The following is a 288,358-nucleotide window of genomic DNA, read 5'->3' as shown; positions in this document are numbered from 1 at the left end:
TCAAACTGCTGACCTATGGTTAGGAATCAATCACTAGAAAAGGACTCCTAGTTGATGAAATAAAAGGCCTACAAAAAGAAGAGAAACCTTCCCTGAGAGACTGACCAGAGAGCTGCAACCATGGACTCAATCCCCCAGTGGTCCTGAAGTGAAGCGGCACTGGGCAGTGTTTCATTCTGTCATATGGACGGTCAGCAGGAGTCAGAGCCGATCAATAGCAGCTAACATCCCCAGGCGTACACGGGCTCCCAGCACTGTGAAGCGTGCTTTTATCCTCCCGAAGGAACGGAGACGTTTTCTGCAATCATTTAAATGCTCATTTCATTATATTTATCTCTTTGCATTTGGAGAAAGGCTCTTCTTTTATCCGCTTCCCAAATTTTCCTGCTTAAAGTTTCCCTCACTCTCTCCAGGGAGCTGCATCATTGAGTGTTGTATGTCAGCAACTCCCATACACAGCACGTGTAGATTCAGAGACTGGGAGTAGTGCGTGTGAAGGGTAAGAGGTGCGTGTGCCGTAACCGAAGTATAGACACTAATTAGCATTAGAACGGCAACCTTGTGTGGGCTTTGCTCCCCGGACAGCAACTATGGGTACTGGCCAAGGACACACTACAGCAGAGCCAACAGACGCCAAGCCTTGTTTCTTCGTTTGCAATGGGGCTGCAGGAGCCGGGAAGACCAGGTCCTTTTCTCAGCAGCTTCATTCTTCCTCTTTGAAGTGGAAGAACATCATCTTGAATATATTTTTGTTGTTCTTTGTTGTTGTTGTTGTTGTTGGGTGCTGTCAAGTCAGTTCTGACTCATAGTGACCCTATGTGCAACAGAACAAAACATCCGCAACTCCTGTGCCAGCCTCACAATTATTCCTGCCTTTGAGCCCACTGTGGCAGCCACTGTGTCAATCCATCTTGTTGAGAACTTGCCTCTGTTTTTGCTGCCCTTTTGCCCCACCAAGGATGATGTCCTTTTCTAGGGGTTGGTCTTTCCTGATGACATGTCCAAAGCACATGAGATGAAGTCTTGCCATCCTTGACTCTAAAGAGCATTCTGACTATATTTCTTCCAAGAAAGATTTATTTCATCTTTTGGCTGTCCATTGTATTTTCAATATTCTTCACCAACATTTTAATTCAAGTTCATTAAGTCCTCTTCAGTCTTCCTTAGTAGATTCCCAATTTTCACATGTATATGAGCCGATTGAAAAGATCATGGTTTGGGTCAGGGACACCTTAGTCCTCAAAATGACATCTTTGCTTGTCAACACTTTTAAGAAGTCTTGAGCAGCAGTCAAGAGATTAAACAACGCACTGCGCTGGGTAAATCTGCTGCACAAGACCATCTGAATACAGCGTACTCTTGATAATAACATGCGTTTACAAGAAGCGCTTGTTGCTTCCTCACAGATAAGAACGATATGTTTCTGTACTAAACATCTACATAGTATTTCCTCTAGCTGTCTCAACAAGGGTTCCCAGAAAAATCCAGATTCCTTATTCAGAGGATGGGCTAGTGCTCAAAAGCAGAAGCTGGATTTCTATGTAGTTTCTCGAGATCTAGAGGATGAAGGTGGATGTGCTTGACCACAGTAAAACTGAGATTGGGGGGAAATCACAACTATAAAGGAATATCTAAGAAAACTGTAACAAACATTGAGCATTAGCAACAATTCCAAAGCTTGTATGACAAAGATGGCATCTGTTTGTTTTTGGAGGGGGATCCTACTAAGGAACTACTGAAGCTTGACTATTTTATTTATTACTTTTTGATATTTTACCCTTTTATTTCTTTTTATTTGTTATTTTACTTTTTTACCTTTACTTTTATTGTGATCTCCTAGTTTAAAAACATCATGTGTGTCTTTTTTCAATCTGGTGAATAAATTAACCTAAATTTTTTATTAGCTGACATTCCAAAAATCTTGAGTCATGAAAGCAGTGCTATCCAAGGCAGGATTAAAAGTCTGACATTTAATTAATTAATCTTAGGTAACACATGGAGCTTTTGTCTCAGGTAAACGGTCTGAGCATGGAAGCAGGAGACAAAAGGCACTACTGAACCAGGTGGAGTAGGAAGATGGGCACCCCGCCCATCCCGGAAGCATACTACCTGTATGACTCACCTGCCCTTTCTTCCGTTCAGCGTGACAGTCTTGAGTCTGGACATTTCTTCTCATGATGATCTAGGTCAGTGGTTCTCAACCCGTGAGTCGTGACCCCTTTGGGGCTCAAACGACCCTTTCACAGGGGCCGCCAGGTTCATAACAGTAGCAAAATTACAGTGATGAAGTAACAACAAAGATAATGTTATGGTTGGGGGTCACCACAATGTGAGGAACTGGATTAAAGGGTCGTGGCATTAGGAAGGTTGAGAACCACTTGTCTAGGTGTCCCCATTTTTTCTGGGACCTGCTAGCTTGAGCACCAGAGTACAGTTTGTGAACTATAGTGACAGGGGCTGGGGTGAAGGATGCGGGTACTCAGCCTCCTTTTTGAAGATACATTTCTCTTATTTCTGCACTCCAGGAAGAAGTCACACCCTTTCTGATGATCACCCTTAGCTAGAAAATGGAGCACATAGTAGCACCCATCTTCTAGGGCAGTGGTTCTCAAAATGGGTTCCCTACGCATCAGCATCACTTGGGAGCTTATTCCAAAAAAACCCCTCACAGTCATTGAGTCCATGCTGACACATCACAACCCGCTGTGGGAGTAGAATGCCCAGTCTTTCTCCCCTGGAGCTTCTGTTGAGTATGTGGATCACAGCCCAACACATAACCACTACACCATCAGAGGTCCTTTTGAGAGTTACTTAGAAAAGCAAGTTCTGTAAGCCTTGCCCAGACCTCTTGAAACATACACTGTAGGTGGAGTGGGGCTCAGCAATCTTGAGTTTCCACAAGCCCTCCCGGTGGTTCAATGGACTCAAGTTTGAGAACCACTGTACTGCTAAGTAAGGTGCAGCAGTGATGGTATAGTAGGTTATGCGTTGGTTGGGTTGCTAACTAAAGAGTCAGTAGTTTGGTCTCGCTGACCCCACTGAGAGAGAGAGAGCTATGACTTTCTACACTTGTAAAGATGCACAGCTTCGGAAACCCAAAGGAGTAGTTCTACTCTGTCCTCTAGGGACGCTGTTGCAATTGACTTGACAGCAGTGAGATTGGGTTTTGGCTGTATCATGGAGTTGTTGTGAATATTAAGTGAAGGAATGAGTAGAAAATGCTAAGAACAATGCTTGGCATCTAAGTGATACTTAGCTATTGTTGTCATTAGTTGTCATTGAGTCAATTCATGCTGACCCCGCCCATGTACAAGTATACTTAAATCCATTGCTACACCCACTGTTTACTTTGAGTGACTTCCAACCTAAGAGGTTCATTTTCCAGAAGTGGACCTAAAAAGGTTCTATTGTTATTCATGGGGTTTACATTGCCTAATTTTCAAATGTACATTGCTAGGTTCACTTCTTTTTTTTCTTTTTTTTTAAGTTCAAGGATCGTTTGTTGGCCTTTAGGAGTGTTTTCCAGTCTAGTCTGTTGAACTAGGTTCATTTCTGTTTTAGTCTCAATTCCCTGCTGAAATCTGTCTGCATGGAGTGAGTGATCTTCTTGGTATTTGTGAGACCAGTGTTATAACTTCCAGTATCACACAGCACTAGAGTACAACAAACTGACAAGTGCTGAATTAAATTGTCCACACCACATCTTAGGAGTCTTTTCTGATAATAATGTTTTAATTTTTAGAGTACATAACATTCATCTATTGAGCTGTCCAGAGGAATGTGGAACAGCCTCCAAGACACATTTCTAGGCAAGCTTAATTTGTCTTTCTCTTTTTTACTGGCATGCTAGCATTTATTTTGATTTTTCTTAATAATTTTTATTGTGAATTAGGTATTATGTGAATATGTTGTTATGCTTGAACCCATTGCTGCAGACACTGTGTCAATCCAGTTTGTTAGGGGTCTTCCACTTTTTCACTGACCCTCTATTTTGCCAAGAAAAAACTGCCAAAGTATGTGACAAAAACTTATTGTTCTCATTGCTAAAGAACATTCTCGCCGTGCTTGTATGGTGATGGATGTGGGAAAACATTGTTAGGAAAGTAATTCCTGGGAAGAGATTAATTTCTGGGGGGAGGGGAGTAATCCCAATGTAAATTCCCATTAGCAGAATAGGAAAATAGCTTTTCCTTATAATCCATAAGCCTGGCTCATGTCATAGATAAAAACATATTTTAGTTACTATCTTAATTTGCATATCCTTTTGGAGAGGATGACTAAATTTCAGCTTGTTTTTATTACTGTTATAACTCCAGAGTAGTACTATTATCACAATCATATAAATCAACATAGTTTTCATTGATATAAGTGATTGACGGTAAATAAGGAGCCCTGGTGGTGTAGTGGGTTTTGACGTGGGCTGCTAACAAGAGGCTAGCAGTTCAAAATGACAGCCACTTCAAGGGAAAAAGAGGAATTTTACTCCCATAAAGACTTACGGTCTCAGAACCCCAGTAGGTCTGTCCTGTCCGATAGGGTTGCAATGAGTTGGTCTCAACTCGGTGACAGTGAGTTGGGTTTTTGGCATTTTTCTTTTGCTAACACCAGTGACTTCTTGCTGTGGATTGTGTTCCTTTTCACACTTATATATTGGAGGCAGGGGAGGATTCTAAGAACCTCCAATAAAATGATTTTTTTAAAAAAGGAATCATGATCCATATGGTGGTACATTCAACCCTGTTGGAAAATAGGATTTTATTTGTTTTGCTAATCAGGCCATACCCAAGAAGGATGGCTTCTAAATAGAATCTCTTTTGAGCTGTATCTATTTTTAAGTGATGCTTAAATACAGAGATATGCAGATACCGTATAAGGATTGGCTAAAAGCCAAGGAATACCCGGGTCTACTTACACAGAAAAAATTGGCACAGCCAAGACCCTGGTTTAGATATTTGCTCCCTAGAACTGTGAGAAAGTAAATTTCTGTTTTTGTTTTTTTTTCTTTTTAAAAATCATTTTATTGGGGGCTCATATAGCTCTAATTCTTTTTTTTAAATTTTAACAATTTATTGGGGCTGATACAATTCTTTTCACAGTTCATACATATACATACATCAATAGTATAAAGCACATCTGTACAGTCTTTGCCCTAATCATTTTTTTCTCTTTTCTTCTTTTACATTTTATTAGGGACTCAAACAACTCTTACCACAATCCATACATATACATACATCAATTGTATAAAGCACATCCATACATTCCCTGCCCCAATCATTCTCAAGGAATTTGCTCTCCACTTAAGCCCCTTGCATCAGGTCCTCTTCCCCCCCCCTCCCTCCCCATTCCCCCCTCAAATTTCTGTTTTTTAAAGCCACCTGCTGATGGTACTTGTGTTACAGCAGCACTGAAACACCAAGATGCCACTTTTGAGAACCCCTGAGTCCGGGAAGCCGATTTCATTCAATTCAATCCTCACAACAACCTGTGAGGGGTCTGAATTACTTACCCATTATACAATTGTAAAACAGAATGCAAGCTCACTGTGTGATTTAGGCAAATATGTAAGTGCTGTGTGGGGAATGTATCAAAAATTAAAGTGCTAAGCATCTGTGCTGTCTTTTAATGATGCCTGTGGATTATTTCTGTGGCAGCGTGATTCATTTAAAGTTTCAGTGTGTTGAGTAGGATGCAGAGCACAGCTACAGTCTTAATGCAGTTTGGTCACTAGCAGGCTGCGTGATTTTGAATGAAATAGAAGAAGCTCTCTCTCCTCCATTTATGAAAGACAAAAGGAAGGCATTGATTCTGCCAATGACTCTCGGGATCTTTTCAGGGTTATGAATTCTAGAATTATGAGCTTGCTCTGTGCCCATGACTATTGCTGTTAGATGCTGTTGAGTTGGTTCTGACTGTTTGTGACTCTGAACAAGGAAAGAAAGACTGACTGCCTGTGCCGGCGCCATTCTTAGAAATCATTGCTACTTTTAAGCCCATTATTGTAGCCGCTGTGTTAATCTAGCTTATTGAACATCACCCTCTTTTTCAATAACTTTGCCAAGCGCATGCATGTCCTGGTCAGTCTCTCCCGATAACGCATCCAATGAATATGAGACAGATTTGTTTGGTCTTCTGGCAGTCCCTGGTACTTTCAGTATTTTTCACCAACACAATAATTCAAACTCAGTAATTCTTTTGTGGTCTTCCTTAATCACTGTCCAAGGTTTGCACCCATAACTAGGCCTTTCAAATAATTTTTGTCTGCTTTACTGGGGAACATTTACATTTTTAAAATGACCAATTTCTAAAATTGATTGTCCAGTTCTTTTTAACGACTGAGTTGTATGATATGTGGCTGTACGTGGGTTTGAACTGTCAATCTTTCATGAGTAATTTGCAGCACCCAGGACTCCTTGTAGAGTTACCTTTTTCAGAATTTCATGTAAATGGATACATAGTCTGTATCCTGTTGTGTCTAATCACAATGAGTTTGAGATTCATGTTTCATTATGAATGCATTTTGTCATAGTATCATAGTAACTATATTTTTCAATTGGGTCACGTGTCCTTTATTTCTTAATTCATAATGCCATTCATTCACCCATAAGAGTGGCATAGTGAGGTAGTTAGTTTATTGTGCCAACCTGGCTGATAAACACATATGACATTAATTGAAGGGTGGAGAGATAAATGGTTTGGCAAGCCTCGCCTTTCTTGTCTCTTGCTCTTTGACCATCAGACTAGTGTGGGGCTACCTTGCTTGTTCTGTGCCCCAATTTGCAAGCAACACTACCTGTGGGACACCCAACCCATGGACTGTGTTGTTGTAATTTGAGGTTCCTGCAAGACGTGCTTCGCCACACCATTGGAACTTGCATCTCTTCAGCCGAGGACCGTCAGACCCTGTCATCTTGCTACTGTTGGTGACCTCCTTGCTGTTTGCTGCCTGTGCCCAGATAGCCTGAATTGCTCTACAGAGGACTACCTGGTGGCCCTCAAGACTTTGAGGACTGCCAGTGTCTCACAGATCTCTCATGGGAGCTGAGTTGCACTGAGCTATTTGTAATGCTTTATAATTTAATTAACTGTTTATTTCTTATGTTATATAGCTATCTGTGTATATATATATACATATGTATGTATGTATATATTTGTGTTCTGGTTTTATTTTTGTTCTCTCATACCTAAGTCTAGCACGAGTCAGAGCCAACTCAATGGCAACTAACTAAAAAGTCAATTAACAATAAGGACGTTGGTTTCATTTTTCCTAAAACTTGTGGACTGCATCTTTGTTCTGCCAAATGGCCCGCTCATAGCAAACACTGATGACAGGTACCATTATTCTCGCTCTCTCTGGCCTCATTGGAAGCGACTTCTCTTCTCCACATCTTGACGGGGACAGAGGAGCCTGCCCTGCCCTACGGGAAAGAAAGAAGAGAACAGAACCCACTTCAACCCTGCTCCCTGGCTCCCATGTTTTGGGGTAACTCCTTCATGAAGATTTACCTCCTATCCAGCCCCTGCTTATCATCCCTGAGCCTTCAGCCCAGGTCCTGGGACCAGGAACCCCACAGGGCACAGCCTCATCTTTGTGCACAGGATGCCCCACGAACATCTCTGGAGCAGAGGAGGGACTTGTGATGTCATTTCCTTCCACCAATGCATGCAAAAATCATCCAAGGGCCTGAATGTTCACTACAATGGCCACCTCAATATTTGGGTAAAAAGAGAGTGTCAAAAAGCAGTGTGGGAACAAGTCTGGGGAAGGTGGAAGGGTGAGAAGCCTGATGAGGCGGAACAGAAAGCCATCCCAATCCCACTCAGCAACATGAAACCACTGGGACCTTTCCCTCGTTGTTCCTCTTTTCCCAGACGTCACTTCCATCCTTCACTGCCCTGCCCTGGATCTTACTGCTTTTGGAAAGTCTTGTGGTCCACAGAGGTTAGGTTTAGCTACAGTGCCATGGGTGTGGTCGTGCACTGCAGATGCACTCTAGTTAAGAAGGTTCTCCTCGACCAGCCTTCATAGCTAACCGTCAAATGTTCAGCCTCTGTGAGAGAACTCACCTTAGTTTCCAAACAGCTTAGTGGTCACACACTAAGAGCATACAAGGTACTGGGCACTTCCTTATTCAAATCTTCTAGAAAGCTTGTAAAATCAATTGTATTAAAGACTTTTATTAACTAGAGACATTTTCCCCCCTAACAGTCCTGTGACCATTTCTTGTGAGTTTGGTTCTAGCATCTCTTCATGGAACTCCTTTGAAATGTCCCTCTTCGCCCAGCAACTCTTCCCTGGGAGCTGCAATGTGACTAAAGCCTTAGCGCCTCGATGGCCATCCCCTGATCACGGATATAGTAAAATAGCTACTGGGACGTTCAACCCAATGACTCACAAATGCCCTTTTCAATCTTCACGGTCGGATTCTGGAACTCTTAAAGGGACCGGTAGCCTTTCTCTCCATCTTCTGTGAAGAAAGAACATCTGCTTCTTACTCTTACAACATAACTAAACTTTGTAAAGCTCAGTGTTAAATCCATTCACTCTACTTCTCTGTGACGCAGACCTCCTCAGATCCTCAGGTGTGTTTGTACTATGTTTCATATTCAAATGTACAGTTTCAACAGTTTATTTTGTGTTATGTTCATTGAATTCCTCATTTTCTGTCAGGTGCAAGGTACCGTGTCATTCTGTGTGGGTGTCTGTAAAGGCTAATTGGTGGTGATCAGGATAATAAGGTTGGCAAGTGGTTCCGTCAAATGAATGTCTCCATAGGTCCTGGTATAGCAGGTATGTAAGGTTGCTTCATAAAACAAACAGGCAATGGTTTATGCTTTAGAACAGCACAGAACAGTTTATGTATAAGTCATTATTTCTGATTAGAGACAAAAACATTTCTTTGAAAAGATTGTCATTTTTGAAAAATATGAACCCTTTAAGTGGCTCTTTGGGGTGGTTTATTTAAAAAAATTTTGTTTTTGTTGAGAATATGCAGAGCAAAGCATACACCAGGTCAAGGTGTCTAATTTAGTGACATGGATCCCACTCTTTGGGTTGTAGAAACATTGTTGCCCTCCTTTTCTGAGTTCTTCCTCCCTCATTCTAGTTATTTTTCCCTCGTTGACATCAACTCACTGCCTCCTAATCTTCCTATCTAATCTCTTGAGTCCCGGTTGCAATTTTGATCTGGCATACACATCACTTAAAATGGCACAGTGCTGAGGGTGGGCCTTTTCCTTAGTTAAGGCAAAGTATTGTTTGGTTCTAAGAAGACTTCAGGGGATATGTTTATTTTAAGATCTCAAGATGATCTTGGAGCAATAATTTCAGTGATTCACCCACCTTTCTTGTCTCCAGAAAGTTTAGAGTCCATGAGAATTTGAAATTCTATTCTGCATCCTCCGCCCGACCCCCCGGCCCGCACCACTGATCAGAGTCCTTCTATGGAACTTTTGGCAAAAATATTGTCATGGTAGGTGGACACCATTCAATTCTTCTGGTCTCCTGGCAAAGGAGACAATTGCCCATGGAAGCATTCAACCTTACATTCCACATCCTTCTATTCCTGGCTCCCCTTCTTCCTCTGTGGCTCCAGGTGAAAAGGAACCAATGATTGTGCTTTGGATGGCTACTTTTTAACTTTTAAGACCCTGGACACAATGCAATGAACAAGGAGGTAGAACAGAAATGTGAACTACACTATTAAGCCAATACACTGGATGCCCCATGAACTCATGACCCTACACCTCCAAACCAAGGACCCAGATCTCTTGAAGTGTTTGGTTGTACACAAGCAACTGCAGCAGCTGCTCAATATATCTTCCTTTTGTTGTTGTAGTAAACAGATTGATCACACCACTTTGTCAATTCACCTTTTTATAGGTACTGCCATAGATAAAGTTGTAATTAGGTCCCTGAAAAATATGTATCAACTTCTCTGGGTTATGATTCTGTGGTTTGACAGTTGTCCAATGACATAAGCACCCTCCTGTCATCCCAAAATGTATGATGTGATATTGGCATATGACCTGATATTATTGCTGTGAACAGGAGTCTAAGACTACCTGTCACTGTTTCAGCCAAAGACAGAAACTGGGTTGAACTGAGAAACTACCCTGTAAGCATGAGAATGTAGACATTGTTAAACTGATGCATGTTTTGTTGTGAATGTATTAATATATTTTATTGCCTTTTTAGTGTTGTGAAAAGAGATATATGTGTGTGTTTTTTTCAATTGCCTCATTTGCATATGTGAAAATTGGCCATTGAATATAGAAGACCCACGAAGAATTGATACATTTAAATTATGGTTCTGGTGAAGAATATTGAAAGTGCCATGTGCTGTCACAGAACAAACAAATCTGCTGGAAGAAGTACAGCTAGAATGCGTCTTAAAGGCAAGGATGGCATGTATTTTGGACATGATGTCAAAAAACAAAGGAGTCCCTAAAAACAAAGGGAAGCCCTGGACTGGATGGATTGACCAAACCGAACCCTTTACAACTGAGTCAATTCTGACTCATAGGGACCCTCTCTGGGTTTCCGACACTGTCGCTGTTCACAGGAGTAGAAAGCCCAGCCTTGCTCTCACGGAGCTGCTGGTGGTTTCTAACAGTAGACCATTTGAATTATAGCCCAACGCATACCCAATATGCCAGCAGGGATCCTGATGGATTGACAGTGGCTGCAAAAATGGGCACAAAAATAAGAACAATTGTGAAGATGGCAGAACACCGGCCTGATCTATGCTTCAGAATGGATAAGCCTTGAAAACATTATGCTCAACAAAATAACGTAGACACAAAAGGATACAGTATGCTCCCTCTTAGATGAAATACCTAGAAAACCAAATTTACTGAGCCAGAAGAAGACTGGTGATTGCCAGGGACAAGGGCATGAAACAAAACCAAGAACAGCTAAAGAAATCTCGGGGGGAGGGGCTCAGCAAAAAGCCTGGATTTTAGTATCTAAAAATGTCAATAAGATAGCGGATGATGTCAGACAAAGGCCTTATTACTAAAATTTACATTACTCTGCTAGATTCCAAAAAGAAAAAAACCAATAGCCCACTTGAAAGGTGGGCAAAGGACTTGAACAGAAATTTTACAGGGACAGAAATCCGAAAGGCCAACAAACATATGAGAAAATGTTCCCGATCTTTAGCCATAAGAGAAATGCAAATTAAAACAACAATGAGGTACCACCTGATTCAAAAAATCAGAAAGCAACAAGTGTTGGAGGGGCTGTGGGGAGACACAAGTGTTGGAGGGGCTGTGGGGAGACAGGAACTCTCATCCACTGCTGGTGGGACTGTAAGTACGTACAGCCACTATGGAAATCAATCTGGCGATACCTAAAACAGATGGAAATAGAGTTACCATATGACCCAGCAATCCCCCTACTGGGCATATACCCAGAAGAGGCAAGAAACAAACCAAGACCAGACATCTGTGCTCCAATGTTCATTGCGGCACAGTTCACAATTGCAAGGAGTTGGAAGCAACCCAAATTTCCATCAACTGACGACTGGATTAAAAAACTGTGGTATATACGTACAATGGAGTACTACGCATCACTAAAAAGCAGTGATGAACGTATGAGGCACATAGCGGCATGGGAAGAACTGGTGGAAATCATGCTAAGAGAGGTAAGTCAGGCACAAAAGGACAAGTACAACATGAGCCCGCTGAGGTAAGAATTAAAATTTTTTTAAAAAAGCAAAAGTGGCATAGGGGAAAAAGCTACTGTATACAAACATTTTGGGGGTGAAGACTGTGTAGTATGGAAGAGACCAGACCAAAACCAGGGATGTACATGGTAGACAATGGTGGAGGAGGGGGGGAAAGGGAAACAAAAGGATGAATATAAGGAAGAAAAGGTTAGTGGGGGCATGGGGCATTAATCCACCCAAGGGGAGGGTATTGTTTATATCTCCACAGGGAAAGTGGGACCAGACTTCAACCCAGTGCTGCAAGGTGTGAATGCAATATCCCGGCATGGAGAAGGGAACCAGTGGAGAGGTCTGGGAGGCTGGCCCCAGCACCATACATTAAGTGGATTCCTGCCCCTCCCCTCAAAAGAATTTGTTCCAAAGGACGACATTGACTCTGCGGCTCCGGGAGATGGACATATCTGATCAGAGCACACGGGAGCAGATGAAGGGGCAGGAGGAGAGAGTGGAGCACAGCCTGGCCCACCAGGCCGTGAGGATGATGTTCCTGAGTAGAGCAGCCAGTCCACAGAGAGAATAACATGGCTGGCCCCACTATGAGAAATGATGCCAATCAGTGACTAAGGGCGATACAGGGGACAGCACCGGAGACACAGTGTGGGAATTGCACCTGACCTGATCCCACCACAATGAGGCAAATCACTGGGGGAGTGCAGCGGAACAGCAAGGGAATGGAGTGGCAAGGTCCCCAGGGAATGCTGAAAGTGGACTTTGGGACCAGGGCGTGGTGCCCCAACAGACTGGACTGGAAAACGCTCCTAAGGACCAGAAAATGATCCCTGAACTAACTACAAGCTTTTCTCTTGTGAACTGTTTTGTTCTGTTCTTTGTCAGTGGTTTGTTTTTGTTGTTTTGTTGTCTGGTTGTATACTGTTGCTTTGTTTTCCTCTGTCTTGTTTTCGTGCATGTTAGTGTCTCCACAGGTCTGTCTGAATAGGACAGGCTGGATGAACTATCTGGAGGAAAAACAACGGGACCGACAGTTCTGGGGGGACTTGGGGTGGGGGGGTGGGGGGGTAAGGAAGTGGTGTTAACAAACACAGGGACAAGGGAAAAACATGGGACCCCAAATGGTAGAGAGCGGGGAGTGGCAGGCCTGGTGGGAAATGATCAAGGGTAAGGTTGCTTAGAGAAGAGGTATACTCTAGCCCAGGTGGCGACGAAGCATGGTAGTAGGGCAGGAGGAAAATCAAGGGAGATGGAGGAAAGAGCTAGGAGTCAAAGGGCATTCATGGAGGTCTAGACAAAGACATGTACATGCAAATATATATAGGAGGATGGGGAAATAGATCTATGTGTCTATATTTATAGGTTAAGTATTAAGGTGGCAGAAGGACCTTGGGCCTCTACTCAAACACTCCCTCAATGCACGAATACTTTCTTTTATTAAATTGGAACTCTATGATGCTCACTCTCCCGACACAACTGCTGGAGCCAAAGTGGGTGAACAAGTAAATGTGGTGAAGAAAGCTGATGGTGCCCGGCTATCAAAAGAGATAGTGACTGGGGTCTTAAAGGCTTGAAGATAAATAAGCGGCCATCTAGTTCAGAAGCAACAAAGTCCACATGGAAGAACACACCAGCCTGTGTGATCAATGATCAAGTGGTCCCGAAGGGATCAGTTACCAGGCATCAAAGAACAAAAAATCATATCATTGACTGCACACCTCCATGATAGGATCGCTGAAGACAAATGGGTGCATAAGCAAATGTGGTGAAGAAAGTTGATGGTGCCCGGCTATCAAAAGAGATAGTGTCTGGGGTCTTAAAGGCTTGAAGGTGAACAAGCGGCCATCTAGCTCAGAAGCAAAAAAGCCCACATGGAAGAAGCACACCGGCCAGTGCGATCACGAGGTGCCAAGGGACCAGGTATAAGGCATGATGCAAAAAAAAAAAAAAAAGATATATGTGTGTATGTATATATATACACACACCATATTAAATGAAGGGGGAAGTGCAGAGTGGAGACCCAAGGCCCAAGTGTCGGCCAATGGAGATCCCCTCATAGAGGGGTTTAGGAGAGGAGATGGGTTAATTAGGGTGCGAGGTAGTACCGATGAAGAACACAGCTTCCCTCCAGATCCTGGATGCTTCCTTCCCCCAACTACCATGATCTGAAGTCTACCTTGCAGGGCTGGATAGGGCAGAGGCTGTACACTGGTACATATGAGGGCTGGAGGCACAGGGAATCCAGGGTGGATGATACCTTCAGGACCAAGGGTGTGAGGGACGATGCTGGGAGAGTGGAGGGTGAGTGGGTTGGAAAGGGGGAACTGATTACAAGGATTCACATGTGACCTCTTCCCTGGGAGAGGGACAGCAGAGAAGTGGCGGAAGGGAGACTCCGGATAGGGCAAGATATGACAAAATAACAATGTATAAATTACCAAGGGCACATGAGGGAAGGGGGAGAGGGGAGGGAGGGAAAAAAAAAAAGAGGACCTGATGCAAAGGGTTTAAGTGGAGAGCAAATGCTTTGAGAATGATTGGGGCAGGGAATGTATGGATGTGCTTTATACAATTGATGTATGTATATGTATGGATTGTGATAAGAGTTGTATGAGTCCCTAATAAAATGTAAAAAAAGAAAAGAGGAGAAAAAAAATGATTAGGGCAAAGAATGTACAGATGTGCTTTATACAATTGATGTATGTATATGTATGAACTGTGATAAGAGTTGTATGAGCCCCTAATAAATTGTTTAAAAAAAAAAAAAGAAAAACTCACAATGAAAACAGAGGGGGGGAAAAAGATAGCGGATGATGTAAGATATGAAAAGAAAAATAAATTACAAATTATCAAGTGGTCATGAGGGTGAGAGGGTGGGGGGAGGGAGGGAGGGAGGGAAAAAAGGGGGAGCTGATACCAAGGGCTCAAGTAGAAAGGAGATGTTTTGGAAATGACAATGGCAACATGTTTACAAATGTGTCTGATACAATGTATGGATGTATGTCTGGACTGTGATAAGAGCTGTATGAGTCCCCAATAAAATTATATTTTTAAAAGGATACTTCTTCCAAGCAAAGGAAGGAAGGAAGGAAAGCCAGGAGGGAGGGAGGGAGGGAGGAAGAAACTTCTTCTAGTGGAAGATAATCCATGATAGTCTGGATGCTATTTCTCTGCTGCAGCACAGTTGGTGCTATCTGATTAGAATTAGATATTGAAGGTCCAGGGGCGGAGTGAATGGTTTTCTTCTCCCCCCTCTCTGGGATTAGGTACCTTTGTGTGGGTGGTTGTGGTGGTGGATCAAGGAACTAAAAGAAAAAAAATAGTTGACATTGTTCTTTTCTACATTCAAATGATCCGCAAGGGTGTTGTTGTTCTCGGTTGTCTTCCGGTTGTCTCTAATTGATGTATAACAAATTGAAACCTCTCTGGTTTCTCTGATGTCTTCCTGGTCCTTAGAGTGCTGAGTCCAGAGTCGGAACTTTCCCTTCAGCTCTACTTTACCAACCATGATGTCCCTTTTTGAGTCATCGGTTTTTCCTCATGTCGTTTCCAAAATATCACTACTCTTGCTTCTCAGGGTATTCTGGTTGGATCCCTTCAAACACCACAGTTGAATGGTGTCCATTCTTCCCCGCCTTTGTTTTTCCTCCCTCAACTTTGCATGCCCGTGAGGCGAGTGAAAGGGTTCCTGGGCGCGCACAGCTGCGTTGCTAGTAAGCCACTTCACTTTACTTCAAGTGACAAGAACATTTTAAAGACCTTGGATCATTATTTAACAAAAATTTCTAGTGGAAAATGCAAGGAGGCTATAGAGCCCATGGATTACTGGTCCAATACCATCCAACTTTCGGGTTTCAGTGCCAGGTGAATTTATTTTGCTGATACAAACCCATTATTTCACGTCTCGCTGGATCCTCTGAGCACATATAAATCTGCATTCTTTACATTTGAGTTGTCTTCAGTATTTATATACCCGATTCCAAGTGAAATCTTTCCTGCTCTCTTAAAGATTTGAATATGACCACAAATTGTGACTGAAGCTCAGATAACCTCAAACCAAGGGGCCAGTGCCTGTCTTCCTGGCTGCCCGTAGCAGCAGGGTTGGCACTTCTGCCCCCCCCCCCCCGATAACTAAAGTCCCATGGAATGGCAAAGAAACCTGTCTTGGAAGAAGTATGGCCAGAATGCTCCTTAGAGGCAAGGAGGGCAAGTTTTCCTGCCATGTATTTTGGGTGTGCTGTAAGGAGAGACCAGTTCCTGGAGGACATCATGCTTGGTAGAGAGGAGGGACAATGAAAAAGAGGAAGGTCCTTGATAAGATAGATTGACACAGTGGCTGCAACCAGCGGCTCTGTGTTAGTCTGAGTAGACTAGAGAAACAAATTCATAGGCCCTCTTCAGTGTATAAGAGAGGGTTTTATATAAAGGGTAATGGTACATTAAGAAAGCATCCCAACACAGTCCAATCCAAGCCCATAAGTCTGATATTTGCCCATATGTCCAATACCAATCTATAAAGTCCTCTTCAGACTCACCATACACATGCAATGACACCAAATGCAGGGAGACCACAGGCCAGTGGGTAGAAAGTCATTGGATCCAGTGGAGTTGTAAGCATCTCAGCGCTGACAGGGGTCTCCATGTGGCTTCCCCAGCTTCCAGGGCACGGTGTCTCTCAGCATAGTGCCATGTGTCTGGTCAGTAGAGCATCTCTCAGGGAGTGAGCATTGTCAATAGAGAGTCCAAGGGAGTGAGCTGAGAGAGAGAAGTATCTCTCACCTCCAAGGAGGAAAAACAGAAGTTCCCAGAATTCTCAAGAGAAGGCCATGCCCACACAGAGGCCTCATTAGCAAAAGAAATTCACCTGGCACTGAAACCTGAAAGTTGGAGTGTACTGGACCAGTAATCCATTGGCTCTATAACCTCTATAGCTGATTGACAGACCAGACTGTGGGAAACAGAAAGATTTCTCCCAAGTCATCTCCCCCAAATATATGTTAGACTTAAGACATTGCTTGCAGCAGATGGTAAATGATCGTCAAGTTACCTCCCTGAAGGCAGTCGGCTTCCAGACTCCTGTCTGGTCCCACCACAAGTAGGGCCCACTCCCTGCAGTTAAGGACATAGGGCTACTTCTCCCTACTTCGGCCATCAGTTTGGTCCCTGCAGGGTGGGTTTACACCCTACTGATAATGGTTTCTATGGAGATCCAGAGAACAGGTCAAACCTGCTCAGTGACATCCAAAGTTAGGCTGCCATCCCGAATCTAGGATAAATCCATCTTGTCACATGTATACCCCCAATCCCTCCTCTTTCTAGTGCATGTATGTCCCTAGATTGTCTCCCTCATTGCTGTTACCTATAGTACAACCCCTTCCTGTGATGGGTGTCTTTACCTGTAATTAGGGGGCTTGCATGCCCCCTCCCAAGGTATATAAACCTGGGTTAGCAATAAAGATCCCTCTTGGCCTCTGGTCGGCTTCCCCTTCCTCTCCCCACCGTCCTCGCTCCCCTGTTCCCTTTCCCCTTGTCCTCCTTCCCCTCCCCCATCTCCACGTGGACCACCAAGTGGAGCTGAGGTGAGCATGCTACCATGAAATGTGTCTGACTCCATTATTTCAATCTCTCCTCTATCTCTCATACTCTCTGTGACTTTATTATAATCTTTATATATTTCAACGACACAATTGCACCTATCAAACCTGTGATTAGTCGTGGGGGGTTGACCTTTCCCCCACACTAGACTCCACCCCTTCATCCTCTCAAGTCTCAAATTAACACGAGGTTATGGAACTACCACAGGCTCAAACATCAGAACAATTGTGAGGACGGCACAAGCCCGGGTGGTCTTTTGTTCTGCTGTGCAGAGGGTCACTATGGGTGGGAACAGATTCAATGGTACCTACCAACAATCCTTTGTAAAGTTTTAGGGTACAAAAGAGACTCAAATGTCAAATAGAATTTAAAGAACATTTATTAAGACTTAAAAGGGACAAAGACACTGAGATACTTAGGGTTTATTGTGCCAGCCTAGCTGATAAGCCCATGTGGAATTAATTGAAGGATGGAGAGATAAACGGCTCGCCTTTCTGATTCTCTGGTCTCTTGTTCTCTGATGTTTGGACCAGTGTATGGCTGCCGCAGCCAGCAAGGCTCACTTCCTGCGAGACATCCCCGAGGAGAAGCCACATGGACTTACCCTGATGCAGCCCTGGGTGCTGGAGAAGCTGCGCTGAGATGCTTACACCACCACTGGATTCAAAGACTTTCTACCCACTGGCCTGTGATCCTCCTGCATTCGGCGTCATTGTGCATGTTTTGTGAGTTTGAGGAGGACTTTGTAGATCTGTGTCAGACATATGGGTTAATGTTGGACTTAAGGGCTTGGACTGGACGAAGTTGGGATGCTTTCTGAATGCACACTTACCCTTTATATGCAACTCTCTCTTTTCAATATATTAGTTGCTGTGGATTTGTTTCCCTAGTTTACCCAGACTGACAGACACATACATTATCTGGATGAGGGAGGCCATGAGCATGAGGTCGAAGTGGCATCTGAGGAGGATGTGAAGCTAGGAAAATAAGGCATGGAACAAAGAGAACTGTCACACATTCATGACTGGTAGTAGCTCACTACAGCACAGTTACACATGGGACGACCAAAGCACGAACGGGATCACGGTTGGAATACATAGGCTGAAGGGCTTACTTGATTGGTCCAGAGTCTTCTGAACAAGGCAAGCAGGCAAGACTGGTAACACATGACTCATGACCACGTGACCCCCTAAACTGTCCCCAACATGGTGACTTCCATCAAGGACACACCCAGGCAATCCCCTAAGAGACTGCCCCAGCTGCAGAGGGGTGGAGGTAATCCACTTTCCAAGTCATTCATTCTGCCTGAGGGCAAGATTATCTACATTCTTGGTTAATGATCAGGAAGAATTTAATGGAGGTTCAATCCATGGGGACAGGAGACACTCACTGCCATCCATAGCCAATGAGGGATCTCAGAATTTAAGCTCCAATATAGTCTCCAAACACCCTGAAACTCTGTGTCTTCAAAAATAGCTGTTTCCAGCTTCTTGTAGGGCTGTGGTTGGGCAGATGGTTTTCAGCTCTGGGCTGACATCGGCCAGGGGAGCTTCGCTCTCACCCACTTTACGCTAGGCATGGCACATCCGTTAACACAAAAAAACCATGCTGAGCCAGTAATAGACCGTGATGGCAGTTAACTTCGTAGTCAGTTTGCACACAGGCCACATTTTGCCTAGGGAATCAAAGTGTGCTGAAGGGGAGACTCCTGGAGGCACGTGGTGTTGCCAGGAGAAAAGGAATACGTTACCAAGGTGTGGTCAAGAGGGATTTCACACAGCATCGACTTGAAGAGCAATTTAATGAATTACTGATTTACCCTAAAAGAGAACTGTTAGTCTGGATCTTGGAATCTAAACCTATTTCCTGAAGTTTGCAGAATTCAAATTTGCACAACACCCAAGGCAAAACGGTCTTGCTGGTTTATCTCTAGACCAATTTTTGACTTACAGCTGACTTTTAGGGAAAGTTTTCCTCAAAACTCATCGTTCAAAAGGACACCTGAGAACAATGACCTGGATGTGTCATCTCAACTCTGTGGACCCTCAAAGTCTAGGTTCCAGGGGAATTCAGAACTGGTTGCTCACTCCTTGGGTGGCAGTGAACGTGCCTGGGAATGAGCAGAGACAGTCAGGCCATCTGAAGATGGGCACACTCTCCTAGTTGTCCTGCTGGACAAAGCAACACAGCGACAAACCCAACAGCAACAGCTCAGGGGCATCCACTCTGTTCATGAAAGTGGAATGGGGAAGTGATATTTTGGAATAGTAACCTGACCTAGCACACCATCACCTACCCTGTCTGCACGGGGACTGATGACTTGGGTGGGGAAGGCAAAGTTTCTGGAGCAGCAAAATTGGCCTCCACATTCCCTCTCCTTGAAGTGAAGAGACAGGGCACAGGCCATGACCCTGAGATCTCATGGGCCAAAACCTTCTTCTTCTCAGGGAGGAGTGGTTAAATTATTTTCTGAAATTCATGAAGCAGTGACCCAGGCAGAGACTTTGCCGTCGAGGTCTGAGAAAGGAGAATTGAGTAGATTACAGATGATGAAATTGAGGGGCTTCAGAAAGAGCAACTGCATTTTTCTCCCTTGGCGATCATATTTCAAATATCTATGGGTTGATCAATGAGACATGGCTTCTTTAGATTGGCTCAAAACTGAGGCCCATTAGTCCAAAAACCTCTCTGGTGCCAACTCAACTAGGCATATTCAATTGCTTTAAAAGCAGTCCAAATAAGATCGGCCACTTAGTGTCTACCTACTTTGTCTGTCTCTCAAATTGTACCCAGCCTCTGCTAACCACAGGTAACACACCAGCCTGCAGTTAGAGGTATAGGGCCCTTCGGAGTTTCTGCCTTCTCAGCTCTCGGACGGAGACACCCCAACTTGCTCTGGGAGGACATCTTGTAACCGCCCCTCCACTCCCTGTTCCTCTTCCCCGGGCGTTTCCAAGCCCTTTCTCCCTCTGAGGGGTGGGGTGGGACAGTCCTTTTCCCAGGGGCAGACCTCCGGCGTGGGGGATGGCCCTGAACTCTGTCGCCAGTCCCAGTAAATAGCTGGTCATGCAGTGTGCACTGGTAGACACTCATTTGGTTCCTTCATCTGCCCGGAATCCTCTCAAACTCTATAGATTGTCTCCATGGAGAGTGACAAAGGTCAAGGCCAGCTTGCTGGTGCCCTCCCTCCTCTAGTGATGGTCAGTCTCTGGGTGAGGGGGGCCTAGAAGACACTGGCTTCAGGAGGGACTGATGGGAAAGAAAGGGTAGGTCGTTAGGCAGGCACTGGAGGGGCTCCTGCCGCCCTCCGAAGAAGGCCCTCTGGGGTCAGAGGAAGATTTGGGTGCTTGCCTCCTAGGGGGTCGCATAAAGTCTAGATAGTGCTCGATAAACATACAGCAATGGCCACCAGAAAAGGGCCCTGGAAACCTCATTGTCCCTCTTTCGAGGGGTCTATTGAAGAGGCCCAGGGAGACTGGATAACTTGCCTCAGGCAAGGGGTCAAAGAATGGAGCAGAGCACTGGGGACCCCCCCCACCCCCACCCCTCTTGTACAAGCTCCTCTCCTGCCCCTTCGCTCCCGTTCCTGAGTCGCTGGAGTCATCCTCTGACCCACAGGGACGATGAGGTAATTTGGCTCAACTATGAGAGTGAGGTTTTCAGAAGGACGAAAATGGATTGTAGTGATTGAAATGAAAGTGAAGCTTTCAATAACCGAGAGTGACAGGAAAGTTCCAGATTCTGGCCCCCAGACCATCCATTGGAACAGGTGGGCTAATGGAGGAGCTAGGAGGGAAATAGAGCTGGTTTGTGTTTAAACTTCAATATGCTTCAAGTCCTCACTTGGGCAACTTGGGCGTCCTTTTGCTGAGTCACAGTATTGTTGCCATTATTTCCAGACAAATTTTCCAACTCAGTGGGGCACTTCTGAGCTATGGAGCTCTATAAATTGAGGTTACATTGCAACACAAGGACAATGGAAATGAAAACGTGACAGATCCAAGGTCAGGGATGGTACAATAGCGGAATCCTCCCCTTCTGTGCTAGAGACCAGGGAGCTCTGGTGGCCTACGGGGTAGGCACTGGGCTGCTAACCACAAGGTCAGCAGTTAGATGCTGCTCCTCAGGAGAGAGACGAGGCTCTCTACCCCCTTAATGACTTGAAAACTCACAGGAACAGTTCTACCCAGTCCTCTAGGGTTGCTATGCATCAGAATGGACCCAATGAGACTGAGTTTGATGCTGGAGGCCAGGTGCGGTTCTCAACCAATGTCTTGTGCAGCCACCAGCTCTCTCAGTGAGGTTGACGTGAGTGCGGGGCGCTGGTGGTGCAGTGGATACACACTGGGCTTCCATCTTTGAGGCTGGCAGTTACTACCAGAGACCCACAGGAACAGTTCCAGCTTAGTCTCTGGGGTGGCTTGGAGTCAGCACTGAGTGGATGGCCATGAGGTTTTGGTTTATAACGCTTAGCACATTTCAACAGAGCATCCCGATCAAGATGGACTAGGGAAAAAGGTCTAGCAGTCAAGCTTGAGAAGTCAGCAGACGAAAACGCAGAATGATCTGATCCATAACTGACCGTGGGATGACATTTTGGTTTTGATTGTGCACGAGGCCACTGTGGTCCGGGACAGACCCGATGACAACTACCTACAACAGCAGAAGAAGCCGCAAAGTGGTAACACACTAACATGCTGATTGTGACGCTCGAGCTCTGGGGATACTTGAGACCAGTATCCCTCTTTCTATGACTTCCTCTACCCCCCTGGGGTATTCTGTGACCCACCCTTCTTTGACCTCAATCTTACATCTCATGCAGCAGCTCAGCCCTGATCCTTTCACAGAGAACAGCCCAAGGACCTCCCAACTTGAACGAGGGCTGAGCACACGCTATGTAAATATACCAGTCACCCTGGACCCACGTCACCTGCAGGAACCAAAATAACCTGGCCCACTGTGCTCTCCAAGCCTGTTTCTCAGCCTAGTGAGCTGTCTAGAGGACATCTGGAAGAACGTGCCTCTTCTCCCAGACCTCCACCTGTGGGCGGAGGCAGGGCGGAGGGCAGACAGGGTCCGGAAGTCATCACGACACCAAAATCTGGTGGAGATGGAGACCCAGGCACGCTGGTTTGATAAGAACCTGCGGTCTGGTCAGGAGACTCTAGCTCTTCCTTGGGTGCACAGACAATAAAGCCTTTTCTGTTTGTTTGGGGTTTTTTTGGTCTGTTTTATCTCAATTACCCAATAAAGCAGAAAGAGGATCCATAGGATTGCTCCCAGTTAGCACTGCTAACTGACTCTTTACCAAATTGAACTGGTCCTGGAGAGATTTCGGTTGTGGGGTTCTCCCCTCCACTAGACCTGTTCCCCCACCCCACCCTACTAGGACAGAGTTCTCTGGCATAGTTCAAGGCAGAGTAATCCGCTCCCTCCCATATCTGAGAGCTGAGCCCTGGATTTCCCCATGTGGATAGAAGACACTTGGGGACTGGCAAGAACCGGGGCTGCTCTAATGGGTTTCCTTAAGACCCCAAGCGAAGGGCTTCTTGGCCTGAGGAGTGAGGGTGACTGCCTTGTCCACTGGGCAGCTTAGAAACTGAGTGTGGGCAGAGTGAGTCTGGACCATCTCACCTTTAACTAAAGCAGCAGAGGGACAATGAGGAGCCCAAACTATTAAATGTGTGACTACCCGCCCAAAGGTTGACAGTCTGAAGGACTCAGAGGAGGCACCTAGCATCTGCTGCCGAAAACCACAACCTTCCTCGACAGCTCTACGGAGCTCGGAGCACGTGGGATCGCCACCAGTTGAAACTGACTTGATGCCAACTAACAACCGCAAGACAGTTTCACAGCCTCATTGCTATTTGATTTATACTAAAGAGATGAATGAACTCAACTGTGTGATGCCGATCCCTGGGAGAAAGACCTACCTCGAGTTGCAGTCTGGGAAACCCATAGGGGCAGTTCTACCCTGTCCTATTGGGTCATGAGGAGACAGAATTTAAAATGACAGTGAGAGTTTGGCTATTAATATTAAGAAATGATGTGAGCATGAGGGGGTTTCAGAAAGGTCATGGGAAAATGGCATACTTTTAAAAATGCATTTTCCTACAACCTTTTTCAAGTCCTGCTTGTATATTCTTGCAAGGAGCCCTGGTGGTGCTGTGGGTTAGGCACTAGGCTGAGTGGTCAGTGGCTCAAACCTACCAGCCATGCTGTGGGAGAAAGATGAGGGTGTCTGTTCCCATAAAGATTTACATCCTCAGTGGTGGGTTTGGTTTTGATTGGGTATATTCTCACTACTTCTTTAGATTTGGGGGGATGCTTTACTAAATAATTAATAGTGCCATGAAATCATTAATGTATTATGTTTAAATAGTTTTATTGGCACACAATCCACATATCATACAATTCAATAATTCAGTCATATCAAGAAGATCAAGAAGAGTTGTATAATCATTTTCACAATCAATTTTCAAACATTTTCCTCTTTCTTGTTCTTGCTCCCTATTTTCCCCCAACCTTCCCTGTCAAGAAATCATTCATCTAATTACGGTTTCTTATCTATTTACATATCTTGGGTTTACATATACAGAAAAAATACCAAACATTTAACAACAATAGCAGAAGAAAATAGAGGAAAACCTCAATTGAAAAGGTAGAAAATATTACAAACTAGAATAACTCTGAAATGGGCCAAAGGGGAGATCAAATGATAACATGTTAAATGTTAACCTAACTGCGTCTGCTATCCTCTACTTTCAGTGCATCTGCCTGATGGCAAGGCTCTCCACAACCCTGGTCCAGGTCAGAAGGGATTCAACTGAGGCTTAATCCACATGTATTTCGCCTTCACTTTAAAGAAAATAAAAAATAAACTGAAACAACTTTAAAATGGGTCAGAAGCGAGTTCAAATAAAATATACGTTTTAAACTATGTCTACCCTAATAATCTTTACAACGCTCTCTATCTGATAACAAAGCTGTTCACATCCCTTTAAAATGTTCAGAGGGGACTCACCAGAGGATTTATCTATGTATGGACTCATCGAAATTTTTGATGTTGTTGTTAGGTGCCTTTAAGTTGGTTCTGCGACAAATAAACGAAACATCTCCTGGTCCTATACCATCCTCACAATTGTTGGTAAGTTCAAGCCATCACCACAGCCACTGTGTTTACCCATCTTGCCCAGGGTCTTCCTTTTGTTTGCTGCCCCTCTACTTCAACAAGAACCGGGTGCCCTTTTCCCGGGCCCGCCCTCTTCTGGTAATGCGTCCAGAGTACATGAGACAAAGTCTGACCGCACTGCTTCTAAGAGCATTCTGGCCGAGTGGTTTGTTCTTGTGGTACTTCACTCGCTGCCATCGAGTCAATGGCGACTCATCGAAGAGGGCAGAACTGCCCCTGTGCGTTTCCGAGACTGCAATTTTTTATGGGAGTAGAAAGCCCCATCTTTCTTGTGAGGAGCGGCTGGTGGTTTGAAACTGCTGACCTTGTGGTTAGCAGCCCGATGCGTAACGAGTACACCACCAGGGCTCCTGTTCTTTCGGCAGTCCATGGTAATTCCAATATTCTTCACCAGCACCAGGGTTCAAATGCACTGATTCTTCTCAGTCTTCCTTATTCCACCTTTCCCGTGCATACGAAGCAATTCACAACACCATTGCTGTGTCAGGCACACACATCTTAGTTTTCAAAGCAATGTCCTGCTTTTTGACATGCAGCAGATTTTTCCAATACACTGCATCCTTTGATCTTTTTTCTCTTTTTGAATAGATGTAAAGCTTTTTATTAATAAAGTTCTTGCTGTGAAGGTACGCGCGACATTCTGCACATGAATACCTATCAGCACATGCTGTGAATGAAGAGTATAGGCACAAGGCATGTAGAGGGACTGCTCTCAGGTCTGGGTTGTATCCACTGCCCACCCCGAAGAGGACAAAGGAGGCCGTGCTTCTCCTTTACAAAGAGAAATGCGACCAGCACTTTGTTTTGTTTCCCTTTGCAATCCTTTCTTCGGACCGAATCCAGATATCACACCGTCCCACAGTTCCGTCATACCAAGCGAGGCTGTGCAGCCACCACCACGATCCGTTTCACAACATGTTCTTCCTCCTTGTCCTCCTTCATATCAGTTCCCATCCCCTCCCCTCCTTTGGTCTCGTGACTGCTGCTTCCGAGAGCACTGATTGTGAATCCACAACATCAACCTTTTCTCCATTTATCATGATGCTGCCTATTGATTGGTCTAGTTGTGAGAATTTTTTGTTGTCTTTACATTGTCGTTCATATGGAAGGCCCGATGAGAGATCTTTTCAAATGTCCCTTCAGAAATGCTGGATACATTTTACTCTCATCAACTGAGGGTAAGAGCCTTACCCTTTCCTACACATATTAGCCGAGACTGGATGCATTCGCTGAAATTTGAAGCTCGTGTCCTTCCTTGTGGGGAGTTCCCTATGGTGGAAACCTACTTCTGAGAACTGTGGACTTGGCCTTCAACATGAACAAATCCGTGTCAGCAACATCCCCAAGGACCATGGATAGGTAATCGATTTACAAAACTTAACCATATGGTTCTTCACTGTTTTTCACGGTTGGCCAGGAACAAATCAATATAAGTAGAAAGTAAATTGGCTTCCCCTTTCTATTCCTATTTAAGAATTTATGCAGGTTCAGCTGAGAATACTTCCTGGCTGGTTTCAAGAAATCATTAATGGGCATCATGTCCTCTCTTCCTCTGGACTTCTCAATCACATGTCCTTTTTTCTGGCTGGTTAAGCAAGAATTGTTTTTTGTTATTAAAACTCCAGTCAGCCATATGAAGACTGCATTGTTGCCATCCATTTATTACACAAGACGCTTCCTCATTTCTCCAAAATTGGGATGAAGAAGCCAGTGAGTAACAAGGGTTGGGAGGAATCAGGCAAGTAGGCGAGAAAGATGACAGTGGCCACAGCATAGGGGAAACTGGCCTCTTTCCTTGGCCTCTTTTGCAGCTGTGAAGCGTCTCTACAAAGCATTGGTAGTTCAATGGTAGATTTTAGCATTCCTTGTGGGAGAGCTGAGTTCTATTCTGAGTCAATGAAGCTCATGCATAATTGCCACCCACCCATCTGTCAGTGGAGAGGTGGGTGTTGTTATGACACCGCACAGATTTCAGTGGACTGTTCAGCCTCAGACACAGTAGGAAAAATGGTCTGATAATTTACTTCCAAGGGGCCCTGGTGGTGTAGTGGTTACACATTGGGTTACTAACTGAAAGGTCAGCAGTTCAAAACTGCCAACCATTACGTGACAGAAAGATGGGAGCCTTCTACTCCCATAGAGTTACAGTCGTGAAAACACACAGGGGCAGTTCTACCCTGTGCTATAGGATCACTCTGAGTCAGCAGGGTCACATGGCAGAAAGTGAATGAGAATCTATTTCCAAAAAAACAGCTAATAAAAACCCAAGAAAGTGCAGGCAGCCCTTTCTCCTTGGTTGGCCACTCACTGCTCACCCAAGTGCCACTGTCCTAATACACGGGTAGCAAAGCACATGGACTAAGGGCCAAGGGAAGGGACCTGCTGCTGCCCTCCACCTGAGAGCTGGGGGGGAGGGGGGTGTGAGCTGCCATCTTCAAGCAGCTCCACTTCCAAGCTTCCAGAGAACTTCCATACTTGGGAAAAGACCGGACCACAACCCTAAAGCTTTAACGTGCACAAGAAGGTCTGCTTCCCTGCGAGCATGAGGGAGGGCGCAGGCCTTTGGGAGTGGGGCACACACTTGACCAGCTTCATCGAACATGTAGCAGAGTCCATAACAGAGGCTCTCCTCTGTCTTTCAATTCCTCAGGGGAAAAGGGTGGCTGAAGTGGGAATCCAGGCAGGGAGCCAGGAGCCTGTGGGGCTGAGAGCTAATTGCCTGCCCCCTGCCCTCTCCATTTAGAAGCGAGTCTGCCCTGTGAAAGAAGCAGACCTCTTCAAGGACCATTTCCCTGGTCTCTCTCTTCGTTCACTGGCTTCTTGCTTTCTCGACTATGTTTTTTTAATCCTTTTACTGGGGGCTCGTACAACTCTTATCACAATCTATACATCCATCCATTGTGTCAAGCACATTTGTACATTTGTTGCCATCATCATTTTCAAACATTTTCTCTCTACTTGAGCCTTTAGTATCAGCTTCTCATTGTTTTCCCTTCCCTCCCATCCTTCCTCCCTCATGAACCCTTGATAATTTATAAATTATTATTTTTTCATGTCTTACACTGACTAATGTCTCCCTTCACCCACTTTTCTGTTGTCCATCCCCCTGGGAGGGAGTTAAAGATAGATCCTCCTCCCCTCCCATCTTCCTGGTATCGCTACTCTCAATATTGGTCCTGAGGGGTTTATCTGTCCTGGATTCCCGTGTTTCTAGCTCTTATCTGTACCTGTGGTACATGCCCTGGTCTAGCCAGATATTTAAGGTAGAATTGGGGTTATGATAGGGGGGAGGAAGCATTAAAGAACTAGAGGAGAGTTGTATGTTTCATCAGTGCTATACTGTACCCTGACTGGCTCATCTCCTCCCTGCAACCCTTCTGTAAGGGGGTGTCCAGTTGCTTACAGATGGGACTTTTGGTCTCCACTCCCTCTCATTCACAATGATCTGATTTTTTGTTCTGGTCTTTGATGCCTGATACCTGATCCTATCGACACCTCATGATCACAGAGGCTGGTGTGCTTTTCCCATGTGGGCCTTGTTGCTTCTCAGCTAGATGGTCACTTGTTTAATTTCAAGCCTTTAAGACCCCAGACGCTATATCTTTTGATAGTTGGGCACCATCAGCCTTCTTCCCCACATTTACTTATGCACCCATTTTCCTTCAGTGATCCTGTGGAAAACCCTCATAAATGTCAACAAACAGACCTTGGACAATTTACAGGAAATTTACAATTTTAAATTACAGGAAAATCTACAATTTTCTTATTTTGGTCGTTTTGCTCTGTCTTGTTTTTATGCATATTATTGTCTTTGCATGCCTATCTTGATAAGATAGGTGGGATAAAAAATCTGGAGGAGAAAACAATGGAATTGTTGGTTCTGGGGGAATATGGGAGAGGGGGAATTGGGGGAAAGGAAGTGGGTGTCAACAAACCCAGAGACAAGGGAACAGCAAGTGATCTAAAATCGATGGTGAGGAGGGTGTTGGAGACTTGGTAGGGCTTATCAAGGGCAATGTAACTGAGAGGAATTACTGAAACCCAAATGAAGGCTGAGCATGATAGTGGGACAAGAGGAAAGTAAAAGGAAATAGAGAAAATAACTAGGAGGCAAAGGGCATTTATAGATGTCTAATTACAAGCATGTACATATGTAAATATATGAGGGGGAAATAGACCTATGTACATTTATTTGTAGGTTTAGTATTAAGGTAGCAGATGGACTTGGAGCCTCTACTTAAGTACTCCCTCAAAGCAATAGCACTTTGTTCTATTAACCTGACATTCCATGGTGCTCACCTTCCGAACACGATCACTTTCTCAACTCTTAAGTTTCTTCCCAGGACATCCCATGGGTGGCACCCAGCTGCCAGGGAACCTGGGATCTGCTGCCGGAAGGAGGCATTCTCCTGCAATTTGGAGCAGAGGAGGGGAAGGTTGGGGAAAGAATGTGGGAGATGTGCCAAATTGATGTCATTCTTCCCACCACCCTGTACTCCTCACATGCTGACCTTGAAGATGGCGTCACTGACAGAAGCCTTGTCAGGAAGGAGAGTGTTGACATCAGCAGCTCCTGGTGTGCGGATGATGTGGCTAGTGACTCATGAGAGGCATTGACCTTGAATCACTGCTAGAGCTGAAGGTGGGGCCAAGTCCTGACCCACAGTCCAAGAGAGAAGAGGCATTTGGGGAGACACAAGTGGGGCTCAGAACATGGAACGGGATGGGGGCAGTCACTTCCACAACCTGTTGGCCAGGCACTAGGGAAGAGCACTTTATAACTCCACACTCTATCACTTCTTCCACATGTCTAGATGCTGTCCCCAAATCTAAAATTCGACTATTGTTCTTTTGGATGCGAGTACATCCTTGGGAGAGACTATGCTATCTGATTCTTTTCTCGAAGGAGATTTTTGATATCCAGATGGGTAGAAAGGAAACAGGGCAGTGGAGGTTCAGTGGTATAATTTTTACCTGCCGTATGGGAGGCCCTTGGTCAACGTACCGCCTGCACCTGTCTCTCAATGGATGTCTGCATGTGATTAAGAGGCTGAACAAGTTCCAGGAACTCCAGTCTCATGGGGGTCACTCCAGGACACTCATGGGGGTCACCATAAATTGGGGTAAATTCAACAGCAACTGGTAAATGGTCTCAGAGCCCAGGATTCCTGAGACGAGTGAGTCTTCACTCAGGGACAGGCTCATAAAACCAGAGTACCTGTGTCCAGGACCTCTCACTCTTCACTGCCTCCACTCACCCCACCCCAAGGAATTATCCAGCTTTGTCAGGAACTGCAAGGCACTGTCAGGTAAGCATGGGCTGCCAACTTCAAGGTTGGTGGTTCAAAGTCACTAGCCGCTCTGAGAGAATTGCGAGGTTGGTTACTCCCATAAAGACTGACAAATCCTTGGGATCCCTCTGTAGGGTCACTGTGAGTGGAAATGGACGGCAGAGGTTTGGGTTTGGGCAGGGAAGCTGGGGGTGAGGGTTTTTTTTTTTGTTTTGTTTGTTTGTGCCATTGCAGTCATTGTGCCAACCCCCAGAGGGTCTCTCTCTCCCCCTCTCCTTCCCTTGAATTCACCAGGTCTTTCCAAAATATTCAGTGTTTGCTTTTGATAGCTTCAAGCCCTCGGGTCACCTCTGAAGAGACAGACGTGTTATGGCACCGGGTTTCCTGCTGGAAGACACTCCAGAGCCCAGAGCTTTATGAGGGGCGGGCTTAAGTAGTCTTTGGGTCACGTAGCCTGCAGGCTAGTGCCAGGGTTACATAAAGGGCAGTTTACAATTCTTTGGGCATACAAAGAGGCATTCGTTCATTAGTCACAGGTTGTGCAAAGGGAGGATGAGGCTTGGGAAAACGAAGAAACCCGAGATGTTTGCAGGTGGCTGCTCTCTACTTGCTGAATAGCCCCAGATACTGGACTCTGGCCTTCTAACTATTGGGAACCTCATTACCAGTGGAAGGGGTGGCATGTTGATCCTACCATTCATGAAAGAATTGGACAACAAACCCTAGGGAGCATTAGGGCGTGAGCTAGAAGAACTGAACAATCCACCCCATGAACCTGAATCACCCATCAGGTGGTAAAGAGTTGGCTGCTAAAGTCTGTGGTCCCAAAGGCCAGGGAGATGTTATCAGCACCAACAAAACAAACACACACATACCTTTAGCTGTTAGTTGCTCAGTCACCTGCCAGAACAAGCACTTTGGGGCTTGTCAGCTTCTGACGGGAGGAGCCCAGACCATTTCCTTGCTAGGGCCAGGAGATTCAAGATCAGAGGAGCTCACTGACGCAATGAACATCACAACTCAGATGTTCCTGAGACTGAAGACTCCAGGGCATTTTCCAAATGTAGAGCCTAGAGCAATGGGGCCCCTGGTTGACCTTCCCAAAGTGACTCATGACTCATGGGTTGAACTCTACCTGTGAGAGGTTATTGTCAAGCAACAGGAGCTGAAATGTACATGGACAACTGAAAGCAGTCAGGGAGCCATCACCACAGAGCCAGGGCACCATTCTGCCTCTCGTTACCTACCGGAATATTCCCTTTTACACCGGAAGAGGACACTGATGTAATAGTGAGCCACCCTGCTGCCCTGCATTTAGTTTACTCATTCTAGACTAGCCAGGAGATTTGCTAGTATTTTCAGCCAATCTCGCAGTTAGAGAATATGTCCCTAAAATGTCTACTAATTTCAGAATAAGACAAACCTGGGTGGTCTGGTGGAGTGAGGGGCAAGAACACATCCCTTATTTTGAACTTGATGATTAACTTCAGACGGGGAAAGGATAGCCTAGTCCTCTCTCCCCTAGTAGTGAGTTTCTACAGGGTCAGGGCTGCCTGCTCCCCACAGCCCTGTGCCTTCCAATGATGCTCCTCCTCATCATATGGAGCCAGACATGTGCAGGGGGACCTAAGGGCTTCCCAGTTCCTCCAAAGGGGTCAGAGATCCAGTCCCCAGGGCGTCTCTGTAGAAGCACATCTATGACCTGTGCGTCACTTTGCATTCTTTTGGTTACAAACAGCTTCTGAAATCAGACTCAATTACTCCTTGCCTGAGGATCTTTCGGTGATCTGAGATGGAATGTGAAGTCATGTAATAGCTGTGGGAAATCATTTGATAGTTTTCAAAGGTAAACATAGAATTACCACATGCCCCAGCAATTTCAGACCTCAGTAGACACCCTTGGGAATTGAAAGCAGGGGCGCAGGCAGGTACTCTTACACCAAGGTTCGCTGCAGCTCCACGCTGCAGTAGCTAATAGGTGGAAACCACCAAATGAAAGGATCAACAAAATATGAGATATGCCTACAGTGGCATGTAAACTGAAGTCCAGAGCCACGCAACCGCCTGAGTGCGCTTGAACACGAGAGGCCGGGTTTAGTGGGCCAGACACCAAAGGACAGATACTGCAGGGGTCCATTTCTAAAAAGATGAGGGAGTTACAAAAGCATTGCTCTAGGTCTCCAGTTCATGCGTGGGTGTATTCTAAACAAATCATGCTTAGACGATCTCTCGAATAAGTGCACAGCAGTGTCCCCCTTTTCTCATTTGTCTTAATTTTGTAAAGCTGTCTTAAAAAAAAGTCCAATTAAAACAGGGGTTCCCAAGTGGATCTCCTGGGTCACTTAAATTCAAGGCACAGGGGTCAGTTTGGAAGGTTACGGTACCTGCTGGGAGAGTTAATTCCAGAGGGGCTTATCTTGAGAGATTTTTTTTGAAGAACATAGGATGCTCACAGGGGCTTCTTAGGCAGAACGTTTAAGAAAAAGAGAAACTACATTGGTGAGAAACAAAGGCCAGAAAACTGCCCAGAGGAATTGCCTTTCATCATCACAACCCCACACTTCTTCTTCAAGGGTGGCATGGGCTGCCTGTGAAGTGCAGTTCCCCGCTGTCGTCCACAGGGGAACTAGCAAGTTCCAAACTGGGGTGGTTTGTTAGGGCCCAGAGATAAGCCAGACACACACACACACACACACACACACACACACACACGCACACCAGCAAAGAATTACGTCACAAGTTTGTTAAAGCATAGAGTCACTTCAAAAGAAATGACATGGGGGGAGGAGATGAGCCAGTCGGGATGATGTAGCAACAATGAAGCATACAACTTTCCTCTAGTTCCTAAATGCTTTCTCTCCCCTGCTCCCTCCCCCCCCCCCCCCCGACTATCATGATTCCAATTCTACCTTACAAATCAGGCTAGATCAGGGAATGTACACTGGTACAGATAGGAACTGGAAACACAGGGAAACACAGATGATCCCTTCAGGACCAGTGGTGAGAGTGGCGATACCAGGAGAGTGGAGGGAGGGTAGGTTGGAAAGGGGGAGCAGATTACAAGGATCTTCATATAATCTCCTCCCTGGGGGACAGACAACAGAAAAGTGGGTGAAGGGAGCTGTCAGACAATGCAAGATATGACAAAATAATAATTTGTAAATTATCTAGGGTTTATGAGGAAGTGGGGAGCGGGGAGGGAGGGGAAAATGAGAAGCTGATGCCAGGGCTTGGGTGGAGAGCAAATGTTTTGGGAATGATGAGGGCAATGAATGTACAAATGTGCTTTACATAATTGATGTATGTATGGACTGTGATAAGATTGTATGAGCCCCTAATAAAATGATTGAAAAAGAAAAAAGAAATGGTGTGGGCCCCTCAAGTTGAGCAGGACCCTAGCAAAGGACATACGTCTAGATTTTATAAGGCACTTCAAAATGGGAGGGGGTGCCTCTCTATAGATAATCAAGCAACTTTCTAATTACTCAGTTCATCCTTGGGGCTCAAACATAGCTTCTTTCCACTGTATCTGGGCTGCTGCTCTGGGTCAGCATGTCCCAGAATTCTCTCCGAGCACAGTGCTGTGCCCGTATTTTCCTGTTAAGGTTAAGGTGTTTGCCAAGCCAGTTCTCACGGAGTCCTTGGCTCCTCATTGGAGCCAGGGCAGAAGTCCCGACACTGTCTCTATCACTGTCCTACAAGAATTTCATTGGTAAACCTTACCTTATCTACCCTACAGTCCCAATCTTGCCGCTTCAGACTTCTTTTTGTTCACAAAACCCCCCAAAATGGTAAAGGAAAGGGGACTTGTGCCCCTGGGGGGTGTCAAGACTGCCCTTCTGGTGAGGCATAAGCCAGGAGCATAAACACCAATCTAACATGCCAGGGAAGGATGGGAGAGATGGAAACACTGTTTTCATTAGTTTCTAGCCCTCTGGTAAGGGGGCCTTTAATCCACAGAAACGAGAAATCAAAGGGTAGGTAGGGTCTGGAGGGGTTGACAAGTAATTTAAACTGTTGAACCAGAACGGATGGTCAGAAATGCAAACTGTATGGCCGGATCAATGCCAGGCGGCTTCTAGCAGTAAGTGACCTTGGATGCCCCCACCCTTGCGGAGCTGAGCAGAGCTGGCTGGCCATGTCACCTGTCAGCAGCTTTGCAAGTCTTTTTCTTTCTTTCGCTCACGGCCCGTGTTGTTCATGGCCCGTTTGGCCCAGTGCCCGCTTTGTTCTCAGCTCGCTGCTCTGCACCCAGCATGGACACACCCGGAACCAAGAAGACACCTTACATTCCAGAAACCCAGACATACCTGGATCTCCCAATCCCAGGCTACTTTACCTGATATGGACTCAAAACAGCCCAGTCACGTGTTCTCTGGTCATATAAGCACCACCCCTATAGCCTGGGGCTCGACTCCTCCGGCCCAGACACTGTGGACCGTGGGTCTTCGCCCAGGTTGGCTTTTTCTCCCCAATAAATCGGTTGATTTGGTCTCTGGCGCCTCTCAACTACCTTACACAAACCTCCCTCCTAATTCACAATTTTAAAAACATAGACACACATATAAGAAGTGAATAGCCCTAGCTGGAGGATATGTTGAGAAAAAAGTAGCTTCCCATTTTGTTATTGTTTAACAAAAATGTTGATGACTCCGTAGCAATACTTTTGATTTACCCTAGTACATAAACTAAATGGGTCACTTCATAAAGTGAGAAAGTCGCTGAGAGGTTATCAGGAGTTAGGCGGAGAGAGAGGAACAGGAAGTCATTGCCCAACCGGCACAAAGTGTCTGCTGAGGGTGGGGAAAGCGTTTTGGACATCAACAGTGGTGACGGGGGAGCACAACACTGTGAATGTAATCAGTGCCATTAAATCCGTAGCCTAAAAAATGATGAAAATTGAACATTTTATTGCACAGATACCACAGTCATTTTTAAAATTTGAAGTTTGAAAGACAAAACAAAAGCAAATTCCAGATGAGTTGGATGTTCAATAGACAGCGTGTAATCGATCAATCCAGGTGTATATGGGAGAACCCATGTACTTCCAACTTACCTCCTGATGACTAGAAGATTGTTTAGGACATTCGGTCTCAGGTTGAGAAGCAGCTCAGCCTTTAGCATTCAAAAGAAGCTTCATAGTTTCTAAAACCATGGGGAAGACAGGAGAAACAGCCAAGGCAGCAAGCGAGAGCAGGGCTCGGGGCTTCGGCATGGAGGTGGGGGTAGGTGGGAGAAGTCTCCCAGGGGAAAATGGCAGAGGGAGCAAAGGAAGTAAGTGGGTGGATCACAGAGCAAGGCCAGGGCAGCAGAGGGGGCGGGGAAGAGAAGGCTGGCGATGGAGGGGTCTCAGTCAACCAGGAAAGTCATTGTACGCTCAAGGACAATTAAGATAGCTGGTGATGTGACCTTAGTCTTCCGATAAGAGAAACAATGTGACCTTTTTCAGAGACTTTGATATTTTGGGAGATGTTTCCCAGTGGAAAACTAGATTTCATTTTTTCCTTCTGGGAAAATTCTTTGTTCATGATTTCCACTCACCTTTACCTCTTCCAGCTTTGTGACAACTAGAGCTGCAGGGCAATAAAAATCCCTGGAATCTCAGAAAGTAACCCCAGGAAGCGTTTCTGCCCTGCCCCAGAGGAAAATTCATCTCCCTTGTTGACTGGTCTTGAGGGGCGAGGTTATTCATTCAGTCAAGTGTTTTTTGTTTTTTTTTTCAGTCAGCAACTCTTTATTCGTTGTTCTGTGCCACTGCGACACTCCTGACCCAGAGTGACCCTGGACGGTAGGCGGGCGGGCAGAGCTGCCCCATGGGGCTCACTGTGCTGTCATCTCCATGACCCCAACAGCCAGGGCTCCGCGTCACAGGGCGCCAACTGCTGACCTGTGCTCAGTGGCGGTGAGTACGACCGCCACGCGCCAGGTCAGCACTTTGAAACCACAGTGCTCCACTAGAGAAATAATGTATTCTGTTCCTCTAAAGATCACAGCCTCGGAAACCCAGGATTCTACCAGGAGTCAGAAGCAACTGCATGGCGGCAAGGTTTGTCTTGGGTTTTGCATCTGTCAGGCAAAGGAGCCCTAGAGAGGAAGCGGACTACCTTGGAGCCGGCAGCTGGACCCACCAGCCCATCGACCGCGAAAAGGGTAGTCGTCTGTCCCTGTAAACCTGGACCGCCTTGGACACCCTCTGTGGGGTCAGTCTCCGTCGGTTTCAGCTCCAGGACAATGACGGGGTGCTATATACCAGGTGGGCGCTCTGGGACACGGTGACAAGAGCACTCAGCTGTTACCCAAAAGCAATCAGCTTAAACCCATCAACCGCGCTGCAGAAGGAAGGTGTGACAGTGGGTTCTGTTAGGTGGCGAGCTAGGGGTTGCTCCTCTCCATGCCGAGGGGCCCCTACAGGACGTTGGAAGCTGATAGAGGCTAGACGGCCTGCGCCAATTCAGGCCTTTGAGACAGGAAGCCAGTACACCTGGGAGGGCCCCAATCTAGGCCAGGTGGAATTAATTCAACAATGGGGTCAACCAGTACCGTGGAGGGCGCCTCCCAGCAAAGTGCCCTGAGAAGTCAGAATCGGTAGTCCCCCCCACCAACTTTTTCCAGCGGCTCCTCAGCTGTGCTGTGGTTTCTCTGGCCTCAGGTTTCCACGTGGGGGTGTGAAGTGCCCCGAGGGTGCCTGTGTTCATGGCTGTAAAACCTGAAACTTCTTCTGTCCTTTATAAAAACTCACTTGGCTCACAAACGAGGCTTCCTTGTGAAGTCTGTCTCATGAGAAGCCAAGGACCCAGGTATTTCTCACCCAAGAACCCTAACAGTCCCATAAAGGCAGGCGTACGGGCTTGATGTTGAGGCGCTCTGGGGCTAAGGAAGAGAAGTCTGGTGATGTTTCAGATAATCAGTCATTGGGGATCTTATTGATCACCACAGCCCCGTCCACAATCAATCATAGAGAGCATGTAGCACGAGACAGTTGGTTTGCTGGCCAAGTTCTATCAGAGAACCACCCTGTTTGATGGCAAAGGTGGGCACTGATCGAGAAGACAACTGCCTGTCCAGATAGCCACTGAGACATTGTCTAATAAGACCACGATCTTGGAGTTAAATAGTTCTGGTTTCTTGGATCTGTCTTTCAACGGCTGTGTGACTTTGCAAGACACATAAATAATCTCTGAGAAGCTGCCACCGGTGGGCCGTTTGAGGCCTGAAGTGCTAGCATCCAGCACGGGAGACCCGGTGGTGTGGTGGCTCTGACCTCCCTGCAGCTCCAGAGGCAGTCTGTGCCCATCAAGATGGCAACAGTGGGCGGACGGAGGGGTCAAAGGGGAGCTGATATCAAGGAGGTCAAGGAGGAGGAAAATGTTCTGAAACTGGTAGCAACTGTACACCACTGCTTGATGTGATTGCACTAGGGAATGTCCGGATATCTGGAAGTGCCCCCGATAAAATGGTTTAAAAAACAACATTTTTTAAAACTTTAAAATATATTTAAAAACAAGACGGCAACATTGGATACCCTCTGGGGCAGTTCCTTGCTGCCGTGGGGCCCCTATGAGCTCAAATGGACTCAACAGCGCACATGGGCAACAGCGCTTAGCTACTGCTCTCATTCTTTAACGTTTGTTGGAACTGAAGAATTTATATTTCTGAAACACACTGAGAGGGTCATCTTTTAAACTATATCTCTAATGGGTATATCTTAGGTGGAATGGTCAGAAATGCAGAAAAGGAATAGAGCACCCCCCAAGCCCCTGAGTGCTGGGGAAAGCCAGACACTAGGTTTTCGGAATTAGCAGAGGTAGACAGAAGAGTCCTGACATGAGGCCATGCGACCCTGAAGCCGTCGCATCACGTTGCTTTAGGACTGCTCTGTTCTTTCGGTTGTATGTGGCGGGTAAAGAGCTCAGGAGCTTCTCAAACATAGCGGTTTCCATCATCATTCCAGGACTCAGACTCTGCAGCTGCGCACCAGGAAGCCTCCCTGCTCCTTATCGGCATAGCACCAGCAGCTCTCCTCACCTCAATTGCATGTTTCCCTGACCCAAATCCTACAAATATCCCACTGCCCCACCGACTGGCGCGATTTCCCTGACCTAACTCATTGGGTCTCATACGGGAGCTCAAGATGCTCCTGTCCCTTTCTCTGCGCTCCCTTCCCTCCCAGGAGCTCTTTCCCTGCCCCTACTAAAGCCACTCTTAACCTCATGTTCTCTGTCTCAATCCTATCTCTGTTAGTGTCTCCGTGTTGACCTCTCAAGAATCTTTCAGAAGCAGGGCATCAGACCTTTCTTCTGTGGTGCCACTGGCTGGGTTTGAACAGCCAACCTTCAGGCTGTTGAGAGCAAACTGCTGCTGCTCAGAGTTCTATTGTGGGTCAGCTGTAGGCAAAATCTCTAGCCACATGTAGCGCCAAGTACAGGAACGTGTGTGTCAACCCTGTGACCAGTAAGCTAGAGTCCATGTTACTCTTAGGAGAGTGGAAAAAGCAAGTTGGCAAGTCAACAATAACTTTCTTGCCTTCTTGACCTCCAATGAGATAACCACCTATTTGGTTTCTCCTGGCAAGTTGAATGTGCCAATAGATATGATTTAATAGGTACCTTACGAATTCATTATTTAGATCTAATAATTTAATCTAATGCGAAAGGCTCATTGAAAAATATTGTTCTTGTGGTCATGTGCCAAGTCAATTTTGACTCACAGTAACTCCATGTGACAAAGAAGAACTGGGGGAAGTCCCCTGAGGCGTTTCTTGGCTGTAATCTTGATGGAAACAGATCACCAGATCTTTCTCCCTCCGAGCAACTGACTGACTCCACCACCAAGGCTAAGCAAAATATAGAGTCTGTCCGTGCATAATCACCAAATGGAGCAATTACCACACCAGCTTCCTGGCTCATGAGCAGTGATGTCACAGGTTCCTGATGTATCTTCCCGGGAAGGAGACAGTGAGCACATGCCCCTCCGCACACAGCAGCTCAACTACCTGCTTTGCTTTTCTCTCCTTGGAGCAACGCTGAACAACTGGGTGGGAGTTGTTTTCAAGGATTCTCAGAGGAACCTCAGCGATTGTGCTTCCAAATATTTCTTCTTAAATGTTTTAGTTAAAACACCAAGCCGTAGTTATTATAAAACATTGAGAAAATACAATTACACAACAAACAACAACACCCCCAAATTTCACTCTCCTCCCTTCGGTCTTCATAGACAGGCCCAAACTTCATGAAATCCGAGTGCACTCTTTATTGATGTGCCCTCAAGCACGTGTCAAACTCTTTCTGGGATGAAGGCATTTGATCCTCAAAATGACCCTTATCTCGCTTTACAGATAAATTGCCCAACGTCACATGGCAAGTGAGGCCTTTTCTCAGGCAAACTCCAGACAAAGGCAGAACGCAATGGCCCAAGGATGTATCGATTTTGATATTGAAAGGTTAGCTGGGATTAGAAAGAATTTCTGGAGAATACTTAAAGCTTTATGTTAAATGTGATTTTCCCTACAGTCCAAGGGAAGAGCAGTGGAGAATTCCCAACTCGGGGCCATCTATAAGGTCAGCAGTTCAAGACCATCAACTGCTCCATGTGTGCAAGGTGGGGATTTCTGCTCCACTTTAACAGTGACAGTCTCAGAATTCACAGGGGCACTTTCACCCAGTTTCACCCATAGGGTCGATAGGTGTTGGCATCAACCCGATGGCAGTGCATTTGGCTTGGTTTTAAGGTGATTACTACAGCCTCTTCCAGTCTTTCCCAAAGTGGGCCATGCCCCCTCCGGGGGTGGGGGTGAGCACTGGAACAATCCAGGTGGCCTGCAAAAGCATATACCGACCTTTATTCTGGATTATAGGCTATAGTACCAAAACATTTAAGTGCCAAGAGGACATGGAGTAATTCTTTTTTTCTGAAAGGAGACACAGTAGGCTAAATAAGTCTGGGGGCCTATGAGTTAAACCTTTCTTGAAAGTTTGTCCTATACACTAGACTTTGCATCTCTCCACATGGGAATTATTTTCTAACAGGTCTGGCTGCCAGAGGTGGGGTGTGGGGAGGCTCTATTCTGATACAGAGGGGTGGCCTGTAGCCCCTCCTGCCTGCTGACCTGTGCTGCATAGGATGGAAGTGATGAGGTGTTTTTGAAAATGTGGCCATTCCTTTGTTGTGTGCCCGCGCGTGCATGAGCATGTGTGTCTGTGTGCTCTTTTAAAGGACAGTTCTTCTCTGCATTCAGGGACATCCCTGTGATGTGGGCGCACAGTCAGGATCTTAGCAACCAAGCAAAGGAGAACTCATGTTCATTCAGCATTTGTCAATCCAAATCAGAATTCGAGTCCAGGTTGGTCCTCTAAGCTCTGGAGAAAGAAATACCACAGAGGCCAATCTGAAAACGTCCCATATTACCGTAGCTAAAGATCAAAGGGATCAAGTAAGAAGCTGTCTTTTTGCCTAGTGGTGGTGGGGAAGGAGGGAGATGGATTGGAAGAGGTGCAGGAAGATTTGGGAGGTGACTGAGAGTTGTGACCTGCCTGCACTCGCGCTCGGGATGGCTGGGCCTAGAGAGGGTGGGCTCCGACCCGACAAGATGGGGTCCACGATGCAGGTTTCCATGTTCAGGGCTGGCAGGTGGCAGGGAGGGGGCGTGGGGGGTGGTGGTGTGGTGGTGCGGATCAGGCATCTTCTGAGACGAAGATGCAAATGCAGACGCTCCAGAAGATCCAGGATCCCGGTAAAACCAGGAGGAGGAGGAGCAGCTCCTTGAAGGAGGGCAGAGATTAGGTTGGGCACAGGTGGGCGTCCAACCTGGTGAGTTTTAAGGAGACACTTCATTGTATTCCTGTTTTCCGAATAGCATTGACCAGTTGTCTTATTGCCAAATGAGGGACTAGCATTTATCCCCGTCTTCAGATCTACCTTGGTCTACAGATAATAAAGGGGCAAGTTAAATGAAAGTTTCTGGGCGGGGGGAGGGGGACGGGACCATCAGATCAATCCAGAGCTCAAAACATAACATTGTGACAAAATGACAAGTTTTGCATTTTTGCTCAGTGACTCTTCTCCGCTCAGAAGGGCTCTGGCTGGGCTGGGTCTGCTTGCAGGAGCCCTGGCGACGTGCTGACATGCGCTGGGCTGCTGACTGTGGGTGCAGCGGTGTGGTCACACGCAGAGGAGCTGTACCGGGATCACCACAGTGCATCTGAGGACATGTCCTTCCATGTTGTACTCATTGTTATTCACTCCCCTTCCCCCCCCCCACCACACCCCCACAGAGCCATTCATTCACTTACTGTCTTCATAGATTTACCCATCCTGGATTTCATGTACAGAAAAACACTAAAAAACAAGCAAGCAAGCAAAAAGCTAACAAGAATAATGAAGTAAAACAGAATAAAAATCTCAATAGAAAAGAAAGCAGAAAATATTAAAAAGTAGAACAAATTTAAATGGATCCTAAGGAGGATCAAATGACTCAGTATTGAATTAGAACCTAACACATCTGCAAAAGTCCACTGTCCAAAGCATTCTGTCGGATAGCACGGCTGTTCACATCTCTGGTCCACAGGCAGTGGGCTCAATCCATGTGTCTTTCTCCTCCACTTATTTATTTTCAACTGAAACAGCTTTAAAATGGGTCCAAAAAGAAGATCAAATGAGATCACATTTTGACCGAGCTACACCTGCCGTGATCAACTTCACAAGGCGCTCTATCTGATAGCAGAGGCAGCCGCATCTCTTAGTTAAGATGGAAGGGGTGCACCTGAGGTTCAATTCAAGTGTGGACCCTGCAAGTGGGTTTTGAACTTCCACTGTCATCCACAGCCTTCTGAAAACCAGGTGCTCACGAGGTAAGCTTGAATAACATTCCCTACTTCGGATTTACACAAGATTATTTACAATCTTTGCATCACACCGGCTGGTGTGCTTCTTCCGTGTGGACTCAGTTGCCACCCCACTTAGACCGTTAGGATCACAGGTGTCATTCTTTCTGAGAGCTGGGCACTATCTTGCTTCACCACACTTTGCTCTAGCACCCACATCTTCAGTGAGCTATTAATGAGATGGACTGAGGCAGTAACTCTTTACCAGAGTAGATAGCTTTGTCTGTCTCTCAAAGAGCTGCTGGTGGTTTTGAACTACTGACCTGTGAGTTAGCAGGCCAGTGCACAAACCCACTATGTCATCAGGGCTCCTGATTATTATAGTGTTTTTTAAATACTTTTTAATGTTAGTTTATAGTAAGGAAAAATCTCTGGGTGTTTCATGATAAGAAAAGTTAACTACATTGTGAGCTGACATTATCAGACTGTTTGATGGTCCTTGGGTGGTACAAATGCTTTATGCACTTAGATGCTTACTGAAAGGATGCAGGTTCCAGTCTACCCAGAGGTGTCTTGCAAGACTTGGTGACCTGCTGCTGAAAAATCAGCCATTGAAAATGCTCAGCATGGCAACTGTTCCTGGTGTAATAGCTTCACGCAGCCCTTAAGACTTATTTCCGGAGAGCTTCTTATGACACTGAAAAATATATATGAGAGGCATACTCACTGCCATCAAGTCGATGCTGACTCTATAGGGCAAGGTCGAACTGCCCCGTTGGGATTTAGAGACTGTGAGTCCTTAGGGGAGTAGAAAACCTTGTCTTCCTTCCTTGAAACAGCTGGTGGTTTTGAACTGCTGACGATGTGCATTGCAGCCCAATGTGTAACCACTGTATCACTAGGGTTCCTTTGCCATCAGGGCTGGTCAGAAATAATAAACAAAACTAAAAATCAGTGTAGCAATGAAATAAAACTTAAAAGCAGTATAGCAACGATGAAACATACAATTTTCTTCTAGTTTCTAAATGCTTGCTCCCCCGTCCCTCATCCTGCACTATCATGATCCCTTATAAATCTGACTAGACCAGAGTATGTACACTGGTACAAATGGGAACTGGAAACACAGGGAATCCATGTTAGATGATCCCTTCAGGACCAGTGGTGACAGTGGCGATACCGGGAGGGTGGCGGGAGGGTGGGGTGGAAAAGGGGAACTGATTACATGGATCTACATATAACCTCCTCCCTGGGGGACGGACAACAGAAAAGTGGGTGAAGGGCCACCTTGGAAAGTGTAAGGTAAGATATGACAAAATAATAATTTATAAATTATCAAGGGTTCATGAGGGACGGGGAGTGGGAAGGGAGAGGGACAAAATGAGGAGCTGATGCCAGGGGCTTAAGTGGAGAGCAAATGTTTTGAGAATGATGAGGGCAAGGAATGTACAAATGTGCTTTACACAATGGATGTATGTATGGATTGTGATAAGAGTTGTATGAGCCACAAAAAAAAAGAGTTGTATGAGCCCCCAATAAAATGATTGAATAAAACAAACACACTAAAAAGCAGGGTGTACCCTTAGCCTGATTTCGAGTGCATTAAAATGACTAGAAAAACCTGGAAGTCAAACTTCCCTGCACTAAGTTGTCCTGGAAAAAAGGCATGGCAAGGCTGCCCAGATGGCTGACACCAGAAGGATGTCCTCAGGTCCTGTGCTGGCTGCGTTGTCTTCCTCCCGTTCTGTCATTGTCATAGAGTCATGTGGCTTAGGGGAAGCTGCCCTGCCCTTCACTCCAGGGGACTGGCCTTCCCTTCTTGGAAGACAGAGATTACCACCAATAACAGCTGTGAAGAACCCCAACCCCTAGGGGCCAAAGTCTCCCATCGTTGGCTGAAGATGTGCCAGTGCTCCGAGATTCTGCTTAGTCACCCGGTTTAGGGAAATGGACACTCATGGCTGACTCATGGAGAACCCAGGCTCTTGTATGGAAAACAAATACTTAGAATCTGAGGGAGCCTTCCCTAGATTGAACACACACACACACACACACACACACACACACAGCACACACTTATATAAAGGTGCTATAAAAAGTTCATTAAAAAATTCTACTATGTTTTGAATCAAGTTTTCACAAATTTTTTCAAAACCCCTTGGAACCGATTGCAATAATCGATACAAACACACACACACACCCTCCGGGGGGAAGAGCAACAGAAACCATGGGAGGAGACAGTGGTCAATAGAAGATATGAAGGTAATGATAATTTATAATTTATCAAGGGGGTCAAGAGGCTGGGGGACAAGGGAGGGGAAAAAAGCAGAGCTGATAGCAAGGGTTCAACAGAAAGTAAATGTCTAGAAAAGAATGATGGAAACATATATACAAATATGCTTGATACAATCAATGTATGGATTGTTACAAAAGAGTTGTGAGAGCCCCCAATAAAATGATCTTTGAATAAAAAAAGTTACTTCAAAACAGAAAAAACCCTCATATGAGTATACATACAAACATATACATCAATTTTTATACACAAACTAACACACAATTACAAATATATAATACACACTTAAGCACATGTATGTACCTGTGCACACTTGCACTTGCAAACATATTCATGTGTATAAACACACAAAACTTAAATGCATATCATATACACATGTGGCACACAGACACACAGACCCCATCAAGTGCACGCACACACATGCACTTACACATATGTAGCACACAAGATACATTAATATATCAAGACTCGACCCAAACAGTGCCGAGTCGTACAGAAGGCTCTGCTGTGGTCAGCAGACCCGGCGCTCCATCAGAAATGGTCACTGACGGAGCCGTACAATTCGTCCACAAATCCTAGCCTGTGGAGGAGCAAACCCTAAGGGCTCTTTTTCCTACTTACAGTTTGAAAGCTTGTGACTTGGGTGAAGGTTTATGGAACAGAGTATGGTTTTCCATTCAAGCCTTCACATCCGATTTGTTTCAGTGCATTTACTGCCATCACCCCACTTGGCCCGCTCCCTCCCGGCTCCGTTTCCCTTAGCCTCCTTTCCCAATCCTTCTCAACTGCCTTTGGGTGCATGTGGCTGTCTGGATCTCCAGTGGGTGCTTACTCTGGAATGCTGCCTCCCAAGCCTTAGAGTTTCCCTTGTCGATTTGTCCACTGTTGGGGTGAACTTTGAGCCTTGGGGGTGAGTTCATTTCCAGACCTAATGGGTGACTAAGAGCCATCATCTGGGAGTTCGACCCATCTGTATTCCACCAGTAAACCTAGTTTCTTTCTAGGTCACTTTCAGTTGAAAAAGCTATGCTTTCATTCTGAGCAGATGGCATTGACCGCTAGAATTCAGATCAGAGGGACGCCCTGGGCACGGCCCCTCAGATCCCTCCGTGAGACCGCATGCACCGCAGCACCAGACCCAGGAGGCTGGTGGAGCCAGTGGGCAGCCGAGTCACAGTGGCCTTGTGCTGTCCTCCCGCGGCCTGCCTCCCCCTGCCCCACAAGCGCGTTTCTGCATGTGTTGGTTAGGGAGCTGGCCTTAGGAGGCAATGCAGCCAGGAGGCAGCACCCGAGTCTGAGTGGTCCTGTGAGGAGAAATGCGTGGTGGTGTGCCCTGGGCTATTTCCCTCTCTGCTGGCAGCCCGCCACTAACAGACTCCTCTAGGCCAGTGAAGGTGGAAGCTATTTAAAAAAATTCTCCCTCTGTAGGGCATCTCCCTGGTCACATGCCAGAATAGACAAGCTTTGTTCCTGTTGCAGAGCGTGGTCTGGAAGCAGCTGCACCTTTGACCACAGGGCAGGTGTTTTGGTGTGTGCTTCTTATCAGCATGTGACCTGTGTTTCGGTCATAAAGTCCTCCCTCCTCACAGCCACCCACAATAAAGCTGACAGCTCGGAACACAGACCCTGAAAGCAAATTCCTTGCTCAGCTGCTGACCTGACCCCTGCGGCCCAGCCTCATCCACGCTGTCCCTTTTGCCCGCACTGGTATTCCGCAATCACCTGGGGAATGAGGAAGGAGAGCCCATGACTCCCGTTTACATCCTCAAGGAGACAAAGATTCCCCCTTCGTGTGTGTGCGTTCAAACTAAAAATAGTGAACTACAAACAGAACAGAAGAAGCCCAATACAATTTTGACCTTTTCTCCTTACGAGGACTTTAATTGTAGTTGAAATACCCAATATAAAACTATTCCAAATGGCTTTAGCCTTCCCGGTTCCCCCAAAGCTCCTTTACTCCTCACGCCCACAAGAGGTCCGCTGGGGTGACCCTGTCCCTCCTGCTGCCTGCAGAGCTGGGTAGACATCATGGAGCTTTGCTGGGCAGTTTCAACCTGACTCCAAAGATCCCAACCCCCCCCCCCCACCTCCCTTTCCCAGGAAGGTGTGGTGAGCTCGGGAATCTTTATGCTTTATGATGATGCCTAGGCGGGGCCCCAGCATTTTAGGAGTTAAAGGAAACAAAACTGTTTTCATCAACTGGATTTTGACTCCCGGCAACTGCATGCATGTTAGAGTAGAGCGTCATTCAGCAAGGGTTCCTGTGGCTGATTTTTCAAAAGGAGACTGTCAGGCCTCTCTTCCAAGGTATCTCCAGGGAAACTTGAACCTCCAGCCTTCCTATTACCATCCAAGTGGGCTGTTTGGCACCACAAAGGAAGACAGCCCTGGTGCTGTAGGGGTTATGAGTTAGGCTTCAATCCACATGGTTGGCAGTTCGAAACCACCAGCAGCTCTGCGGGAGAGACTGGGCTTTCTATACCTGTAGGCCAGTTACAGTCTCGAGACCCCCCGGGGTCATGTGGATCAGCACTGACCAGAAGGCAGCGAGAGAACCTTTGCGCCTCAGGTACCACACGCATAGGCGCCTTTTCCAGGGCCTGTGAGTGTAAAGAAACTTGCAGTACTTTCCACTTGCCCACCCTGCATTCTTGCCCCTTTTCTGATAACAGAAAACTCAGATAACTGCCCCTCCCTTATCCATTAGCCTCTTGCGTGTGTCAGGTAACACTGACCTAGGGTCACGGGGCCAGGATAATCAGTGACCTGCCACCCCCCACCATTGCTTAGCACAGGAATGGCTTGTTTTTGCTGTTTCTGATTCAGAGCAATGCAGTGTGAGAAGCAGAACTGCCTCTTTCCAGGAACAGATTGCTATGGCCTTTCTCCTCACAGGAACACAGTGCCGCCAGGAGACTCATGCTACACACCGGTCTCTGGTTTCCAGTTAGCTGGCCACCAGCCACTCTTCTGAAGCAGGAGGGAATGAACCCAACGGGTGAGAGTTAAGATACAAAATGGAGGTTACAATTATTCTCAAAAACAAAACAAAACAAAACACAGACCCACTGCTGCTTAGACAAGTCCAGATCCTGATGAGCTCACGCGGCTCAGAGAACTGTGCCCATAGGCTTTCAATGGCTGTTTTCCCTACGGTTGATCAACAGGCCTTTCTTCCAAAGCACATTCGGTTGGCCTCAAACTTCCAACCTTTCCGTTGGTTAATCGGGTGCTTAAAGGTTGGTCTCCCTCAAGGAAGTGCCCAGAATGTAAGGGACAACCGCGATTTAAATTCTCCTGTCATCTTTTCCGAGGAGGCCTGGTGGTGTGAGGATTTCACAATGGGCTGCTAGCCATGTCAAACCACCAGCCGCCCCTTGGGAGAAAGCTGAGGCTTCCTAGTCCCATGGAGTTAGCAAGTCATCAATAGCTCCCCTCACCTCTAACCTTAAAAAAGAGATGCTACACTCAAGGAACCTCTTAGAAGGCAATGGGTAGCACCCTAGTCTTTGGCTCTGCTCATGAGGAGACCAGGTGAGAAAACCATATATAAACCAAAACTCAGGGAGAGGACAGTATTGCACATTGCTTACGGCTATCATTTGAATGCCTGCCGTGAGCACAGGTCAAAGTCAAGTCTTCCTCATTAAAAAGTTAAAAAGCTGCCCCTCCCCTGAGAAGAATTTGTTTCAAAGGACGACATTGATTCTGCAGCTCTGGGAGAGGACATATCTGATCAGAGCACAGGGGAGCAGATCAAGGGGGAGGAGGAGAGAGTGGAGCACAGCCTGGCCCAGCAGGCCGTGAGGATGATGTTCCTGATTAGAGCAGCCAGTCCACAGAGAGGACAACATGGCTGGCCCCACCATGAGACATGTTGCCCCTCAGTGACCAATGGGGCTACAGGGGACAGCAAGGGAGACACAGTGTGGGAATTGCACCTGACCTGATCCCACCACACCGAGGCAAAGCACTGGGGGGAGTGCAGCGAAACAGCAAGGGGATGGAGCGGCAAGGTCCCTAGTGTATGCTGAAAGTGGACTTTAGGGCCAGGGCGTGGTGCCCCAACAGACTGGACTGGAAAACACTCCTAAATACCAACAAATGATCCTTGAACTAACTACAAGCTCTTCTTTCTTTATGTGTTTTGTTCTTTGTCAGTGGTTTGTTGCTTTGTTTTCCTCTGTCTTGTTTTTGTGCATGTTATTATCTCTACAGGTCTGTCTAAATAAGACAGGCTGGATGAACTATCTGGAGGAAAAACAACGGGACCGACAGTTCCGGGGGACTTGGGATAGGGGAGGTGGGGTGTAAGGAAGTGGCGTTAACTAACCCAGGGACAAGGGAACATGGGATCCAAATTGGTGGTGAGGGAGGAGTGGCAGGCCTGGTAGGGAATGATCAAGGGTAAGGTAATGTAAAGAAGAGGTATAGCTGTAACCCAGGTGGGGACAGAACATGATAGTGAGGCAGAAGGAAAGTCATGGCAAATAGAGGAAAGAGCTAGGAGGCAAAGGGCATTCATAGAGGTCTAGACAAAGGCATCTACATGCAAATATATATATGAGGATAGGGAAATAGATCTACGTGTCTATATTTATAGGTTTAGTATTAAGGTGGCGGAAGGACCTTGGGTCTCTACTCAAGCACTCCCTCAATGCATGAATACTTTCTTCTATTAAATTGGCATTCTATGATGCTCACCCTCCCGACACAACTGCTGAAGCCAAAGCGGGTGAACAAGTAAATGTGGTGAAGAAAGCTGATGGTGCCTGGCTATCAAAAGACATAGCGTCTGGAGTCTTAAAGGCTTGAAGATAAACAAGCGGCCATCTAGCTCAGAAGAAACAAAGCCCACATGGAAGAACACACCAGCCTGTGTGATCACGTGGTCCCGAAGGGATCAGTTATCAGGCATCAAAGAACAAAAAAATCATATCATTGGCTGCATGATACGATCGCTGAGGACAACCGGGTGCATAAGCAAATGTGGCGAAGAAAGCTGATGGTGCCCAGTTATTAAAAGAGATAGCGTCTGGGGTCTTAAAGGCTTGAAGGTGAACAAGCGGCCATCTAGCTGAGAAGCAACAAAGCCCACATGGAAGAAGCACACCAGCCTGTGCGATCACGAGGTGCCAAAGGGATCAGGTATAACGCATCATCATAAAAAAAAAATCTTACCATAGTGAATGAAGGGGGAAGTGCAGAGTGGAGACACAAAGCCCATTTGAAGGTCACTGGAGATCCCCTCACAGAGGGGTCTAGGGGAGGAGATGAGTCAGTCAGGGTGTGATGTAGCACTGATGAAGAATACCCAGTTCCTAAATGCTTCCTCCCCCCCAACTACCATGATCTGAATTCTACCTTGGAAGTCTGGATAGAGCAGAGGTTGTACACTGGTGCATATAGGAGCTGGAGGCACAGGGAATCCAGGGTAGATGATACCTTCAGAACCAGGGGGTGGGGGGCGATACTGGGAGAGTAGAGGGTGAGTGGTTTGGAAAGGGGGAACTGATTACAAGGATCTACATGTGACCTCCTCCCCGGGGGACGGATGACAGAAAAGGGGGTGAAGGGAGATGCCGGATAGGGCAAGATATGACAAAATAATAATTTATAAATTATCAAGGACTCATGAGGGAGGGGGTAGTGGGGAGGGAGGGGAAAAAGAGGACCTGATGCAAAGGGCTTAAGTGGAGAGCAAATGCTTTGAAAATGATTAGGGCAAAGAATGTATGGATGTGCTTTATACAATTGATGTATGTATATGTATGGATTGTGATAAGAGTTGTATGAGCCCCTAATAAAATGTTTAAAAAAGGAAAAAAAAGGTTATAAAACCTGAAGTTAACGGGTTTGGACTGAAGTTAACGGGTTTGGACTCTAACCATTTGACTCACCTTAGGGAGTCAGGCTCTGAATGCCTTTGGCTGCCCGGATGCCTGCCAGGACGGCTTTGCAGTTAAATGAAATGAGGCTATGCATAATAAACCTCGGCATTTAGTCACGTAAGCTTAACCTGAAAGCCCACAGGGAATGCCTCTTTTCTGTAGTGAGAACCAATGAGCAAATTGGTTGGGATCTTCTGGAACAACACTCACAAACTTAGCAATAAGGAACTCACTGCCATCACGTCAACTCTGAATCATGGTGATCCGACAGGCAGAGGCCAACTGCCTCTGTGGGCTCCTGAGACTGTAGATCTGTATCAGAGTGGAGAGCCCCAGCTTTCTCTCGTGGAGCAGTGAGTGGTTTCAAACTGCTCACCTGGAGGTTAGCAGCCCAATGCAAAATTTATCAGGGCTTCTGGAAAGAATTAAACATTCAAATAAATTGTGTTTTTCCCGATTTAGGGTGACTTTCTGCATTTCAGATTTCTTTGTCCTATGTGGAGCCATGGTTGGAAAACACACGATAGATAGATCATTTCTTCTGAATGAAAGATCAACAAAACTAATGCAACAAGCAACTGTTTATTTATAAAAAAAGAAAAGGACAAAAAAGAACAACAACCAAAAAACCAAACTCAACTCGACTATATTTTATAGATTAAGTAAAAATACTGGTATTAATATATATGTATATACATACCACATATATATACATATGATATAACAGTAAAATTACATGCTTCTTGGGATAGAAGAATTAGGACGTGTTCTTCCCTCATATCGATTTAAAACTCTATCACAATTTAAAACCACAGCAAGAAAAATTGCTTCCTTTATTTTCTGTTCTCTGTCTTTAAATTTCAAGTACAGGAAGTTGTCAAACTGGGATCTACACGTGGGGACCCATCTGCTATGCACAAAGGACAACGATTGCCACAAACGGAGAGTTAGCTGGGGGGTCTGGCTGGTGCTTGTTGACACAGGTCTCCGTCACCCTGCAACTGAGCCGACCTTCTACCTGAGATGAGCGGGCTGATGAAGTGTGACACTTGGGAGGATCTGGGGGGATAATCACACAGCAGAAGCAGACGCAGAAGTGTCCCAGAGCAACAACACTGGCCATGAGACCACCCTCAGGGGAGCTCCTCTCTGCCCTTTCCTCACCAAGCAAAACACCAAGATGGCCAGGAACAAAACAAGAACACAAACAAAACAGGGGTGAAGCACCTCTGGGGATGACGGCATGCAGCAAGGGACAGAGAGAGGTAGGTTTCCTTTGTGACAGCGCCCAGCTGCCCCAGATCTCCAGCACACGCTCTCCGGCAAAAAGGCACTCACATAATGTCTGTTTATAAATCATACCGTGGGGTTCCAGATGTGGGCGGTGGTTCTCCTTACAAGTATAAAATAGAAACACACAGGAGACAGAGAGTGCCCCAAAGAAAATAACGGATTAGAAAAACACACTTTGGATCAACGTGTGCTTTTTTCCCCCCTTCTCTCTCTTTAAGAGGACAATTGATAGAATTAAAAAAAAAAAAAAAGAAAGAAAGAAAAACCATTGAAAAGTTAAGAATCCTGGTAAAAGGATCAGGAAGAAGCCAGGTGCTGGGGCGCGAGACTGGAGCCCGGACATCGACTAGCTGTCCAAGGGCCTGGGAACAGGGAAGGCCGCTCACCTAGGAGGAACAGAATGAGTGAGCCTCGGAGCAGGTGAAGAGGGGGCAGAGGAGCGGGGTACCCAGAGGTGCCCCTGGGCAAGGGAGGCTGCAGCCCTTCTGGCGGGCCTTCACCGAGACACTACGGAGCTGATGGAGTTGTAGGACGTGCCACTGTTGCAGCTGGAAGCGTAGGCCTCCTGCCCGCTGGCTTCCAGGTTGATCTTGAACACAGAGGACGCCTTCAGTAAGAAGTCGGCCGCATCCCGTCGGCCCAGCTCCCTGAGTTTGGACATGAGGATGCCGACCGTGCTCTCGGGGTAGGCGGTCCATTCCCGGAGCAGGGCGTGGACCGGGCTTGGGAGGAAATCCCTGGGAGCCCCGTTGTTGGAGTTGTACTTGGCCACGAGGTCAGGAAGGCCCAGGTTCATGGCGAGGAGGCACCAGTCTTTGCCCATGGGATCGGGTGGGTCCAGCAGGCGGCTCAGTTTCCTCCGAGTCAGGAGGTTCAGATCCGACGCGTGGATGTCCATCCCGAGGCTGGCCTGTGAGTAGACATCGTGGCACCCGAAGCACATGATGCTACTGAAACTCTCCTTGTAGCCCCCCATGGTGTTCGTCAGCGAGGTCTCCTTCAGGGTCTGCGCGCGGAAGAAGTCCCGGGGCTGGTAGATCATGACAGGCTCGTGGCGCTCCCTGAGCTGCTGCGGGCTCAAGTAATGCTTCACGGTCAGCAGCCCGGGCAGCGTGGTGGCCATGAGGTTCTCGATGGTGCTGCACACGGAGTCCAGCAGGAGGCAGCACTTGATCTTGTCCGTCTCCAGACCCCGGACCTGGACCTCCACGCCCTGGCCGTGGTTGACCAGCAGCACCAGCAGCTCAGCCCCACGGTTGGCGACCTTGCAGCCGTTCACCCATAGGCGGATGTCGGCGTCGCCCTCGGTGCTCTGCTGGTGGATCCACCGGCAGAGGTTGACCTGGATCTTGTGGAAGATGCCACAGGGGAAGGGAGTGAGGTGCTCCACCGGGACGATGCGCACGCCGCCGTAGACCATCACTTCATCCTCCTCGTCGGTCCAGGAGCGGTGCAGGTTGTCCGTCTTGATCAGGGAGGGGATGTCCACCATGGTGCCGCTGCTCAGGTCCCGGGCGCAGATGTCCATGGCGTCGAGGATCTGCAGCAGCTCCTCCACGTCACTGTCAGGGACCAGGCGCTGGATGTCCTCCACGGTGTAGCGGCCCCGGTAGTGGTGCAGGGCTCGGGGTGTCTCGACCGAGAGCAGCTTCCCCAGGACCATGGTGCAGAGCCAGCGAGGGTCCAGCAGCAGCACGTCCTGGACCGTTTCACTCTGCATGACGTTGATCTGCCAGGGGGGAACAAGAGGAGGTCACACGTGGGGGCAGAAATGGGGACAGGTGGAATGGCCCCGCCAAGCAGTGATTGTTATGGAAATGGATCTCTACCATCGAACTCGGAATCCCAAATATCAGCGTGTGGAAGTCGATGGGAGATATCTGGACAAAGCCTACTTCTGATCCTGCCCAGGATAGGGCAACGCAATGAGAAATCCAATCAACGACAATGGCATGCAATTTTTAAAAAGTTGGTGAAACAGTTATGGACACTTGAGGCTGGACTGAATTGGAGGGCTTGCCTGTGCGACAATGACACCGGGACAAGGAAGAGAAATTAGAGTTGCTATGAAGGCCATGCTTAGGGACATAGTTGGGCATAGTTGGGGACAGAGTCATGGATATACAATTTACCTTCACATGGTTCAGAAACACAGAAAACATGGTCAGTTTAGAAGTAACTCTTATGCCACTGCATAATGGAACAAGGGGCGAAATGTGGGTGGTGGGTCTGTCGGTTGGTGCTCATTGTTCTAATCTTCAACGTCTCCACATGTTTGGAAACTTTCGGAATAAACAGCTTGGGGGAAGGGAACAGTGACTTTGTTAAGTTTACCCCCCGTAAAACGATCTATGAGATAATAATAAAGGGACAGAGAGGCATGGCCCCAAATGCCAGGCAGGCAGCCTCTGGGTTAAGAGTGCGAGCTGTTCCTAACGGTGTCCCTAAGCTTGTACAGAAACACGGTGACTGCGATGGGGATTTGTTGAGTAGCAGTAGGTTCAACCGTTTCAAAGTGAGGGCGCGCTTGCGTGGCCCTGAAGGGCAAGATGAGCTCCTCAGAAGGTGGTGCTCTTAGTGCTGTGATGGGGCAGGTCCCCAGGCTTTTGCTCCTGCAGAGCCTCCGGTGGGTTCAAAGTAACACCCTTTGAGTTTGCCCCCGAGTTTGCGCCCCTGCGCTCCTCATCGGAACCCGATTCCATTGGGATGTAGTAAGACCTGCCACTATCATGACAGCAGGAGGAAGAGGAATGGAACCAGCGGTGGACAACCAAAGTTTGTCTGTCACGTTTAATTCTGGACACAAAGAAAATTCCACAAGTAAAAATAAATGTCCCTCATGACTCCAGAGGTGATTTTTCCATGTAGGGAACAGTCATCTTTCCTTGCTGTCTTCTCCCCTGCTGTGGCTGGTTCTGTGAACCCTGTCCATGCGGGCACCCGCCCCACCCTCCCAGGAGCACTGCTGTACAGTCAGAGGGTCCTTGACCCTGTACTGTGCCCTTCCGCGGCCATTCTCTTTGACACTGCCTTCAACCGAAGATCCCTAGAGATGAGCATCAATATGTGAGTCCTTGCCGGGTGCACACAAGCGCTGGCTTGCCTGCGATCTGGAAGCTTGGAACTTACCCAGAGATGGCCTTGGAGAGGCAGGCCTCGCCAGTGGTGATCTGCTTCGAAAGGCTGCAGCCTTGGAGACCCTGGGAAGCTGCTCTAGTTCGCACCGGGAGGGCTCGCCAAAGTCGGAAGTGACTTGACAGCAGAGAACACGAGCGAGAGGCAGCCGAGAGCCAACGTGGGGCACGCAAACACTGCTCTCTCCGCAGGGTCATGAGAGAGCAAGACCGGGGAGTCCTGACTACGCCTAGTGCAGGGTCCTACATCAGAAACAAGGGGTCCTGGGGAGCAACAGGTGAAAGAGGAATAGCGATGCATGATCTACGATACCAGCCTCAGGGCCAGATGTGGAACCGAGACTAGCTCCTGACGCTACAACATGCCTTCTGATCCCACTTGATGGGGACTAGGAAAGCGAGGTCCCCTTTTAGGGAGAGGCTTATGATGCAATCACAATGGGGTCACCACAACTCAGCCCCATTGCCTTGTCATTGCTGGCAGGCCTCTCCTGCTGGGGCATTTGGGGTTACGATGACTCGGTGTGCCTGGGTGCCATTCCTCTGCTGTAGTTTCTCCAGGCAGTGCAGTGTGTCTCCCCGGGGGTAACTCATTGCCTTTCCTCACTGCCAGGCTGGAGTTGGGAACAAGCCCTACCGAGCAGCCAAACTGATTGGCAGCTGTCAGTCACAGCAGGTGACCGACAGGACATGTAGGGAGAATCTGTATTCAATAACTCAGAATCTGGAAAACAAGCAAGAGAAAGTTCCTAACCTGGCCCCGGAGAGCAGAGAACTTGCTCTAACGTGAAGCAAAAGAGCAACCTACTTGCCTTGAGTTGATTTCAACTCACAGAGCGTCCATGTGTGTCTGAGTGGGGCTGTGCCCACAGGGTTTTCAAAGGCCAGCTTTCTTTGGAGGCACCTCTGGGTGCATTCAAATAAGCCTCTGACCTCTTGGATAGCCACTGGCACCAACCGAGAACTAGTCATATATCTGGAAATTGCCTGGGTGCTGGCAGCCTCCCCTCTCAGGCATATCTCTCCTTCAAGTCCCAGAGCGAGGCCCTGGAGCCACCCCCCCACCCCCCACCCCGGCCATTACCTCGCCGGTGCTGTGGAGCTGCTGGGCTATGCGCCTGAGGTCCTCCACGCTGGCCAGGGGGTTCAGCTGGTCCTGCACGTCACACATGAACTGCTGCAGTGACATGAGCTGGTTGGGCCCGTTGAGTCTCCTCCAAGAAGGCAGTGTACAGATGATCTTCTCACACAGGTGGGTCATTGGTGGGCACGCCTGGAGCACACCAGACCGGCCAGATTAACACACAGTGGTGAGGCTCTGGGGCCCGCGAGGTAGCGTCTAAGCCCCATAATGAATTGTTACTCTTGGTGGAGTATGTGGAGGCAGGGTGCAGTAGTGGATCAGAGAATCCTTCCCTTCTGTGTGGGAGACCTGGATTGTATTCCTGGCCAATGCACCTCCTATGCAGCCACCACTCACCTGCTATGAAGGCATGAACGTTGCTGTGATGCTGAACAGGTTTCAGTGGAACTTCCAGGCTCAGAGAGACTATGAAGAAAGGCCTGGTGACCCCCTTTCAAAAAACCAGTCAATGAAAAGCCTGTGGACCCCAACAGTCGGATCACACTGTACATTGGGTTGTTATGAGTTGGGGTGATGAGAGAAGCTAACAGCAACAATACTTGGCTGCTAACTAAATAGATGGAGGATCAAGTCTACTCAGAAGCTCCTAAGAAGAAAGGCCTGGCACTCTACTCTCCCACCTCCCCAAACATTCATTAAAAACCCTATGGCACACAGTCTGACTCAGACATAGGTGGGATCCACTCAATGGGAACTGCGTTTGGTTTTCCTGGGGGCAGCTATTCCTTTGGAGACTGAGCTTAAGCAGATCTACTTATTTCTCAAAGTCTACGGCACCTTTTCAAAGCTCCTGCTCATGCAAACGGAGTCTTCATGCGAATGTCTCTGGACTCAGTCACTCACCCGTCTCTTGTATACATGAGTCAGAGACTCACTCTTTGTCCTGGGCCTAGGATGTCTAGTTCTTCTCAGCAAAGTGAGACCCACTAGCCTCTAGAAGCCTATCAGTGCCAAGCTCAAATTTGTAGACATCCATGAATTTGAAAGATTGCCCACATATGGTGATATTTTAAAAACCCAAACTCTCTGTCAGTCGATACTGATTCATAGTTACCGGATAGGGCAGAGTCGGACTGCTTCTGTGAGTCTCTGAGACGGAAAGTCTTTAGGGGAATAGAAAGCCCCAGAGTGGCTCTTGGTTTCAAACTGCTATGTAACCACCACCCCACCAGGGTTCCACTTAAGACTGGCCAGCTCAGTACAGCTCTGTGCCACTGCGCCTAAAGTCAGCTAGCCACAGATGTGGCTGCAGGACCCTCTTTAGCTGTGGCCGATGGGGTTCTTGGACTCAGAGATGTCCCACACAAGTCCCCTTCCTTTTCCTTTCCCCTTGGGGGTTCCTTGTCTCTCCCAAAAAGATTCAGTCTTGGGAACCCAGCGAGCAGTTCTGTCCTCCACGGTCACCAGGTGTCTGAATGGACCCAGTCCATTTTTGGGGGGTGGGGTGGGGTCCTGAACTGATGGCTGTGGAAGGCCCCACCAAAGGAGAGAAGAATAAGATTTTCTATATTCTATAGAAAGACTCGCTAGTCTTTTTACCAGCAAATTAGGCAAATCAGGTATTGTTCTTGAAATATTTCAAATTAGATGAGTTCTTGGTAATTGGCTTGAAATGAGGTCTTAGTCTCTTATTTTGGTTTATCAATTAGCTTATTCTACCATCTCATAACCAGCACACCTTCCTAATTACAAACAAACCAACAACACCAATTATACACTGTGCCACTCTCCTAATGATTGAGTCCCTTTCCAGGTGATGTCTTCCAGCTATGTGGCACAGCTAGGTTTCCCATCTGAATACACTCCCAAGCTCACAGACACTTTAGTTGATGGATTCCATGTGCCTGCTGTCAGGGGTACAGAAAGGGGTGATGGAGGAGATCACGCTGTCCCTCAGCTCAAAAACGACCCTGTCGCCATGGAGTCGGTCTGGCCCACGGCGACCGTGTGTGTCAGAGTGGAACGGCACTCCATGGGGTTTTCAGAGGCGGACTTTTCCTAAGTCGATAGCCTTTTACTTAGAAAAGTAGGTAGTCTGGGCCTTCCTTGTGAAGGTTAACTCAACCTCTTCTTCTGGGTGAACTTGCAGCTGAGTATGCTAACCATTTGCATCACCAGGGACTACCCCCCCCCACCGTAGCTTCAGCCCTGTCATTCATAACAGGGGTTAGGGGTGGGGGTCGCGGCTTGGGGCTCCTTGCACACTGCTGTTCCAAGAGCATCACCCAAGACCAATGGTGACCAGATTTCTCAAGACCACGTCAGACCACGCCTGGTCTCTGACTGGGCCAGAGTGTGAAAGCACACGATGCGAAGGGACAGAAGCGGGTTTCTTGAGGAAACTACTGAAGGCTTGCTGGGTAAGCAGGAGTCTGCTGTTAGAAGTCCAGTGTTCACTGTCAGCCCAGCAGTCCGGATGGGGAGACTTCCCAGGGGCAGCATTACTGGGTGCAAAGGGGAGCCAGACACCCACTCAGTGTAAACTCCAGCATGGGCAATAGGAGCACCCAGCATTTTGCCAGTGCAGATGCGTTCTGATCGACTTTGAAGAGCTTTTGGAATATGATGGACAGTAACCCTTTAGAGATCAAATCTTTCCGCTATCAAATGCACCAAGAATCCTTTTCTTGGTCTACTTTGTTTTTTGACTTAAAAAAATGGAATTTATTGACTTCAAATAAAATGAATCTTGTTTTTAGAAATTTTTATGTTGATAAATACATATACCATATATACTCAAGTATAAGCTGACTTCATACTTGAATATCAGCCAAGGAATCTCATTTTACCACAAAACGGCATTAAAAATGTGCTGAAAAACTCAGTTTACACACAGGTATGTACGGTACATTGTAATTAGCAATTTCTGATGTTTTCTATTTGAGTTTAAACTTTTCCCCCAGTTCCCAGATTGTTGTTATTATTTTAATTACACTTCTCCTAAATGTCAATCCAAGGCTTTACTTTCACTTTTAACATTTAAAGTCTTTAACCCACCTAGAATTTTTTTTCTTTCGGTGCACCGTTCCTGGAAGAACTGCAATACCAGGTCGATGCGTGGAGTGGATGGAGCAAGCTCCTATTCCAACTCCCTGTTCCAAAAATCCATTTAATATATTGTCCTCGGATAGAGGACGTATCAGATATTAAACTGATAAGAACAGATACTACACCTGATCTTAGCCAAAAGGCCGAGAAGTGATTAGAATTTGTTTTTATGTTATCCAGTAAAGTTGGCACTCAACCGTATTACTATTGTTTTTAGGGAAATTGGCAGTTGTGCCAGGATGATTTTTTTCTATTAAGTGGAAATAACACCTTTGCTTTAGATTATATTTCCATAGGGTAAATTGCACCCACACTACTCTGCTCCATTTATTTACATGCATCAATGACTCTCTTTACAGTATGATCACATGTATGATTTGCTTTTCTGTCAGCCTCGTTAGGTAAAAGAGACCCAGGGCTCTCAGTCCTGCGGGGACGCTAACTAGAGTTGTATTAAATTTACATAACTTTTGGAAAATGAAACATTACATGATATCCTGCCATCTAAGAGCAGTCTTCCTTCGGTGTTATTACTGCCCTTCAATCAGTTCCATCAGTGACTCATAGTGGTGCCTCCCGTTTTTAGTATTTCTAAACAACCCACGTGAAATTACTTTTACATTGTGCATAAAAGAAATGTTACGTTGAAACAGCAAAACAAGAGGAATTTCATAAAATCTGAGTGGTCTGTTGTTGCCCTTCACCTCCTTGCCCTCTTCTCCCTCGACTTCTCCCTCCTCATGTTGGGAAAGCGAACACAAGCACAGTCATGGAGTCTCCTGTGAAGCAGCCCCTGGAACGCTCAAGCCAGGTGTGCACTGAACTGAGCCCTCCCAAAATATGTGCTGAGTTTCTATTCCCTCGACCCATTAATAGGACCCTGTTTAGAAATGGGGTGTTTCTTTGGTTCCTTTAACAAAATCAAGCCAGAGTAGGGTGGGACCTAAACCCAACAGATCTAAAGAGCCGAGACTCAAACCCCTACCAGGGGGTTCAGGCAGTGGCTAGAAAATGGAAATAGACAGAGAATGCGCCTTCCTCTAGAGCCATGGCCTGATTTGGGCTTCTAGCCTTCAGAATTGTGAGAAAATAAAATTTCTGTTCTTTACTGAAACCTGCTCAGTCAGCACTTGCTAACGGCAACCCAGGAGAGACACTCAGAGACCCAACCTGGATCCTTCAACGCACCTGCCAACGGCTGGGCCCAAGCCGCCTCTCGACGGTACTTACGGAAATAATCTGGCTTCGAATTTCCTGCAGGTGATTTCGGAGCACCTTCATGTCTTTGGACCCAGAAGCCCCAGCATCCAGAACAAACAGCTTATTTGAAATATGAAGGTCATTCCCAAACCTATGGGGAGAACAGCGGTGGCTTGTCAGCAGTGGTTCCTGCCAGGCTCCCATGGGCCCCAAAGGAGGCAAGGGACGTGGTGGTGACCCTGCAAAGACCTCGTCGCCCTGCTGGACAGTGGACTCCCACAGTGTAAGGAGTGTGGCAGCCTGGAGACCTTGGCCTGCACTCTTAAGTTGTAAAAATGGGCGCCCCACTGTCCACCAAGCAGCAGCCACCCAAGGTGGAAAGATCTAAGTTTCTGTGGAGAAGAGAGGTTTGTGAATAGCGAGGACAGAGGCCCTCACGTCCTGGTAGACCACAGACCTGGAAATGCCAATGGGACTGCCAGGCTTCGTCTTAGAAAGGGCACAGGAAAAGTGGCTAGCATCAAAAATCAAGAATTGGAATTACTATGAAGCGCCGGCATCTTATGAAGCATTGGCAGCTTTCCAACTCCTCCCGCTCCCAAACTATTTTATTAGCAATTAATCCAGACACCACACCATTCCACAGTGCAATCATATCAAGCAGTGTTGTACAATCGCTACCAAGATCAGTCCCCAAACATTTTCTTACTTCTTGACCTCCTGATAGCGGCTCTCCCATTACCAATAACCCCACCCCCACCCCTTCCAGAAACCCTTATTCTATCTAGTTATTATCTGTTTAGAATCACCTACCTTGGGTTTCATATACCAAAAAACAGAAAAATACATAATGGAGAGTCAAGAAGGCTCCCAACAATGACAAAATACAATTGAGCCAAACCCCAACGTTAAAAGACAAACAAACCAAACACAGAAAATATTAAAAATCAGATTACACACAAGTATATAAAAAGGGAGATCCAGTGACCAGGCTTTGAGCGTTCATGTCTGATTGATCATTTTAACCCACTGTAGTCATCTCTGCAGTGCTCGCTGTCTGTACAACCCGGCGGTCTCCACCCCTCCATGAGGCTAGCGGGCCATCACCAGAAGAGGCTTACTCTTGTGGAGAGCCTGCAAATAGATGCTGGGCTTCCACGGTCATTCAGAGCCTTTGCATACCAGACTCGATATTATAGAATTATTATTACATAATTTACAATCCTTGCATCATGGATTTTGACAGACCCTCAAAAATGCATGGGTATATTTACATTATGACCCCATATTCAGAACTGATTTTACAAATTACAGTCTGACACTTTCCACTTGCATCTACCCCATCCCACCCCATGCCCATTTATAGAGATGGCTGTCACCACCCTTCCCCCGCCTCCCAAGTGAGTTCCAGGGCCCACGGCTGAGTTGCAGGCTGTCGTTTTGAGAAACACTGATTTGGGCCGTGGAGCTAATCAACAAGTGAAGTCCAAGCCCAGACAAAACAGTTTACTCGGAGTGTCAGCAACGAGCCATGGAGAGGACTGTGGCTTTCATTGGGTGTACTGTCACTGCTATTTTTCATTCAATGCTTTGATGAAAAAAACAAACAAAAATCTTTCAAATAGGCAGGCCAGGAAAGAGTCCACTCCACAGTCATTGATTGTGACTCATGGTGACCCTACAGGGCAGAGCCGAACTGCCCCGATGGTGTCTGAAGCGGTCAGGTGTGCTGGGAGCACCTTGCCCCCGCAGCACAGCTTGGGGCCTGCAGCGCTGACCCTGCCCCAGGGCTCCTAAAGCAAGGAAGGACGACCATTCACGACTTTCTCTGGTTGACATTCTGTGCTGTTGTCTATTTCACCCTGTCCACTCGCCCACCTGGGTCTGAAGGCAGAGTGGCTGCCCCTTACCTGTTCCTGATCTCTTTCAGCAATGACATGTCTTTGTCATAACCAAATTCACCTCCAGCTGGACGAGGGATGTTCATGATGTCGGCGTGAGTGGCCACCAGGATGACGCGCAGTGGGTTCTTCAGCTTACCTCCAAACGCTTGAGGGTGGAAAGAACACCAACTCAGGAGGTGGGTCCCCTCCTCTCCCCGCTGGCCTCGTGCTTCCTCAGCAGGATATGCAACCTGCCCACGGGCATAGCTTGGCTCCCAGCCCCACAGAAAACACGAGGAGCCTGTCCCTAAGTTGCTGCCACTTGAAAAGAAACGTCTGCAGGTTGAGCTTCCAGAAAGGTTGCTGCCACATGGACTAAAGCCAAATCGCAGCACAACACAGCAGCAGTACTGCCTGCCTGGTGAAGGAAGATGCACGTGCTGATAGGGGCGAACCGGGAGGACGTCATGCTGCGTGAGATGAATCCATCCCAAATAGACAAATATTGTAGGAAACCACTGATCTAAGAAGTCAATGCTCAGGGAGGAGACTAACCAGTCAGGGTGCGATGTAGCAATGATGAAAAATACAACTTTCCTCTAGTTCCTAAATCCTTCCTCTCCACCCCCCACCCCCCATCATGGTCCCAATTCTACCTTGCAAGTCTGGCTAGACCAGAGCATGTACACTGGTACAGATAGGAACCGGAAACACCGGGAATCCAGGACAGATGATCCCTTAGGACCAGTGGTGTGAGTGGTGATACTGGGAGGGTAGAGGGAGAGTGGGTTGGAAAGGGGGAACTGATTACAAGGATCTACATGTAACCTCCTCCCTGAGGGATGGACAACAGAAAAGTGGGTGAAGGGAGACGTCGGACAGGGCAATATATGACAAAATAATAATTTATAAATTATCAAGGGTTCAGGAGGGAAGGGGGAGCGGGGAGGGAGGGGAAAACCTGAGGAGCTGATGCCAGGTGCTTAAGCAGAGAGCAAATGTTTTGAGAATGATGAGGGCAATGAATGTACAAATGTGCTTTACACAATTGATGTATGTATAGATTGTGATGAATTGTATGAGCCTCTAATAAAATGATTTAAAAAAAAGAAGTCAATAAAAGGTTTTCCTACTCAAGAGATGCACTGTCATGGTTTTAGGGGTGGGATGGGAAGGGATGCACAGTTACGGACTAGAGGGTACACAAGTGTTGACTCAAGTGGAGGTAATCAATACACAACAAGAAGGATGTTAGGGAGAAATGATGGAGGGAGGGTTTGCAAGAGTTAAAGACAACAGAAGTAAATACGGTTATATGTACAAACTGGCAAGAGTGGTGAACCATGAAGAGTGTCTGGATAGACATGTAGGCTGGGGAGAACAGGAAGGCACCCCAAAATTGGTATTGTGCATTAACCTTTGCTGCAACTCTATCCATAAAACGTGATGGAGCACACACAGGGCAACACTATGACAAGTTCTTTCACAGGAAGTCACCGGGCTGGGGAGTCCAGGACCTTAGCAGTCTCAGGGGACACCGAAGTCAATGGGCATGACATCATTCACGACAGGGGTCTTACAAGCTCATGAATGACCTTATAAGGGACAATTAGGTGCCTCACACCTGTCTGGCGGAAAGGAGCGTGATGAAAATGGAAAGACACCTGAAACAAGTAGCACGCGGAGGGATGGAATACGCCGCTGTCGGCCCACAACCCGCGCGACGGGAAGAACATGACGGTGCCTAGTTACCCTGTCAACTACTCTGGAAAGGATCACAGAAGTACAGTAAATCCTAGCTAGACTAGGAGCAAAATGTAGACTAGAACCCCAAATCTTGAGAGAGACCAGCCTTCCTGCTCAGGAAGAAACTGGTGGGATCCCCTTGGCTATGGCCGTTCGTCACCGCTCATGTCTGCAACTGGACTCAGCGTGTCAGAATCCTCGACCGTTGAGGACCAAAAGGGCAGCATTTACCCAAGGACAGAGGCTGGAGGGTGAGAGAGGAGGAGCAGAGAGAGCAACTACGGAGATGACATAGAACAAGCCATGCTCTTGGAGGGACTGGCAATGAAGGAGGTGAAACAAAAGGCATAGGAACTGTGGAGTGAACAACTCACGACCTACCCAGCAAACCTTCACTTCATGCCCAATAAAACATTTGTTAAAAACCCAAACCACACCACAGACAAGCCCTGAATGTATCCTTGCAAACACAGAGCCTCTACAATAGTGGGGATGTTTTTTTTAAAAAAACATGAGCTGGAAGCAGAAAGCCAGGGGCCGAAGGCAGTACACTTACAGGGGCTGAGCCCAAGCATCTACGTGCTTCTCTGGGGGATGTGAATGCTGAGTCAGATTTCATCATTCTTTAGTTGCATGAAAAGACCACAAGAAAACAATTCTACTCTATCCTATCCTCTAGGAATAAAGCTTTGCTAATTTAGTCAGCCAGTATGGCATTTTCTCCAAAATACCAGCATTCCTTCTTGGTGGAACTGTGGGATGAAGGAGGATCTACGTTTTATGAATCCTGTTAATCATGCTCCCTTTGGGTCAAGGAGGGTGTGCATGTTAGGTGCCACTGAGTCAGTGCCCGAAAGGGCCGCACCCCATATGCACCAGAATAAAACGTTCCTGCACCAAATTGTGGGGCACAGTACTGCGATCTATGGGGTTTCCACTGAATGACTGTTTAGAAGTAGACCGACAGGCCTTTCTTCCTGGTGCATCTTAGTCCAGAAGCTCCACTGAACGCACACGCCTTCTGGGACAGAGGGGGCTCCCACGTGGGTGGAGCAAATCCCACCAGTGAACATTGCCGCCTGCCTTCAAGTAACCAAAAATCCAAACTCACTGCCATTGAGTCTGTGCTGACTCACAGCGACCCCTGTGGGTTGTTTCCAAAACTGTAACTGTTTATGGGAGTAAAAGACCCAGTCTTTCTTCCACGGAGCGGCTAATGGTTTCGAACTTCTGACCATGTGGATTGCAGGAACCACTACACACCAGGACTCCTGCCTTCAAGGGGCTGGGGGAAATCAGCACCCCAGAGAGAGAGAGGGCTGCTTCTCGACTCTCTGCTGGGAGGTCAGCCCCTGTCGCCCGGGTGCTTGACTTACCAATGGCCTCTTCCACGGGGACAAGAGACTTCAGGAAGCTCAGCCAGAAAATCACTTGGTTCAGCTGGATCTCGTAGGGTTCTTCTAGGCTAAAAACGATGACGTGGATTGAGGTGGGGTCATTTGCAGCAAAATAGTCGTAACAGCAGAAATACACAGGATTTCCAGAGAACTCCCACACGCTGAAATCGCCGACTCCTGCAGAGAAACACAGATGACTGCCGTGAGGTGCCACAACCAAGTTGCAAAGGTTTCCAGCACCCTGCGTTCCATGTAGAGACTGCCTCTGCAGAGCCACCCTTCTACACCCCGACTGTGACCTTGTGGAGGGTCTGCCTCAGGGGTTACAGGACAGACCTGGGCCCTTCTTTCGCCCTTTGAGCAGCTGGGGGTTTTGAACTGCCGACACTACAGTTAACAGGCAACACATAACCACTATGTCACCAGGGCTCCTGTTTTTAGTCAGTAGGTGGGTGCAAACCATCTGGGTGACCCAGGGATGTGTAGCTGTATGCCTATTTCATTTTCCAGATCTTTCATCGTTTGCAATACGGTTTCTTAAAATGATGTCTTGACATAGTTTATAGGCCCTGGCAGAAAGCCTCAAATTTAATTGGCTGAGCAGAGGCCCTGGGAAGCCATTGCTTTGAATGGGCCTTTGTGTTGAGGGCATGCTAACGAGAACAAGTACTGAGAGGCCATGTCTGCAGCCACCGCCAAGCCCAGACACTTGTGTGCACACACTGGTTTGGAACCAATGTGGGCTTGGATGGACTGGAACCGGAGAAGCCACTGCTGTGACTTGCCCTTGTCTGTTGATAGAGTCCCTGGTCTAAACAGCACACTGAAAGGTGGGCAGGTGCTGTCCACGGAAGGAAGCCCTGGTGATCGCCTTACACCGGCTACTCCAGAAAAATGCTATGGAGCTTGCTCGGGTCTAGTGATAGGGTTGGGGTCACCATGAGGAGGTGTCCACTCCATGACAACTGGTGTGGGACCCAGAGGGCTGAGCTTTACTTGTTATGGGTAGGAGCCAGGCACACCTGTCCTGGGCCACGCCCAGTATTGGTTTGTACTGACTGGGCTTTCTTCCTTCAGCGGCACAGAAGTGACCGACACCACAGGGAACACACAGCCAACAAGGTGCCTCAGCCTCGTAGAACCTACATGGTCTCTAGACTGGGAAGCTCTATGGGGCAGACAAGCTCATCTGTTTCTTGTGGAGGAGCTGGTGGGTTCGAACTGATGACTGGCTCTTCATGCAAACAGGCACTCAGGCTCTTCTGCTTTGAAGGGATGGCTCAGCATTGGGGGGTGCACACACACATTGGGCAGGTGCCTACACCCACGCGTACCGTTCAGATAGGCGTTCTGGATGTCTATGGCCTTGGTGGACTGGTCATCAGCCGAACAGTGCGGGTGGTGAGGCGGGGCCACAAACACCTCCAGCACCCCTTTGGTGAGCCCCGGCTCAAACATCATGCTGCGGCTGCGCACACTCACATTCTCGCAGCCGGGGTACAGATTGCTGCTGCTCACGGAGACTGCAGGCCAGAAAGGAGAACGTTAACACCATGCTAAGACACTGTGCGCGCTTGGCCCCGGCCAGCCTCTGCAGAACGCTCCATTTTCTGGAACACCCTCTACCCTCCTCCCCAAGTGTGGATCAGCCAATGGGAAGCACTGCGAAGGGTGGGAGGAGTGGTTCTGCCCGCTGCGAACCCTCCTCTAGATTTCCGTAGCTCTCACTGACTTCCCACGACCTGTGTCATCAGCTTGTTGGACTGTCATGGGGGCCATGTTGCCGTGGTGTGCGAGGCTTTGCTACCGGTCTTTCAAATACAAGCAGGGTCACCGATGGTGAGCAGGTGTTTGCTTAGCTTCCAGACCCAGGCAGACTAGCAGGGAGGCCTGATGATCTACTTCCAAAAACCCGCCAAGGAAAACCTTCTGAATCACAGCAGAGACCTTGTTTTCGAAAGGGCACCAGGAGGGGGAAGGGATACCGTGCCTGAAGGAACCGACGAACAGAGAAGGTGCAGGAGATCCTTGGGGAGATGGGTCATAATGGCCATGTCAATGACTTAGACCTGCTGGTGATGGTGCCCTGGGGCGGGACTGGGCAATGTTTCCTTTTGATGTGCAGCATCGGGTTGGTGCTGGCCTTATGGAAGTCAATAAGATGGGTCTTGCTCCCTCTGATCAGCTTCCCCATGACTCCGGCTTCCTTGGAAGCACCATTTCCGCCTCTTGTCCTTTTGCCCTCCGGGAAGGTGCTATGGAGTGGACTGTGCCGTCCCCAAAACCCAACCTGTGAAGGCAACCTTGTGTGGAAGTGGACGCTATTTTTTTTAATTATGTGGATGAAGTCATACCAGTGTAGAATGGGGTCTAAACCTAATCTATTCTCAGAGGTAACGTTGAAAAGAGGCCTCCCTACAAACAAAGGGGCACCATGGAAGGCACGGCAAATCAACATGCTGACACCTTAATTTGAATGTGTAGTGTTCATAGTGTGAGAAACTAAATTCCCATTGTTTAGGGCCACCCACATATGCTGGTCACAGCAGTACTAGGAGCAGAGACAAGAGGGATGATGGCTCCCTTATGCTTCTAGTCTCTGGTGCTTCCCCTCCGCTGGCACGTTCCTGTGAGCCATAGCCATGGCCCTGGGAGATCGATCACTGCCATCTCCTGGGTGAGTTCTCCTGCTCAGGCTTGACGGACAGAGCAGTCTCACTCCGGTGCACAAGGCTGCTGTAGGTGGAACACAGTGCGCTTCCACAAAGGATTACGCTTCGGCATGAAGTGGTCCTGAGTCTAACTGTGCGAACCTTACTTCTTCTTGCTATTTTGTAAAGATATTCCCACATTGCTTTTCCCCACCCCAACCAAAGTTTATTGGCATATAATTCACATAACATACAATGCAATACTTTGATCACGTCCACTCAAGGGCCTTTCACTGGCACCAGCAGCAAGTCTCAATTTGTGGCATTACATCTTTCAACATCTCTCCAACACTTGCTAAGCTTTCCTTTCAATAAAAACGAGAGTGGGCCACAGTCAATATCTAGATTTTAATGTTATGTATGGCAACTGGTGCTGGCTTTCCATTGATGGGAATTGTCATGGATTGAATTGTATCACCCCCAAGAACGTGCATCAATTTGGCTGGCCCATGATTGGCAGTGGTTTGGCAGTTATGTAATGGTGTAATCATCTCCATGATGTGATTTGATGTGATTAGCCAAGGGAATTAAATTATTCAAGTCACAGCCCTGATCCAACATAATGGGACTTTCCTTGGAGTGTACCCTGAGATAAAAGGAGAGAGGAGCAAGCAGAGGGGAGGGTATGGCTACCAATGAGGAAGAAGAGCTGGAGTGGAACCTGCTAGACCCAGGGGAAGACCAACACTGAGATACTTGGAGATCTCCAAGGTCCAGACCCTTTCTTCATAGCTGGCAGAGAGAGACATCCCCTAGAGTCAGCGCTCTGAATTCAGACTTCCGTTCTCCTAAGCTGTGAAGACATAAATTTGTTTGCTAACGCTTTTTTGGTAGTCTTCTGTTACAGCAGCATTATTTAGCTAAGATAGATAGTAATGGTGGCAGTTACATAATTTCATGTCAACTTGATAACTAGGTCTAGGGGTTGAGTCTAGCCTGTCAATCAGGTCACAGCCTGATGTCTCCAGTGGGTGTGGCCTTCTGATGAGGATTCTGGGAACTCCCTCTCTTTCTCCCTGGGGGTGGGCCACACTTTCTCTCTACTGCTCCTTCCTGTTGAGGAGACACACTTAGAGAGCTGGAGGAGCCACATGGAGACCCATGCCAGTGCTGAGATGCTTCCACTGGCAATGGATCCACAGACTTTCCACCTACCAGCCTGTGATCTTCCCGTTTTAGGCATCATTTGCATGTGCTCTTAAGAGGAATTTATGCACTAGTATTGGACACATGGGCTAATATCAGATTTATGGACTTTATCTGGACTGGGCTGAGGGTGTTTTCTCAATATACAATTACTCTTTGATATAAAGCTCTTTCTTATACATACAAGGTGGTACCCCCCAAACAACAACAACAACCAAAAAACCAGAATTACACTGTGTAGAGTGGAGCTTCCAGAGTATGCACCATTTCCCCACAAAGCGAGCATCAAGCAACTTGCTATGAGTTCGTGCACCTAGTGGCGTTGCCTGGGAAGGTTCTTTCTGGTCACAGTGAATTTTTTCATAAAAGTAGTTTTGCTCGAACCTCATTTTTTGTGATGGCCGATTTAAGAGAACAGCACGGAGCTGTGAAATTTTGTTTCCTGCTCAGGAAAAATGCCACAGAAACTGTTGTGATGTGGTACGTAGCTTACAAGGACAGTGTTATGTGAGCAACTCAAGTATACAAGTGGTTTTCTTGTTTCCAAAGAGGTAAAATATCGATTGGTGACAAATCTCATTCTGGACGTCTGTCGTCTTCTCAAATGGATGAAAATGTCGATTCATAGTGCATTTGGAGTTCATTCCATCAGGTCACACTGTTAATCAAGCTTTCTATTTAGAGGTTCTGAAAAAATTGTGTAACAGTGTGTGACAAAAAAGGCCTGATTTGTAGCAGACAGGGGACTGGCTTTGCCAACACAACAATATACCCGCTCAAGCAGCCAAATCGGTGCACCAGTTTTTGGCAACAAACTGCATGCTGCTCTTGCCTCACACACCTTAATCACCTGCCCTCCCTCCGTGTGACTTCTTTTTATTTCCATGAATGCTAAAGAACACGAAAGGACAGTGAGTTGATGACATAAAAGAAGTGAAGGAAAAATAAAAAGGGAGGTGCTGTCAGCCATCCAAACAGATGAGTTTGAACAATGTTTCCAAGAATGGAATCACAGATTTGACAACTGTGCTACGGATAATGGAGAGTACTTTGAAGGTGATAGGTTTTGTCAGAAAAATTAAATAGTGTTGGGGGCATGTAAGGGGGAAAAAGTCCATTTTGGGGGTGTACCTCCTTGTATATGAATGTCCCTAGATTTGTTTCTCTAGTCAACCCGACCTAACAGCAATAATATTAACGGTTACATCTTCATGTCAATGTATTTGGCAAATAAAAACGTGATTCTACATAAACAAAATACCATGTACATGACAAATGCAGCAATTGTAAGGGTGTTGGTCATACAGCACAGGGTGGGTCCCCTACATTATGGGATTAAAGCCTCCATCACGTCTGTCAGTTTGTCATACTGTGGCGGCATATGTGTTGCTGGAAGCTATATTAGTGGAATTTCAAATGCCGGAAAGTCACTCCAAATGTACAGGTTTCAGCAGAACTTCCAGACTTTGACAACAGAATTAGCCGTCCACTTCGGAGGAACTAGCTGCCAACAACCTTATGCATATGACTGAGGAAGAATGGCCTTCTCAAAGTACAGTCAGCCATAATACGTGGATGGAGGCAGGCCTGTGGGAGTAAAGGCTTCATTTGCTGATGGGCACAACTCAAAATGAAAAAAAAAAAAGCAGTTGCAAAAAGCTACGAATAATTGGAACATGGAATGTACCAAGTATGAATGAAGGTAGATTGGAAGTGATAAAAAGTGAAATGGAATGCATACAGATCAACATCCTCAACACTCGTGAGCTGAAAAAGACTGGTATTGGTAATTTTGAATCAGAAAATCATCTGATTACCTATGCTGGGAATAACACAAGACGAATGGTGTGACATTTATTGTCAATAGATATTTCATGTTCTATCTTGAAGTACAATGATGTCTGTGATATGATTAAATCTATCTGCACACTAGAAAATCCAATGAACATAACCATCAGTCAAATTGATGCTCCAACCACTAACGCGAGTGATGAAGGTTGAAGATTTCTACCAATGTCTTCAGTCTGAAATTGATCAAATATGTAATTAGGTGCATTGATAATTATTGGTAATTGGAGTGCAAAAGTTGGAAACAAAGAAGAAAGCATAGCAGTTGGAAAGTATGGTCTTGGTGTTAGAAATGAAGCTGGAGATTGAATGATAGAATTTTGCAAGACCAACGACCGTTTTGCAAGACCAACAACACAAATGGCAACTATACAGCTGAACTATACGGGCAGCTATTCTGATGACATCTGTAGGAAGAGACAATAGAGACACCCAATCCAACTACATCCAGGTCAGGGGCTGACTGTGCAACAGACCACCAGTTGCCCATATTGAAGTTCAGGTTGAAACTGAACTAAAACCAGCTCATGAGAGTCCAAATAATGACTTTGAACATGTCCCACCTGAATTTGGAGAACATCTCAAGAACAGATTTGCTGCATTCAACACTAATCACTAAAGATCTGATAAGCTGTGGGATGACGTTAAGATTATCATTCACGAGGAAAGCAAAAGGGCATTAGAAATACAGGAAAGAACGAAAAGATGAAGACGCAGATCAGAAGAGACTGAAACGTGCTCTTAATCATAGGGCAGCGAAGGCGAATGTAATACATGATGAAGTCGGATAGGGCAGAGGCTGTACACTGGTGCACATGGGAGCTGGAGGCACAGGGCATCCAGAGCGGGTGATCCCTTCAGGACCAGGGGTGTGAGGGGCGATACTGGGAGGGTAGAGGGAGAGTGGGTTGGAAAGAGGGAACCAATTACAAGGATCTACATGTGACCTCCTCCCTGGGAGACAGACAACAGAAAAGAGGGTGAAGGGAGAGGTTGGATGGGGCAAGATATGACAAAATAATAATTTATAAATTACCAAGGGCTCATGAGGGAGGGGGAGCATGGAGGGAGGGGAAAAAAAGAGGACCTGATGCAAAGGGCTTAAGTGGAGAGCAAGTGCTTTGAAAATGATGAGGGCAGAGAATGTACAGATGTGCTTTACACAATTGATGTATGTATGGATTGTGATGAGCCATATGAGTCCGTAATAAAATGTTTTTTTTAAAGAAAGCTAGCTAGCTAGCTAGCTAGATAGACAGACAGATAGATGATCAAGTCTAAGAACTGAACAAAATTTCCAGGGGTGGCTTGAGCAGCCATAGTCAAATATATAACAAAGTGCACAAAGATTACAGAATTAGAAAACCAAAAAGGAAGACCACACTCAGTGTATCTTAAACTGAAAGGACCCAAGGAAAAAATGCAAGCCTTCAGTTCCCATATTGAAAGATCCTACGTCCACTTCATTATAATATTTGACTTTGGCTACTCAAGCCACACTTGGAAATTTTGGAGGTGGGGAAAGGAAGTGGTGTTAACAAACCCAGGGACAAGGGAACAACAAGTGATCCAAAATCAGTGGTGAGGAGGGTGTAAGAGGCCTGGTAGGGCTTAATCAAGGGCAATATAACTAAGAGGAATTACTGAAACCCAAATGAAGGCTGAGCATGATAGTGGGACAAGAGGAAAGTAAAAGGAAAGAGAGGGAAGAACAAGAGGCAAAGGGCATTTATAGAGGTCTAAATACAGGCATGTACATGTGTAAATATATATGATGATGGGAAATAGATCTATGTGCATATATTTAAAGGTTCAGTATTAAGGTAGCAGATGGACATTGGGCCTCGACTCAAGTATTCCCTCAATGCAAGAACGCTTTTTTCTATTAAGCTGGCATTCTGTGATGCTCACCTTCCTGACACAATTGCTGAAGACAAATGGGTGCATAAGCAAATGTGGCGAAGAAAGCTGATGGAACTTGGCTATCAAAAGATATGGCGCCTAGGGTCTTAAAGACTTGAAGGTAAACAAGCGGCCATCTAGCTCAGAAGCAACAAAGCCCATGTGGAAGAAGCACACTAGACTGTGTGATCACGAGGTGTCAAAGGGATCAGGAATCGGGCATCAAAGAATAAAAAATCAGATCATTGTGAATGAGGGCAAGTGCAGAGTGGGGACTCAAAGCCCATCTATAGACAGCTAGACATCCCCCTACAGAAGGGCTGTGGGGAGAGACCAGCAGTCAGTCAGGGTGCAGTGTAGCAACGATGAAACATACAACTTTCCTCTAGTTCTTTTTTTCCCCCTCTAGTTCTTAAATGCTTCCTCACCCCCACTATCATGATCTCAATTCTATCTTACAAATCTGGCTAGATCAGAGGAGGTACACTGGTACAGATGGGAACTGGAAACACAGGGAATCCAGGACAGATGAACCCTTCAGGACCAGTGGTGAGAGTGGTGATACTGGGGGGTGGGGTGGGAGGGTGGGGTTTGGTAGAGGGAAGGTGGGGTAGAAAGGGGGAACCAATTACAAGGATCTGCATATAATCCCCTCCATGGGGGATGAACAACAGACAAGTGGGTGAAGGGAGATGTCGGACAGTGTAAGACATGACAAGATAATAATAGCTTATAAATTATCCAGGGTTCATGCAGGAAGGGGGTGGGAGGGAGGGGGAAAATGAGGAGCTGATACCAAGGGCTCAATAGAAAGCCATTGTTTTGAGAATGATGAGGGCAACAAATGTACAAATGTGCTTGACACAATGGATGCATGCATGGATTTTGGTAAGAGTTTCATGAGCCCCCAATAAAATGATTGAAAACAACAACAACAGGAAAGTACTGAGTGATGCAGGAAGCACCAAAAGAAGGTAGAATATAATACAGTCTCTGCACCCAAGAGAAGTAGTCGGCATTCCACCATTTCAGGAGGGCTATGAGCAAGAACCAACGGTTGTGAAAGACATTTAAGCTGTATTGGAAGCTTTAGCCAAAAGCCAGGCTCTAGGAATTGATGAAACACCACTTGAAATGTTTCGACAAGCTGATGACGCACTAGAAGCACTCACTCATCTATGCCAAGAAATTTGGAAGACAGGTACTTGGCCAATTGACTGGAAGAGATCCATATTTATACTCGTTTCAAAGAAAGGTGACCCAACAGAATGCTGAAATTATAGAATATTATTGTTGACTATCCAAGCAAATTTTGCTGAAGCTCATGCTGCAAACTGACAGGGAGCTGCCCGAGATTCAGGCCGGATTCAAAATAGGATGGGGAGCAAGGGCTATCACTGCTCACATCAGACAGATCTTGGCTGAACACAGAGAATCTCAGGGAGCTGTCCACTTGTGTCTTACTGACTATCCAAGGCATTCGACTGTGTGAATCACAATAGACTCTGCAGAGGAAACAAATCAGAGAACCTGGTTTATATGCAAAAGGATGTGGCATCAGGATTTGAAGGCTTATTAACAACTTGGGGTATGTGGATGACACACTGTCCTGGCTGAAAGCGAGGAGGGCTTGAAGCACTTGCTAATGACGATCAAGGACTGCAGCCTTCAGACGAGATTATGGCTCAATGTAACGAAGACTCAACTCTTCACAACCGGACCAACAGGTGACATCATGATAAAAGGATGAAAATCTGAAGTTGCCAAGGGCTTTGTCTTACTTGGATCCATAATCAATGCTCATGGAAGCAGCAGCCAAGAGTTCGAAGGACACACTGCGTTTGCTAAATTTGTTGCACAAGACCTCTTTAAAGTATTGCAAAGTGAGGCTGTTACTTTGAGGCCTTGAACCAACCATGGCATTTTCCATTGCCTCATGTGCGTGTGCAAGCTGGACACTGAATAAGGAAGCCCGGAGAAGAACGGGGCGTTTGGATTGTGGTGCTGGTGCAGCTTATTGAGAGTCCCGTGGACTGCCCACAGAACCAACAGACCTGTCTTGGAAGCAGCACAGCTAGGATGCTTCTTTGAAGCAAGCACAGCGAGACTTCACCTTATGTACTTTGGCCATGTTGTCAGGAGGCTCAGTCCCTGGAGAAGGACACCATGCTTGGTAAAATGGAGGGGCAGCATAAAAGTCGATGGCCCTCAACAGGCCACACACTGCTGCAACTGTGAGCTTAATCAGAACAACTGTGGGGAGCGGGCAAGAGCACACAGTATTGTGCTCTGTTGTACACAGGACGGACTCGAAGGCATCTGACAACAACTTCAAGCCTGTAATGTCTTGTTGTCCACCTGCCTCTCCTCACAGGTCTCAGGGTTTGCGAGGACGGCAACCGGCCTGTTCTGTATAGGCCTGGCCTGTTGTAATGGGCTGAGCTGTGCCTGCTCTTAAATATTCATTGGAGACCTAAGTTGGTGTATCTGCTGAGGTCATCCTCCTCGAAAATATGAATTTTCTCTTATGCTAATTATAAGAATCCAGCTGAAGAGGGTGGATTCTAAATCTAATCATTTCTGCGCAACAAAAAGAGCAGCTTAGACCCCGAAACATCTAGGGAGAAGAGGAAGACAGACATGGAGGCAAGATTCATCCACAAGAATTGCTGTAGCTACTAGAACTTGACGTAGACTGGGAAGCCTTCCTTCTAGAGCCACATACTGGATTCCAACTTGCAGCCTTCTAATCGCCGAGAGCGCCCACTTGTCGTATTTGCATGACGGCAGTGCAGGGGGCTTGAGATGCCCGGGGTGGGAGTGTGATCAGCATCCGGTAAATGACGCAGGCGGGGAGACTCAAGGAGCTGACTACACTACACAGCGCCTGTGTCAACAATCCGTCGTGGCAGGCGCTGCACCAAAGGAAGGGTCTTTTCACTCGGGCTGTCTTTAAATTGGTTATCCCAACGCAAAGCACCCTTTTCCAAGCCTGGAGTCAGAGTGGGAAACAGAGGGGAAACCTGGACCGCAAGAGCAGGAAGAGGTGAATGGAGAAGAGCGAGGACAATGAGCTATGAGCTTATATACATAAAAAGATGCCCTGGTGGCACTTGGCTCCTAGCTGAAGGTTGGCAGTTCGAACCTACTCAGGGGCCCCGAGAGAGAAACCTCTCGTGATTGGTTGCCCACAAGATCACTGCCTAGAAAACCCTCTGGGCAGGCTTACTGTGTCACATGTGGTCACTGAATCACAATCACTCGAAGGCACCTGACAACAACACATGTATGTGTGCACACCTATTCTGAGTGTAGAGAACTTGGCAAGCACAGAACTGTGAAGAAGAAAGCAAAATGGTTCAATTCTCAATGTCAACGTGACCGGTACTTTGCTGCATTTCTCTGCAGACCATGATTCCACGCCTGATAAAAGTGTGGGAGCCACACATGAGTAAAAAGGTGAGAACAAGTGTCCGTCCACAGGTGAATGGACACTCGACATGTGGTGTGGACGTGCAGTTGAACATTCTTTGGCCGCGGACAGAAATGAAGTTCTGCTCTGTGACATTTCATCATACTGAAGCAAAGAAGTTCGACTCCAATGGACAAGTGGTGTGTGATCCCGCACATTTGGGACAAACAAACCACACTCCCTGCCACGGAGTCCACGCTGGCTCATCACGACGCCCCTGTGCGTTTCCAACACTGTCACTGTTGATGGCTAGGGAAGGGCCAGTCTTTCTCCTGCAGAACTGCTGCTGGTTTCAAACTGTCGACCATGTGGAGCGCAGCCCAGTGTGCACCTACAGCACCAGGGCGCCTTATGTCAAATACCTAGAAAAGGCACATACACTCAGACAAAAGACCGTGGCTGGTTCCGAGAAACTCCAGGGAGTGGGAATGGAAGCTGTTGCTGAGAGGGCACTGAGCGTCTGTGTCCCTTTGGAAAGGGAAAATGGCGATGGGTGTGCAACATGGTGTCACTTCGGGTACATTTGAAAATAGTTAAAATGACAACATACATATCACTGCAATCAAATAAAAGAGCACATTTCCCGGTTTCCCCGAACCAGGAAGCCTGCCTGTCAGGATGGCCGTGTCAGGACAAGCACTGCTCCGTGTTGCGGTGGCTTGTGCCCGGAGGACAGTGTGCGCTACAGCGACGGTCACTCACACCTGCACCTCCGCGGTGGTCTGGGCTTGCATTCTGGATTACTACAGGACACAATGAAATCATAGATAGAAACCTAGTGTGTGCCCTCCTGGTACAGAGTGGCAGGTTGGTGGAGAACCCACTTTTGCACCATGATGGCGAGATCCTAGGGCGCCAGGTGCTGCAGGGGTTAAAGAGCTCAGTGGCTTCCCCCAAGGTCAGCAGCTGGAACCCACCAAGCTGTCCTGGGGGAGGAAGATGAGGAAGATATGGCCGCCTGCTTGATGGGAAACCCCGTGCAGGAGAGCTACTCTGCCCAAGGGTCGCACCGAGTCCAAATCGACCGGGCGACAGCAGCTCGGGAAGATTCTTCCTCCGTATCCTCCTCTCTGATGAGACGCGACGACTATCTCTGTAAGTGCTGCAGGGTCATCCCTCACAACACTGGCCACTTGCTCCTCCTGTAGACCCGCAACTCAACAGCTGGGACACTCAGCAACTGCGGGTGAGCCCGAGTGACATAAGGATAGCCGGAAGCAAGTCCAGTCCCCGCATGCAGGCAAGGGGACTCAGTGGCCAGACTCACCTGTAGGGGCCAGTGTGTGAGCCCAGGACCCTACAGCGTACCACTCAAAAGACAGGTTTTTCAACCCCCGGGGGCACTGAGGCCTTGTCAGACAGGAATAACACAACTTGCCCACCTTCAACCCTGCTCCGATAAAGGGGGTGCTCAACAGTCCTGGACGCAGGCAGTGCTGTGAGCCAGAAGCCGCCTCTCCCAAGGACAAGGACACGAGAGACATCGTCCTGGCCGCCCAGCCTCCAGGACAGTTTTCCCCAAGAGGGTAAAATTCCTAAGGGCACAAACTCCCGGCTAGCTGGAGGGGAAATATGACCTCGCGTAGGCATCTCTCCATGGGAAAGAAAGAGGAGCTAAAGCAGTGTCAGGAGCCTTGCCCAGGGAGAGACGGGCCAGCCACTGCTGGTGCCACTGGGAGATGCTGCTGCCCAGAACCAACACTCCCTTCCTGGGGACACATTCTTGGGAGGCCTTCCCTTGGCATCAACAAAAAGCAGTGGCCTCCTCGACCCATCCCCTTGGTGAACACGAGGGCCCCCCCAAAGCCTATTTAAGTGTGGCCTTTCCAAATCCCTGGGTGGTGCAAACGTTTCTTGTGCTACACACATACACCACTCACACTGCAGATGTGAACGACAGACACACACACACACACACACACACATACACATCACACACACCACTCACACTGCAGATGTGAACGACACACACACACACACACACAGAGACACATACACATCACACACACCACTTACACTGCAGATGTGAACGACACACACACACACATCACACACACCACTCGCACTGTAGATGTGAACGCCACACACAAACACACACATACACATCACACACACCACTCACACTGTAGATGTGAACGCCACACACACACACCCCACACACCATTCACACTGTAGATGTAAACACCACACACAAAACACACATACACACACACCACACACTGTAGATGTAAACACCACACACAAAAACACACATACACACCACACACACTGTAGATGTAAATGCCATATACAAAAACACACACATACACACCACTCACACTGTAGATGTAAACGCTACACACACACACACACACACACACACACACACTGTAGATGTAAAACACACACACACACACACACACACACACACACACACACACTCCTGTACATTCCCTTCACAAGCAGAATGGACCTGCTGGGCTTGCCCTCTCTGTCCTTTTCCAGTTCTGAACAGAGCCCGCCCCTCCCTCCCTTCCTCCCTCCCTCCCTCCCACGGTGTTCAGACTGGAGTGACCTTAGGTGGATTACAATGACTAGTGAGATTGTAGCATTCCCAATAATTAGTACACCCTGTTTCCACAGCAGGAGAGCTGCCTCCTTCTAGGGCTGACACTAGGAATTACCAGTGGGGAGGGGCTTCATCAGTCAGCCAGGGGCCAAAATGACAGTCCAGGGAGGGACAGGGAATGCTGCGGGAACAGCGGTGCCTCCGGACGTGCTTGGACATCACTGGGTCCCAGGGTCATCGAGACCTATGTTAGATCAAGTTCTTTCTATCTCCAAGGGCAAAGGCCTGCAGTGAAAACGTGATACAAGGCTCTTAGGGCACGTTTGCACCTGCAGGGAGACTGCAATCACGGATCCGAGGGGATGGGAGACGCAGAGCCAGTGGCTGGCCTGGACACTCCTGAAAGCTGCCAGGCCACAGGAGCAGGGCGGCCCTGGGCCAGGACCAAAGCAAACACCAGCCTGCCAGGGCCCTGACAGGGGACCTGCCACCGGAGGCCAGGGGCCACCGTGTCCTACCTGCAGGCTTGGAAGCCAGGGGCGACGGCGGGAAGCGGGCGGAGCTGGTGGAGGAGATCCGGGGCCGCCGCCTGCGGAAGAAGCTCCTGAGCAGCCCACACTTGAGGGACTCCACCAGGGTGGTCTTGCCAGAACCCGCGTGGCCAAACAGCTTGAGCTTGATTCTCGGCTGGAGGTTCTGCGTGGGCCGGAGCTGCTGGATGAAGAGGGCCCGGTGCGTGTCCTGGAGACGGGGAAACACGGCTGGTTGGTTATGAATTGGAGTCTCTGGGTGGAGCAAATGGGTCACACCCTCGGCTGCTAAGTGAAAGGGGGGAGACCTGGGTCCACAGAGCCTGCTTTGGAAGAAAGGCCTGGAGATCGACTTCCTAAAACTCAGGCCCTGAAACTCTCAGGGAGCAGACGGGTCGCCATGAATCGGAGCCGACTTGACGGGAGCTGCTGCTGCTGCTGCTGGTGGTACAGCAAGAGGTGATCGCCGATTCCCCTGGCATCCCCCTTCCCCCCACCCCCTCTGCCATTTGTACCTGCACGACAAACACCTTTTGTTCTGTCTCCAGCACATTAAAAAAATAATCACATCAAGTTCACGTAACCTAAAATCCACCACTTTCAAGTGCACAAATCAGCAGCAATATTACCATTCACCATGTTGCTTCATTCTCACCATGGCCAAGTTCCAAAGCTTTTTCACCACAAGCAATCAGCTCCGCCCCCTGAGCCTCTGGCAACCACAATCCGCTTCCTGTCTCTAGGGATTTGCCTAGTCCCCTTGTATTCACAGTGACCTGGAAGGCCCAATTTCTGGAAAGCGCTCAGTGTAGACAGCCTATAGGACCAGCCCTGTTTGAACAGCAAGGGCCACCTGTGCAGGTGGGTCCTGGTCACGCAGGACACTGCAGTGGAGAGAAGGGCGGCCACCGGACCAGCAGGCACACAGTAGCTGCTCAGGACGTGGCTGAGGATGTGATAATTTTTCCCATTCTTTCTTGGGAACGTCCCCGACAGGCTCACCTCCAGTCATTCCTTCATTTGTGAGCACGTGGTGTACCGCCTCACAGTGCTCAAACACTGCTCCCCGAAAGGCACTGCCCCCCATCATTCGCGTCATAGCAACTCGAGGGGACAGGATAGAGCCCCTGTGGGTTTTCAAGGCCATCATTCGTTATGGGAGTAGAACGCTGCCTCTTTCTCCCGAGGAGCAGCTGGTGGTTTCGAACTGCTGCCTGTTGGTGAGCAGGTTACTCAACAAGTAATCTACTACACCATCACACCCACCATTTTGGGTGATATAGATGGACAATTTTACATGAAATAGGTCATACATGCTTTTTCCAAGATAGGCTTGCAAGCAGATCTGTGAACCACAGAGACTGCTTCTCCCATATGTACAGCAGGATGGGGGTGGGGGTCGGGGTCCACTAGGCTGAGTCACAATGAGCTCCTGGAGTTGATGCTCCTCACTTTCAGTTCTCCCCAGGACGATACCCTTTGTTTTTGCCTGTTAGCTTCCACACGTTCAACTATCCCTGGCTGGTCAGGCTCACAAGTTTCCCCTCTAGCCAGATCTGGCTCTCTTCCTCTCGGCTCCTGCCTTGACCCATGGCAGGGACTCCACGAGAGGGGAGACACAGATAGGCCTTGATTTACAACTTTTGCCGGTCCTGATGAACCATACTTAAGCCCTTCGGTTTTGCCCTATTCTTCCTACATCTTATTATTCGTTAGTCGCTGGCAAACATACAATGTTGATTAAATGTTGTGCTTCCAACCCATGGAGACCAATGAAGATGAGATTTATGAAGACTCTGACAAAAAAGGCACTGATAAGGAAACTTTTTTTTTTAAATGAGCTATTTGACTTACGTCAGAACTGACTTCAAAATAGAAGGCGGACATGAGTCAGGGACTCTGTGCAGTCAAGGTTGTGATAGCCAGCACTGGACAGGATTGCCTCGGTGGGCCAGCCCCACAGCTTCTCGCCTTTGCCCCTTTCTAGCGCTCCGTGAGTGGGACAGACGGATGTTTCCAACTCCAACAGGGCTCTGTCTTGTCCAGACTCCAGTTCCCTTGCACAGGCTTTCCTGCGATCTGGGGACAATCACGCCGTCTGCACTGGAAGGCAGGTGCCTTGGGGGGAGGCCCAGGTCCAGCCCCGGATATGTTGGCTGCTGCCAATGGCTGCTACACAGTCGACCCGCCTCATGGCGACTCGACACGCAGGGGCTGGGTCACTGTGAGCCACAGCATCTTCGCTGGCTGACTGGTGGAAGTAGATGGCCTGCCTTTCTTCAGAGCCCCAGAGTCTGGAAGCTCTGTGATACCAGCACGGTGGCACCAGGCAAGCCTGCGCAGACAACACGTGATGGCTTTCCTGAAAGCACTGGCCAGAATCAAAGCTGGGTCTGCTGCAGAAAGGGTGAGCATTCTACCAGGGAACGGCCCTGTCTCTGCTCATAACTGGGTGTTGTGGAGATGATTGGACTCCATGGGGACCCACGCAGGAAGCCCTTCAGAGGTAAGAGCAGCGGGAACAGAGCGGAAAGGAACACTCAAATGGAGAAGCTATGGAGAAAATGTTATGGCTAGCAAACAGTCTTACAAAAATAAACATTTAACAATGCCATTGCCAGGGGCTTCAGTGGAGAGCAAATGTTTTGAGAATGATGAGGAAAATGAATGTACAGATGTCCTTTACACAACTGATGTATGTATGGATTGTGATAAGAGTTGTATGAGACCCTAATAAAATGCTTAAAATAATAATAAAATAAAACAAAAAAGTCCCTTATAAAAAAATAACAGTGTTGTAATAAGGAAAAACAAAGGGGAGGGGAGCATAGTTTATATACCAATAAAGACAACTTTGGTGACTCCATGGAGGACAGGGAGGGGCGGGGCGAGGTTATTGTTGAGGGAGGGGGGTGGGAGCAGGATGAAGAACCACATTACTGGAGAGTTTCAGAGCACATGGTTGCTGGGTTCATTTCTTTGGAGGGGCTGGATAAACAGATAAAGTATGTTTCTTTTCTTTAGAAACAAAACCCCCCTACAGATTCCTTATCCCTCAAATCCAAATCGTTAAGTGGCTTAAACAAAGGAGGAAGAAAACTACGACTGAAATAGACTTTAGTAACAAACAAGTTCATCTCAAACAAACAAACAAGCAAGCAAACAAGCCAGTAAGCAAACAAAGAAAAAAAAAAAGCATGTCATTCTCCACAATTTTCCAGCTTCCGGTTTTCTGATCTCTCGTGGGCGCTTTGCAGCCTTGCGTTCCCCACGTTGGGGGACAGGGCAGAGGTTGTGATGCTGGGGCCCTACCGGGACACACAGTGCCCTGCAGGGAAGGACACTCCCCAGACCGGCTGGGGTTTGAGCGTCTGCTGAACAGTCAGATGGGGGTGAAACGTCGGGGCTGCAGGGGCCGGAAGCCACAGCTCTAGACGGTGGCCCAGCAGCCAGGTGGTCTTCATTACGGCAGCTTCTTTAACCTCAAGTCTCAACAGGTTCAGGTCGACACACCTCAGGGGGAGGGAGGCTCTGGGCTTGGGCAGCTTCTATTCTGAGACAGGCACTTGGGAGAAGAGGGGTGCTGGGGTTCTCCCCAGCGCCGGGCACAGCTGCGCACACGCCCATATTGCTTAGACTGACATAGACACACTGAGTCAGCCCGACCTTTCACCCACTAAAGCCAGGCAGCCTTATCTTGCCTGTCTGGTTCGTGCCGTGCCAGTCTTGACACCGAGCTTTGGTAAAGGCGTCTGTCACAGCGGCTGCACACTGGTCCACTTCCACTTCAACCTGCTGGCTATGGGACTTGGAGAAGCAAAACACAACCAGACTGGAGTTTCTTTTTCCCATTGTCACTGTGACATCCCTGTGCATCAGGGCAGAACGGCGCTCCAGGAGGCTCCGGGTGGACCACCCGCTACGGAAGTTTCTGAATCCTCTCCCCCGAGTCATGAAGGGGGTTGCAAGGCAGGGCTTTCTACTCCTGTAAAGAGTTACAGTCTGGGTACTCACAGGGCCAGTTCTGCCCTGCCTCATCTTAGGTGAAATCCACTCCATGGTAGTGGTGAGCTCTCACCATTCGCCACTAGATGGTGCAGTGGGGACGATGGATGGGGCCAGGGACAAGCTTCCCAGTGGTAGGCAGCTCCCGGATTGCTCTTAGCCCTGTAGGGTTTTCAAGATGGGGGTAGGTATTGGGGAGGAAGGCTCCGAGCTGCTCTGTGTATAGCTCACATTCTCGGAAAGTAACCCTGGTCACTGTGTGGTCAGGAGCTCAGGGCTAGCTGGACGTGCAGCCGGTCCCCCTGTGCGGGGAGGCATGGAGGGCAGACTTTGGACTATGGCGTTACTGAAGCTGTGGCCCATGCCCTGCCTGGAGCTTGGGCAGAACTCCACCGGGGCGTTCAGGGTACAAAGAGGGAATGAGCCCACTGCAGGGCGAAGCAGCAGCCACCGGCTGAGGAGGCTGGGAATGCCAACTGCGAAGCCTGCCTCCCAGGTCTTCAGAGTGTGGGCGGCCAGGAAGCAGCTTCTATTTTCATGTGATCATGTGTGCATAAATATATTTGTCTGCTGGCTTTAATCAGACATCTTCGATGTTGACTGTGGACCTCCATTTGTGTTCTTACCCAAGGTTCACTGAGGTCAGAGTGCCACGACAACCCCGGCCAGACCACACCGCCCTGGGCTTCCGAGATGGCCCCTTCGGGGCCTCTGCTCCTTGGCCCGACCCTGACAAGCCAGCCTCTCCTTGAGGAAAATTTCTAAAACTTAAGTCAGATATTCTAACTCCCAGATTAACACACTTGGACCAAACCAAACCTCCTCTAAGGCCCGTGACAGTTGGGCTACCGCTGACTGCGTGGCATAATGCTCTTTCCTAGAGCACTCCACTCATCAGGCCAGACCACCCTCCGGGGTCTGCTTCACTGACAAACACCTTCCTGCAGTCCTACCACTGGCTAGCTCCTCCTGCTTGCTGTCAGGGTTCAGCTTAAGTGTTACCCTCAAAGAGGCCTTCCCATTAGGAAGGTGTGCCCCCCATTAATACTCCACCCGATCCCTGGTCCTTGGCCCCTACTTGAATCCCATGGATAGAAACTTCTTTTTGGATGCTCTATACCATTCTTCCATGCCGCGATGGGATCTGAGGGTCCAACGGGAGCAATCATTGGGTGGCAAACCTTACAGATCAAATCTACCAACTGCTTCAAGGGGAAAAGATGAGGCTCTCTGTTAGCCTAAAGATGTGCAGTCTTGGAAACCCTATGAGTCAGAATTGACTTGATGTGAGTCAGAATTGACTCGATGGCAGTGGGTTTGGGTTTTTTTCTTTTTTAACTTTATGAATTGTGAAACCACCCACAAAATCAAAACCACTCACTACCATTGAGGCGATGCTGGCCCATAGCGACCCTAAAGGACCTATAGAACTACTTCTGTGTTTTTTCCCCTTTTTTAAAAACCAGCCACAGATGAGAGGAAATGGACCTGGTGGATCTTCAATAAAATTTTATTTATGAAAACAGGTAGCATGCCAGATTTGACCCTCAGACCTGTTTACCAACCCAATTTACATTCAGAAACACCAACTCCCTGTTATCCAGTCGGTTCTGACTCACAGTAATCCCTATAGGGCAGGTGGAGCTGGCCCTGTGGGTTCTTGAGGCCGCAACATTTGATGGGTGAGCAGCCTCATTTCTCCTATGAAGCAGCTGGTGGCTTTGAACTGCCAACCTGGTAGTTAATAGCCCAACAGCATCACCATCAGGGTATCTTCCAATTCACTCTAGCTGACACTTTCTTTCTTTGGTTATGGTCTGGGTCTGTCCACTTCTGTTTGCTTTCCTCTCTCCCTGCCACCCCCATGTGCCAATCAGTCCCGTCACATGGGAAGACTCCAGGAAGATGTCTGAAAGGACTGCTTGGATGAATGAGTGAGCGAAAGCATTTGCTAACTCCATTGTGCTTGGGAGCCCTGAGCAATCTCTGCGTCTTCAGCGTCTCTTGCAGCTGGTTGGTTTCTTGCTCCCTGGTGTCACCAGGAAAGGACACCTGCCGCCAACAGGGAGGGCTGTCCACATCTGGGAAAGCCGGGCACGAGCAGCCAGCGGAGGTGCTGTGGCTGCCACGTGTGCAGGAGCAGGGTGGGCGCGCCGCTCTTCACGATGCAGATGCAGTCAGTTTATTTGTGGTGAACCTTTCATTCTGGGCAGACTCCCAACCCGGACCGATTCTTCAGAATATTCCTGGACACACTTCTTCCATCGCCTAGGCTATGGGAGAGCTAGCTCGTTTTAACAGTGGTTTTGGGAAAATGTGATTAGAAAAGCAAACAAAATAAGCTAACTCCCCAAGCATAGTTTCCCATGGAAACTCAGATTTTAAAATGAAGACATGGGATTTGCAGTAACAAAACAAGTAAAAATGGATTCTGATGCAAAAACTACCTCGCCCCTCCCCACGCCTGCCCTAACAGAACCATTTCCTTTCCCTATGAGAAGGGCAGTTGGTCTGCCCAACGAACGGCAGCTCCCGGGCATGTGTAGAGGGCTGCAGGGGCTTTGGCTTAGCGGTGGCAGTCAGCACCAAAGCCCAACCAAACTCACTGCCATGTGCGCTGATTCGGACTCACGGTGACCCCACAGGGCAGGACTGCCCCCTGGGGTCCTCAGCCTGGAACTGTGGGAGTAGCAAGCCCAGCCCTTCTCCTGAGGGGCGGCCGGTGGGAACCCAGGAGACCTTGCGGTTAGCAACCTAACGTGCGGCCACTGCGCCACTGGGGCTCCAGCAGAGAGCCCGGCGTCGGGAAAGCAGCAGCCTCGCTTGTACCTGCGACTCAGGGTAGAGCCGTGGGTCGTCCAGAAGCCCCTGTCCTGCCACAGCACTTGAGCACCGCTCAACCAGCTCTCCACAAAACCAGAGACCAAACAGGCTTGCGGTATTTTCCAATACCTGTGGTGGAAAGAGTTCCACTATGGCTGCCGTCTCTGATGAGTGAGGTCAGCTCAGGGTCACCCATCTGCATCCTCCCAGGAGTTCTGGGCTCAGCCCCGGCCAACCTCCCCCTCCTCTGCACTACGGAAGCAGACGAAGTCTCTTTAGTGCACTGGCTCGAAGGTCCTCTTTCCCCTGACCTCACCTCGCTTTGCTGTGCTGCCGTCTTCCACAGGGGCAGGCACACGAGCTGACTCCGGGTCATTCTGCAAGACTAACCTCCATTGCTTCCTGTCACAGTTAGGTTTGTGGCACCTCGGCTCGGCCAGAATCCTCAGTGGTTTGACAGTTAAGGGCCTGTACACCAAAAGATGTAACTGTGTGGTAGTCACCTAATCTGGTGTCAGTTTGAGGATTAAGAGTGTAGGGGTGGAGTCTAGCCTGTCAATCTGGAGATAGCCAATGAGATTTTGTGTGGGCATTGCGTTCTCCTGAGAATTCTGGGAAATCTGGAACTTCCTCCTTGGAGGTGGAAGACACTTCTCTCCCTCTGCTACTTTCTGGGAGACATTGCAAAGACAAGCCACATGGATACAACCAGACTCAGAAGCTGGAGAAGCCACAGAGAGACCCCTGCTGGCACCGAGATGCTTACAACGCCACTGGACCCAAAGACTCTCTACCCACTGGCTTGTGATCATCCTGCATTTGGCTTCATTGCATGTGTTTCCTGTGTCTGAAGAGGATTTTATCGATTGTTATCAGACTTATGGCCTTGGACTATTTTCTCAATGTTGAATTCCTCTTGTACATAAACCTCTCCTTTATATACATATGCATGTTTATGAATTTGTTTCTCTAGTGCAGGCATCCTCAAACTACGGCCCGTGGGCCACATGCAGCCTGCCCAGGACATTTATCCAGCCCACTGGGTGTTTCTGTCCCGTTTGTTTTTTTACTTCAAAATAAGATATGTGCAGTATGCATAGGAATTTGTTCATAGTTTTTAAAAACTATAGTCCTGCCCTCCAATGGGTCTGAGGGACAGTGAACTGGCCCCCTGTTTTAAAAGTTTGAGGACCCCTGCGCTAGTCTACCCAGACTAACTCACTTTGTAATCCATGTAATCAACTCCCTAATGGGACCTGTGTTAAGCAGTCAATGATTTGTAAAATGACTATGGCGGAGTGCAACTCTGTTATTGCTCTGTTGAAATTCAAAGGACATTTCCTCGGGGGTGTGGCCTACTTCCTACATAAGTAGACACTGTAGCAAAGCCACCATCAGCCTGCCATCTACCTGCCGTCCTTGGATACATCTGCCTCTCCACTCAGGAACCTGACCTGCTAACCTTTGATCCACCTGCCTCTGGAGCCACTGACTCATGGTCTTCCTGCAAATGTTGGGTTTACCAACCCCCAAAAGCTACAGATTCAAGAGGAGTCTCCAGCTTGGACCCATGGACTTGGAATTTGCATAGACTTGAACTAGACTTGCCTGCTACAAATATGTGAGCCATTTCCTTGGTATAAGTATCATACTTATATATAGCTCAGTTGTTTTGTTTCTCTAGAGAACCCAGCCTACGAGACTTCTCTAAGGAAAACCCATTTTAAAATATGTTCTTAGGCAGTTCTTAGCAACCAGGGCTTTGAAGGAACTCACTGCCGTATGACCTCTGCTGAGACTTTGCTTTGGCACCCCAGATATGCTGGACCAGTAACTACATCTTAGCAAGCTCCTAGGTGAGTCTTACGTATCACTCAGAACAAGTTCAGACTCGCTGTCTTCAAGGTGATTCCGATGCACAATGGCCCATAAGAAGGAGGAAATCTGTGATGGTATAAGGGCTGTGGGAAACAGCATGGCACTTCCTTATAACCCCGGAGCTAGAAACAGCATAAGACTCTGTGAAGCAGCTGACAAGATGGATGGATTTGCATATTATTTACCAGGGAGGAGGTGGGAAAGGAGGGCAGGAGAGAGAAGCACTGAGTAGTTAGGGAAAGGTATGAATTTGGGTGAAGGAAAAGGCATTGCACACCATGCGGGAAGTCAGCAGCACACTAGGCAAGAATGAAGTGCCTTACTGTAAATTCTAGAAGACAATCCTGCAACAACAGTAATGGCAAACAACAACTTGTGAATGAACACAAAAGTCGATATGTATGCTAAATAGTTATGAGAGGTCACACAGGAGTATACCCACATGGATCTCTAGGTAGAGCTGTGGACATTTCTGCATAACTATTTGTAAGTGCATCCAACATGTATAAGAGCACATAGAGACACAGTTCTAGAAACATCTTAGATACAACCCTATACTTATACAGGAACTTGAGGGCTGAGGACCATCGTCTTGAGGGGCATCTAGGTCAACAGGCAGAACAGAGTTCATAAAGATAATTTGCTACATCCTACTTTGGTGAAGAACATGTGGGGTCTTCAACGCTTGGGGGTGGCCCTCTAAGATCCCACTGCCGGTCTCTTCCCATCCGGAGCAAAGGAGAAAGAATACCGTATATACTTGTGTATAAGCTGAGTTTTTCAGCACAAAAACTGGGCTTTGAATGTTTGTTTACTCACATATAACCAATCAGAGCCGGCCTATGACGTGGACGGTCCCAATTCGCAGAAGCACCCATAGTGATTCACTTATGCCGGCAGCTGAACTGGTAAGGATGTGTCTGTGGCTGTGCTCCGTCTTTCCCCTCTGGTCTCTGTGTTAATTCACATCCTGCATTTCCCACCCTAGGCTTATAGTCGAGTCAGTCAGTTTTTCTGGTTTCCCAGGTAATAATTAGGTACCTTGGCTTATACTCTGGTTGGCTTATATTCGAGTATATACGGTAATCAGTGCAGAGGAGGAGTGGTCCAGAGAACCTTCCACTTTGGAGCAGAGGGCACCTTTTGGTCAAATCCAGCCCTGGCCTATGCCACAGGAGAGAGCAGTGCAGGGCTTCAAACAATGACCTGTAAGAGATCAAAGAGGCAACATCTCCCCACAGCAAAGATAAGAAGGTGGCAAGGGGCAGGGGAAGGAGACAGAGGGAAACAGGAAACCCAAGGAGGAAATGGAGAGCTTCCCCGTGATGTCCAAAGGGCCAGTGCGTAGGGAGCTTGTTGAGCAGAAAACTAATTTGCTGTGTAAACTTTCACCTGAAATACAATACGCGTCTTGGGGGGCCGGGGAGGCGGAGAATACCCACAGATCTGGTTTAAAAGACAGCTTCTAAATGTTTTGAAACGGATTGCAGTAGCAATTGTACAATTATGCTTGATCATTGATTTACGGAACGCTGGTACTGTAAGCGCTCTCAATAAAATGATTTAAAAATGAAAAATCAAAGAGCTTCTGACTCCGTAGATCCAGGGTGGAACAGCAAATTCTCTTCTGCTGTGTAACCCACTTGGAAACCAAATGAAGCAATTTACAGCTAACACCTACAGCTGTCGCAAATGCAAGCTTTCTCCTATGAATGCTTGGGGTCTGTGTGCAGAGGGGTCTTCCTGGGGGTGGCAGCACCTGGATCTAGGAGGTGTTGTTTGGTTTTCACAGTGCACAAGGGAGAGCATGCCATGACCTTGGCTGCTGAACAACAGAGAGGGCAGAAAGCTCACTCACCCACGTGATGGCAGTCGCCTGGTACAAAGCATTAAAAACTACCGAGGGGACGTGGCATTGAAAGGAAACGGGTGATGGTGCAGAGGCAGACTTCTCGCCTCTCCTGTGAGAGACCTGGCCCAAATACCTTCCGCACAGCCTCCACTCATCTGCCGTGGTGTTGCTCCGATGCGGAGCAGCTCCCAACGGCACTTCCTGATGAAGATGGACTAAGAGGGGCAAGGTGGGTGATCCACTTCCCCAACTCCGCCAAGGAAAATCCTCTGCGTGGACCACACAGCCAGATACCGAGGGCCAGGGAAGCATTCTGCTGCATTGTGCATGGTGCTGCCATCACGGGCCAGGCATCAAGCCCCCATCACTGCCAATGGCTGTGAGCCGTCTCTTCCACCATCGGGTCAGAGTCGGATTTGAAAGAGATGCATTTCCTCGGCTTGCTCTGCAGGGCCTGCTTTCTCCAGGGACGCAACCGTGACACCGCCACCATTTTCAATAACTAGATTCCAGTACCAGTGTCCCTACGTGCCACACAGTTGTTTACGTTGGGGACTTGTGCTCAGAAATAGACAGAATGAGATTAGAACCGCTGGGCAGACAATCTCTCCCATTTTGGTAAACCCGGGGAGCTAAAGTTTAGAGGTGTGAGAAAAAGGAAATGGCTCACTGAACTTGGGTTCTAGAAGATGACACTGCCGGGAGCTAGGTACTCGGATGGCTCAGCTGCCCAAGGTTATGGTGATGTGCAGCATCACATGGATGCGGCGAAAAAGGAGCCTCTGGTCTGATGTGGAAGGCACTCCCCTCGGGGCTCATTGGGAACCTGAACCAAAGAAGCCCCGTGCCCCTTGCCAGAGCACCGAAAGCATGGATTTGTAATTTTTAGCCCTGAAGCAAATGATTATGAATGATTCTCCAGGGTACCTTGCCAGAGCCACGACTGGTGACGGCCTAACAATTGCTCCTGGGGACTCTAGCCCAGGAAAGGCAACACAGAGGCACGAGCATGTTTTCCTGACACTCAGAGGGTGGGCTGCAGGATAATCACAGAGCAGTGCACACCTGGTTCAGAGGACGTCATTCCCTCCAACCAATCCAAGTCTCAGGTCATCAGGTTAGGTAGCACTATTCTCACGCCACCTACCAGAGCAGAGGTAGAGCAGAGCCATTGAAGAGTCCAACTAGAAGGCGACTATGGTAGTTACATAATTTCACGTCAACTTGAAGATCTATAAAAGTGTAGGGGTGATGTTTAACCTGTCAGTCAGGCCATAGCCTGATGGTGCCTCCTTGAGGGCATGGCTTTCTCTTAAGGAGGGCCCTGGGAAACCGCCCCCCCCTGCCTTTCCCTTTCCCCTGGCTGACCCTGGTTGCTGCCAGGGACCCTGGAAGTGTCTATCACCCTTGGGTCCACAAGACTCTGCACCTCTAACCTGTGATATGCCTGTTTCCTGTGGCTGCGTGAGTCTGAAGAGGGACTTGGGGACTAGTATTGGATTTATGAATTTGAGCTGGACTGGGCTGGGACGTTTTCTTGATAGAAAGCGCTTTCTTACACATATGTGATGTCACTGAATTTGTTTCTCTAGTCAAGCCGGCCTACACGGCGACAGTTGGGATCTGGAACTAAGGTCATCTGATTGCTGAGTCTATAGGCTCAGAGGCTCCCCTCTATTTTGCCTTCCAAAGCAACGGAGAGAGGAAAGCCTTTGGGGCCTCCAGAAGGGATGGAGCCCTTTCAGCACTTAAAGTAACCCATTGCCTGGACCTTTGTAATTTCTCCTTTAGAGAAAAAAAATCACAGGATCATGCAGAACGTGATTCACTATAATTTCCTTTTTCTTACTGTTCTATTAAAAAATCTAGGCACCACAAACAGAGGTGCAAATTAATGGAAGGAAATAAGGGATATTCCACACAGAGACCAGTGTCCAACTAGCCTGGCATTAATGCAGACTTCCACCTTGGTCGTCAGGTGCCCTTCAACTCTACTCTCACAGGAAGCGGCTGCTTGTTCAGCTATAAAAATAATCTAAGCACAGTGCAGGGGATTCGAGAAATAGCCCAAGGAAGAGAAGCGCTCAAGCCTCCCAAATCCGACCCTGGCAATGGCTCAGTGCGCTCCCTTTGTGTTTCCACAGTTGTTAAAAGCACCCCTCCGCACAAGATTGAACAGCCAAACAGTGCGCCAAGCAGCAAAAACTCTTATCAATCTTTTGGAGAAGGGCCGTTTCCTGAGGCGACAGACGGCTATGGGGAGTGATGGCTTTGCCGCTGCTTTCTCACTTAAAGACGAACCGGCTCTGCGCTCTCCTGTCAGCGCTGTCTAAGGGCGTGTGGGACGGAGACCAGCAGTCCAAGTCAAGAAAGAACGTGGCAGTCAGATTTTCCAGAGCACAGATGTCGTAGGCTTGGGGAATGCTGCCATCATGCCAGCTGAGTGACAGCTGCCGGACACTGGGAAGGAACAATTCTGACATTCAGTGACAATGGTGCATATTTAACCAGATGCTGGGGAATGGAGGTGGGTTTACATCATTCTTTGTGGACTTCTGGAAACCTGAGAATACCTGGTCCAGCGTGTTTATGTGGTTGGATGGGTGTTAAGTTTGTCAAAATAGCCCTTGACGGCTCCTTAATAATGAATTTCTGTCTACCATTGGGCTGTGATAGAGATTTAATAATAAACAGTAAAATATTCATGATTATTGTGGAAAAACCAGATTTTATTTTTGCTTGTCTTTACTACTGATGGATACTATAATGGATAATTCAAAATAACACCTGTTCTTTGACTTTTGGGAATAATATTTATAAATTCTATGCCCAGGTGTATCATTCCCAACGACAGAATTTCACAGAGGGTGGAAGCTGTGAACAGGGGCCTCCAAGCCCATTACGCTCGGCATTGGATTTCCCCTGGCTGAAACTCTCTGTTCAAGTAAGAGAACTGTAAAATGGAGTAACTTTGTGCAAAACTTTTGGAAGCCATGACTTTTGGGCTTTTATCTTCTTTTTAAAAACAGAAAGAGATTCCTTCATGTTTGCAGTCCAAATTCGTCTCTCAATTCTGGTAACTTAACAGAAAACATTCCAACAGTAAACCCAGCTACTAGCGGCCTTCTAGACCAGAGCAGAACTGCCCTGTCGGACTCCAAGGCCGTCCGTCTTTCTGGTAACAGACTGCCTCATTTTTCTACTCTGGAAAGGCTACTAAGGTGGAACTCCCAACCTTCCGGGAAGCAGCTGCACACTTCAACCACTGCTCCATCAGGGTTCCCTGGAAAACAGCAGGCCTGCGATCTTTCCTTTCAAAGCAAGCCCGGTCTGCGGGATTGTCACAGCCCTGCCTCTTCTTGGAGTTTCCAAAAGGAAACAGAGATTATAATCCCTGGCACCATGGGATGAGAATGAATTATCCTTGACAATATCCAGCTCAGGTTCCTTGCTGGAAGTTTTAAATACGCATACAAGTTTTGAAAAAATGAGCCTTTCCAAAATCTGTGTTCCGTGCAAAAGAAATCCGTCTATTTGGTGTCCTACTCTCCCCACACATACTCACCAAAGTCATGGACCCACCGTGGACATGTACACTCTGAGAGAGCATGAGAGTTAAGATGCCACCATGCCCCCACCCCACCCCCCCACTCCAGGCCAGTCTTGTAAGTAAAGAGAAGGCAGGGCCTTGGTGGGAAACCAGAAGCATAATTTGGATAATGCTTTTTGCAATGGATCCTTAAAATACTGAATTATATTTTTATTTCTTTTAATTTTACATTCCAAGGCTTATTACATGATTATATTATTATAGAAAATGTGCGAAATACAGTAAGGCTTAAAGCAGACATTAAAGCACCGTGATAGTAAAATTCAAAGGCAGCACTGTTAGTATGTTGGTAGGCCCTTACATCATTTATACATTTCTTAAAAGCATAACAGGGATTATGATGCATGCACGAGTTCTTTCTGCTTTCAAGCCCCAAAGGCACCTCAGGCATTAGCTCGATAGCTCAAACCAATCTATCCCACAACCTTACTGCAGTTCACTAGGCCTCGCTGGAGGTAGGTGATGTTTCTCGTATTGATTACTATGTTATAAATCACACTACAATGAACAGCTTTGTGCATCAAGTTGCTTTTCTTTCCTTCCTGCCTTCCCACCCACCTTTCGTCTTTTACTTCACTGGGGTAGGACTACGGTGGGGCATCAAAGCATTTGTGGAAGAATGTAAATAAAAGATGACAGAATCTGTCGACAAACATTTTGAAGCACCCTCGCAATCCCAAATCACTGGATACAAACTGCTTCGATGTGGACTAGGAAGGGTCCACAGTCAGAGAAAGTAAAGAAATAAAACAAAACCAAAAGCTACCAAATCTGCCACGGAGTCAGCTTTCTGAGACCCTTAATTTTTACAGGAGCAAGACAGCCTCGTCGTTCTCCTGTGGAGCCAGAGGCCGGTGGGTTTGAAGCACTGATCCTGCGGCTAGCAGCACAACACTTAACCCACAGCACCACCAGGGCTCCTTGGGAAGAGGACATGGCCTTGACTGGTCTTTGCGATGCTTCTTCGGACCTCACCTCAAGGTTGGGAAGCTGATAAATGGTCATTCTAGGCACTCAAGACTTTAAGAAGCAGCTTCCTACTTTCTGGGGAGTTTGGGGTTGGGGTGAGGAGGGTGGGTGCTCAGATCAGGCGGAAGGAGATTCAGCTACAGCAATTGAAAAGAAAGAGGGCAAATGACGCCCAAATGTACACTCAGAAGAAACTTGATAGGTTCCTTATGCACTTGAATAAATTGACATGCAAATCACGGCACAGGGACACCAGCTGCTTTGTAGAAAGGCCATGTATCCAAAGAGCCTCATTTTGTTGGTTTTAAGTGTCTACAGGGAAAAAAGCGGAGCCATTTCCTCATGAAAACGGGCAGAGAATTTCAAATAATAAAAAGGGTTTCTCACTTTTCGGAGTCTTGCCAGGAGACCAGCTACATGTTCATGCTGCTCCGACTTAGCGAGGTCTTCTGCAGTCTTTCCATCCTGCGGGAGAGAAGGGATCAGTTCTTTTCTCTGCAAGAACGGATTGTGTGGCATGTTCCAATTCCATCCATCCGAGGCCCAAACAAGCCGAACAGGCGTCAGAAGCAATTAACCTAGACCAAACGAGTGTGTTCCCAATTGCTTGGCGATCAGTGTGATTCCGATCCCATTCAGCTGTCCAGAACAGGGCGTCCAGGGCAGGAAAGGACTGAGCACAGCTGCTTTGCGGTTCAATGGGAGGCGCATCGTGGGCCCGCAGGCTTTCGGCAAGGCTCTGCCGCCGCGTTAGCCAGCTGGGGCCTCCATGTCTGAGCCTCTCTCCAATTAGGCAGTCAATTAGGGCTGGCATCCCATGCCAGACTCAAGTCAGCGCGAGTGAACCCAGGGCGTCAGCACTCACGGATGCTGCGTACTGTACTGGTCTTCACTGTGCACGTTACAGAACAGGCTCAGGTTTGCGCTAAAGGTTTTCAGTGAACATAGAGGGAGGAAATACGGTTGCCCAGAACTTTGGGACTTGCTTTTAAAATAGTGAATCTCCCCAGGGCTGTGGTTTCATACAAACGAATTCATTTAGTCTTTGAACCCAGGAAGAGGAATACTAGTAGAAGCAGTAATCAAGCGCCTCCTAAGTTCCTAGCGTCGACACGAACAAGCCCTCAGAGCGTCCCCTTGGGAAACTGTCCCCATGCCACCCACCAGGACACGGACGCTCTGGGGCTGTCGGTGTGTGTGGTTCTGGAGATCAATAAAGTTCCCAAAGATGAAAAGTAATTTTCCAAAGAAATAAAAGTTACTTTTAAAAGGGCAAAAACAGCCCTCCCAAAACAAAACAAACAACTCACTCCCAACAAGTCCTAAAGAAGGAAGGCACTTGGCTTTTCTCCAGGCGCCCCCTGGTGGAGGGGGGATCGCCTCACACCTGCATTGCCAGGCTCTCTCTCCACAGGGGCTCTCCGGGTGGCAGCAGTGCATGTGCAAACACACTGACAGGACAGAAGGCACTTTGACTCATGAAGTTCCACAAGCCGGAGACCCCATGTGACCACCTGGGCCAGCTAGCAAAGACACCCTGCTCTTGTCAGCTGCTCTTCTGGTGACACATGCGTCACAGTAACATGATGGGGTTCCAACTGGGTGGCAATGACAGGGAAACCAACTAGGGGCCCTGGTGACACAGTGAGGTACGTGTCCTATAGGGTTGCTATGAATTGGAATCAACTGGATGACACTGGGTGATGGTGGGGGATGGGGTAAGCATTGGGCTGCTTAACTGCGAGGTCAGTGGTTCCAAGCCATCAGCTGCTCCATGGGAGAAAGATGAGGCTTTCTGCTCCCACACAGACTGCCAGCCTCCAAAACTGGAAGCAGGACCACTCTGACCCTGCAGGGTTGCTATGGGTCAGAACTGACACAGTGGTAGCTGGCTAATGAGAAGATACTCTGAACGGAGGTGTACAGTACCTTTCACATTTTACAGACAGGTTGGGGCTAAATAGTACATGTTTTTTCACCTGCAGAATTGTAAGGGTTGGCCCATTGAGCATCCATTCATCAAAGGTTACATTACACCTGTACTGTGCTCCATTCATTCATTCATTCATCTCACAAGCTATTATTGAGCAACTGGTACATACCAGTGGCCGGGCTGGAAAATAAAACAAAGCACCCAAGCTCACGGCTGAGCCACCGAGTAGATTCTAACTCACAGTGACCCTGTAGGGCAGGGTAGAATTGCCCCTGTGGGTTTCTAAGAGTGTAGCTTTACAGGAACATAAAACCCCACTGCTTTCCTATGGAGCAGCTGGTGGTTTCAAACTGCTGACCTTGTGGTTAGCAGCCCAGTGCTTACCTACTATGCCACCAGGGCTATGGAAATAAACAAGATCAACAAAATATTAATTCACAAAGAATGTACCAAACCAGAAGGGACAGATAAGAAACACGCATAAAATCAATCGCACATTATTTTATCTGTCTGGTGGTGACACCCAGGGCAGCAAAGCTGCGAGCGGTCCGGGTGACAGTGGCGGTGGAGGAAGAGGAACGTGGTGCGTTGAAGACCTCCCTGCGAAGGTAATATTTCTGTCAAGACCTGAGGAGAGACGCGAGTGAGTCGTTTGGATATCTGGGGCGAGAACAGTTCATGCTGAAGAACAGCAAGTGCAAAGGCCGTGAGGCAACAGGGTGGCTGCCACGCGTGACGAATAAGACGGAAGCTTTCGTGGCTGGTGCAGGAAGAATAAGTGTCGGAGAGGCCGACAAAGAGACAGGTCAGGCTGGCAGAGGGAGGGCAAGATCTTTAGGGGCATATAAGTCCTCTTCCGAAGGAGGGATCGGAAGTTGCCAGAGACTGAGCAGGGCAGGGACATGATCTGACTCGTCCTTTAACTACCCTGCCGGCTGCTGTGTGAGAAACAGTCTCTTGGTAGTGGTGGGTAGGGGGTGGGGGGAGTGTGGGAGACAAGATGGGGATGAACTGAGAACTGAGTACAACCACGACTGAGGCTCTGCCTTGGAGAAGTCAGCAGGCAGTCTGAACTAAGCATGAAAGGCAACGTGATCGCCAGACCCTCAGGGTCACATGATGGACAGTGGAGGGGCTGAGCCAGAGGAAATTTCTGGGGCCTGAGTGTGACTACGGAAGGATGGGAAGGGGGAATATCACACCGCTTTCCTGCCACTAACATTACTAGTGACTCACTGCCACCCAGTCAGCGCTGCGAGCCCCCACACCGTGACTGTTTACTGGAGGCGAAGGCCCAGTCTTTCTCTTGCGGAGCTGCTGGTGGTTTTGAACTGGTGACCATGCAAATTGCAGCCCGACGAGTAACCACCAGGGCTCTGTGCCTCCTGATATTATCCGTGCCTGATGAAACCAAACCCATTCCTGTCGAGTCAGTTCCAACGCCGAGTGACTCCACAGGATGGAGAAGACCTGCTCCATGGGGCTCCTAAGCCGCTCATCTCTACTGAAACAGACGGCCACATTGTCCCCTCAGAGAAGGCTGAGTGGCTTACCCTTTGGGTTTCCCACCAAACACACAACCAGGAATCTGTCAAAAAGGAAACCCCCAGCACCAAACTCACTGCCATCGAGTTGATGCGAACTCACAGCAAACCTGTAGGAGAGAGTAGAAATGCCCCTGTGGGTTTGCTGGACCGTAATTCTTTATGGGGGTAGAAAGCCGCACCTTTCTTCCTTGCGGTGGTTTTGAACTGCTGACCTCACGCAGCCTAATGCATAACCACTAAACCTCCAGGTACCACTCTAAGGAAAAACCACCAAGGCCACTGTTAACAAGTAGATTGCAACTTATCTTGACCCTACGTCGTTTCGGAGGCTGTCAGTCTTTACATGAACAGACAGCCTCGTCTTTCTCTTAAGGAAAGCTGGTGGGTTTGAACTGCTGACCTTGCCATTAGCAGACAAGTGCACACTGACGCACTGACCACAGTACCCGGGGACCGCTGAGTTAATGGTAATGTTGCATGGTGAGTGGGAAAGCAATGTTCCGCAGGACTATAAAGATAGTAACAGGGAAACTGAGGGCAGGAGAGGGCATATGGGAATGCACTGTACGTTCTGCCCCGTGTTTCTGCTAATCTAAAACAGTCCTAAAAAAAGAAGCCACTGAGGAAGAAGGCGATAAAGAAACACTGGGGAGCAATTGCTGACAGCCTCATAGTGGGGTTATATCTGTGGGGGAGAGCTGCAATGTGGACTGGATACTGGGTGGGAGGCATCTAGGGCAGCAGCCAAAGTCCCAGTTCTTGACCTGACTGGAGTGGGGTTTTGAAAGTGTGTGCTTTAAAAAGCAAATATATTTAAGCATTTGGTATTACTTCACATTCACTACACTATGCATCCACCAGGTATAGAGTGTTTGAAAGTTTAGGTTTTATTTTAACCTTAAAGGGACTAGAAGGAGCCCCGGTGGTATTGTGGTTACATATTGGGCTGCGATCCGCATGGTCAGCAGTTGGAAACCGCCAGCAGCTCCTTGGAAGAAAGACTGGGCTTTCTACTCCCATACAGAGTTAGTCTCAGAAACCCAGAAGGAGTTGTTGTGAGTCAGCGTTGACTTGAGGGGAATGAGTGTTTGGGGTTTTTTTGTAAACGGGCTAGGAGGAAAGAGCTAAAAGAGGTGACCGATGACCGGTCTGAGAGTCAGGTGGAGTGGCAGACAGGCAGGCAGGTGGAGGAGGGAGTGGGAGATACGGAGACAGAAGCAGCACCTCATCTTGAGAATGTTTGGGAGCAGATAAACACTAGAGGGCGCTGTCAGGCTGAGGGGCAGGTGAAGGCCTGGAAAGCACAGCACTGCTCACATGATGGAGAGTGCAAATGAGCAGACACCCCGTGCTGCCCACTCACCGTGCGGGGTGGGCTCCTCAGCACAAGAAATGTGACTGGTAAGCATACTGTTCGGGAAAACCACGCTCTGAACCTCCAAAACCGAGTACAAATCAGGGAGCCCTGCAGGCCTAAGTTGGGCTGCTAACCACAAGGTCAGCAGTTTGAAATCAGGAGCTGCTCTGTGGGAGAAGGAGGAGGCTTTCTACTGATGAAAAGAGTTACAGTCTAGCAAACCTTCAGGGCCATTCACTTCCGCCCTGACTCTCTGGCCGAGAGTTTGGTTTGGGTTTGGGGAGAGTATAAAAAAAAGGCCCTTACGTGGAACAAGCAAGTTTTATATTCAACAGTTAATCCAGAAGTTGGCAGTTTGAATCCATCCAACAAAGCTTCGGAGGAGAAGCCTTCGCAGCCTGTTTCCATAAAGATGACCACCAAGAGCACCCTGTGGAGCCGCTCTCCTCTCCTATGTGGGTTCTGCAGTTATGGCCATACAAAACCAATTCCCACCCACCCCACCCAAAAACCCGCCACCAGGCCGATTCTGACTCATACACACCCTGTGGGGTGGAGTCGAACTCCCACTTTGGGTTTCTGGGGCTTTAAATATAAACTGAAGTAGGCAGCCTCACCTTTTTCCTGTGAAGCAGCTGGTGGATTCGAACTGCTGACCGTAAGGTCAGCAGCTCAATACGTAACCTACTATACTAACAGAGCACCTTCAAAACAGACAATGTGAAATACCCCATTAATGTATTTTGAATATTGTGCTACATTTAATATTGCTGAAGTTAACTGCATCTTTCTTTTCTCTAATGCGGCTACTCCGGAAACCAAACTGACTGACACTGAACCAATGCTGATTCCCAGCGACCCTTACAGGACAGGGGAGAACTGCCCCTCTGCTTTCTGAAGTTACGGAAGTGGAAAGGCCCATCGCTCTCCCACGGAACAGCTGGCTGGGGGTTTGAATTGCTGACTTTGCAGATCAGTCGAACGCGTAACCATTACCCCTCTAAGCAACTTGCAGGGCCTATGTGCACATATTCCTATTGAATAGCGCTAGGACGAAGATGTCCCTCACATCCCTAAGATCGAATCACCTCCTAGTAAACACTGTCACTGACTTCCCATCGCGCCGCATGTCAAGACCGCAGTCTCTGCCGTGTCTCCAGAGGCCTGCACAGCCAGCGCGGCCCAGTCCTCTGTGCTCATCCTGCGCGCCTGCCCAGGCCGTGCCAACCCGCCGCTCTTCCTTCAGTGCCTGGAAGGTGCGCCCTCGGCTGGCTGCTCACACCTTTGCCAAGTTAAGGACTCCTCCTCATCCTCCCCACTTCCGGTGCCATAGTTCTCCTACAGGTAGCTCTCCCCACGCCCATGCCAGCCCGCTCAGCACCCAGGTACCTCCCCTTCACACGCTTCCCACTTCGTGGCAATGCAGTTGCGGCTGTGGCTCTTTGGGCCGAGTCTCTCTCCCATTAGACTCCAAGGGCTTACGTGTTTCTTCTAGTCCCTGTACTTAGCCCAGTGCCTGGCAACGCAGACCTGTTCCCTATTGACAGAAGGATAAATGCGTGCCCACGTGAGTGCCGTTCCAAGAGGCGGACTTGTCAGCACCTGTGGGAACACCCCTTGTGAACAGGAAGGGTGCCTCTGCTGTGGTGGGAAGGACAGCACCGGAGATGCGAAGGGTGAGACTACTGAAGGGCCTTTGTGAGGCGGAGGGGTGGGTGGCTGCAAAGAGCCATGGTGAAGGTCAGAAAGCGCTGGCAGAGGGAGATGGACATGGACCACAGAGGCTCACTGGACCAATCCGGGGGGCCGCTGAGCCTGGGCATTCCCACAATTCAGTGGCCCCAACCTGCTCTGCTCTTTTCGGCAGGAGTCAGCTAGTATCTTCAGCACTCTTCTTGCTGGCTTATTTATTTCATTTTTAATAGACTTTTTAAAAAGAGAATTTATTAGGTTTATTTCACAAATTCTGCAGGAAGTAGAGTTCCCATATATAAGGAGTCTTTAAAAAGTTTGTGGGGGAAAAATCCATTATCTCTTATTTCCATTTCCATAAACTTTTAAAATCCCCTCATGTTCCCTTCCCCATGCACAGCTTCTCTTATAATGAACAAGTATATAGATTCATTATTTTTAACTGAAGTCCATAGTTTACATTAAGGGCCATTCTTCATGTCCCACAGTCCTGTGGGTCTTCACGCATGCACAGGGCCAGATGTCCACCAGGCCAGTGTTCTACAGAATAACAGTTTCTCAATGCCCTGTGCTCCACCAGTTCACCTCTCGCCTTGCCCCTCACCCCTGACAATCACTGGTATTTTCAGTCTCTATAGTTTCCCCCTTTCCTTTCATGGAAGCAGCAGTCAAGAGATTAAAAGGCACATTGCATTGGGAAATGTGCTGCACAAGAACCTCTTTAGAGTACTGAAAGGCAAGGATGTTACTTTGAGGACTAATATGCATGTGGAAGTTGAACACTGCACAAGGAAGGCAGAAAGAAGGATTAGGGGAGGAAGGGTGAGAAAGGGGGGGGGGAGAGGAGGACTTGATCACAAGGATCAACCCATAACCCCCTCCTAGGGGAACGAACAACCGAAAAGTAGGTGAAGGGCGACAGAGGACGATGAAAGATATGAAAATAATAATATAATTATTAAATATAACTTATAAAGGGTTCTTTACATAACTTATATAAAAATATAACTTATCAAGGGTTTGTGAGGGAAGGTGGGTGGGGTTGGGAGGGGGAAAATGTGGAGTTGATATCAAGGGCTCAAGTACTAAGAAAATGCTTTGAAAATGATGATGGCAGCATATGTACAAATGTGCTTGACACAATGGATGAGTATATAGATTGTGATAAGAGATGTAAGAGCTCCCAATAAAATGTTTTTTTAATTAAAAAAAAAAAAGACTCTAGTCTGTGAGTCTCAGGAACTTCCTGGTCTTGCCACAGGGGCGAGTAAGCCCATGGTTGGGTCAGAAACACTCAAAGTACATTGTTCATGGCAGGACAAACCCAAACCAAACAAACCACAAAAACCCAGCAACCAAAAAAAAAAAAAAACCCAGCAACCTTGTCTTACTAGGCATCATCCTGTCCTTTGAGTATTTCTTCTTTTTTTAAAAAAAATACTTTTATCGGGGGCTCTTACATCTCTTACCACAAGCCATACCTTCACCCAGTGTGTCACGCACGCTTGCACATGTCACCATCATTATTTTCAAAGCCTTCTCTCCCACCTGCGTCCTCCCTCACGAACCCTTGATATGTTATGGATCAGTATTTCCACACCTGACATCATCCTTTGAGTATTCCAAGGAAGGCAACTCAAAGCGGTCCTTCTGTGGGGTTCTAGGACAGGGGTGGGGAGAACTGAAGACGTGGGGTTCCAGCTGATTCCACGGGCTCACAGCCCAGCTGCGTTTCCTCGCCGAGCGAGAGAAGCTCCGGTGCCAAACGGGACCCGGCAAGTCTGAACACAGCTCCCCACACGGCCGGAGTCACCCTGGCTGCTCCCCAAACGCGGGCAGGGCCCTCAGTGTCAGGAGTCCCACGGAGACACTTAGGGGCAGAAAACCCACACCTGCAACAAGGAATGCAGCGCACTGCTGCGTGTAACAGGGACGCTGAGAGGTCAGTGGAAACAGCAGGCTTTCCTGCAGAGCAGAGCCGAGAGATTCAACGGGGTTTGTGGGGGCAAATGGTGATGCAACTGCGGCGGACGAGTGGCCGCTTACTGGCAGCCCGTCAGCTTTCGGAGGCAGCTAGAACACGGTTGCCAAACGAGACCATCTCCCTCCTGCCCCGGAGCCAGGCCAGCCTTTGGGGTGCTTTCTCCGACGCGTGCCCTGGTAATACTCACAGAAGTGAGCGCTTCCACGTTGGCACCAGTCAGACAAAGGAACCGGACCACTTCCAGAATCCCGTTGTTGGCTGCCAGGTGGAGAGGGGTTCTTCCGTACTGGGGAGAGACCAGAGAGAGTTGATTAGACCCCACAGCAGACACAATGTTATGTAAGAAGCCTGGGATGCACAGAAAAGAGATGCAGAGGGAGGGGGCGGCCGGCGGGAAGGAGAGAATGGCCTCCCTTCTCCAGGAGCCGGCCGGTGTCAGGTCAGCCGAGGGAGGCCAGCCCAGCAGAAGGCTTTCAAGGATCTGTCATCATTCAAATGGGAAGTTCAAAGGTCAACTTCAAAGGATGGTGGGAGGCCTCTCGTAGGTGACCAAATCAAGTCTCCTGCTGTGCTGGTAGCAGTGCGGATGAGTCAGGGCCAGAGGGCCCCCCATGTCCAGAAAGAGCTACGCCGCCAATCTAATGTAGACAGAGCCAGCAAAGAGGGGACAGGACAGGGACAGAAGGACAGTTGCCGCAGATGTCCCAGCCAGGAGCGCCGTGAGGCTCGTGGGACCCCCCCCCCCGGGTGTCAGCGTGGAGCCGTGCTTCTGCAGAAGCGGATCTCCAGGTCTTTCTCCCGAGGGGCTTCTGCGTAGACGCTCACAGTCAACTTGGCACTTCGCAGCCACGTGCGTTCTCTGCTTGAGGCAAGGCCTCTGAAAACACGCAGCTGAGGGAGCACTCAAAGCCGTGCCCTCACTTGTGGCCAAGCTCAATTAGAGCAGGCCCTTAGTAATACACAAGGCTTGCTCTTCCCGCATCAAAGGACCCAGGAAGCGCACAGAGTACTCCAGCCCAAAGGGCCTTGGTCTGCGAAACTGGTGGCCTACGTCCTACATCTGGCCCAGTTGTAATTCTTACACTTAAACATATTTCTGGGAAACATTTACATGGCTAGAGATTTCACAAGCACAAACTCAGACTTGCTTCCCTTGATCCAACGGCACGATCTGCCCAGGCTGATTTGTCCCGGGTGGGAGGGCTCTCCCAGCGAGCCTGCTGCTCTCATTTAGGACCTGTGCATGAGCCTCATCGGTGTCTGGGTATGTGACCATGAGGCGCAAATGTGAACGTAAAGTTGGTGGTGCGGAAAGACCTGGCGATCTGCTCCCATTAAGAGTACTGCTTAGAAAAAAAAGAGTACTGCTTAGAAACCCTCTCGAGGCCAAGGGGCAGCCACACGGCTCAGCTTCGGTTACACTCTCTGGCGGGACTAACAACAACACAGGATGGTTTTACAGATGGAAGGACAATGAGAAGCGTGATGAAGGGCAAAGCAATTGACATCTCTCTCTCTCACAACAAAACATTCACCAATACATCTGCTTCCACATTCACAACTCAGTGACCATCGAGTTCATTGGCATGTTGTGCCACCAGTGTGCTGGCCTGTCCTCTCCCCAAACCGCAACCACTCAATGTCACCCTCTGTGCTCTCCCCCTCCATGGTGGCGGGCGGTGCTGAGTTGGCTCTGACCCACAGCTACATTGTCTACAACAGAATGAAACGCTGCTGGGGCTGGCACCGTCCTCCCAACGATTGTTATGTTGGAGGCCATGGCGGCAGCCACTGTGTCCATGCAGCTCAGAGAGCCTTCCTCGTTGTGCCCCTCTCCAGGGAGTGGTCTCTCCTGAGAACTTGTCCAAAGTCCATCAGACAAAGTCTTGCCGTCCTTCCTCGGAAGGAGTGTTCTGGCTGCACTTTCTCCAAGACAAAGTCGTTTGCTCTTCTGATACCACACTGCACTTAACTAGTCTTTGCCAACACGATAATGCAATGATATCAATTACTGTTTCTGTCCTCTTTATGCTTTGCTAGGGACTGAAAGTGCCGCGGTCCTCTGTCCTCAAAGTAGCACCCCTGCTCTTCGACACTTTAAACAGGTCTTGGGCAGCACGTTCGCCCGAGGCACTCCTGTTTGTTTCCCGAGAGCTGCTTTCATGAGCAGTGATGATGGAGTTAAGCCAGATGAAATCCTAGACAACTTCTATCTTTACTCCAGTTATCATGATGCCGTTGTCTACTGGTCCAGTTGTGAAGATTTGCGGTTTCTTTACATTGAGTTGTAACCCATACTTGATCTTCATTAACAAGTGCATCGAGCGCTCTTCACTTTCAGCAGGCAAGGTTGTCTCCTCACAGGTTCTTAATCAGCCCGTCTCCAACCCTGGAGTCAGGTTCTTCTTCACATAGTCGGGTTCTCTGATGATTTGCTCAGCATACAGATGGAATAAATCGGGTGAGAGGATAGAACCCCGACACCTCTTTCCTGATTTTAAACGATGCAGTATTCTCTTGTTCTATGAAAACAACTGCCTCTTGTACATGTTCTGCATCAGCATACTTAAGCACTCAGGAGTCCCCAGTCTTCTCGAGGCTGTCCATAGTTTGTTATGGCCCACACAGTTGATTGCCTTGGCCTAGCCAATAAAACACAAGTAAACATCTGCCTGGTATTCTCTGTTAGGCCAAGATCCATCTGACATCAGCAATATATCCCTTGTTCCACATCCTTTTCTGAACCCAGCCTGAAGCTCTGGAAGCTCCCTGACAATGTGCTGCTGCAACTGGTGTTGAGTGGTGTCCAGCAAATTTTATTTGCATATTAATGAATTGTTCAATCGTTTCTATATTCTGTTGGGTCCCCTTTCTTGGAATGGGTACAAACAGGAAACTCTTCTAGTTGATTGGTCAAGTAGTTGTCACCCAAATATCTTGGAACAGTCAAGTCAGTGCTTCCAGTGCTTCATCAGCAGGTAGGCTGTCAATTCCTGGAGCCTTTTTTTGGTGAACACCTTCAGTGTAGCTTGGATTTCTTCCTTCAGCACTACTGGTTCCTGATCATATGCTGCCTCTTGAAATAGTTGAATACTGACCAGCTCTGGTGGCAGAGTGATTACACATTGGGCTGCCAACCTCAAGATCAGTAGTGCAAAACCACCAGCCATCCTGGGAGAGACAGGTGCGGCTTTCTACTCCAGCAAAGAATTACAATCTCAGAAACCCACGGGGGCTCTTCTACCTTTTCCCATAGGGTTGCTATGAGTCAGAATCAACTCGATGGCAGTGAGTTTGGGTTTAGGTTGGTTTTTTGGTAAAGTGACTCTGTGTATTCCTTCCATCACTGTTTGATTCTCCCTGGATCATTCAATATTTTGCCCACAGAAGCTTTCAATATTGTAACTTGAGGCTGAATGTTTTCTTCAGTTGTGTCAGCTTGAAATATGCTGAGCACACGCTTCCTTTTAATCCAGGTCTTTGTACATTTCACTATACTACTTTGTCTCCTTCGGTTTCCCTCTGAATTTTTCTGTTCAGTTCTTTTACTTCATCATTTCTCCCATTTGTTTAGCTACTCCTCATCCAAGACTAAGTTTCAAAGTCTCTTCCACTTTGATCTTTTCTTTCTTTCTTTCTCCTTTTCACATAAATGTCTATGGTAGTAACATAATCTCCTGCTAACTTGAAGGTAGTAAGAGTGAAGGGGTGGCGTTTAGCCTGTCAGTCAGGCCACGGCTTGATGACCTCAGTCGGAGGCTCAATGGAGGCCACACCCACTCTCTCTCTCTCTCTACCTTCCCTGCCCTGCTGTTGAGAAACCCAGAGAGCTGGAGGAGCCATGTGGAGACCCACGCCAGCACTGAGCTGCTTCCATCGCCACTGGATCCACAAGACTTTCCACCCACTGGCCTGTGTTGCTTCCTTCATTAGGCATCATTGAATGTGTTGTGTGAGTCTGAAGAGGAATTTATAGACTAGTATATGACATATGGGCTAATATTGGACTGACGGACTTGATCTGGACTGGGCTGGGATGCTTTCTTTTTTTTTTCTTTTTATTTATTGGGGCTCATACAATTTATTGGGGCTCATACAACTCTTACCACTGTTCATACATATACATACATCAATTACAAGCACATCTGTATAGTCTTTGCCCTAATCATTTTTTTCTCTTTTCTTTTTTTACATTTTGTTAGGGACTCATACAACTCTGATCACAATCCATACATATACATACATCAATTGTATAAAGCACATCCATACATTCCCTGCCCCAATCATTCTCAAAGCATTTGCTCTCCACTTAAGCCCCTTGCATCAGGTCCTCTTTTTTTTTTCCCCCTCCCTCCTCTTTCCCCCCTCCCTCATGTTCCCTTGGTAATTTATACATCGTTATTTTGTCATATCTTGCCCTATCCGGAGTCTCCCTTCCCCCCCTTGGTATGCTTTCATAATATACAATTATTCTTTGATATAAAGCTCTTTCTTATACATACACGAGTGTTCCTGGGTTTGTTTCTCTAGTGAACTTGGTCGAACACAATATCCTCGATGCCATCCTGCAGTCTGTTAAGTCTTCTGTCATTCGTTGTTCAATGTGTCACCTCTATTCTTGAGATGTTCTCAAAATTCAGGTGCGATATTCTCAAGACTGTATTTTTGGCTCACATTGAACTGTTTTAATTTGCTTCCACTTCAAGATGAACTTAGAGCAATTGCTGATCTGATCCACAGTTAGCCTCTGCCTCTTCGGGCTGCTGATATTGAGCTTCCCCATAGTCTCTTCTCAGAAATGTAGTCAATTTGATCTCTGTGTATTCCATCAGGTGAGTGCCATGTATTCAGTTGCCATTTATGTTGTTGAGAAAGGTATGCGCAATAAAGAATTTTTTAGTTTTGAAAAATTCTATCACATGATCTCCAACTCCCTCTTCATCACCATGGTCATATTGTCCAAGTAATATTCCTTCCTCTTTGTTTCTACCATTTGCATTCCAATCACCAATAATTATCAATGCATCTTGATAGCATTTCAGGATGAAAATGCATAGAATTCTTCAATATTTTTCATCAGTAGCTTTAGTGGATGATATATATATTTGAATAATAGTTTATTAACCAGACTTTCTTGTAGTTGTATAGATATTATCCTATCACAGATAGCATTGTACTTCAAGATAAATCTTGAAATGTTCTTTTTAATGATGAAAGCAACACTATTCCTTTAACCCTTGGTAACCATTAATAATCTCTGACTTCTATATGTATCTTTATTTCATATTAGTGAGGTCTACAGTATTTGGCTTTTTTGCTTCTGACTCAATTCACTCAGTATATGATACCAACGTTCATTCACGCTGTGGCCGTGCGTCAGGGTTTCATTTCTCTTTATGATACCCCATAATAAGACCCCATCTGTTGATGGACACTTCAGGTTAGTTTCCACCTTCTGGGTTCTTGTGGAAAGTGCTGCAGTGAACCCTAGTGCACAGAGGTGGCTGGCATTCCTGCTTTCGCTCTTTCTGAGGATGCCCCTCAACTCTTTCTTTCTGAGGATGCCCCTCGACTCTTTCTTTCTGAGGATGCCCCTCGACTCTTTCTTCCTGAGGATACACCTAGGATTGAGATTGCTGAGTTACCTTTTGAGCACATGTGAAACTGTGTGCCACAGCGGCTGTACTGTTTTGCACACACACCGGCAGTGGATGAGGGCTCCCGTTTCCCAACACACCCCCCCCCCCACCATTTGCTTTCTGATTTAGTGGGCACAGTCATTCTAAAAGGAGTCGGTGGCATCTCATTGGTGGTTTTGCTTTGTATCTCCCCAATGGCCACAGACTCCTGATTGTGTAGGGGTTACATGTTGGGCCAATAACCCCAAACACCTGTGATCTGAACCCCCCAGCCTCCCCAAGGAGAACAATGAGGCAGTCTGCTTCTGTAAAGAGGGGCACCCTGGATAACCTTCTGGAGCAGTCTATTCTGTTCCCTACAGTTGCTGTGAGTGGGTGTTGATTTGAGGGCACTGAGTAACAACGCTGGCTAATGATTTTGAGCATCTTTCCTTGTGCTTCTTGGCGAGCTGAATGTCTTCACTGGTGAAGTGTCATAATATTTCCCCTACGGTAACTAAAGAAAGTGTCCTGCTGCGCAGGCGGAAAGGGGTGTGAGTCAGGGCTGGGGGCCCACGTGCCTGGAAAATGCTTTTCCCACTTTAAAGTTGAGTTATTTGTCCTTCTCTAGTTCCACAGACCATATTTCCTTTAGAAAAAGAAAAGCATGTAAAACCCCACACCCAGGTCTGTTGCCTCTGCCTGACTGTGACCCTATGGGACAGAGTAGAACTGTCCCACAGTCCCCAAGGCCACCATTGTGACAGAAGCAAATGGCCACATCGGTCTCCCACAGAGCAGCTGAGAGTTCAGATCACTGGCCTGTCATTAGCAGTCAGGTGCTTCACCGCTGCACCACAAGGAACAATTTTAAAAATGCAAGGCTCTTTAAGTTACATTTTACAGGTGTTTTCAAACTACTGCGGCCACATGCAATGTCAACATAGAAACGTTCTACAAAATAAGCAGTGTTAAAGGAAGAATATTTGTGACTATCCTACTGGTCTTAGCTGTACGAGCCCCCAATAAAATAATGTAAAAAAAAAACCCCAAAAAACCCATTTCATAAGGGCACGTTTTGCAGTTAGGTGTGGGTGAGCCAGGGAGGACCACCATTTGCTTGTTTTTGAAAAAGGATTGATGGGTAATACTAGAAGCAGAGTAGGCCAGCTGTCCACACAAGGCAGGGGCTAAGGCTTTCAATTCAACCCTAAGATATGCCTTGAGGTCACTTTTTTTTTTTTAATTTAAAGGCTTCTAGAGGGCAAGGCGAGGCTGTAGCGCTACTTTCCTATGGCTTTCCTGAACGCCATTATATGGTTGATTTGGCAACATTAGAAAGGAATAGGCTAGGGAGGCAACTAGCATCGAACACCTAAGGCTCAGGGTATTTTGCCTTTTCACAGTTCTACAATTTAAAGCTCACGGATTTCAAGTTCCATTAGAATTAATCACATAATATGAAGGAGGAGTAATAATTTCTGTAAAAGTAGAATTTTCCAACTGTCTCAGATTTTTTATAAATAAACATTGCCAGCAAATTAAAAAAGATACTGTTTGGACTTTGTTTTTAACAGACCCGTAACAGAATGGTGTCTGCTTTTCATGGTCATAGGGCTGAGCCCAGATGAACATCCAACTGTTTTATCTTATTGGAAAATCAAATTCAGATGGTACTCAGAAAAGAAGGGAGCTAGACAGCTTCTAGAAGTCAGCAAATGGAGATTTTTATGGACACAGAAACATGTAATTCATTGTTTTCATGCTTTTATTATTTACAAGAATGAACAATAAACGATTCACTCTGATGGTGTCAACAATTAATGAGTTTACCAAAAGGTTGGCATTTTGAGCCCTGGTGGCGTAGTGGTTACACATTGGACTGCTGACTTGAAGGTTGGCAATTTGAAACCACCACCAGCTGCTTCTCAGGAGAAATGAGACTTTCTACTCCTGTAGAGATTTACAGTCTTGAAAATTCACATGGGGAAGTCCTGGGAGTTGGAACTGACTGGATGGCAGTGAGTTTGGGTTAGAGAGACATCTGGGAAGAAAGGCCTGGTGATCTAACACTGCACTTCTGAGAAATCAGCCATTGGAAACCCCACGGAGGACAGGTGACCCTGACAGCCCTGGGGCGGCCATGTTTGCAGAGTGTCACACTTGGTCTACGCCCATGAGGATGGATGAGCATCGGGATCCCCCAAAGCTGGAATGGAGGTCAGACACGCTTCCACTCACGAAACTTCTCGCCACTTCTGACCCAGCACCCCTGCCACCCTCGACTTTTCTTTGTTTCGCCACTCTCTACCTTTCAGCTGGGTGTGAGGATCCACCGCCCAGCAGACCAACTGCACAATTATATGGTTCAAAAGGGAAGTAAAAGGCTACAGCGTGGGGCCTGGATCAATGAGTACATAGCAAGATACGATTCAAGAAGAGACAGGAGACAGTTCTTCAAACTGGGCAGCTTCCAACCCATGCAGCGCTCTGCCTCTTCATGGCTGGGCTCACTGCGGTGGCCCTCTCCTGGCCATGCCTCCAGCCTTTCTGCTGGCTGCTACACGGCTCTGGCAAGGGTGGCAGCTCTTTAGCTTCCCTCTGTCACCAAGCCTGCTGCCTGAAGACACTTAGCTTTCTCCTGCACCGTGGGTCAGCAAGCCTCCTGCAGCTGGCAGGCTGGCACCTGTCTCCTGATTCTCAATGCTCATCTTGCTGCAGCCATTTCTGGCTCACTATGCTCCTGCCGTTTACCACATACTGCTACCCACTCCTGTGCTGTCGTCAGGGTGACAGCTCTCTATCTCTGGGTGACAAGACTCTCAGTGTGGAGCCCCCACATCCAAAGGCTGCTCTCTGTTCCAGGCCATTCTGGATGGCTGTCCAGTGTCTAAGCTCGGTACAGGTGGCCCTCCTGTGAACCACTTCTTGTCAACTTCCAATCACGGTCCTCTCACTAAACCATGACCTGACCAAAGCCCGGAACAGACCACAGTCACTTAGTTTTCATAGTAATCGACTAATCCCCACGAGGTCACTTAATCCTATTGGGTGGTTCTACGTACCCAATTTGCATAGTAGACTGACCAACCCTTACAAAGTAAACACAACAGAGCAACTGCCAGTCAGGTGGCATACTAACCAATTACTGTTGGCAGATGGTGTATTTTTAAAAATCATTTAATTGGGGGCTCAGACAACTCTTAACACAATCCATACATACATCAATTGTATAAAGCACATTTGTACATTCGTTACCCTCATCATTCTCAAAACACTTGCTCTCCACCTAAGCCCCTGGCATGAGCTCATTTTCCCCTCCCCACTCCCCCTCTAATGGACCCTAGATAATTTATAAATTATTATTTTGTCATATCTTAGTGTCCACCATCTCCCTTCATCCACTTTTCTGTTGTCCATCCCCCAGGGAGGAGGTTATATGTAGATCCTTGTAATCGGTTCACTCTCTCTACCCCACCCTCCCTCCATCCCCCCTGTATTACCACTCTCAGCACTGGTCCTAAAGGGATCATTCATCCTGGATTCCCTGTGTTTCCAGTTCCTACCTGTACCAGTGTACATCCTCTGGTCTAGCTGGATTTGTAAGGAAGAATTGGGATCATGAGAATGGAGGGTGGGAGGGAAGGAAGCATTAAAGAACCAGAGGAAAGCTGCATGTTTCATTGTTGCTACACTGCACCCTGACTGGCTCGTCTCCTCCCTGCGACCCTTCTGGAAGGGGGTGTCCAGTTGCCTACAAATGGGCTTTGGGTTCCCACTCCACACTCCCCCTCATTCACAATGAAATGATTTTTTGTTCTTTGATGCCTGATACCTGATCTTATCGACACCTCATGATCACACAGGCTGGTGTGCTTCTTGCATGTGGACTTTGTTGATTCTGAGCTAGATGGTCACTTGTTTACCTTCAAGCCTTTAAGACTCCAGGTGCTATATCTTTTGATAGCCGGGCACCATCAGCTTTCTTCACCAGATTTGTTTATGCACCCATTTGTCTTGAACGATTTTTGGGGAGGTGAGCACACAATGATATGATTTTTCGTTCTTTGATGCCTGATAACTGATCCCTTCGGTACCTCATGATCACACAGGCTAGTGTGCTTCTTCCATGTGGGCTTTGTTGTTTCTGAGCTAGATGGCCGCTTGTTTACCTTCAAGTCCTTAAGACCCCAGACGCTATGCTATATCTTTTGATAGCCAGGCACTATCAGATTTCTTCACATTTGCTTATGCACCCACTTTGTCTTCAGCGATTGTGTCAGGAAGGGGAGTGTCATGGAATGGCAGATGGTGTATTAACCAATTGTTTTTGGCAGAATTATTAGTCCAGGGCCAGAAAGGCCACATATAAGAGAAACCTATTACACCGGAGTCACCATGAGTCACAGTCAATTCAAGAGCAACAGTCTGGCATTCAGTAAAAGGCAGTGCATACTCTTAGTCTTACCAAATGTAGGATGGTTTCATAAAATTTGAAATATAGCAACATGAGGAAAGAAATATGATCTTAGAAATTTCAATCAAATCATGCTATTAGGTATCTTCCTGAAGACTTAGTGGTCCCACAGATGCTCTGAATTGTAGCAAGCTCCCTGATTTCTCTGTATTATACACACAAGTATATACATGTACATGCATGTGCACTCACATGCACAGCACACACACAGTATACATCTTAGCTACCAACAGGAATTAATTGATTAATTTTACCACTACTAACTAATGTAATCACTTTCTGTTTCTCTAGGTAATTCTTCAAAAGTCTTAATAACAGAACACCTACATCCATGTGAAGACTGTATACAGAGAGAAGGGACACACATGCATGCAGCGTAACCCAGATGCAGACAGACACACAGACACCACTGGGACCTGTAGGGCCCTTCTCCCTTCGTGACTACCTTGTTTGAGATGTCCAGGTTGCAGTGTGCTTCGCAGAGAGCCACCACGATGGGCACGTTGCCATCTTTGCAGGCCACGTGGAGAGGGGTGTTGCCATGCCTGTCTTGGAAATCCACCAGGCATCCCTGGCTGAGCAGGGTCTTGATGACTTCCATCTGACAGCGTCGGACAGCGAGATGAAGAGCAATGTGTCCATCCTGAAAGAAGCGCCAGGGACACGAGGGTTCTCAGATGGGCACATGGACCTTGCTTTGCTACCTCTCCTTCCTGCCATCACTATCTGGGACAAGGTGACAATGACCTGACAAAGGATGATGAAAGACTGTACTCCGCAGGGGGGAGGGACTTAGATGTTGCACTCTGAGTCATCACGGAAGGTGATGTGGGAGACCCAAGTTTGATTCTTGGCCAGTGAACGCCATGTAGAGCCAACATCCATTTGTCGCTGGAGGTGTGGATGCAGCTAGGATGCGAAACAGGTTTCAGCAGAGTTTCCAGTCTAAGATGGATGAGGAGGAAGAAAGGCCTGGTGATCTACTTTTTGATAATCAGCCCACGAAAACCCCATGGATCACAATGGTCTGAGGCACAGAAGGGTGGCAATTTCGTACCACCGTGCAAAGGATGGCCAGGGTTGGAGTCGGCCTGAGGGGAGCTGTTGGCCACAAGACGTTATCAGAGAGCTACATTTAGATTTGGGCAGTGAAATGGAAAAGAAGGAACTTACACTTCTTTCTGTCTCTGAATGTCCACAACTTAAGTCATTTTTTGAGGGAGGAGATGAATTGGCAATAACTGCAGGCAGCGCTTTTGTTATTCTTGTCTTTTTTTTAATGGTTTGTTTTGTCAAAGTATATGAAGTACATTTTAAAAATCATTTACTCAGCAGTCTTTACTAGCTTCCTAAGGAGAAATCTTATGAGTTTGTCTTGCACCCAGAGAAACTAAGGAAGCAACGTGAAGCAATTTGCTCAAGGGTTGCCATAAATATGGGAAGCAAATATAACAAGTTTAACCTCTGCGTGCCGGGGCAGCAGCCCGGCCGGCCTGGAACTCCTCCACTCTGCCTGTTTCTAAGTCCCCGGGGAGCAGCATGCTGACTTCCAGGGGCTGCGGGGAGAGTGCAGAAGCAGTTCTCGAACAGTACAGGGAACTCTGGAGCCTCCGCAGCATCAGCACTTGGGGACAGATAGTTCTTTGTGGTGCATCCCTGCCCACTAAGTGCCGGTGAAAAAAACCTCACTGCTATCGAGTACATGCCTACTCAGAGACCGTGTAGGCCAGGAGAGAACTACCCTCTTCAGGATTTTGAGGTTTGTGACAAACCTCACAGTATAGAGCAAACATCATAGTTCAAAGTTTGCAGTAAGCCAATCATGCTGCATCTGCTTCATTAAAAAGGGGGCATGTGGTTTAGGATTGACTTTGTCAAGCAAACAACAGAGGTTTATTATTTTTTGAATCAGTAGCAGATGATGGCACTCAACCACTTATTTCTATGCTTATCTAAGAAAAAATTGTGTGCTAAGTATTAATAGTGTGGTAGCAATTTTAGTCCTTAAATGGGGATCGTCTGGGGTTAAGTCAGTGGTTCTCAACCTTCCTAATGCTGCGACCCTTTAATACAGTTCCTTATGTGTGGTGACCCCTCCCCAAGCATAGACTTATTTTCGTTGCTATATCATAACTGTAATCTTGTTGTCATGAATTGGGCGACCCCTTTGAAAGGGTCCCGAGACCTCCACAGGGGTGGCGACACACAGGTTGAGAAACGCTGGGTTAAGTGGTCATCACAGTACCTGCTCCAAACTGAGAAGGCGAAAAATAAAATAGAGCCACAAATCATTAGACCAAGTCATACCTTTTGTCACATACCACAAATGCACATGAAAGATTACCCCGAATCTAGGGAAGTTCACACACGGAGGTGCTTTAGAAACAAGAAGAGAAAGAAGCACAAATTGCTGTGCTCAAGTGTGCTATTTTAGGGCTAATTGAGGAGTCTCGTGGTCCCTCCGTCTCCTCCCTTCCCCTACCCCAAGGCACTTCTGGTGCATGGCATGTGTGTTCACCCATAAGGCACCTTGTCGCAGGCATCCAGGTCAGCGCCGTGTTCAGCTAGACACTCTACGATGTCGTGGTAGCCCCGGGCTGAAGCTGTAAGGAGGGGCGTCTCGCCTTCCCGGTTCTTAAGGTTCACGTTGCAGCCAGCTTCACACAGGGCCTTAGCCACAGAGTGATAGCCATGCCAGGCAGCACAGTGCAGCGGGGTCTCTTCTTCCTGTGGGGAGACTGGAGCTCAGAGGAGGAAGGCAAGCACTGGAAACCACAGCAGGGCACGCGCCAGGCCACAGCACCAGGGGCTCATTAGCTGCTGGAGCTAACTATGAATCTGAAGCAGTGAACATGGGCCGAGGGGCTGTAACTAGGGGCAGATGGGATGCATCTCTTTGCTCGGCACTTGATATATGTCTCATGAACTCAGGTGTCTCAGCATGCATACCCTTGGCAGATGACTCTCGGGAGCCTAGTAGGGCTGGTGGACCAGTGTGTGTGAACAACAGAGCCACAGAGTGGCCACATTTACAGCATCACTCTTCTCAAACTGCCTTGCAACTCTGCAGAGCAGCAAGGTATGTCTCTGGATAAGAATTCTACCTGTCTGCATATAAAGAAGTCACATGGAGGTCTTTCCCAATCAATGGAGCCCCAGTGGCGCTGGGCTGAGTTAAGCATTGTGAATGGCTGCTGACCACAAGGGCAAGGGTTGAAACCCACCAGCCTCTCAATGGGAGAACATGGGGCAATCTGACCCAGGAAGATTCACCGTCTCAGAAAGCCTAGATAGGCGGCGCCATCAAGTTGATTCTGACTCATTGTGACCCTTTGGGGCAGGAAGAACTGCCCCTGCGGGTTCCCAGACTGCAAACTCTTTACTGGAAAAGCCTCATTCTTCTCCCATAAAGTCTGTGAGACCTGGATTTCCAAGATCCCTCTCATTAGACACATGCCTGTCCCTGAGAGGCTGCCATGTGGCCACGTGCTGGTGGAAAGCAGAGGATCTGGGTCCACAGCGCATAGATTTGAGCCCCAGCCCAGCATTCATAAGCTGTGCAGATCTGGGTATGTTAGTTAACTCTTCTGGGTCTCAGATTCCTCATCTAGAAGTGGAAGGGTAGTAACGGCAACCCCTCCCCCCCCCCGGGCTGTCCAGAGATTAAGTGAATGGTGCATGCTAAGTGGCCAGAACGGCTCCTGGTGCCAGCCTTTATTCCAAAGGACACTGTGCTTCTTTGGGTTCCTGTCTTTCATCACCTGGTGTGGCTAAACCCCCAATTAACAGAACTGACTACATCATTTGGCTTTCCATCCATCCATGCAGAAAACCTGAGGAAGTGAAGACGCCAGCGACCATGGCCCACCTTGTCCTGGAAATTGGGATTGGAGCCAAAACTGCACAGGAGCTGAACCACGTCGGCATGGCCATAACGCGCTGCCACGTGAAGGGCCGTCTCTCCAGCCTGCAGAGGAAACAGAGCTGAGATATCAGGCCGACCCTGGGAGGAGGCTGTGGAGATGGGCTGGGGCCCACTCGCCAACCCGCCGGGCTCCACATCTTTTCCTTTGGTTGCATCCAGCACCCCAGGTGTGGGGTCTAACCCACACGCCTTTCTCATGGTGTCTGTAACAACCAACCCCCCTCAAGCAGCGTCTGAGTGTTCCAAAGCAAGGGCAGCATGCTCATCAGTAGTACGCCCTTTCTCTGGCTTCCATCAGAGCCTGTAAAACTGCCCGCTGCAGATCAGTGAGTACGCACAAGTAAGCCCATGCGTCCCTGGCTGACTAGGGTTTGGGGTCTCTGTTCCCGCCCACACGTGTGAGCAGTCTGATGAGGAAGCGCTTCCACCTGGTGATGGCTCTTCTCGGTCCTTCTTACATGCCTTCACATGTGTGCAGGGCCCTTTATTGCTTGTCTACCATCGCAATTGTCTGGCAGATTACAGCTGAAAGCAGACTTTAATACTAGACCAAGCCCCCAGCTAAAAAGAAATGTCCAACTTAAATTCTCTGCAAGAAGATTTTGGTCTTGAATACTTCATTGGGTCCTCATGCCAACTCCGAAGCACATCTTCTTGCTACTGCCTGTTGTCCCTCTCAAGAAAAGAAGGAACCTCACCTTGTCCTTGACATCCAGAGGGCATTTGTTCTCATTGAGAAACTTCAAGGTATCTACATGACCATGCCGAGAGGCCCAATAGATGGCATTGGATCCGCCCTAGACAAAAACCACACATGGAGTCATCTTTCACAGGGGTGGATGGGCTTGCGCGCCTGTGAGGGCCCAGGCTCACTAGAATTCCCTCTCTTAGTGATGGCAAAATGACCACAAGCGCCTTACATTCAGGGGGGCTAGTTTGGATCATGGCCATGGAAAATGCTAACATTTGGGGAAAGGTTTATGGGAATTCTCAGCAACTAATTTTTTAGAAATCTAAAATTATTTCAACATTATAAGTTACTTTAAAAACAACAACAACCAAAAAAAATCAGTCGATCAATCAAAATTCTCATTTCTACCTCTGGTTAGAAAACTGCCTACATTGTGAAGCTCCACTGAAAGTCCGAGGAGGTGGATAACAGAGCCACTGAATGACCACCAACTGCCGAGTTGACAACAGCGATGTCTGTCTTTCAGAATGAAGCTTTCCGCTGCTGATCCAATGAGCATATAGGCAAATACACTTCTGATGAGGTTAGGTAGTGGAAATGTTTCCAAGTATGCCATTATCACCCCTTTTGAGTAAGTGTAACCATTAAGGAATACAATCTGACATCTTGTACAAAGAAATGCTGGCATCCAGCAATGGGGCCAAGAGGCAGGCACATTGGTAGCTTTCTTCTTTCTAGCAATATGTTAGTGTGTACCAGGCCTTTTAATCCCTTCATCTTCCTTAAGAGGAAACCAAAATGTATTAGCAGATACTGCTGTCTGCTTTGTTATGGCTGATTGTTTGTTTGTTTCCCCCTCTCTTCCCTGTTCCCCTTAGAATTAAGAGACATTTGGAAATACTTAAAAGCATAACTTATTTTCAACAAAACAAAATTACTACCTTATCTTGGACATTGATTCTTGAGCCTCTTTTAATGAGCAACTGCAGTATTTGAATATTCCCACAGCCAGCAGCAATAAGTAATGGAGGTGTCCCATGCTAGGAGAGGAAATAATAATAAGTTCACAGCTTGGCAGGATGAGGAAAGTCCAGAGCATCATGGCTGTCTCCACACACTTTCCATGTCAATGAAGGCTGATGCATTCCAGGAACGCAAACCATCAGACAGGCACCATGGTCCTTCCTCTTTCAGGTTCATTATCAAAGGGGGCATTTCCACTTGCAGGATGCTTTAAGTTACATGGATTTCAGAAGAAGTGTGTTATGGATTGTGCCCCCCCCCCATATGTTACCATCATAACTCGTCCACCTTCAAAGATGACCCTATTTGGAAAGAGTGGTTTTCTTTTGTTACACTGAGGGCATGCCAGAGTAAGTGGGTCCTACAGCTCCTCAGGTATGCATTCTTAAAAGTAGCGAATGCGCACACAGGGGGATAACACCACAGGGGAAGACAGACACATGGTGTGGCAGCTATGAGCCCAGGACACTGAAGTTTGTCAGCAGGTCTTAGACACTGAGTAAATAAGAAGGGATCAAATCCTACAACTATAGTTTAATTCAGACTTCCTGCCTCGGGAACTGTGACGAAATACACTTCTGTTCTTTAAAGCCACCCACGGGGGTTTTTAGTTACACAAGCACTGGATAGTTAAAACAGGGTGCAACAGGTATGTAGAAAGGCCTTGTACAAAGAGAGAGCCCGAAAGAAGATCGCCCTCATTCGTAACTAAACTCTCTCCAGGACGAAGTTTCCGACTGGAAGGACAACAGAGAAGCAGATGGAGTCTGCCCACCCTGGACTTTGCGGTGGTCAGTCACTGTGAGTCCCCTCCGCCCACCCAGGAAAGGCAAAATCTGACCTTGTTGGGTTGGTTCACGTCGTAGTTGGACAGAGAGCCCAGAAGGTGTTGCAAGCCCGGGACATTGTCATCATTGATGGCATGGATGATGGCTTTCATCACGAAAGAGTCTTCTTCATCCTTGACAGAGTCGGTGGTGAGGGAAAGGAAGAATTAGCTTACGGAGAAATTAGTGCTCGTTTATTAAAGGGGCCTTCAGAGGACAGTAAGCCATTTTGTTAAAAATCCACCAAGGCCACGATGGGAAGTAGGCGGTTACTTGGTGCCTCTTCCATGTAGGAAGCCAGCTCATGTACTAGTTACCTGTGCCTTCGCATCACCTGAGGTGTGACCCAGAGAACAAACAAGGGTGGTGACAAACTGCCCTCAAGAACTGGTCGGCATGTGGCCCAGCACGCCACTGTGGAAGGTTTCAGGTGTAACTCAGAAACACCTGGGACTCTACTGGATAAGCAACAACAACAACATCCACAGAACCAAGGAAATGCTATCTTTGAACAGATATTTGTAACTTGCATTCCCCACCCCCTACCCCCAATTTAGCAAATTGCCACTTTGGGGACACTTGAGTTTCTTTCTCCAGGCATAGAATGACAATGTAAAATTCCTGAAGGACTGATGACAGCTACTTTAAAATGCAGACCCGGGAAGGTAAGAAAGGGGAAAATAAGGTCTAGACAAAAAAAAAAAAGAAGAAGAAGAAGGAATATAGGTCCATAGGTGTTCTGTTAAACGTTAAGGGAACATAATTGGAGTGTGTTCAAAAAGCAGTTAGTTAAACCTTACATCCCCAAAGTGTTCTTATAATCAGGTATTTCCAAAATATGGCACATGAAAACCCAAGAATAATAATAAAAAAAAAAACCAATACCTTTTCTGGATTTGTATGTACAGAGCTACCACTGTTCCTCATACTTTATCAGTGCACTCATTAGTCCACTTGTTTGCATATTATTTACCCTTGCAGCCACTGAAATTTCAAGCTGGAAGAGGGTATGTACTGGGGCTGAACTGCCTGCCTGTGGGGAGCAGGCGGGAGAAAGCATTTCTCTCAGTTCTGCATTCTATTCTCTGTAGATATGAACCCAGACAAGCTTCACAGGGGTTTTAACAAAGTTTTTATAAAGCACATTTGATTCTGGCCTTTTCCCCCATCATCCAAGTTGATGCTGAAGAGACATCTGCAGGCAAGCGGAAGTCAGGAGAAGCGGGGCAGGTGCCCGGGACACGACCATGTGAGGAGCACCTTTGGAAACGATGACAGTCCGAGGTCTTGCAGGAGACCCTGTGCTAAACGTGCCTGTTTGCCTCTGGGACCTCCGCACTCCTTGCATTTGTCACCGTAACACACCAGCTTTCTCCGAGCTGATTGTTCTGGGCGGATGCCATTTACAAGACTCAGATCATTCACATTACTACTGCCTGCAGCAATGAAAGCACCCCACGTCGTCAAAGCCATTGTGACGCAGTGACCCTGTGGGACAGAGCGGAGCTGCGCCCTGCAGTTCTTGAGGCCGTCAGTCCTTAAGTGAACAGATGGCTCCATCTTCTTCCAGTGGGTCGGCCGGTGAGCCTGAACTGCTGACTTTGTCCATTAACAGCACAACACCTACCCCAGGGTGCCACCAGCAACAACAAACCCCGTTCACTACCGCCCACTCGACGGACTGCCAGGGAGCCCTATGGCTGAGAGGCTGCAAAGAGGAGCCGAGGCTGGTGGGGCTGGATGGCAGCTCAACACTTGGCCGGTAGCACCACCGGGGCCGGCAGCGAAAGGAATCTACTGTTCAGACGAATCGTTTACATCGTCTCCCTGCTCGCACTTCCACCGCCAAGCAATTTCTGCACGGAGCCTTCCTCCGCTTCTCTGGCCTCAGCCTCTCGGTGACTCGACTTCCACTGAGATCCCTGTGGCACGGCTCACCCACAGCGGCGGGCAGGCCCAGAGTGCTCCACGGTTCTGGCTTGCTGCCTTTTTTACTCTGCGGGAGGCTCGGTGACAATACGAGCTACCAGAAAAAGGAAACGCTGGCAGGGGCTGCTGTGTGATCCCCACCCTGGGGGCCTCTGGATTCCACTCAGGAAACTCTGATGATCCAGTGACGGGAGTGGGGCAGTCCCCCATCGAACCAGCCGTGCTGCCTTGTCTGGCGTCCCCTTTGCCTCCAGACTGAACAAAGCCCTATTGTTTGGCATCCCGGGGAAAGTCTTGTTGAATTCAGATGTGCCCCCATCCTGTCTCAAGGGTTCATCTGCAATTAAGTTTCTGCCTGGGCGTGGGAAGAGAAACACTGATTTATTTTTCCTCGGGGACCCTCAATGATGTCAGTAAGTGAAATGGGTTCGGTCTTCTGGTCTACCTGGAGAAATGCCAGCAAATAATATTGTAGTTCTCCATGTTTTTCTGGGGAGTGGGTGGGGTGGTGGTAGTCAATTTGTCAGTTTTCTACTTGTGCAATCCTAGATTCTTCTATGTCCGAATGCCGAGGAGCAAGATGAGGGGTTGGATTTTAATGTGGGCAAACGAGAAACAGCTTTCTTCTCCTGCCTCGTGTCGCTCTCAGCAAACTGTGTCTGTGTGGGGTGGTAGGAGTGGGGTGGGGAGTCTCACTGTACAAAGAGGAGGCCCGCACCTCTCTGCCGCCCCACCGACCCGAGAGCTGTGAGAACCAAGAACACGTGCCCATGACTCTAGGGGCGCTGGGCGGCAGGGCAAATCGAGCCGCCTAACACATCCTCAAGAAGTACTGACAAGGGCGCGCCCGCCGAGGCCGCCAGGCTTGCTTACCAGAGTGTCATCGCTCCTGGCCACGCTCATGGTACTCCTGGACAAGAACGACCTGGATAATCGTTGGCACAGCGATATGAGGCGGACGGATTGCTTTAAAAACAAAACCGAACAAGGGGAGAGGAAAGAAGGTGGGGGCAGAGAAGAAGGAGCTCATGGAACAATCCTCAAATGAGCACAAAGGACACGGCCTTTGGGGCGGCCCCACACGCAGGCGGGTCCTATTTGTTACAAGCCTCATCAATCAAGATCTCGCTATTCTATCCCAGAACTCGATGCCCCAGGCCACCTCTCTCCCATGACTCTGTTCTGTACTTTTAGGGACAGGTGACCTTACCTTTCACAAGCCCTTGACACACACCAGACTTGCCCTGTGTGCTTTGTACCTCGGAAGCTCCAACGGGCACATGGGAAGCAGTACCTAATGTGACCATGACGCCTCACATACGTGGGGGAAAGCCTCAGCGAGGGGACCCTCGGTCTATAGGAAAGGGCCTCCCCAGGTGGAGCCAAAGGCAGGCGACACTTAAGGAGGGTGCACGTGTTTAGCAGCAGGCTCCGTTGTATTCTAAGAGAAGTCAAGTCCTCTAGGCCTATCCCGCCGCACGCTACACGCAGCTGCGTGAGAAAGGAGCTAGATTTCTGACTCAGCGCTAGGGATGCCACGGTTTGATAGGACCTGAGCCCAGAAAGCCATTCTAATGCTTCCACACCCAGGGTGTGCGTCTGTCCACCCCAAGAGCAGCCAGGATGCACTCACAGTCCCTGCGGAGGTGAACACACTGAGGCAGTCCAAGGTCACCCAGCAAACACCCAGCCCCCACTTCACTCAGACCCCTCATAGGTAAGAGAAGCTCGTCCTCAAGCCAAGGGTAAATGTTAACACCAGGCTGCTGGTCACGAAAACAAGCTCATTTAAAATCTGGTTCCGTGTGCTTAGGAAAGGCTTCACTATCATTTTAATGTGCTGAATTCCACATTTGCCCTTAAAATTGTTTTGATTTGTTTTTAAACAAAAATTACATTTGAAAAGAGGAGTGACTAGGGCTGAAATACTGTTTTTACCGCTTTCAGGAAACCGAGTAGCGCTGCAGAAAACCAGCAGGGAACTAAACCCAAGAAACAACCAAGCAGACGGAGGGAGCCCCTGCACTGCCAGGATTCACCTTGGCAGACGGACAGACAGCGATCCAGGGAAGAAACAGAATCTGTTAATCCCGCAATATCACGTATCTTACTTTCCACTTTTTTCGGGCTGCAAACTTCTTGAATTTCTCCATGTTTACGGCCGACGCTTTTCTGCTAAGTGCTTGCTGAGTGTCTTTAGGCTAGAATGAAAGTCCAAGGAAAAGTACATAGATGAGACCTCTCACATTACAGTAACAGGCTGCATGGACACTTTGGAAAACCCCTCATGAGTCAGTCTGTGGGTGCACACGCGCTTCTCTCAGTGACCTAAAGCGCGGGATGGCGCACGTGACCTATGAGCCCCAGTCTCAGGGTCTGAGAGCCGTAGACCGGGGGCTGGGGAGGCGGGAAACGCTGAGCCAAGAGCCCAGCTAAGTGATAACATTCACCAGTGGCAGTTTGAGAAAGCAAGATATACAATGAAGCCATGTTCTGAGACATCTTAACATCAATCGGACCCAGTGGCTAGGAGGAACCTCAGAGGTCAGCCCGTACGTCTGGCCTACCTCCACAGTCTGGCTGTTTTGCTGTTAGCTCCTACAGAGTTGGCCCCAACTTATGGAAATTTCATGCACAAAGGAACAAAATGCTACCTGGCCCTACGCCATCCTCATGATTGTTGGGATAGTACCACTGCCTTTGCTAGGGTTTTTAATGGCTGACTTTTGGGAGCACAGATCTTTCTTACGAGTCAATCTTGAGCAACACAGAGTGATACCTAGGGGTTGTCGGCTGCCTCCAAGCACAGACTTTCCACTACCTGAACAGCAAAGTTGGAAAACTAGTCTGCTCGGTGTTGGTCGATGTGTTGGATAGTTGAACCAAACTCCAACCGGGAAAGACCTGTGAAGGCTGAGAGGCACACAGTCCTGCCAGGGTCTGGCCTTGGGCACTCCCGTCTCAGTGCTGCTCTCCGGCAACGCCGAGAGCGGGTGTTAGTGTGTTCTACACATCCCGACATTGCGTTTTCCATGCTTTGTTGACATAAACTATTGTCTCCAGGGCTCCAAAGAAAGTCAGTGGCACCAGCAGTAAAGCTACGAGGAAACTGTGAGAGCCGCGGTCTCGTTAAAGAAACAAATCATCAAGAACTCTGAGTCAAGCTGCCGCTTGTCTGATTTGGCTGCTGAATACAACATGCCTAAGTGGACATCAACACTAACCATAATAAATGTGATTGAAGAGGTTAATATAGCGAGAGGTGTGCAATTGTTAACCATGAAACTAAAGACCTCTTCAGATCACTGAAGAGGGCGGAAATTTGCTGTTAATTTGGATAAATCAGAACAATTTGACGTCAATAGCATTTCTGAAACAGTGATATGCGAGAAGGCTCAAAGTCTCCATAGTGATTTAAAGTCCTGGGAAAATGAGTTTATTAGTGTAATTTTAGGGCCTTAGAATCAATGATTAAGTTTTACATTATTTCTTATGGGAAAAATATGTTCCCTTCTCGAACTTTTCTGTGTTCTAATACAAATGTGGAACAGATTGGGAACAAACGGAGTTCCATAACCAAGGTCTCGCTGTGTTAAGCTTCTGCTGATAGGCAGGTGGTGACTGCACATGGAGGCGGTGCATTGGGCTGGAATCAAACTGAGATCTCTGTGGAAGGCAAAAATTCCGCCATGGATCCACCACTGTCCCCATTATTGGAATACGTTAATGCGTCTTTCTCTGGGAGTCCCCTATCTCAGGGTTCCACCTACCTGAGGAAGTCACCACTGCTCTCTAGGAAAGCAAGCTAATTCTGACTCAAAGCAACCCTACAGAACAGAGCGGAGCAGCGCTGTGGGTGTCTGTGACTGTGACCCCCTGTGGGCACAGAGAGCCTCGTCTTTCTCCCTCAGAGGGGCTGGTGGTTTCAAACTCCCGCCTTTGCAGCTGGCAGCCCAACACTTAACCTACTACACCGCCAGGGCTCCAGATAAATGCTGGAAACCACGCAGGCCAAAACAAAAACGAAAGGTCTCGCTGTCTAAAGCTGCTCCCGGAATATCTACTCATGAGTTCCATTATTTTGGTCTCCAACTCTCGTATCCTCTCGGCCTTAGAGCTTTCTGTTTTGGCTGAAGCAATTTTGTATTCTTTACATGCCGACAGGGCCAGCGAATGTGCCATGAGCTAATGTGCCACGGCCCTAAATATACACGCAGCCCTGCTGGGCGTCTAGGCTGTGAGGAAGTAGGGCTTGGAAGATACTATTTAAAAAGAGATTCTAAAGTACTATTGGGGCAACACTTCTAAGGTCATACCAAACATGGCTGTTGCAGGTCTTGACCTTGAAGCCTCCCATTTATAAAGACTATACCATAACAGTTCACTCCTCTCCGCCCCAATTATCATTAAAATACTTGCCAATTTGTCTCTTTTCTTAGAACATGGCACAATAGTAAACACAGCACGCCAGAGGCGGTCTGTTGCTAAAAGCCAGAGCAACTTGTAATAGTCTCAGGACAAATGAATGCAGAAAACTGTCTAACACTCCGGTGTTGCATGGACAGCATGCCCAGCTTCTGAAGAAAAAGTTGGAGGTCCAAGTCCACTCACAGGTACCTCAGAATAAAGACCTGGCAATCTACCCATGACAAAATCAGCCCCCGGGGCGAAGTTCTTCTGTGCCATGTATGGGATCGTCATGCGTCAGAAATGGCCCCATGGCGACTGGTCTTGTTTATGACGATAAGGCTCAAGGTCATCACACTCTCCTCAGCTGCCGCGAAGGAGCTCGGTTCTCCTGAGGAAGCTAAGGCTGTTTGGGGTGAGGCCCTCACTTCATCCAGCGACTAGCACCGTGCCCGGCGGCGGCCAGTCCAGCCCAGCCCTCCTGCACCCTGGCCTCTGCATCTACTCGGCCCTCATCTTGCATGGTGATGAGATGACCGTCAATGATGAGAGAAGATCAATGACCCCATTAAGACACGTGGAGCCCTTCTGGCCCGGCCTGGTCACCAAGGCCCTGGCCAAAGTCAACACTGGGAGCCGCATGTGCAGCGTAGGGCAGGCGGCCCTGCCCCGGCTGCTGGGGCTGCACCAGTTGGAGGACCACACCTTCCACCATGACTGCCTCAGCTGAGGAGAAGACAGTGGAGGCCAAGAAAGAAGAGTCTGATGACCTGGGCTTTGGTCTTTGTGACTAAGCCCCCACTGTAACATGCTCAATAAAACCAGCTAAACTCTGAAACAAAAGACCCAAGGCAATCACTTGAGGAATCTGAAATGCAATTTACCTTGATCCAGGGGTGCTGCAAACTATCTTGAATTGTCATCCTCTTTCTGTAAGGGTAGAAGCAGAAGGGAGGACAAAAGCTGGGGACATAGGCCATACCATGGACATGACTGTCATGTTGCTACGGTGACTGCAGAGACTCAGCAGCAGGCCAGGCACTGCAATTTAGGAAGTGCTTCCTCATGCTGGGCAGGAGCGAGGGGCTGATGCCCGCGGTCACATATGCAGAAGAGTGCTAAGACTCAGCTGGCCGAGGCCGGGCAGTACCTCTCAGGAATAACACACACTCACTTTGGATCCTTGACCAAAAGTCGTCTTATGAAATCTTTGGCTAGGGCACTGGTATTACTGAAGTACTCGTCCTCAAATTCGTAGTTGACAGCAGATACATTCGCCAGGGTTTCTTGCTTCGTTTCTCCAAGAAATGGGGAGGCTCCACTTAAGCTGAGAAAGTGAGGGCATGGACATGTATCACTATTTCTCATGCTGTCACTTTGTTCCTGTAATAACTGAAAAGTGGACTACGAACCACAGCTACATTCTGACCTGCTGACAGGTACTTATAACTTAGATTGCAACCTAGAAGACTTTACAACTGTTGTGAAGAAAATCATTAGCTTAATGCAAACTATTCATTTAAACATTTAATTTTGTCCAAGACACTAAGACCAGTAGAACGAGATGGTTCTCCGGCTACCACTGCCAAATGCTCTGAGAAGAATCCCAGTTGAATTGAGTGGAAAGCCGATTTGCTCTGTAAACCTTCACCGAATTCAAAGTAAAGCATATAGACCATCAGTCTGCACAGAGGTGTGCTTTACAATCTCTTGATTCCCGCAGCCCATGAACTTTTCGACGATCCCTTGTGTCACAAAGTGTGCTATGTAGATCCACTTCACTTGTTTAATAAACAAACAAATGGAGAACAATAAAATTAACTTGGAAAATAATTTTGTACTTAAAACCCCTATTTTCTCAGCAGTCAAGCTGTCTTCCACGCAATGATGAATCATTTAGAATTAGGAGAAGATGTTCAATCAGTATAAACAAAATGTGGGGGTGGGTTGGTAAAATGAGTATGTTTACATGAAAATCATGTGTGAGTGCTGGAGATGGGCTTGCCTCACTCATTGGTTACTGACGTCTATGGGCCCCTAAGAAAAGGGTAAGGAGAGATGTCGTGGGGGTTGGGTACTTACAGGATGTAGGTTATGACGCCGACGCTCCTAGACACAAACACAGAAACACAGGATGTCAGGAGAATTGTCCAAGAGATCCCAGAGCTCACACCACCCAGAGATGCTCCTTACCACATGTCCGCCTCAAGACCAAGGGGCTCGTAGTTGACGATCTCGGGAGCTGGGGGGACAAACACAGACTTAGCTGCGGAAAGAAGCAAATAACCAGATTCTATCTGCATGCCCAAACTGGAATCCGGAACCGGGTAGAAGGCCTACAGCAGAGGCAACTGTGCAGCATCATGTTTAGGAGAAATCTAAGAAACTTACCAACAAACTCTGGTGTCCCAAATATGTTTTTGAATTCGTTCCCAAAGTCAATTTTATGGGCCAACCCAAAGTCAATGATCTTGATCCGAGGCTTGGGGACATTTCTGTCCAAAAGCATTATGTTTTCAGGCTTTGAAAAAAAGAAAAAGAACCAGGTATGAGATGTGCTCTGGAGAGGGCAAGAATGGCAGACAGATGTTAACCCTCTCCTAAGAACATTTAGGTTTTTGCAGAAGCAGATTCATGAGTGGTACGTGTGGCAGGCAGCAATGAGGGGGCTGGACAGGACAGAGGTAGCGGATGTAATGTGTGGGTACCAGCGTGTGCCCCCTCTGAGGAACTTGGGGAGAAAAAGTCGAGCTTGGAATGATTCCCGTGGAGAAGCACCTGTGTGAACATCTAGTCGTTGGCATCTCCAGTTTCTAGGGCCAGAAAAAGGATGTCAGGCAGAAAGTTGTAGGCAATTGCAGTCAGCACCTTTTGGGGTGTATGCACACGAATGAGTGTTGAGAGATTAAAATAGACAGGAGGGGTGTGTGTGCGTGTGTGTGTGCTAAAAAGCACATCTAGCACTATTGACAATTCAGCATTTTTTACATGTACGATTTAGCGATGTGGACGGCATTAATCACATGCAACCACCACCCACATCTACAGCCAGCTCTTCCAATGGGGTCTCGACATCGCACCTATAGTCGGTATGGAGAACCCCCGGCCCGCTCAGAAGCCAGAGCCGAGTACCAATGACGGAATCACGCATCTGGCATCGATTGCCTGCCCTGGTGACATCTCTTCACAGTCTTGAATTGTGATCTCTCACAGCGCCACTTCCTGTGTCGCATGCTTATGTCTTCTCTTTGCTCGGTAGCTGGGAGGATGACTCCACCCCTTTCTATCTCCCAGCTAGCCAACTTCAGAGTTGGACTTGACTGTGACCGCTGACGGGGTCAGGCCCGGAAGCCTTTGCATCGGAAGGCAAGCATAACTCAACACACCTTTTATGTCAGCTGCCCAAGAACTGCAGAAACAGACAGGCTGGAGGGTGGACTGACTGCTCCATAGGAGCAGCTTCTTGGCTGCCACGTTACAGAAACAGAACGGTGGGCCTTTCTTCCATGCTGTCTTTGGGAGGGGTCAGACTACCAAGGTCTAGGTTAGTAGCCCATCATAAGCCACCTGTGCCCCACGGGTGGAGACCTCCAGAAGCCATCTCCAAACCCACTACCACTGATTGACTCAGACTCTTTTTTTGACTGTTTACGGTAGAGTGGAATAGCTTCTTGGAGTTCCTGAGCCTGAAAGTCTTTACAGGAAGAGACAGTCTCGTCGCCGCTCCTCAGACTGTCTGGTGGGTCGGACCGCTGGCCTTGTAGGTAGCCGCCAGGTGTTTAACCCATTGCATCACCAGTGGGATCACTGCGCCTGCCTCTGGCCACGGCGGGCTGAAGGTGTGCTAGCCCACCAACAGCAGGTCTTTGCCTTAGAGACTGGCAAGACCCTTGATCCTGCACCACACCGTCCAGAGGCAATCAGTAGTCTTCAAGCTTGGACCCCCGAAAAGATGAGCGGAAACGTACAGACTCCTGCAGAGGCATGCATTACAGGCTTGTGGACTGATAGTAACAATTCCATTTGTTAAATTCACGCAGGGAAAAAGTATCTTTTGGATGTTTCTTTAATATCTCCATTTTTTTTCTTACAAATAACGCTGTGGTTTTCAAACATCTCTACCAGGCTAACACCCGCAACATACCTTAAGATCAAAGTGGGCAATCTGAAGGGAGTGTAAGTAGTAAACTCCGTTGAGAATTTGCTTGAGAAATTCTGTTGCTTCTTCTTCAGTCAAAGATTCCTTTTCAGCTAAGAAGTCAAACAGCTCGCCACCTGCAACGCTGCGAAGCAGGAAGCCCAGGTTATTGACGACAATCGTTTTGTATTGATTTATTCTATCATGGACTACTGGAGCACACAGACTCCAGGCTCGTAAAGTGCACGCAGGTACATGGAAACAGTCTGGCACCAGGTGTTCACACTGTGGGAATGCTACCTGAAGGTGCATTTGTGCTGGAAGCACCTGGGTATTTTATCTCTTTTGACCATGGTGCCATGTGGAAGGAAGGTGGGTACAGAGACATTATGGGAAGAAAAATATAAATCAATGATTCTTTGGAACATTTTTCAGAAGTGAAGTCTTTACTCAAGGACAAAAATTAAAATTGCAAAACAAAACAAAACCCTACAGGCCAACTGTGACTTTCTCTTGCTATCCCTCTTCAAGTCCCCGGGAAGGTCATCCCTGGAAGGAATTTCTCATGCAAAAAGTGCGATATATGGCCTGAGAACGATTTTCCTTTTTGTGAGCATGTTTATTTATATGTAAAGACTATAGTTATTCAAAAACTCGTTGTCACAGAGTGAAGCGGCCAGGGCAGCTGTTACCCTGGCCAGTCCCCCATCTCCTAGCACAATACAGACACCCTGTTTATTTTATTTTACTTTATTACGTGGATGAATGAACTGGCCCCTCCAGCATAGCCACGTGGTGAATAGTGGCAAATAATAAGGAACTTTTAATAAGAGCTCTTGCATGCTAATCTTTATCGAGTTTAGCCATCCATTCACAGAGCAATAATGAACTGCAGTCATGCATGTAACCGGTGCTTTCATTATTTCCTCCCTGCAAGGCAGCTCCACAAACACGATGCCTGCCGCGACCACATCCACACGGGCGCCACGGAGTGCCACACTGCGGTCCGCGTCCAGGTCCGGCCTCACCCTTCACCCACAAGGCCAGGCGTGTGTTCGTTCCAGTCGCTCAGGGCAGCTGTGGGCCTTCCAGGGCCCACGTAGGTTACCACAGACAAAAGTGCTTCCTTGGGACCCTTGTTTTCAGAGGGGTGCTCCAATCACAGGAGCAGACAGACAAAAATCGGGGCTCTGACACCATTCCCACAGGGAATCCCTGTGGGCACGCACATTCCACCACAGGATACAGGTCTTCGGTCACTTTGCCTGTTGAGGAGTGTGGTCTTTTGGTGGAAAGAATGAGCTCTTGGTCACAGTGTTGTCAGCTTTCCTTTTGCTATTTTAATACTCAGGTTAGTGAAAAGGCTACAATAAATGACAATAATAAATAGATTAATTAATTGATTAAAAGAAGTACATTTTGCACCTCCCTTCCCACTTGCTGTTTGAAAGCTTGTTGAAGAGTGGGGGTGCAGGCCAATCGGCATTTTTAACAAGCATTCCAGGTGGCTCTTTGGGGGTGGTGTTGGGGCTGGTGCAGATCAGAACGCGCCATCCTTGTGACCCAGGAGTGCTGGGCTCCACTTTGTGGTCACTCTGCATTTTGAAGGGCGTGTCTTCCAGCACGGGATCAAATGGAAGTCGGTTGTAATCTACAGAGTTCTCATTGATTAATTTTCAGAAGTAGATCGCCAGATCTTTCTTTCTAGTCTACCTTAGACTGAGAGCTGTTCTGAAACTTGTCGCCACCATGGTGGCCGCGCTGGGATTTGAAAAGCAGACATTCTAGCTTCCAGCAGCACAGTATCATGCAAGCCATCAACCACAGACTGACAAGCTGGCAGAGATGGTGGTGATTCTTAGTGCGCTAAAGATTAAAAGCCACTTTTCCAAGTTCTGACCTTGATAAAAGACCGCTTTCTGATTTTTAACTTTAGGGTGTTGCTCAGGTGACCGGTCCACCGCTGGGACCCTTCCCCAGGAGCCTGGCGGAAGTGAAGAAGGCGCATGTCCTTTCTCCCTGGGCCCTGAGCATTGAGTTCAGGGAGGATCTGCCACCCTGGAGGATGACTCAGAGCCTGAGCCCTGCCAGGAAGCAGAGAAGCCCCACCCATGGACAGAGACCAGCAATTGGCATGGGAATGCACCCTGGAACTTAGAGCCCTCCCCCCCCCCCCCGGGACACCCTTAGCACTGTTTTCCGTAGACACTAGTCTGCTCTGGGCTCTCTGCACTCCTGTGTGCAACACACAACTGCCTCCCACTCAACTCAGAGAGCCTTCCGCTCCTCGATTTCTTATCTTTCTACTCTGTTTAAAAGGTCTCTGTGGGGGAATGGCTTGTGCTCAGCCACAACTAAACGACTGGCAGTTGAACTCACTCAGTAGTGCTGCAGAATAAAGGCTGGTCAATTTGCTTCCATAAAAATTACAGCCAGTGAGAGACCCATTCTACTCTTCCACACATGGGTTTGCCCTGCGCCGGAATCGATTCAATGTCATTATGTTTGGCTTCTATTCTTCCTAAAGGGAACAGAGAGAATCCTTCAACTATAAAACCCAAGGCAAATCCATTGTTATCGAGGCAATCCCAACTCACAGTGACCCTGCAAGACAGAGGAGAACTGCTCTCTGGGGTTTCTGAAGCTATACATCCTTGGGGAAGCTGAAGGCCACGTCTTGGTGCAGCTGAGTGGTTGGTGGGTTCTAACGGCAGAGTTTCTGGTTAGCACCTGAGGTCTTTTCTGCATTACCATCTGAGATCCTCCCCCACTGCCATCTGAGGTTCTCCCTCCATAGTCATCTGAGGTCCTCCCTCCACAGCCATCTGAGGTCCTCCCCCCACTACCATCTGAAATCCTTCCTCCATAGCCATCTGAGGTCCTCTCCTATGTCCATCTGAGGTCCTCCCCCCACTACCATCTGAGATTCTCCCTCCATAGCCATCTGAGGTCCTTCCCCACTGCCATCTGAGATCCTCCCTCCACTGCCATCTGAGGTCCTCCCCACACCACCACCTGAGGTCCTCCCTCCATAGCCATCTGAGATCCTCCCCACACCACCGCCTGAGGTCCTCCCTCCACAGCCATCTGAGATCCTCCCCACACCACCGCCTGAGGTCCTCCCTCCATAGCCATCTGAGATCCTCCCCACACCACCACCTGAGGTCCTCCCTCCACAGCTATCTGAGGTCCTCCCCCCACTGCCATCTGAGATCCTCCCCCCACCGCCATCTGAGGTCTTCCCCACACCACCACCTGAGATCCTCCCTCCACAGCTATCTGAGGTCCTCCCCCCACTGCCATCTGAGATCCTCCCCACACCACCACCTGAGGTTCTCCCTCCACAGCCATCTGAGGTCCTCCCCACACCACCACCTGAGGTCCTCCCTCCACAGCCATCTGAGGTCCTCCCCACACCACCACCTGAGGTCCTCCCTCCACAGCCATCTGAGGTCCTCCCCACACCACCACCTGAGGTCCTCCCTCCACAGCCACCTGAGGTCCTCCCTCCACAGCCATCTGAGGTCCTCCCCACACCACCACCTGAGGTCCTCCCTCCACAGCCATCTGAGGTCTTCTTTCCATTTTCACCTTCCTTCTGAGAAGACAGATCCGTTTGTCATCAATCTCTCCCCATCAAACCCTTAGTCAATAGTCCAAATAATTAAAACGAAAGGACTTCAGCAAGGTTCAGGAACATAAAAAGTATCACTTCGTAAATAACGGCTGCTAAGATCCCGCCGGCTCCGAGGGAGATGGGGACTAGGCAGTTCTTACACGCGCGTTCTCAAGCAAGCTGCCTTGAGAACCTGCACGCCTGCCGCGGCGGTGGTTGTCGGGAAAGAGGTCGGTGCTAACCAGGAGTCAGTGCAGACCTCAGGACGTTTACCTGGGTCCACGGTGGAAGGAGAGAAGAGCCATCTGTACCCCATAGTTAGCAAGCAGGCTGTACCGCCTGTCTTAGGGCTTTGAGTCAGTGTTTTAAATAGCAGCATTATCAGGGAAATTGCGTGAAAGCATGCTAACAGGCATTTGCTGTTTTACTCATCTAAGACGGGGAGAATGTGACGGCTTCTCTTCTTCCTCCCACCCCCCACCACCAGGAATAACACTGGCCCCCAGAAGTTTTCACCGGATGTGAGGCCACATGTAAGGACGAGGCGTCAAACACAAAAAGGGCCTTTGGAGCAGCGCAAGAGAAACCACTCCCATCTTCACACTGTAAATTCAAACCCTCCTAAGGGTTCCAGATAGGTGCGCAGTGGCATAGTGGTAACATGTTGGGCTGCTAACCATGAGGTCAGCAGTCCCAAACCACCCGCCGCTCTGCAGGAGAAAGATGGGGCTTTCCACTCCCATAAAGAATGACAGGCTCGGAAACCATACTTCTACTCTGTACTACAGGGGCACGAGGTGTCAGAATTGACTCCGAGGCAGTGAGTTTGGTTTTGGAGGGGGCTCTTGACTTTTTAAAAAAATTATTTTAGGAATTGTCTCCACATAACTTGATTCTGGTCATAATCTAAAATTCTGAGGACCCCTGGCCTATTTCAAGGTAAACATGATTTCTAACTTAGGGCTGGGTTTCCCTGTATCACATCCATGTAGCTGGTGAACTGGAACCGATGAACAATCCTGGCACCGTGCAGGGTTCTCTCAGGGTGCTGGGCTGCACCTAGCCAGTGGCCTGCCTGGGCCTCAGTGTTCAGTCCAACACTGGCATTAAGTTGTGAGGGATTGGAAGAGAGGTAGGAAGGCCATGTTCTCTCTGGGAACCTCAGCATTCTTTGAACATGGAGGGCTTCAGAAATGAGCAGAGGCACTAGGTGGCGCAACATGCTCACAAACACGTGCTAACTGAAAGGCTGCCAGCTCACATCCACCCAGAGGAGCCTCAGAAGAAAGGCCTGGCTTCTGAAAACCTCACGAAGTGCAGTTCTATGCTGGCACACATGAAGTGGTCAGGAACTAGAACCCCTGGGGACTGGACTCTGATTAAACCAGCAATTTCCTGGGCCCGCTTGGTCTTTGCTTATGGCCCCGTGTACGGAACCCTGGTGGTGCAGTGATTGAGCTGGGCTGCAAGCCACCGGCCAGCTCTGTAGGAGCAAAATGGGGCTTTCTCCCCTTGCAAGAAGTTATAGTCCTGGAAATTCACGGGAAGACTTCCACACTGTCCTAGAGGGTCACTCTGCATTGACATCAACTGGATGGCAGTGCGCCTGCTTGTTTTGAGTGCGGTCCTGTAAGCAGAGGCGGCAGACAAGCTGTTGTGGTCCTGCCTCACTCACCCCTCCTCCCAGGCTTCACCGCTAACAAAAATTCCCAGTTCCCCTGAAAGCCAGCTGGTTTAGCCAGTAGAAGTTGGGACACAATGATGTGCACCTCTCTCTCTCTGGCCACCTGCACACTGATGACCCAGTTGAGGATGCCAAGGAGAACAAGAGGGTTACCAGAGACACTAAACCCACCAGGAGGAAATCTACTACCATTAAGTTGTTTCCAACCCTGATGTTATATGGAATTTCTGAGACTGTACATCTTTAGGGAAGTAGACAGCCTCATCCTTCTCTTGGGGAGCAGCTGGGAGGTTTGAACCTCTGACCTTGTGGCTAGCAGCCTAACATTTACCCAACACCACCACCTAACACCACCATAGGTAGAAGGAATATGGATACCTGGGTCACAGCTTAGAAGATAATTACTCCAACTGGAACACCCACAGTGAAACAGAGTAAATGGGAAAGAAACTCCACTAGGATACAACAGATCAAACAATGCACTGAAGTGGGCAAATCTGCCGCACAAGACCTTTTTGACGTGGTGAAAAGCAGGCAGGCTACTTTGAGGCCTAAGGTGCCTGTGGTAGTTACATGAGGGGATTAATACTGAAGGGATGACATCTAGTCTGTCAATCAGGCCATAGCCAATGAGGCCTTTGTATAGGCATGGCCTTCTCCTGAGGATTTGGGAACTCTGGCATTTCCTCCTTGGAGGTGGAGACTCTCTCTACTTACTCCCTGTGAGATGTTTCTGAGGAGAAGCCACATGATACTATCCGGATGCAGCCAGAACCCTGGGAGCTGGAGGAGCCACGTGGACACTTCTGCCAGCTGAGATGCTTACAATGCCACTGTATCCACAAGATTTCCCACCACTGGTCTATAATTGTTCTGCATTCGGCATCATTGCACATGTCTCGTGAGTCTCAATTGCACTTTACAGATTGGTATTGGACATATGGGCTAAAATCGGGCTGAGGGGCTTGATCTGCACTGGGCTGGGGTGTTTTCTCAACTGCTCTTGTATATAGAGCTCTTTCCTATACACAGGGATTTGTTTCTCTAGTCTACCCTGACTCACACAGTGCTCCTGACCCAAGCCATGGTATTTTCAATTGCCTCATACGCATATGGTAGTTGACACTGACTAAAGAAGACTGGGGTAGAAATGATGCATTTGAGTTGTGGCGCTAGAGAAGAATATTGAAAGTACCATGGACTGCTGAAAACGCAAACAAGTCTGTCTGGGAAGAATGAGGGTCAGAATGCTCTGAAGACTGCTCCTAAGGCACGGATGGTGCCTGGAGGAGGACATCCTGCTTGGTAAAGTGGAGGGGCAGCAGAGAAGAGGAAGGCGCTCAGGGAGAGGGAGTGCCACCGTGGCTGCCAGCATTCAAACACAGGAAGAATAATTGTGAGGGTGGTGCAGGACAGTGCAGCGTTCGTTCTGTTGTGCATTGGGTCAACATGGTTCAGAACCAACTCGATGGCACCTAACAATAACAAAAAATCAGACACAGACTGTGGGGTGACAGTCTGCTGTCTGAACAAAATAAACTACTTCACTAGAAGTAATGGTAAAATCCATTTTTAAAAAATCATTTTATTTGGGGCTCATACAACTCTTATCACAATCCATATATACATCACTTGTATAAAGCACATTTGTACATTCGTTACCCTCATCGTTCTCAAAACATTTGCTCTCCACATAAGCCCCTGGCATCAGCTCATTTCCCCCCTCCCTTCCCACTCCCCCCTTGATAATTTATAAATTATTGTTATTTTGTCTTATCTCACACTGTCTGATGTCTCCCTTCACCCACTTTTCTGTTGCCCGTCCCCCATGGAGGAGGTTATAATTAGATCCCTGCAATCAGTTTCTCCTTTCAACCCCACCCTCCCTTCACCCTCTCAGTATAGCCACTCTCACTACTGGTCCTAAAGGGATCATCTGTCCTGGATTCCCTGTGTTTCCAGTTCCTATCTATACCAGTGTACATCCTCTGGTCTAGCCAGATGTGTAAGGTAGAATTGGGATCATGATAGTGGGTGAAGACAAAGCATTTAGGAACTAGAGGAAAGCTGTATGTTTCATCGTTGGTACATCGCACCCTGACTGGCTCATCCCCTCCCCGAGACCCTTCTGTAAGGGGATGTCCAGTGGCCTACAAATGGGCTTTGGTTCTCCACTCTTCACTCCCTCTTCATTCACTATAAGATATTTTTGTTCTGATGATGCCTGATACCTGATCCCTTCAACACCTCGTGAGCACGCAGGCTGGTGTACTTCTTCCATGTGAGCTTTGTTGGCTAGCTCTGAGCTAGATGGCAACTTGTTTACCTTCAAGCTTTTAAGACCCCAGATGCTCTATCTTTTGATAGCTGGGCACCATCAGCTTTCTTCACCACATTTGCTAATGCACCCTGATATAGTTAAAAGTTTATTGTGCCACCCTGGCCAATAAACACATGTGGGGTTAATTAAAGGGCGGAGAGAGAAATGGCTTGGTAAGACTTGCCTTTCAAGTTCTCAGGTCTCTTGCTTTCTGATGGTCAGACCAGGGTGCAGCTGCCTTAGCCAGTTCCCTGCTTCATCTGGCAAGGCTCACTTCCTGCACATCCTTGAGGAGAAGCCAAATGGGCCTACCCCTAGGTGCTGGAGCAGCCGCATGGAGACCCCTGCCAGCGCTGAGATGCTTAGACATTCACTGACTCGGCTTTCCCCCTGCAGTTGGTATCATTGTGTGTGTTTTATGAGATGCAGGAGGACTTTGTAGATTGGTGTTGGACATATGGGTTAATGTTAGACTTGTGGGCTTGGGCAACACTGGGTTGGGATGTTTTCTTGATGTGCACTTAACATTTATATAAAACTCTCTCTTATTCATGAGTTTCTGTGGATTTGTTTGTTTAAAGTACCCAGACTAACATACACCCAGTACAATCCATTTTTAAAAGTTAAAAAATACATCCAATTCAAAGCATGACATACACGGACTGTTCCAGTTGCCTGCTGTTGCATAATGAATCTCCCAGAATTTCTTGGCTTTGAGCATAAAACTCATTTTGTTCTCTTTTGCAGTTTTGATGGACCAGGAGTTCCAGAAGGGGGAGCTGAGAATGCTGCCTCCGAGGAGGTTGTCCCAGAGTTGGGACCGGGACTGAAAGAACAGTGTTGCTGGAGCCACTCAGGCTGCTGGGACATCTGAGTTCATCCACTCTGTCTCTGTGTGGTCACTTCATTTGGGCTGGGTTGGCTTCCTCACAGCATGGCAGCCTCAACCCAGCTGAGCTTGTGTGGATGAAAGTTGCCTAAGAGACACACAGAATCCAGCACTGGTCACTAACCTGCCCAGATTGAAGGGGCAGGGATTCAGACTCCACTTCTTAACAAGGAAAGTTCAAGGTCTTCAAAGAGTGTGCGAGGCTAGATGACATTGAAGTCATCTTTGGGGGAAAAAAAGAATATATTGTATTTAACTAAGAAAGCTGAACAGACATCTTCAAATCTATTTTAGTTTTGAGGGTAAGTCAAAGTCTTGCTTTAAAATAATAAGAATCTCTAATAAACAAAACAATGGTTTCAGCATATTTTCCATGAAGGATTATGTGAAAGCAGTGTTTCCATCTCTCTAATCCTTTCCCCAAATTTTCTGTACTTTTTGATTTATACCCCATTAAAACAGCAGTTTTGACATCTCTGAGGGGCTCCAATTGTTTCTTTTAAACATCCTATGAGGTTGGGGAACAAAAGTAAGCCTGAAGGGGAAAAAATCAGGTGTAAGGTTTCCCCAAAGAAGTCTCCAAGGTCAGCCTTTGCTATCCTCAAGGGATGACCAGGTGCATTTTGTCATGGGGGTGAAACATCCTTGGCATAATTTTCATGGCCTTTGTACTCACCAATGCAGTTTTCAAATAAACTTTCTGAAATTTGTGTGGATAATGAGCGTCCAGTATTATCCTGTGTCCTTCAAGAAAATCAATCAAGATTACTTTAGTCCCCCCACTACTATTTGCTGCCCCCCTCCGCCAAAAACCCCCACCCTAACCACCAATACTCTTCTGAACTGACCTAGCTGCCTTGAATTGAATTGGTCCCGTAGATCCTCAATGAAATCTCTGTTTGATTGGACCTTACTCTCCAGTTTATATTGGTAGAGCAGAGACTTGTTTATCAACTCATGTCCATCTGCTTCACTCTTGCATAAAAGACTGCGGGAAGACCAGGTCTTGGTGCCAACTGACTTTCCCACAAAGCTATTGGCACCCGTCAAGGCAAAAGCTGGTTGAAGACAAGCTGGTTTCTTTAAATGGAAAGTGACGGCCCGTTGAGACCCCGGCTCCACAACTGTCACATAAATGGAAAGTCTATGGTCTTCTCCCCCCAATTTCTGGGCTGGCGCCACAGTTTCTTCACTCATGTAGGTTAATGGCGTGCCTCGCTTAGCTCATCTCTGAGGCCTTCCTGAGCTCCCTTCAAATCTGCTGTTTGCTGGGAGGCAGCTTTCCCATAACCTTCTGCAAAGCTTCAATGATTTGGTAAGAGTTCCATTTGAGCTCTGTTAAACATTTTAGATTAGCCTTGGCTTAAAAACTGTGTTTTCCACCCAATGGCATAAAAAGTAGCCATTGTGCTTTGTTTTGTTTCAAAGTGCCCTAACGGGGCCATGACTGGGATGTTACTGAGAAACCTTGCCCCAGCCCTCCCCTGACCATAGCCACATGCTCAAGCACGTTTCATTGGGAATAAAAGAGGCAAACGGGATCCCTAGGAGCACTCTTCTGCCTTGGCTGAGTATGTTTTATAGGATTGGGCAGAGGTAATCAGTGTTCAAGTGAGAAAAACATTACATTGTGGCTAAAACAAACCAAAACAGGGAGAGGAAATAAAAGGGAGGTTTGTTAGAATCACAGAGACTTTTTTTTCTTCCATTTTTGCTCTTAGGATCAAGTCAGAATAATTTGGGTGAGAAATTAGTTTTACAGGTTTAATCCATTTCTCCAAGCGTCTTGCGATGATTCTTTCTTGAAACATAACTACTTGGGGGGATGGAGGGAGGAGAGCCCTTGGGTGCCACACGGTTGGTTTTTATTCACAACTGCTGACTGAACGATTGGAGGTTTGAACAGTGTGATCGTCTTTTGTGCCAACCTGGTGCCTGTAAGAAGATATGGGCGGAGTTTAGGCCGTCGGTCCGGTGGCTGCCTGAGGACCTCCCGTGGTGGTGCCATGGAGCTTAAGCCCTCTGGAGGCAGGCGTCTCTCTGCTGCACTGTTCCTGCTGCTGACCCTGAGAGCTGCGGTGCCCCTGCCATATGTGCCAATGGCTCTGAGCCACATGACTTTGCGCAGGTTGGACAAGATCCTCATTGTATGGGACTGCATGAGTATAAGAGACTGGAGTGAGGCTTGGCTAGGGTGGTTCCCTGATCTGTTGCACACAGGGTCGCCGTGAGTCAGAACCAGCCTGACGGCGCCTGACGACAACCGCGACAACCGCAGCAGCACAGCTCGGAAGGCAGAGAGGGAGAGGAAATGCAGAAACAGGGAGGCAGTGGGGAGGATGCGTCTATCTTGTGAGGACTGCAATCAATGGGATGAAACAAAATGTGCGTGAATTGTTGCGTGGAAAACAGATCTGCTCTGTAAACATTCGCCCAATTAAAAATGACAAATAAATAGTCGAAGAACCGCGAGGGCTTCACATTGTCTGACACACCAACAGTGGAGAGTGGGGAGCTCTTTCCCTTTGCCTTGAATCTGAGCAAGCTGTGTCCTGACCAACCCAAAGGGGCAGAAACGATGCTGTGCCAGGTGCAGTCCTGAGTCCGGCAGCAGCTCATCCCTGTTCCTGGAAACCAGCTGCCATGCTGTGGGGAAGCCCAGGCAGCACTGTGGAGTGGCTCCTGGGGGAGAAGCCAGCTTTCCTGGCTGACCATCAGCTGGCGGCGAGCCACCGGAGGGAACAGCGCCATCCTGGAACTGGAAGCAACTCTGGGACAGCAGTCTCATTTCCTGAAGACGGACAGCCTCTGAAACCAGAAGGACAGTGGGCTCGGGTCCCAGGTGAGGCGCCCAGCTGATATTAAATGGAGCAGAGATAAATGGAGGAGTCCTGCCCAAAGTGTAGATTTGTGATCAAGATAAACAATTATCCTCACTCAGTGCTGCTGGCGTTACTAGGCAGCAACAGATATGGAGACCAGCACGTTCCAACCGTGATGATTAAAAGATAGTGTGTCAAAAGGGCTTAGCTCAATGCCTGGCACATAAGACTACTTAGTAAATGGAAATGATTACTTGTGAAAAGTAAAGCAACTTGAGGTCACTTCTAGGGATGGAAAATGTCCTCCAGTGTTAGATGTCTGGAGGCAGCTTCATTAAATAAGATAAAAAATATAAACCACTCAGCACCAAGGATGGTACACAATAGTTGCTTAAATGTTAGTTCCCTTCCCTTTAAAAACTTTCCCTCTTTGGTGTCCAGAAATGTTCACTAAAGCTTCTAACTTACCTCCCACGTCCACCTCCACCTCCAAGCTACACCCGAACTGGGCCCCCGAGCGCCTCTGCTTTATCCTCAGCCTCTTCAAGGACACGCCAGCGGACATTAGCTCAGTTTCTTTGCACCGAGGTTGATATGGGACCTCTAATGAAAGATACTGTTGTCCACTTCTGTGTTAGGCCAGCTTGACTAGAGAAACAAATCTGGAGATACTCACATATGAGTAAGAGAGAGCTTTATATCAAGGGCTCATTATTTATCAAGAAAACATCCCAGCCTAGTCCAACTCAAGCCCCTTTGGCCAATACTAGTCCATAAGTAAGTCTCTCGTTCGACTCATGAAGCCACATGCAATGACGCAGAATGCAGGAACATCACCAGCCGGTGGATGCAAAGTTCCGTGAATCCAATGCTGGTGGTTCTGGCAGCTCACCTAGTAACTCCATAGGAGGAAGGTGAAGCAGACCGAGAGGGGGAGGTTCACAGGACCCTCCTTTTGAGGAGGTCATGCCCACAAGGAGGCCCCATCAGGCTGTGATCTGACTGACAGGCTAAACCCATCTCTTCTTTCCTTTTTTTAAAAATTAATAAATGATTTTATTGGGGGCTCTTACAGCTCTTATAACAATCCATATATCAATTGTATCAAACACATTTGCACATATGCTGCCATCATCATTTTCAAAACATTTTTTTTTCTGCTTGAGCCCTTGGTATCAGCTCCTTTTTCCCCTCCCACCCTCATGGACCCCTGATAAATTATAAATTATTATGTTCATATTTTACACCATTTGCTTGCTGTCTCCCTTTGCCCATGTCTCTGTTGTTTGTCCCCCTAGGGGAAGGGGAGGGAAGTGTTACACATCAATCATTATAGTTGGTTTCCCGTTTCTCCCCCCACTTCTCCACACACCTTTCCCTACCCTCATGGTATCACTACTCCCATTACTGTTCCTGAGGGGTTTACCTGTCCTAGATTCCATGTGTTGAGAGCTCTTATCTGTACCTGTGTACATGCCCCAGTCTAACCAGATTTGTAAGGCAGAACTGGGGTCATGATAGGGGGGGGGGGAGCATTAAAGAACTAGAGGAATGTTGTCTGTTCTGTCCGTGCTGTGCTACACCCTGGCTGACTCGTTCCTTCCTTGTGACCTTTCTGTGCGGGGATGTCCAATTGTGTACAGATGGGCTTTGGGTCTCCACTCCAACCCCTGTCATTTGCACCCATATATTTATTTTGGGTTTTCTGATACCTGATACCTCATCCTGTTGACACTTCCTGATCACACAGGCTGGTGTGTTTCTTCCATGTGGGCTTTGTTGCTTCCCTGATAATGGCTGCTTGTTTAACTTCAAGCCTTTAAGACCCCAGATGCTAAATCTCTTAGTAGTTGGGCACCATCAGCTTCCTTCACCACATTTGCTTATGTACCCATTTTAACTCCAGTGATCGTGTCGGGAAGGTGAGTGTCACAGAATGCCAGGTTATAAGAACAAATTGTTCTTGCATTGAGGGAGGGCTTGAGTAGACACCCAATGCCCATCTGCTACCTTAATATTTAACATTTAAATATATATAGACCTAGATCCCTATCGTTATATACTAATATATTCACATATATACATGCCAACATTTATACCTTTTGCATCTTAGTTCTTTCCTCTATTTCTTTTTATGGTACTTTCCTCCTGTCCCACTATCATGCTTGACCTTCATTTGGCTCTCAGGATTTTCTCTTGGCTGCTTTGCACTCAATCCATCCCCATCAGGCATTCTCTGTTTTCCTCACTATCGGTTTTAGATCTCATTGTTCCCTTGTCCCTGGGTTTGTTGCCTTCCCCTCCCTTTCTCCCACCTCCTCTTCTCCCATGTCCCCCCGGAGCTGTCTGCCCCATTATTTGCTCCTTGGAATTGGTTATCCTGCTTATCTTATATGGATAGATATGAGAAAGAAAAAAAAGCCTATAAATAATTCCAAGTCTGTCTGCCGACCCTTCTGCATGCTTTCCAGTTGGATCTGGTGAAGTGCCACACCCTGCTCACCAATTCCGAAGCCTATTTTCGGGATTCCTTGGGGACTTCATTTCTTTGCTCCCCTTGCTGCTTGTTGTGCTCCCTTTGCTCTGATGTGGGGGGGTCAGACCGGGCACAATTCCACAAGGGGTCTCCAGTGTTGTCCCCTGTAGCACTATGGATCAGTGAGGGGGGATCGTGTCTCACGATGGAGCCAGCCCCACAGTCCTCTCTGTACACTGACTGCTCCGAGCAGGAATGTTGTCCTGGAGGCTTGTTGGCCCAGGATGCCGTGTGTGTGTGTGTGTGTGTGTGTGTGTGTGTGTGTGTGTGTGTGTGTGTGACACTCTGTTTTTCTCTCTCTCACCCTCCCTCCCTCTTAGTTTGCTCCCCTGTGGTCTGGGGAGACCCGTCACTCTCCCGGGCTGTATCTTCAGGGCTGTCCTCTGTAGTGCGTTCTTCTGGGGAGGGGTCCACATAGCTGGACTGGGTCCAGCCCCACAGACCTTACTGCTAGTTCGCTGTTTTATGCCGTATGCTACCCTCGAGGCTTAGTGCCCCAGGTTGAGGTCTGGTCCCTTTCTCACTTTCCAGTCCATGTCTGCCATGTTACCCCCCAAAAAAACCTATCCATCATGGCTTCCATCAAATTGCCCCAAGTCGGGGCCACTGCATACAATAGAGCAGAACACTGACTGGTCCTGTGCCAGGCAGGTCGCACAACTCACCCCTGTGATTCGGAGAGCATTCACACTCCCTGATGTCCTAGTCTGGACTCCACGCTGAATCACGTTAAGCATCGTGTGGGAAACAGAACTGGGAAGAGAGCGTATGTGGACACATTCTCTACGCTCATATGTTACGGAGTCTGGGGGGCCGATGCTCCCGTGGAAGTAGACCGTCACATTCGTGGTCTGGAAATGCTTTCCACTCACATTCTCCTAAATAAACGTTATTGCCCACAATGCCCCTGTAATAATGTCAAGTTTAAGGTGCTCTTGCAAACACATGGTTGCAACTACATCTGCTTGAAGGTCCACTACTTGAAGGCTATTTGCCTGATGGTTATCTACCATCAAAAGCAGTCCGACCACCTAACCCTAAGTAGGGCCCACTCCCTTCTGTTAAGGATCATAGTTTGCTCCCCTGGAGAAGAGCCCAGGGGCACCTAAGGTCAAGCCAGCTCAGAAACAACTAAGGTTCAACTGCCATCTTAACTCTAGCCCAGCCATCTTGTCATACATGTAGCTTCCTGTCACATGTAGGCCTCTAGTGCCTCCCCTTCCTAATGAATGACACCCCTAGCTCATGCCTCTCCTGCTGGGTGTACGCCGCCAACACAACCCTTTCCTGTCACAGCTGTGCTTACAGTGGCGTGCATGCCCGAGATCACCTACGAGGGGGATTTACAGTGCCGGCGACTCCGGAGAGCAGCCCTGCTCGGACCGAGAGGGTCACTGCGAGTCAGAACCAACTGGATGGCAAGGTGTCAACCATCTCGGCGAAGGTGGGCATCATGCTCATGAAGGCTCAGTCCCACAATAAGCCAAGAAAAAGGCCAAAAAACAAACCCAAACTCACTGCCATGGAGCCCACGCTGCCTCAGAGTGAGCCCCTACGGGTTGCTTACCCCTGTAACTGTTTACAAGAGGAGGAGCCCAGTCTCTCCCCCGGCTTCCCTCCATCCCTCGGACACACACACACACGGCTGCTTTCACACTGCTGACCACGCAGATCGCAGACTAATTCGGAGTAACTACACCACCAGGGGATCGACATTAGTTTAGAATGTTAAGGATTGGAAATCGCACATGAAAAATAACCTCGCTGAGAAGCTGACGTCTGGGAATCAGGAGCCTCCTTCTCAGCTGGAAGCTGAGTGTAGGTAGAGGACAGTTTTCCTTTTCTGCAGGGTGTAACAGCCAAGACAGACAGGGCTGACAGCTCCATTCTGGTGGGTTCACACAGAGAAAGCACCTCGCCCCGTGCCTGCCCGGGGTCTCCGTGAGGCTGTGTCCATACCAGAGCAACTGAGCCTATCACCCTGCACAGGCCCAGGAAAGAAGGAACGGGAGTCACTGGGGGACCCTAAAAACAACAGCAGCAGCAGCAGCAGCAGCAGCAGCAGCAGCAGCAGCAGCAGCAGCAGCAGCAGCAGCAGCAGCTTTTTTTGAAGAGCACAACCAGGTAGGAGGTGAGTTTTCAGTCAAGGGGCTTTGCCAACCCATGGCTGCCTGGCAGAGAGGAAGCGGGGCTGACCTCCCTCTCCTCCCGGTTGGCACTTACTGTTGGTCAAACAAAACGAGAAACCAATTGACTAGGGACCCTTTGTCTCTCTTGCCTTGGCTCTGGAACTGGATGGCGACGAATGGGGCCTGGGCCTGGGTTCAGAGGGATTTCCCAGGCTCCCGGGTCCATTAACTCCATCAGCACAAATGCTGTTATGACGTTAAAACTACCTTTCATGGCGCGAGGCCCCAGTGCCATCCCCCGGGCCCCACGACTGCACAGTGCGCCATGGAATCAGGAGGTCCATTTTATGCCATATGCTCCTTTTCCTGAGATTCTGGAAAGGACGTTTTTGTGTTTTAAACCCTGTACCTTTCCCTGTGTTAAAAATGTTATTGGTACAGGTAGCTGGGCTCTTCAGCAAGTGGTAGGTTTTCACTGACAGGGGGCAGCTCACTCAGCAGGACACAGCTGTGCCTCTTCTGTCCCTGCAATACCGCATTCATCGCGGAAAGGATGGGAGCCCGGCACATGGAATCAGTGACGGATACAGTGGAAAGGGGTTGCCATGGAGATAGGAAGCCATTCATATTTGCCCCATTTTCCCCCTGGATGCTCTTTCTTTTTTTCAGATCACTCTAGAGCTCTGAAAGGCTGAGACACCCGTTGTTCTGAAAACCTCACCCCCTGCTGAACTGAAGGCCAACTCTTCCAACCTTTCCAACTCCCCCTCCTGCTCCAACTCTTCTTCCTCTCCTTCGCATTCATCCTCAAACAAGAAGGACCACTCTGCTCACTGCCCATTTTTGAATCTCACCTTTGCAGGTCTCAGGGGTGGCCAAAGAAGGGCCACCGTCATCTTTGGGATTGGCCAATGCCCCCTATCTGATGGGCTATGGTCTTGCATCCTGGGACTTCCAGGTCTTCAACAACAATCAGCAGCTTTCATTGTAGCCCTCTGGGCTGGTTCTTTGGATAGAAAGCCAGTCGAGGAGGAAGAGGAGATGGTCTGCGTGTTTCCCTTGGATAATAGCCTTCCTTTGTTTCCAGCCAGACGAGACAGATTGATTTTGGAGTAAACTGCATCTATGGCGGCCCCAGCTTGGTTTCCTTCCCACTTTTGTTTTAGTGCCAGTGATAATTACCCAGGCTGAAGAAACATCTGAGTGTCCTGTGTGCCCCACTTTCCCTTGCCCTAATTATTTCCGTGGCTCTCCAAAGGCTGGACTGAAGCCATTAAAGTCAAAGCTTCGGCATATGCTTGGCCGGGCTGGCTCTGGAGAGTCTGCTTGAGCTCTGCTGGGTCTTTCCCGTAGCCTAGAACCTGCCAGGGTCCCCTGGGCCCAGGTGACCCCAGGTGCCTGTGCTTCTCCCCAGGCTCTGATGTGGTACCTCCTAACCCAAAACTGACATGCTGGCTTCCCGAAAGCCCGGCTCAACACGCCCTTCCTCTGAAAGCATCCTGGATTCTGCTCCTGGCTGTTCCTAAGAGGTGGGAGGTCTGAGTTCACCCAAAGATGCCTTGGGAAGAAGTCTGTCACACCCAACTATCGAAAACCCTGTGAGGGGCAGTTGTACGCTTTGGGGCGATCAGTCGGGACGGACCCAGGACATCCGATCAGAGCAGCCTCTGGATCGATGGATGAATTACTTGAGGAGGATACTGTCCATCACCCCCAGCTTAGAAGCTTCCCCGGAACTGGTAGGCTCCTTCATTTCTGGGTGCTTTTAACAATCCCTCCCTTTCTCTTTCTGGAAATGACCATGCAAGCAGGGCATCAGAAAATGAGCAGGAGCTCAGAATCAGGGGTTGATGCGAGCCCATGGTTGAGGGTGGTGGCAGCAACATTTGTCCCCTTGCCTGGGCTGGGGACTGAATAACTTTCCAGAGCATTCTCTCTTACAAACCATGTTTCAGAATCAGTTGCATATTTTCAAGAACTACAGACAGCAACTTTCCAATAGGGAGAGAAGGAGGTTGAATTTACTCCCCAAAGAGAACAGACGCAAACACACTGGTTCTTGGTTTGTCAGGCTATTTAGAAAGGCCTCCTTAGATTCCAGGTAATGCCACTGCCATCAGATCAGTGACCCCAGGTCTATCAGATGTGAATCAAAGTAGAGCTCTGTTTTCAACGGGTTTCAGTGGCTGATATTTTAGACATGAATACCAGGCCTTTCTTCTGAGGCATCTGTGGGTAGACTAGAACCTTCAACCTTTCCATTAGCGTGCCAGGGGCACTAACCATTTGTACCACCAAACCCAAACCAATCTTATTGCCATTAATTTGATTCCAACTCATGGCAGCCCCGAATTATAGAGTAGAGCTTCCCTGTGGGGTCCTCCCTAGTCTTGAAGGAAACAACCATTCATCACCAAGCCTTTCTTCGGCTGTGCTGCTGAGTGGATTTGAAATACCAACCACACATGGAAACTATTTGCATCACCCAGGACCTTCCTGTACCCCCCAGAGGCACCTACAGTCCACACAACGCTTCCTTAATTGAACAAAAAAAGTTAAGACTTTTGCTGTGAGCACCATGTCCCACTGAGGTTGCACCTCTCTGCTTTAAGCCCGCTTGGGCAGCCCGCTGCTGATCAATTAGCCTGAATGAGATGGCCGTCATCTAAGTGATGGGCTTAGGTAATCATACCACTTGGGCTCAAGAGCGTGTTTTTGCACATTATGCTTCATCAGCAGCCACCATTCCCTTCTGAACAGCTTAGTAATGCCTTCTGGCCCCCTGGGCGTGCTGGTGTTGGCAAACCAAGATGGATGCGTTTTCATTCCCCCATCTAGCTTGGCTGCTGAAAGACTGGCAGGATGCTGCTCTTTCACATATGAATGAGAGCGAGGCCTTGAAACTCTTCAGTTGGCCACAGAGGGCGCACATCTTCCCAACTCCCCAGAATATTTTTCCTTGATTTTGAGACAAGCCCCCTTTGGGGGATGGGTGTTCCAAGTCATCTCCAAACTTGGTTTTTCTTGCAAGACAGGAATTTTCTTCTTCTTACCACAGCTGGCAGAGCTGACAAGTTTGCACCCCCACGCACCTATCAGGACCTCTCCCCATTCCTCACCACTGTCTAAGCTTTTCTAAGCCATTAACACAGGGAGGGAATAGACTTCCATGGTAGACTTCCTACCTTCCATGCGGAAGATCAGGGTTCAATTCCCAGCCAGCGCACCTCAGTTGTGAGTTCTTGTGCTGTATGGGACCCAGTCTCACATCTGGATGGAGCCTGGGGGGTAAATTAAAGCAACAGCAGACAAGGCAAAGCATGCAAGGGTTCGCCTCTTCCGACAGAGACCGGAACCAGAATGAGGGTGGAATGAATTCTCCCACAGACTTCTGAGGGGGTACCCCCACCAAAACTGGAATAGCACTGGGCTTAGTGGAGCTTTTGCAGTACACACACCCACACCCACTGCGCTCGGTGAGCATCGAGCAATTCGCTCTGAGTTAGTGTACCCAACACAGCTCTCATCTAAGGGAGAGCAGGCAATTGCCCCGCGCCTCACTTATATCCGATTTTGTCAATAATGTAGCATGTCTCTTCTCACCGCAGCCACGCTTCCTAATTAGGTTGGTTTGGAGTCTGGAAATAAAGATAACATTTCTGTATGGAACAGGCAAATATTTACGGATCTGCCTCATTTGCATTATATCAAACCCAGTGATGTTCAACAGAAGCTACACACATAGAAAAGAAAGTCTTTGAACTCATGGAGGCGAGGTAATAGTTATTTGGAAATACAGTTTGAGGTCAAATATACACAGGTTAAAATCTGTCTTCGCGTGGACGTCTCGGCGGCATTAACTCACTCACCGGGCCCTGCAGCCCACCACCTCATTAGCTTCCAGCCTCACCATCACAACAGAAGCTCTGCACCCACTTGGCAGTGACTCCCTACTGAGTCCCTGCACACTGGCATCCCCCACCTATTTCTACACATTTCTCTACTTCAGCTAGTTCGTGTAAGTGCGACTGCATTTGCCCTTTCATGCCTGGCTCGTTTCACTCTGCATAATTTTCAAGGTTCGTTCATGCCATCGCATGCATTATGGCTGAGTAATATTCCAATTTACGTACACAGCGCGTGTTGTTTATCCCTTCAACTGTTAGTAGACAGTCCCCCTGTGTCCTTTAAGTGACCTTTGACCATGACACCAGGCTCAAGAGGCTATTCCAGGCTCAGGGATGCTAACAGAATGGCTGGACTTGGAAGAAGGCCTGGAAACCCATTTGCAAATTAAGCAGCCATGGGAAACTCTATGGAGCACAGTTCTGCTCGGAAATGAGCGGGGCATTGAGGGTTGTGATCAACTCAATGACAATTGGTTTGTCAGTAGACATTAGTCTGAAAGCTGACAGTCCCGGTGATGCCCTGGGGTACGCATTGGGTTAGTGACTGAAAGGTGAGCGTTTCAAGCCCACGAGCCCTCCCCATAGGAGAAAGATGAGGCTGTCTGCTCCTATGAAGATTTGCAGCTTCTGAAACTCTCTATAGGGCCGCTAGGGGTTGGAATCGACTTGATGGCAGTGGGATAGTCTGCAAGGTCTTCTCTCTCATGACTTACAGTCTTGGCTCTCTACACTTGGGAACCACGTAGGGGGGATTTTCTCTGGTATTCTATCTTCAACTACCATGTAGCATTCTGGGTGGCAGCATTGCCTGGGCATGGCAATTGCCTGCATGGCATATGACATCATGAAGGGCAGTCGGGCTGCAGCTCTGATCTAAGCCCAGGTCGTCACAGAGCTGGCAGCCCTCAGGTTTGGGTGCTGTGTGCACAGAGGCAGCTCAGGCAGCTTCTGTTCCCTGAAGAAGTAACCAGGGCAGAGAGAAGGTAGAGTAGGGCAAGAGGGTAAGTCAAAAAGTCTTCAGGGTCAGTTAAAGCCCAGGAGTTCCTTTCTACTATACCCCCTGACATGGTGGCCCAGAGGAAGGGTGTTTAGTGTGGCATGGCTGTGAGTTTCCAAGAGGAGGTATGACTCATTGGGAGCGACTTGGCCTACTCCAGAGTGTCATCAACTAGAGTCTGTGGTCTCTGGGGGGGGGGGATGTTGTTATGGTCAAACTACCTCTTTCCAAAAGATACATCGATGTCCTCACCGTGGTACCTGTGACTTTGGTCACCTAGGTGACCTGAGGTCATGCTAACATAGGGTGGGTACTAATCTAGTCTGCCTGATGCCTTTATGAAAGCAAAGAGACAGGCAAACAGTGACAGAAAAGACAGCCATGCAAAGAGTGAAGCAGAGAACCGAGTGACGCAGCTACAAGTAAATGAAGACCAAGGGTTGCCAGGAGCCTCCAGGAGCTAGGAAGGAGCAGGGAAAGGCCTCCCCTCTGAGAGAATGGCCCTGCTGCTACCTTAGATGTGGACTTCCAGCCTCCAACGGATGAGCAACCAATGCCACTGCTTTCAGCCACGGCACACTGAAGGAGGGTTTTAAGGTTGGTCACTTGAACTGGCATTCCGATGTCACTCATGCTGCCTGGTAGCAGTAACTTTATACCACTTTACCAAACCTTTACAAGAGATCGTATTTCCTATAGATAATGAAAGATTCCAAGCACTCACTAGTAGGAAGCATGCATACAAAACAGAGGACCAAAGTAGGTGTGGACATTTTGAACAGACTAAAGACCACACGGTTCTCTAGTCAAAGGCATGGCCCACAGTGTGCTTCATTTGGTTGTCTCCTGGCCAAATTTTGCCAAGATCATCCCGAAATCCAATAATTCACTTAAGGGAGTGAAAATACTCACTTGATAACTTAAAGGGAGCCCTTTCCAACAGAACTGGCAAGAGTGAGAGTGTAGGTGATAGAAGACAGGCTCTCTCTCTCTCTCTCTCTCTCTCTCTCTCTCGCTCTCGCTCTCGCTCTCTTTCACACTCTCTCTTTGGTTTCTCATGAGAACTCCTGAATGGAAAATAGCTCCTTTGAGTGATTTAATTCTACTGTGAAAAGTTGAGAAGGTTGCCAAAGGCACTTGAGCACTTTGTTCTTGCCTACTGTAGATAACTGAGAAGCAAGATGCCAAAAGTGTAACCCAGCACAGTTCTTGAAATGACCTTTGTGGAGATAGGCAGAAGTTCAAAAAGGCAGAGGAGACGGCAGAAAGAATAAACCAAGCAGCAATGGGGGCACTTGGGGGCACGCTGTGCATGCTTCTGTGGCTTCTGGGCACACAGAAAGGAGCAGCAAACAGGGAAGGCGGCAGGGTGCTTATCGGCATCCCTCATGTCCTCTCCAACCGCCAGAGCCCCAGCGTGGCCTGTGGGCTGGGGTGGCTTGCACATTGCTGCTCTGGTACTTCAAATGTCAGCAGGATCACCCGTGGGGGCGGGGGGTTGCAGCTGAGCTGCTAGAGGAAGACAGAGCGGAAAGGCTCAGAGAACTGTTTCCAAAATGAGCCCATGACTCGCAGTAGGCCATTGTCTAATCTAGTGCTGGAAGCTAGGCCCCCTAGAGAAAAAGACAAACCAAGCCCACCACGATCAACTCAACATGCCAGCCATCAGGAACGCAGAGCAGGGCGGGGAGAGGTTTCCTCAGGTAGCCCCACGCGGGGCTGCCCTATGGAGCAGGCTGCATGGCAACTGGACACCACTAACAAGGGAGTTTAACCCAGGACGGACTTCCACTACTGTAATTGCTTCTTGAAAGGCCCTTGCCGTTTTAGATTTGCTAACGCTTGTATTCAGCCACATACACCCATTGCACTGATACCTAATGAAGAAAGATGTCTTGTTTGTATTCTTGGAGTTATGATTTGGTATCGCAGCTTGTCTGTGAATGAGAGAGGCAATTTTGTAATTACCAAGCATAAAGTCATCCAACACCGCGGAAATGCACGGATAGTCCTCAGCAGTTGCTTTCAGTGAGCACACTGAGTTCCGGGAATTATTAACTTAGCCAGAGTCAAAAAGAGCTATGGCAGGTTACTCTGCTAATGCTTTAACGTGGAAGCAAAGCCAATGCAGGGCAGCTCTGAGGGGCAGGAAGCTCAAACTGGCTCTAGGTCATTGCAGCCGTCCACTGTGCCAACCCCGCAGGGCAATTTTCCCATTTCCTTTAGTCTTAACATGGTGCTCTTTCACCTGGGTGATTCAAAACTACTCAAGGGGCTGTCTGCAGCCAGGTCACAGGACATGGAACGGCAAGCTTACAGGGGAGGCTGGACTCTGTGAAGAGGAAGTACCTGAAGGGTGGCAGCCGGGGAAGGAGTGGCGCTCCCTTGGCCCTGCAATGGGTTCGCCTGCCTGCCCACACCGAAGGGCTGCTCCTGGTGCCCACTCAGAGGGGAGACCTCTGCTCTGTTGCACTGTGCTTCCCTACAGCCTGTGCTCCGCCCTACCCCTTGTGCTTATGGAAGTGCCACCCTTTGGAAATTGGGGCTTTCCTTTGTTACGTTAATGAGGCCTCCTTAGTCTAAGGTTGGTCCTAAACCCAATCACGCCTGAGCTATATAAAGGGTGCGTGCGCGCGCGCACACACACACACACACACACACACACACACACACACGGGCCTCCACTGTTGCTTATACCAAGGAGCCAAGGAATGCCCAGGGCTGCCCAGAGAGCAGAGACTGTGGTGAAAACTTTTAGCTCCTTTGACTGTGAGAAAATAACTTTCTGTTCTTTGAAGTTGGCGGCTGGTGGGATCTGTGTTACAGCAACACTAGATCTCTAAGACAGTTACCACATAGTTACAATTTAAAACAGTACACCACTGCCACCACCCACCTAACAGAAGGGCAAGAATAACAATAGCCCGATCCCAGCCTGCCCACTGCCATCAAGTGGATTCCGACACACATCGAATCTATCTAGGATTTCCGAGCCTGTAAATCAGGTGTCCTCAAAGTGTGGCCCGTGAGCCACATGCGGCCTGCCAAAAACATTTATCAGGCCCGCCGAGTGTTTTTGCCCCACTTGTTTTTTTACTTCAAAATAAGATATGTGCAGTGTGCATAGAAATTTGCTCATAGTTTTTTTAAAAACTATATTCCGGCCCTCCAATGGGTCTGAGGGACAGTGAACTGGCCCCCTGTTTAAAAAGTTTGAGGACCCCCATTGTACATCGTTACAGGAATAGATGGCCTCTGCTTTCTTCTATGGAACGGCCAGTAGGTTTAAATCAATAGCCTCTAGGTTAGGGGTCAAACACTGACTTACTTGACAATGTCCCGCGCTCCCTTGGTAAGTACAAAATACTGTCAGTAAGTCCCCCAGTTAGCACAATATACTGTCAACATTGAGAAGTCGTGGTGCGGGAGAGCCACCACCCGCTGCTGGTGGGAATGTAAAAGGATCCGAGTGCTTGAGAACACAGGCTGGCAATGTCTTATGATGTTTAACATACGATTCCCACACAACCCAGCAACTGCTTATACAGGAGAAGGAAAAGCCTACGATCACAGCAAAGTCTGCATGGACATGCTTACAGCCATCGTGGTCATGACTGCCGAACACCAGAGACAGCCCAACGGCTCTTCAAGCGGCTGAGCAGATACACGCACACATACATGCATACAAAGGAACACTGCACATCGGTAAAGGAGAACAAAGCACTCCGCCACGCAGCCGATATGACTCTCAAAAGCAGAAGGAAGGAAACCAGTTTCAGAAAGTTGCTTGCTGATACACAGAATTATCATATGACACAACAATGTCACTAGTCGGTGACTGAAAAGCAGAGACTCAAACATGTATGAGGGGGTACCCCCAAAGCCTAGAATTTCCCTCCCCAAAGCTATGTATTTAGATTTTTTTTTTTTTACAAAACAACCTATCACCTTCAAAGTACTCTCCATTACACTCCAAGTCACTGTCCTTTCATGTCCCTCTTCATTCGCAGACACAAAGAGAAGTAACATGGAGCAAAGTCAGGTGAGTCAGGTGTGTGGGGCAAGAGAGGTATGTTGTTTTTTGCCAAAAACAGGCTCACTGAAATGATTGCGTGAGCAGGTGCATTGTTGTGGTGGCAAAACCAGGCCCCAGTCTGCCACAAATCAGGTCTTTTTTGGCACACACTGTTATGCAATCTTTTCAGAACCTAAGTAGAAAGCTTGCTGAACAGTCTGACGTGGTGGAATGAAGTCCAAATGCACTGCAAGTGCACGTTTTTGATCATTCATTAAGATAATGACATCTAGAATGAGGTTTGTCACCAATCAACATGTCACCATTTTTGAAATGAGAAAACCACGTGGACACTTGAGTATTTCCATAGCGCTGACCTTGTAAGCTGTGTTCAACATCACAACAGTTTCTGTGGTATATTTCCCAAGCAGGAAACAAAATTTTACAGCCACACGCTGTTCTTTTAAATTGATCACAAAATATGAAGTTTGAGCAAAACTGCTTTCACAAAAAAATTCACTGTGACCAGAGAGAACCTTCCTAGGTGACACCACTGGGTGCACTAATTCAGAGTGAGTTGCTCAATGCTAACCTAGCAGGAAAAATACATACTATGAAACCTCTGCCCAGTGGAGCTTTTTCCATTTGGGGGGAGGGTAACTCCCTCACATTTTTACAGCAGTGTTCATTGCAGCACTGTTCGCAGAAGCCAAAAGGTGAAAACAACCGAAGTGCCAATCAAGAGAGCAAGGAATAGATAAAATGTGGTACCTGTAGACAATGCGATGTTACTTAGCACGAGGAGAAACAAAGTTCTGCTCTATGATAACACTTGAATAACGCTCGAAAACATTATGCTGAATGTAAGAAAAGACAAGTAAATGGACAACTATTACAGGACCTCCACTTACTTGAAATGTTTCGAATAGGCAGATGTATAGTGACAAAAGGTTATTAAAAGTTGCCAGGGTTGGGAGCAGAGAAAATGAGAAGTTAATGCTTTATGGGCATGGAGATTATATTTGGGGTGATGACGTTTTAGCAATACGTGGAGTCTGGGTGGCACTGCCAGTTAATTTTGGACTGCTAACCACAGGGTTGGTGGTTCAAGCCCATCAACTGCTCCTTGGGAGACATGTGAGGTTCTGCTCCTGCAAAAATGTATAGCCCCCCCCACCCAACCCTATATAGGATCTCTAGTAATCAGAATCAACTTAATGGCATCACATGGGGTTATATGTGTATCTATAACCTCAATTTTTGAAAAGGAATAAATGTTGTAAACAGGGTAACTATTTAGATGACATTCTCAAAAAACCATAAAACAATAGTGGCAGGTTTCGTGGGTGTCGGGGTGGAAAGTTTTGTCTACAGAGGCTGGTACTTGGGAGCCTGCCTGGGAAATGGAGCTGCTGTACGTCCTAACTGGGGTCGTGGTGCTATGCTATCGTGGGCTATCCATGTGCTCACATTAATGAGGACCATCTGACGCCTCTCCCATCTCAAATTCACCATATGGCAATTGAAAAAATTTGATGGTTAGAAAAGTTGCCTGTCATCTAATTGATGCATTGCACTAATGAATCTAATGGAAAAATATCTGTGAAATGAGACCAAATATCAGAAGATGTATCTGGAATAAGCACACAGAAAGGAATTAAGAAGGGCGGGGACTCACAGGGTACCATTTGTATGTTTTGGTATGTAGCAGGGGATAAATGGCATTCTTGGATCACAGTGTAATCCAGTAATTTTTGGTAAAAGGGCATGGGTCAGAGCACGTCCACAGCAATTGGTTTCCTTGGTCTTCCATTTCGATAATCAGAAAGCTGTTGCTCAGATCAAGAGGCAGTGAAGTCCAGGCAGGTAGGCAGTAATTCCAAAGCCTCAGAGCCTGCGAGTAGGGTGAGCCCAGGGTTTCCTTTAAAGAATCTTCTTTTGTTACAAAGGGAGCCCTGGCGGCAGCGAGGATGACATGTTGGGTTGCTAATCACAAGGTCAGTAGTTCAAGTCCACCGGTCACTCCAAGGGAGAAAGGTGACACTTTCTGCTCCCACAAAGGTTTAGAGACACTCGCAGGGCAAGCCCACCCACTTCTACAGGATCACTATGCACTGGATCAACTTGGTGCCGGTGGGGTTTTGGTTTAGGTCTTTTATTACTTGATCCGTCCGCTTCTTTCTTGCTCTCTGGATGGTTTTGTTAGGTAGCAGGATAGGGGGTGGTTCCTCTCCATGCCTACGGCCCCTTACAGGAAGTTGGAGGCCAGTAAAGGCTAAAAGGCATGTGCAAATTCAGGCCCTTGAACCAGGAAGCCAGTACATCTGGGTGAGCCCCAAACTAGGCCAGTTGGGCTTAATTTAGCCAATGCTGTCAACCAGTATCGTTGACCATGCCTCCCACCCTCTCTTTCCCACAATTCCTCTGGCTTCTCCGGTCTCTCCCTCTCTCTCTCTCTCTGTTCCTCCCCGCCCCCCACCAGCATCATGTTGCCAGGTTTGTGGGGGTGCAGTCCCATGTTCAGTTAACTGTAAAACCTGAAACTTCTTCTATCCTTTATGAAAACCCACTTGGATCACAAACCAGGCTTCAGCATGAATTTCTTTCTTATGTGAAGCCAAGGACAGAGGTATTTCTCACCCAGGGAATCTAACAGTGTCTTCCCCTCTCCCACCATTCCATTTCACTGCCTCACCTGTGCTGCTGGACTAGGGTCACATGGCATGGGGGCCTTGGGGAGCATATTTAGGCTTGGGGTTAGGGGAATGGGAAAAAGCAGAGGCTGGAGATCAGAAACCAAAGATCAATGAGCAACGATCAGTTTCCAACAATGGCATCACAAGAGCTGGGCTTACAGGGAAATTAGCAAATCAATTTTAAAGCAAGTCTTATAATCATACAATTCGTCTTGGGAGGAGGCAAACTGCGAACAGCCGAGAAAGGAGGGGTGAAGCTTTGGTGGCTCAGTGGTAGGATCCTTGCCTTCCACGCAAGAGACCTGGGTTCCTCCCCAGTCAGTGCGCTTCACGTGCCTCTCCCATCGGTGGGGAGTGGGTGACATGCTACCATGATGATGAATAGTTCAAAGAATAAAGGCCTGGAGATTTACTTACAGACATCAGCCTACAGAGGGCCAATACCAACAACCCCCACGGTTACCATGGTCTCCGCTGCTGCTGACCACAGGGAGGGTGCAGGGAGGAGTGGTGTTCTACTCACTGTGCATGGCGCCCGTCTCACTCTGAGTCCGAGGCCAAATGGATGAGCGCTAACACCACCACCACCACCACCAATAACAACAACAACGAGAGAGGAAGGTGAACAGAAAACCGAGGAACTCCGCACAGATGAGGGGCAGACCCCAGTCAAGATCCAGGGACCCTCTTGGAACTCAGTCAGAACCAAGCTCCTGGAAGCTGCTCTTTCCAGCTGATGGACTGTGGGTATATGTCAGGTCTGAGCAGTCAGCATGTTGTTGCTCTCACACCAGCCCAGCTAAAGCACTCTCCTAGGAGGCTCCGGGGTTGCCAGCCAGCAGCCCTGCCCCGCGGGAGGAGGCCACAGCCAGCAGCACTTACAGTTCCAGGATCAGGATGACATCGGTCTTGCTCTCATAGACCTCGTGCAGGGTGATGACGTTCGGGTGCTGGATCTCCTTGAGGATGCTGACCTCCCGCTCGATGTCCTCCCGGCTCACACCCCGCCGGCTGGATTTCGTCCGCCTTTTCTTGATAAACTTGGCAGCATACTGGACACCCGTGCTTTTCTCCCGGCATTTCTTCACCACGGCAAACTGCCCGCTGGAGAGAGAAAGCAGGAGGTCAGCGGGCATGAAGAAGATTCTCTCCTGTTCTCTAAACAAGGCTGCTGAACACACAACAACCCAACATTAATGCAAAGCCAAGTAGCTTCTAACAATGCTTGCCGTGCTGTGGATTTCTTGGGCTGAAAGGGGCTGAGAGTGGAAAAGGTTTAAGAAACCCTGCTCTAAAACTATAGGATTGGATGGAGTGAGAGTGTGGCCTGGAGGGAGGAAACCGGGAATGGGAGCATTCCAATTGGGAGAAATGAGCAGATGAAGTAGGGATGTTTCTCACTGTATTTCTTTTATTAAGCCCATTTGCTAACCAACAGTGACACCAGAATCTACATTACTGTCATGCATTTCATGAAATAGGTCAGGGAGTCTGCATTTCTGCCCCTCCTTGCCAATCCAGACTTGCCAGAAGCAGGAATATGCTCCCTCATCTGACCCCACTTCCTCTTTCTGTAGAAGGGAAACCGGGGCTTGGAGAAGGGGAGAGAGAGAGTCGTGTGTTCAACGGCAGGTTCCTAAAAGAGCCCCAGGAGTACACTGGTTAAGAGCTAGGCTTCTAACTGAAAAAAAAAGATCTGCATAAACAAATACATATTTACAGTCTTAAAAGCTCTGCTGTGGGACAGTTCTGTCCTGCTGTACAGAGCGGCTCTGAGTCGGAATCGAATCTATGGTAACAGGTGAGGTGGACTGCCTCCCTTCAGGTGAAGACTGAAGGGCAAAAAGGGTATTCCCCTACACTGAGTTCAACCTCCACACAATAGACATTTTTCCAAAACGGTCTACCTGGTCACTCTTCTCCTTGCCTGATCTCTGGACCTAGGCCCTTGACATATCTTGGACTTCGTGTGAGCTATTGCCTTGAAGTAAGTCTCTCTCTATAGATATTTGTTTTGTTTATTTGTTTCTAACTGGCTTTTATTCTCTACAGAACTCAAAGATAACAGCTAAAAGCTGTTGCATTCAGGTTTGCGATTTCTTTCAGAAATAAGTCTCCTAAACGATGCAGCATGTAATCAGAGCCTTCTTCCCATTTATAACATAGAATAATAACAAAAATGGACACAGAATGGTAAGGAAAGGCAGGCAGGTGGGTTAACCTGAAGCCAGGTGGCCACACTCAGAAAGACCCTCTGTAGCGACCCTGGAGTTCCCACCCACCCCCGCTCACCCAGCCCCCACACTGCACCCAAGGAAGAGTCTGCACACCCATCCCAGCATGTCTACATCTCTTGGCACCTACTGGAGAGAGCGGCTATGGATAGAATTCCCACATCTATTTGTAGCTAGCTTTCGGCTCCTCACATGAAAGCAAGAAGGGGAGAGAAAATCAAATTAAAGATACTATTTTGATGGTAAAGAATGGATACATTGGAGCATTACTCTTGCACTTCAGCAGTGGAGAGCCAGTGAAGAAAACCAACAGTGAACGATTATTTTTGGAGCAGTGTCAAACTTTTTGCTGACAGGTTATTAATACTCCCTCTGCCCCCCTACTGAGAGCAGCAAACTGAGAAACGGAATATTAAATGCTCACTCAGATGCCTGTACATTTGCTACCTTCAAGAACTGGGGGATCTATTGCCAACATTTCCAATCTGCCTGGGGAGGGACGCATGGTTCGTTTTCTCAATCATTTATTGGGTCACCCAAAACGACCCAGTACAGCTCTGTACTCTGGCATCTCTGAGCGTGGCTCTGTTAGAAATGGCATCTTGGAAGATGTTAGCAGGGAAGTTGATACCAGGTGAAAGTAGAGTAAAACCCAATCCAAGCATCCATGCCTGTCCAGCCGAGTCTACAGACAGGAGAGCTGCGATCTTTATGGCTGACAACGCAGTGGACACTAAACCACTGGGACCAAGACATGTCATGATAAGCGAAGGAGGATTGAAGTTGGCACGGATCTCATTTTACTCGGGCCCACCATCGACAGCCGGGGAAGCCGCAAGCTGGACAGCTTACACACCAGTCGCCTTGCAGGAGCAAGCTGAGGCTGTCTGCTCGTGTACAGGCTGACCGCCTCAGAGGCCCTGGGCAGGGGGCATGGCTCTGGTCTAGCTCACGGCCACCCCTCCGCTTTGCCGAGCACCCCAACAATCGGCCCGCAGCTCCTGGCTCCCAACCATCGTGCCCTCCACAGCCAGTGCTCTTTGCACCCCTCGTGGCACTTGGACCCCTAGGCGGCACGTGCAGTCGGCACCTGCCTACGAACCTAGGGGCTGGCAGTGTGAGCCGCCCGCTGGCCACGCCGAGGAAAGAGCGAGCCAGGAAACCCTAGGGGGCGCGTCCACTGGCACAAACCGCTGGCTGCCTCATTCTTGCCTACACAAGCCTCACCCCAAGCACTGACTCCCTGGCGGACGAAAGACCACCTGATTCCGCTCTGTCTTGTGAGGCCCCTGCTGTGAAGTTCCCCCATGGGGCTGCTGCGGTGCATTTACCACGTGTCCCATGGGAATCCATAATCTGAAGAACCAGACTTGCTCAACTGAAATTCCTTAAAATGGAATAGCACTGCGCAAGGGCAAGGCGGACAGCCTGCCCGGTCCCAGCTCAGGTTTTATCACCCCCTAATTACATAACTTTGGGCTTGATGACTCACCACTCTGTGCCTCGGTTTCCCTTCCCACAAAATATAGTTATTCTAATAATACCCCCCTCGGAGGGGGCTGGGTGGGGTACAGAGAGTTGAAATAAATTAATACGTGTAAAATGATTAGCAACAGTAACTATTTTCTAGTCCTTCTCAAACACTCAGGAACCCTGGGGGAGCAGTGTTCACACCATGGGCTGCTAACCTGCAGGCCAGCAGTTTGAACTACCAGCTGCTCGGAGGGAGGCAGCGCGGGTTTCTCCTCCTGGAAAATCCGGAGGTACAGTCAGGGAACCTGGCAGGGGCAGTTCTACCCTGCCCTCTGGGGTCACTATGAGTCAGAAGTGACCTGATGGCAGTGAACTGTTGTTGTTGTTCTCAAAAAACTCATTAGCAAGTCCGTTCTGATTCACAGGGACCCTAGAGGACTGAGTAGAACTGCCCTCGTGGGTTTCCAAGACGCCCCGTGAGGAGCAAGCTGGCTTCCTCTTTCTCCTGCACAGTGGCTGGTGGTTTGGGGCTGCTGACCTTGCAGTGACCAGCCCAACGTGTAGCCACAAATAACCGTGGGCAGCGGTGGGTCTGTGGCAGACTCCTCGCCTTCCATGGAGGACCTGACAGGTTCTCAGTTCAGGCGCCACGTGTGCGGCCACCAGCCACCTTGTGTCAGTGGAGGCTGCCTGTGGCTATAGCACTGGACAGTTTCAGCAGAGCGTTCAGACTTGAACAGAGTAGGCAGAACGGCCCGGTGATCGTCTTCCCAAAACCAGCCAATGGGAATGCTATGGATCACATGGTCTGACTCACAGTGGATCACAGGAAATCTTCTTAACGCTGAGTAGTAGTTTAGGTCACCTAGTGAAAAGGGTCTGCATTCGGTTTTGTATGGGATTAGATGGACAGGAGCAATTCAAAAGAGTAGACAGGAACCTTAGGGAACGGTGAGTTCATGTTAATGAGGGGGGAGTAGTCCAGAAAAGGAGGGTAAGACTGGCTGTATAACTCAAAAAAAGATCTATGTCACTAGCATGTAGAAACCCTCAGAAATCTGGCTGGTACCCTCAGCCCCAGGGACCACCAAGGGTCCTTTCTAAGGGTTTTCTGGAGGTTAGAAGTCCAAAATCCAGGTGTCAACAGAGTTGCTCCTTCCGGCCTGTGCCTCTCTCTTCTAGCTTCTGGCGGTGGCTAGAAAAACTTGGAGTGACTTGGTTTATAGCATCACTCAACCTCTGCCTCCATTGTCCCATAGCCGTCTTTTCTCTCTCTCTTCTGTGTCTCTTCTCTGACATAGCACCCAGCTGGGGTTAGGGACCCAGCCTAATCCAGGATGCCTTCAAGTTACCTGAACTGATAACTTCACCAACTGTCTAAATAAGGTGACATTCACAGGAATCACAGTTGAGGACTTGGACCAATCTCTGTGAGGACACAACTCCATTCTCCATAAGTACTGTCCATCCCACATGTTCTAGAATGCAGTTTTATCAAGTCCCCATCACGGATGTGGTCCTATCAAGAGAAATGACATTCTGAAATTTCTGCCTGGGTATCTTGGAAAACAACACTATTTCCAGTTCCTTCTTGAAACTGAAGCATCAAGATCTGAGAAGTCCATGCTACTGGAGAAGTCCCATGGCGCGGCCCCATCAGCGTGCTAAGTGGCCAGCCCAAGTCCAGTCTTCACGTGCCCCAGCCAACTCCAACTGAAACCACGGGAAAGCTCTCCAAGCAAGAACATCCCAGCGGAGCCCAGGCAACTCTCGGAAACACGAGTGAGAAGAGGTCAAACTAGACTGTTGCTTGAAGCTGTGAGGTTTGGGGTGGTTGGCTACGCAGCAGTAGACAGCTGGGACATTCCTGATAGATCCTGAAGATCACCCTTTTGTGTGGACAGAGGATCTGATCATATGGTTGGGACCATAATTTGCTATTGGGAAAGGAGCAGAGGGTCAGGCCATGAGTACGTCAGATAAGTCACATACTGGCCTCACCCAGATGAGACCTCTCTTCCATCAGAGCGTGGGGGCTCGCTTTTCAGGCTCTGTGCTCCTTGTCTTGTAAGTCTGGCCCCTCATTCAAGGCAATGGCAAGAGAATACAAGAAAGTGCTCTGTGCTAGGTCCAAAAGACAAAAACCAGAGACTTTCGCAAACTGCCTTAACTGATAGGGAACTCTGGTGGTACAATGCTAACATGTTGAGCTGCTAACTACAAACCAGCCGTCGGAAACCACCAGCCACTCTGAGGGAGAAAGAGGAGGCTGTCTGCTGCTAAAAAGAAGTCATCTCCAAAACACGCAGGAGCAGCGCCACCTTGCTCCCTCATGCTGCGCAGTCTGAATCAACTCAATGGTGTTGAGTTGAGTTGCTGAGCTAAGTTGAGTCTTAAGGTCCCTAAGTCCATCAACATTTCCGTCTCTGGGGTGACGAGGTCTCCTTTCCCAGGAAACAAACACCCATCAGGCCGAAAGACCCAGTGAACATGCTGTTGCTGTTAGATGCCAGTGAGTCAGCCCCAGCCCATGGTGACCCCATGTCAACATAATGAAATGGCTCCCTGGTTCTGTGCCATGCCCATGATTGGGTCTGGGCCGTACCGCTCTAACTAGAGATCTTATAGCTGATTTCCAGGCCTTTCTAGTTTGTCTGAATCAGAAAGCTCGGCTGAACCTGTGCCACTACACAGCAACGCACAAGCCCACAATGACAGCCGGTGGTGGCCGTGCATGAGGAGCATCAGCCGGAATCCCCCAGCCTACTCAGTTCAAGGACAACCACTTCCATCCCTAGTCGGCACATGGCTATCAAAGCTTCATTTTGAATAGCCAAAATGCCAAAGGCACATGCACATCATGGCAGCTCTAGAATGCAATCAACAGAAACATGTTTCCGTCTAACTCAAGCAGTGTAGCAGACTGATGTAGGCAGCCAATGCTACCCTGTCCGGGAATGTGGGACTTCAACATGATGCTGCCATGGTCCCTGTGGAACACGTCCTAGGAGTATCTCACACCTGACTCTGCTCTCTCTCTCGCTCGCTCTCTGTAAGAAGCTTCGGTGAGGGGCAATCACACTACTCTTTACAAAAGACACAACTCCCCCCCCCCCAAAAAATGAGCTGCTTATTTATTTATTTTACAAAATGAGTTATTCTTTAAAAGAGGGGACGGCTATCTTTTTCATGCCCACATGGAAGAAGCACACCATCATAAATCACCGTCAGGATTGTAAACCACATCATCCGAAGTCAACGGAGGGACTAGAGTCAGAGCCTAAATCGTGAGCATCCGGTCTGCAGAGGCTATAAATGACAACGAGAGCCCGAGATTCAGCTGTGGGATCCACATAGGACATAAGCCTCCGGTGATCTCCTTCTGCCCCTGATTGAGGGCTGGCAGGAAAGTGGTTACTGAGCAGAGTGCATTGGAGAGGTGACTACAGAAGACTGAAGGGACACACCTGACTTGGACAGTTAAACCTCTGTCACTTGACCGTGCCCCCTCTGATGCACACTGGACCTGATCTGGTTTCCAACATTTTCTGTGTTTTGGTTTGTTCATATTAGGGTAATTTACCTCAGAGGTGTTATGTCACTGCGGGTCACCCTCTTGAAGTTATGTTATATGGTTTCCTGTTTTTCAGTATAGGGAATGCAGGCTTGCTGAACCTATAGGAACAGCAAGTAGAATAAGGGTTTCAGGGTTGGGGGTGGTGGAGTATAGTTGGTGGGGGAGAGGGGGTAGCACGGTGGTGTGCCGGTAAAAGGGAGCTGATGTCAAGGAGTCCAGGAAGGAAGAGAATGTTTGGAAACGGATTGTGGCAGCAACTGTGCAACACTGCTTGACGTGACTGAACTATGGAATGATATATGTATTGACTCCAATTAATAAATATTAAATTTTAAAAAATTAAAGGAGGGAATATGTACGCATAACACTCCACAAAATTGTTCTGAATAGTGAAGAGAGCTGATTGGAGCAGAGCTCCAGCTACCATGGTGTGGCAGGGAGAAGCAGCGTTTACCCCAAGGATAAACAGCGGCACATCACCCTGGGAACAGGAACAACATGCAGATCCAGGGAGGGAGAGCCAGAGGGAGGTGTGATCCCCCAGGGAGGGCTGGGAGCTCACAGGAATATCAAAATGGGCAGGGCAGAGCACAGCACTGAGCTGGTTTCACTTGTGGGGAACGTGTCGGACACGCTCACACAGAAGTGCCTGCAAAGATGGTATAACTCGAGATTCACATCTCACTGCCATGGGCTTGATTCTGGTGCACCAGGACCCGTTAAGACAGAGAACTTCCGGTGTGGGTTTCTGAGATCAAAACTCTTCATGGCGGAATAAAGCCTTGTCTCTCTACTCAAGAGGCACAGATTTCTTTTGTGAGTGATGACAATGTTTGGGAATTAGTTATATTTTTTATATTAACTAAAATTTGGAACAAATAAAGCAAGCAAAAACACACCAACAAAAAACCACCTGTGGAGTTACCAAGCCTGTACTGCGAGCCCTGGCCTGGTTGGGAACTGGTCGCAGTGCTGAGCACAGGACACCATGTGTCCGCACCTCCACCTGCAACCCTCAGGCCAGAATGCAATCCTGCCCACACTGCCTGCCTCTGGCCTAGAGCACCTGAACCACTGTTCTGCAGAAGGTCTAGGGAGGCCCCTGGTTAGAGTCAAGTCCGACCCTGCCACGGGGTGCCCAGGGCTGGGGAAGGGCCCCGCCTCACTGAGCACAGGGTGGCCTGTGGGGTCAAAGCAGCCGGGACCACAGAATATCCAGGTGGCTCACGCAGCGCCACTGCTGTGAGTGGATTAGCCAATCAGAGCAGATGAGCACACAGAAATGAGGAAGAGCAGAAGTTCCCACCAGGGACCGTGGTGCATTCCACGCGTCCCCATGTCTCTTTGTGGAGGTGGAAGGTGTTTGCTCCATCTGGAAGGGCACTTTCTCAGTGCGGGTTTGGAGAGTTCACTGCAGGAGGTGCTACCTGGATGCAAAGTCCCCTGGCCCAGCAGGATGCAGAAGTGCTGGGGGGATGAAAGGCTTAGAGGCAAGTGTCTGGATGCCAGCCTGTTGCTGCTTTTGGCTGCTGGGGAAAGGGGCAGCGCACAGGAGACAGGCAGATCCAGGATTCTCTCAGGCCAGACAGAAACTCCTTACCATGTGAGACTAACGGGGAATTGAGAAGTTTCCTTTTTCACCGTGTTTGCTGTCAGTCAACTGGGTCAAGGCTTACAAATGGCCAAGGTTTACAAATAATCATTTTAAGAACACAGGTCAGTGACATGAAGTACATTCATCATGTAATACAGCCATCGCCCCTATCTATTTCCCGAAGTATTCCATCACCCCAAACGGAAACTCTGTGCCAGTTAAGCAAGCCAGTATTGGCGGAGCAGAGAGTGCTGGAGTGGGTGTGAAGGCATGCACTCGAGGGCTGGGCTCAATGTATCTCTGCTGGTTGATTTATCATCAGTCACTCCAATGAGGGATTTTGCTCCCATAAAGAGTGCCAGTCTCGGAAATCCGCGGGGGCAGTTCTGTCCCGTTCTGTCCAGCTGCTATGAGTCAGAATAAACTCGAGGACACTGAGTCTGGTTTTCTCTGATTGACAGGGGGAGCCCTGACTGCCACCCTGGGCCAGGGGAGCTCCTCCAAGGGGATGGGGATGATGGGCAGGCTTCCAGATCCCTCAGGACCCCTCGGAGCAGGGGTGTCACTGAGCCCCCAAGGACCTTCCCTGACACTTGGGCCAGAGCTGCCCTGCACCTGGCTCCCAGCACTGCTGCTCGGTTTCTGATACTCACTGCCACACTGACTCTGACCCCAGGGACTCACTAGACATCCCCACAGAGCAGGAGGTGCTCCAGGACAAAGGCAGATGGAGTGGGGTGGAGGTGGGGGAGGCTTAGCCCGCTTTGCTCAGCACTGTCCCCAGTTCCTAACGTGGGCCTGGGGTCATAATATGTACATAGTAGACCTGCATGTGCTTTTCTGTGCTTGCTTTATTTGTTCTAATTTTTCAATAGTTATGAAAAGATATCAAACTCTAAAACATTTTCGTCACCCCAGTAGAAATGTGAGCCCCTTAAGCAAGTATCTTCTCACCCCTGCCTCTCTACCAGTGACCCTGACTTCCCGTCTTTATGGACTTGTCTACAGAAAGCCTGCGTATATGTGGAATCACACAACATTGCCTTCTGCCTCTGCCTCGTGCCCTCAGAATGACATCTCCCAGGTGCACATGTGGAGTGCCCAAGGATCAGAGCGGCTTTCCTTCTTCCATGGTACAGGTACACACCAGGGTATCTCTCCATTCATCACTTCTGGCTCCTGGGACTTGCGCATGTGTGCCTATGAAGTTTTTGTTGTGTGTTTTTAATAAAGGCAAGAAAAATGAGTTAAAAAAAGTGCTATCTGATATATTCTAAACAGGCTTTCCAATCAAGCAAAAAAAAATTTTTTCCCCCACACACTTTCTGCATACAGCATAACCTGGAATCAAAGCTGACTTGAGAATCCAGTGTTATGGAGGAGAAACTGCCTTCTAAAGAAAAGGTGACTGCATACTCCACTCCGGCCGGGATCCCACTGGCTCAGCAGAGAGTGAGTGGAGACGGATCAGACCAGGTCTGAGTCACAGGTGCCCTGGGGAGGAGAGCCCCTTACCGATCCGCCAACTCTGACACGCTCTCCCTTGGGCCAGCCCATTATGTGTCACCTGGCTGTCATGCAATTGCCTTTCTGCTCTTGAGCTACAGTTAACTGGGTCATAAGGTATGATCTGTCCTCAACTCAGCCCTTGGCTCTCAGGGGAGAAGCCCTGAAAACAGGGACAGGCAGTTAGTTCATTTAACTTCACAGGGAAAGAGAAGACACGAGGAGCTTACTCTGTGGCAGCAACAACGGGGAGGGGGACTCACATCTGTTCAAGGAGCTAACGGGGAAGGGGAGGGCAAAGGTGAGCAGCCGGGTGGGCTCGGTTAGGACCGCACAGCGCAGACGCAGATACAGACGACGCTGCCGGGTCTGGCTGCTGAGAGCTGTTGAAACCGTTTCCTTGTTCTCCCCTCTCGGTGGAAAGACCACTCCCAGTGTGGGCTTTCAGGGGTGTATCTGGGCCTCGGTCACCCTCCAAGGCAGCGGTTCTCAACCTGTGGCTCGAGACCCGTTTGGGGGGCAGACAACCCTTTCACCGGGGTCGCCCGATTCATAACAGTAGCAAAAGTACAGTGATGAAGTAGCTACGAAAAGAATTTTCTAGTTGGGTCACCACAGCGTGAGGAGCTGTATGAAAGGGCCGCAGCCTGGGCAAGGATGAGAACACGGTGTAAGGAGCCCTGGCGGCACAGTGGTTGCATGTGGCTGCAATCCCCAGCGTCGGCAGTTAGGAGAAAGACCGGGTTTTCTAGCCCAGGGAGCACGCACGATCTCACAGATGCAGCGGGCAGCTCGAGTCTGCCTCAGAGGTTCATCAGGACTCAGAGTTCTCTCGATGGCAGTGAGTCTGGTTTTTTGGTTTGATGACCCGCTAAGCATCACAGGATGATGCCAACAGTTCATGTGCTCCACTCCTAACCCAAAAGTTGGACATCTGAATCCACCCGAGGTGCCTAGGAAGACAGTTCTGGCAACCTACTTTAAAGAACGAGCCACTGAAACCCGATGGAGGAGTCACACTCCAACCCAGTTAGTCACTCAACTGAGGGAGAATGCCCCCACCATCTGCCCTTTGAGAGTGGGGAGGGGTGTGGCCCTGAGTGCCTTTCGTGCAGCCATGCGGCGCACGTGTTATAAAGTAGGTCGCCAAGTCTTTCTTCCTAAGCACTCTGGCTGGACTCAACCCTCCGACCATTGGGCTGGCAGCTTTGGGCCTTAACTGTGGCTTGTGCAACTGAGAGACATCATACATGGGTCTGTCCTGCTCTGAAGTCTGAATACAAGAGGGTAGAAGCAGCACTTCCACTGGGTTTTCCTTCCCTGGGCTGGCAGGAGTCACAAGCCCAGGGCCCAGAGAGGCCGTTGGTGACTTCTAGCCATGAGCCCAGCCCAGAAGCATCCTTTTTGCATTGTTCCTGGCCAAGGCCTTGCCCATGATGCTGACAACGCTGTGCCCTTGGCTTTGAATCACAGAACCACATGGGGACTCACCTCACAGAGGTGTCTCGGGGGGTGAGGAAATAAGGAGGGGGCGGAGGAGTCACCTCAGGCCAAGCAAGGAGAGCCTGGCAGGGAGATTCACCACTGGAATTACCTGAAGGGAGAGCCACTCAGATAAAGCTGAAAGCTGAGATGGTAAAGAGAAACCAGAGCTCCCGGGAAGCCTGCCGTGTGGGCTGAACTCCAGGCTGCCTTGGGAGCAGACGTGAAGCTTATTGTCAGAACCAAGGAAGTCTGTCCGTGCTGTGGCCAGGGGACCAGATTTCCAGGTGACTTTTCCGTTCTTCATTGTAATTCAGATTTTCTGGGAGCAGGGCATGCATTGTCTGGGTAAACATGGAAGAAAAGAAGTACCAACAATTCAAGTGGATGAGGCAGGAGCCCCTGAGGGCCAAGGGTGACCATGCTCAGCTGCTATCCGAGAAGTTGGTGGCTCTGGTCTGCCCAGAGGCCTGGTCATCTCCGCTGAAGGCTCAGCTACAAGCCCAGAGTCAGTGTGGCCGCAATATCAACTTGTCTGGTCTGAGGCACAGAGATGCTCGCTGCTTTCTTCACCACAGACATTGCAAACCAAACCACCTTTGGGTGGAGTGTTGGCTGCTAAGATAAAGTGGTTTCGGAAGTCAATGAGCATCTCCAGGGGTCTTTAGGAGCATTGTCACATTGAAGCATTATTTTCTGAAGGGTAAGGGTGGGAGTGGGGGAAGTGTGCTGGTGAAAAAGAAGGGTGAGCATGTCTTGTCTGGTGTCTGCTGCAGGGGGGTGGGGAGGGGGACAAGCCCTTCACCTTGCTTGGTCACCGCTTCCTCATCTGCATCCCTCCAAAGTCCTCAGCCTTGGCCTGCTGAGCTGAGGGAGACTGGCCCAGCACCTCGCACAGTGTCACACACAATCAGATTCCTCAGATGACGAGGCTGCATTTCCTGCCATTACACAGAAACACCCGGGTCGGTGAGCTACCCCGTGGAAGTTACCCAGCATAGCTTCTAAGCTGCGGAACAAGCTCCAGAGAAATGGCCCAGTGCTGGCCCACAGTGAGCCACCGCTGCAGGCCCGTGTGCGGGAGCCATAGACCCACAGGAACGTGCGTGTCACTGTGGGCCATGGTTTACCAGCTGTCTGGGGGTTCTCAGGTCACCTCCGGAAGGTTCAGAGTAACTGGCCCCCGGGTGGCGAGGGGGCTGGCTTCACAGAGGATGTGAATTCTGAGAGGAAGGTGCTGGCGAAGGGGCTAGAAAGCGTTGCCACCTACGACGTCCGGCGTATTTCCTAATTCCCAAGCAAGCTGGTGAATGACTTGGTCGGCATTTACAGGAGACTCCTGACTAGTCACTACAGTTACAACCACAGAGAAGGGCAGTGGTTCCGAAGAAGCTGGATTAATTGGTTAGAATTTTCACCCCCCTCGTAGATATGGCAGAGGGACCGCGACAGAGGAAGGCACTTGACAAGATGGATGGCCGCAGTGGCTGCAGTGGCAGACGATTGTGGGGTGGAGCAGGACCGGGCGGCTTCATTCTGCTGGGCAAAGGCTCCACTCAGCGGCACCTGACAACCACACAGTTCTCTACCTACATGTGAGCTTTAAAAGTATTGCAATTGCTGGACTCTTTCGGAAAATGAACACCCAAACTGAGTTAGTCAGGTGTTCAATATACCACAGGCAGCAATAGCTCGTGAGGCTCGCTGACCCGGCCACGCCTGCTGCTGCTGCTGTTAGCTGCCATCGACGCTGCTCTGGTTCATGAAGAGCCCGTGTACACCAAGCGAAATCGGTGCCCAGTCCTGTGTCTTCCTCATGCTCATTGGCATGCTTGGGTCCGTGATGCAGCCATTATGTACTCTGAGTGCCAGCCAGCCTAATGGGCTCGTTTTCCAGCACTGCATAGGGCAGGCTTCTGTGGTGGCCCATTCCCGGATGTACATCATCAACCCTTCTTCCTAGGCTGTCTTAGTCTGCAAGCGCTGGTGGAAGCTGCCTGCCACGGGCAATGTCATGCAGCATGACAGCAGCAGGACAGTCACCACAGTACAACAAGCTGACAGACAAGCCAGACAAGAGAACTACTTAGCTGCCTTCTAAAACTGTCCCTCCAATGACCTTCTGGTAAAGAAAAAGTTGCTCCAACATGGAAATACATCACACATGATGTCTCATCATTTTTTTAAGAACAACCTGGCCCCGGCAGTCTGTGTGCACGTGCTTTTCTCAAACATTTCCTGGGCTCTGGTTCTGAGCCAAGTCCTAATTGGCACCTGAGAGCTGCCCACCGGCCTTAGAAGCTTGTCAAGGGCACTATTAATGTACTTGATCTTGTGCCTTGGTTGAAAAGTCCAGGCATAGTACAACATTCACACAGTCTATGAACACTTCTAGGGACCCTCCAGGTCTCGGTGCTTGGCACAAGCAGCTGGCTGATACCACAACTTTAGGTAACTACGCAAATTCCCTAATTAGTGCACAACTCCGTTTTTTAAACATAATTATTTGTCATAGCTTTTAACTAATTTGTAACTTGCCCTTTAAAGAGTAATGTGATTTTTCAAGCTCGGTGAGGTCAGATTTCTATACATTGAAAAACTGGGAGACAGGAGGAGCCATAACCTTGTAATGAATAGAGTAGAATCACCCTAATGAGTAAAAAAAGCCTAAATAAGCTGAGATGTGGGAAAGAACAGAGCTTGAAAGAGTTAATTCCAATGCTGAACAAGAAGATGGACAGAAAAGGGCCAAGACGTGGAGTTAGAAGAGAAGGTGTAACAGACATGTAGAAAACAAAACTAGACAACTCTTTGCTGCTGCCATTTTCTTAATGAAGCCGACAATTTGGTGGTGGAGGGGGGGGGGTAGTGATTATGGGAAAGTTGGACCAGAAGCCTGAGTTTAGGAAAGATGCTGACAGATGGTTGGCATCCAGGGAACTTCGCATCTCCAGATCATAAGAAGGTCCATCTCATTATGGCAGAGGCAATCTCAATAGCTGCTGAGTTTGGACAAATGTCCAGGAGCGAGTGGCGCTCCATCCCTCTCCAAGGTCAACTAGCTTGTAATTTGTCCCAGCAAAAATTGCAAAGCAATTCTTGTTCAGATGGTTTAAGAACGCTGAGCAGTTCTTAGTTCTCAACAACAACAATTTATATGCATAAATTATCTGTAATCACTTAACAACAATAAGTACAAGGAAGACACAAGATCCTGGCATTGGCTGTAGAGATGCTCTCACAACTCCTATGAATGTGAGTGAACTATGGGAATGTAGGAGGTGTGAATTGTATGCCCTTGAAATAAACAAACTTTTTTCTTAATCACTTAGCAAGCAATAGGCAGGACCAATTGTAATAACTGGCATTTGCCCCATCCCTGATTGGGTTTTAAGACCCAATGGAACCCAGTAGAAATGCAAGACTGGTAAGAGAAGTGAAGGTGTGGCTTTCAGCAAGGCCTTTGGCATCATCTTCTGATACCTGGGACAGTGAAGCACCACGTGGTGGATTTTGGTGGGCCGCGAGGCTCGAGCTGTTAGCACCATCCTAGACAGGCTATTTGTCAGTAGAGTACGTGCTTATCAAACTGGCACACAGAGAAAAGTGGTTAATATATTCACTAGCAAAATCGAGACTAAGTTACTCCAATAGGTTGAGTAATAAAATAAACAGACATTTCTTTATTTAGGTTTTAAAAAAAATAAACCTCACTGGTGCAAGAGGGAGTTATCTGGCACAGAGCAGTTCATTTAAAGTTCTGGAAGGTGCTGGCTGGCCGCGGTGTCACATCCCCGCTATCACTGTACCTTGTGTACAAAGTTTGATGCTCCTGTGCTCGGCACACACCTGGGTCCCGTTCTGTAGATCAGCTTTTGGTAAGAGAGATTCTGATGGTGTGGAGGGCACCCAAGGGGAGGTGATCAGGAGCTCGGGATCTAAGAATCTTGGCATTAAAGATGTGTGAGTTTATCAAAAGATAAGAAAGTGATTGGGATTTTATATGCTGTCTACTTTACACCACTATCATGGCAACATTTGGAAATAAGTAAGTGCCTATTACAGCTAGGAATAAAACCATTGCACTGATGTCCAAGAATCCCTCATTTGTTTAGGTTAGTTTTCAGTTGAGGATGAAGAGGAAGAAAAGGAACATTTAAAATAGGAATTATAAAAAGCGCCTCAAGCCTTCTGATACCCAAACGTAACAAAAGTATCAACTCATCTCTACCTTTGGATGGCACTAGCATCAGAAGAACAAACGTGGGAGGCACGGGGGCCTGGACTTGAATTCTGGCTTTCCTACTTACAGGTTGTGTAATCCTGAGTCAAATGCTCAACTCTCCATGGCTCAGGTTCCCCATCTGCAAACTGAATGTAATCAACAGCGGCCCTGTTGGGAAGGGGTATTTTAGTGGCACAGTGGGCTTTGTGAACCCACCAACTGCTCTGTGACAAAAAGTTCAGGCTGTCTGCCCCCACAAAAGACATAGATAGTCTTGGAAACCCATAGGAACAATCTTACTCTGTCCTCTAGCATTGCTATGTGTCAGAACTGGCTCAACGACTGTGAGCTTTTGTTTGTTTGACCTTAAAGGGCACTTTAGAGGGCGCCGGATACCTAATATGGCTCATATGTATGCAATTATAATTGTACTATTGTGTATGGTTGCTTTAAGGCATTCTGGTAGTAATATGGTTTAAGTGATGGGCTACTAACCAAAAAAGTCAGTAGTTGGAGCCACCAGTGGCTCTGAGGGCGAAAGATGAGACCGTCTGCTCTTGCAAAGATGTGCACCCATGGGGACGCAAGGGAGCAGCTCGACTCTGTGCAGCAGGGTGGTGGGAAGTTGGAATCAACTCTTGGGTGGTGGGTTGTATTGTTTTAATACTACCGACGTATCTACACTTCTTATTAAAGCAGTTTGATTGGCCCGCAACTCAATAGGTCAGTCACATCAAGAGGAGTTGTATGGTCATGATACATTTTTTAGGCCCATGCCAGGTCTATTGGAGAAACACTGAGAAGGAAAAACCCAGGAGAGTTGGTGTGCACCCTTGTATGGGAGCAGCAATCTTGAGCAAGGGCTGCCGGTGTGGACACAAAGCTGCCGCTGCATGGACCTCTGTGGGCACACTAGACCACCTCATCAGCTCCAAAGCCCACATGTGATTGTATGGCCCAGCTGGATAAAATGCCGGTAATTTGCCTAAATTACCTGTATTTCTTTTTGCATTTATTATTCCTTGGAGATAAGCTGTAGTACTCAAATTGCACCGTTACTGGGTGTTTTGCCTTCACTTCACCCTCCTTGGGGAGGAGCTGGATGCAGTAAGGGTTAGGGACCTGCTTGGGATTAACTTCAGGTACCCTGGTTAGCATGCTCATTTGTAGCCGGGAACTAACCTCAGTCCGTATGAACCCTGTGAAACCCAATGGGTGACTTTATTTTCCACAGCATCCTGCAACCAGACCAGATCTGACATGAGATTACGATCATCAGTAACTGGGCAACAGACCCCAATGTGTTTTGGGGACTTCCGCATTAAACTCCACATGCTCAGTTCATGACTGTGGCCAGGCTGGCTTGTTACAACTTGATTCTCTTCTCTAGTTCTCTGGGACCTATTTGGAGAGTAAGCCGTTCTAGGTCAAAAGCAATGAGTTCACATGACACAGCCAGATTTAAAACCTGCCTGACCGAACTGACTGGAAATGTGGAGAAACTTCAACAAGTGGGGGAGAGGGTCAGTCCCGGGAACAAACCAACAGTTCATCTTAAAGACTTCACCGGGCGCATATCATGTGCCTGCAGTCACGCGTATTGTGAAGCATTCATTCCCTCTGGTTCCTTTTCATTCGAAACTCTTGAGCTCACAGTAATAAGAAATCTTAACTGATGTTCAATTTGAGCAGGGTTTTCCATTTAGAGTGGGACTTTGAACTGCTTCGTTCTGGTTTGATACCACTACGGGACAATTTGAATATCCACCCCAGATTTACTAGATCCAAATCTATTTTAACAAGAGCCCCAGGTGATTCTTTGATATTCTACCAAAAGGCACTAAATGGAAAGAAATCTAAAATGGTCTTCAAAGCTATACTACGGTAGTTACCAACTTCATGCTTTCAACACAGAGTTATTTTGTGCTCTGCTGGAATGTGGTCCTGTACCAGGTACACCCTTCTCCTCAGCTCCTTCCTTAATAAGCCCGAGAATATAGTGAAATCTGAATTAAGTACACATAAAATGACACTGGAAGAGTTGTTCGAATGTTGGCAGTGTTTCTGATTTACCAAATGATTTAAATCAAAGCTGGAGGTGAAATGAGTTCCAAAAGTAGGTGGGTCCTGAAAGAGCCAATAGAAAACTGCGCCTCAGGTAATTCTCTCCTGCTGGGCCCGGCAGAGTGGGTCCCTCTGGGAGGACCCTGGGTATAACCAAAGGAAGCAGTGTCCACGCCTGCACCATCCTCATGAATGTGTCAGCCCATGGGTGCTGCTCTTGCTGATTCGCTGTCCTTTAGGGCTTCACGTGTTCTTGCTAAACCTCTACTTTACCAAATGGTATCCTCTCCACCTACTGGCCTCTTCAGATGACATGTCCAAAATAAAGCTTGCCATCCTCACTTCTGAGAAACATTTTGGTTATACTTCTTATATAGAACCAAATATATATTAAATACAGTTGGTTATATGAGCTGGTGCTTCCGGTCACACACAGCACTTGATAAATTTCACCTGTGCCACCATTTGAAGGCATCAAGCCACTGACTTGGCGACTGCTCTTTACTCTGATCGGACGAATTCTAAAACGAGGTCAGGAATGGCTGACAGTTTGTCCAGATGGACCCTGCACTCCAGCTGCTTCTGCCGTTTTCATACCACCATGATGCTTCTCCTTACCACGGACACACTTTGCCAACTGCCCCCACTGATCACGGGGTCTCAGGCTGCCCAAGAACAAGAGATCATGCTCTCAGCACCATGGCTGGAGCAGCAGCTGCGGAATAAATTTAACCTGGGGCTCAGCGCCTTCATTCATCTTCCATCATAATGTGGCCAACCCCTAGAATCTTGGGACCATTGCTGCAGGCTAGCATTGGCTCAGTTGGCCAACTTTTCTATGCGGCATAATATTTATTACTTAAGAAGAAGGAAGGAAGGAAAGAAAGAAATGGCAAATAAGGAAGCGCTGAAGAATTTCTAATTCCCAGCTAGGGGCAGGAAGAATGGCATTTCTTTGTTGCAGATTCACCTTTCCGTGACACTTGAGGAAGGAAACAATCCCGCTATTCTGTCCCTGACATACAGCAAGCGCTGAAGAAATGCTGTCCACCGAGTGAATGAATGAATGAGTTAAGTAGAGGATCATGTGCTGCCACGCGGACCTGTTGTTTTCGGCATCTTCAGCCTGACCTTTGCAGGACACTAAGCAAGCCTAATGTCAATGCCACGGCCAATCTAACAAGTCCCCTGCGACAGGCGTGTCCGTCCTTCTGACTTTCACAGCAAGAGGAAATAATTGCTTTCTGTCCTTAGCGCTCCTCCCAGTGAAGGAAGATGAATCCACGCTGTGTTTAAGAAACAGGATGCACAGAGGGGACATTTAAGCAACGACCATCTTGGATCCCAGATTTCCCCAATTCGCCTCTTCCATCTGTAAACTCCCGGTGGGTGACATGGTCAGCACCCTGCCTCTTCAACATTCCTTGACCTCCTCATGTCCAGTGGCCTTTCCATTGGCTTAGCTTCTCCACTGGGATGCATCTCGGGAGCCAGGCCTGGTGATTTGCCTCTGACAGGTTACCACCCCCTGGAGCACTGCTCCACCCGTGGGGGCACCAGGAGTCAGCTGGCCTTGATGGCAGCTGAGAACACCAGTCTCTATGGAAGCAGCGGCGTTGCTGGGTGGGCACAAGCAGCCAACCTTTGGGCAAGCAGCGGACCACACACTGCGCACCATCCAGGGGCCACTCAAAATGCAGAGTAGCTTTGTTTCCTTTTTCAATCTCAGGATGTGGATGCATCATGAAAATAGTTTGCCAAGTATGGAAGCCGGACACAAAGGGCCACACGTTACATGATTCCATTTATATGAAGCACCCAGAATGGGCGACGTGTAGAAATGGAAAGCGTTCGTGATTGCCTGAGGCTGGGGTGTGCGCATGTGGAGAATGACTGCTTCGTGGACTGGGCTTTCTGTACTGAGTGAGGAAAATGTCCTGCCGTTAGATAGACATGAGGTGACAACATGCCATTTAAGTGTACTCTGCGAAACGGTTAAATGGAGGATTTATGTTATTTTGTGTCTACCTCGATTTTTTTCATCTTAGTGATATATGAGGGTAAATGAAAATGTACAGCTACAAAATTTTTTCAAACTTTATTAAATAAAGACAATACCAAAATGTGAAGTTACTCTTTCTCAGTCAATTCTCTATCTAGATGCAGACACTTCTAGAGGCAGCATTTCCACCTCGCTGACTTCCCTGAAGGTTTCTGTGCTCCTTGATTTGCGTCATGTTAAAATGACCGTGGTGACATCCTGAGGGGACACAAATCATGTTCCTTGGACGTGTTCCTTGAATTTGGGGAGCAATGGAAGTCTAAAGGGCAAGATCAGTGCTATTGAGTGGATGTGGGAAGGTTCCCCAATGACAGTGTCCCAATAGCTCATAGTACAGCCTTGGCTACCTACCCTCAAAGAATGAGCAGCTGTGTTGTCATGGTGGAAACACACACCGCTGTTTCAATTGGGATTTTTTTTGGGGGGGAAAGCACCCCAATAAGATTAAGGCGAGTCTATTGTTGAGAAAGTCCACAGCCATCCATTGATCACAGAGGCCTGTTACAACACCATTGTTGTTTGGAATAAACCTGTGCAGCTCCCAACCAGGCAGCACTTTATGACTTTCCCTCAAAAGTAGTTGAAGAATTGAAGATATGCTAATGTATTTTTAAGAAAACCATGTCTCAGTTTGCAGGAGAACTTTAGTCTCTGCTGTTCTTCCCATGAAGTTACTGGGAGTGTCTTTTACCTTTCCGAGATTAATGTGCTAACGCAGCAGTGGTTCACCTTCCAGGGACTTCAAAAATCTCCCTTCTAGATATAAAATAACTGAGCCCTGCCCCAATTTCTTACTATAGATATAAATGTATGCTGCATGCTCCACATGGCAGCCACTAGCCATTTGCTGTTATTGAACACTTGAAAGGCCACTCATTCAAATATAGAGTATATTGTAAGTGCAAAATATACACTGGATTTCAGAGATGTAGCACACAGTAAAGGGAAACAACTCATAATAATTTAAGAATATTTATTGCCTATTGAAATTATAATGTATAATTATAATAGGTAATGCTATATAGATATGTCATTAATGGTGATCTCATTTGTTCCATTAAAAATTTTATTGGCATATAATTCACATATGCAATAATACAATTATATTAAGAAGTTGTGCAAACATCACCAATCGATTTTAGAACATCTTCTTTCTTGTACTCAGATGGTAGTTTCCTATTCCCCCCTCCAACCTCCCCTGACATGCCCCTACGTAATTATTAATCCAGTTACTATCGCTATAGATTTATCCAACCTGCATTTCATATGCAGAAAACATCCAAAATTAAGGCATGGGGGAGAAGGGCCAACAACGATGACAAAATAAAATGCAGAAAAATCTCAAGTAAAGAAAGCATAAAATCGTAAAAACTAGAACACATTTAAAATGGGTCAAGACTCCCTCACCATGGAGTTGCAGACAGAGATTTGGAAATATGTGATAAATCCTATAAGCAGCACAGATTGCCTGGTTCATGCTTGTCATGCTGATAGGGATGCTTTTAAAGTCAGTTCCCAGCTGCCCTCACCATCGCCTGCCTTTATCCAGGGGACAGAACAGTGCTTTACATTTATGCTAAAAATAATAGAAGAAAAAAATGAGATCAGATAATTCTCTAATCCCTTTGCATATTCAACTTCTACTGCCAATGCTTTTTTTTTTTAACAATAAACATTTCTGTGCCTTGGGAGAATGCTAAGACAGAAAGAGAGAGAGAGAGAGAGAGAAAATATGTGTTAGTTCTGAATGATCTCTGTCCCCCGTCAGGCTGTGTCATTTGAGGCCTCTTGGAGCAGTGCAAACCCATTTAGCCTCAGGTAACTACAAGTGCTTCCTCTGTGTGTGCTGAAGAATATTTGACAAGTCATTCCTCTTATTGGTTAGGCCAGAAAGATAAGAATCCCACCTACCCCTCAGAGAGAAACAAAACAAAGAACCAGTTGGCCTTGAGTCAGTCCTGCCCTATAGCCCACCCAGATGCTGCAAGGCAGAACTGTTCCATAGCACCTTGGGACTGCAACTACAGCCGCCACCCTCTGAGATAATGATGGAGTGCAAACCATGAGCCCCAGGTAGGGAGGGGCCTTAGGAAAACATCAGCGTACTGTTCATCAAATGCCCATGTGGAGATCAATGCTTTGTCCTTAAACTTGCCTTCTCTTCACCCTGACCATTTCAGATTGTGTCGTGCCAGCAGTTTGCGTGCAAGTTGCTGGGCTCTGGTTTTTTTTGTTTGTTTGTTTGTTTTTAAATTTTAACAATTTATTGGGGCTCATACAATTCTTTTCACAGTTCATATATATACATACATCAATTGTATAAAGCACATCTGTACAGTCTTTGCCCTAATCATTTTTTTCTCTTTTCTTCTTTTACATTTTATTAGGGACTCATACAACTCTTACCACAATCCATACATATACATACATCAATTGTATAAAGCACATCCATACATTCCCTGCCCCAATCATTCTCAAGGCATTTGCTCTCCACTTAAGCCCCTTGCATCAGGTCCTCTTTTTTTTTCCCCTCCTCCCTCCCCATTCCCCCCTCCCTCATATGCCCTTGGTAATTTATGCATCGTTGTTTTGTCATATCTTGCCCTATCCGGAGTCTCCCTTCCCCCCTTCTCTGCTGTCCCTCTCCCAGGGAAGAGGTCACATGTGGATCCTTGTAATCAGTTCCCCCTTTCCAACCCACTCACCCTCCACTCTCCCAGCATCGTCCCTCACACCCTTGGTCCTGAAGGTATCATCCACCCTGGATTCCCTGTACCTCCAACCCTCATATGCACCAATGTACAGCCTCTGTCCTATCCAGCCCTGCAAGGTAGAATTCGGATCATGGTAGTTGGGGGGAGGAAGCATCCAGGATCCGGGGGAAAGCTGTGTTCTTTATCGATACTACCTCACACCCTAATTAACCCATCTCCTCTCCTAAACCCCTCTATGAGGGGATCTCCATTGGTCGACACTTGGGCCTTGGGTCTCCACTCTGCACTTCCCCCTTCATTTAATATGATATATATATACATATATATACATACATATATACATATATACACATACATACACACACTTACATCTTTTTTTTTTTTTTGCATGATGCCTTATACCTGGTCCCTTGGGCACCTCGTGATCTGGGCTCTGTTTTTATTCTAGGCTGCTACGATTCCTCGTGGACCAAAGATGCTCTAAGCAAGCTGACAGCAGATGCTTACACGCCCCCAACGTGAAGCAACTAGCATGAGGAGTCTTGAGAGGCCTCCCTCAATGGGGTCACGACAGCTGGTGGGAGCCAGTCGGTAATTCAGGGTGTCACCCATCCCTCCCCGACCTCCTCTTGTGCCAGGCCATACAAATCCTTAGTAATGTTTACTATCAATTCTGAACAAGGGATATAGTTATGAATTCAAACATAGTATTTCTAAGAGTTTATGAAGGGCGAGAATAAATTTGTTTTTGTAAAAACTGCAATGAATTACAACACTATTGGTTACAACATTATGAACAACTGAACCGAAGAAAACATGAAACTCACTGCCATCAAGTCAGTGCTGACTCAGAGTAACCCCCTGTGGGTTTCTGAGACTAGAACTGTTTACGGGAGTAGAAAGCTCAGTCTTTATCCCTTGAAACTGCGGGCGGTTTTGAACTGCCGACCATGTCGATTACAGCCTCCCACATAATGACGACACCACCTTTTCTGTTATTTGCCTCCCTTTCCTTTAACTACTATCGCATTCTCATAAAACGCTGTTTACATATGCTCACAAACACTGCAACAGAGTAGCTGAAACACAAGATCATTTGAAAAAATCAGTGACATGGGCCACAAAAATAATGACACACGTGTGAGTGAAGCCAGGTGATGTGGAGCATGATTGTAATTGGGTAAAAGTGACAGCTCCACTGGCAGCACATCAGACAGTTCATCAGCACAGCAGAGCCTTGTGCGTATGTCAACGGGGCTTATGGAAAATGTTTTGTTCTTTTTAAAACAATAATGTAGACGGAAACACTGCACTAAAATGTTAGTCCTTTTGCTGTCATGCAGCGTGGTCTGTGCCCACTCAGCCATACCCCTGGGTCTCCTCCTTGCCCCCTGGCCCCGCTAGCACTGAGCTTTTCCTGGGAGGGACCCCACGCCCACAGACAGGTTACCCTGGCTTGGCCCACACAGCTCAGTCATTGTGGCTTCCAGACGTTAAACAGCACAGTTGAATGCTCTTTCCCTTTTCCTCTACCTCAGGGGTGAGGGTTCAGTAGGAAAGAAGGGTGCACACAACTACCCAGGGCCTCGCTCAAAGGCCACTTGTCACAGAAGGCCATGAGAGTGTCCGCTGGTGACTTATGGCAGGTTCTTCACAAGCCGTGCCTACATGATGTGCAGAGAGAGAGGAACAGAAAGAGACAGGAAGGGGGAGAAGAGGCCAAGTAGAGTATCATCTCTGCAACAGACACCTTGACATCAAAAACAATTTAAGCTTTACTTTAATGCTATGCATGGTTTTATTGCAATATCCCAAAGCCCTTTTAGAGATTTCGTGAGGTCATCTCCCACCCATCTGTCAGTCTGTCATACTATGGAGACTTGTGTGCTATTGTGATTCTGGGAAGCAAGCCACCCATATTAACATACCAACAGGGTCTCCATGGGTGACAGGTTTCAGCAGAGCCCCAGACTGAGGCGGGCTGGGAAGAATGTCTGGCAATCATTTTAGAAGACCAGCGAGTGCAAACCATGTGGATCACAGTAGAACCCCATCAGACTCGCTTGCTTTGGACTCGTCATCTGGAGAGAACAATCGCCAGAGGAGGACGCCATGCTTGGAGAAGTCATGGGCCAACACCTTCAACGAGACGGATTGGCACAACCACCACCACCAATGGACTCAAACATGGAGACAATGAGGCTACCATAAATTGAATCAATTCAAGCCAGTGACAGTCACTGTGGATTCTGCGTGCCTCCCAACCTAAGGGCTCATCTCCCAGCGCTGTATCCCACATGGTTCTGTTGGGAGCCACAGGAATTCGTTGGCAGATGTCTGGAAACAGATCACCAGACACTCTCCATCTGGAAGCTCTGCTGAAACCTGTCCATCACATGTGGTCCTACTGGTATTTGAAGTCTCGGGGGCATGCCTTTGGCCTTGGCAACATGCAAGCCACCACAGTGTGACAAACTACGACAGGGTGTATTTCTATCTAGAAAACAAAGAGCAAGACCCAGAGAAGCACAGAGACTTGTCACGACGGGCAGTGAGGGAGGAACTGCATCCAAAGCCTGTCAGGTGTCCAGGTCCCTCTCTCCCAAAGCAGATACTCAGTAGAGTAAGCTGCCTCTTATCCTGGACGCAGACAGAAGGCTGCCTCCAGCGACATGATGGGCTGGGAGAGAGAGCAGTGTATAACAATAAATATGTGTCCATTGTGCATTCTCTGTGCGCGCGGTGCAGATAAAGCAAAGCACTCAGTACCGAGGAGGGTCTGCGTACCCGTCCTCACCCTAAATTCAACACATCTTCATTTCTGCTAGTATGTGCCACGTGCTCCTGTGAGACGGACTTGCATTTGGGACACACTAACTACGAATGTAGTGCACTAAAATAGAGACTGTACTCTGACTAACCTGAGCGGGTGAGAGGCCCCGGAAAGCATGTGTGCATCGGGAGGAGACGGCGTCATTGCCTCCACAGGCCTCCTTCCTCCCTTGGCCCTATGATTGAAGCTGCCTTTTCAGTGAGCTGTGCTGCTGGTACCTCTACAGAACAGAACGTTTCTGCCTCTGGTGTGGGGGTGGAAGTCCAAATTAAAGTTTTGGCCAAGTGGATTCCGTACTTCTCAGACAGTAATGCGGTTCGGTGACCTGTAAACAGCCCTCACAGGCGTCTGTCCGTGAGTGTGTGTGTTGTTCCGCTCTTGTTCCGACTCAGAAATGATAAGGTTTGGAATCCATCCTACAATGGAATGACCTCCCCAATACAATTTTTTTTAATTCCTACTTCCAAAAAGAAACTTATTGTGCAAGGCTGGGATTCTCTCTCATTCTCTCTCTCTCTCTCTCTCTCTCTCTCTCTCTCTCTCTCTCTCTCTCTCTCTCTCACACACACACACACACACACACACACACACATATTGTGCTGAGAATATACACCACACAACATTAACCACAGCAATCTCCACATGCATAATTCAGTGGCATTTATACTTCTGTTGTTCACCTTTTATTGCTATTCTTTTCCAAATCTCCCCTCCCTCATTAATGTCAACCAGAGCCCTCTCCCCCTCCCCCGCTGGGGGAGAAAGAGGAGGGCCTCCTCTCCAGTGACAGTTACCATCTCAGAACCCCAGGGGCGGGGCGACTGAGCTACAGGATCCCTATGAGGGGGAGTGGACCGGGTGGCAGTAAGTGAATGCTGCTGTAAACAAAATTTCCTATTGCCCTCTCCTTGGCAGCCCGGGAGCTATTAGAAACCTTTGGTTTCTGCACACCTGCTTTGTTTTGTTTTCTATTTTCTTTCTTCCTAAAAGTGAGTTCATACCACACTTAACCCTTTGTAACTGACACACTTGGCCTCAGTGTAATGTTTTCAAGGCACATCCACGCTGTGCCCTGGAATTCCTGTGCCAGGAATTCATTTCCTTTAAGATTTCTCCACTTGCATGTGTGTGGGGAGCCCCTCGCCTGATCCCCTAGTATCCACTCTGCCCAGATGGCCTGCACGGAGCTCCTGCGGGGCTGTGAGCATGAGGGCTGTTTGGTTAACTGAGATGATGTAGTTGAGGCACACCCCTTTGCTAGGGATTGAATTGTCTCCCAAGTGTGTGTGTGTGTGTGGGGGGGGGGGGGGTTGATGCCTTAACTCTAGAGGAGCACTAGTGGTGCAGTGTTTAAGCGCTCAGTTCAAACCCAAGAGCTGTTCTGCAGGAGAAAGATGCAGCAGTGTGCTTCGGGAAATATCTACAGCCTTAGAGACTTGATGGGGCAGGCCCTATAGGGTTGCTATGGGTCAGAATGCACGGGACCCCTGAATCTGTAACTGTGACCCTGCTTGAAAATAAGAGTTCTCCCTCGTTGTAGTTATAAAGGCACAGGGCGGTTCCTAAGCCTGCTCCTTTGTGAAGCAGAAAAATGAGCAAAATAGGCACAGAAAGGGGAAGAAAAATACTATGTGAAAAATCCATCTATATGCAGAGGGACCTCAAAGATTGCCACAGACATCAGAAACTAGGGAAGACAGGCCTACAGAGAGCTGGATGACCAAGACCCTGATTCGAACCTCCCACCTCACAACTGTAAGAAAATAATTCCTGTTCTCGAAAGCCACCTGCCTGAGGCATGTTCTGAGAGAACACCTCGAGCACATGGAGATTTCCCTAATACCACAGAGGAGCCACACAAGCAGCCAAAACTAGCCCCGACAAACATTCTGTAACAGAAAATCTCTCTACAGGAACATTTATACCCCAAACGCTTAAAGGAGTTTGGGCTCTAGTCAGGAGTGTGAAGTAACTCCTGCAAGACCTGGCTCGCAGCTCAGACAATCCCCAACCCTGGTTCATGGTTTGGACATTCACAGGGGCCAGAGTTCACAAAAGGGATCAGAAACTTGAGGTCAGTGGCATAAAATGGCCCTTTTAGGGCTGGTGGGACTGGGGCCTTCCTGGTCCCGGGCAAGCAGCAACAGTATAGCCACATGTGTGGGGGGTGGTGGGGGGCCAGCTGCAAGCACTCCAGGTATTTCCTAGGAGCCCCGCCTTCCCACTGCCCTACCTGGACTCTAGATTAAGGTAACCAGACATCCGTGTCCCACAGTGTTTTAAAAACTAGGGTATACGACAAGCTAGGGTACACGGTTTCCGGCTGCCATGTGGCTATTTCGCCAGGATATGAGCTCTATCCGTGGTGTCCCGCTTGACCAATGTTAAACTCTGGTCACCTTACTCTAGACGTTGCGTTAACCCACGACCCCCGCGCACACGGGCAGCACTCAGTCACCGGCTCCATGGGCAGTGGCATTTGTGCACCGTGCGGCACAGCGTGTGCTTCGGTGCCCACTCTGAGAACCGCCGGTCGGTGCTGGGCAGCCAGGGAAGGAGGCAGGCCACTCCTCGCAGGGCTGCAGCGCTTGTCAGCTGTGCAGCTGTCAGGTAACCAAAGCCTGGCCTTGGCTGGGACTTCCGCATGTGGCACCCATCGTGCCAGGCCAGGCCGCACGAATGCCTTGGCAGTGGGAAAGACGAGGATGACCGTGTGTGCAGGGCCACTGCCGCGGCCATGGTGGGTACGGGTGCCTTCCAGCCTCCCTCGTTGCCGTAGAGGCGGCCCGGTAGGCCAGGGCAGAGCTGCCCTGTGGGTTTCCAAGATTCTGAGCCTTGACAGGAGTAGCAAGACTCATCTTTCTCCCATGGAGCACTTGGTGGTTTTGAACTGCTGACCTTGTGATTAGCAGCCTAACACATAACCCAGGATTAGTGTTGGGGTTATCTTGATTCAATCTCTTTTAAGAAACCAAAGAGATTAAATAAGCGGAGCTAAGATGAGGTGGGAGGGTGGTGGTGGTGGTGAGAGATGCCAGTCCCCATGAAGCAATTACAGGCAAGAAAGGGCTGGGGGGCAGTTCTCTGTGACACACGGGGTTGCCGCCAGTCTTAACTGACTTCGTGACAGTTGGTTTGGTTTTCCAGCTTCCACCAGACCCCGGTTTCCTGGCCTGCAGCGTCACTCTAGAGTGACAACCAGATGTATCATTGAACCATGTGTGTGAGCATAAACCCGTGCTCCGCTCTGTTTTCATCGGCTCATTTTTATGGACGTAGGCCGCCAGGTCTTCCCGAGGTGCCTGGCGACAGAACTGGAGCCTCCCACTTTCCAGTTAGCAGGCAGGTGCATTCGCTCAGGGATTCCAAACTCTGCCTGCCAGTGTCTCCTCTTCTAGAAGAGCACACTCCGATTGGCTTAGGATTTGCCTAGGACCTCCTGTTAACTGAGAGCATCTTCAAAGGCCACAGATCCTGAGGGTTAGGACTTCAGTCCATGTTTGTTTCTTGCTTTTTTTGAGGGAGGTGTGGGGTGGTGGTGGTGGATACAGCCAACCTCTAAGGGTCCCTCTTGGGAGGAAAGAGGCTTCTAACCCATGTGTCACCATTCCAGCAAAGGCAGCAGCATCACGTTCACGTGGCCAAAGTCTCCGGGGTAGTGGTTAGACACAGAGCTCTGAATGTGCGCTGATTCTCCAGCCAGCCTCCCTGCTCCGCCTGCAGATGCCACTGCGCACAAGCCCATTGCATGGGCTTACCCACAGCCCAACTGCAGGCGGGCTGGTGGCAGCGACAGCCATCCCTGTGTGTCACAGGAGCGTTCCAGACACTGATCAGATTGGGGAACCAAGCTCTCTCTGTTCCCTTTTCAGTCTGCTCCTTCCGCTTTCCTTCTGGGGCCTGTGGTTGAAGGGTGGAGGGCCTGCGGGCACCGGCTCTGGGTCTCCTCACAAGCGGCCCGGCCCTCACCTCACCATGCTCGTCTGGTGCGTCAGCACTGGGGCCAGCCACCTCATCGGCAGCAGTTCGGACACTTGCTCCCAGGGCCAGGACAACTGCAACTGCAGAGGGGAGGGGCCAAGCAGAAGCAGGGTACCCATTTCTTTTCCCCCAGGTAAACTGGCTTTTGTTCCCAGGACACAATTAAATCACTGTTTGCTTTCTGTGCGTGTGTACTGAGCACACAATGCTTCCCATTCTCCTTGCCTAAAGAAAACTGGCGTTGGCAGGAGGCGGCCACATATTCCTTAATGAACTGCAAGGTCCAACCTGAAATTCAAGTGCTAACCTTTCAACAGCAAACAAAAGGTTCGTGTTGCAGCCAGGGTCACTGCAACCCAGGTGACTTTTAAATAAGCCTCGAACTCTGGGAGTTCTGACTCATTTATTCTTCTCTTATCTGCACAGGCAGGGTCAGTTCCACCATGTAAGCAAAGAAAATAAATTGAACATATGACACTGGTTTGAAAAAAAAATCATTGACCCTGACTCAACCCCCTCTGTGTTCCTGACTGGTTTCTGTCCAGTCCCAGAGAGGTGGGGAATGTGTGAAGAGCCCAGCCAATCTTTGGAATAAAAACTTCTAAATGACTGCCATAAATAAGACCTCCCTCCCATAGCAGGCATTTCACTCCCAGCAGAGAGTTCTCGGCAGGCAGTGTGCCCAAGGGCTACAGTGCTGCGGCACCAAGGGCCCGGTACCTCCGGGATGATGTGCAACTTGCTCGCTACTTGCCTAACAAAGTAGTCGAAAGGGTGCAAGAGCCTGACTCAACTGGAGGTTAATGTTCTTGAAGTCAAGTAGGTGACAACATAAAAAGATGCTTAAGCAGATTGACATCAAAGATATCGTAGATGCAACAGAAGTAGTTCTCTCCCAACATAAGGTCCTCTGCTCTTGCAGTACCTCAGGCTAAAGGACCACACAAAGGGGGCAGGAAGAGAGTTTGGACCACACAGAGGGCGCAGACCAGTGAGAATGTGTCGTATGTCGAAATCAAAGACCTCTGCCACCAAGTGGATTTCAACCCATAGTGACAGCAAGACAGTATAAGTGCCCTCCTGGGTTTCCAAGGCTGTAAATCTGAATTCAAGTGGCAGCATCTCCCCTTTCTCCCACCAAGGCGGGTGAGCATCCCAAGCCATACCCACTACGCCAGCAGGCTTCCCTCATACACATCTAGGAGGAGAAAGGAGGCCGGGCTTTGTAACGATTTTGGTAATATTTGATTGGCAGGGTTCTTACCTTCTCTTTCCAGGACTCTAACTGATAGAAACATTAACTTTATTATAAAATGACCACATATACATGTTTGTTCTCTCTCTCTCTCTCTCTCTCTCTCTCTCTCTCTCTCTCTCTCTCTCTCTCTCTCTCTCTCTCTCTCTCTCTCACACACACACACACACACACACACACACACACACAATCAGCAAGAGACTCGGTTATCCAAAGCCCAACATTAACAGTGAAATGAAAACTGCAGATACACTGAAAATCAGCTGCTTTTGATCCTAAAGTTGTCTAACCCCATGAATACCCCGAAACACAGTCGTCACCATGCCAGAAGTAAAAGCATTACGTCCCGGAGGGCTGTCCAATCAGTACCTTACAGCAACCTCTTTGATTGAAATCATGGGAGTGTTCAAAAGAACACCGCAGGAGGGGAACTATTCTCAGGCCTGCGTGTACAGCTCTTGCTGTAAGTCACCATGCCAGGCAGGAGGCAAGGAAGGCTGGAAGACGTATCGTAGGGGAGTCTGGGTTAAGCCGAGAGGTCTATCCGCATAACACCAGGTAATGCAATCACGGTCTTTGCGCTTGAATTGTCATCTGTGCCAGGGCCGTCGTGACCTGGTGCTGCTATAACAGAGATGCCCCAGGTGGATGACTTTAACCAACAGGCATTTATTTTCTCAAAGTTTAGGAGGCCAGACATGCAAATTCAGAGTGCCCACCCGAGGCGGAAAGGATCCTTGGTGGCATGGTAGGATAAAGGTTAGGCTGCTAGACACAAAGTCAGTAGTTCAAACCCACCAGAGGGGAAAAGGAGGCTGTCTGATCCCCTAAAGATGTACAGTTTCAGAAACCCCATGTACCGTTGTTGTGCCTTGGAATAGACTTGCTGGCAAATGGCTTCACTGGCTTGTTTGGCTGGACGGTTCTGGGGAAGGCTTTCTCTCGGTGTCAGCTCTAAAAGGCCTTGGTTCTTTGAGCGTCTGCTCTTGGCGATCTTCATGGGGACTGGCATCTCTCACCACCACCCTGCCTTAGCTCTGCTTATTTAATCTCTTTGGTTTCTTAGAAGAGACTGAATCAAGCTACCCCCAACGAATCCTGTCTCCCTGACCCTCAAAAGACAGCCATTCCTAAAAGAGTAAACATCAGCCTCACTCACTGCCTTGGGGCCAATTCTGACTCGCAGGCACCAGTTCACTGCCAACAAGTCAATGCCAACTTGTAGTCACCTTCTAGGACGGGGTAGATCTGCCCCTGCGTTGTTTATAAGTAGAAATTGCTGTCTTTTTGGAGTAGCTGCTGGTTTCTAACAGTTGACCTTACACTTGGCAGCTCAGTGCATAACCACTATGCCACCAGATCCCGGTGCTATGCTCGTCTACTTACTGAGAAGGCAGGGTGTACGGGTAAGGAAGAAAAAGATGCAGTGTTTTCAAAAGTAGTAAAAGGTATAATCGATGGTTCTCGGAGGAAGGCACGTGTGATCTAGAGAGCTGGGAGGAGGTCCTTGTAAACTTACAGAAAGCACAGAGATGGGAGAGTATCCCCGTGGAGACAAGGTCTGTGTGGGTTCAAGGGAAGATGGTCTTAGCGCCTTTGCAGGAGGAACAGAATGAGGAGTCTCATCGCTGTGAGAAGTCTTGTGCCTATTCAAATTTAGAGAAGCAAGCTAGAGTGGTCTTTGACTGAGTATGATTTAGTTGATGAAACTTTAGAAAAAACTGAAGAAGCAGGGATTGATTTGTTATGCAAGGCCTCCGATTCTGAAGAAAACTTCAAGGCCAAAACCGATATGCCCGGGACTGCAGTCTCCTAAGGTTTCAGGGTGATAAAGCACTAGAGGAAGTGAATTCCCAGACCCAAGGCGAGGCTTTTAAACAATCCCAGGAAGCTCCCTTGCTTTCAAAGGTAGGGAAAGCAAAGAAACAAGACCAGCAAAGTAGGGAGAAGCTCCTAAACTACTAGGTAAACTTAAATCTGGCGAGAGGCAGGCAGAATGGGTATCAGGCAGATGGGAAGATTTTAGGCAGAGCTGAGAAAACTAAGCCTGAGTCAGGAGGGGAAATGACATTAAAACGATCTGTTCCCCTACAGGAATTGAGTGTAAGAAAGACTAGAGATTGAAAACCAATTAACCAAGCCAGTGCTGGAGGTAGAGGATTAGCTCCAAAGAAATGCACACTAAGAGAGCTAGCCCAGAGTGGAGCTTCAAGACACACAGGTTGAGGAGACCAGCTCAGAAAATAAAAGCAGAGGCAAAGTATAGGAAAGCAATTTTGCTTTCAAGAGTAGAAAGAGGGATTGCAGAAGAAGGAGATTTAGAATGTAGAATGTCTTACCTTGGCGTCCTCAAACTAAGGCCCACGGGCCGCATGTGGCCCGTGAGGACATTTATCCAGCCCACTGGGTGTTTTGCCCCATTTGTTTTTTTACTTAAAAATAAGATATGTGCAGTGTGCATAAGAATTTGTTCATAATTTTTTTTAAACTATAGTCCAGCCCTTTCCACAGGTCTGAGGGACAGTGAACTGGCCCCTGGTATAAAAGTTTGAGGACCCCTAGTTGTTAACAGACAGTCTTGCGGGAAACACCCACAAGGAGTTCACAGAGCCTTTCCCCTTTAAGTTGGTAAAAGATCTCAAGCAGGCAGTCAATGATTGCGGCCCAGACTCACATTATGTAATCAACATGATAAGGGATTTAGAGAGTCCGAGAGCTGGACCCCTATGGACTGGAGAGTTGTGGAGAAAATTTGTCTTTACCTTTCAGAGTTTTTACAATATCATATGTGGTGGAATTTTACAGCCCATTCACAAGCTCAGAAGAATGCTGAGGATGGGACAGATATAGGAATTCAACAATTGCTAGCGGACGAGATGATAGAGTCTCAACTACAGTTTACTGAACAGACACTAGCACAGATACAGGAAAAGATAATTCCATCAGGAGAAAGAAAGCTGAGTTATAGTGCTATATAAGACAACTGAATGACGAATCCTATGCTGACTTTGTATCCCGTTTAGAAAATTCTATTTCCAAATGCCCAAAATATGTCCAGGCAGTAAGAAACCGACTGCATAAGCTATCTTATGCTTTCTCTAATAAACACTGTAGAAATGCCTTGTGTCCCTACAGAGAACAGTCCCCCCCCCCACTCCTGTTAGATTATCTCAGGACATTCAGGAATGTAGAGACAGAGGAATACAAGGCCCACCTCATAGCAAGCTGCCTTGGCAAATTACACCAAACCAAGAAGAAAGTGCTTTAATTGTGGGAAGACAGGTCATCTTCAAAGAGAGTGTAGGCAGCGCAGGCAATCAACCTGGCCAGAGAGAGAGAGAGCTGCGGCCTGCGACAGAGAAAGGGCCAGGGCCATCAAGACCAGGTTTAAAAGACCCTGAACTTTGCCCCCGCTGCAGGAAGGGAACTCATTGGGCAAGTCAATATCCCTCAGTATTCAACAGTAAAGGATTGCCTTTTAGCAAGGGGTTCCCAGCAAAATAGAGGAAGGAGCTTGGTACAGACACCGCCCAGCAGATTGTGGGAGGCAAGGTGTCTGCCTGCCTGTGCAAAGATCTTAAAGAGAAACTGCAATTAGCTTGACCAAGAGAAGGCTCAGAAGCCCTTACAGCAGTTTGTTGATTCTAAAAAGCAGGAGCCTCTTATTGAAAAAGTAATATACTTTCTATCAGGAAGATTTAACCTAAGCACTCAAGGAATTCAAATTGGTACTGGAGTTGATCAGAGTTGTGAGGAAAAGCCAAAAGCTGTGATTAAATCAGAAATTATTAAGAGCAGTAATTGGGGTCCACTACCTAAAAGAACTATGGGACATTTGTTAGGAAAGTCTAATCTAAATTCTCAAGGTGTTCAGATTATTGCTGGAATTATTGATCAGGATTATGAAGAAGTTAAGACAGTAATGAAATCTGATATACCATGGTTTATAAAGGAGGAAGATTGCTTAGTCAATTTTTGCTTCCTTGCATTGCTAGAGTTAAAAGTTATACCTAACAAAAAAGAGTATTTGAGAAGTCTGACCACCCTATATTAAATCAAGGGGTCCTCTGGAGTGCACCCCCACATGGAATTAGAAATTAGAGGAAAAATGTTTTTAAGCTCTGGGTATGGAGTCATTTCCTTATGGCATCCACGAGGGCCTGAGACCTGCCCATTAACTTCCCCTAAATCCAGCTGGATTGTAAACTCCTAGAGTACAAGAAGCAATACTGCTTAATTGAACCTGTAACCTTTTTGGTAAACTTAGAGAAAAGATATCTGTTTAGTAAGTTAGTACAAAAACAGGTGGACAAATTTATTAAGAATGTTGTCAGTCTATCAAATCGTTGCGCGTGGAAAGAAGTTCTCACAACTAGCTAGCTCTCTAGATTCTCTGAGAGCTGGGAGCCTAAATTTACATAGCAATGAACTCTGCCTAAGTAGTTAAACTGGTCCCAAACCAAGCACCGTAACTGAGATTGTAGCCGTGCTTTAAAGTCTACAGCAGAAAAGTGGGTGAAGTGAGACGGCGGTCAGTGTAAGCTATGACAAAATAATAATTTGTAAACTTTCAAGGGTTCATGAGGGAGGGGGAACAGGGAGGGAGGGGAAAATGAGGAGCTGATGCCAGGGCTTGGGTGGAGAGCGGATGTTTTGAGAATGATGAGGGCAATGAATGTGCAAATGTGCTTTACACAATTGATGTATGTGTGTTAGGCAGGGTTCTCTAGAGTGACAAAACCAGTTGCTAATAGATAGATAGATAGATAGATAGATAGATAGATAGATAGATAGATAGATAGATAGATAGATAGATAGATAAAACAAGAAATAAACAGTTAAATTATAAAACTGTACAAATGGCTCAGTGCAACTCACTCCCGAGCGACAGTTGTGAGACACCGGGAGAGGCTCCATGAGCCATTTCTCTCTCCGCCCTTCAAATAACCTCACATGTGTTTATGGGCCAGGCTGGCACAATAAACTAATTTCCTCAGTATGGATTGTGATAAGAGTTATATGAGTCCCTAATAAAACGATTTTTAAAAATCTGCATTGTTAAAACAGAAGGGGAGAAGAGGAATCTTATGTATGACAAATTTCATTTGGTCATTTTAACCAAAATATTTTCTCCTTACTAAAAGCTTGTAACAAAATTAGGACAGATAAACACATTTTCACTTCTCCAGAGAAAGCTGATCCTAGGGAGTCCCAAGAAGATGGGAGTCATGTTTGGGATCCAGGTCCATTGTCACCTGGAGAAAGGGCTATGCATTGATGTTTTTGCAGAATACAGCTGATGGACTCCCTTTAGAAGGACGCAACCACGTTTTGGAGAAAGATAGACAAGGAAGAACACAAAGGAACCACAAAATCTTAACCATGACTCTGTTTCCAGGTTGCTGACACCCCGAAGAGAGGGGCTATTTGTTTATATTTTCACAGGCAAAGGAGACAGGTGGATTTTTCTTCAGCCAGCAAGGCCCAGAAGAAAGGAAGGAAGCTGATGCATGACCTGACCCTGTCCTGCTATTAAAGTTGTCCAAAACATCAGGAAGACCCCGCAGATTCTTGAGAATGGCGATCAATGACTGTTGAGATATTTCTTCCATTGCTGATGGAAGGGACATTCTGGGACTCTATCAAAGCTAAACATTTTATACAATAATGACTGGATTATTACTAGAGACTGCTCTTTTGCTGAAAGATCAAGATTTTGGACTTGTCAATCAATGCTATAATGTGACTGGAATGTAACTGATTGTTTTTATAACTCCTTACCCATATAATAGGACATTGCATGATTGGGATTTGATCAGGAAACATTTGCAAGGGTTTAAGGGAGACATTTCATTAGATGTTGATCAGCTAAAGAAGGATATTTTCTATACAGACTTGAGGCGTCTCCTGGCTCTGACATGATTAAGCAATTGGTGAATGGCATGGAAGGGTTGGATCTGTGAGCCTGGATTCAAAGTATTTTTTCATAGCCTGGGTTCCAGCCTAACAGTGCCGCTCATAATCATAATTTTTGTCCTATCACACGTGGCTTCTATAGAAAGCTAAGGCGAGTGAAGGGAAATCATAGGGCCTCGATGCCACTTTTGAAGTTCTCGCATAAAGCAAACACTGTGGGGAGAACAGGAAGAGAGTATTTAAGGATGGATCCTTCATTCTCACAAAGAAGCCTGGCAGGCTAGGTTTCTAGAGGGGGAGGGGGACCTTCACCCTTGTGAGTTGTAGGTAAGTACTAATCACATTCTCATGATATTGTTCCCCATTTTACCCTGTGTATGGTGCTGATCTGAGGTTGTCTCTTACTAGCACATAGCTAGCTGATTGCTGTGTGGAGGCAGCTTTAACTATAGAAGAGGACGCTCCTAGTGGCTCTCTTTCTTCCCGCCGTGGCATCATTCCCTCTCATACCTTCCCCCAGTAGCAGAAGGGCATAGGGGGACTTTATCCCCCATGCCTGGACTCAAAATGTTTCCCATAAGCCTGAGGTTTTGGCTTGGCTATATGAATTTGGTCACTAAATTTGCCTTGACAGCTTTCAATGTATAGAAAATAACCATGTTGCCCGTGTGACTCTTTTGAATTTTATATATAAAACAAAAGGGGGGATTGTGGGAAAAAAGAAAGATTTCTCCCAAGTTGTCTCCCCCAAATATATGCCAAACTTCGCTGCTTGCTACACATGGCGAGTGACTACACACTTGGAGGTCAACAGAAGTAGGTCAGGGGTTATTCTCCCTAAGGGTTATCATCCATCCAGAGCAAGCTGTCACCACTGTTTATCCCCCATCAAGGAAGCTAAGCTGCCTTCACTAGGAGTGAGTGCTGCTTTAATCCATTGATCAAATCTGGAGGCAAGCATTGGGTGTTTGTGTTTGAGTCACAGTGTTCTGAAAAGAACTGTTCCCATTGTCAATACAGGCAGTTCCTGGAATAGGAACGGGTTTCTTCTCAAAGTCTGTCTCTAACTGTAATTTATACACAAGTAGGCACAGCTAGGTATGTTTCACATGGCGACAAATGTTTGTCTTAGTCTATATTATGCATATATAGTGTGCCCTTCTACACATCAGGAGCCCTGGTGGTGCAGTGTTTGTGCACTGGGCGGTGATCCACATGGTCAGCAGTTCAAAACCACAAGCTTCTCCGAGGGAGAAAGACTAGGCTGTCTACTCCCATCAACGGTTACCGATACAAGGTCACTATGAGTCGGCAACGATTCGATGGCAGAGTTTGGTTTGGGTTTCTATGCCTAAAAATTTTAATAATTCCAAATATACTAAAACATCTTTGACATATAATACAGCATTAATATTCTGGCTTATATTGTCATGCCTTGTGTAATAGACTTTACTGGGTTTGGTTGAGAAATTGTATGTAAATCACACCTTCAGCTATAACCCAGGGGCAGCCTGTACTGAACTCTCCAAATCCCAGCGTTGGCTGAAGAGTCAGAAGAGCTGGCAGTCTCGGCCACAACCTCATGTCAAACAATGTTCGAGTTGAGATGAAGTCTATGTGCAGGCCACAAGGCCGCACCGCTCCTGGACTGCCTCCTACAGGTGTGCTGCGCTCAACAAGGCTGAGTGGGAGGGGAGGGAGGAGAGGCACGGTGGTTCAAGTCGCAGACTGTTTGCCTTTCAGGTGACACGTGAGCAGTCATCGCCAGTCTGTCCGTGGACACTTACATATTGCTATGATGCTGACAGGCTTCAGTGGAACTTCCAGACTCTGATGAACTAGGGAGAGGACGGCCTAGTAATCTACTTGTGAAAATCAGGCAATGAAAACCCTTCAGGTCACAATGGGCTGACCCACAACCAAGCAGGAGAGGACTGGGCAGTCTTTGGTTCTGTTGTGAATGGGGTTGTCATGAGTCGGTGTCAAGTACATGGCAGCCAACAACAACCAACAACCATTGGTCATGAAACCTCAGGTGTCCGCATCTCCTTGGGGCCTTGGTGTTCTCTGCATCACCACGCCTGTCATGGGAGGGTCTGTGGTCTCTAGGGGTAAAGGGAACTCAGCAAGAATGGAAGAGTGTTTATAAATGATAAACCATGTGCTTGTAAGCCACAGTTGTCAAGTCAGTTCAAGATAGCTGAAAAACCTTGAATGATGCTTGGAGGAAACCTCATAAAGGTCTGGATGGCATTGGACTTGAGGGTTAAGGAGAAGGCAGTCTATGGGAAGCCCATGAGGGCAGGAAGAACTCCACTATGGAATGACTTGTGTCCTCTCCCTCCATTCCCTCCGCTCCCCAATATGTCACCTTGACTGGGCTATAATCCTTAGCATTATATAATTACACACACAGCCCTTTTTTAGCTTGATGTAATTATCCTAACCAACTCACTGCCATTGAATCGCTCCAACTCATAGCACTCCTATAGGGCAGAGGAGCACTGATCCTTTGGGCCTCTGAGGCCATACGACTTTATGGGAACAGAACAGTCTCTCCATGGAGAGACTGGTGGGTTCAAATTGCTGACGCTGTGGTTATCAGTCCAACACATAACCCGCGGTGGCAGCAGGCCTCTTCTGTAGTTCTCCTAACTGTTGTAAATCCAAGAAGCCCTGGTGGTGCCGTGGTTATTCACTGGGCTACGATCTGAAAAGGCCACGATTCAAAACCACCAGCCACTCTACAAGAGAGGCAGCTCTCTACTCCTATAAACAGTTACAGACTTGGAAACTCACAGGGGCAGTTTTACCCCGTCCTATACGATCACTAGGGGCCAGTACTAACTCGACGGCTGTGCTATAGGGTTGCTATGAGTCAGTACTGACAAGATGACAGTGCGTTTGTTCTGGGTTGCGAATCCTAACCTGTGACTAAGACAGGATTAGAATCAGTATGTTAATGAAGCAGGATACAATCTACAGAATTAGGATGTATTTTAAATCAAACTCTTTTGAGATATAAAAGTAAGCAAACATCCAAGGAGTCAGGAGTGGTGTGTCATCTGGACCCAGCGTCTAAATCCCACTAGACCCAGAGGAAGAGGGAAGATCTCCAGGGTACTCTGGGTCCACATATGTTGAAAGGATGCCAGGATTTCCCCTCCGAGTTGAGAGAGAATGCCTCTTCCTGAATTGAGACTTCCAGCTTCCTAAACTCTGAGAGAATAATCTTGTTTGCTGAAGCCCTCCACGTGTGGAACTGCAGCACTGGAGAACTGAGACTGAGTCCGACCACAGAAAAGATGTCCGTGAGCAGCACAAAGCCACTTGCGCTTGAATAAAGAGATGAGTTTGGGAGGCTGCAAAAACAACGTCTCACAAATCCCTCATTACTTCTGGTCTGGCCCATCGTCTCCAAATGAGACCAGGGTCTCCTGATCCACACCTGGGCGTTCTCTAAGGGAAGACACGTGGAGGGAATGAACGAAGGCATCTTCCCATGTCTCCTGCGAACATTTCCTCCCCTCTCTCCATCTGGTTTAGCAGGCAGTCTGCATTTTGGCAGGGTTTTCCGTGCTCAGGACTATCATGCCAGCCTGAAGAAGACAGCAGATGGTCTGCTACACAGCTAATCTGAGCACATCTTCAAGACAACAATCAACCACAGATTGACTTGGCACCAGCAACCAGGAGAGGAAAAGCCAAGTATGTCTGAAGCCCACCAGGTCATCTCGACTTTGCCTTCACTTCCATTGCCAATAGAAAGAATACATTTTCATCTCAAAATGATTGGTTTTGGAAGGAACCCTAGATTTCTACCTAGACCTTCAAATAAACTATTATGAATAATAAGAATGCTGGGACATTTCTCTTTGTGTTTAAAATGCTTCACTAATCAGCTCAAGCCATTTTGCTATCCAATCAGTCCCCCACCTGGGAGGATATTGACCAGAGGGGTCTGTCTCAAGAGGGATACTGCCACACACTGGCTGAAATCCCACGAATGCCCCGACCACATTACTATGCTCCAGCAGCCCCAGGAACTGCCCCCCCCCCCCGATAACATTGGCTTGATGGGACCAACTCCCTGGTATTTACTGCTTCATGCCTCTAAGAAATCAACCGACATGCCCATCCCATCCATGTTCTTGAACAAAGGGGGCTGTGACAAACAAAGGGGGCTGTGTTTGTTTTTAAGTATTTGTCACATCAGCCAGGTATGATGTAACCTAGCCACGCGATCATTATTTACATCATTGATTCTCCCCACCTGGATTTTGGTAGATATTTCAGCAACTTGAGCTTTTTCCTCCCCAGGGGACATTATTTATCATTTCAATATTCTTTGGACCTTCTTCTACCTTGTTGAGCCCTAATCTTGTGTGTGTGTGTGTGTGTGTGTGTGTCCAAGTAGGGAGATGAATATCTATTGACAAAGAATACATATCCCATTTTCAAGATCACAAGTAAATTTATAGTCGTCCCCTCCCACTAGGCCCTGCCCCTTTCCATCCACACCTATTCCCCTATGTTCTTCACCTTCATACTAAAGATCCACTCTCCTACGGAACTGTGGATACATTCCACCATCTTCTGTTGTCAAGAATGATTCCCTGTGCGAAATAGGAGAAGTAGGGAGAACTCAAGGCATACAACAGGCGCTTCACCATGTTCCACACTCCTGTTATGACACAGCTCCCGACCAGGCGCCTCTTCTCGTCACTGGCAGCAGTGTGTCTCCAAACCAGACCTCAGGAGCCCTCCTCAGTGTTAAGGAGCCCTGGTGGTGTAGTGGCCTTCACAGTGAGCTGCTCATTGCAAGGTCAGCAGTTTGAAACCACCAGTTGTTCTCTCTCTCCCTCTCTCTCTCTCTGTCTCCTCCTGTAAAGAGTTACACTCTTGGAAACCCACATGGACAGTTCTACCATTTCCCACCCTGTCACTGAGTCAGAACTGACAATTAATGGCAGTGAGTTCCTGGTGATGCAGTTCACAGAGCCCTGGGACAGAGAACAAAGTGAGCGCAGAGAGGCCTAAGGCAAAGAGCGGAACTTCTCTGAATCTCACTGCCATCACTCACTGGTAAACCAGGGAATAATTCTTACTTCTCAAGCATTCTTGTCAGAATAAATGAGGTGGTACATATAAAGAGCTTAGCACTGTGCTAGGACATGGGGAAATTCATGTTCAAGACACCCATATGGCTCAGAGCAGGGAGACTGACAGGAGCGTGAGGGTGAAGGGGAAACCTCCTAAGGCAAAATCACTGGCATCGAGTCAAGAGGACTCCTAGTGACCCAGCAGGACAGAGGACCGCTGCCCCTGTGCATTTCCCAGGGTGAATCTTTATGGAAGCCGACAGCCACACTTTTCTCCCAAGGAAGAGTTGGTGGGTTTGAACTGCTGACCGCGAGGTTAGCCACCCAATGCTTGAGCACCACCAGTGTTCCTGAAAGGCAACCTCAGTAGACATCACAAATCTGATCCACTATTCAAATGTGGGTTCCTCTCAGAATTCCATTTTACTCATCTCTCAGTAGAAGATAATACTGCATATCCAGCCTTCTCTGGAAGTCTGAAAGCACCATGTACATCTAATCTGAATACCGTATATACTCAAGTATAAGCCAACCTGAATATCAGGCGAGGCACCTAACTTTACCACAAAAACTACATTTAAAATGTGCTGAAAAACTCAACTTATACACGAGTATATATGGTCTTACTACCAACTGCCATTCCCTTATTAAACCTTTGCATACCCTCCAGCAAGGCATTTAACCATTCTGAGCTCTATTTCCCTAAACTCTGGCAGACTAGCATAGAAGGCTTCTTGAGTTCCTTTGGTCTTTATGCTGAGAGCCAGATTCCTAGAGTCAGCCTTGACTCTGGAGAAAACACTGGGACCTGGCCATCGAAGCGCCCTGTCGGGAGCAGAGGTCCAGCGTGCAGTTGCCGCTCTAGCTGGCTGCCTCACACTCCTCCTCTGAACAGCATCCTGACAGCAGCTCGCGCCGCCCCTCGACAATGTCCTCTTCTTGGATAAAGCCTTCCAGATTGCCTAGGACCCTTGATGTACTTCAGCAAGGAGACTGCAGACCGGACCACCAGGCCCACGAGCCACAGTGGCACTGGCTTTCTGGAAACGTCCTTGCATTTCTCGCACGTGCCTCCATTAGCCAGCCGGGGGGCAGCACTGGACAGTCATGTCTACTGCTCTCCTGCATAGTGCTCACTCTCCCATGGTAGTTATTCTCCAGGCCGGGTCCCCCAGAGACCACCCAGAGATCCACGCCCACCAGTAACCGGCTCCACTACACAGCAGCCTGCCACGGGCCCCAGAAACCATGGCCCCAAACACACTTCCACGCGGACGGATCTCAGCAAGAGTCAACAATCAGTGGAGGACGGTGCTCAGTAACCACCAGTCCCCAGGCTGACCAGAGAGGCACATTTGTGGTCCAGAGAGACTGGGAGGAGCGAGGAAAACCCCAAACAATGGAGATAAGCGACCCCCAGGACTTCTGCCCCAAGATAACCTACAAACTTGGGACAAGCCATACTCCCAGGCATCACCTTTTAGTCAAGCAATTCATTGACACAAAACATGAGCACTACGCCCTTGAGGATTTCAACTCATGGCGATGGGCTCAATGCCAACTTCTAGGGGCCAAGGTCCATGAAGTAATCATCGAGATGAGACCAACTGGCCAACGTCTGCCACGGAGCCAATGCCAAGGTGAAGGGGTGGGCTGAGGGGGCAGAAAACCAGAGTGAGAAGGTCTGCACATTATGCAAAAATGTAACCAATGTCACTGAACAGAAAGGATCAACTGAGAGTCTAATTTGCTATGTTAAATTTTACCAAAAATACAACTGTGTGTGTGTGTGTGTGTGTGTGTGTGTGTGTCGAGAGAGGGAGTTAGTGGAAGAGAACAGACAGCCTCATCTCCTAGGGAAGTCAATGTACAATGGGAGCGCCGAATCCGCAACTAACCAAGCGCAGAGCAGTGTGGAAAGTTCCAGTGAGAGGTGCATATCGAGAGTGCTCCAGGAGAAATCCAGGATCCCTGGTGAAGCAGCAGTTAAGCTCTCCTACTGAAAAGGTCAGCAGTCCAAGGTCCTTCAGTCATTCAGCAGGGCAAGAGACCTGGCTCCCAGAGATTAGAGTCCAGAAACCCTGCACCGCAAGGCCCTAGGCATCAGAAGCAATGCAGCATCACCTATCCATAACAACAGGGGAAAGTAAGAAAGGCCTCTTGTTCTTGGAGATAACACGGAGGACGGGAAGGAGGAGACAGGCCGGCTCCAAACCTTATGTCCTACTGGAGCTGGACAGGAAGATCGGTGTCATGCATGGAGGGGACATGCAGGAAGTACACGATGGTGATCCACTGGACACAACAAACCACCCAAATGAGTGGCCTAAACAACCATCAATTAGTTGCTCACAATTCTGTGGGACACAATGGACTGGCTCAGGTGGCTCCGTTGTCTGCTCATTCCTGTGTTTGTGGTTTGTAGCAGGGGCTGATGGGATTGGATGCCTTCTCTCATGCCTGGTGATTTGTGATGGTTGCCATCTAGGTCTTCTCTCTCTCTGTCTCTCTTCCCATGTGGCCTCCCAGAGACTAGACAATGCTCTCCACAACGTGAAGTGTACAAAGAGGGCAAAGGTGGAACTTGTAAAGTTCCTGAAGGATTGCCATTGAAGTCAAACAACGTCATCTCTGCAGGACTCTACAGATCAAGTAAAATCACAGGAGAGCCCAAAACTCAGGAAAAGGAAACAGACATTACTGCTTGCCTGGAAGTGCAAAGGGGGGAGGGCACAGAGGCAGGGGGGAGGGGGGATAGGGGGCATGATTCCTTGGAGATCATACATGTAGCAATCTGCCCTAGATTAGAGGGAGACAGAAGGACATACTCTTGGGGCATGTCTCCACACGTGATCTTCCAAACTAGAGAGCGAAGCCCATAAATGCAAAATCGTTCCAAACGCTTAAAATTGCATTTGCCTGGGTGGCTCCAGAAAGAACTCTCACAGTCCGTCCTGCACACAGGGGGTATTTAAGACATCTGTGTGGAATGCCTGGTGCCACTTTCAAAATTTGCTATAGACTGAATTACAGCTTCCCCAATTATGTGCTGGAATCCTAATCATACCCGCAACGGCCATGTATTCGCTTGCCACCTCATCCGATACAATGTAATCCCTGTCCGCACTGGAGTACACCATAATCAAGCAGTTGAGGTCAGACCAGTGTAAGGTGGTCCTCACCTTAGTCACTGTGGACTAGCAAAAAGAGCAGGTCACGTGCAGAGACAGACACTCATGCGTGGGGGGAACCAGGTACCATGTAAGTATTACCTACATGACGAGGAGCCGAAGCATGTATGGCACTACCTCAAGAAGGACTCGACACGGCCAAGACCCCGTTGACTCTGGGCCTCTCGGCGCCTGAGGGAATACGCTTCTGTTCTTTCACACCCCTCGTTTGTGCTATCTGTGCTTCCGCAGCACTAACTAATGGAAATGCAATGTGCGCGCTTATAAATGTAGGCGCTGGGAGTTTACCAGAAGAAAATGTCCAAAGGTTCTCTTAATAGAAAGCAAAAATGTCTCTGTGGCTTATTAAAAATCTGGAGAGTTCTCAGAATAGGCGGGTCTTCATTTCTGAGACAGGAGCCAGCACCGGCCTGGAATTCACTGGGGACACGTCTCGGGATGATTCCTGGTGTCATTTCTGAGACAGGAGCCAGCACCGGCCTGGAATTCACTGGGGACACGTCTCGGGATGATTCCTGGTGTCCTTCTGCTCTCCCTTTAAATCAGACCATTGGTCACGAAAGCAGTGAAAAAGCTGGAGGTCAGCACTAGTTTTATGTCCATAAAAAAGCCATCTCAGCTGGGAAGGCTCTTCTCTAAATCATTCTTACAGCTTAATAGACAGCAAAGTGCCTTCCTCTTCAGTGGGGGGGCGGGCCACTGCTCCTCAGTCGGTTGTGCTGATGTGCAGCAGACTACTATTGCTTTGTGAGTTGGACTTGGCAAGTTTCTTCATTTCCTCCTGGACGCCGGGCCAGGGGCGTAGCAGAGTGGGGTGGCAGGAGGTTGGAGGGACAATCTCAGCTTTCTTCGGATGTCAGTAACACAGACTTGAGGCAAGCAAGGGACCTGATTCCCGATTCTTTCTCTGCAAAATACAACTTTATGAAAAGCAATGTTCAGGGTCCTTTCCTTTCTATGGAATGCCTCAGAACAAAAACCTATTTCTGAAAAACGGTCTTTGAAAATCCTCCGGATCCCAGTGTACTTTGATACATGTAAGTCAATGCTGACTCATGTGGGTTTCCAAGACAGTAACTGATGCCAGGAGCAGAAAGCCCAGTCTCTCTCTCTCGGAGCATCTGGTGGTCTGGAGCTGCCGACCATGTGGACTGCAGTCCAATGTGCAACCTTGTGCCACCACATACAGGGTCATAATGAGTCAAAGTCGACTCCATGGAACTGCTTCCAGCAAGCGGTCACCCACACGCTCTTTACACTAGGACTCTTTCAGCCAATGAAATGTGAGTCAAAGTGCTGATGCTGGTCCCGAATAAATGCTTTCACGCCTGGGTCTGCCGCATGCTCTGCCCTCGCCAGTGCTGGCTGAGATGTCCCAGATGAGAGAGGGTCTGTCAGCTTTGGCCCTGGCGTAAGGACACCTGAGTAGAGTCTCCAGATAGCTTGAATTAATCACTGGGATGTTTGTTACAGCAGCATCGTCTCATTTGTTCTAACTTAATACATCTATGGTAAAAATATCATTAACTATCATTCTGCCGAAGAAAGGGAAAGCCTGTTTTACACAGGACGGCAACTGGTTTTCGAGCTTTTTGTTGTTGTTGTTAGCTGCCGCTAAACTGATCCTCAACTCAAGGTGATCCCATGCACAATGAAACCAAATGCTGCCAGTTCTAGGCCATGCCCACGATTGGCTGTGGATCAGCCCCCAATCTACAGTTGATTGCCTAATTTCTAGAAGTGAATCCCTAACCATTTCTTCATAGTCTGCCTTAGTCTAGAAGCTCTCCTAAAACTTGTTCAGTTTATAGATTGTAGTGTACAAAAATAATGATTTAATATTTAAACCCCCATCTAATTCACAATAAAAAGCTTAAAAGAGGAAGCGGCAGAGGAAGAAGAAGAAATGAGATCTACCCTAATTTGGTACATCTTTAGCTATCATACCTTTAAAGGAAAACCTTCCAACAAGCAAAGTCACATTCACAAGTGCAGGTATTAGGGCTTCCACATGGAGACAAAACTCCAACCCATAGGAAGCCCTCGGGAGGTAGGTCAGAACCCCAGAAGAAGCCCCTGTCTGATAGCAGGGCCAAACCAGCAATTTTCTATTCAAGAAAGACCTTTATATTGTTGACAATCTGCTTGAGGGGTTCCCGATACTAGCCCCTAGTGCAATGTCTATCCACAGGAGCAAAGCAATCCCTGCGGCAGGCCTCAGGCACTTCTTTTCTTTGGAAAGCAGAGGGACAAAGAAAACAAGGGACGCCCTCATTGAGAAGGACTGGCACAATCACCAAAACAATGGACAAGCCATGCTCATGGGGCTGCCGTAAGAACAAGTTGCATCTGGTTCTGTTGTGGATGGGGTCACCTGAGTCACAGCTGATGGACGGGAAACTAACTGCAATAGTTTTCTTAGAATGAAAACCGATTTGGGCTAGGCATATTTGGTATACTGGGGGAAACAAGGGCCCAGCGGAAACGTTTACCCTCCTGCCCATAACACCTGAAGTAAGAACAGACTCATCGACGACACTGACTCCACCCAAACTCACTGCCCTCGAGTCAATGGCCACTCACAGTGAGCCGAAAGGACATGGTAGAACTGCCCAGTCTTTCCAAGACTGGAACTGCCAAGACTGTAGAAAGCCCGGGTCTTTCTTCTTGCAGAGCAGCGAGTGCGGTTGAACTACTGATCTTGGGGTTGGCAGTCCAATGGGTAACCCCTATGGCAGCAGAGCACCTCACTGAATAGATCCAGTATTTAAATGTATTCATCCAGATTGGACTGTGAGGAAAACAGAAGGGGGACGCGCAGAGGAAAGCAGAGCTGCCACAAACCCGAGCGGACAGCAGGAACGGATGGCAGCAGAGCTGGGGAAGAAGAGGGAGGTGTCCTGAGGCACTGACTGCGGGCAGGCGCATCAGAAACCCTGCACACCGGGAGCCGCGGCTACTTTGCTCTTCCGCAAAGTCCAGAGGTAGGTGAACTGGGGCTGGTCTGGCAGCTCCTTGGCGCAGCACAGCTCCCCCTCTGGGTTTCTGCTCCGCTATGCTTGCTGTGTCACCGCCTTCCATGTATGTGGTTCCTGGTGGCACCAGAGTTCCACTTAGCTGCCAAGCAACTGCAGCCACAATGGGCCACTCACTGGGCGACAGGCAGCCAAAGTCTACATCAGGGACCTTTCCAAGGGCACGGCGTTTGGAGTCATTCAACCCCTTGTTTATCTCTCAGAAGAACCCTGGAGATGAGCTTCCCAGGATGGGGATTCTGCCTGCTTCTTCCACCACTAGAACACGTTTGTCCCTGGGAGGGAAGGGGGGCGGTAGTGGTGGCTCAGGAGTCTAATCCTCTCCGTCCACGCCGTGGAAGAGCAGGGCTCACCTCTGGGCCGATGCATCTGATGCACAGCCTGGTGGCGGAAGCTTACGTGCTGCTGAGCAGGCCTCAGAGGGAGCCGATGGAACCCCGTGGACCCCACGAGACAACCGTCGGTCGGATCACAGCTGAGCGCCCCGGTGCACATGGAGCCACCGCGGCTCATGCTGACTCAGTGGCAGCCAATGACGGCAGGGAGTGCTCAGTAAGGTTCTTCTAAATCAAGCAACGAACGAGCACCAGCACAAGGTCCTAGGCTGCCAACGGCCTCCCATTCCCCCACTGCAAAGAGCACCTCGGTGGCACGCCACGCACAGCAGCCAGTGGCCATGGGTGCCTATTAGATGGAACTTCAAATTACCCAGGCAACAAATATCAAAAACTCACCTCCTCTGTTGTGCAAGCCACACTGCAAGTGCTTCTTAGCAACAGAGCATTCCTATCAACACACAGTCCTCGGGGGCTTGATGTTGCCCAGTGGACTATCTCTTGTGGCAAAAGGGCATGGCTAGCTTGTTGAGTACCAGCAGGGAGGGAGGCTGACAGGCCTGGACGCCCACTGAGTCGATAAGCAACCAGCCAGGGCAGATAGTGTGACATCATGGGAAAGCAGACAGATTGGCTTCTCCACGTAGCTTCTAAGGGGAAAGGGGAGATGAGCCGACGGGATGAGCTGACGCCCAGACACCTCGCCGACTGTGATAAGGTGAAAGCAATCCTCTGAGGGAAGCACTTAAAAATGGCAAGCATATTCAACAAGATCCATCTGACTGAAAGGTTGGTTTCTTTTCATAAAAACCCATCCATTTCTCTTTTGAGTAATATTGTAAGTAACTTGGGGAGGGGTGGGAGGTGGGGGCAGGGGGAGGGGAGTACCTGTAGGAATTAAGAAGAAAATCTTCTAGTGACTTTGTCTCCAAGAGTCTCTCTTTTGTCAAAAAAACACTGTGGTCGTCCAATATGCTTCCAACTTTAAAATTTGCATCCATTTTCAAATTTAAGGCTGACAACAGATCCTGTGGGTTTTAGAGAGAAAACTTTCATTTCTCTATGAGCCAAATGATTTCCTTTTAGAGGGTAAGAGAGCACAGGGCAGGACGTGGCTTCTGACACTTCTCAGGAGGTCGGCAGGGAGGTTGGCAGCAGTGGAGGGCTGCCGAGTGACATTGGCTTTGAACAAAGGGCTCGGAGACCATGCCATACCATACCATGCTACGGCAGGTCCCAACACTCTGCCCTTCAAAGCAGCCGCAGAAATAAGCAAAGCAATGCCATCTCTATAGGGAAAAAACCCACGGAGCTAATTCCTTCTCCTGGAGGGATGGGTCTAAGAGCCACTCGGGCTTCTGCTGGAAATTTCTCCCCTTTTCTAAGGACCACGGCCTTGAGCAAGTGGCTTCATGTCGCAGAGGCTGAGATTTTCCTCTGTGAAATGGATTGAGTTGAGGCTACTTGATTCACAGTGTCTGCAGAGAACACTGCCCTAGTGCCCCAGTACCAGCAAACCACCTCTGCCCACCAGACATCAGCACCACAGTTAGAGGCTGTCTGGTTTATTCACTAACCATTCTATTTTCAAGCGTTCAGAATCTGGTCAACGTACAGAGTTGTTGCTGTGAACTGCCGTCCAAGCAGACCCGTGATGGTCCCAAGGGCAAGGGAACAAAACATGGGCCCACCTGCACAATCCCCAAGACTGGTGGCAGATAGGCTGTTGCGATCCGCAGGGTTCTGTTTTCCTTGGTTGACTTGTAAAAAGTAGTTCACCAGACCTTTCTTCCTAGACTGTCCTAATCTGGAAGTTTTGCTTTAGCCGGTTGCACATCACAGCATCACACAAGCCTCTACTGACAGACAGCTGGCGAATCAAACTCAAGTCTACATGAGCATTGTGGTAGCTACATTATCTGGTGTCAATTTGAGGCTTTAGAGTAAAGGGGGAGGTTAGTCTGCCAATCAGGTTGCAGCTTGTTGACCTCATTTGGAGGTGTTAAGGGGATAAATAACTCGCTAGAGGCGTGACACACGCTCACTCCCTAGGAGACATTCCTGACAAGACACATGGAGCTACGCTAGAGCCCTGGAGCTGAAGGAGCCACGTGGAGACCCATTGCCAGCGCTGAGACGCTTCCACTGCCACTGCCACTGAGTGCCGCTTCCCACCCACTGGCCTGTGGTCTTCCTGCATTCGCCGTCATTGCATGTGTTGTGTGAGTCTCAAGAGGAATTTATGGATTGGTATCAGACATATGGGCTAATATCAGACTTCTGGACTTGATCTGGACTGGGCTGGGATGTTTTCTCACCATTCAACTGCTCTTGCCTATAAAGCTCTTTCTTATACATACACAAGGGACTCTAGGAATTTGCTTCTCTAGCCAACTCCGACTAACACAAGCATGAAAAGCAGACATTTTACCTCTGGACTGCAATCAATATTCTAAGATCTAGCTGCCCATGCCGCAGTTTCTGCGTCCACCAAACGAACACAAGGAGACCTGCATTTGGAATGCACTAGAACAATGCAGCGCCTGGCCGCGTCCGGCACTGTAAATGAGATGTCTACCCAAAGTGCAAAAATAACACTGCCTTCTGCCTTGGGGCCCTGGTAATGCTGACAAGTACACAGTGATCAAGTTTGGAATGCAAAGAAAACTGGTTCGTCAGTTTTTCTTGGTCGGTAGTTAGAATGGTCACCCTGACACCTCCTTCATAATACCCCATTTTCTCATTTGTCTTCTGAAGACTAAAACAACATCATCGAGAGCCGTTTCTTGGGCTATTAACCTCCACCATTCATTTAAATAACCTTCTTGCTGTGATTAGTTAAATCCCTTCAATACACAATTCACCTACTTGTGAGCCAGCCAGTTAGTTCTTAATAGTATGCTCTTGCACGAAGGCCAGTTTATAATTAACAGGAAGTTTTAAGGTGCTTCCAGTGCTTAATGTGCTTTTTAACTTTGCAGCTTAAAAAAAAAAATGGGGGGGCGGGAGGTGGAGGCGGGGAGGAGTTTATACCAAGGAGCTCAAGTAGAATATGCTGTGGAAATGATGATGGCAACACATGTACAAATATGGTTGATACATTCGATGTATGGAATGTTGTCAGAGCTGTACGATCCCCCAATAAAATGATTCTTAAAATACACATCTTTTTGTTTGGCTGTTTGTGTTACTATTGTTTCCTGAAAGAGATGACTAGATAATTCAGGGGGTTGTCCCAGTGTCATGGGAGAAAGACCTCAAAGAAGACAGAGAGGAAGGAAGCCAAATCCACTGCTTTAAAAGGTTAAGGCGAAGCAGAGCTCTGCTGTAAGTCCTTCCGGATAAGTAACTGCCTAAGAATGCACACATTTGCCACAACAAGGCCTAACAGAGGCGGCCTGATGAGGAACCGGGGCTTCCGGGAGCCTGACATGCAGAAATAAAGGAACCTGACTTTGGTGAGAAATAGGGATGTTAAAAATTCTACTAGTGAAACTGCACACCATGGTGACAAGGGGGAGCACCCCCTATGGTTTAGCCACAGGCTCTGGGGGGCCCCAACCACCCTTCCTTCCTCCAAGGTCTCCCAAGCCCTCACTTGCTCAAGGAATCTTCTACAGAGACACAGGGGCCGCTAGCCCCATAGCTGATGTCCTTAAAACCCTGGGGTGAATGCCCACAAACTTCCCACCAGCAGGCTGCTCTTGAAAGATCTAAAGGAAAAACATTCATTAACTAACATGGAAAGAGATCGAAAGAACTGGCCCGAGTCCCTAGATGGTTCAAATGGTTATCGTGCTGCTCTACTTCTGGAAAATCCATCATTCCAACCCCAGGCCTCCTCAGACACGCCGGCCGTTGCCGTGAGGTGCAGGCCACTCGGCAGCAGCTAGTTTTCAAAAACAAAAAATTAAAGACGTGACTGGAAAGTCCCTGCTCATAGGCATCTGCGAGGTGATATCTGAAGCCAGGAGACAGCACTGCCCTCTTCCGACCCTCCTCCAGGTCCAGACTGCCACAGAGCTCACGGCCTCCCTCCTGGCCACAGGGCCAGCTAGTCCATTCCTGGGGGGAACTGTAAGGAAGCCCTCCGACGTCGCTTGGCTGGAGGGTCCTCTCTGTCATCTTGAGTTGGAAGGTGAGCACCACCTACTATTATTAAGGTTTGCAAAAGAGAAAAGAAACCCACAGCCATTGGGCCAGTTCCTAGTCACATCAGCCCTACAGGGTTTCCGAGACTGGAAGTCTTCATGGGGCAGACAGCCTCTCATCTTGGCTGCGAAGAACAACTCGTGAGTGTCAACCATGTGGTTAGCAGTTTAATGTATAACTCCTTACTGCAATGGGCAAGCTGTTTAAACAACCCACTTACTTTTCCAACCAGGGGTAAAGATTCTTTTCGTTACTTGAATTTTCTAGAGGAAGTAAAGATGGCGCTTTTTGCAGGCATTACATTTTGTTTTTTTAAATACTGACTGCTTCGTGCAGTGTTTCACAATCATCTAAATTAATGATTGCCACTGAGCTAAAAAGAGATGCCTGAGGCGTTGCAGAAGATGGGATCCAGTGGAAACGTAGTAGTCAGCAACGGGAGCTCTTTCAAAGCATCTGTGCACCGATTTCAAGCACTACCCTCCTTGACTTGCTGGAGCTGAAGAAATTTGCTGGGAGCAAAATCAAGAGTTTAGTGTAATGAATCAGTGCCCCTTATGTAGAAGAGAGTGACAGTGATCTTATGCAGCAGAGAACGAAACACCACCCAGTCCTGAATCCTGCCCATGCTCGAGCCCATTGCTCCAGCACAGTGTCAGTCCATCTCCTTGAGGGCCTGCCTCTCCTTGGTTACCCCTCTGCTGCACCAAACAGGGTGTCCTGCTCTGGGGACAACCAAAGGCAAAATCGTGGCACATGGCTTATGCCTTCGAATAGGATTTGTGACAAGTGAGTCTGTTGAGACTTGAGCTCATGTGTTTCAGAGTATTTTTCTGAAAGGGGGAGTGTGGAGATTGACACTGGATTTTCAAAGGGAGCCCCCAAAATGTTTAGAATTGACTTTATTTACAAACATGTGCCCCAATTTGGCCCTACCTTTTTTTTTTTAATGATGATTTTATTTTACTTGGATTCACAATCAGTATCCACAGAAATAACAATCAGGAAATCAACCAACATCGTACATCAGGAAATTTGGCTGCAAAAGATCTCTTTAAAGTGTAAACAAGCAAATATGCCACTTCGTCTTCTAAGGTGTGCCTAACCCAAACCATGAGATTTTCCTTATTTCTTTTTAATCATTTTATTTATGGTTTTACATCTCTTATCACAACCCATTGTGTCAAGCACATTTGTACATATGTTGCCATCATCATTTTCTAAACATTTTCTTTCTACTTGAGTCCTTGGTATCAGCTCATTTCCTTCCATCCCCCACCCTCCCTCCCTCATGAACCATTGATAATTTATAAATTTTTGTTGTTGTTCATGTCTCATACTGGCTGCTGTCTCCCCTCACCCACTTTTCTGTTGTCAATCCCCCTGGGAAGGGGTTATATGTAGATCATTGTGATCAGATTCCCCCTTTCTCCCCACCCACCTTCCCTTTACCCTCCTCGTATCGCTACTCACATTATTGGTCCTGAGGAGTTTATCTGTCCTGGATTCCCTGTGTTGTGAGCTCTTATCTGTACCAGTGTAAATCCTCTGGTCTAGCCAAATTTGTAAGGTAGAATTGGGACCGTGACAGTGGGAGTGGGGGTGGTGAAGAAGCATTAAAGAGCTAGAGGAGAGTTGTATGTTTCGTCGGTGCTATACTGCACCCTGACTGGCTTGTCTCTTCCTTGTGACCCTTCTGTAAGGGGATGTCCAATTGCCTACAGATGGGCTTTGGGTCTCCACTTCGCCCTCCCCCTTCATTCACAATGATATGATTTTTTGTTCTGGGTCTTTGATGCCCGATACCTGATCCCAACGACACCTCATGATCACACGGGCTGGTGTGCTTCTTCCAGGTGGGCTTTGGCTCCCTTTTTATTTCCATAAAGCCCACTGCCATTGCATCAGTTCCATCTCATGGTAACCCTCCACAGGGCTTCTGAGGCTGTAGATTTTTATGAGAGCAGATTGCCTCATTTTTATCCCATGGAATGGAGAGAATTTTGTTACCAGCAGGTACCTGGTAACGCCACCAAGGTCAAAACTCCATGGAAAATTTTCTGAAGTATTTTCCTCCTTTGCTTCCCACCCACAAGTCAACTATCTCATCCCTTCCTGCCCTCATCTTTTTCATCTAGCAGTTTGTGAAACAAAACAAAACCTTTGAATGTATCCAAGAGAACTTGCCAGAAATAGTGGTTAGTTCTGGGGATACAGGACACACGCAAAAAAGTCACTGTCCTTGCTCTGATGCAGCTAGGTGAAGGAGAAAAGCACATTTGGATAAGTCGACGAATATAATGACTAAAATCTACTTGCACGCCTTACGGGAAGAGGCCTGCGGACTGCTGTGGAAATAAAATCCCCACGTCACCCGACAGCACCCTTTGGGGTTAGACAAAGGCTCAGGAAGGAAATATGGTGACAATATAGATGAATGAGACTTTGCTAGGCCACCTGGAACTTAGAGAGCAATGACAAGGTCAAGAGCAAGAACTTGTTAAAAGGAGCCTAGATCTTTCTGTATGTCTTAGGCAAAGCGAGACTCTGCTGGTGCTCATTGTTGCTCAAGTTCTGAGAAAATGGGGTCCTGGGGGTAGAGGGGGGGAGGCTACAAATGGCTGGTTCACTCTGCTGGATGGCAGGCTGCATGTTCAAGGTTACCCAGAGGCACCTTGGAAGAAGGTCTGGATATCTACTCCCCCAAAATCAACCAATGAACACCCTGTGGAACACAGGTGCTGCGATGCGCCTAGGGTCGTCCGGAGTTTCAACAGCAACTGGTCGCTTAAGAAAATGAATCTGCGGAGCTGTGAGGTTTCAGAAGCCCAGATGATTGTGAATTTCCACACGGCTGTGTTCCTGTCATCTGCCAGAAGCACCACCCTCTCTCAGTAGGTATCTCTCCTTTCTCCTCCTCAGAAGACACAGAAGTGGAGGAAGGATTCTAAGACTCCAGAGAGTCCTGAGAGCTGTTGTCTCCTAGAGCTGCCATGCTGGGGGCAAGCTCATCCAACCAAGTGCCTCCTGCTAGCTCCTCCTGGGTCAGGACCCCAGCTCAGCCTAACCTCCAGCCCTCCCAGGACTGCAGTAGTGTCGCATTTCCAGGACTAGCAGCTGAAAAGTGAGCCACCCACTGAGAGTATTATCTGGGTCCCCAGGTTATCCTAGAACTCCATCTCGGCTAGCAAGAGCACACCTCGTCCATGATGCCCCACCCCCCTGGTTCTCTGGCAGCTGAGATTATCCTGGAGCTTGGTTCTTCATCTAGATTCCAGTCACCCAGATCACTGTTTTACAGTATCTGAACCCCGCATCTGCTTCAAGCTAGACTTTCTCTATCAGCATGCACCGATACGTATCTCCCAGTCTTCTCCGGGCAAAGCTGCCGTTGAGCTCTCTGGTTGTGTTACAGCATGTCTGTCTGGATGTATCTGGAGCTGCACTGCCTCTAGGTCACTGCCATGCATATTCCTGATCTGCTTGTCCTGTGACAGGAGTGTCACATCAAAATGTATAATAATGCCCATTCAGTGCACAACAGAAAATTATTATTTTTGTATAAAAATATCCCATTATGAGCAACAAAAGCATCTTTGGCATGTCCTGTATTACTCTCACCTGCATTAAAATGCCTATAAGGCTAAAACACTAATTAAATGTTAAAATCTTCTCTTGCGGTCTGCCCAGAGCTTTCACGTTATCCAAGTGCAATGCGGGTCCCGGTCGGACCGTTCTGTCTGCTACTGCTCCATCACCACTGCTGCTGCCCGCATTTTTCTAGCCGCGGGGTTTGTCAGGTATTATGGCACTTGAGCGACAACACTGTGGTCAGTGGTATGTGAGCCAGGATCAATATTTTGTTTGAGAATGAAATCATAATTAAAGGAAAAGAGGCGGTCAAATCAAAAAGTGGCTTCCACTCAGTTGTACCCAATAATGTTGTAACTAATAATGTCTAACACAATGTAGGACAGTCTTACCAAATAGCTTTGTTGTTAGTATTCATCTAACCTAAGCAACATTACACTTACAATGTACAGTTCTATCGATCCTATGATTAAATTACTAATGCTACTGAGGATACTATATGGTGTGATATGGGAGGGGGAGGATGGATCATGTACTGAGTGACACCTACTCTACTAACATGACTGCCTTGGGGGATGGGTGAGGGCATCCTCAAGGCCATTTCTTGTGCCATGATGGCTCCCAGCCCTTTCCCACAGCTGCCTAACTCTTCTCTCACTGTCTTTGAAGAAGAAAATAGCAGATGGAGATGGTTTAGGGTAAGTCTTGAGTTTTCAGAAAAATCCTTTAACAACATTTCTAATCGGTCTCCACATCAAAGAAGGCATGTCATCCACAAAGCAGCGCAGCAGAGAATAATTAAGGACAGCTCAGCAGTGAGAAGGCGGCCGGGTGGGGGCAGAGTGACACCAACACCAATCCCGTGACCACGAGGGGCAATGTTGCTTTGATGTGCCACCACGTTGATTCCAACTCACAGCCACCCTCAGTGCAGCAGGACAAAACAGTCCAGTCCTGCGACAGCCTCATAATTGTTCTATTTTCGCCCATTGTTTGAGCCACTGCACCCACCCATCTCCTTGAGGTCTTCCTCTTTTTCTCTGAGCCTCTTCTTCAACAGGTATGCTGCCCTTCTCCAGGGACCGGTCCTCTTGATGACTTATCCACAGGATGTGAGATGAAGCTTCACCGTTCTTGCTTCTATGGAGTAATCTGGCTATAGTTCTTTCAACACAGAATAGTTCATTCTTCTGACAGTCTGTCGTATATTCAATATTTTTCGCCAACACGGTATGTCAAATGCAGTGATTCTTCTTTGGTCTCCCTTGTTCCGTCTTTCTTTTAGCCCCTGGTCACATGTGGCATTTTCCTCTTTGATGCTGTGTTTATTACAAGCCTGCCAAAGGCGGGCGTCTCTGGCTACACACCACACTCTGCCTCCTTTTTTCTCGGCTCAGAGAGTCTTCACTCTTCCAGTCTCTGTTCCAGACGCTTTAGTTCACAGCTCGCTGTCTGTCAGCTTGGTAGCTGAGGTGCCCAGATTCAAAGGGAGAAGCTGGTCCCTCAGTCCTTGGTGGTATCTGCTTTACTCCATCCCTGACCCCATCACACATCAGAGAGGGAGCTCTACAGAACTGTTGTTTAGTTCTAAAGTACCGAGTTTTTCAGCACATTTTTTAATGCAGTTTTTGTGGTAAAATTGGGTGCCTCAGCTGATAGTCGGCTCGGCTTCTACTCGAGTATATCCAGTAAGGCCTGTTTCAGCACAAAATAATCCTGGAAGTTCCTGTAGGAACTTCTGAGAGGTGCAATTTGCAATTGGCTGCTAATCGAAGGATGGGCAGCTCCAGCCCACGCGCCACTCTGTGGAAGAAAGGCTGAGCTACCTGTTCCCATCGAGAACATTCTCAGGGACTCCGGACTTTCCCCAACACCAAACTTTTGGCCAGAGATCATGCTGAAACCTGATCTTTCTTCTGAAATCACCTTTAAAGCAAAGAGCAGTTCAGCGTAGCTAGTGAAAGCGTATCTATCTGCACGGAGCACTGCGCACTTTGGATCGGCAACAGCAACTGAGAGTGTGCTGAGAAACTCTGGAGGCGGTGCATGTACCTTGGTGATGGGAGGAGGATTTGGGAAAAGACAGGGGCAACTTGAAGGCTGTAGCCATTGCTGCTGAGTGGAACATGTAGACGTTGTTGAGGCAGGGGCGGGGGCCTTGGCAGCAGTCCCTGCTCTTGAACACAGCGGGTTACCAAAGGTTGGTGCTGATCCTGATCGCTCAGCAGCCAACAACAACAACAAGAGTGGCAAGGGGAAAGGTGAGCCCAGCTCATCTGCATGGCCCTTCTTGTGCTTACCTGCCCAGGAAAATGGCCTCCCACATCAATAACTATAGATTACACTGAACCTCCTTCATGACCTATCAAGTAGAAACCAGCTTTCTCATTATTTTATTTAATATTTTCCACACTGTCGGGCAGACCTCGTGGAGCTGCTGAACAGAACCATCGTAAGAATGGGCAGGACCAGGCGAGGTCTGCTCTGCCGCGCACACACGGGGCCCTAGCTCTCGGGTGGACCCTGCCGGACCTTCTGTGGTAGCCCACCTCTGACAGCAGCCCTGGCCAAACCGGACCGGGTGCTGAAACACACCTGAGAACTGCACTGATAAACCTCAGCTAAAGAGTGTAGTGTTTTCCCAAATACACACCCGTGCAAATAACATGCAAATCCTGCTAACACGCAATAGGGTTGCATGGGAGAGGAAAAAAGAAAATCAACAACCGGATACCGTGTGTGTTTTATATGTAAAATTACAGTATGTCAAGGCTGTGTGCCTAGTCACCAGAAGCAACATCAGTACTGTGCTCCCCAAGTGCACAGCACAGATGGACAGAAGCCGGCTCACTCAAGTAATAAAAACATTAGACAAATAGGAATCATGCCATGCTTTCTTCTGTGAATAATCAAGTGACTGGATATGTGTTTTTCTTGATGGTTATACATTGAAGAAGTAACCCCAAGGTTTTAGTGATACATGGAAGAAAATAAGGTGCAAATTACTTCACATTTTCAACAACCAAATAACCTTTACTGGCAAGGTTACTGAAGTTCCATTTTGCAGAAGAATGAGAACATGCTCAGGAAGGGAAAATGTCCACAAAATATAGACAGAAAAGAAAATTTTAAAATTAAAAAATAATGCAAGATGTCAGGGCCCTTCCTGCCCATTTTTCAGGTGATGATTCAGAGGCTCAGAGAGGTTCAGCTATTTGCCACATTTCACACAGCTGTCTTCAGGGCGAAACCAGAGTCCTAACACTGGCCTCCCACCATTGGTCCGTGTGGGAGCAATGTTAGTATTCAGGAACGCCTTGTCCCCCAAGACTGAGGGCGCGGGGGGAACAGGGCAGCCTCTTCACTCAAGCTGCCGCCGTGTGGCTCTCGGCTTACTAGCGGTGTGACTTTGGGCAAGTCCCTTGACCTTTTTCTGCTTCCTTCCTCTTAACTATAATAATGGCAAGGGATTCTGAACACACCAGGGACTGCTATGCAGAACAAACATCCCAGTTTTTAGAAGGAATGCAACCAGAATGCTTTTGCTAGGCACGGGAGGTGAGAGCAGGACACGTAGCTGGGGAAGAGCAGAAAAGACATCACGTTGGGGAGACAGAGAATTCAGGAGCTCCTCAGGGGATCAAGTGACACCACAGACACAACCCCACAACCCGGCGAACATAATCAACGAAGATGGCCTTTTAGCTACAGTTCCTTTGGGGATGCATTAGAGCACCCTGGTCATGTAGTGGTTACAAATTAGGCGGAGATCTCCATGGTCAGTAGTTCAAAAACACCAGCAGCTCCAAGGGAGAAAGACTGGGCTTTCTACTCCTGTAAACAATTACAGTCGTTATGTGTCAGCATTGACTCCATGGCAATGAGTATGTTTTTGTAGTTCTTTTGGATGTGTGATAATTCTGAATTCTATCGATCCCTGTGGCTGGAAACCCTAGTGGAGTGGTGGGTTACACTTTAGGCTGCTACCCATGAGGTTAGCGGTTTGAAACTACAAGCCACTCCTACTCCCCTAAAGAGCAACAGTCTCAGCAATCCTCGGGGGCAGCCCTACTCTGTCCTACATGGTGGCTACAAGGCAAAACCCACTCACTGGGAGTGGATTTTTATAGCTTGTGGCTGTCATCCCATTTTTGAGGGAGTTCTCTGCTATCCTAAAGGATGGGATTAAGGAGGGAGTAACTCATGACCTTAGTTGAGGGTGTGCACCAAGTTACAGCTTTTGTTTCCTTGGGGGCTCATCAAGACTCCACTGGGGGGTGTGACTTTAGACACCTTCCTTGTTTTCCTAGGGGATGTGGTCCGCTAAAAGAATCGCAGCTCTATCAAAGCGATCCTCTGTGTGCAAGAGCCGTCTCAGACAGAGGAGGAACTCTAGGGCCGTCAGAAGAGTAGGTTTCACATCTCTGTCTGAAGTGGGGGAGCCCAGGAGCACAGACTCAGAGACTGTGGCACACAGATTCAGAGGAACAGCACTGAGACGATGGAGGTACCTTCCCCTCAGCGGGTCAGAGGAGAAAAATGTGGACCGATGCCTGTAGCCTATTGACTCGTCCAGATTTTTGTGACCTATCAATACCTCTAATAAACTCACACACTTGTGAATATCGTCTGCGAGCTCGGGGTCATCGTTCCAATGAATTATGGAACCTAGGACAGAATTAGAGTCCCGTGGTTGGTGTTAGAATAGATGAAGCAGGATGGAGTAAGTGTGGAGGCATCTCTGACCTCTGCCCTGTGGCAATCGAAAACCAGAGGAGGTCAGGGAAGGCCACCCCCTTGACCTTCCTGCGAAGGAAACAGCAATCAAGATGGTAAAGCAACACCAGGCAGCCTGCATTCTGCCAAATGTAAGATTGCCAAGTGCGATACCGGGAGGGTGGAAGTAAGGTGGGGTGGAAAGGGGAAACTGATTATAGGGGTCTACATATAACCTCCTCCCTGGGGGACGGACAAAAGAAAAGTGGGTGAAGGGAGACATCGGACAGCTTAAAATATAACAAAATAATAATAATTTATAAATTATCAAGGGTTCATGAGGGAGGTGGGTGGGGAGGGAGGGGGGAAAATGAGGAGCTGATACCAAGGGCTCAAGCAGAAAGCAAATGTTTTGAGAATGGTGATGGCAACAAATATACAAATGTGCTTGACATACATTGGATGTATGTATGGATTGTGGTAAGAGTTGTACGAGCCCCCAATAAAATGATTAAAAAAAAAAAAAGATCGCCACATGGCTGAGCCCACTGGTGGCAACTCGCCACACTGTGCTATACAGAATGTGCGCAAACAGCACTGACTAAAAAGCTACTGTCTCTAGAAATGCCCTGGTCCACAAGCAGTTGCCACCAGCCAGGGGTGGCTAACCGAGTTTGACTAGTCAGCCATAATGAAAAACCGTCGTTCGGTCTGGCCTCATGGCAGTGGTCATGTGGCCACACACCAGCGCCAGCGCCCCAAAAGACCTTTGGAACATGCTACTCTGGTGAAGGAAGTGGACCTTCCGAGGGGGTCAGTCTGGCTCAGAGGGGAGAAGTTTGCATTATTACTACTATTATTCTCATCATCATGATCATTTTTATGATATTTTAGACCAGTGGTTTGGAAGTTGATTCTAACTTATGGTGAACCCATCTGCTATCGAGAACTGTGTGCTGAGCAGAATTGCAAGGTGGTGGGTTCAAACCCACCAACCACGCTGTGAGAGAAAACTCAGGCCTCAACTTCGCCTAGAGCAGCGGTTTTTAACCTGTGGGTCTCCACCCCTTTGGGGTTCAAACAACCCTCTCACAGGGGTCACCGAATCATAACAGTAGCAAAATCACAGTTATGAAATAGCAACAAGCATAAGTTTATGGTTGGGGTCACGCCAACACGAGGACCTGTATGGAAGGGTCGCGGCGTGAGAAAGGTTGAGCTCCACTGCCCCAGATGGTTGGAAGCAACGGCATGGCAGTGGGTTGGTTGGGTTTTCATGGAGTACGTAGACTCTTGCTTGTGGCCTGCTAACTCTTCAATATTGTGCACATTTTCATGAAAGCAGCCATGAGGCAATCAAGCTAGCCCAAGGAGTGGTCTCGGTTGAAATCATTAATAACAGGTAAGCTGTGGGTTCGGGACCCATGTGTAAAGCTTGTGAAGCCCTCGCCCGCGGAGGCAGTCTGGGACGTGAGAAGCAAAGGTGTTTCATGCATTCACAGCCGCTCCCAAGCCGCTGGTCTTGGGCCATTCACAACAGGAGCACACAAAGACCAGGGGAAGCTGGCAAGATCTCAGAGGTCAACTAGCCATCATCGAGATGCAGTGGCAGGAAGCCGGCACACACTCTTGTCTGGAGTGGCCTTCCCTGAGACTGGCTCACGGAAATCCATTACCATGGAAAGGCACACTTTGCTGGCAGTTTCCCTGGAGGAGGAGGGGCCAAGCAAGCACCTCGAAAAGTGTTTTCTCCTCTAGCACAGTGGCTCTTTTTCTGCAGGTGGGAGAGTGCTTGTATAACTGATGATATTAATATTATGTTAGGTGCCCCGGGGCATCATGGTTACAAGTTGGGCTGTTTGACACAAGGTCAGCAGTTTGAAACCACACGTTGATTCATGGGACAAAGCAGGGCTTTCTACTCCCACAGGAGTTCCAGTCTCAGGACCTCGCAAGGGCAGCTCTACCCCGTGCTACAGGGCCGCCATGAGTCAGCATCGATGCAGGGGCTGTGAGCCTGGCCTTGGCTTTCTTGGGAACGCTAAATGCACATCCCCCAGTCCTCAGCCTGCCCCTGTCTGATGTAAATGCACACGCCATCTGACCAGAGAAAGCAGACAGAAAAGCATGATCAACAAGACTGTCCACATCTTACTTCAAAACAAAACAGTACGGTTACAAAACATATCAAGAACATGCTCATTTTTAGAAATCTGTGGAGTGTACATGCATGTGAATACACAATATACCAACCAACTGTCATTATGTCGACTTGTGCTCCTGGTCACCTCATGGGCGCCAGGCACCCTCAGGTTTTCAGTAGGACCAGTAACACTAGGGGGACACAGACTCCAAAGCTGGTGCCAGAGAGTCGATTCCAACTCAGTGACCCTGTAGCAGACCTTCCCCTGTGGGTGTCCAAGACTACTATCACTCTTTACAGGACTAGAAAGCCTCCTCTTTCTCCCTCGGAGCAGCTGGTGATTTTGAACTGCTGACCTTGGAGTTAGCAGCCTAACATGTACGCCACTAAGCCACCATCGCTCCTGTAGGGAAAGACATCGACCTTAAAATAATCTGTCACTTGAGATCACAAGGGCCATTTTTACGCAAAGTTCAAGAGGATTAAGAAAGAAGGAAGAATGGGAATAAGAATTCAGGGACACGTGGGGTAAGTGATGCTTCACAGTAAGGATTGCATTCAGTAAGATGAAATAAAACGTGTATGAATTGGTGAATGGAAAATTGATTTGCTCGCTAAACCTTCACCCAACACGTAGTACAAAGTTAAAAAGCAAAAGTGAAGCCAATGTATTTATATATTTAATTATGTACATCCCTCTTCCGAAAGATACATTTGAAGTCAAGGATAAAATCCCATCGTACGAGAGAATTATATAGTGGCAGTTTATACATTTATGACCTCAACACAAGTTTAAATTTAAATGCAAAGCTAGTAATTAGGATCTCAGTCTTCTGGGTGCCCAAGCCCTAAAATTATAGCATAATATAATAAACAAAGCCGAAATACATAAGGCTATAATGCATTTTACAGAGACATTTAAGAAGTAAGGCTTTTCTATTTTTCCAGGTTTTAATCACTTTACCCAACTCACATTCTGTGCCACCAAACAATAGAATTCTTAACAAGGCAACCATAAAGAAAACACACACCCCAGAAAACCCCTCAGATAAGGACAAATGATGCATTTGCAGAAAGTTCCACAAAATGAAAAGATAATCCTACGGTCCTTTGGGCTGGTTGTGGTTTTTTCTTTTGCTCGCTATACCAAAACCCACTTACTGGACTTTCCACACATAGCACCTGTTCTTACAACACAAACACACACACACACACACACAACTTTCAAAAAGTTCATGGACAATGGACCTCAAAGATAAGGTAATTTTCCCAAGAACTGTTTGTGGACTGCTTGTATCATGCACAAAGCACATACGGGAAGCTAACATACTAGGGGAATGTACTGTTTGCAAAAAACACAGTGTAAATGCTCTTGGTAGGTGGCATCCCCTACCAAAACATTTATAAACAGCACGTTTTAAAGAAAATGGGCTTGAAATGGTCGACAGTTATAATCACTGGCAAGCAACTTTCCCTAAACTGCCATACAAAAGGAAATCCTGAAGTGATCAGTGTGAAGAAGCACCCCTCTCTGTGGAGGCCACGACTGTGTCAGATTGTCCGAGATTTCCTCTCCACTTCCCAAGACACGAGCAACTTCCTTCTCAGATCACTTGCTCCAAACACACTGAGCAGAACGCTCCCAGCTACCACCAGGAATGATATATGATTCTGCACAAACTGTGGAACTTAAAACAGGGCTTGTGAATGCTCTTTTACATGAGCGCTCTCTAACTTGTTCTATTCAGCATATGCTTTGTTCTACATAGTTTACTATTAGACAAATTCTTATCAAATGTCCACATAACTCACTGCAGAAGCAGCAACAAATTAACAGCCATTGTAAGCTATTTCAATATAGAAAAACAGGCCAACAATGAGGCAAGTAACCTAAAGTTGATTCCGGATCATGGTAGCCTCTCATGTATATCAATAAACTAGGGCAATTATTTAGAAGCTCAGCAGAACGTTCGGCAGGGACTGTGAAGTCACCCAGCCCTAGGGCAGGGCAGGCAGGGCAGGGGCGAGGACCGACATTTGGACAGACTTGAGCCTCATCTTTCTTTGGCAACGTGGCACCCAGCTATCTTTCTTCTTCTGTGAAAGGGAAATGATTCTCCAATCTCCCAGGGCGTGCTCTGCCTTCAACAAGTCACCCGCAGCATTTCAAGCCGCACACTAGATTTTTATAAATACGCAGTTCTCTTACAAAGTTGAGGACTGGGATCCATAGGAAAACCACGTTGGTATCTCCATGCAACAGCACCAGGTGGTCCTGGCGAGATGCTGAAGTGCTTACTGCTTTTTCGCACTCAACTACTAGCCTAGAGGGAAAGATGAGGGCTCTTTACTCCCATCGAGAGTTGGAGTCTCAGAAACCGCAGGAGCACTTCTACCCTGTACTATAGGGACAGTGTAAGTTGGTCTCTACGCGAAGACAAGGAGTTTGGTTTGGGTTACTAACCAAAAGGTTGGTGATTCGAACCCACCCAGCGGCAATGAAGAAGAAAGGTCGGCAGATCAGCATATGCAAGATTACATCCAAGAAAACCCTGGAAGTGTTTTGGAGCCGTTATACTTTGTAACACATGGGTCCGTTATGAGTGAGAAGACTGCTTGCACTTTCATACTGCTGGCTGACAGTTAGCAATGGTGGGTGGAACGCAGGGTCTGGTGCTGAGTACCACGGAGCATTAACCCTCTTCTTTATTAACCAGGGGCAGGTTGCTACGGTGCCTACCACTGAAATGCGGTGGGGGTCCACAGGAAGGACTGCTAAGGCCCAGGATCGCCGGTCCTGTACCAGGAAATGGCACCTGAGTATCGTTTCCACCTCAGAAGAAACACCAGAATGGTTCCTTGCTGAACTTTGGTTAAACTGACCTAAATCGTTATGAAGTCCTACTGGTGCAAATTAGTAGGAATCCTTGCTGGTCTCCAAGAAAACCTTACAAGTTATTTTTCTCTCAGTAAGTCCCGATTCCTTTCTAAGAGCTGCTGTCAGTAAATTCAGGGCCTAAAAGGAAAACCGCTAATAAAAATACTGGTTCACGTGTTTTGTGATATTAAAAAAAAAATCAAAGCAAGTATTTCAAAATTTTTAATTAACAAGATGAGATTTTTCTTTCTTTTCTTAATCTCATGCAGTTTTCTTCTTAGTTACTAGTGAGAAATTAGTTGCTAGGCAGAAAGTTGGGTATTTGAATTCTTGCATAAATACGGCGCCTTGGTCCTTTCTCGACTTTAAAAGAAGTCCATTCAAATCTTTGTCTGAACAGTATTCTTTCAGAGAAGTGAGTTCTGGCTGTCTGAAAGATCTCAGTGGACTTGAACGTGAGAATGTCAGGGGAGAAGCAGATCACAAGAATACAGGTTGGCAAAATGAGCCGCACTCCTGCCCACAGTACACCTCTGTGGGAAATCTGCATCTTAAGTCTCTTCAAAATTGATTCCACAACTAGTCTTGATGAGTTCACTTAAATCAATGCCATTAGAAGGATGGCTTTAGTTTTAACTCGAATCCTTTGGACCAAAGTAATTATGGGAAGGTATGAAAGTCTTGCAATCAGCTGCTAAATTACAAGGGTTTGAAACCAGGAAAACAAGTGTTAACTCCTATAGGATTGTGGGTAAAAAAAAAAGACTACCATTACCTTTATGTGGCCTCAGGCTCTGTCTCCAATGTTTACAGCCTCTGCGGGTTGATTTTATGAAGATGCCCCTTCCGTGGCCTCCGAGCCCATCTGGTCCATCCTAGATTTTCTTCCAACTCTACTGCTACACGTTTTGCGCCATCTGCTGCTTCCAGAAATCCCTCTCCTCTGTTAGGTCAGAGCATGGGAAATAGCTCCTCTATGGCATTCTCCGCTGCCACACAGCACACACACTACGTTGCACATACACACAAACTGTGCAGCAGAGGCTGAGTCAATAAATCCCACTATAAAAGCACAGACAGGAACCTGTCCAAAACACAATGCTACTGTGTCTGCACATAGCCAACAGCTAGGTGCGTACACTCTGAAGGCACAGTGTCTACCTTCTTAATTCTTCCTGGAAGCATTCTGTACTCTTCATCTTGTACCACATCAAAAGGGCAGTTGGGCAGTCTGAGCATCTTCAAGGGACTCTAACCACGCACCTGAGTCTGATGGTGGTGGTCTAAAGAGGCAAGGTTGGGGCTACAGGGTGGAAGGAATAGCTTATTATTGTTGTCCGTATTGGAAATTTTAAAAGAACACAAAATACTTAAAGAAGAGTTCACATGTCCTAAAACTAGTGGCCTGGGAAAAATCACTGTAAGTACAAAAACTGGTGGGACAGGCTGAATACAGGAGAAAACTGTTTTCATTTCCTGCAGATGTAGCTAAGGGATGGCAGAAGAGAGGGTGGCAGGGAAATTCAGATTATTGACTGTATGGACTTTTCAACCATTTACTCCCCAAACATATTTACATTTGCCAATAACTTGCTAATTGTTATTCTTTGTGACTAATTTAGCTACTAGAATCTTACACTTGTGGTCTAAACAATCAGTACAAACAGATAAAAACTTTTAATTACTGAGCAATTCACAGGAGAAGAGATTCTGTGTCGTCAAGACTCTTTGGATAACTTCCTTATTTTCATGATCCCTTAAAAACACCATTAGTCGTAAGCATGTGCTATAACTTATGTTTCTGCTCTCCCTAATCCAGAGTTCCATTTGCCAAGGAATCTATAAGATGAGCAATCTGCACTGTGTGGTTTCGAAACAAGCCCAAAAGGATACAGTAGATACTTGTGTATAAGCCAAGTTTTTCAGCACAAAAAATGTGCTGAAAAACTGGAGTTCGGCTTATACATGGGTCAGTGACATGAATGGATGTCATCTGGTCAAGCCCGACTAACAAAAGGAGGAAATCTCATGAAGCCTGACATAGAGTTAATAGCAGAGTGGGTTCGAGATGCATGGGAAGACATTCCAGAAGACATGATGTGACGTGCCTTCCAGAAATGTAGTATTAGTAATGCTATGGATGGCAGTGAAGACTGCGCTTTGTATGAAAATGACAGCAGTGATGGTGATGACGGCGATCTCAGTGAGGACAGCGTCTATGATGACCTCACACCAGCTGAAGCTCTGCATTGGGAAACGAATGATGACGAGGAATCCAGTTTTGAAGGATTTTAACTCTACATTTTAGCTTGGTTGCTGATTGAGCTCAGGGAATAGTACTCTTAAGGTATCATTGTTGATACCTTATTGTTTTTGTTGAATCCATTTTCCACTTACTGTGGTTTACTAATGTTAGATGACTTGTCCTTTTATTTATGTTTTTTTAATTTAAAATAAATATTTAAATACATTACCCCATTGATGTCTCAATTTTTAGTAATTTTATTTTCATTTGTTTTGATTACTGAAACTCACCAATAGCGTCTGCATTTTCCACCCTAGGCTTACTCTCGAGTCAATCAGTTTTTCTGGTTTCCCAGGTAATCATTAGGTACCTCGGCTTACACTCGGGTTGGTTTATATTTGAGTATATAGGGTAGGTTGATTTAAATCCTACTAAGGGCAAGGTGTATCCAAGCTCACCCACACCCTTGATGGGCTGACTGCACAAACAAGGGCGAGTCTGACTGGGCTGCCGGGACCTGTTCCTTCCCTGACTTTCCATGCTTTGTGTCCCAGCCCCAAAAGAGAAACAAAAAAGAAAAGAATAGAAAACCCACTAAGAAATTAGTGAAACAATTCCATTTACCTAAGAGAACGAAGTCAAGCCCAAACTTCAAACTCACTTTCAGAGTCGATTCTGACTCAGAGCAACCGTACAGGACACAGTAGAACTGCCTGCTGTGGGTCTCCAAGACTGTAACTCTGTATGGGAATACAAAGCCTCATCTTTCTCCTCGGAGCAGCTGGGGGTTTGAACTCCTGACCTTGAAGTTAACAGTCCGACACATAACCTGATACACCACTAGGGCTCCTAGAGAATGAAGCTTAGACAATGAAAACTGTAGAACATGGCTGTCAAAAAATAAAGACTTGAATAAATGAAGAGATGTTTTGGACAAAAGGCATTTACTATGTCATCATCTATTTTACTAAAAGTAACATATATGTTACCTTTCAAAAATATAGAAAAAATCAGTGAAGAAGTTTTTGGATCTGGAAATTCTCTTTCCAAGTTATTTTGAGTTCTGTTCTTATGCTGTACAGGGATATAAAATTCAGAAGGACTTCATTTAAATTAACCTGAGCAGAGATTATTATATTTCTTGGGGGGAAATCATATATATAGACAACATTACATTGAAAGGACTTCAAAGGACACCTTCATGTATGGTAAATGAGAGGATAAACCCGATCAGCTACTCTGAGTGCCTGTAATTTTCAATATGAAATGTTGATTCTGTATAAGAACAAGTTTCAAATTAGCAATATTTTATGAACCAAATTCAAAACTTAGCAGGATTTATAATTTTTTATGTGTGATTCACTATCAAACAGATCTATTTCATGTAAAATATCAGACTTTAGCCATCAAATAAGTCACCTGTTAAGGCTCCGTAATCTCACAGGTGTCTGTGCTGAGGGAACAATATCCAGTGCCCAGTCAACCACTGAAAAGCGGACGGAGGGTAATGCACTTTGGAAGCCAGCGGGGACTACAGAAATGGGGGGCATTATAATAGGCCAAGCATGCACCAAATCTGTCCAGGGCTACAAACATAAGAGAAAATACAGGGGGTGGGGGGGATTGGATGGCCCCAGGTCTTTGAGAAGCCAAGAACTGATTAAGAGAATTTATTCCTTAATCTTCGGAATAGTCTGCTCTTTAGAGAATGCTCTTCATCTTAATATTTTCAGGGATCTGCTCTACTATTTAGGAGCCCTGGTGGTGCTGTGGAGTCGGTGTTGAAACCGACCAGAAAGAGGAGGCTGCTGTCTAGTCCAGAAAAGATCAAAAACCCTGAAGAGGTTCACTATGCATCAGAAGCAACACGAAGGGGATTTGTGGCAGTGGATTGGGTCTTTGATCTGGAATCTACTATCTCACAGCATGGTGACTAAGTGGTTAAAGTGCTCTCGGCTGCTAACCCAAAATTCAGGGGCTCCAACTCACTGAGGGCTCTGTGAAAGAAAGATGAGGCAGGCTGCTTCTATAATGGTTAGCCTTGGAAATCCTAGTGGGGTACTTCTGTTCCGTCTTAGAGCAGCGCTATAGGAATCAACTCAGTGAGCTTGTTATCTTGTTTTCGTTTCATGGTTGAACCTATTATCTGCTCTCAGCTGCATTCAACAGGATGGATGTTCAAGCCCATCCAGTCACCTCAAAAGAAGACTGGAGATCTGCTTCTAAAAACTCAAGTCACTGAACCCTATAGACACACATGGGGTTGACCATAAGTGGGAAGTGATTCAACGGTGACTGGATTTTTAATCTAGTATGGAAAAAACAACAAAACAACAAGGAAAAGCATCAGAAACAAGGATCCCCAGGGGGAAGACATTATCCCACAGTCACTTTACTTGTCCACACAGTTTCAATCGTCAACAAGGCTGAGTGTGCTCCAAGCAATGTTTGCAGATTCCCAAGTGAGACAGCCTTCCTCGGCTCATCTTCAGGGCCAAGAATACAAAGTTGATCCAATGTAAGCCCAATGTAGACCCAATGTAGGCCCAATGTAGACCCAATGTAGACCCAATGTATGCCCAATGTAGGCCCAATGTAGACCCAATGTAGACCAAATGTAGGCCCAATGTAGACCAAATGTAGACCCAATGTAGACCAAATGTAGGCCCAATGTAGACCCAATGTATGCCCAATGTAGGCCCAAGGTAGACCCAATGTAAGCCCAATGTAGACCCAATGTAAGCCCAATGGCGAACAAATATTTACAGAGTATGTACCCCAAGGTCAGACTGTGTCAGGGGTCTTGGAAACCCCATTGAAATGTTCAACACCATCTCTCCTGCCTGGAGGGAAAAGGACTGGGGGTGAGGTGGGAGGGCAGACAAGAGCTGCTCGTTTTTAAATGTCCTAAGCTAAACTGGTTGAAGCAGCATTGCAGGATAAAATAATGAAAGACCTACAAAAATAGCCCATTTGCATTTTGACCATGTGTTAGTTAAAAGTTCATTGTGCCAACCTGGCTGATAAACACATGTGGGGTTAATTGAAGGGTGGAGGGATAAATGGCTCAGTGAGCCTCGTCGAGTTCTCAGGTCTCTTGCTTTGTGAGAGTCGGACCAGGGTGCAGCTGCCTTAGCCAGTTGCCTGATTCAGCTGGCAAGGCTCACTTCCTGCAAGACATTCCCGAGGAGAAGCAGCATGGACCTACCCCAATGCAGCCCTGGGTGCTGGAGCAGCCATGTGGAGACCCCTGCCAGCACTGAGATGCTTACACATTCACTGATTCGACTTTCCTCCTGCATTCGGCAGCATAGTGTTTTTTTTAAGATGGAGGAGGACTTTGTGGATTGGTGTTGGATGTTTTCTTGATGTGCACTTAAACTTTATTTAAAACTCTCTCTTATACATAAGAGTTTCTGTAGATTTGTTTCTCTAAAGTACCTAGACTAACACATTATAGTACCTTGGAAGTAGGGTACTGGAGAAACAAATCATAAGATGGAGAGTAGATGTTTGTTTGACCTCTCCCTCATGGTAGTTTTTCTTCTTTGGCTAGCCAGAGGTCAGATATGTCCATGCAGTTACAGGGTCGTTTTCTGATGAAAATATGGGAAGTATGAAAATAGAAAGTTCGTGAGCCCACTTGCTTTCAGCCATTAAAATTTGATCTATAGATGGGTTTAGGACACGCCTGCAAGGAAAGCTATGCAAAGAAATATATGCCCCACCCACTGCTTTGGAGTACTCAGGAACCAGTAGTCTTTGTCAGAAGCTAGGAAAAAATCTGGAACCACAAAGAAAACTCCTCGCTGGGACTGACTGTCAAAGGGAGCCTGAGAGCAGGCTAAAATGCTTGTTGGTGACCACCTGGATCTACTTGTTGAGTGAAAGTAGGAGAAATGCAACAATAAAGAGATGGGTTGAGTCTGGTTACTGACATCTGTGGACTTGGTTTATAGGAAAAAGAGGAGATGATGAGAGTGAAGTGACTGGTCTAAAGTTCATGACCTAGCATGAGGGGGTTAGGCTTGTTGAGTGTTGGCAAGAGATCATGGTCTTAAGGCAAGGCGATCAATAGGCACCCTGTGGAGGCTGAGTGAGGCAGCCCACACTGAGTTAACCAGAACCTGACCAGATGGAGATTTCTGAGGCTGTGAACTGGTGCATATTTTTACTGCCTTCATGGATGGCCTGTCCTGATTTGACTTTGCTTAGGGATGCGTACTTCACAAGGTTCCAATTGGAATGAAGATTCTTCATGTCAAAAAACGTGTCTATCTCCTCAGCACACTGGGTTGTTGTAAAGTGGGTAGTATAGAAATTGGAGACCCCAAAATGGGGGGATAATGGCATGAATTTCATAGGTGGGAGAACATATTCACAGGATTAGAGGATTAAGGTGTAGGTGTTAGTTCATTGCAATTGTGAGTGCTGTGTGGTGTCTGACGTATGGGTTAATGTTGGACTTGTGGGCTTGGGCAGCACTGGGTTGGGATGTTTTCTTGATGTGCACTTAACCTTTATATAAAACTCTCTCTTAGACATGAGTTTCTGTGGATTTGTTTCTCTCAAGTTCCCAGACTAACACAGACCACATGTGTGGAACAGAGCAGGATACACATAGACTGACAAGTGTACCAACTGTCTATTCAGTATTTTCCTCCTCCAAGAATTCAAAGCAGTTGGCAAAATTATGAGATAATAATTCCCACAGAATCAGTCTTGGTAGGGCCCAATGCTACAACACTGAAAAGCGGTTTGAAAAACTGTAAAGTGCTATGCAAATATATATACATATTTAAATCAGCTGTGAGGACCAAGTTATGAGAGCTGCTGGAAGAAAATGATGGGACACCATGGGCCAATTAAGGACTATTGTTTGCATCACAAGAGTCTTTTGATCATCAAAAGGTTCCTGGCAGTTTCCTTCAGAGAGTCGGTGGCCTAATGTACTTAAAATGTTCCCCAGGGGCCTGTCTATGCTCACCGGGCTACTCCTGGCATCTCACTGGCCCTGTACCGGCCACTTCTGCATTCCCTTGGGTTTTGCATGTCACCTGTCCTGTGAGCACTCAGACAGCCCTTCTCCTCTTCCTACCCATCAGGCACATGCCTCCAGAGGCAAAAGGTACACTTGGGAGCGGCACTCCAGTGCATGAGCACACAGGTCTGTGGGCAGACCCATCCTGTGATGGAACTGCTCATAGTCAAAGCCGAGGTTGGCATAAATGGGACACAGAAGTTGAAATAAAACACGCATCTTGGTGATGAAAAGCAACCCGGCTAAAAAGGGCACACTGAGTGCCGCACTCCCTGCCAACCTCTTCACAGATCCTCGGGTTGAAGAAGCAGTGGTGGCTTATGGTCTAGACCAGTGGTTCTCAACCTGTGGGCCGTGACCTCTTTGGGGGCCGAACAACCCTTTCACAAGGGTTGCCCAATTCATAACAGTAGCAAAATTACAGTTATGAAGTAGCAACAAAAATCATTTTATAGTTGGGGGGTCACCACCATATGAGGAACTGTATTGAAGGGTCGCGGCATTAGGAAGATTGAGAACCTCTGATCTAGACACTCAACATGGGCATGACTGTGGCACCTTTCATTTCACAGCACTGTCCTGGTGCCCACGCACAGGGAGACAATTTTTCTGTGAGCAGGATGGCTAAGAGAGCCTGCTTCTCGTGGACACCACTATTCCATGGACTATTTTTCCTACCTATATGGCTGAGCTTCTAAACGTCTGTGGAAAAGACAGAATCAAAACTTAGTGAAATGTCCCACAAATGTTTTGAAGTCTCCTCAGATATGTTTGTCTGTGTGTACATGTGTATGCATGTATACATGTTTAAGTGTAAATTAAGGTGACCAGATTTTAACACTGGTAAAGCGGGACACCAGCGGGACGCCATTGATAAAACTCATATCCTGGTGAAATAGCCACATGGCAGCGGAAAACCGTATACCCTAGCTTGTCGTGCATCCTTTCCAAAAATCGGGACTTTTTAAAAACGCAGCAGGACATGGGGAAAACTGTTAAAAATCAGACTGTCCCGCCAAAAGGGGGATGTCTGGTCACCTTAGTAAAGGTCCAGGTATATATTCCTTCCACTATTTGTCAGTTTATCATACTGTGGTGATTTTCAATACCTGGCCCCAACTAATCCCTCCTCACGCGCTTACCAACATGGTGGGACCCACAGGGGCCAGGCAGCAGGCTCAGCGTGGTCATAAAGGTTCCAGGCCTACCTGAGCATTGAGGCCTGTGGAGAAATGTGGGGTTTGTAGCAATGGCAGCTTAATAGCACAGTCCCCCAAACAATGGGCTGCACCCTCCTTTAGCAAGTAGTGACCTTGCTGAGCAGTCAGCTAACGTACCACGATGGGTGTCTCTGTTCAAAAGAAAAAAGTGGGAATGAATATTAAAGAGTATTGAAGTGTGATGAATACTGAAGTCTAACCGGGGACAGTCGACTAATGGACCACACAAACACCAGTCTCCAAGAGGAGAAGAACTAGATGAGGCCCAAGTACCAACAGCTCTGAGAGGTTACCTTAGACCAGCGGTTCTCAACCTTCCTCATGCTGTGACCTTTCAGACAGCTCATGTTGTGGTGACCCCAACTATAACATGATTTTCGTTGCTACTTTATAACTGTAACTCTGCTATTGTTATGAATCGGGCGACCCCTGGGAAAGGGTCATTTGACCCCCACAGGGGTTGTGACACACAGGTTGAGAACTGCTGCCTTAGAAGATCCCGGATAAAGTGAAAGGAAAATGTAAAACAAAACCCCAAATCACAGGAAATACCAGGTTTGCTGATCAGATAGACAGGCAGAACCCACAAGACTGCAGCCTGTAGGCACCCTTCCAATCTGGAAATAAACTCAGCCCCATGGCTCCGTTCTGAGCCAAACCGCAAACAGGGCTAAAGGGGGAACAATAACATTTGTGAGGTATGCACACCTTAGAATCATCAATCACCTGGGTGCAAAAGGATAGCATTAACCCAAGGACCAAGTTGGAAGAGGAGGAGGAGGAAGTGGGGAAAGGGGAGGGGGAAGGGGAGGGGGAGGAGGAGGAGGAGGAGGAAGGGGAGGAGGAGGAGGAGGAGGGGGAGGAGGAATAGTAATAAGAAAGACTGGAAGGAAGAGGGATTCATGGTCTCACATGGCCAGGATTGCAATCAATGACGACATGAAAATAGGTACCAATGGTTCAGTGGAATACTGATACACTGATGATTTGCTCTGTCAGCCTTCATCCCGTTCATAATAAAAAGTAACAGCACTTTAAAGAGGCCAAAAACCAAGAGCCAGGCCAAAAAGTCCTCAGCATTAACTGTAAAAAATTATCTGGGAAATTCCCGCTCGGGGGCTTAAAGGAAGGAAACAGCGCAGGAATAAGAGAACCAATGGGAACAACCCTCGGAAGGATGCCCTCACCAGGACTTGCCGCTCTTCCGCATTCATTCCCAACGTTCTGTGGACATGCTTTGGTGCTCACAGCAAATAGTAAGTGAATGGACTAACTTCCAGGCAACCAGCCGTTCATGAAATCCTGAAGGTATCATTCTGGTCCCGACAGTTCTGTGCACTCTGCTGGGAAGGGGGTTGGTTTTTCTTAGCACTAAGCTGAAGTGTCTGCTATTCTGGCTCAATCTAATCACCCGTGGCCCATATTCTCCCTGAAGTTTGCACCTGTGCGAAGCACACCACCCATTGCTGCCTAGCACATGCTCAGGTTGTTTCATCACGTATAGTCTGCAGACAGTCTCAGGTCACAAACCTCGATCTTTCCTGCTTATTCTGTCTTGCCCCAACATGAAGTAAGGCATGCTCAAAGCAGAAAGCCCAGAGGAAAAACAGCAGCCTCATTTAAAAGTCGTGCTTCCTCTTTGAATCACCAACTAGATGACCTCTCTCTGGCTATTGGCAGGGTCTATCACACAGGCAGCAGCTCAGCCTTCTCTTCTGGGAGGACCTTAGAGAACCTGTCCGGACCTTAGCAGAGGCCACCTTGCAAGCGAAGATGCACAGGACCCAAACACCCACAGACAAAAAAGGGAGAGAAAAAAAGGTCCCTTACAGTTTTGATGAAGTTCTCTCAGGGTAGCCATCTGCACGCTCCAGAACACTGTGGGAAATTATGCCCGCTGGTGCACATTCACCCACGCGCTCACTCACCGCCATAGAACTGATGCTGACACAAAAGAGCCCTGGCTGCTAGCACCGTGCCGCCAGCTCCTTCTCAGGGGAGAGATGAGGCTTACAGCTCCCATAAAAAGGAACAGTCTTGGAAACCCACAAGCGCTGCCCTATTTCGTCTATAGAGTCATGGTGCACTGGCATGTGCAGCATAACAAGTGAGGGCGGCATGTGGCCATGTTTCCTGCTCGAGTACCAGAGGGAAAGGCTGCAGCCGCGGTGGTACCGGCCAGAGCTCATTAATCCGAACCCGCGCTAAGGAGAGGTGCCCGAGCCTCAGCTACAGAGGAGAGAGCATCGAAGGCCCTTCCACCCACACATCCTCATCAAAGGCTTGAGGGGACAAGGAAGAGACGTGGAACAAGTGACCAGATCCCAGTACAACGGAGCAGATAGGTGAATGGGTGGGTGGGATGGATAGCGAGATGGATGGCTTTAGACAAATAAAGGGGCAAGAGGTACCATAAAATGCACTCCTGCTTCCCCCTGCCTTTCCCAGAGGTGAGCATCTCTCTATGTAAATGGCCTGCTGCTAATCCTGGGGCACAGCTGCTCTGTCTCGGCAGGGAAGGAAATTACTTAAAAACATCCTTTAAGGGGCGAGACCAGCATGAATATGGAGAGGTCACAGGCCTGGCCCCACTGACTAAATTGCTCCAGAGAGGCTGACCTTCAAAAGGGCCCCGTGGGGATTTCCCTGGATGCGGACCACCACCTGTCACAAGCAGGCTCCCTCAGTACAGCCTTTTCAGGTGCACCATCTACTCTGACCAGTGGGAAATTAGCTCGCCGCATGTCAGAATGCCACATGACAGTGGGTGAAAAATTAAACAGCATATGAATATTTCCAAAGAGCTAACTTCATATTCTTCAAGTAGAAAAAGACATTCTGGAACGTTAGAAGAAGTTTCATGAATGAAGGTGCTTTTCACTCACCCAGCATTCAGATGGAAAGAAATCCAGCGAGACTACACATTCACGCCCCAGTTCCAGTTCCAAACGGGCCAAGAAAAGCAGGAGGGCGAGGCTGAAAGGGTGCTCGATGCATACTGTCCATACAAAATGAACTGGAACCCAATGTCCAAACTTAAGATCAACTTCTCAATTCGGAGTTTAATAAGCGAACTCAGAATACAGCCCAGGGTTGGTGGTGAAGGCTGGTCCCTTTGGGGATCCCAGGAGAAAGTGCAACAGTTCCCCAGTGCTTCTCCATAGCTGCTGAGAAGTGCACGGAAAAGCAGTCTTTCCCACAGGGTTCAGAAAGGTTCCCACTCTGCGCACTGCTGTGCTGCGCTGTGGCGAGTGGAGTAGGAACAACAGACGACAGAAAACCCTTGTGGGAGAAAGTAGTCCCTTGTGGGAGAAAGGAGTTTCACGAACTTTCAAAGTGTAGTCAAGAAGGAGCATCCTTGGAGAAGGACATCATGTTGGGAGTCAGTGGGACAGATTGACTCAATGCCCACAAGAATGGGCACATGCTCAGGACCGACCATGAAGATGACAGGACAAGGCAGCGTTGGTTCTGCTTTGCATTGGGTCTCGAATCAGAAATGACAGCACCTGACAGCAACTATTCAGTTGAAGCACCTGGGCAGTGACCAAGCTGGGCTACTAACCCACAAGCAGAAATTGTGAGTCCACCAGAATGGCCTCTGAAGAAAAGTCTGGAATCTACTTCCCAACAAATCAGCGATTGGGAAGAAACTTGACATGACACAATTCTACTCTAACACACATGGGTCATGGTAAGTCAGGTCAAGTTGACTCAATACCAACTAGCTGGCTGGCTGAAAGATGTGGCTGCAATTTACCACAGGTCTAATCCAAGACCACACCATCCCTATTGCCATGGCCTTGATTACAACTCATAGTGACGCTATCTAGGGTTTCAGAGGCTGTGAATCAATCTAAAAGTGGTTAACCTCATCTTTCTCCCAGCATTTGGTGGGTTTGAACTGTTCACTTGGAAGTTAGCACTCCGATGCTAACCTGACAGAATCACCAGGGCTCCTCAAAAGAACAAGCAAGCAAACTCACTGCTACCAGGTCAAGTCGGACTCAGTGACCCTGAATTAACAACCAGGTGCACCTGTGATTTCATCTAACAGCTCTGGAAGGCAGTTTCTAGGATCCCATTCTGCAGATGAGGAAGCAAGGATTCGGAGAGATTCAGGAAGCTTAGACCCCTTCACAGGACACAGCTTCTTGAGAGTTCACACTGAAAGGGCCACAGGGGTAAAAATAATTTAGAGCAAGTAACCAGATTCCAGGACAAAAAGAACAGGTCTGACCTGCAGTATGGGGAGAGTGACTTTCCTGACTGCTCCCCTCAGCTAGCTGCTGCTTTGCTCTGGGCAGTCTCCACGCAGACAATTGTCCTTGCAGGGAAAAGGATGTAGGCTACAGACAATCTGCTGGTAAAAAGGGTCCACTCCCAGGCAATCGGGGCCTGCCTTCCATAGTTACGAATAATAAATAATAAACAAATAACAAAAACAATCATGCGTCCACCACATCACAACTTTTTTTAAAAAAATCATTATACTGGGAGCTCATACAACTCTTACCACAACCCATCCATCCATCCATCCATCCATCCACTGTGTCAAGCACATTTGTACACTTGTTGCTCTCATCATTCTCACAACATTTGCTTTCTACTTGAGCCCTTGGTATCAGCTCCTCATGTTTCCCCTTCCTCCCCCAACATCACACCTTTTTTTATTGAGCACCCACTGCCTGCCAGGCACTGTTTGGATGCTTTAAGATAAGACAGGTGGAGTCAGAGAATGAATAATGCCTCTCATGTTCAAAAACATGAAACGGTGAAATTATGCCAGAAATGTGCCAGAAAGTACTAAGTGGTTTGGACAAAGAGCAGAGGTGATTTTTTAAAGGGTGGTCGACTTCAACCTCACTGAGAAAGGGGCATTAGAGCCAATGTTGTAGGAGCGGCTCTCAGGAGGAAAACATCCCGGTCTTGGGAAACAGACAATGCTTTAGAACAATATGCTTCCACAGAATCAGTCTTGCCTGATCAGCATGGGTAAAGTGAGAACAGCCAGATTTGTATTAGTTGTACACGGTCCAACTAAATAATAACATTATTAATGTACAAGGTACATTAGTAGTAGTGTCACGAGCATTCTTTTTACAATGTGTGCAATTGAGGAGCCCTGGGGACACTGCAGGAGAAAGGAGGTGCCATCTGCTCCCATAAATACTTCCAGCCTAATAGGGTCGCTTTGAACTGGAACGGACTCTGGGGCCGAGGGTTTGGTTCGTGGATTGGTATGTATATTTCAAGGGGCCCTGGTGGTGTAGCAAGCTATCCATTGAGCCACGAACAGCAAGGTCAAGTAGTGTGAAACCACCAGCCACTTCTCAGCAGAAAGATGAGACTTTCTACGCTTGTCGAGCTTTCCAATCTCAGAAGCCCACAGGGGCCATTCGAGTCCGTCCTACAGGATTCCTGAGTCTGCATCAACTTGATGGCAGTAGTTTGGTTCTGTTGAGTATGTGGATCTTAGGGAACTCTAGTGGCATAATTGGTTACATACTAAACTACTAACCACAAGGTTAACAGTTCAAAGCTAGCAGTTGAAGCCTTCCTCTGGAGGAGAAAGATGAGGCTGTCTATTCTCATAAAGATTTTAAGTTTCAGAAACCCAAAAGGGCACTTCTACTCTGTACTACAGGGCCACTGTAGTCCGAATTGACTGGATGTGGGTGTGGCCTTTTTATGTTTTGGTTTGTGTGTTTGGTGTGTGTGTTTGGTGTGTGTGTGTGTGTGTGTGTATGCAGTTGGACTGCTTCTGAAATCAAGCTTTCCACTTCAAAGGCACTACAATGCAACACAAAGGAGAATAGTGATTTCTGCATTCAGGCCAGCCAACGGTCACGGGAAATTCAGACCTCAGCCCTAAGACCCCACTATCCTAGGATTTTCTCCTGGCTTAACTGCAAGCTTCAAAGAAGCATTTTACATGATACTTGCAAGAAAAGGATATGAAATGCTCACCGGAGTAAAGTCCAGTGAATTCCGTCAGCAGGAGCTCTAAAAGGGGTCCCAAAGGACATGAGGTTTGTCTTTAAAATGGGAGAGTGTGCACCACGCACATCTTTGTATGTACATTTTCAGGACTTGGTGATCTTTTACTGAGCTCACCTTCCTTACAGGCCTGAATTCAGAAAGCATCTGCTTCCTGGGGCAGGAGACTGAGACATTTCCTTGGCTAGCTCTAGTCATTCCTCTGCTGGGCAGCCTAGCCGATTTTGCCAGACTTGGATCCACAATCAATGCTGATGGGAGCAGCAGTCAAGCGAGCAAAAGATGTGTTACATTAGGTAACTGCTGCTCCAGTCCCCCTTAGAGTATTGAAAAGCAAGGATGTTACTTAGAGGTCTGAGGTGCACCTGGCCCAAGGCCTGGGGTTTTCAATTGCCTCATATGTATATGAAAGTTGAACGTTGAATAAAGAAGACTGAAGAAGAATTTATGGGTCTGAATTGTGCTGGTGAAGAATATTGAAAATACCATGGGCAACCAAAAGGACAAACAATATTTTGGAGAAATGTGTCCAGAGTGTTCCTTATAGGCAAGGATGGTCAGACTTCCTCTTTCCTACTTGAGCATGTTGTCAGAAGAGACTAATCCCTGGAGAAGGACGTCATGCTGGGCAAACAAAACAGAGGGGCAGCAAAAGGCAGGAAGGCTCTCAAGGAGACGGGCGGGCACAGCAATGTGATCAAGCACAGGAACAACTGTGAAGGGCACAGGATCGGGTAGAGTTGCATTCTATTGGGCAGAGACCACTGTCTAGCGAGGAGTTATGGTGGCAGGAACACACGCCTGGACTTGAAGACCCCGCCAAAGGCCCCTGGGATACAAACGGGTCTGTCTGGGTCAAACCAGCAAGCCTACCTCCTCCAAAACATGATCTTCCTTATCTGGGGCTGCAATAACATGAGTGCCGCAAGCCCATGTCTTTAGCAATCCAAAATTTCTCTTCTGAAACAGTTTGTGGGGCTTGAAGCCTGCATTCAGGGTGTCGGCTCTAGGGCACAGGTTGCCCAGCGTATTTGGCCTACAGCCCACTTTTTTGGGGGAAAATTATTCAACTCCCTCCTGGAAATTAGTAACTAACTTTTGTACTTTAAGTTTGTACTATAAGCCTGTAAATTTTTAGTTGCCATGGGTGGGGCTAGGGGGGTGGGGTGGGGAGAAAGACAAGGTTTTCTACTCCCATAAAAAGTTAGTCTTGGAAACTCACAGGGGCAGTTCTACCCTGTTCTATGGGTCAAAATCTACTTCTTGGCAGTGAGTTTGTTTTTGTTATCGGCCATAATCCCGTCTAAGATGTAGGAATCTGCTTTTGCAAAGGCCACCAAGGGGCAATATCGTCCACCTTACACTGGCAGGACAAGGCTTTCTCTCTCTGGATGGGTAGGCCTTGTCTCTTTTGAGCTTCTGTTCCCGGAGATCTTCATGTCACTTGACATCTCTTTACCCCATTTCTGCTTGCTTTCTTACTTGTTTAATCTTGTTTATATTGCCAAAGAAAATTATTTAAGACACACCATCCCTAATCTTGTTCAATGAATATAACAAAGAAAGTCCAATCCCAAATGAGATGTTAAGGGCTCAAATCAAGCTCTTGCCCACAGTCGATTTCAACTTCTAGTGACCCTACAGGACAAAGATGAACTGCCCCTGTGGGTTTCTGGGACTGTGACTCTTTACGGGAGTAGAAGCCTCATTCTTTCTCCCAGTGGGATCATAAAGGCTTTGTGTTGTTGTGTTTTAAAGTACCACTGCATCTAACACGGACAGTGGTTTAAGATTTATAACACATATTTGGGGGAAACATAATTCCGTGTTGGGATTGAACTGGAGGAATTGGAGAGTAAGTGATGTGCCCAAGGACACACAATGCTCAAGAGCAGTCAAATCCGTAGAACTGTGCAAGACATAACAAAATAATAGTAATTTATACATTGTCAAGGGTTCAGGAGGGAGGGAGGCAGGGGTGGGGTAGGGATGAGGAGCTAATACCAAGGGCTCAAGTAGAAAGCACATGTTTTGAGAATGATGGCAACAAACGTACAAACGTGCTTGACACATGGATGGATGGATAGGTGGATGGATTGTGTTAAGATTTGTACAAGCCCCCAATAAAATGATTAAAAAAAAACAGTCAAATCAAGGTCACAAGTTCCTTAATGTCATTCTTAGGGATGTCACTCACAAGACCAACACTTATCAAGGCAGGAAATTACCCAAAGTAGCACAACCTGCCCTTGAGAGTCCTTGACGGTACAAACTCTTAACTCGCTCAATTACAAATCAAAAGGTTAGAGGTTTGAGTCCAGACTGAAGTGCCTTAGAAGAACGGTCTGGCAACCTACTTCCAAAAGGTCACACTGAAAACCCTGCATCCCACAGTTCAACTCTGACACACACAGGGTTGCCAAGGGATGCAGTCTCCACTCTGCCAACTGTGTTCCCCAATTCTCTGTGAGGACACCAGCTCTCAGGGGAGTGTGAAGCCTTCCTCTGGGGCGACTGCTACTCACCACCAAGTCCTGGGGAACCTGTATGGAATTTAGTTGCCATCAAACTAATTGATAGAGACAGCTCAGAAATCCCTGGGCCCTTCACCTTTCAGGTTCTGGCTACACAGCCTGCCTGACACCAGTGGACTTGACTGATTCTGTTCCTCCCCTTCTTCCTTCACACCGGTCCACATCATCAGGCGCCTGACCCTGCTGTAACAGGATGAAATGGTGCCTGTCTTCCCACTGTCTTTGAAGTAAAAAACAACATATGGAGACGGTTTAGTTTGGGTCTTGAGTTTCAAAGAAATCTTTTTATAACACTTCTAATTGGCCTCAACATCAAAGAAGTGCAGCAGAGAATAATTAAGGCTGGCTGACCAGTGAGAAGTCACCGGATTTGGACACAGTGACGCCACCCCCAACACCCCCACCATAAGGGCACAGTTGTTGTTACTGTTGTGAGCTGCCAAGGAATCGATTCTGACCCATAGCAACCCTACATATCACAGAATGAAGCACTTCCCGGTCCTGTGCCCTCCTCACAATTGTTCCTACACTTAAATGCATTACTATTGCTACTGCATCACTCCATCTCCTTGACGATCTTCCTGTTTTTACTAAACTACATTACCAAGCATGGCTTCCTTCTCTGGGAACGGGTCTCTCCAGATCACAGGTCCAAAGTAAGTGAGATGCAATCTCTCCATGTTTGCTTCAAAGGAGCATTCTGGCTGCTTCTTCCAGCACACCTTTTTCTTTCTCCTGGCCATTTGATAGTCTTCGCAAACACCATTATTCAAAAGCACCAGTTCCTCTCCAGTTTCCACACGCACGAGGAGAGCGGAGAGACCATGGCTTGGGTCAGGTACACCTTAGTCCTCATAGCAACATCTTTGCTCTTTAACACCCTAAGAGGTCTTGGGAAGTAGATTTGTCCAATTCAATACCTCACTTGATGTCTAGACTGCTACTACCATTACATGGATTGTAGATACAATCAAAATGAAACCTTGGATAACTTCAATCCTATCACCATTTATCAGGATGTAGCTTATTGGTCCAGTTGTGGGGGTTTTGTTTTCTTTAGGCCCTCTGTGCTTGAGGCAAGCAAGGTGACGGTATCTACATCTAACAGTTATACAGGACATCATGGGGGATGTAGGAAGAAAGTTTTACCCTCAAAATGACATCACACACAATGCTCCAGAAAGTTCCTCACTACTAGTAAGTGGTATTTATTAAAGTCCTTGTAGTATACTAGAAAAAATCATCATCCAGGTAGTGAACAGATAAACCGTGGCATAACCATAAAGCATAATACTATGCAGCAATAAAAAGAGATGGGCAACTGGCACAACAGCAAATGGAGAGACTTCAAATGTATTGCTCTAGTCACTTAAAGGCTTACGAGCAGCACCACCACCAGTTGCTATGGTAACGCCATGTGTGTTAAAACAGAACTGTTCCCCCCTCCCCCTCAAGGTTTTCGGTGGCTGGTTTTTTTTAAAAGCCAGGGAAGCCTGGGTTGGATACAGTGAAAAATACAACTGCAGAAACCACTTTCTTCCACCTCAGGTGCTTCCAGGAGTCCTTCAGGTATCCACTGACATAGTTTGTAAGTACACCAAACCAAAAAAAGCAAACCCTATTGCCATTGAGGAAATTCCTTCCAACTCTGACCCACAGGGACACTACATAGGGCTTCTAGACCGGAAATCTTTACAGGAGCGCAAAGCCTGATCCTTCTCCCACAGTACAGCTGATGGGTTTGAACCATCAACCTTGCCATTAGGAGCCCACAACCTACTATCAGCTTCATCTTCAGGACTGAAGTAGTTGTTAGGGTTGTCCTGTCAGTGCTTTCTAGCCTTCCTCATTTCTCCTCAAGGCAAAGCACAGAGCTGAGAGGGGCACATCCTGGGATGACCAGTGAGATGGCTGCTCCAGGCCCGGGGCCAGCGGCCCTGGGGCTGGGCTGTGTCCAAGCACTCCTGGAGTGCAGAGTCTCCTTCACACCCCAGGGAAGGAGACCACAAGGCTAGGTCCTGTAGGGGATTGGCTTGTGGGTCTAGAGCAGCGGTTCTCAACCTGGGGTCAAACGACCCTTTCACAGGGGTCGCTTAAGACCATCGGAAAACACATGTTTCTGATGGTCTTAGGAACCAAGACACTGCTCCTCTATCCCTCCCCAGGCGGGTCCGCCCACATGCAGTTGCACCCACATATGAATACCCGGCGTGAAGACTGTTACCCATACTACACCATGCTTCAAGACAAAATTTCATTTATTTGTAATTAGAAATAAATATTTCATAATATGTAATTATATATTGTTTTGTGATTAACCACTATGCTTTAATTATGCTCAATTTGTAACAAAGAAATGCATCCTGCATATCAGATATTTGCATTATGATCATAACAGTAGCAAAATTACAGTGATGAAGGAGCAACAAAAATCATTTTATGGTTGGAGGTCGCCACAACATGAGGAACTGTATGGAAGGGTCGCAGCATTAGGAAGGCTGAGAACCACTGGTCTAGAGGCTAGCTCACCTTTCAGGTTGCGCTCAAGCCAGAATTCCACAAGAGAGTGGCCGCTGGTGCATTGGGAGCTGGTGGGACCTTACACATAGGTGTGCCCTCCTCCAGGCCAACTCCCAGGGCATCTGCTGTCCCACAGGGACTGTAAGCGGAGTTCCTTACCTGCCACACCTATCTGACCCAAGTCTCCACAGATGCCTCTGCAGGCCAGCGTCTTTCAGGAGGGTTCGAGAGCGCTCTGACTTGCCTGTCGCTGATTTAAGCAAACAACGTCCTGGAGTTCACATATTCCTAGAATGAAATGTCACCGATCCAGGTCAGGCTGAATTGCTGAATCCCACCACAACTCACAGCAGCATGACATAAATGGCTACTTTGCTGTTTACCTACAGCTGCCAACCGTCCCAGAAACCACCAAGTTGAATCCAGCTGGCTCTCACTCCATGTTTTCATGGCCAAAATGGTAATCTCAGGGCTGACCATCTGGAAAAATACACTCAAAGCCATACTTCACACCGGAATGTTCCAGAGGAAGCACGAATTTCAACAGATGAAAGGAAACAATAAAAGTAACAGAAGAAACCGTGATAGGTTGGTTGTAATACACTCTGAGTAGGAAAACCTGCCTCATGGTGACACAAAGTAGCAAAAGATGGGGGTGGGGGGAATGATAAATTTAACCACTTAAAAAAATAAATATCCATAGGTGAAAAGTCAAAAAGACAGTAAGAATCTGAAGAAAACATGTGCAAGCCCTATCACAGCCCTAACACTATTTTTACTCTCAAAGAGCATCCACAAATAAGCAAGAGTCCACAACCCCAAGGAAAGAGTATGATTAGAAAGCTGGGCGGGGGGGGGGGGCGGCTGATACCAAGGGCTCAAGTAGAAAAAAAATGTTTTGAAAATGATGATGGCAATGTACAAATGTAAAATGCATGTACAAATGTAAAAATGTGCTAGACACAATTTGTGTATGGTTTGTTATAAGAGCTGTAAGAGCCCCCAATAAAACGATTTATAAAAAAAGAAAATTCTCAACAATTCTTAAACACATGAAAGATTGTCCAAACCTATTCATATTTAAAAATCAATAAAACTATATATCTCAAAGTAGAAAGAAGTTATAGAAAAGGGTAGGGAGGTCAGCACTCTCATTTGTAGACAGTTGAATTATAAACTGATGTACCTTCTATAAAGAACAATTTGGCAATATCTTTTAGAATAAGAAATACATATATCCCTAGATGCAACAAGAAGCCCTGGTGGCTCAGAGGTTAAAGTTTTTGGCTGCCGGAGGAAAGGTTGGTGGTTCAAACCTACCGGTCACTGGCAGTCAGTTTCTATAAAAAGCTGCAACCTTAGACACTCAATGAAACAACTCTACTCTGTGCTACAGGCTCGCTAAGTTGGAATCAACTTAATGGCCATGGGTTTGGGATTTGACCTAATAATTTTACTTCTAGAAATTATCTTGTAGAAAGTTTCTATATTTTATACAGTCGGTTTTTTGCACTTGTTTTTTAATAGTAAAATTAGAGAGAAAGGGAAAGTAAATAACAAAAAGCTCATAGACAATGCAAGAGTTAAAAAATGTTAGTGGCCAAATCAGCAATCAAGAAACTCACTGTCTATGAAAATATGCACTTAAATCCCTAACTCACTTTATAGCAAAATTAATTTTAAATGGATCATCAGAGACTTAATTGAGGAAATTTAAGTACTAGAGACACCACATGAAAATTTCCATAGAATATCCTGTAAAATGGAAAGAGGTATTTCTTTTGTAACATGATGGAATGAGTTCTAAGATCTGGTGGTTGAGTTTAAACCACCAGCCTTTAGGTTAGCAGCTGACCACTTTAATCGCTGAGCCACCAGGGCTCCTTTCTGGGTTATAGTGTATGTGTTTTTGTTATTCTGGTAGATCATGCCAAATTTTTCTCCATAGAAAAAGTCAAAGTGCAGAAAAATGTTTAACAAAATGTGGCTTTGGTAAAAAGAAAAAATCTTTATCTGCTAAGTGAACTCTGCATAGGACATAACTGAAACTCAGGAAGATATGAACTTGGCTGGCAGAAGAGAGACTTTCTTTTCCTTCCTATTGTCTTTAACTTTGGTACCATGTGAATGTTTCGCCTGTTAAAATTTTAAAAACTCAATGACATGTCCGTTTCTGGTGGTGCATGTGGTTGGTCTCCATGAGATTCTTCATTGTCCACCAAGAACCCTTCCTCCTGTGGCAAAAACTTTAAACTTCAGTCTGTAGAACTGGCTCCTGGGCCCAGGTTTGAAATTCCATTCATTCATCCGATCCCTCCGTATTGAGCTCTAACCACTGGTTTCTGAGTGGTACTCAGGGTTAACACACATGATTTGCTAACCAAAAGGTAGAAGGTTCAAGCCTATCCAAAGATAATGTGGAAGGAAGTCTGGCGATCTACTTCTAAAAAAGCAGCCACTAAAACTCTAGGGAGCAGTTTTCTACTGTTAGGCATGTGAGTCTCATCTGTCAATGGTAACCATCTTTTGAAACTACCTGCCCTGCACCATCCTTGGAGGTGGGAATAAACTAGTGAATGAGGCAAACCAGCACTTGCCTTCCCAGAGCTAACAAACAGAGCCAGTGACATGCTGAAGGCAGACAAGCTGACTGACAGACCAGCTGCTCAATTTTCAGAAAATTTGTGCACTGGTTATTAAACATAGTTACTGTTAAGTAACGTAAAACCAAACAATGTCCCAATCCTTGCAAGGACATCAAATGTTAGAAAGACAGCATTATTTAAGCAGAATGCTGGATCTGAAAACATAGTTCTGCTTAATGGATATAACTTGAACAAGGATGAGAAACAGCTTAATAATGGATCACATGGCAGACTGAGGGCAAAACGTGTTTTGGGAAAAGAATGAGAAGGCCGAGGTATAACTGCAACAATGGCTGGCCAGAGGTCAATTGGAGGGGGGCACACTAAAAATTGACCCACACATCCTGTGAGATTCAAAGGGCTGTGTGGAATTTCTAATAAAGTGTTTGAAGTGAACATGAATATTCCATATTTTCAGTTATCAGGCATCAAAGAACAAAAAATCATATCATTGTGTGCTCACCTCCATCATACAATCACTGAAGACAAATGGGTGCATAAGCAAATGTGGCGAAGAAAGCTGATGGTGCCCGGCTATCAAAAGATATAGCATCTGGGGTCTTAAAGGCTTGAAGGTAAACAAGCAGTCATCTAGCTCAGAAGCAACAAAGGTCACATAGAAGAAGCACACCAGCCTGTGCAATCACAAGGTGTCGAAGGGATCAGGTATCAGGCATCATCAGAACCAAAAAAATCTTATCATAGTGAACGAGGGGGAGGAGTACGGAGTGGAGACCCAAAGCCCATTTGTAGGCCACTGGACATCCCCTTACAGAAGGGTCTCAGGGAGGAGACGAGTCAGCCAGGGTGCGATGTAGCAACAATGAAAAATACAACTTTCCTCTAGTTCCTAAATGCTTCCTCTCCCCACCCCCAACCCCCACCCCCTACTACACTATCATGATCCCAATTCTCCCTTGTAAGTCTGGCTAGACCAGAGGATGCACACTGGTACAGATAGGAACTGGAAACACAGGGAATTCAGGGCAGATGATCCTTCAGGATACAGAGAGGGTAGAGGGAGGGTGGGTTGGAAAGGGGGACCTGATTACAAGGATCTACATGTGACTTCCTCCCTGGGGATAGACAACAGAAAAGTGGATTAAGGAAGACGTCAGACAGGACAAGTTATGACAAAATAATAATTTATAAATTATCAAAGGTTCAGGAGGAAGTGGGGAGCAGGGAAAGAGGGGAAAAATGAGGACCTGATGCCAGGGGCTTAAGTGGACAGCAAATGTTTTGAGAATGAGTAGGGCAATGAATGTACAAATGTGCTTTACACAAGTGATGTATGTATGGATTGTGATTAGAGTTGTATGAGCCCCTAATAAAACGATTTTTAAAAATTCTTTGAGGAAAAAAGGTATATTCCATATTTGTAAAATCTGTGTTATAAATCCTTTACAGGAGTAAACTGCATATGTGTGTGTGTATATATATACACACACATATATGCCTATGTACTTCAGTATGTATGCATCCAATTGTCTACGTCAAAAAATTTGGAAGACTGCTATCTGGATAAATAACTGACAGAAATTAACCTTTCTGTCCATTCCAAAGAAACGTGACCCAAAAGAATGTGGAAATGACAAGAGTATCCTTACTATCACACACAAGTAGAATTCTGAATGTAATTAAGAACAGCTATCACAGTGTATATACTGCCAGAAATTCAAAGTCAATTCAGGAGATATGAAAGAAAAACTATTGTTGCTGATGCCACATGGATTTGGGCTGAAAGCAGAAACTATTAGAAAGATACTTGCTTGTGTTCTATTGGCTATGCAAAGGCATTCAGCTGTGTGGATCATAACAAATTATAGGTAAAATTGCAACCCCAAAACTGTGGAGTCTAAAGCCTGTAACTGTGCTCATTAGGACCCTGTTTAAAGACTAAGGCTGCCACTGGAATCTAACAAGGGGCTACTGCAGGACTTACTGTCACAAAAGGGGTGCATCGGAGTTGTATCCTCTCACTGTCCTGATTCACTGTGCATGCTGAGCAAAGAATTCAATTAATTGACTCTAAATAATTACATGAAGAAGAGCATAGTATCAGGATTGGAAGAAGGCTTATTAACAATCTGCAATATGCAGATGGGGCAGTCATGTTAGCTGAACTCTAAGAGGTCTTGGAGCTTCTCCTAAGGAAGATCAAAACTACTGCCCTCTGTTTGGATTACACCTCAGCATGAGAGCCTGGTGCATCATGGCAGTCAGAGCACAGCGCCTAAGGGAGGTGCACGGCCCTGGAGGAGTTTCCTTGTGCGTGGAGTGGCCAGGAGCAGGATGCCAGCCCAGGGACAGCTAACCACAAAAATACATGAGACAGACATCAATCTCAATGCCCCATTAAATTGAGCTGAGTTGGCTTGAGTTTAATTTCTCTGATCTATGGTTTCCCAATGTGTGAAGGGAGTCAAAAAGCCACTGCCCGAAGGTTGTGGGGTGACTTCACCTGTGTGCCGTATGCTGACGGGCACAGTTAGGAACACTTTGTCTCGACACTCTAAGCACAATTTGAACTCATGGTGGTTATACAAACAGCAGCAAGAACACAGAAGAAGACACACCCACACATGCCTTCCAAAGGTCAAAAAAGAAGCAATCTGTATAATCTAGGGGTGGGGACACAACCCCTGGCCCAAAGAATCTATAAGGCCCTCCAAATCACCAGCTAACGTCACACGCCTCACCAAAAAGAACCTCCAGCTATTATTCTTATTATTAGGCGTCATCACGTCAGTTCCGGCTCATAGCAACCCTATGTGAAACAGAACAAAACACTGCCCGGTCCCAGGCCATTCTGTTATTCTTATGCTTGAGCCCATTGCTATTGCCACTGTGTCTGTCAGTCTGTCTCTTCAAGGCCCCCTCCTTTTCAATACCCCTCTGCCTTACCAAGAGTGATGCCCTCCTCCAGGTTCTCTCTGGACAACATGTCCCAAGTACACAAGATGAAGTCTCACCATCCTTGCCATCACAATGCGGCGGGGGGGGGGGGGGGGGGTGGCGAGTAGTTAACGACATGCTTGACCACAGTGGCCCTCATTTATGCCATAAATAGACAAAAGACCTTTGGCAGAAAAAGGTTCCCAAGCTCTTATAGAAGCTAAAAACTTGAACTCCAATTGTTTCCGATACCCTAATTATTCCTAGCCACAGGGACTGCCTCCTAAATTCCTAATTGCAAGTAATCAAGAGGCTGGACAAGGAATAAAGAAGACCAGTGGCTCTGAATTATGGTATTGATCAACAATATTAAATACACCATGGACCGCGAAAAGAAAATTAGATCCATGTAGGAAACAGTATGAACAGAATGCTCCTCCGACGGGAAGATGGTGAGATTTCATCTTACTTACTTTGGATGTGTTCTTGGAAGGGACCAGTCCCTGGGGCAGGGCACCCTGCTTGGTAAAGCAGAAGGGCTGCTAAAAAGAGGAAGGTCCTCGGTGAGATGAACTGACGGAGTGGCTGCAACACTGGGTGCCAACACTGGAGAGTGGTGAGGGTGGCAGTGCTTTGTGTGATGCACCCAGCCAGGGTCGCCATGTGTTAGCGCCAACTCGACAGCACTGAGCAACCCCGCACCATTCAAGTATGCTTTCTTCGTATCCTTTGGCACCCAGGAAATGTCTTCTTGTCTTTGACCTCTTTATTATCCCAGGCAGAAGTGTGAACCAAAGAAAAAGAGCTCTAGGGGTGGGGGCACAGTGCTCGGGCTCCAGCAGTTCCCGTCTCCACTCTGCAGATGCACGTGCAGCATCACACTGCAGGCAGTGCCTGGACGTCGCCGAGTGCAGCGGAGGCTACTTCACCACCGGCTCCACGCCTGGATGCCCCCCGACAACTCTCCCAGGTCAGCCTCAGATGCCAAAGTGTGCAACAACCGGCTAAGCTTACTGCAGCCTTCCTTTCCTTTCTCCTGTAGGTGCGACAAACTCTGTGGGCTCTCTGTAAAGTCAAGTGAAAACATCTTAAGGCCTCTACTTATAGAACACATGGTGCACTTTTCCATCCGTGGTGTTGTTCGTCTCTCACGCCCCTGTAGTCAGTTTCCGCCGGCAGTGTCTCTACAGGACAACATAGAGCCAGCTATTCGTGTGGCTCTCCAAAACGGTAGCTCTTCACCGGAGCAGACAGCCTCGTCTTTCTCCCAAGGGATAACTGGTAGTTTCAACTCAATGCAGAGCCCATGCCGTGCCACGCAACTCCTTCTTGCCAAGTCAGTGCCAACCCATAGCAACCCTCTGAACAGCGGTGCCCGGGCCTGTGCCATCTGCACAGCTGTGCTGGACTGCATGGCTGCGGCCACTTTGTTGAGGATCTCCCTCTCTTTCACTAGCCCTCTACCCTGCTCAGCACGATGTCCTCTCCCAGGCACTGGTCTCTCCTGAAAACATGGTCAAAGCTACAGGAAAAAGTAAGTTGCCATCTTTACCTCTTCCTGTCAGATCTGGTGGTGCTTTTGGCAGTCCGTGGTACATTCAGCATCCCTCGCCGAGACGGTAACGCAAAGCCAGCAGTGCTTTTTCAGTTTTCCTTCTCCATTGTTCGGCTTGCAATGCAGATCAGATGACTGAAACACCCTGGTTTGGGTCGGGCCCACCTACGGCCTCAGAGCGACACTCTTCCTCTTCAGCATTTTAAAGAGGTCCTGGTGCGGCTGATGTCCCAATGAAATACGCTGTTTGATCTCTTCACTGCTACTTCCATGAGCATTGATTATGGACCCATGTAAAATTAAATCCTTGACTATGTCTATCATTTCCCCATTTATCAAGATGTTATCTGTTGGTCCAATTCTGAGGATTTGGATTTTCTTTATTTTGAGTTGTAATCCATACTGAAGGTTGAAATCCTTGATCTTCACCAGGAACTGCTTCAAGGCCTCCTCACCTTCAGCAAGCAAGGTTGCCTTAAAAGCACATCGCAGGTTGTTCTTGAACTGTCCTCCAGCTCTGATGCTGTGTTCTTCTTCCTACAGTCCAGCTTCTTGAACTATTTTCTCAGGATACTACTGAATAAGTACAGTGAAAGAATCAACCCTGATGCATAGCTTTCCTGGTTTTAAAACATGCAGTATCCCCCACGCTCTGTCCAAATTAATATACTTGGTCTCTGTCCAAGTTCCACATAAGCACAATTAAGTGCTCTGGATCTCGGATTCTTTGCGATCTTAGGCATAATTGGTTATGATCCATACAATCAATTGCCTTGGCATAGTCAATAAAATGCTAACAAACCTCTGTCTGGAATTCTCTGGTACCAGCAATGATATCCCACGTTCCACGTCCTCTTCTGGATCCAGCTTGCATTTCTGCCAACTCCTTGTCAATGTAGTGCTGCAACTTTGGAATGATCTTAAGTAAAATTTTACTTGCATGTGATATTGGCATAGTTCAATAATTTCCATGTTCTGTTTGGAATTGGTAGTAATATGGATCTCTTCCAATAATTGGCCAGGTAGCTGTCTTACAAATTTCTTAGCATAAACCAGTGAGTACTTCCAATGCTGTATCAGTTTGTTGAAATATTTCCATCTTCAAACTATCAATTATGCCAATGCCTTCAATGCATCTTAGAATTAGTCCTTCAATGCCACTCACTGGTCCTTGATCATGTACGATCATCGATTCCTTTTGATAAAGTGACTATGTATTTCCCCCAAATTCTGATGCTTTCTGTATCATTCAATATCTTTCCTATAGCATCCTTCAATATTTCACCTTGAGACCTGAATTTTTCTTCCTTTTGAGAAATGCTGACTGCGTTCTTCTCTTTGGCTTTTCTAACTCCTGGTCCTTGCACATTCCATTACAACATCTTCTTTGTCTCCCCAAGCTTTTCTGTTCAGCTTTCATCAGTTCAAGTTGCTTTATTGGCAGCGTCTCTCGGACAGCCACTCTGGGTGCTTTCCTTTTCCTTTCCTGTATTTGTAATGAACGTTTTGCTTTCTTCGTGCATGCTGTTCTTGATGTCATCCCACAGCTTCTCAGGTCTTCTGTGTCAAATCTGTCCTTGATATGGTCTCTAAATTCATATAGTTGCACTTTAGCTCTCGTGGACTTGTTTGATCATTTTCTTCAATTTCAACCTGAATTTGCAGCAATTGATGATCTTATTCACAATGAGCCTCTGGCACTTTACGACATCCGATACTGATGATACTCAGTTTCTCCATTAACTCTTCCCACAAATGTAGTTAATTTGATTCCTGTGTGTTCCAGTTAGTGAAGTCCACATGAGTATCACTGGCTATGTTGCTGGGTAAAAGTATTTGCAATGAACATCCCTGATTTGTCCAATTACCAGTAATTACCGATGCATCGCGATTGCATATTTCAGATGGAAGTAGAATTCTTCAGTTTATTTATCTTTGGCTATAATGGTTAGTGCATAAATTTGAATAATGTTGTATTAACTCTTCTTCCTTGTCAAGACTATGGATACTAACCTGTCACAGAGAGTACTGTATCTGGAAACGTTTTTGACAATGATGTAGTGTCATTCCTCCTTAAAGCTTCATCCCCAGCATAGTAAACCATATAATTATCTGACTCAAAATGAACAGCGCCAGTCCACACCAGCTTATAAAGACCTAGGCTATGGATTTTTATGCATTCCATTGCAGGTTTCATGCCGTCCAATATTCCTCGATTCCTACTTGGCACGTCTATGAAGGAATGCTTACAGCCACTTCTTCTAAATGTGTGCTCCATTTAGTGCTTGCTGAAACTGAGAAATGGGAAGAGAGTGCATGTGGGAATTCTCGGAGCTCGCATTTCCAGCAGTCTGGGGGACTGAGACGCTCACGGAGGGCCTTCATGCGCTGAGTTCATTCCAGTCACATTTTCCTAATTGTTCCCATGATACCCCCTCCCCATAATGCCAATTTTAAGGTGCTGTTTGAAAACACATAATTGCTACTATACTCTTGAAGGTTAATTGCTTGGAGGTTATCAGCCTGAAGGTTATCTGTCATCAGGAGTGGTCAGACCACCCCACCTAAGTACTGCCTACTTCCTTCTGATAGGGATCACAGATTGCTCCCCTGGAGAAGAGCTCAGGGACAGCTAAGGTCAAGCCAGCTCAGAGGTGACCGAGATTAGGCCCCCTTAACTCTAGAACCCACTCATCTTGTTATGTATCACCTTCCTGTTGTGTTTACCCCCCTAGCTCCTCCCTTCCTCTTACGTGTATCCCTCTAATACAGCATGGGTCGAGACCCCTTTTGGGGTCGAACGACTCTTTCACAGGAGTCATCCGATTCTTAACAGTAGCAAAATGACAGAGAAGAAGTAACAATGAAAATAATGTTATGGTTGGGGGGGGGGATCACTACAACATGAGGAACTGTAATGAAGGGTCGCGGCATTAGGAAGGTTGAGAACCGCTGCCCTAACACAACCTCTCCCTGTTAATTATGTGTATGACATGGCTTGCATGCCATGATTATATAAGCCTGTTCAGAGAATACATTCCCTCACTTTCTGCTTCCGATCCTCATTGGAAGAGGTGAGTCCTTGCCTGCCTTGCCTGATGCTTCTTTAATTTAGCCTTCAATTACATAAACTCCCCCAAGGGCCCATGTGGTTGTGGAGGCTGGTCCCCCACAATTTAGCAAATAAAGGTCCCAATAAAGGGGCTTTGCTCCATCCGTATCACTGAAGTCAACAGCCCTGAGCAGCTCTTCCTTGGTGTTATTTTGAGTGGTCCCAACCAGAGAGGCTCCTCTTCCAGCACCATAGCTGACAATATTTTGCTATAAGGTTTTCAGTGGTCCATTTCTCAGCAGTCGACCCTCTAGCTCTTCTTGCTAGCCTGTTTGTCTGAAAGCCATTCGCCCCGGGTGGCAGACACGCTGCTATGTGAAATCTCACTAGCACAGCTTCCAACATCACAGCAACATGAGAGCCGCCACAGCACAATGCAGACGCGGGGTCCTGTGCGTTCCACAAACAATGCTCAATTGATTCTAGTGGACATCGAAAGGTGCCTCATTTATCAGGAAAGGGATAAAATTCACCTGGAAAAAACCAAGTCTACATTAAGACCCTTTTTCTTTGCTGAAGCCCTCATTTTTAAGCATCATTTAGGAGAGAACAAGCCTTGAAGAGACTAACAGCAAGGAGCTGGTTGAACAGGAGACTTGGCATCAATTCCCTTAGGGTTTCACTTTTCCATTGCAAATATTCTGGGCAAACGGCTGTGCTCCAAAGGCTCCATTTACAGGCTCCGACCCAGATGCCTGCTGCTCTCTCTCAGAATCCTGCTCATTCGGACTTGGGGTAGATCTGAAGGTTATACCTGTTACCTCTGGTCCCCGAAGCTTCACCTTGTGTCATTGGTAAGGGTCACTCTGTCTGTCAGGGTGTGCCCTCTTCTGGTTTGCAAGTTTCCCAGACCAGCATGGGCATAAGAGTGCACAGATTTCAGCAGTTTCTAGACTAAGTCAGACTAGGAAGAAACACCTGGTGATATGCTGCCAAAACTTAGTCAAACCAATGGCAAAACATTATGGGAACCTTCCATTCATGTGCTTTGGTTGCATCACCAAGAGGGACCAATTGCTAGAACCAACCCATCATGCCTGGAAGACTGGAGGGTGAGCAAAAGACAAGAAAGTCTTTGGGGACGAATAACAGACATGTGGGTGAAGGGAGACAATGTATGATAGGAAATTGTCAGGGAAGCCAGCCCCTAACACATCACTACGGGTAGGCACAATTGTACAGCGATAATAAGTAAAGATCATAGTAAAGTTATAGAGAGCATGAGAGATAGAAGTATTGAAATAAATGGAGTCAGACACGATTCAAGGTAGCATGCTCACCTCAGCCCCACTTGATGGTTCATGTGGAGGGAAAGAGAGAGTTTAATGCTAGCCCAGGCTTTTTATATTCTCTGAGGCCATGCAAGCCCCCTAATTACAGGTGAGGACATACGTCACAGGAAGGGGCTGTGCTATTGATAATACAGTAATGAGGGGGTGGTCTAGGGACATACAATAGGAAGAGGAGGGATTGGGGGTATACATGTGACAAGATGGGCGGATCCTAGGTTTAGGATGGCAGCATTAACTTTGACCTGCTCTCTGGATCTCCATAGGATCCATTATCAGTAGGGTGTAAACCCCACCTACTGGAACCAAATAGATGACTGCAGGCATCCATTGTCCTTAACGGCAGGGAGTGGGGCCCACTACAGTCTGGCAACTGATTGCCCTCTGGGAGGATGCCTGTGAGCATCTGACCTCCCCTGACAGGAAATAATAATAATATATAATTGATCAAGGATTCAAGAGGGTGGCAGGGTGGAGGAGGGAGGGAGATATAAGAAGAGCTTATACCAAGCGCTCAAGTAGAAAATGTTTTAGAAATGATGATGGCAACACATCTACAAATATGCTTGACACATTGATGTATGGAACGTTGTAAGAACCCCCAATAAAGTCATTTAAATAAATAAATATAAAAATAAAACATTTAACACCCTAAAAAGAAAGAAAGAAAGCCTTCTCTGGGCTGGATGGACACAGGGCAACACAAATGGGCTCAAACATCCCTAGGTTGTATGAACATGGGCAGCGTGTTGTCTTCAACTGTCTCCACCCCTCCTCCCCGCTGCCCTTCACTACAGAATCTGAACTTGGGCTGCCCGGGCGGGGGCTGCCTCTGGCCGCCAGTGTTGACAGTGTATCACAAGGACCCCAGTGTCTGTGTTGTGGACTAGAGGGCCTTTCTGGAAGTTAAACTCCTTCCGGATCTGGATCCCTACTCCTCACTGGCATCCCTGGGGGACACAAGTGGGAGCCCCAACACAAGCAGGCTCCTTGCACTGAGCACAGGTTTTGGTTTTGAAGGATAAAGAAGAGGTTAGAAAGGACGAAGACCGCGACCAGTACACAGCGGTCTCATGTAGATGCAAGTGTACCCGGCTAGCAGCGTGACCCAGGGTTCACTCTGTACCCCACGGCTGTAACCGCACAGGGTGGCCACTAACGCACACAGTTACAATTGTTGAACAGTTGTATTGGCACTTCTTCCATACCATATAATTCAACAGTTCCCTCATATCGAGAAGAGTTGTACAATCATTACCACAATCTATTTTAGAACATTTTCTTCCTCCTTGCACTGATAATTAGTGTAATTATTTGTAACTATGGCAAAAATATGCACAAGACATTCTCCAGTTCAACACAGTCTACATGTACAATGCAGTGTCACTGATTCTACTCTTGCTGTTGTGCAACCACTACTGAGATCTCTTCCCAAATTATTCCACCGCCATTAACATAAACTCAATGTCCCTAAGCACAAACACTGCCTCCTTCACCAATGGTCACCACCGGTCCACTTTGGTTTCTTTCTTTTTATTTTTTTCAGTAGTTTTCTTAATATAAAATTCACGTATCATACACTTCCATAGTTAATCCACTTGTTCCCACCCCGCGCCTGTATTTATTATTTGCTCCCCAATTCCCATCACCCTCTCCACCCTGTGTTCCCGATAAACCACTGCATCGGTTATCGTCGTCTCTCTGCATCCACTCCTTCTGTGCTTCACAAACTGGGAAACTTAACAGAAACAATAAAAAAAAAAAAAGAGCGTAACAGAAAGAAGAAAATAATAATATAAAGAAAAAAGTAAAAACAAGGAGCAATAAAGAGAAGACCACCAACCACACTGTAAAAGTCAGAGAACAGCTTTCTGCCACAAAACAAGCGGGAAACACTTGCACCAGGGAAGGTTTAGGTTGGGTCCAGCGGGAGGTCACCAAGCAAGTATCAGCTCATACCATGGTCCAGCCATCACGGTCTGCCTACAACGCTCATAGGAGCATGGTTTATTGCAAAGAATTTTGTGATTATGAACAGTTGGTGAAAGTCATCAAACAGCAGATGGTTCTGGAATGTCTTTCTCCTTGCAAGATGCTGGAACAAAAGGATCACCTACACGTGGCTCCTGGTCTGCGGTATTAAACAGCCACAGACAATGAGCAGCGCACTGATGGGCTTAGTGCCAGGTTAACGAGCCAGAGAGGAACCCACTGGCCTGACAATTTACTTCTGAAAGTCATCTAGTGAAAATCAAATGGCTCACGATGCAACACTGTCCAAACTACAAGCATGGCCACGGCACAGGACCGCAGTGCACGGAGTCACCGTGAATTGGGGCCAACTAAAGGGCAGTGAGCAACAACAAGATAATGGAAAACGGTCATGAAAAACAAAGAGTTCTCTAGCTCTTATGGAAAGTTAGAATCAGCATTTAAAAAATTAAATTTAGAAAAGGGCTATTAAAGAAGTTCAAAGCCAAAGTCATCGACATGGAAGAGCAACTCTGTCCTCAGGAGGGAGACGGTGGAACAAGGGCAGGCAGGCAGGCTCCAAGGTCAGACGCAGAGAGCCCTGTTCAAGAGGAGGGGATGGCCTGAACTGAAGACATTAGCCTGGGATGGCCTGGAGCCCAAGGTGGTTGGCCTATACCCAGCGGCTAAACAACATTTGCAGAGAACACGCTACAGACCTGGTCCTCCAGGCTTGCCAGGAATGGAAGCTGCAAAGCTGGCAGGGACCAGAGGCTCTGACCAGACCCAACCTCGAGCTGGAAGCACATGAAGTCAGAATTCAGACCTGCGTCCAAGGAAAAGGGCACAAGTTGGGAAGCTAGCTGGACCTGAGTGGGATCTTCTAAATGGGCAGCAAGCAGAAGGTGGCCACAGTCCATTTGTGTCCCTTCAAGACACCAAAACATGCTGGTCACTCAGTGATGACCTGACACCCCTTGGTGTTCTCCCCGTGGGTCTGGGAGGATAGGTGATGGGGTGCATACCTGACACAGCAAACCAAGTTCCAGCTACTAGAGACAGTGTGGAGACAGGGCGGCCTATAGGACAGGGTGAGTGAGAAGAAACCCAGAAGAGCAGTTCTTCTCTGTCCTTTAGGGTCGCTAGGAGTGGCATCCACTTGATGGGCTGTGGTTTTAGTCCTCCCTCCAATCTGTCATTTTCTCTCCCAAAACATCCAGGGCAGAACAATCGCATTCCCAACACAGAGGCATGTGAAGTTTCTGCGCATAAGCCTAAAACACAGCCATGCGAGCCCCTGGATTCGGGGAAGTTGTGAATTTTCCAAGTTGTCAGGTGCTTTTCCAAATGGAACCTGAGGAGTCAAGCCCCTCCTATTGCATTTGGGAAATTGTTTCCCTTCAATTTACTAATTGCATGTCTTCACGGTGCTAGCTGTTCAGTTTGATCTCATGATTTTGGCTCATCCCAACTCCATTTACTAATCCAAATCACCCATTCAGCACCTATGCACTGAGACCAAAGTGGGACCAGCCCATGCACTCAGGGAAAGGAGGCTTGCTTTCTTTCAGTCCTTTCATTGCCAAGCCCATCTTTATGTTACTTTAGTATTCTTAACAGACGCATTGGCACATAAGCCGCACACATAAGTCAACAATTCGATCACATAAGAGCTGTACAAGCTCACCACAGACAGTTTAGGACATTTTCTTCTTTCTGGTCCTCATTGTTATTCATGCCCCATTTCTCCCACCCTCAAGAAACCAACAAGTTCCTGTCTCTATATTTACCTATCCTGGATTCCAAATGCAGAAAAACATACCCAAAATAACAACAATAACAAAATAAAACAGAAAAATCTGAATCTAAAAACAGAACATATGAAAAACGTTAACAATTGAAAATGGGTCAAAGGGAGAGCAAAGGATACTAGAGCACAAGGAGCAAGCATCCAGCCTTAAGGAAAGGAACGGCATCTTTCAGCCACCAAGCAGATCCGAATGCAGTCACCACTGTGAGTGCGGACAAGGAGCCTGCTACCGCGCCCGGTCTCAGTCACAGACCTCTGGAATACAGCAGACCCCCTCCACGACACCAAACTGCCCTGGGGGGTTCCGAGACTGTACATCTTTCCAGGAGTGAACAGTCTCCACTTTCTCCCACATGGCAGGGGGTGGGGGGTGGGGGGTGTTTGAACTGCTGATTTTGTGTTTAGCAGCCCAAAGCATACCCACTGTACCACAGCTACTAAAACCCACACTAACACAGCACCCCTGCCCACTTCCAGGCACTACCCTGGACCCCCAGACTGAGGCCACCTAGAACTCACAGGTTCTGGACGCACACAGTCTTCAACTCGTACCATAGGAAGGAGCTCAAAGCTGCCTTTTCTACTCCCTGAGCTCCGACTCCTCATTCCCTAAACACATCAACTCTAGTTCCCTAAACACATCATGTCCTGATCCAGGAGCACTGGTTCTCAGGGCAGAGGCGGGAGAGAAGACCTGGGGGAAGGTATGTTCTCACACACACACACACACACACACACACACACACACACACTTGGGTGGCGGGGGCGTGTTTGTTGGGGGGGGGGGTGCAATGTCTAGAGTTGGTCTGGGTTGCCCCAGTGGGGTGGTGCTCTGGCAGCTAGTGAGTAGAGGGAGTTAGTTATTTTTAGTTTCTGTTAATCCATTCCAGCTCAGGGCAACCTCCTGTGTACACAGAACTGCTGCATCGGGTTTTCACAGCTGTGGCTTTTCAGACACCAGGTCTGTCTTCCAAGAGGCCGCTGGGGTGGATTCAGAATGCCTACCTGGCTAGTAGCTGAGCGCTTCCCCATTTTCTAGAGCGGCTGCTCCAGAAAATGCACAGAGCAACTCAAACAACACAGAATTAAGATCCACTCTAAAATTTCCTGCGCTGAGGTTGAAAAACATGCATGGAAGGACACAGTGCCCCCTTACCTCCCTCCCCCCTCCTTAGGCTCTCAGGGGTTAAATGTCAGGTGTCTGGCAATTAATTATTAAGAATAACGGGCTCTCAGCTAGGGTGCAGGACAGCACCAACAAAACACACAACATTCCTCTAGCTCTTTAATGCCTCTCCCGCCCTCACTATCATGACCCCAGCTCTACCTTACAAATCTGGCTAGAATGGTGTGTACAGATAAGAGCTCTCAACACATGGAACCCAGGACCAAGAAACCCCTCAGGAACAGTAATGGGAGTAGTGATAGCATGAGGGTGGGGGGAAGGCAGGGAAAGCAGGGGGAGAAACAGGGAACTGACTATATTGATGGAGATGCAACACCCTCTCCCTCCACCCCTGCATCCTCAGGGGGGTGAACAACAAACATGATGAAGGGAGATAGCAGACGGTGCAAGACATGAAAATAAAAATCATTTATAAATTATCAAGGGTTCACAAGGATGGGAGGGTGGGGGGGAGAGGAGCTGATACCAAGGGCTCAAGTAGAAAGAAAATATTTTGAAGATGATGATGACGATGATGGAAACATATGTACGAATGTGCTTGATAAATTGATGCATGGATTGTTATAAGAGCTGCAAGAGCCCCAATAAAATGATCTTTTAAAATGGGGGGAAGGGAAAGGGAAATGAAAAGACTGCCGGGCTCTTTCCCAATCCCTCCAATGTGCTGGGAGTCCCTCCGACCCTGAGCCACAGTGAACTTGCTCAGCAGCTACCCAGAAGACTGGAAGGTTGAACCCACCAGAGGCACCTGGGAAAAAAGGCCTCGGAACCGAGACCCTGTGGACCCGATGCAGCACAGTTCTTTTCGGGGTCCCAGGGAGTCCAGAGTTAGGATATGGAGTGTATCTACTCGACTCCATTAGTGTTTGTTAGGGTAAAGGGACCTCTTAAAGACCCTGGTAATTGTCCAAAAATGCTGCTATTCCATAACTCCTCAGCAAATGAATAAACCAGGAAAGCACAGATTCCAAGGACAGCTTGTTTCGCAGTCCCTTTAGGGTTCCTGCTTGCCTTTTACACTTTCTCTCCCTCCAATTTTCCCTGAATCCGTGTTACAACCGAACCTGCTCCGTGGTGTCTGTCTGTTCCGACAGGGCAGAGTAGAATCCTCGCCATACTTCCAGGCTGCAGTCTTTAGTGAAGCAGACTGCCATACCGTTCTCGGAAGGAGCAGCTAGTGGGTTTGAGGCACCGACCTTTCAGTGAACCACCAAGCACCTTAACCACCATGCCACCAGGGCATTGTCCCTTCTGTATGCATGGGACTTCACTGTCGCCTTTGTTAAGCTGCAGCTGGGCATCCAAAAGGCCCACAGAGTAAAGCGCCTGCCACCCAGCAGCCATTTCCCTCGCTCACAGGCCCCACTTGAGGGGCGCACGGACAGACTCTCAAATATGTAAGTGGGCACTTCTCACGGCAGCTGGCAGAGCCTCACTGCTAATTCAGCCTGTTAGCCACCAGCCTAATAGGCTTTTCTTGGCATGGACTAGTTGAGCTTAGCGAAATACTCATTTTCACATCTTAAATGAGGACGTGTCAGAAATGAATGGAAAGCTCAGTATGTCTTACATTCTGTAGCTGCCTTATCTGGGTCAGGGACGCACCATACCTAGACCGACACTCTCAGACTCCTTCCTCCACAAATATCTACAACAAATCTCAAATGATTCCTTTCTCCCAGCCAACTCTTATTGTCTCACGCCACCACTGAAGACTTTGACATTGAAACCAGCCTGCAGGAGGGGAAAGCTACTCTTCAAGAACCCATGGTCCGCCCTCTGGGAGTGTCCAGGCCCAAGCCCACACCTGGTGCTGTCCCGAGCACTTCGGAGATGCTCTCCTCCTGACACCTAAGCCTCTCTGGCCACCATGACAGCTCTTGGCTGCCCTGCTTCCCTGAATATTATCTCCTTCCATCTTCAGAGATGTTCCTCCGCAGGGCAGAGCGGCTAGTAGGCTATGAAGATGCCATCTCTTCAAGACTCACTGCTCATAGGCAATTTTCATAAGCACTGCTAAGCTCCTAGCTAATGCCACAGCCACAATGAGGCAGACCAGGCTCCGGGAAACCCAGTAAGACTGCAGGAGGTTAGGAAGAGGGTGGGGCCACCTGAGAGGAAGTAATATCTCACGCACACACGCGCACACGCACACACGCCAAACCAGTAAGACTGCAGGAGGTTAGGGAGAAGAGGGTGGGGCCACCTGAGAGGAAGTAATATCTCACACACACACGCACACACGCACACACGCACACACACACGCACGCACGCACGCACGCACGCCTGCAGGAGGTTAGGGAGAAGAGGGTAGGGCCACCTGGGCGGAATTAATATCTCTCTCACTCTCACACACACACACACACACACACACACACACACACACACACGTGCACGCCAAACCTGGCAGCATGGGTCCATCAGGCAGGCTGTGCCAAGATGGGAGTAAGAGGTAAAGCAAGGCTGGCAGAGAAGCGGGGTACTGGGAAGGGAGGCCCCGCCTCAGGGGTCTGACCTTGGTAGTTAAAGGAGGAAGGGAGCAAAGGTAACAATGTGTTCAGACACATGTACAGCCTTCTCCCGGTCTTGCTAAACAACAGCCACCACTTTCTGAGCCCTGACTTAGTGTGCAAACATCACACACAGAGCCACGTCTAATCCTTATAACAGCCTACATGAGGGAGGTTATGATTAGTAACCCTATTTCACAGATGAGAAAACAGCTTCGCAGAAGTCAGCCTCCCCAGGGAACTGCTAGTAACTTCGAATCAGAGTTTTGGGTCTAAGGCATTGAACCACTACCAGATGTCTGGATATGGCAAATAAAGGCCCGCTGTGCTTTAGCTTAATAGCACCAACCCAAGGGCATTGAAAGCCACGTTCTCTACTCTCATAAAACCAATAATCCATGGGGCGGGGGGAGGTGCGGGGAGTAGGGGGGCACAAATCAGAGGTATAAGCCAATTAGAAAAGAATGCCAAGTGAATGAAACTATTGGGGGGGGGGGGAGGAACAAGTGGTTCTTTAGTGCAAATTGTTAAGGAATACGAAGATAGCATCGGAATTGAAACTGATCAGGTCATTTCATGTTGATGTCTTATTTCTCCAGATTATCACCTCTCTCTAATGGAAATAAATGATTGCCCAGAGAGATTAACTCACAAAAGTTATCTGCTTTAAAACATTTTGAAATGGCTAGGGGTGGTGGCAATGAACACAGGGATTGTAACTGGTGGTGGTGGTGGCCCCTCAGCCAACTCCAACTCACGTGCTGCGCCCCAGCAAGTTCAAGTCTATTGCCGCCTTGCTATTGTCCCCATCCATCTCTCCGAGGGCCTCCCTTTCCCTCGCTGGGCCCCTGCTTCACTCTCCAAAGGCTGGTCTTCCCTAATGACATGTACAGAGCAAGTGAGCTGCTAACACTGGGTTGTGACCATCATTCTCAGAAGTGGATTACGCACAAGCCCACCACAGGATGACAAACTGACAAGATTGATTACATTCATCAATGTAATTAATGTTACTGAATTAGACATTTTAAAATTGTTAAGTTTTTTATTATATATATTTTAGCATAAGATTTTTATTTTTTAAATCATTTTATTAGGGGCTCATACAAGCATAAGATTTTTAAAACAATCATCTGTTTAAAAAGGGAAGCTGCTTCTGAAGATGAGGTCTACAAATGGAATTATTGCTATTGTTAAGAGCCGGGTCCTGCACCACTCTCCCAATGGTTGTACATGTGAACTCACTGTGTTGCAGTTACTGTGTCAAGCCATCTCCATAGCGTCTCCTTTTTTTACTTTTGCTGACCCTCTATTTTACCAAGCACGATGCCTTTTCCAGGGACTAGCCTCTCCTGGTAACATGTCCAAACTATGTGAGACAAAGTCTCACCTACTCACTTCTAAGGAACATTCTGGCTATACTTCTTCCAAGACAAATCTGCTCATCCTCTGACCGTCTATGGCACATTCAGTATTCTTCATCAACGCCCTACACGAAGTACACCAGTTCTTCTGAGTCTTCGGGATTCCTTTCCCACCTTTGCAGGCATAGGAGGCAATGGAAAATACCTGGCTTGGGTCATGCACATAATCCTCAAAGAGACAGTCTTTAGCCCTCAGAGAGGTCTTTTGCAGCAGTTTACTCAAGCCCAATGCCAAGGATAAAAATTCACTACCCACTGCATCAGACCAGATTGGAAAACATTCTTAAGGGGCAGCAGACAGACCTGGAACTATTCATACACTATTTTTCTTTTCATTTTGTTTTTTCATGTCTATCTATATAAGATAGGCAGGATAAACAATTCAAAGGAGAAAACAGTGGAACTGATAGTTTGGGGGGAGGAGGGACAAGGGAGAGAGGAGGTGGGGGGAGGGAAGGAAGGGGCAGCCAACAAACCCAGGGACAAGGGAACAATAAGAGATCTAAAATTGATGGCGAGGAGGGCATAGAAGGCCTGGTGGGGTCCCATCAAGTGCAAGGTAGCCAAGAGGAAGTACAGAGAGCCGAATGAAGGTCGAACATGATAGTGCGACAGGAGGAGAGTAAAAGGAAACAGTGGAAAGAACTAGGAGGTAAAACACATTTATAGAGGTATGAACATGGGCATGTACATATGTAATATATGAATATATAACAGTTAGGATAAAGGTCAATGTACATATATTTATATATTAAGTATTAAGGTAGCAGATGGACATTCGGCCTCTACTCAAGTCCTCCCTCAATGCAAGAACACTTTGATCTAGTAACCTGGCATTCTGTGATGCTCACCTTCCGGACAAGACTGTTTAAGACAAAATGGATGCATAAGCTAATGTGGTGACAAAAGCTGATGATGGCTGGTTATTAGAAGATACAGCATCTGAGATCTTAAAGGCTTGAAGTTAAACAAGTAGCCATGTAGCAGGGAAGCAACAAAGTCCACCTGGAAGCACACCAACCCTGTGATCACGAGGTGTCGACTGGATCAGGTGTCAGGCATCAGAAGACCCAAAAGAAACAACCATTTTGTTGCAAATGAGGGGGGTCGAAATGGAGACCCAAAGCCCATTTCTAGACAATTGGACATCCCCTCACAAAACGGTCACGAGGAAGGGATGAACCAGGAGGGTGCAGTATAGCACCAACAAACCGCACAGCTTTCCTCTGGCTCCTTAATGCTTATTCCCGCCACTATCATGACCCCAGTTCTATCTTACAAATATGGCTAGACCAGAGCATGTACACTGATACTGATAAGAGCTCTGGACACACAGAATCCAGGACAGATAAACCCCTCAGGACCAATAATGAGAGTAGCAATACCATGAGAGTAGGGGGATGGTGTAGGGAGAAGGGGGAGGGAGGGGAAGCTGATCACAATGATTGATGTACAACACCAGGGGGAAAAACAACAAAAACATGGGTGAAGGGAGACAGTGGACAATGTAAAATAGGAAAATAAAAATAATTTTTAAATGATCAAGGGTTCACAAGGGTGCAAGGGTGGGAAAGGGAGGGAGATAGAGTGGGTGGGGAGAGGAACTGATCCCAAAGGCTCGAGTAGAAAGAAAATGTTCTGAAAATGATGATGGCAACACACTGCATATACTTGAGTATATGCCAACCCAAGTATCAGCCAAGGTACCTAAGTTTCCCATTAAAACTGCATTAGAAATGTGTTGAAAAACTCGGCTAATACATGAGTATATAGGGTTTGTACAAAAGTGCTTGATACAATTGATGTCTAGATTGTTACAAGTTCACTGCCACTGAGTCCATTCTGACGACTATTCACAAAGCAGGGTAGGCTCATTCAATGCCTAAATCTCATGACGTAAAGCCAAGCAACTTCCTGCTTCCATACCAGTACTGCCTGCAGATCCCCCAATCCACTGCTCTTCGGGTCAAACTTCCCTTCTGCGTCAAAGGCGGGGTGAGAAGGGAAGCGCAGACAGATAAACTATCACCCTGGAAATACCCCACTTCCTCTCACACACAATCTGATCAGCAGCTGGACTCTGTGTGCAGAGGGACCCAAGGGTCCTTCCAAAGCTCGTGGAAGATGCCTTTCTCTTTTATGCCAGTTGCCTATGAACTTTGTGAAGCCTACCTCTTACAGGGCGGTGCCTCGAGCACACTCATCCATTCAAAACAGAAGACTGTAAATAGATGGACCACTATTTCCTTGTTGATTCTCGAACAGTGAAACGAAATGCTCATCATAATGCCCCAGGAGGTGATTTTAGAGGCTCACCACCATATGTGATACACGAAGAGACCCCTTCATTCTTCTTGGGCAGGTGTAAAAAGGGATTTTAGTGAAAGAAAGAGCTAAGTGGCCTCAGTCTATCAGGTCTCGCCAGGTAGAGCTGATGCCACTGTGCTTACAGGTGGCAGCCACACAACCAAGCTAGGGAGCGCATGCTATGTGCCGTGGCCCAGAGGCCCACAACACCCCCAGTACCTGAAGCCAGAGGCGCTCTGGAGACCATGTCTCACTTGGCCTCACTAACAGCAGCTCCGTGTCTGGTAGAGAAACGCTGAGGAGCAAAGACAATTGCCTGTCTGCACATCGCAGATGTGCATACGCATACACAATGGCCATCCTTGACAGGCCCTGCTCGTAATGATACCGATGTATATACCCATAGGAGAGATTCTAAAGAGGTCTGATGGCACTGTGGGTTGGGCACTGTTTGGTTAACTGCCAGGTCAGCAGTTCAAGCCCACCAAATGTCAAAGCTCCTCTGTATAGCTTGTGCAATTCAGCATCTCAAGCTTCAACAGGTACCGGTGAGCCATCTGTTTTCTGCAACATAGTCACCGGGTGGTACACATTCTTAACATAGTTGATCGCTAACTGAAATGTTGGAGGTTTGAGTTTAGCCAGAGGCATCTCAGAAGATAGGTTACATGGTCTAGTTCCAGAAAAGTCCGCCAGTTCTACTCAGACACTCAAGGTGTCATCCTGGGTGAGAGCTGACTCCAGGGTACTTAATGAACTGCTGTCTGCGGTACACATAGGCCAAACTGCCCATAGGTTTGTCAAGGAACACAGCTTGAAAACCCCATCTATGAAATGTGACACCAAAAGGCCACATCCTGTTTTCACTTTCCCAGAGACAGACACTACTGCTACTTACCCATAAACCACAGATGCAGCACCCGTCAGCAAGGAGGCAACAACGAAATGGAGCTTTACCCTGAAGACGCGAAACAATGTCATAAATTTCTTCACAAGCAGAGACTTCACAGTCCAGGAAGGGACTTTGGGCTCACACTAAATCCTAGATCCAACTTAAGAACAATTCATTCCTACATCGTGGCCCTGCTCGACACTCGCCCTCAGGAAGAAAACACAGAAGACGCAGGTGCTATAGCAAAATGTGGCGAAGAATTTAGATGGTGCCCAGCTATAAAATAGTGCCTGGGGTCTTAAAGGCTTGTCTCCAAACAAGAAACCATCTAAGAGAGATGTCAACTAAGTCCACCTGGTAGAAGCACACCAACATCAGTCACCAAATGGTTATAAATCATCTAATCTGAACTTGAAGGAGAAATTCGTATCTGAGCCTAAATTGTGAGAATCTGGTCTGCAGAAGGCTCTGGATGACAGCGGGAGCCCAAGTTCATTAGTGGGAACTACATAGGAAATAAGCCTCCAGCGAACTCCCTCTACCCACACTTGAGGGATGAGAGGCAAGGGGTTACTGAACAGAGTGCGCAGGAGAGAAGAGACTACTTGAACAGTGAAAAAGTGTCAGCTCATGCCCCCCTGACGCATGCTCGACCTGACCTGGTGTTCAACATTTTCTGTATTTTTGTTCATTCATATTAGGGTGTATCTCAGAGGTGGTATGTCATTGGGGGTCACTCTCATGAAACCGTGTCATATGCTTTTTCGTGTTTCAGTATATGAAACCCAGGATTGGTAAACTTTTAGGGACAGCAAGTAGAATAAGAATTTGGGGTGGGAAGAGGGGGTGTTAAAAGGGAAACAATATCAAGGAGCCCAGGAAGAAAAAGAATGTTAGTGTAAAGTAGAAAATGTTTTGGAAATGATGATGGCAACACATGTCCACATATAATACAAGTGATGTATGGAATGTTATAAGAGCTGTAAGAGCCCCTATAAAATGGTTTCTATTTTAAAAAAGTTAAAGCTTTACGAAAAAAGAAAGGAAGAGAATGTTTGGAAACTGATCGTGGTAGCAATTGTAGTAATTGCATAATTCTGCTTGGCGTGATTGATTATAGAATCACATGATATATGTATTAACTCCCAATTAATAATAAATTTAAATATATACATTAAGATTCTGGATCACTGTCAAAAAAAGTGGAGACTTCAGAACTTAATCAACATTAAATAATGACCCCTTCTCGCCCCAGTCACCCACTCTCTGCCCCAGCCATGGACTGCCAAAAGAACCAACACATCTGCCAGGGAAGAAGTACAGCCAGAATGCTCTTCCAAAGTGAGGACACCAACACTTCCTCTCTCCTGCTTTGGACATGTAGTCAGGAGAGCACAGTCCCTAGAAAAGGACATCAGGCTTAGTACAGTGTAAAGACACCCAAAAAGTTGAAGGACTTGACAAGGTGGACTGGCACTATGGCTGCAATGGGCTCAAACCTAAGGACAATTGTTCGGGTGGCGCAGGACCTGGCAGTATTTTGGGCTGTTGTGCATGGTCACTATGAAGCTGAATCAGCTCCAAGGCACCTACCAACAATGACAGCAGCCCTTTGCCACTTGGTTTCTTGCATCACCTAAGACACACCTTTTGGTGGTTCTGGTCACCGTCAGTCATTTCCAACTCACGGGGAGCCTGTGTGTACGAAGTAGATCTACGCTGTTGAGTTTCCAAGGCTACAATGGTCAGAAGCAGATTGCCGGGCCTGTCTCCCTAACCGCCGCTGGGTGGGTTCCAGCCACAGCCTTTCATACAGTAGTTGGGTACCTACCCATTTGTGCCACCTGAAGATTCCATGTTGCCCCCACCTCCCTGGAGGTAGGCAGCCAAGACAGATAGACACAGGAGTTGCCAAACAGACATATAGACAGGCACCTTTTCATGGTAGATGATCAAAGGCACTGATTGCTTTCTCTACAAGTCTCTTGCAACTGGAAAATTCTCCACTTGGGCTAGAAGCAAGAGCATGGGGGATTGAAATAAGGGTCCAGAGTGAAGAAAATCTTTTTACTTTAGAAATAAAATTTCACCTGGTTTCAAAGGTAGTAAACAATGCACTGTAGAAAGAACCATTTGAGAACAAATAAAGAAACTAACTCACCCCAAGTAGGTGAAAATCTGCAATAGTAACTCTACCTAAAATCTTTTAAAACCAATTCCATTCGCCAAATATGCCTAAATAAGAATGTCCGACTGGTTTTGACAGAAAATCAAATGTGTCCCCAAAGAGTACATACTCAGAGTCCAATTTCTGAGTCACAAACCGTCAGAGGTTGATGAATGTGAGCACCGAGATCAGCAACTCTCAAAGTATTCCTTTGTTCAGTGTGTTCTCTGCCCAAAGTTGAATGTATTTATAGAGGACAGAAAAATCAGCAATATAGACTGGGAGACTGAGTAAGATTTCCCAGGCTCCCAAGTGAAATGATGGCAGGCAGGACAGAAGGCAGGAGTCGCTGGTGGCACAGATTGCCGTGTCCTTGGCTACTCACCAAAAGACAGTGTCAGTGGTCTGAACCTCCCAGGAGCACCTGGCGGCAAGCTTCTAAAAGGTCAGGGTGGGGTGGACACCAGGGACGTCAACTCAATGGCAACTAGTTAGGGCAGGAAGTAAAAGTTCCATGTTCATTCTCAGGGGAAACATTATACATGAGGGACCCCGCTGCTTTCCAAAGTCACACTAGCTGTCAACACCCCCTAAAAAACAAAGAAATCATGAACCTGCAGGGCTGTGTCACCCCTTCATCAGTTATCAGAAGATCAGTCACTGTCACATGATGACTGGGCTTTTTTTAGACACGATTTAAAAAGTAAGACACAACCATTTTAAACTATGGTCTTTTCTTTTCTTTTACATTGTGAAATCCCATCTAACACATGAAACCTACATGTGGGTGCGACTTACACTTTCTGTTCTGCCTAAAAAAAGGAAGATTGATTAGGCAGGGATACTTCTTTTAGAATCAGGGGATGTCAAAAATCCGAATGTTAAGGTTCTCCCTCTACTCTCGGCTAGATGCACATTTAGAAGAATTCATTTAGAATCATAACAAAGCAGTAAATTGGATTTTTACAAATAATTATATTCTCACATAAAATTCAGAATGAGAGAGGATATACGGTTTTGATAATTTACCAGTAAACCAAGGCAAAACAACCAAGTATTAACTTCTGCACTCCGCTCCAATCACACCATCTAATTCTAAACGAGACTGACCGGTGCTGTTTAAGGAACTGCGAAACGTTATCATGTAAGCGTGAGCTGATGGGGCAAAGGCCTCATTCAATCCTAGAGCCACCATGTTTAGACATGACACTAATCAGAGGTTAAATAACAGTGAGAGGGTTTGGGAAACGTAGAAAGAGCTAAGCTATTAACTTTGGAACTTGGGCAAAACTATACCACGTGGAAATCCCCTTCCTAACTGCCGAGCCGTGGCCTTGGGGAAGGAAGCGGGGTCTACCTTGAAGTGAAGCACCTGCGAGAGTGGTGAACCCACAGGTAAGTCCTGCTGCTTTCGGCTGGCGCCACGAGGAAGAGCACCCCAGAAAAGGGTTACTATTTATTCCTCACCACTGCTTCTGCTGTACATTTTGAAATGGACTCGCATTGAAGGGCTGTCCAGATCACCTCTCTCAATTACCTGCGCTATTCAGTTTCAGACAGAAAAGGGCTACATCCATCCTAAGTAGTGTAGAGAACCATAATAGGGAAAGAAAGGAGGGAGGGAGGGAGGGAGGGAGGGAGGGAGGGAGGGAGGGAGGGAGGGAGGGAGAAAGCCATAATGGAGCATCCCCTTGGCCCAGAGTTCGGGGTCCTCTGATAAAAACTCTAGGGCTCACTAGTCTGTGATGCTGGAGGATGTGCCCCTGAAGGTGGAACACCAATTGCAATAGATTGGTCCATACAAGATCACTAAGAAGGTGTGGGCGAGGGCAGCTTTCGGGGCCTGCTATACAAACTAACAACTGCGCACACCTTGACAAAGCCCCTTGAACTCTCTGAGAACAAGCCCGGATTAAAATGAGAAGGGTGGACACGCTGACCATTCAGGCTCCTTCGGGAGCTAAAAACCTGGGGGGCCTTTGACCAGTGAAAGCACCCCTCATCCCACCAAGAGCATTTTGCTCTTTTTCTCCTCAGAATCGGCTCAGTGGCAATGAGTTTTGGAGAATTTATACAAAATGCCTGCTTAGGTGAGTACACGTAGCAGTTAGTTTGAATTAAGACTGTGACTTCACAGCAATAACGTGTTCCTGAAGAAAGCCACATGGCCCTCACAGAGGAATGAAAAACCAGATGCTCTTGAATCGACTTAGACTCGGGTTGACTCTGTGTACGTCAAAGAACTTTGTTCTATAGGAGTTTCAAGGTCTGATTTTTCAGAGGTAGATCTTTCATTAGGAAGACAGAGGAAGAAACCATGCATTTGAACTCTGGTGTTGGTGAAGAATTTTTTTTCCCCCTGCTATTGGTAGATAGCTAAGTCTTGAATTAATTTCACTCACAAGACCTGTTCTATCTACCTTTTCCTTTAGGAGACTAGAAGCAAAGCCAGCCTGACTTCAAGGACTCTCTTTTCCTAGTCTCCAGATGTTAGCAAAGAATATTGGAAGTACCATGGATGCCACAAGAATAAACCAATCTGCCCCCCACCCCCACCCCACTATCATGATCCGAATTCTACCTTGCAATTCTGGATAGAGCAGAGGTTGTACACTGGTGCATATGGGAGCTGGAGGCACAGGGAATCCAGGGCAGATGATACCTTCAGGACCAGGGGTGTGAGGGGCAATACTGGGAGGGTAGAGGAAGAGTGGGTTGGAAAGAGGGAACTGATTACAGGATCTACATGTGACCTCCTCCCTGGGGGAGGGAAAACAGAAAAGGGGTAAAGGGAGATGTAGGACAGGGAAAGATATGACAAAATAATAATTGATAAATTATCAAGGGTTCATGAGAGAGGGGGTAGAGCGGAGGGGGGGGGGAAAGAGGGTCTAATGCCAGGGGCTTAAGTGGAGAGCAAATGTTTTTAGAATGATGAGGGCAATGAATGTACAGATGTGCTTTACACAATTGATGTATGTATGGATTGTGATAAGAGTTGTATGAGTCCCTAATAAAATGTCTAAAGAAAAAAAACAATCTGTCTTGGAAGAAATACAGCCAGAATGCTCCTTAGCAGTGAGGACAGTGAGACTTTGTCTCCTGTATTTTGGACCTGCTATCGAGAGAGACCAGTCCCTGAGAAGGACATCCTGCATGGTAAAGCTGGTGGGGGGGGGGGGGGGGGGAGAACAGTGAAAGGGAAGAAGGCCTTAACGAGCTGTCCTGGCACTGTGGCGGCAACAGTGGGCTCCAGCACAAGAACACTGTGCGAATGGCCCAGGTGCAGGTCTCTGTGAGTCCGCGTCCACTCATCAGTGCCTGCCAACTACAGACCTTCCGAGGGACCTCTGCGTGGAGAAGAACCTCCAAACTCTCAGTGACTGAGCCCATTAACTGTCTGCACCAGCCCAGGGCTCGGGCTGAGACACAGCACTAGCGTTAAAGGAAGAGGAGGACTAAGAAACCTGCTACCAGGATCCTTGGCTTCTCCATCATTGAGCCCCCTTCCCCAGCCAAGTATCCAGAGACACATTCCATTTAGAGGGAACCAAGTGCTCAACCCCACTGGCACCTACACCAAGCTCACACTCTCACCTTCACCTCCTCGGAGACTGTCATTGAACTCACCCAAACTCACGGGCATCGAGTCGACGCCAGCTCACAGTGACCTCACAGGGCCGAGCAGAAGGGCTTCCTGGGCTTCCGAGATTCTACATCTCCACAGGAGCAGACAGCCTCTTGGTTCTTCCATGGATCAACTCGGGGGTTGGGCTTGACCTTGCAACTAGTAGTCTAATGAGTAAACCTCTATGCCACTATGGCGCTTACCATTCGTCTTTCCTAAAATGCATAGAATTTTAAAATTGTAAAAATGGCCTTGATCTCAATCTTTTGAACTGTTATCTGGCTAAACTTGACAGCCCTTCCTATCACAGGAAACATGGGAGGACAAGTGGAGTCAAAAGTGCAAAGAGAAAAATCCTATTCAACATAGCTGGGCAAGGACGGCCTTGCCAATCAACACACATGGCCTGAGATTCTAAAGAGAAAACGAGCCAGGAAGCCTTTCTCTTTCTGTCCACCTGGAAGAGTCACTATGCACACACATATTTGGGCCTCCATAAATAAATAAAGATATAAGATATATGCAGTCACATATTCAAGATGCTTCACATATAATAATCTGTTCAGCAAGAACTTATTGAGCACCTACTAAGTGCCATACATCTCTCTAAGCATTATAACAACTTCTTAAAATGATGGTGAGCAAAACCAAGGTCATAGTCCCAGGAAGAAAGCGCATGATCTAACACGCCATTAGTATGCAAGGTGGCTGATGCTAGGATGGGGGAAAATAGGTGATTATATATTACGCAGTGACTATGTTTCAACCCCTTGTCTCTATTCTCACAATACCTGTAAAGGTAAAGCTCCCTTATTTCCCAAATGAGTGACCTGAGACTGCTCACAACTCACACTGCCCCAGTGTCTGCCTCAGCAGCAGCCACAGCATCTTCGATCCCAAGTGCAGGTTCATCATGGCATCTACCCATCCGCTGTTGCTCTGCCAGGCACGGCTGGGTCTGAATGGTGCCCCACCCCAACCATGAATCCGAAAGCCTCCACCTGTGGATGCAATCCCATTTGGGAGCAGGACTTTCTTGCTATGTTCATAAGACGGCACCAGTGTAGAGTGTGTCTTAAACCAATCACCTCTGAGACACAAAAAGAGCAGAGTCCTCAGGAGGAGGAAGTGCAAATGGAGGGGCAACACGTACCACAAAGAGCTACTGAGAAACAGAATTTGCAGAAAGAGAAGGACCTTCCCCCAGAGCTGTGATAGAGCCTTTATTTAGCCAAGTGTTCGGAATCAGAACGCCTCATCTTCCAACCGGTGCGAAAGTACGTGTGTCTGCTAAAACCACCCGTTTGGTATGTCTGTTACAGCGGTCCTAAGACAATGAGGCAGTCCCTGACCAAACTTTTGCTGCCCATATTCCACAGCAGCATGTCAGTTTGTCATACTGTGGTAGCTGGTGAGTTGCTAAGATGCTGACGTTTCAAATACCAGCCGATTTTGCAGATTCTTCCGAAGCTTCCCGACTAAGACACTAAGAAGAAAGACTTGGCAATCTACTCCTGAGAATCAGCCAGTGAACACTTTGTGAGTCACACAGAATGACAGCTGCTACAGTGCCGGAAGATGCACTGCCTGGCTTGGACTGACTCCTGGCCGCCTGGCCGATTCTCACTCACAGTGGCCTGACAGCACAGAGTAAAACTGCCCCGGTGGATGTCCATGGCAGCCAGGTTTCCTGGGAGCAGAAAGCCTCATCTTTCTCCTACAGCATGGCTGGTGAGTTTGAAAGGCCAACCTTGTGATTAGCAGCCCAAACTGTCACCCGGGCTCCTCCCTAGGATGGAGGGCATTCAAAATGTGCAATGGTCACACAATGGAAGCAGACGCACCACTGACTATGACGCTGCACCGAGCCAGGGAGCATTTCCTTCTATGACTCACCGTGGGTCAGAAGCGACTCGAGGGCCACTAGTGACGACACTCTACGGCACGCTGCAGGTCCTGGGGAGAGAGGCCCCAACGCTACAGGAGCTTATGAACAAGCTACAACGGGCAACACAAGTGCTCTAACACAAGGCATGGGTGTACCGGGGCACGGGGTCTCTGGTCAGCGGCCAACAGAGAGTCTGAGAAATCATTTAACTTGTTGCGAAGCAATCGCTGTGAATGGATTTATGGATTAAGGATGTGGATCTTGAAAATAAAGTTAACATCAGACAGACGAGGAGGAGGAAAGAAGGAAGGCCAGCCCTGCAGAAAGCCATGCTCAGAGAGGTGACCGAAAAGCTCCCCGTTAGGATCAGTGATGGCACTGGGGCCAACCTGCAGCTGTGCCAAGTGACAACTGGTAAGAACTGCCCAGGCATCTTGGGGCACTAAACGACCTAAACATAACAGCAGGAGAACAGTGCATATGTGAGAGTTCCTCTCAGAGACCTCTGATGGAAACGATCTCTGAGGCAGGAGGTGAACCTTAAGGGGTCAGCGGGAATCGAACAGGACTCCAAGCTGTCTTCTGCAGACTCCAAGCTGTCTTCTGCAGACGGCTGGTCCTAGGGAGTGAAGAGACTTGGGTCTGCTTGGAGAGCTGAGCACGTCGGAGCCACTGCTGATGCCTCAGGGCCAGCCTGGAGCGGACCAAGCGCAGTGGGACAGCGGGTCTCGCCAAGGACCAACTTCTTACAGATCGCCCCCCCCCACCCCAATTGGCGGCCAGACATTTAAAGAAAAGTGAGTCACAGCTCAAGTTATGAGCCTGCTGAGAATGCCCACAGGTCGCTGCCAGCCGTCGGGAGACTAGCTACACGTGCTGAGGACAAACCTCCACATCTGTTAGCTTGATTCCCCAGCAGCCCTCACAGGAGCAGGAGGCCTGGCAGGTGCTAGATGAAGAAGATCCTGAGGCCCAGAGAGCCCAAGTGACCCGCTCAATGCTAGACAGCTGGCGCAAGGTACCCACCTGCCTACTCCACTCTTGCGACAGCAGTCACAATACGGTCCATTCACAAAGCGCTCTTCAGTTGATAGGGGGCGTTTACAGCGACCTCGGGCAACAAACGCACAGGCACATACCCTCTCATGGGACATGCTCTGTGTTTCCCTAAAAATTAAAACACAGTTACGCTATCTGCTTCTTTCAAAACCTATCTTTCTATGGACTTTGTCTCAGGCCATCGATAAGGTACATACATGGCTATTTTTCAGATGACAACTATTGAAGAGACACAGGTAACATATTAAACCCTAACTGTGGGTCTGCTTACATGTGGCTGCTTAGAATGATCTATCCTGCTTTTGTGGTCAGTGTCCACCCACTTCCTGCCGGGGCCACTGAACGCCGTGTACTCAGCTTTCTCTCCGGGTTGCCAGAAGTTATAAAACCACTATTTTTCTCATATGCTTATCTTAAGTAAGGATATGTTTTTGGAAAGTGGCTATTTCCACTGTAGACATAAATTACAGGATGTAAAAAGATTATGTATCAACCAATGGCCCCATTCTTAGGCAAACACAGCCATACAGAAAGGCATACACTTGATCCCCCCAATCACCCATCCCCCCAATCCCCAATCACCCATCCCCCCACCCCATCCCCAATCACCCATCCCCCACCCCATCCCTAATCACCCATCCCCCCACCCCCCCCACCCCCCACCCCCGTTGTTGTTCAGAGCACTTCCTTCACATTCACAGTTCACTTAAAGGATTTGGTAAACAGCCTGCCAGTGTAGGGTGGGGAGCCATACACGAAAAGCAGTCACCTCAAAGGGAGATGCTAGCAACGAATGAACAGGCCCGCCCTCTTCACGGAGCCCACAAGATAAAGCTCCAAACCTCGCTGCAAGTGGTAACTCTCCCTGCCATGGCACACTGACGCACAGTGACCACTGTGCGCTTCTGAAGACTGGAGCTGTTTACAGGACTAGAAAACCCTTTCTTCCTCCCAAGGGGCTGCTGGGGGTTTTGAGCTGCCAAGCATGCGGATGCAGTCCAATGCATACCCACTACACTACCAGGGCTCCATTCCACCCACCATGGGAGGCCTCCTTTTTCTCCCAACTCATACTGGGACTTCTGCCACAGGAAAAACCCCTGAGTGGATCTGCCCCGTTTGTTCTTCTTGGCGGAGGTCTCAATGGCAGCGGGCTGCCAGGGCTTTCTTCCTCGGTGCTGAGTGTGGGTTCAGTCAACCTTTAGGCTAGTCGTTGAAAGTCAAAGAGGTCAATAAAATTATGGTCAGCTCACTTACAGCCATAAAGCAATTTTCCGCAGCGGGTTTTAAGCACCCTCTTTTTATAATAAGATTTAGACTATTCAGGTCATACTACACGCACTGAATTACAATTCAGTTTCCTACCTCTTCTCCCCAGCATCCCCAAAGAAAACACCACATAGCACTCATATTTCTGAAAACAACAGGAGCAAAGTGACTGCATTCTAGCTAAGGGTGTTCTGAGGGAGGAGGGAGTTGCAGCCTCAGAAACACACAGGGATATTTCTCCTTTGTTCTATCTGGCCACTTTGAGTCAAAATTGACTCCCACCGCAGGGAGCTTGGAAGCCAAGTTTTTTAACAGCATGCTCTTAACCCTCAATCTCACAGAGGTCCAAATGATTTTTACTTCTTACCCAGTCACTCACTGCTCCTAAGAGCAGGCTCCCATCCATTTTTTTGTTTCAATATTCAAAACAGGCATCTTCTGTAGCAGAAACTTTCTAAAAACTATTTTCATTTTGCACTACCATTTGAATGTGTATTTAAGTTTAATTAAGCCCAGTTTTTCTCATTCTCACCAGGTAATTCAGGGTTTGGCATCTTTTTATTTTTAACTTTTATTATGAATTGGGTGAAGGTTTACAGAGCAGATCTGTTTTCAGTTCAACAAACCATACACATTTTGTTTCAGAGTTTGGTATCTTCGACTCCCCCAAAAAGAAACTTTGTATCAAGATATCAGATGTGTATAGAAAATTACGTATTCTATACACTTGCATAATTCTGTACACCAGGGCGGCAGTGGTTCAGGCCTACCAGCCTCTCCCAGGGAGCAGATGAAACTACCGACTCCAGTAAAACAGACAAACAGACGGAGCAGTTCTACTCAGTACTGTAGGGTCACCATGTGTCTGAATCAGCTCACTGACAGTGTGTTTGAAGTTCTTTATACACAGAAGTAAAAATATTTTTTGTCCGTTTGCCTAAAGATCCTTTTACCTATTATAGTCAAATGCAAACATATCAGTCACTACCATGTGTTGCTGTGTATTAAGTGAGCCATACATAGCTCAACACAGTTGTCAAAAACACAATCACAAGAAGCAGCCCTCCAGTCCTTAAGAATCGCTTGAGCTGACCCTGGACTTCAGGATTTTAAGTAACTGCACAAAGACACACATACACACACAGCCCCTCACCTAGACGGAAAGATTTCCCACTGGGAATCGCAGCTCTCTCCTAGGGCAATTGAAATACCTCTCAATCCAGATAGCCTTAGTCGACTCTCGATTTGTTCAAAATTTAACATCTATCAACACCACCAACACCAGCTGGGTAATTAAATTCCTGGTTTGAAGAAGTTTCAAAGTTCAAGTCCAACATCAACAACACCTGCCAAGTCTCTATTTACTTAATACACATGATACTTAGTCAAGCTTACTCTGAAAATGCAAAGCCGTTTATGGAGGGGACATATCAAGATTTTAAAATCCTATAAATCAGTGTACATTTTCCGTTAAAATCACGTCATAGCTGCCTCTAGTTGTAATTCCAATCTTCGTATCAGAAAGGCAAAACCTGACAAGAGTTACTGTGGACAATTAATTCTGCTCTGGGGCTGGGATTCTGATCAATACACACTTTGCATCATAATCGAGCGCTCAATGGCTGGGCTGCCTACCCCACCCCCACAGCCGGTGGTGGAGTCGGTGGTTTATTTCTGGTCCCTGGCCCTCGCTGGGTAACTCTTTGCTCTATAATTTGCCCATCTCCTGGCAAGGCGAAGGAGAGCCTGGTTCAAACTGCCTGTGTTTACCGCCCCCTGCCCCGGAGTTGTGTACACATCTCCCATCACCAGGGAGCTGGGGATGCCGGTAGCCCCGTACCTGCCAAGTTCCTCGCCGGTGTCGTAGTAATCATCCACGTTTTCCTGCCGGAACACCGTCATGATCGACTGTCACGCCTCACAGAAGCCCAGTGCACTTGTGCTCCGCTCCCGAACCATCACCACCACTCCTGCGCCGCCGCGGGCCCCTCATGCATCCGGCTCCAGTCCTTGAAATAATAATAATAAGGCGGCATCAGTCTCCGGGCCTTAAAATACTACTCGTAAAATGGCAACCCAAAAGGAAGTCGACCTCCCCAGGGTAAGACTGCCTTGGAAGCCCGAGCCTCCCGCTGACGGTGCCGAGGAGACCCCGAGCTGCCCCTCCCCACCGGATGGAGAGGCGCACCCTTTGTTACACCCCAGCCGGGGACGCCCCCAGCCCCGCCACGCCGCCCCCAAGGCCCGCGTCCTCGAAAGCCAGGGTGAGCCCGGCTCGGAGCGGGCACCAGCAGGGACTGGCCGCAGCCTCCCTTTCTCTGCCCACACGCCCACCCAGCTCCGCACCTCCCGGGGCGCCCCGGCCGCGCGGAAGGGGCCGCGCAGGAGCATCCCTCCGCGGGCAGCTGCGGCCGCGGTGCAGCTCGCGCTCCCGGCTCGCCACCTCCCCGGGCCCCCCCACCCGAGCCCGGCAGTCCCCGGAGGCACATTCCAGGCGTTTCCCTCTCCGTTACCCGGCCGACCCGGCGCGCGGCCGCCCCGCCCGGGGGAGCGAGGGAGGGAAAGGGCTGTGCCGGGAGGCGCGGCCGTCGCCCGCTCGGGGTCCCCGCGCCCCGACACAAAGCGCCCGGCGCGGCCCGCGCCACCTGTTCGGGCCAGCCCGCGGGCTGAGGCTGCGCCCCTTCTCCTCCGGGCCGGCCCCGGGGGCGCGGGCGCCGCCCGGGGGAAGCCGCCGCTCCGCGGACGCCAGCGGCGGGGCCCCGGAGCCGGCGGGCGGCCGCGCCGACACTCACCCGGGCGCGCGGGAGCCCTCCGGGCGGCCCGGGCATGGGCACCGCTGCCCGGCAACGCGGGCGCGGCGCGGGCGAAGGGAGGCAGCGAGCGCGGGGCGCGGGCCGGGGCGTCCGACTCGGCGCTCGGGAGGGTCTCCGCGCCCCCTGGGCGCCGCGGCCGGCGAGAACAATGTCCCCGGCGTCGGCTCGGCCGGCCTCTCCCGCGGGCCTCCGGAGCAGCCTCGGGGCTCCTCGCCGCCTCCCGGGCGGAGGGCGGCGGGCAGGCGGCCAATGGGGACCCTGCGGGCGGGCGGCGGCGCGGCCCACCCACCTCGGCACGGCCCTGCCCCGCGGGCGCCGCGGGTTCTGCACGGCGCTGGCCGCTCCTCCCCACTGGGGCCCGGGCTCGCGGACGCGCACCCCCGCGCACCCCCGCGCACCCCCACTCCCCGCTCGCCCGCGCCGCCCGGCCGCCCAGAAAATGGTCGCCCCACCTGTGACACGACGCTGCGCCGGACGCCTTGCGGCTGGATCCTAGAGAGTGGAACCCCGTCCGTTCCGCAAAGGTGTGCTAAATTATGCCCACGGTGTGGCAGGTTGGCACAGAGTCCCAGAGTGGGGAGGGAAGCAGCCGTGCCCTCGTGTGGCTTACCTTCGAGGGGTGAACAGAGAGGCAGTAACTGTGTGAGCAAATAAATAAGATCCATTTAATAGAAGAAGAAAAAAATAAAAAAGCCCAAGGCTGGCTGGTTGATTCCAACACAGGGATGAGCAGATAACCAACCAATCCCAAACCGCTGCCCTCCAGTGGATTCTGAGTCAAAGCTACGGACCGAGACCGGCCCCACTGGTAACCCACTGGGTAGAGAATCTCTTGGCAGGGGTGGACTACAGCCGATGAGTCCTTCCTCCGGTGGAGTGTTTTGACCTGAGATCCAAAAGATAAAGAGTGAAGCCAGGGAGAATGGCTGCGTCCCAGAGGCTCACTGAAATACCAGAAACCAGGGATCTGCTGTCGCTAGCCAACAAGGTACTGGCTCTGGACAAGTTGAACCCTGCTAGCCTTAATGGAAATGTACTGTGTGCATAGGGTCAGTGTGAATCAGAATGCACTGGGTGACAATGAGTTTTTATGAGCTTCTAAGTATAAAAACCCAGAGAAAGACATCGTGTGAAGTCAAACAGAGGGTCGGCCATAAAGAGGAAGATCGTGACTGGATTGACACAGTGGCTGTAATAAACACAGCAATGACTTTGACCAGATAATATTTCTTTGTGTTGCACATCGGTTCCTACAAGTTGAAACATATTTGTCCAAGTTTAGCAACAAGAGAAGTATGAAGTAATTTGGATTCAGTAATTCACTCATGTGTGTATTTACGTATCCATATATAGCAATTGAAAGAATAGTATTTCTAATCTATTGGGTTAAATAAAATACATTAATAATTTGGCAGAAGCAATAGAAAAAAAAGGAAGAGCAGAAATAGAAGGAAAAGGAATGTGTAACTAATTAATGGCTGCCTCCTTTGCCCTGAGATCAGAACTGGAGGTTCCCAGCTACCAATATTGCTGAATATTTTTGTCAAAATAGAAGAATCATGATCAAAAGGGGGAGGGGGGTGGAATGCAGAACAATATTCAATTTTCCCTGGAATCCAGACTTGCTGGAGCCATAGAAACTAGATGAAGCCCTAAAACTGTTGCCCTCAGTTATTCTTTAACCCTTAAACCAAAACTATGGCTTGAAGGTTTTTTGGAACCAAATCTGAGTGTTTGAGAAAGCTCACTGCCAGAGAGTTCATGCCAACTCACAGAGAGCGTCCAGGGCAGGGTGGGCTGCCCCTTAAGGAATAAAGGGGCGGTCTTTCTCCCAGGAGCACCTGCTGCCCTTTGCATTCCAAGTACAAGGTGGAACCACTACGTCACTTGATTGATACAGATCATTACATTGAGCATTGTACTCTAAAAAAATCTATCACTTTGAGCTCAAATTGAAAATAGCAACTCAAAATGTTGCACAGGAACCTCAGCGGGGCAGTGAGTTTATACTAATGGAGGAAAACCGGTTGGGGAAAAGGAAGTGAGAATGGTTGCAGGACTTGAGCAATGTAAGACATTTCACTGCATTGTACATATAGAAGTGAATTTTGTTGTGTTTTTGTTGTCTATATTTTAACAAAACTTTAGATGTGTTATTAAAATTAATTTCACCTCTTTTTTAAAAAGTCACTTTAAAAATGTGGGTACTAGAAACTTTGATAGTTTCCAGGTAAATATGTGAGGCTTACATTATATTTGCCTATCCTGTTACCTAGAACTCCAAAAGTGAGTATGTCAATATCAGATCTACACTATTGTTCAAATTCAGAAGCTTTCTAAGATATGATTATGTAATCTTGAATCCAACAGAAAATTTCAAATTGTAGAGTTTGTAATTGCTTAAAAGTAAACTCCACAAAATGAAAGAGTACCTCTTAGACCTTGTGTCAGACTCTAACGACCTACAAGGGAGAAAGATGTGGAATAAAGCTCAAAATCATAAAAGAGACCAGGTTTTCTTAGTCTGATACAGATTGGTAGAACCCCTAACACGATGTCCTTTACATCTGGAAATGAACTCACCCCCATGGCTCAATTTTCAGTTGAACAACACACAAGTCTATGAAAGAAACGAAAACACTAGGGTGTGTCTGCACAAGTTAGGATAATCCAGCATTTGAGTTCAAAAGGACCCCATATACCCAAGGACAAAGTTCAGAAAGGTTAGAAAAGGAGAAATGGAAACAGGAAACGGCACAAGGAAGAAGTGAGCTAAGTGGTGTTACATCGAAGGCACAGCAATCGGTGAGATAAAGCAAAATGTATTGTGAGCCAGTTCACAATAAAAAGTTAAAATAAAAGTGTTAATCATGAAGGCTAGAACTTTTGGTCTCTTCTTGTCCAGAGCAAATCAGAAAGAAGGAAATTACAGACTCGAAGAACAGACTACAGTCGGGCACTGCAATGTCCAGGGAGGCAATACCCAACTGCCTATATGTACTACTCCTGATCCCCATACAAGCTCACGAGTGTGCGTCTCGGGTGCAACTATTGGTCTCTCCTGTCCAAAGGAAGATGAGAAAGAAAAATCAATGGTACGTAGAAACAATCCAACGAACTAATGGTCCACATGGGCATCAGGCTCCATGCCCCTGAGACCAGAAGAACTAGTTGGTGCCTAGCTACTGCTCTGAAAAGATCACATTAGAATGCCCTGGATAAAGTAGGAGAAAAATGTGGAATAAAACTCAAAATCATTCTTTTAAAAAAAAAAAAAGACTTACTGGTGGGACAGAGTCTAGTGGAACTCTTGAGAGGATAGCCTGTAGTCACCCTTCAGCTCTGGAAATAAACTCACCTCTATGGCTGAATTGTCAACCAAACAGCTGACAGACCTACTGGGTCAATAGGTAACTTCATGAGAAATGGAGAACAGACTGAAGTTGTAGATGATTTGATCTTGTGTGTATGTCCCCAATCATTGCTCAAGGTGCAGCCGTCAAAAGTTCTTAAGATTCATTGCATTGTATAAATCTGCCACACTAGGGAGCATTTTCAGTAGCTTCCTACGTATGTGAAAGCTAGCCATTGAATAAGGAAGACTGAAGAAGAATCATTGTATTTGAATTGTGGTGCTAGTCAAGAATATTGAAAGTACTGTGGACTACCAAAAGAACAAAGACATCTGTCTTGAAGAGGAAGATGCAGAATGCTCCTTAGAAGCAAGGCTGCATCTCACATGCTTTAGACATGTTACCGAGAGACTAGTCCTTGGAAAAGGACATCTTGCGTGGTAAAGTAGTGGGGCGGCGGAAAAGAGGAAGATACTCACAAGATGATTGACATGGTGGCTGTAGCAAGGGCTCAAACCTAACAACCACTGTGAGGATGGGGCAAGACCAGGCAGTGTTTCATTCTATGGAACAAAGGTCACTATGAGTCAGGAGGGACTTGAAGGCCCCTAACAACATAAAGAGAGCATTTACAATGGTGAGGTATACACACCTTTGAGTAATCAATTACAGAAGGTCAGCATTTACCCAAGGACAAAATTCAGAAGGGGTAGGAAATGAAGAAGACAACTGGGAAGCTAAAGGAGGAAGCTGGATAAGTGATGTTACAGTGAGGGGATTGCAATTGATGAGGTAAAACAAAATGTGTACGAATTATTGAATGTAAAACTGATCTCCGTAAACTTTCTCCTAATTCACAATAAAAAAGACTGTTTAAATTGTTAAGCTAGTGTTTATTTATGTGTTTCAAAACATAACAGCAAAGTCGTGATGCGGGAATGACCAGGCAAGCGCTCTTGGAGAACTTGAAAGAGGAAACAATTATCAGCTGGAAACAGAGGAACTAGCCCTCGAGAAGACCAGGGCCCTGAGTGTGGGGTGGGTGCAGTTTTTATACTTTCTCTGCTGGAGCAAGGTCACAGAAACAGAATGGGCAGGGATTTCTAAGGTAGACAAGGTTGTTGGTAAAGGAGGTAAGGGGTCAGGAATGGGTGCATCCTGGAATGAGGAAGTACATGGAGTGAGGCAGTGCAGTTAGGTTTCTTTTCCCTATGAGGATTTTCCTTTAAAAAATACCTAATAAATAAACTGTAAATTCCCAATAATTAAAACATGTTTTATGTTTGTGATACTAAATACTACCAAACCACAATCACTGCCATCGAGTCGGTGTGGGCTCATAGCAGCTCTCTAGGACAGGGCAGAACTACCCTGTGGGCTTTTGAAACTCACTCTTTCAAGGGCATAGAAAACGCCATCTTTCTCCCACAGAGTGTCAGCTGGTTTCAAGCCTTCGACCTTGAAGTTATCAGCCCAAGGTGTTAGCCATTTTGCCAGGTTCAAATAAGTTTACCCAAAAAGGCCCACAGGAGGAGCACATAATCCTGATAATGGGGTCCGGGGTAAACTCCCAATTGGGAAGTGGTCATAATCAAAGCTCAGGAGCAAGACCAGACTATCTGCTCCTGTGAGGATTTTCAGCCTTGGGAATCTTACTGCAAAGTTGCCGTGAGTGAGACAGTGTGGTGGGGCTGTAATTTAAATGGTGGGTTTGAGAGTGACCTACAAAAGACTTTTGAGAGATGAGAAATAAAGTACGGAGAAACAACAGCAATACATCTATTTTAGGAAAACCATCGAAGCACAGAAGTTTGGGAGAAACTTGGAAATTGCTTATGGATGACTGGTAATGTTTTCCCTACACAACACATTTAAGTGTGTTTGCCACAGCAACGGAAAGGATAGAATCGATGCAGGAGCTTCTGTCAGCATCCAATATAGTTTACCTGTCTTAGTTACCTAGAGTTGTGATAACGGGGAAACCGCAAGTGGGGGCGTTACCAAACACACATTTGTTTTCTCCAAGTTTAGGAGGCTAGAAGGTCAAATTCAGAGAGCGGGCAGAGGAAGGCTTTCTTTCTGTTGGCTCTGGAGAAAAGGTCCTTATCTCTTCTATGCTTCTGCTTCAGGACAGTCTTCCGGTGGCTTGGCACCTCGCTTCCCACAGCTCGGCTTCTTTTGCTTGCCTCGGACTCCTGTGGTGATGGGGTGGTTACACATTGGGCTGCTAACCACAAAGCCTGCAGCTCGAAACCACCAGCTGCTCTGAGGAAGAAAGACAAGGCTCTTATCCAGGAAACAGTGACACTCTCAGAAACCCACGGGTGGTCTACTCTGTCCTATAGGGTCGTACGAGGTGGGATCGACTGGATGCAGTAAGTCATTGGCTTTCGTTTATAGCTCAAAGGAGATTGATTCAAGAGACACCTTACACTATTACCTGTCTCGTAGCAAAGGCAGTTCATTCGTAAGTGGAATTACAACTAAGAAGTAGAGGTTAGACACATATTTGAGGGTGGGCACATAATTCAATCTGAACAGAACCTTATTAGACAGTACTGATTAGAAGAGTTCATCCGCAATAATGAAACCCAAACCAAACTCAGTTGCCATTAAATCAATTCCAACTCATAGAGACTCTATAGGTCAGAGTAAAACTGACCCTGTGGGTTTCTGAGACTAAACCTTTGTGGCACTAGAAAGCCTCATCTTTCTCCCATGGAATGGCTGGTGGTTTCAAACTACTGAGCTTGCAGTTAGCAGCCGAACGAATACTCTGCGACACCACCAGGGCTCCTTGGGATGACGCACAAAGTGGAACTATGTAACATCTGATTGACTTGAAGGATCCCTCACCCCTGAGCTTCATGTCTGAACCTATTTAGGCAAGAATTTGTGAGAAGAGGAATGTAATAATTTAAAATAGTGTCTAAAAATTCAATATTCCTCCAATCAAAGGGTAGAATCTAATTCCTCTCCCCATAAATAGCTTAGGAATCAGCTTCTGAAACAGTGTGGTAGAATTGACCCTGTACTTGCCTGAATTGACCCTTCTTAGGATGTCATATGACTTTCCAGCTTCTGCTTGACTGTCTCTTCTCTCTGTGTAGAAACTCTGGGCACCTGCAGTTGCCATGCAGTTGGATGTTATGCTGAGGCAAGCAGGTGGAAAGTGGTGGAGAGACCAGGAGAAAAAGGGAGGTACTTAAGCAATCCCAGCTGTTGCCGTTTCTCCACTCCATCATGTAGCTTCAGCTCAAGTTCTATGATCAGAATGACCAGCTGTCTTGGCCTCCACTCTTAACATGGTGACTTCATGTGGTCAGAACCATGTACCATAGGGTTTTTAATGGCTGATTTTTTAGAAGCAGATCACCGGACCTTTCTTTCAAGGTGCTTCTGGGTGGACTCAAACCTCCAACGTGTGTGTGTGTGTGTGTGTGTGTGTGTGTGTGTGTGTGTGTGTGTGTTCATCCAGTTAAATGACTGATGAAAGCATGCAAATGCCAAACTCTGGAGCACCAGGGACAAGAAAGGCTCTAAGACATTGTGGGGCGGGGGAAGGGGCGGGGGCAGACTGGGACACTGCTACATTCTCTCAGGGAGAACCAGGAAGCCAGGACAGCTCAGGTGTTTAACATGATCCTGCAAGCACACATCCTGTCTGAAGCTACAGCAAGTGGGCCTCCTTCACTCAGAAACTGAAATTCTCCTGCAGGCCACATCATGGTGGTGAACATCAGATAGGATTGCATGGGAAGCAGAGTACATTAACATGAATAATGCTAATTTTATACCATCCTGGTATAATTGTCTTACTTCATCATCAAATAATATGGTGCGATGGTTTACACTATATGTGGACTTAGCTGTGGCTCTCAGGGCCTTGGCAGACAATATGCTACCATCTTCCATTTTGTGATCCAAGATAAGCAGCTAATCAGCTGAAAGGAGAGTTTCCTTGGGGATGTGTCCTGTCTCCAGCAGGTAAGTAGATGTTTGAGCAAAACTCATTCTCTTTCTCAACCCTACTCTCTTCTTTTTGCCTGACCTCTGGTTCTTGAGACCTAAACCAGCAGAAGTTTTCAATCTGTTGTTTAATCCATGGATTTGGGACATCCCATCCCCTACAATTCCATGAGACATTTTTGCATGAGCCATCTCCCTGAACTTTGTCTATATCGCTATTTGCTTCTCTGGTTTTCCTCTTCTAGAAAACCTAGACTAAGACATTTGGTACCAAGAGTGGTTTTGGAGGAATAGAATCTTAAGGATGACGTTTCTGAATTGGTTCTCAAGTCTGGCTAGGCTTAATACTCTAATAATTCTTTTCTTGTAATGAAGAAAGCACTGTCCATTCATGGTGTGATGTAGCTAATAGAAATAAGCATACTATCACCACCATCGGTCAAGTATTTGTGAGAGACAAGGCTCCGAATGGCTGATTATTTGAAACCTTTTGACATATTTGTCACGCCTTTTGACATTTATAGACCCATAGTAGTCTCTTGATTGTAGATCAAGTCCCCTTGAAGAAGTATACCACAACACTACCTCCCCAAAGATGTTCACTATTAATCTTCGTGTAATAGTCTTCCCCTCAAAGATCTGTGATCCCTTATAAGAGTGACTATTCATGGGGGTAAATTAAATGACCATGTTTATTGCGCACTAATGATCTTTGGTTTTACTTATGCTAATTCCAGAAGATTCAAAACTTTACTGTGATCAGCTGGTCAGAGTAGAGGCATAAGGAGGTTGCATTCTTAATGGAGTCTTAGTCTACAACTGTCAGTTTGTAGTATTGTGGTGGCTTGTGGTAAATAGATTTCAGCAGAGCTTCTGGATTCAGACATAGTAGGAAAAAAACAAGGCAGACCACTTCTGAAAGGTTAGCCACTGAAAGCCTTACAAATAGCAACAGAGCATTACCAGATACATGCCCCAAGGCAAGCCCTGGGGGTGGAAGGTGCTCACAATTCACTGGAGGGAGAACTGCCCCTCACAGTAGAGTCATCCTTCATGAGGCAGATGCAGCTTTATAAGCTTTTCAGAAAGCACCCCAAACTTTGAAAAAACAGCTGCAACCATCAGAAAAAAATTGGAATATGGGATGTATGAATTATGAAACAAGGAAAATTAGAAATTTTCAAAGCTAAATGTCTAAGGCATTAGTGAACTGAAATGGACTGGTGATGGCCATTTTGAATCAGAAATCATACTTTACTATGCTGGAAATGAATAATTAATGAGGAGTGGTATATTCATAATAAAATAGAGCATTTCAAGATCTTTCTTGATGTACAATGGTACAATGGTGCAAACAATGCTCATGGAAGCAGCAGTCAATAAGTCAAACTAGGTTGTGGAATAGGACAGATATGGATTATAAGACCTATTTAAAGTGTTAAAAACATTTTACAGAATGGGTAATGGAAGAAAATAATCCTAAATACCACTTATAGCCATATGACTAGTGGTAGAAAAAAGGACGGTAACTGTGAGGAATATTTCTTCCTTGTTCTGTTATATATTTTTTGTATGATCACATATCTTTGTTTTCTTCCCTCTCTTATCTCATTGGTGACAAAGTGGTTACACATTGGGTGCTAACTACTAGGTCAGCAGTTCAAACCACCAGTGGCTTTGAGAGATAAAGTTGAGACTTTCTACTCCCATAAAGAGTTACAGTCTTGGAAACCCACAGGGCAGTCTCTCTGTCCTGTAGGGTCACTGTGAGTCAGCATTGACTTGATGGCAATGAGTTCGATTTGGTTTTCTTATCTCATTACTTATTACAAACCACAAGATGTAAAGGGGCCTATTTTCAGTAGTATATGTCTTAGTTACACCATATTAAGCACAAGTAAGACTTTATAATTGTCTTTATTTAGAGATTATATAGGAT

General features: G+C 47.5%; 1 protein-coding gene and 2 non-coding genes across 5 annotated transcripts; all 3 read right to left on the bottom strand.

Annotated features, from left to right (window-relative positions):
• Positions 1-51,407: 51,407 nt before the first annotated feature.
• On the bottom strand, positions 51,408-278,261 carry DAPK1 (death associated protein kinase 1). 3 transcript variants are annotated; one of them, XM_075550702.1, is made up of 26 exons: positions 278,125-278,261; positions 157,938-158,159; positions 129,450-129,588; positions 127,697-127,826; positions 127,499-127,547; positions 127,388-127,414; positions 126,480-126,632; positions 126,190-126,235; positions 123,010-123,099; positions 121,772-121,864; positions 118,984-119,103; positions 118,061-118,159; positions 117,127-117,225; positions 116,404-116,470; positions 115,453-115,467; positions 115,033-115,247; positions 112,949-113,146; positions 102,596-102,694; positions 94,283-94,360; positions 78,747-78,969; positions 65,936-66,124; positions 64,581-64,778; positions 61,486-61,624; positions 59,606-59,726; positions 55,268-55,456; positions 51,408-52,778 (listed from the first exon to the last, which is right to left on the bottom strand). In XM_075550702.1, exons 1-26 carry the CDS (start codon positions 278,184-278,186, stop codon positions 51,546-51,548), a joined length of 4,293 nt encoding a protein of 1,430 aa, XP_075406817.1. In that variant the 5' UTR covers positions 278,187-278,261; the 3' UTR covers positions 51,408-51,545. The 3 variants fall into 3 exon arrangements, with proteins under 3 accessions (XP_075406817.1, XP_075406816.1, XP_075406819.1); XM_075550701.1 differs by lacking the exon at positions 115,453-115,467 and having other exon boundaries at positions 115,033-115,230; positions 116,372-116,470; XM_075550704.1 differs by lacking the exons at positions 115,453-115,467; positions 129,450-129,588; positions 157,938-158,159; positions 278,125-278,261 and adding an exon at positions 100,579-100,581 and having other exon boundaries at positions 115,033-115,230; positions 116,372-116,470.
• On the bottom strand, positions 58,340-58,530 carry LOC142449394 (U2 spliceosomal RNA). Its single transcript, XR_012784584.1, has one exon. It is a non-coding gene; the product is annotated as a U2 spliceosomal RNA (small nuclear RNA).
• LOC142449682 (small Cajal body-specific RNA 15) lies at positions 270,801-270,927 on the bottom strand. Its single transcript, XR_012784805.1, has one exon.
• Positions 278,262-288,358: the final 10,097 nt, after the last annotated feature.

The sequence above is a fragment of the Tenrec ecaudatus genome, chromosome 5 (assembly GCF_050624435.1).
Source record: "Tenrec ecaudatus isolate mTenEca1 chromosome 5, mTenEca1.hap1, whole genome shotgun sequence".
Classification (NCBI taxonomy): Eukaryota; Metazoa; Chordata; class Mammalia; order Afrosoricida; family Tenrecidae; genus Tenrec; species Tenrec ecaudatus.
Note: the sequence above shows the minus strand (reverse complement) of the source record. Positions and strands in the feature narration are given on the sequence as shown.

Excerpts from the sequence above, each read along its gene's own strand:
- DAPK1 (XM_075550701.1), bottom strand. The coding sequence starts at position 278,186 with ATGACGGTGTTCCGGCAGGAAAACGTGGATGATTACTACGACACCGGC. Across the intron at positions 116,471-117,126 it reads CTCTGGATGTCAAGGACAAG|GCTGGAGAGACGGCCCTTCA; the intron begins GTGAGGTTCCTT and ends TTTCCTCTGCAG. Across the intron at positions 66,125-78,746 it reads CCTGGCTTCCAAGCCTGCAG|TCTCCGTGAGCAGCAGCAAT; the intron begins GTAGGACACGGT and ends TCTGGCCTGCAG.